The sequence below is a fragment of the Amphiprion ocellaris genome, chromosome 11 (genome assembly GCF_022539595.1).
Source record: "Amphiprion ocellaris isolate individual 3 ecotype Okinawa chromosome 11, ASM2253959v1, whole genome shotgun sequence".
Taxonomy (NCBI): Eukaryota; Metazoa; Chordata; class Actinopteri; family Pomacentridae; genus Amphiprion; species Amphiprion ocellaris.
Genome location: NC_072776.1, coordinates 17,613,925 through 17,902,282, shown reverse-complemented (window position 1 = coordinate 17,902,282; position 288,358 = coordinate 17,613,925). Strand labels below are relative to the sequence as shown.

The 288,358-nt window shown below is 38.6% G+C and overlaps 6 protein-coding genes across 10 annotated transcripts; 4 read left to right on the top strand and 2 right to left on the bottom strand.

The window, feature by feature from the left end:
* Positions 1-21,006: 21,006 nt before the first annotated feature.
* Positions 21,007-79,406, bottom strand: pth2ra (parathyroid hormone 2 receptor a). Its single transcript, XM_023287200.3, has 13 exons — positions 78,776-79,406; positions 68,793-68,898; positions 64,844-64,954; positions 63,495-63,619; positions 61,010-61,107; positions 53,488-53,671; positions 50,820-50,973; positions 46,833-46,893; positions 45,927-45,993; positions 40,689-40,783; positions 33,390-33,528; positions 26,382-26,423; positions 21,007-25,126 (listed from the first exon to the last, which is right to left on the bottom strand). The coding sequence occupies exons 1-13, from the start codon at positions 78,833-78,835 to the stop codon at positions 24,740-24,742; spliced, it is 1,629 nt and encodes a 542-aa protein (XP_023142968.2). The 5' UTR covers positions 78,836-79,406; the 3' UTR covers positions 21,007-24,739.
* Positions 79,407-119,184: 39,778 nt separating this feature from the next.
* On the bottom strand, positions 119,185-140,614 carry mrasa (muscle RAS oncogene homolog a). The gene is made up of 6 exons (XM_023287192.3): positions 140,455-140,614; positions 131,345-131,603; positions 129,849-130,002; positions 127,074-127,173; positions 124,434-124,513; positions 119,185-122,319 (listed from the first exon to the last, which is right to left on the bottom strand). The coding sequence occupies exons 2-6, from the start codon at positions 131,535-131,537 to the stop codon at positions 122,220-122,222; spliced, it is 627 nt and encodes a 208-aa protein (XP_023142960.1). The 5' UTR covers positions 131,538-131,603; positions 140,455-140,614; the 3' UTR covers positions 119,185-122,219.
* Positions 140,615-150,845: 10,231 nt separating this feature from the next.
* On the top strand, positions 150,846-153,080 carry LOC111579774 (nuclear factor 7, brain-like). The gene has a single exon (XM_023287199.3). It carries the CDS (start codon positions 150,914-150,916, stop codon positions 152,300-152,302), a length of 1,389 nt encoding a protein of 462 aa, XP_023142967.1. The 5' UTR covers positions 150,846-150,913; the 3' UTR covers positions 152,303-153,080.
* Positions 153,081-153,363: 283 nt separating this feature from the next.
* On the top strand, positions 153,364-159,720 carry tmem177 (transmembrane protein 177). Of its 2 annotated transcripts, XM_035955823.2 has the most exons (4): positions 153,364-153,458; positions 154,992-155,246; positions 155,657-156,437; positions 157,900-159,720. In XM_035955823.2, the coding sequence occupies exons 2-3, from the start codon at positions 155,046-155,048 to the stop codon at positions 156,386-156,388; spliced, it is 933 nt and encodes a 310-aa protein (XP_035811716.2). In that variant the 5' UTR covers positions 153,364-153,458; positions 154,992-155,045; the 3' UTR covers positions 156,389-156,437; positions 157,900-159,720. The 2 variants fall into 2 exon arrangements, with proteins under 2 accessions (XP_035811716.2, XP_023142969.2); XM_023287201.3 differs by lacking the exon at positions 157,900-159,720 and having other exon boundaries at positions 155,657-156,480.
* A 329-nt stretch (positions 159,721-160,049) lies between these two features.
* ptpn4a (protein tyrosine phosphatase non-receptor type 4a) lies at positions 160,050-236,604 on the top strand. Its single transcript, XM_023287193.3, has 27 exons — positions 160,050-160,595; positions 190,094-190,248; positions 198,183-198,290; positions 198,758-198,800; positions 200,108-200,186; positions 202,153-202,197; positions 202,629-202,681; positions 206,878-206,998; positions 207,370-207,457; positions 208,813-208,901; positions 213,122-213,185; positions 214,760-214,932; positions 216,059-216,127; positions 216,525-216,659; positions 217,210-217,371; positions 222,356-222,515; positions 224,048-224,131; positions 224,267-224,323; positions 224,623-224,779; positions 225,701-225,867; positions 227,453-227,543; positions 227,723-227,784; positions 229,506-229,652; positions 230,308-230,436; positions 231,919-232,067; positions 232,233-232,368; positions 232,475-236,604. The coding sequence occupies exons 2-27, from the start codon at positions 190,111-190,113 to the stop codon at positions 232,871-232,873; spliced, it is 3,105 nt and encodes a 1,034-aa protein (XP_023142961.1). The 5' UTR covers positions 160,050-160,595; positions 190,094-190,110; the 3' UTR covers positions 232,874-236,604.
* A 2,992-nt stretch (positions 236,605-239,596) lies between these two features.
* On the top strand, positions 239,597-278,434 carry epb41l5 (erythrocyte membrane protein band 4.1 like 5). Of its 4 annotated transcripts, none has more exons than XM_023287197.3 (26): positions 239,597-239,790; positions 240,969-241,180; positions 247,900-248,004; positions 248,858-248,900; positions 249,061-249,139; positions 249,485-249,529; positions 250,393-250,445; positions 252,781-252,901; positions 253,182-253,269; positions 253,398-253,486; positions 253,658-253,727; positions 256,072-256,241; positions 257,288-257,394; positions 257,890-257,908; positions 258,766-258,808; positions 259,140-259,258; positions 267,188-267,339; positions 267,837-267,940; positions 268,215-268,349; positions 269,188-269,255; positions 270,151-270,222; positions 271,941-272,022; positions 272,812-272,892; positions 273,333-273,395; positions 273,654-273,793; positions 276,353-278,434. In XM_023287197.3, the coding sequence occupies exons 2-26, from the start codon at positions 241,001-241,003 to the stop codon at positions 276,420-276,422; spliced, it is 2,298 nt and encodes a 765-aa protein (XP_023142965.2). In that variant the 5' UTR covers positions 239,597-239,790; positions 240,969-241,000; the 3' UTR covers positions 276,423-278,434. The 4 variants fall into 4 exon arrangements, with proteins under 4 accessions (XP_023142965.2, XP_054871217.1, XP_023142962.2 ...); XM_055015242.1 differs by having other exon boundaries at positions 270,100-270,222; positions 273,727-273,793; XM_023287194.3 differs by having other exon boundaries at positions 270,100-270,222.
* Positions 278,435-288,358: the final 9,924 nt, after the last annotated feature.

The following is a 288,358-nucleotide window of genomic DNA, read 5'->3' as shown; positions in this document are numbered from 1 at the left end:
CAGCAATATCTTCAATAGAGAAACAAGCCATATTTAAACTACGTTCATGTGGGGACGAGATTTGTGTGAATAATGTCCAGCTACACTGTATATTCAAAGTGACTAACAAATTAGTGATCAATTTCAAATTAAAAATGTTACACTTGATAAAGTATAGCAGTCAAAACATGAGTTATGGCCTGGGTCCAGACTGACTTGTCATTCGGTTGTACAGAAATGTAATACTGACTGCACCATGTAGTTTTGTGTCACATCACTCAAATGCTTTCTCGTGTCCTTTGTGTGATCATGTACAATCTTAGAATGAGGTTTCAATCCATGCGGAACATGGAAATTATACAAACTGGCGAGAGCGGTTTGAAATGACTCTCTGAAAGAAAGGACAATCAGTCCTTCACTGCCTTCTGCTGTCAGTGTCAGAGTTATTAAAAGTGAATAAAATCACGGACACAGATAAATACTGAAAAGACCGAAAGGTGACATTATTGGAGTTTTCACCTGAGATTGTGGCCTTATTTTTCACACAAAGACAAGCTGTAATTTCTTTTAGAAAGCATATGTTCTCATTTTTATACATTTATTTATAGCTTTGAATACATGCTCTGAGTGCTGCTTTGAAATGAGTTATTTCAAAAGGCCTCCAGAGAAATCCTGGTTGAATGAACTGGCAAACATGCATGGTGTGGCTCTACTATTGCACAAATGTAACACTTGAGTAAAACAAGAGCCCACTGAATTTACATCCAGTTAACAGATAGCTTCTTCAGTTGTGTCAGTGAATCACACTACACTATAATTTTTGTTAATGGGCTACACTGACTAGTACATATATAAAATAGCTATAGATATTTATCAGTTTTTTTCATTTTGGATGGAGCGACTGTAGCCTCCTCTCTGCTAAGCTAGACTAAATACATCCAGTATTCAACTCTCTGGGTAACATATAGACATTAGAAAAACATCACTTTTATCACCCCACTCTTAGAAACTAAAAAAATATATATATATCTGTGTTTTTTTCCCCTGCTTTTGGATGACCTGCAAATTACTTGTTGTAAAATGCAGTCCACCCTGATGTGTGAGTGCACAGCTTAAATCCAAAAACTCCTTTTAGATAATTTCATACGGTTCAAATAGTGCTTCACGCATCCCTTTTCCCAGCAATTCTCTCCCATGTGAGTCACCTTAAAAAGCAGATTTTCAAACACGTAGTTGTTAAATGTGCCCAGGTTTAAAAACAGTCACTAAAACAAGTGGTATTTGCTTTTAGAGACAATCAGCAGTAATTCTTGTTCTCTTATCCTGCAGAGAAAATCGCAACAATGAGATCTACTGCAGTGGCACAGCAATAAAAGCATGGAAACCTCTTTAGTGAGCACAATGTTGTAGCTAACTGATGTAGTCAGTCACTTTAAATATAGTAACCATGCAAATTTGAGGGGATATTTGGGCGTCCTGGTAGCTCAACAGGTTGAGCGGGCGACCCATAAACTGGGCTATAGTCCCCATGTGCGGTCATAGGTGCAATTCCCGCTCATGGCCTTTTGCTGCAGGTCATTCCCCCATTCTTGTCCCCTCCTTCCTGTCTTCCTCTCACCATGACAGTTAAATAAAGCTTTAAAAAGGCCAAAAAAATATATATGTATAAAAATTTGAGGGTATATTTAAAAACCCAATTGTGTATCAGTACAGTTTCCCAAAAATAAGAAAGTTTAGGATTGATTTCTTCTTTTCAGCCCAGAATTTGGTCACTTCCTCAACAACGGGGGGTTGCCTATTTTTACTCCGCCAAGGAATGCAGCGGAGTTAGGTGACATTGGCGTACGTTAATCCGTCTGTGCACAACATTACTCAAAAACGGACTAACGGATTTGGATGAAATCTTTAGGGAAGGCCAGAAATGACACAAGGACCACCTCATTAGATTTTGGCAGTGATGTGACTTATAGTCTGGATCCATGGATTTGTTAAGGATTTCTCCTTGCGAGATAGCAGCACGGCGTCACTGTGACCATGAAAACAAGTGAACGCTACATCAGCTGCCTGCTGACAATCACATGATTGCGATCCTACTACAAATCTACCGATGCGGACTTATCGGGACTTATCCGTTGGAAATGATACAAGGAGCAGTTGATTAAATTGTGGGGGTGTTTCTGAGTCCCATCAATTCCCGCCGCCCGCTAAATATTTAGATCACACGATTCGATATCCGTACACAACATACACATGCATAACACATGCCTGTGCTCACCGCAAGGTCATATTTTATTAAAGATTTCATTCATCGGAAATGATACAATGACTGAGCAGTCTTGGCCAAGTACTGCGCTCTCTGAGTGCTTTTCTTCTTTTTATCTTGTAATTTCAAGAAGCTTTGAAGGCACTGGGCTAATTGTTGACTTTCCTAGTTTAGTAAAGGTTGCTCAGTCTGATCAGAAAAAGCACAGCAAAGAGTGAAGCAGTACCGAATGAAAAAGAAAGAAAGGTTTCTATCCAACAGTGAGACAGTAAATGATGCTAGGCTGCACACCTTTTTGATTAGTTTCTGAATAGTTCTAAAAACTGAAATAAAGTTGTGCACGCTTATCGATTCAGGAAACACAAGCAGGCAGGAGGATTTGGACAGTGATTGCCTGTTCTTCAAATAGTCTAAACAAGGCCATCAAAGGCTGAAGGATGTCTGACACTGTGTAGTTAGTAGAACACTTCCTCTTTTTGCATTAAAGGTGTGTAGGTGTAAAGCAGGAAGCCTCCAGAATAAGGGCATGAGTCTGCTTCTCCTCGTGGTCAGACTCGGGTAATCTAGGTATCCACGGTGTTATTAACACTATGAGACTTTTCAAACTTCACAGGGATCTCTATCCATGTGTAGCTTGTACATAACATGGCGTCCATTGGCCATAGCAGTAATGACATCATACTACCTAAAGCTATTTTCAGCACTTGAATCTGATGTTATCCTGATGAACCACACAGCAGTTGGGTAGGTTGGGTAGGTTGCTGATCAGTCCATTGGTGATGCTCCATTGGTTTCACCGCCAATGCTGATGATCAGTGACTTAGTGAGACTGTCTGGCACCATTGTGCTTTGAGTTAAAAGCTACCATGCTTACTATGACAATGCTACCATGCTGAGCAGGTATCCTATTGATCATGTTCACCATCATAGTGTAAAAAAACTTAGTATGTTAACATTTGCTGGTCACCATAAAACCTAAAGTACAGTTGAGGCTGAGGTGGATGTCATTAGTTCTGCAAGTTTTGACCATAAACCAAAGTTCTGGGAAAAAACAGATTTCTGACCTAATGATGGCACTGGATGAAAAGTCTGAAGACTGAAAAGTGATTCAAGTACAGTTCATCCTTAAGGAAACAGTGTCTATACCAAATATCATGGCAACCCGTCAGGCAGTCGAGACATTTCAGTCAATGACATCACTCATATGAACCTCATTGGATGAAAAGCCAAGAAGTCAAATAAGTCATTATTAGGATTCATCCTCTGGGCATCAAGATATCGGCACTAAAGTTCATGTCAGTTGCCTTCATTGGACTGGTGCAACAGAGACAAATATGAATATGACAGAATATGTGGGAAAAGACAGCAGGGGAATGGCATGCATTAAGGGTCCAGCCATCTGAGAGTCAAACCAGAGACTTTGCAGCTGAGGGCTATTTCAAAAGGCCATTTAGCCATAGAGTCACCCAATCCATATAATAGCTGCAGCGAAGGTTATTTCTGTCTGGACTGAAGTGGTTTGCCAACCAGCTGACAGATGGTTATCTGATGGTCAGATCATTTCCCATCCTCATTATTTAAAGGATGAGTAAAGGAAGAAATTACATGGGTAAAACCACATACTGTATTCCTTCCATAATACAGTATAGAGGATCAAGATAAGAGAGAGACAAACGGGCTTTAATTAGCCCAGAGGTATGAGAGCGAGCATTCCAGCTTGCAAAACAACCTTACACCTATTACATATATTCACACAAGTGCCAGACTGGCACAGTATAGCATGAGCTAATTACACCGTATGTCCTGCGGTTTTGTGGATTTTTCGACCACTTTTGCAAGTTTAATTGTAGTCGTGAGAGGCATGAATATCATCCTGCTCTCACATCCATTCAAGAATAACTAATCCTCTTGTGTATTGTACAAAATGTCTGTTTATATTGTTAGGGTGCATTTATTTTGCTTAAATCAGCGGCGTTATCGAGCGTGTGGAAAACACTGCTTGTCATTGATTTCTCCTGTCTTTGCTCCTTAGATAGTTCAGCTTACTCCACTTGTTTGTGTGTTTAGTGCAGCTTTATGCATATATATAAAAGTTAAACCATCAAACTCTCTCTCTGAAGTTTCTAAAGTATCTTAAAAAAATCTGTGCAATCCGACAGCAGTGTAGGACTGCCCCCCAGCAACACGTGTGTTAAAGAAATAAACACAAGGCTGTTGTTTGACCTTATAATGAAGGGAAGTTCCTTTGGGAAAAGGTTAGCACAGTTTTTCACCTGGGGACTTCATTCAAATGAAGGAAGTAGTTACAGACAAAAGCTTCAGAGGTGAAAGGTGAAAATGTAAGACGCAAATGATTGTAAACTGAACCACAGAATTAAAAGAATGCAATTCCCATATCTACTGACTCCATATAAAGACACAGACATTAAAGAGAAGTCACTGACACACCGAAGGGTATTTAGCCTCGCTCTGCAACAGGTTAATTTTATGTGTTTGTGTGTGGCAAAACTATTGCTATTGTACTTGAATGTGTGTGCAGCTGCAGAGGAACATTAAGTGTTGATTGCAGATTATGCTCCTGGTGAACCCTCCATCACATCTGTTGTCATAGATATCAGGGGTTGTCTTGGCTTTCAGTCCATCTGGGATAAAGATGTTTTCCTGCTGTAAGTAATTTTAGATCTGTGTGTAGGTGTGAATTACCAGAAGCCTCTCTGCAGGTAAACAGAAGAGTTTTCATCCCTGCTTCCTAAAAAGATCTCTGGTGATGCAGTCCAAAAGAAATCAATGTGCTGCTCTCTCCTGCTGTTCATGTTCCCTGCACACATGAACTTTCCTCCCACTTCCACATAGTTCCTCCATCTTCAGGGACAGTCAGAGGCAGCTGACCACTGCTTCACTGTCGACTTTTTTCACAGTTTCTTTCCTTCCTTCTTTCTTTCTCATTTATGCAGTTTAAGAATATGGGCAGAGTACAATTTAATACACTTTCTGTAAATATGCCAGTTCAGTCAGTTGGTTAATTACTCCACCAAGGAGACGAAGCCTTGACAGAGTTATGTGATGATCGGCACTGGTTTGTCTGTCTGTCTGTCTGTCTGTCTGTCTGTCTGTCTGTTAGCAGCATTACTCAAAAACAGACTAACGGATTTGGGTGAAATCTTCAGGGAAGGTCAGAAATGATACAAGGATCAGCTGAATAGATTTTGGCAGTGATGCGTGTTACAGTCTGAATCCACGGATGTGTTTAAGATTTCTGTACTGTAAGAAAACAGCACGGCATCACTGTAACTATGAGTACAAATGAACACTACATCAGCTGCCTGCTGACAATCACATGATTGTGACCTCACTAAAAATCGACCATTGCGAACTTATCAGGACTTATTCATCGGAAATCATACAAGGAGCAACTGATTAAATTGTGGGGGTGTTTCCGAGTCCCATCAATTCCCGCCGTCTGCTACATATTTTGGTTACGTGATTCGGTATCCATACATAATGTACACATTTCTGTGCTTAGTCATTTTGTTTGTGGGTACATCTATATTAAATGGCCACATTCTATAGGGCGTGATTTCTGCCACGACTTTTTTCAAGATTTCAGCCGTTGGAAATGATACGACTGAGCAGCTTTGGCAGAGTACTGCGTTCTCTGAGTGCTTTTCTTGTTTTCAACTGCAGTACCGGGACAGATGTGATGACAGACACAAAAGATGTATAAAACGTCCTAAACTGGAATATCTAAACAGTGCACATTACAAAGCAAACTTTGTAAGAATGCAAGGACACTAATGTAACGATATATAAATAAAATATAAAACACAACAAAAAAGTACACTTAATGACCTAAAAGGTCCCATTTGGGGGGATTCAAAAACCCGCTTTTGTTCAGAATGAATGAATGAAGAGTTGTCATTCTTATTCATTTGCAGTCATTTTGATAACTTCACAGCAGTGCAAAAGTTTTTTTATGCAATTAAAATTTGAGTGTCTCCAGCTAGCAGGCAATGTTGAAACACAAGTACAAAACCATTTTAATACAATGGTGCACAAACCAAGTCAGCTTATGTGTGCCATTTGATGAGCATACTAATTAATCAATGTGAGCTAACCTTCCTTTGAGCTATGAACTAGCCGGACCTTAAATCATCCTCCACTGAGAATCGTGTAGTGTTTTATGGAGCCGCATTCGTCTATTCAGGTCACCATCACTGCCCTGAAGTCTGAAATAATGACCAAGACACCTACTGAGATTTTTCATCTTTAAGGTCACGGCGTTGTACAACATGCGCTGTGTGTTACTGAAGCTGGGTCTAAATGGTGGGAGGTATTGTAAATTTGTTCTGTGAAAGAACATGTCTGGGTTAAGGGCACAGAGCCACAGACCAGAGTGTTGCAGAATAAAACAACAATGTGTTGTGCTGTGAAACCACAGAACATTGAACTTTGACAAGCTTGGACAAAACTTTTTTTTTTTCCATTCCCAGCCTAATAAGATGTTGTGCACTGCTTTCTTGTTAATGACTGCACAGAAGTGTAGAGACAGTTACGCTGCACTTCAAGAGTTCAACACTTTATACCCTCTGTTCAAAAAAAAAAAGAGTCACTGCAGGTTCTGTTAACAGCATTTGAGCAATTGATGTAATTGTGTCCCATGGGATCCTCGGTCAAGATATGAAGCAGAAAAACATACTGTTGTTAAAATGTCCTGATGATGCAACTTCCTGTACATCCAGAGGAAACATCTCTGATCTAATATGTTCTCATGGATCACATTCATGAGTTCAGATCTGACTCCTCCCACATTCAGAGATACTCTGATGGCACAGCTATTGTGAAGTATATCAAGAAAGTGCAGGATGGTGAGTGCAGGAACCTGATGCCAGCCTTCACTGATTGGACTGCTAAGAACTGCCTTCTGCTGAACATCTCCAAGCCCCTGCTACAGCCTGTCAGTATTAGTAGGGAGGGCATCGAAGTGGTGCAAACCTGTAAATACTTAGATTTGCACCTTGACAACAATTCCACAAACACTGATGCCCTGCCCTGGAAGGGGCAGAGTTGGCAGTTTGTCTTCATGGGAAAAAAATCCTTTGATGTATGCTGAGAAATGTTGCATATGTTCTAGCAGTCAGTGGTTTCAGTGTCCTTTTCTATGCTGTCGTCCGTTGGGGCAGCAGCATGACTGAGAGGAACACCATGCAGCTGGACAAGTTGGTGAACAACGCTGGTTCTGTGCTCAGCAAGAGTTTGGATTTATTGAGGACTGTGGTTGAGTACCGCAGCACAGTTCACTCCATCCGGAACAATCCCAGCCACATTCTCCACAACATCCTGGATGGACAGAGGAGCAGCGACAGTGAGCGGCTCATGTCACTGTGCTGCAGGACTCAACGGTTCAGGAGATCTTTTATCTGCACAGCCATCAGGCACTTTAACACCTTGGTGAAGGTCAGTGGCTGACACACTCAATTGATTCAATTTGCACAATGAAATCCAATAATCCTGGATCGTCTATATGCTTATTATTACTCCGCCAAGGAACACAGCAGAGTTATGTGGCGACTGGCGTATGTTTGTCCGCCTGTTTGTCCGGATTTGGATGAAATTTTTTGGGAAAGTCGGAAATGACACAAGGACCAAGTGATTAGATTTTGGCAGTGATGCAGCTTACAGTCTGGATCCACGGATTTGTTAAAGATTTCTGTATCATTGTGAGATAGCAGCACGGCGTCACTGTAACTATGACAACAAGTGAACACAGCAGCAGCTGCCTAACAAAAGTCCACCGCTGTGGACTTATTGGGACTTATCCATCGGAAATGATACAAGGAACAATTGTTTAAATTGTGCTGGTGTTTCCGAGTCCCATCACTTCTCACTGCCCGCTACATATTTAGGTCACGTGATTTAGTATCCGTACATAACGTATACATGCATAACACACACCTGTGCTCACCACAAGATAATTTTTTATTAAAGATTTCATCTGTTGGAAATAATACAACGACTGAGCAGCCTTGGCAGAGTACTGCGCTTTGAGTGCTTTTCTTGTTATCTCTCTTTTTATAGTATACATAGACTTTTGAAAGCTTGTTTTTATTGTAAATACTAACAATTTTTGCACCTTATTTCTTATTTCTCTCCAGTATGATTTGCATTTTAATGACATCTATCTATCTATCTATCTATCTATCTATCTATCTATCTGTTTTTCATGTTCAGCTTTCAAGTTTATTTAAGGTAAAATCTTCTATCTTTTAAATAGCCATGATGACTCAGGATGGAAATGACATTTCTGTTGTTTTCTTAGCATTTAAGTTTTTTAGTGTGTGTCTGTCACTTCCTCTATTCTACTATGTATGATGTTTTCATGCTCTCCTGGTGATTTTGCCTCATCTCTGAGCTGAGTCTGTCAATTTATCACCTCCAACAACTGATCTGCATACAGCTTTTTTTTTTTTTGTCTTTCTGGTAACCTGACTGACTACTGCTGATGGCTTTATCTTGTCTGGAGTCATGAGTGCACTTGTTGTAATTACTTTGACACCATTTATTCATAGGAGTAAGGATGATGCTAAAAACCATGCTTTATATTCATAAATCCACATGATGGAGTCTGTCAGTGAAACAAATCCCAGAGGCTTCTACAAAAAGCAAAACTGGATGCATCATATTTATTCACACCTTCTATGTCTTTGTCACGTTCAGTGTCAAGGTGCCAGCAAAAATGTCTCTCTAAAGGTCCAACATAAATTCCATATAGGCTCTGTGTTGGTATTCGTAGTAACTGTTTTTTGTATGACATCACAAAATAGATTGATTCAGTTCCAGCAGTTTTTCCAACATCTGTGCTTCTTCCTCTGTCATATTTACTTGTCGGATTCTGTATCTGTTGTTCTGCTGCATGCTTCATACTTGTACTGGGAAGTTGTACAACAAAAAAGAAAGAAAAAAAGTATTTTTATCTACACTACCAGTCAAAAGTTTAGACACACCTTCTCATTAAAAGGTTTTTCTTTATTTTCATGACTATTTACATTGTAGATTCTCATGAACACATATAGAATTATGTAGTAAACAAAAGTGTGAAATAAGTCAAAACATGTTTAATTTTTTTAGATTCTTCAAGACAACTCCCCTTTGCTTTGATTACAGCTTTGCACACTCTTGGCATTCTCTTCATGAGCTTCATGAGGTAGTCTCCTGAAATGGTTTTCACTTCACAGGTGTGGCTTGTCAAGGTTAATTTACTGTATTTCTTGCCTTCTTAATGGGGTTGGGACCATCAGTTGTGTTGTGCAAAAGTCAGGCTGGTACACAGTTAACAGCCCAATTTGACAACTGTTAGAATCCATATTATGGGAAGAACCAATCAGCTAAGTAAAGAGAAATGACAGTCCATCATTACTTTAAGAACTGAAGGCCAGTCAATCTGGAAAATTGCAGAAACTTTGAATGTATCCCCAAATGCAGCCGCAAAGCAGTAATCAAAGCAAAGGGTGGCTATTTAGAAGAATTATAAATATAAAACATGTTTTGACTTATTTCACACTTTTTTGTTTACCATGTGTTCATTTGTGGTTTTGATGCCTTCAGTGAGAATCTGCAATGTAAATAGTTATGAAAATAAAGAAAAACCATTTAATGAGAAGGTGTGTCCAAACTTTTGACTATTAGTGTATTTCTGAAACATTTAATGCCACCAGATAACAAACTGTTTCTAATATTACCGAATCAATGGAAATTAAGGCCTGCCAAGTATCAAAAGATAAATACATTAAATCATCCAATAGAATGTACTTTTTTTTCAGTAACAACTGATGTACAGCTGTGTTCTGCACTTATGCTATTGTAACATATTTAAATATGTTATAGATAAATATGCCAGCTCTCAGGATTTCAGTTCTGTCCTATTGTAGCTCACAATAATAATTCAAAAATACCAACAGAAGAACACTTGAATCCTCATTCTATTTGCTACTAGTGCAGCTGCTTATACAACAAATCAGGGATGACTTCAGAATCTTGGGATATGACAGGACATTTTTATATGCTTTTAACCTGAAATTGCCTCTTGTGACCATAGTTACATGGAGTCCCTGAGTGCTGAGAAAGAATGAATGTGTATTCAGTATGAAACACTATGGATGGTGAAAAATGTAGTTGATGGAACAGAACAGTAATTTGGAAAGAAAAATGAATCTTTACAGGCCAGTGGTTATATTGCCTGTGTAAGTAGATGAGACATTCAGCAAGGAAAGAGAGTTCAAGTACCACTTTATCACTTTTTGCAGCTCGTAACTATACAGTATGGCCTATTTATTATAGAGGAAGAAAATGCTCTTATTAGCATACAAAACTCAGTGTCAATGAGCACATTTTGCCATATAAAAATGTTTCAGAATGGTCAAAATGTGCAGTGAAGCAAAAGCAATCAAACACTGATAACAACATTCTGTCTAAAAGGGAACTGCAGCTGTGCAGTGTGTTTAAAAGCCTTTAAGATTTCATCATGGTGCGTCCTTGGACAGTCAAGGTTCTGATGAAGCAGATTCATCACTCCATCTACTCCAGGTGTAGGAGCATTGCAGCAAAACAACTTATTCCATGACAGGGTTGCAACAATTGCACATTATGATTGGAGGCCTCGACACAAAGTGGCAATTAAAGATCAACGCAGGGCTCGGTTTTTGCTGGAAAGCAGTCACACTGCCTCTCAGAACGTGCCAATTTTGATTTTGTTTCCTGCCACTTGAGGCTGTTTAATGAAAATAGCTTCCAATTCATGGTGCTTGTCTGTTTAAACACTGCTCCGTATGCTGTTCTGTATTCTTTTATGCATGTGTTGTTTTCATAGAATGTTTCCCAGTGCAGCTGTGGGATCTAATCACAGAGACCCCGTAGGCTGGATGTCATCATAAATTGAAATGTCTGTTTTTTCACCAGAGCCAGTTTTAAAAAGGGTGCCACCCCCTTATCACAGTGCAAAAATGTAATTTTTAAAATAGAAAAAAAACAAAACGGTTATATTTATCTTGGTGCAAACTGCTATCTATTATGAAATTTTGACCACTTGCACCACATCAGCATTCGTCTGTTCCCTAATGTTAACATACATAGCAACTAATAGGCTACAGTGGCACTTGAAAGATGTGGGATTGTTTATATATCTGCATAAATATGACTGAAAACTTCATCACAAGTCCCAAAAGTAGGTAAACTTAACCCAATTAAACAAATGAAACAAAAATAATATACTTGGTAATTTATTTGTTGAGGAAAATAATCAAATACTTCACATCTGTAACTGGCAAACCTCTGGCATTAGTAGTTAATTTGTAGGTATAATTAGACTCGTGTGTTTTCAGTGAATGGGATGACAATTGGGTGTGAGTGGACACCTATAGAAAAAGACAAAGCTTGAGCTCCACGACACATGTATCATGGCAAGCACAAATGCAGATGATGTCTGAGGACTTCAGAAAAACAGTTTTTGATGGTCCTCAAACTGGAAAAGATTATTATCTGTAAAGAATTTGAGCTTCATGAATCAGACAAATTGTGCACAAATGGAGGAAATTTAAAACCATTGTAGCCCTCTGCATGAGTGGTCGACCAACAAAAATCACGCCAAAACCAAGGTGTGTAATCGCCTGCGAGGTCACAAAGCAACTCAGTGTAGTTTCTAAGCAACTAAAGGCCTCTGTCATTATAAGGAGAACACTGAACAGCAGTGGTGTGCATGGCAGGGCTGCAAGGAGAAAGTCACACCTCTCCATTGCTGCCAGTCTACGTTTTACTAAAGATCATGTGGACAAAAATGATTTGTAGACGAGTGAGACAAAAACAAAAACAACTTTAAATGAAAAATATTACATTACAGAAAAGAATAACACATAAATCCAGTAAAAGAGCCTCATTCAATCTGTAAAGCATGGAGGTGGTATCATGGTTTGGAGCCCTTTAGCTGTATCTGGCCCAGGATGACTTGGTATCATTGATGGAACAACGAATCGTTCAGGACATCTGTGAAAGATGTCAAAGAAGAATAAAGTTCATGCTTTGAAGTAGAAAAGTCAAAGTCTTGATCTCAATACAATAGAAATATAGTGGAAGGACCTGAAGCGAGAGGTTCATGTGAGGAAATCTACCAACATCCCAGAGTTGAAGCTGCTCCACATCAAGGATGGAGGGTAAAGTTTCTCCAAGCTAATGTGCAGGACTGAGAACGGTGTCTGATGTATGCTTGTGTTTTTGGGTTCTTTTAGTTTAGTCTTTTTTAATTTATCTTATATTTATTTTACCTTATATTTATTCTTAACCTTTTATAGTACTACCTTTATTTCTGCACTGTGAATGGATGTGAGAAGCGTCATTCACTCTTACATTTAAACTTGTTGTCTAGGGCACATTTCACAAGAATGGATGTTTTCAAGGGAATCCAATCAATTAAAGGATGTAAAAATGCACTCAGTGCCACACACTGCACATGTCATTTTGCTCTTAGTGTAAGATAGATTCAAAGCCTACAATTATGCTTCCAGTGGCAGATACATACATGAAGACTGTAAGCAAAGCATTGACTCTTTTTGATACACTGGTGTAAAATTACCTGGTGGCTGACTAATGATCCATCATATTTGGCACCTGCAGGCACCAGGTGGCAAGAGATGTTGGCTGGATTCGATGCCTCTGAACGTCTGCTCTGCACGCACAGTAGGTTGAAATATGAATTAGAATGTTAAATTACTGTATAATTTGATTTATTTTCAATTAAACTTTTGTAGATGATGAAAAATTGTTTTTCGAACGGAAGATGTGACAGAAGCACCGAGCAGCTCCACTAACTCTGCTGCTATATCCTTCAGCAAGGCACCGGATAAAAAGGAAATTTAGGAGATAAATTAATCAAAACATTATGCTGAACTGTTAATGGAAAACTTTTCATCTTTGTACTCGACCTAATGTATTTAGTCACTCTCAGGAGCACAGTACAGTTTGCATAAAATCACATTTTGAGGAGCGATAATGGGAGTCGGTTATGTAAATCCCTTTAAAAAGCTGTATTTCGGTTAATGATGATGCTGAGCACAACAGCATTTACGCAATATTTTACCTTCTTCTCTCTCCTCTATAACTCACTTATGTAACTACTAATTAGAGGGTCCTTCATTCATTTACACCTCATTCTTAAATCCTTTTAATGAAAGCTGCAGTAGGCAATGTTTTAGGAATGAAAGTGCTCCCTCCGGTGCTCCTGTGTGTGAGCGCACTAAATTAATTCCAAACACCTGGTGTGGTCGCATCTGAGCCTTATCCATGCACCATTGGGTCCACACTGCACACTCTTTTCCCAGAAGACATTGTGGCATGTTATAGCAGGAAAGCACAGGTGTTTTTAGCAACATGAAAGCCAGATTCAGAATCGTCTTTTGTACTTGTTGGTTTATCATGATTTACCAGGACGCATCTGTTGTGTAAAACATCTACTTCTCACAAGGTCTTTTAGCTGTTTAATGTTCTGTAAATATAATCACAGTAAAGTGCTTTCTTGCAGCTTTTCTGTCTATCCACCTCAACAGCACAAGTCAGTCAGAGCTCAGATTAAATTAGAACTGATCACGTGTTACAGGATGCCTAAGGCCTTGTTTCCACATTGTTCTGTATGTGTGGAAAACCAACCAGAACTCAAAAGATTCCCATTAAATCCTCAGTGACTTCCAATGTGTTTGTTAAATGTTTAAATTTATTTTGATTTATTTGTTCCCTGTCTGAAATTTGCCTCAAGCACATTGACAAATTTGAATTTTTCCAGTGGATTCCGGATAGACTTCAGTCGCTGGCAATTCAGCGGCTTTACTATGTTGATTGTCAGGTTGTGTAAAAAGAAACTAGTTTAACTCTGTGCTGTGTGTGAAACATACAAAGTGAATGCATGGTGGTTCATATCTCACAATGAGGTACAATCATTTAAGCACCAGTGAAAGAAGGTGTAAAGAAAAAAAAAATCACAACTCTTTGCAGTTTTACCTTCAGGATATATCTATATTGCAGTCAGTGCAAATGAGTTTGGCTTTGCTAGTTGATAGCAGATTAAATGGAGAATTGGATAAGACATATTTGATAGGTTGTAACTCTAACTGGGACTATGGTAAAAAAAAAAAAATGGCACAATAATTAAAGATCTTTTTTTGGGTAGATCCTGAGCTCTTTCTATGGATCAGGGTCAACAGCAGGACTTACAGGGTCATCAGAGGAGGCCTACTTTAATTGCTGTATTTAAGTGGGTAAGTACACATTTTCACAGTTAGTATAGATGATCAACATGAGTCGTGCACTGTTTTCATCTGCCTGGTTTCAACTTTTATAATGATGCAGGCTGTACCACGTCATTATCTCAGCAGCACATAGCAACAGTGGCAATTAGCCGCAGTGTTTTGCAAGGCATAGTTGATTGGAACACAGCAGTCTACTGGTGTCACCTGTTGGGATAGGATTGCCTTCAGAAATAACCGCCTGAATTACTGATTTGGCAAAAGCATTCAACACTCTCATCTTCTCAATTCTCACTTCTACATTCCTTTTCTCGACCCCTGTCCTCATGTCTTCGTCCTCCCAACCAGGGAAGCAAGACGAGGAGACAAGGAAGGCACACGGGTCGAGGCATCAGGCATTTAACAAGCAGAGCAGTTGTTTTAAAGCAACGTCGATAAATCAGAAGTGTGGCACAGCTGCATCTGTTTTGTTACAGCCTATTTTATGTTTTATCTCTGTCAGATGAGTCGAACATTGACATGAAAATTTAGTGTATACTCATTTGATAATGTGACAGGAATGTACGGATGTCATTTATTCTGATTTTTTTCCACACACACATGCCGTGAATTATCACGTGTCATTTATACATCACACCAAAAATGATACAGCATGATTCACCTTTGCATTGTCACTTTCAGCTCCTCCAGCAATCCTCCTCTGTGCTTGAGATGCATTTTAGGAAATTGAGACATTCAGGCTACGAGGATTGGATTGATTTCCTGTTCACAGCCAGGAGCACAGAGAACAAAAGGGCTTTCATGGAGACGATGGGGCTCAAAATAGGATAATAAGATAAGCCTAATGAGATGGTTATCTTCATTCATGGAAGTCTCTGACATCATCACATCCTGTAGACTCTTTTCAAGTGGCCACATAAAATGCCCATTAATGTCCACTTTCAAAATAGTACAAATGCATAAGATTTTTTCATTTGAAAGGGCCTATTTGGGAAAAATATTTATCTTATGTTTTGTGGTTCTTAAAAACTTGTAAACTTAAAGCTGTTCAGATAAGAAAGATGAGAATATTACTGAACTTGTACATACCAGCTGATGGGAACAATAGTCATCTAGCTTAAACATAATCCAGTTCCCTCACTGGTCACTGTTTCCAGGTGAGTCATTCAGACTGAGCAGCTGCCTCACAGTCCGCCCAGGTTTAATAACTTTCTAGAGCTGTTGTTGCTAAGCCTAAAAAGCACACCCAGTGTTCTGGTGTTAGCTGCAAGAGTGAACACAAGTGTCCCCATGCAAGCCCAGCATCTGAGGAACAGAATTAAGTATATTGATGTCACCGTAACAAGAGGAAAATCCTTAGTGTGAGCACATTGTGCGCTTAATGTGGCCAGTGTTACTATTAGTTTTGATTATTTGCATACAGGTCTGTGGTCTGTAACATCTCCGAATGTAACACTGAGGGACATTCAGAGCTGATGGGAACTTTAAGACAAATTTCAAACCAATCAACAACAGGCCAAGTGGATTATTGTGCTTCAGTGAAAGTTAGGGTCAGTCCTTTACATCTATTTGCTTCTCTCCTGCTCTCTGTGCTCACATATATTGCACTTTAATACAGCCGAATCCCTCTTGAAGCTGTTATTTACATATTTTTCTGTTTCTGTTGTCAGACAATGGAATGAGTATGAAATAATGACTAAAATGCAACCAATTAAGACGACATGTTGTGTCAGTCAGAAAGAGAGAGAGTTACAAGCAATAGAAATCCTAGAACTCTGCACTGCTACTCACAGACGGAGTCTCCTCCATGAAGGGGGGAGGTCTGCAGCAGCTCAGATGTATTTCAAGCTACTGAAACAGTGTAGAACAGAACTAAAGCCAGGAGTGATACAGTCTTGTTGAAATGAGCCAAAATTGAAAGACACATTTTGGGGAAATGTACTTCATTCATTTGCTGAAAATGGGCAAAATATGGGATCTTTTCATTTGTATGAACATATTACACTTCGATGGAGACACTTCAGATACTGTTCAGAAGTAACACTGAGCTCAAGAAAGGTAAACCTCATGTTGTCATAGTAACTGTGGGTGTTAATGTGATCAGGGTTTTCTTAAAAAAAAAAATAAAAATAAAAAAGACAGACTACTCCAGAAAGAGAAACTGGGTTACACTGTTAACTGTTACAGTATTTTTAAAGAGCTTCCAAGATTCATGCAGCATGCAGTCATATGATATAAAGGGATGCCTACACATTTGATCATTTTCCACTGAATTAGAAGCAGAAAAGGAGGTCAGATTTTCCCCTGAAAAGCTGAAACTGTTGTGGCCACACATTTCGACCATTTGGTTCCTAGATGACAGAATGGGATAACAAGCTTCACATATCATGCTGCTGGCTAATCAGTGCACCGAGCAGGTTTTTCTTTTGTGAATGCCCAACAGGGATCTTATTTGTGGGACTCGGTGTGTGTTTTGGAGTGTGAGTGTGGGTGCTGTGCTTTTCATTTTTATGAATTGGCTGTAATTAAGCTAGGCTGTACGACAAACTCCAAGGAAGGAGGAGCGCGTCTTTGAAATGAAATGGAACACAAAGTGGTGGAAAAGCATAAATAGAGCGTGAAGATATGATAGATGACACACAACTCTGCTTTATAGCAAACGTACATCAAGATCGCCCAAACATTTACTCCCTCACTCTTGCCACCAATTATGTTCAGTAGCGTCTCAAAAACTTTGTAACTTTAATTATAGAAGGAAACGAGAGCGAAACACAAATAATTAAAGGTGGAATAATGCTTTTTACCACAAAAGGTCTCGTTTGGAACAGCTCACTCTGAAGTCTTATAGACCATAGATGATCTAATCAGAAAATAACTTGCAACCTATGATACAATGTCTTTTTAAAAAATGATACATCCTAACCAACTGCCAAAGTGTTGCTGGTTTAAGCTCTAGTACATATAGCATCTGGAGGCTTTTTTAAAAATGCTTTTAATAAAGGTCAGCTCACAGCCCCTTTCTTCTCAAACTGGGAGCTCAGTACAAGAGCAATTATACTAATTACAGTCTTGTTTTGCATGTGTTAAAGTAAACCCTTTAAAAGAAAGGCAAGACAGCAACCATGGCAAGGTCACCTGGGTTGCTCTGGCTGCTATGTGGACTTTATTGGTATCATCTGACTTAGCAGAGACCAGAGAAGGGATCATTAAAGGAACATTATAACAATTCTTGTTGCTTATAAAATGAGTCATGGTGGTTTAACAAGTAGCCAGCTTATGTATCAGTATGGACAGGAAAACTCTTGCCTCACTGACTCCACTCCAGAAGTTCCTTCCCCACAGGCAAGGTAGCAGCTTCACACATCCTGCCACAAAATTGCATTCCCTAACAGCTAAAGTGCATTCTCAATTACTTTTTGAAGGAAATGTAATTTTGTTTTGAACTGAACACATTTTCTCACCTGTGAAGTCAGAGGAACGGCTTCCAGTCTGAAACAGCCACAACATCTGTGTAAGTGGGGAGGTGTTGTTAGACTGAAGTTTGGTTGTTTACTTGCTGCCTTGCCTTTGCCTTGCTTCCACTATCTCCATACGACCACTTTTAAGATCTCATTCGCTCTGGGAAGCAGCAACAACAATCACTGGGACAGTGCTACTAAGGGTTTGGATGATGCAGTATGGCACCCTTAGTTTTTATTGTGCATTAACTGTTTTAATTCCTCGCCTCGTTTCATGCAAATATTCCACCGAAACAATTACCCCGTCGCTATTTGGAGGGGACACTGACGCTTCATACTTTAATTAGCTCCACCCAAAATAATTGTGATTGGTTTAAAGAAATACAAACAAGTAAGACATTTTTCCCCAATAACAGAATGATAATGAGGTGTCTATGGGAGATCAGGTTTAGACATAAAAACTATGTGGTTACGTTGAGGAAAAATGTCATGATTTGGGTTAAAACTTGACTCTTTTATAATATATTTGAAGATTTGTTTTATGTGTTACCAGGACAATGAGACCCACTTTATCTATTAATTTGATTGGTTGGCTGAAAAGGAGGGACAGTGAAACAACAAAAAATAGCAAAGATATGTTGATTAGAAACGTGTTTGTGATTGATTCCAAATAAATGAAATTTGGGGGAAACTGCTTTCTCCCAAAACATAGATAAGAATGCAGTTTATAGATGGGGTGCCCATGAATAAGCACTGACTAATAGCTATTTACCCTTCACAGTCAATAACCAGTAACCTTTGACGGAAAGTTCTTGACACTAACAAACGCTGATTAAAAACCTCTTCCTGTGGAATCCTCACTAAATTGGCATACCCAAATGGAAAAGCTTCTTTTGATCTCATTTGACAGGCAGCATATTCTAGTATCTCAAAATGAGTTTAACATGACTAAAACACTGCCTACATCAGTTCAAACATGGTTCAAAAAGCTCTTTTTGATCTTGTCTAGAATAAGTTATATTTGAATAGCAATACCCAGGACATGGTTGTCCCAAGCATACCCACTGCTCCACTGTCAAGAAGACCTATGTGTAACTGCAGACCTTTAGAGCTAATCTTACGGAAGTGAGAGACGTTTTGAGTTAGCGTCATCACTGGTGTCCCTAAAACTCCCCAAAATGTCTGTAAGGTGTCAAATTGTGTCAAGTGCTTTTACTCACTTCTGTGATACTTGAAAACACCCTGAGGCATCATTCAAATATTGCTGAAGTGGGCTTCTTTTCCTGTGTTGTAGGATTTTGATATTGGACAAATGCCAGAACTGTAAAATAGGATGTTTGAATAAGACCAAAGCACAAACATATGATCAAACAGGAAAAATATGTGTACACTGAATTCATGTATACACTGAATAAACCTGTGTAAACCACAGCCCAGTGAAAACCTATAACCAATGCCATGATGGCCTAAGCAAGCATGATGAGGAGGAATAGTTGTGGAAGGAGAAGGGGGAGAAAAGCTGAAAAACCACGGGGTGATATTTTAAAAAAATACTTATCATGATTAGATCACACAGCCCAGCTATGGATAAATTCAAACAGAATGTTAATAGAGATATCCTGATTGGTATTTTAAAAAGAATGGGTTGTGATTTTCCAGGAGAAGGAGGAGAGTTTGGGAGAAGTTTGCATAAAATCTCGAGATTTTGCTCCTGTTTGTTCTTACAGCCTCTGTATTGAATAAACATTATTCTTATCAGACTCTGAAGACTGTTTGAAAGCTCTTTCTTGAAAACTTGTCTGACAACTCCAAAATTTGATCACAAAGTAACTTCTTCACTACAAGCTGCCTGATCATCACTGGCCCATAGCAAGCAGACTGAGTCACAAGCTCCAAGGCAACCAAGCTACCCAGGATACCACCACTGGAAAGGTCAGATGGATGGCTACAATTGTGAATTATTGACCAGTAACAGCTCATTTTACCCCCAGACACAAAAAAAAAGCTGAACTATGAGCGCTCAATCAAACACTGACGCGCTAAATGGGTTGTCCTGGGGTGAAAACTGAACAGAAAAAAATGTGGGGATGTTTTCATTTTGTGGGCAGCAAACTAGCAGAAACAGGAAGATCCAGCAACACTGTGTGGGAAATAGGGAAAAGATCTTCCACGTGGAAAGGCGTTTGTTTTTTATTTTATATGCACATTTTTCCAACAGTAAGACAATATTTACAGCTTTTAATATGCTAATATTAACAAGATGGCTGCACAGTGGCTCAGTGGTTAGCACTTTTGCCTTGCAGCTCGAAGATTCTGGTTTTCGTCCTGGCCTTCCTGGGATCTTTCTGCATGGAGTTTGCGTGTTGCATTGCCCGTAGGTGTGAATGTAAGAGCTTTTTTGCGTCTATATGTATTCCTGTGATAGACTGGTGACCTGTCCAGAGTGTCCCTTGCTTTCACCCTAAGTCAGCTGGGATAGACTCCAGCCCCCTGCGACCCTCATGAGGATTGAGCGGTCTATAGATAACGGATTGATATTAACAAGACCTTAAAATTATTTTCATCAGTGGACGTGTACAGAGTAGAGAATATAAATAATTGATGAATGAATACATATTCTGACTTCATGAACGTTTGAAAAGGTACTGGCTGCCGTTTCATTATTTTTATTTATCATGCCAGTAAATCTGAATGAATTATACTTTGGTACCCATGGTTTATGAATAATAGATTGGTTAAACTGTTCACAATCAAACTGATCAAACAATGTGTAGAATATCCCTGTCGGCAAATTTTAAATCTTTATCTTTATGCACAAAGCTGAGCCGCTTTGAACTAGCTTGAATGTGTCGCTGGTGATGCAGTCGGTGTTTGATTGAGGCCATGAAAAAAATTATTGTAACAGCGTTAGGTAACTGTTATTTAAATTAACTTAAAACAAACATAAAAGTGCTACTTAGCACATCCCATCCGCTGGCAGCAGAAATATCAAAGAGTTGCTCAGCAGGTGGCTAAAAACATGAAACCTTTATTAGCAGTCAACACAGAGGAAGGAGACTTGATGGAGGGAGAAAGAAAACAAAAGAGAGACACACGAGCAAGTATCACAAAGAAAACCAGCCAAATGCGTTCTGCACGAGAACAGACAAGACTTAAAATAATCCTTTCAAGCTGAGCTTTAAAAGCTTCAGCTGGAGCAGAACAGGCACATATACAAAAGCACTTTTTCTGTGACAACCATTGCATTCAATGCACTGACACACATGCATGCACAAAGCAGACACAAAACAGGTAAGCAGCCACCAAATGTAGTGCTTCAGTCAGAACAATAGCGGATTGTAAAAAATAAACTTAATGTCACATGGATTTTCACATTTCATAAAAACCGTATGTGCTACTGAATGTGTCAATCCCTTACAAGCAGGAAACACAGCGAGTGGTGCACAGAAAACTGTGCATTCAATCTGCACTCAGTCGCAACTTCATTTTTACGTGACAAAAATAATTCTGCACACATGTTGTTTTTGTTTCTCTTCAGTTTCTCCTCACAAAATACAAGATTTTGTATTTTTTTTTTTTTTTCAAAGTAGGCTGACTGGACATAAAAGCACATTAGTTCACCATGACATTCAGTTTATCCATGAAGAGCATTCATCATCAGGATAAATAACATATTCTAAATTGCCATCTTCTGTAAATGCAATTAAGCCAACAGATGAATGAGAAACTCTTGTAGATGGCTAAAAGTCACAATGGGCTCTATTCTCCTAGAATACAAGGAAAACACAAGTAAAATCTTTACATTTGACTGTGTGACAATTTGCAGGTTAGGTAACAGTTCGGGTGTTGGCACTAACCAGGTACAGCAAACATAATGTGGGAAGAGAAGCTAAATACACTCCAAGGGTTGCCTGTGGTGTGTGTTACTGGTTGATCTTGTGGTTTAGCACATATTAGCCTTACAGATTATTACAGATTAGCCTTACTTTTTACCCAACTTTACTTTTTGTTGTTCAAGAAAACTCAAAATCAGCCATCACGGACCACTGCAAAAGAAATAACCACATTATGGACTGGGACAAGGGGAGGATCGTAACATCTGAGGCTAACAAATACAAATGGTGGATTAAGGAGGCCATAGAGGTCAGGAAGCAGGTGAACACTTCCATGAACCGTGGCGAGTGGGCCAACACCCTCTCGCACACCTGGGACTCCATCCTCCAGAGGCCATTGGACGGCAGGGGGCCGTCAGATGACACTCTGAGAAAGAGTGCAGACACGGTTGAAACAAGTCAGCAAGGTAAAACCACCTTTTCCTTAGTTGCTGGTTAAAAAGTAACACTATTCTAAAGTAAGAAACGACAAAACAAACATAATTCATCGACTCTTGATCAGATTTAGATGTGGGGAGCTGGGAGGTCAGATCAATACCGTGAGCTCTTGGTCGTGTCTCTCGAGCCATTCCTGAGCAGTTTTTGCGTGGAATACCATTGCCAAAGGGACATGGTTAGTCTGTTATGATGTTAGTTTTGTGTAATATGTGACAAAGTTATATCCACATGAATGGCAGGACCCAAGATTTCCCAGCAGGACATTGTAAAAAAAAAAATTCATGTTGTTTACTTCACCTGTCAGTGGTTTTAATGTTGTGGCTATTAGTAAGAGGACTACAGACTCTGTAGGGAGTCTGTCTGTTTTCACTTGCTACTAAATGTCAGCCTATTATTGAAGGTTTCTTTGCTGCTGTGTGCAAAATAAGCAAGATGTTGGAGAGGTGTAAGTCATCTGCAATCTCCCGAACTGGTTCTGAACAAAACATAATTCAAATGAACTCAATTTACTAAAAACAGTGAGGAGTGTTTCTGCTTTTACAAGGTGTATTTTTCGTCCTCCATCCCTGTTCTTCTACATTCACTTAAAGTAATTTGTTTTACTTGTTCAGGGCACGTAGGTCAGATCATTTCATGGTGTCACTGATTACATGGCGATGCTTTCATGCGTATAAGCTACAACTGAAGATAATTATGAAGAAGATTGGAAGTGACAAAATGTACAGCTCACTGCAGTAACTTTCTTGACACAACACAAACTTTCCACTTTTTTGTTCTTAATAAAAGATGATGCGCAGGTTTGATGGATTTCCAGACTTGTTCATCATTCCTGCTGTGATGACTGCAGCTGTTCAGTCAACATTCTACAGGTTATTGTGGGGAAACAGATTTTTCAAACTGATTGAAAGTGCTTGTGTTTCCATGGAACTCCAGGTTGCAGAGATTACACTCGTCAATAAAATTACTGCTAAAAATTTTGCTCAACCACATTAAACACTGTGTTTTGATATGTATTAATCTGAGGTAGATGACAAAAAAAATGTAGCAAATTTAAAGATGAAAAATACAGGAAAGGATTCTGTGCACACATCTGCCGATTGTAGCTACAGAAATTACACTGCCTGCAATTGGTTGTCTGCGCACAACTACTTTTCCAAAACACATAAAAACTGCATTTTAGTGATGTTGTTTATCCACTGCAGAAAAAAACAGCCCATTGTTTATTGCATGGAGCTTGAAGCTACGTGGAGAAAATGACACAGCACACATTTAGTAAGCACTTGTTTGCCAGAACAAAGGTTTGTCAAGTGTCTGCTGTCTTTCTGATGGTGCTGTCACTGTTTTCTTACCAGGTATTTCTGATGTGTATTTGTCAAGTGCTCTTTGTGCTTTTTACTACTGTGCTTGTTACTACTGTAGCTTATCATTATCCTCAGATGTGCATCAAATGTTTCATACAATCAAAGGACAGCAAGAAGATCACTGTGTACAGAAATGCTGAAATAATTTCTGTACCACCACTGAGATACACTACCAGTCAAAAGTTTGGACACACCTTATCATTCACTCCTTTTTATTTTTTTCTATTATTTTCTACATTGTAGATTACCACTGAAGATTAACACTTTTTTGTTTACAACATAGCTCCATATGTATTCTTTTATAGTTTTGATGCCTTCAGTATTAGGCTACAATGTATAAAATAATTAAATTAAAAAATCATTGAATGAGAAGGTCTGTCTAAACTTTTGACTGGTAGTGTGTGTGCAACAGCATATTTTTACTATTTAAGTGAACCTTAACCAGCGCCCTCCACTGCCTGCTGGACACTTGAGGGCACTATGGTGTTGCCCTCCCTGAGAAACGTAAGGGGTATTTTGTTGAGTCTATAATTTCAGTCCTTTTATAAATTATACAGACATCTGCAAAAGCTTCTCATCTCTGTATCATATATGAAAAACCATTGTCTATGTAAACAGCTGACTTCCCAACAACTGCTGACACATGCAAATTGTCTCCTCCATCAGACTTCAGCAGCCTTCAATGCAAATGCAGACTGTAGTATGAGGTGTGGAGGTTGAGAAACCCAACAAAATTACAGTCTGCTTTCAAGCTCAGGAGCCTTTGTCTAACTATAGCTCAGCTTTGATATTTTTTATTTTTTCACTGGTGACTTCTAGCGGCACTGTCAAGAGTGTGGTCATTATCTGACATTCAACTTCATATTCACAATTCACCGTATTTGTATTTAAGTTCTTTTCCGTACGGAGGTTGAAGATATTTTAACATTTGTTGTTCACACACTTTTGAGTTCCCTTTGCTTCCCTCTTCAGAGTTTGAATTACACAAGGCTGTAATGGGCTTGCACAGCTCAATGTGCATATTTACCCCTCTGTCTCTACAGCCTCCTATGTCTATAGACAACTGCTACAGTGTTTCTTCCTCATCATCGGCTGCTGCACTTGTGTTTAGAACAGGCAGATTTTCCTTCAGCGAGATATCGTCCACCTGCTTGGGGCCACTGTCCTCAGCTTCTTCAGGTATGGACGGATCAGAGTTACTGATGACGTACCCTGGAAGCGTGGCGTGCATGCTGATCACAGGTGCACCTGAGCTTCGAGACACACGGTTGGAAACAAGCGTGGTGGAGCGTGTAGAAAGCCCACCGCCTGCCAGGTGGGACTGGCTGCTTGTGCTGTTGTTGTTAATACCGACAACCACAGAGCCGTAACGGTAGCGGCCGCAGACCACCGGGCCCTCCCACTCAAAGGCCAGATTCCAGCGTGTCCACGTTTTCTTTATCTCTGTCTGAACCTGTGTGGATGGAAAGATCACAGGCTATAAATATCAAAATCTACACTGCAAACTGACCACACGGTGCAAACGTAGCATCCAGAGGTATTACACCGCAAACATATGAGATATCCTTTAATGAGCAGGTTTCTTTCGTGTTAGGTTTTCTTCAAATGCTGTTTCAAGTTGATTTTATAAAATCAGGGTGGATGTTTGTCTTTAGTAGCTCAGTGTATATATTTTTAAATCCTGCCCCTTAATTGTGGTAGTAAGCACTCAGTTCTCACATGCTTATTTGGTGGACAGAGCTGCCTGCAGTTTTCTATTGACAGATTGGCCAAAAAGGTTCAATGATACACACAATGTGTGGGCTGACTGACTAAAACAGTGCATTAGGAGCAGCTTAAAGGTCCGTAGAGCTGCAGAATATAGTGTTACATCTACGTGTTGGCTGACATTACCTGAGTCATCTGTCGAGTGTTAATAACAAAATAGCAAATCGCTATGCAGAACTTTGATTCAACAGAAAAGAAAAAACCTTCTGTTAAATTTTGAGTTGGATTTCAGCCACTCAGAGTTCTGGGAGGATGACAGGGACTACTCCACGGGACAGTCATCGACAAAAGCAAAGTGAGAAAAGGCAGAAAGAACAGAGAAGATTTTGTAAAAATAAAACTGGCAGAAATGGGAATTTCGGGTGTGAACTGAGAGTGCTGAGTACAAAGAGCAGAAGATAACATAGGAGCGCACAGAGAGTAAGAGCGACTGATATGACAGGGTAAGAGGCAGATGAATTGAAAAAAAAGAAAAAAAAACTGCCTTCATTAGCCAGGCCCTGGATTATGTGCACCACTGGATGAATTAAACCGTTTGTAGCAAGTATTTTGAATTGAAAGCAAACTAAAGAACTTCATTAGAGAAAAATTGCATTTGCTTTACTCGTGTCATGTTAGCTTTTTTGCTGTGATGAATCTCAATTGTCTCCGGGTAATCCGGCTTCCTCCCACAGTCCAAAAATATGCTGAGGTTAATTGATTATTCTAAATTGCCCGTAGGTGTGAATGTGTGAGTGCTTGTTTGTCTTTGTATGTGGCCCTGCGACAGACTGGCGACCTGTCCAGGGTGTCCCCTGCCTTCACCTGAGTCAGCTGGGATAGACTCCAGCACCCCCCCCCCCGCGACCCTAGTGAGGATTAAGCGGTGTATAGATAATGGATGGATGGATGAATCTCAATTGTTACATTTTTTTTTTAAAAAATCAATATTGTCCACTCACCTCTCCATTGCAGTAGCAATAGATAATGGACACAAAGAAGCCCTGAAAAGAAGAAATTGACATACAAGTTGTGAGCTCGCATCAAAATAGATTACAGGTAGGATGAGAAAAGTCTTTCATCACATTCCATTCTTATCTGAGTGCAGTACCATACAACTTTTATCACTTTGCTTCTATCAGTGCTTATCTAATAAAAAAAAGAGAAAGAAACACTGATCTCTCGGGCTGCCTCTCCCCTGACCTGCTTCACAAAGTGACATGAAAAATATAAACAGGAGACATAGAAGGTGTTCTAGTGAAAGTGATAGATCATTGTAAGACGCACGTCTTTACTGATAAGAGAAATCTTGGCAGTGAATCTCAAAAAATCCTAAATTCTTCTTTCACCCTGTGAAAGAAGAACAATCTCCCGAGAAGTTCATTTTAGCAGTGATTTAATAAGAATACATATACAGAAAGATTTTAAAAACTGTCACACTAATAACTTTTCTATTGCAGTTCAATTCTTAAGAATATAATTTGAGCAGCTTGGAGTTTTACTATTCTGTAAGAAGATCTGTAGGAACACAAAGCTGTGACTAAAACCACTATAAACATTCAGTTCAGTTTTATTTATATAGAACTTCTGGGTCTCTGAAGTTTCAATTTTACCATTTACTGGTTTGTGCTGATAGAAAATGGACTTTATGCAAGAAATATACCCATTATTCTTGGGCTCAGTAATGTTCAAATTTCAATTCACCACATTTGTTGGAAATTGCCCATTTCAGTCTAATAAACGCTATTTGTTAACCGGCATGCATTTTTAGCACAATCAGAACCAGTAAATTGCCGCATAACTACCTAACTACCTGTTCCACATATTTGCGGCAGGTTTCATTGCCAAAAATGCTGCCAGAAGGTAAAAAGAATAATTTGACACGACTGAGCTTCGGCTCCTGCAGTTAAAATTCAAAACGAAAACACATTCAGCACAGTCACTAAGGTAGTGTTAAACGGCATCACGGCTGCCAACGTCATCAGAGCAGAACAGGCTGTGAGAGGAACTGACATCTTTCTAAAGCGAGGCAATCCATGACTAATATGGGAAGCAGGCAAGAAGCTTTGACATTCACTGAATTAATAACAGAGATTTTATTATATTACATGGTCAGGTGCAACAGAAGACAAGCTTGAACAAAGATCTATGAAGATCACGAGGCAGCAATCAGTATAAGAGAATTTTAGTGTGAACAGTGGAATTTGCTCTGCCCACATACATTTACAAAAAATTCAAAAAAAGCTCTCTGGAAATGTTAAATCTCTGATCATATTTCATTAATTCTGCATTATTCTTTTGCATGAATTGGGTTTTTCGTATTATATTAGTATTTAGTATTTTTTCTGTTCATGGCTCATATGACAGGTCTGGATCAGCTGTACATTTTCTCACCCCTAAGAGAAAATTAAAAATAAAAGACCACTGTGCAACTAATTAACTTAAATTATTTATGGATGCTATAGAAATGTGTAGTGCTGATATTTTAAAGGCTTTAAGGTTGGACGCTAATTGAGACTTCTGTACTATAGATGATCCCAGTGTCATGGTTTAATGGAAGCATTGTGCTCGAATGCATATTCATAATTTAATGTTTTTAATTAATTATCAATTGCAAAAAGATTTACATGCAACCACTAGTCTGGTAGCATTCAGCCTAAAAAAGTGCAAGGAAATAAGGGTTAATAGAAGGCCAGGAGATCATTTGAGTCCCAGGCCCTCCTACATGTTGATCTAACCCTGCGGATGCTTGGCACCCAACTGTCACACCTCATTTCACTACAAATTATACTCAGCATCCTTCTTTTAATGTGTTTTTAGCTTTGCTTTTACCTTCTATATAAGTTGAAAGTACTTTTGTGTAAATACGAAAAATAAAATAAGAAAATAATACTATTGGTTTGAATATTAATGACAAACTGCAGTGAACACAAATTACATTACATTTATCAAAGAAAAAAATGTAATCAATGAATTGACTGAGGGATAAATAAGTTCTATCTTCCACCTTCTGTGTGATTAAATACTATATGAGCAGTAAGAATAATGTTGTCATCATCTGTGGTATATTTTAGGGAATGTGCTGTGCATAATTATGCAAGGGTCACACGTTCTGGGTACATTAATTAAAAAGACAAATCTTCCAACAGGACTCTAATAAAACTGGTACAGAATCCCTTCTGATAGTTACACACTACACTGGTACATTGTTCACAGAAGAGTCTCTGCCCCTAATTACTGTTTCACAGTCATATCATCCAGTCTATAGAAGAGGTTTTGTAAATACAAAATTGAGATAAAGTATAATAATAATGAGTCATGCTTCCTGTTTGAGAACACATCACTCTGGGATTTTCAGGTCCAGTCACGATTTTGTGATTTTGTCAATTTGATGTAGTTATCCTATCTTGAATGATGAGTCCTTTTCACTTCCATACAACTACAAAAAACATGGCTCTTATAGTCTATACTTCAGGTGGTTTTTGTGTGGCTCATTACTGAGACACATTCATGCTCCTTTTTCTTGCCTTAATAGATGCTGCCAACATTGTAAGATGACCAAACATCCTCAAAAGACACTGAAAAATGATGAATTAAAATATTCTACCTTTATATAAACTCATTTTATATCAAGACTAAGGGGCAGTAAGGTACATTCACTATACATGCATATGATGAGATAGTCTGACTACCTGCTATGGCAGGAGAATCAATCAATAAAACAGGCCAGAAAAAAAAAAGAAAAAGGTCAGCCATGCTTATGTTTGTGGCAAAAGAGAGAAAAGCTAATCAGCTGACCTGGTACTGTAGGATCAGTTACCACATGGCTGACATTTGTATTCTATTTCTCTACATGCGACTTCGATTACATTTTCAGTACCAAAGTGAAACACCTTTTTATATATGAATAAAAATTAAATACCATGGCTAGGAATATAATTGTCTGTATATGAGATAGCTGCGCTTGTTCCACAATCGTTGTTGAAAGCGTGACCATTTATGGCAACATGTCTGAGCTTCTGTAGTATAATTGGATTTGCTCCACTCATTTCACTTCTCCCATGAAAGGTCTCACTTCCTGATAGATTCACCTCACCAAAGCAATTTAAGGGTCATATTACATTTCATTCATCCACTGGTTTATAAATTTAAGAGAGAAATATTCTGTCAGCACATTTGTTGACATAAGTCTGCCAAAGTACAAATAAACTAATTGTGTATGACATATTATTTAATTACTATACAGGAAATGTCCCGGCCACGTTTATACGATCTAATTTTGTTAATTTAAACTTAGGCAGAGCTGAATTACTGAATCGATGTCATTATCAAGCTACTTCGGTGAGTAATGAAGTGCAGTCTAAACTATGACACTGACAGCCACAAAGTAATGACTACAAGCTAACTGTGGCTAATCCCTCTGTGAAATACACACAGAAAGGTTACACTGAGGCAGCCTGCAGTGGGAGATAACACACAGCTTGTGTTCCATGAGCTCTAAATGGGTTGTGTGGGTTAACAAAACAGTTCTTATGCCAACCTTGAAATGTCAACTTCTTGTAGTATACATGACTACCACTGCTGTAAAGCTGGACAATTCATATATGTTCTGTTGTGTGTATAACCAATATAAACTCACAAATGCACTACCAGTCAAAAGTTTGGACACATCTTCTCATTCAGTGCTTTTTATTTATTTGTATTATTTTCTACATTGTAGATTAGTACTGAAGATAACATTTTTTTTACTTTACAATATAATTCTATATGTATTCTTTTATAGTTTTGATGCCTTCAGTATTAATCTACAATGTAGAATATAATTAAATAAAAGCCATTGAATGAGAAGGTGTGTCCAAACTTTTGACTGGTAGTGTAAGTTAATGAAAAACTAAACTCATTTTGTAACTGTAATGCTAAAATACAAAAAACATTGTCTTTGTTTTTGTTAACTGATTGATTACCCATTTATGCTTATTAATCCCGAAAAAGGACTTAAAATTAGCGATTGTGTTTGTAGTTTTCTTGAAAAAGCAGTGTTAATATGACAGTTTGCAATGCTACACATTTCAAAGCAAGTACAATCAGACTACAGGTTAGAAAAGCATAATATCTTTAAAAATTGGCAAAATTACACCATTCAAAAGAGAAAGAAAAAATCATCAGATTTCTAATTTTTAGTCTTTGAACCAGTCTTGTGGGGACGCAGTTGCTGGAAATATTTACTAAATCTTGGTTTAAAATTGTGGCGTAAAAAAGAAAAAATGCTGTGCTCCTTGTAGCAACTGAGAAGACATGAGCAATTCTACTTGGACTAACCGTCACGAGGCAAAAATTCAGGGATTTTTCACCTAAACTGCAGGCTGCGTTTACACAGAGCAGAGAGGAGACAAGAATTAAAACAAACTAGAGACAGAAACGATAAACATACTTGAGCAAAAAAACAAATGCAGCGTGGCTCAAAAACAGAATATAGAGGTGCAATTTGTCAGTAGGTTGTTGGAAGACACATTTAGCATGGTGAAACTGCTTTCTAGAGCTGATGTGCAGAGTGATGTGAAAATGCTTACTTTGTAGCAGTTGTAAAGTATCTATACTGTGTACTTCTACCTTTTTTTTTAAACCCGTATTTGTAACACTTCAATTCAAATGAGATGTTTTCTTTCTTTATAATTTATGGCAACTTTTGTAAACTGTTCAGAAGAGTTCTCTCTTTTGCTAGCCATGATTGTACTGTTTTCATAGAGGTGTTGGGCTTCATACCGCAGAGAAAAATTAACCCACACAGCGAAAATGTGACAGGAGTGGGGGAAAAAAAGAGAAACAGAAACGGCTCAGGGTTCAAAGGATTAATAAGCACCAGTGCTTTCTAAGTCTAGTACTTAAACAAAATAATTGTGGCTTGTCAGGGCTATTGCTCCAAACACAGACTGAAATGCTATGTGAATATGTCTTCTTATGGTCGTAAAGAGAGCTACTGCTGTAAAAACCACCGGCTGCAGCATCTCCTGTCCCATTAGGGTGCACAACTCCAGATCGTGGAGGTGCAGATGAGCTCCCTGCTGTGTTTGTACACCACAGAACATGGAGCCTTTACTCTCTGCTGGATGCTGAGCCCTTTAATTGTCCCGTCAGTAGATATTGATGAGGTTGTCGCTATCACACCCATTTCTGCTTCATCCCCTTTAATTACAGGGCTCTCCCCGACATGATGCACTGAGGAAGAGTTTGGGAATCCCGCAGAAAGCTTTCTTCAGAAGAGACTTTGCTGGGTTTGGAAATGTGAATACAGAAACTCAAATATGCCGCCAGTAGCAAATTATGTCTTTTTTCATCTGTAGTTACTCATACTGAGTAAACAGCCATCGTGTTTTCTATGCATAATAGTATACAGCTTCATTAACCGGTGCTACATTTCACAACAATCTGCTTAAAAGGTAAAAAGAATAATTTGACACGTCTGCAATGTGATACTTCATTTTTAAAAAAAATTTTTTTAGTAGCCATTAGAACAAGGCCAAAACATATTTTGGATCCAAAAAAATGTTGGTTTTACATATATCTAACCATAAAATGCTGGCAGTAAAGACACAGTTTCTTTCATGAAGCGAAGAGATTGTTTGGAATCTGGCAATGTCAGAGCTGTGATGATGGGATACTGTATGACTTAGAAATTGGAAAAAAAAAATATGTGCTTAGTGCTTTGCAGAAAGAACTGTCATTGTTTTATTCACTAAAGTGTTGCCTGTAATCAGTGGCTCAGCTGTGTGTAATTGCAGTAGTCAGTTAAGCCCTTTACAGACATCAGAATTGTAACACTGCTGGGTCAATCAATCTGCTGAAGTGAGAGCAATGTGTCGTTTAGACATAGGTCACTTTTCTGGTAATGTTCCTGCCAGCTTCATTCAGACAAACCTTCCACAGTGACGAGAGATCCACGGTACACACGAAATATTTGTCTTTCAGACAATACACAGAGAGATGTATAAAGCAATAACAAACAAAAGACTAACTCTAAATCAATAGCTGCTTGTCAAACTGTCCAAATAACTAAGAGCCTCATTTATTTAGTTACTGCTGTTGCTCTGTTTATGCTACATGCATCAGGATGTTGCAGCTGTCTGATGCTGCAAGTATTTAATAAACTCGGAAGAAAGACCCCTACATGTGGCTGCTCAGCTGTTTGATGTGAAGAAAAATACACAGTGACCCAAACTGAAGTGCTCCTCATGGGGTAATTTCTAAATATTATTAGCATTTAATACAAGTAGCGGCAAAGTGGTGTCTTGCTTCTGTATCATGCAGCGGGCATTTGATTTGATAAACTCAGGGGGAAAGTTAGAAGGAACAGGAAGTGGGGGACAACAACTCAGATTACATTTAATACTGGTAGGAATTGTTTAGTGTCTGTTATTACTGCAGTAAAGTTTTCTTATTATGAACATTTCAATTTGTATCTCAATAGATTTGAAATTGCAGAGCAAAGTGAATGAAACATGTGTGTTGTGAGTATGTGTTTGGCACATCAACTATGTCTGCTGCACTCTTTTTCAAGTTTTTGGATGAATATTTGTCCTGAAATGTACAAATAGTCGGTCCAAATCACTTACTGGAAATTCATGCAGTCCACACTTGTGCTGTGTTGAAAGTGATATGGAAATGTTATTAGGTCCAACCTAGTGAGATTGCCCGTGTGACTTTTGCGGAAAAATGATCACGAAACCGACATGTTCAGTTGCCACTTGACTAATGGAGCAGACAGCATGCCTATAAAGGGCTTTAGAAAGCAGATGGAACAGATGACAACCTATTAACTGTTAGGGATTACAGATTGGTAAGAATAATTCATAAATCTTCATTCTCTCTGCCTGGGATTGATACCACAAACGACTGATTGAAAGGTATACAATGAAAGTGGAAACAATAGAGTTATTTACATTTTACATAAATGAAAGGAAAAGAAAAAGCACCTGAAATGAGTTGAAGAACAGCTCACAGTACATGCGGATCTCCCAGCTTGTTCCCTCAAATGTATGAGGCATTCCAACAAAGACGATGTAGTGGATCCCAAACACTAGCACCAGCACCAGGGTGGATTTTGCCAGTTTTCTGTGGAGACACATACACACAGATAAATTTAAGTTATGCCACTTTCATTTTTGCATCAAGCATAAAAAATATATAATTATATAATTATCCCAATTATATAATATAATTGGGATGATTATACTATTTGTTTTTGGAAGGATTTATGTACTATTGTTATTGCCACATTTTTGATCATTTAATAAATGGAAATGTAATTATTCTGAGTAAAAAATAATAAAAAAAAGTTATTTTGCCTAACTACATTACAGTTCATCAGCATTTACTAAATGTGTACAGATAATAAATTTGAAATAGACAGGAATTTTTAGTTTTACAATAAACTGAATGACAGCAACTGTGATTACTGTAGGGAGATAAACTAGCAGCAAATTAGTTTTCTGTTTCCCAGGTTAATGGTTTCTAACACTTAAGACACTGAGAGTGGTAATGATTTTTTGTTGCCAGGCTCTCATTTTTTGCACAGCTTGAAATGAGGCTTGGACTCAGAGAAGACATTAAACTTGTGTCTGAGGGAATATTAATTTGAAGAAAATTGACTTTCCTTCTTGGGTCCCTGCATCCCAAAGCGTATCACTACTTTCAGTCAGAATCCAGTTAGTAAACTTGCACATGTAACCAAAAAATGACAGATGTTTGAATGTATCTTTTATAATTACTGTCTACAGGGACCATTTCCTGGCGGAGATGAATTTGACATGTATTCAATGCTTTGACTGGTACTTCAGATTTCTCTGGTTCTAGAGCACTGGTTACAGCTTTGTAAGCTGCTGTTGTTCCTTTGTGTGAAATACTTTGGAGCTTTTACAAACAAGAACAAATACATTTTATAGCTAACTGCAATCCAACATCACACACAGCCCACGCATACATGCATACACACACACTCTGCAGGAAGTGTACTACCAGTGGTTTTATTTTTTCCCAACAATTAAAGAGATGAGCACTGAAAACACCATTTTCTGCATAACTTATGGGTCAATATAAAATTGCGAGACTTTTTGTAACATACTTGACAGGTATCATAGTTGACATTTTTGCTGTTTTCAGGCCTAAAATCAATATGGCCGCCTATAACAAACACCACATGGCATTTTTACAGAAAGATGATTCAAAAATGTTACATATAAAATTGAGCAAAACTGAAATTGAAAGTTATTTATAAAGATATTGTAGTAAACCTGTCCAACATGCGATAAATCCACACTTGACTCAGACACTACTTGATATTAAACAACTGAAAAAGCCTTGGAGTCTTGCCAGTCTTTTCTTCAGGAGGAAATGACATCATGTGGAGCAGGTCATGTGATCTGGAATTAACACACTTCCTTTAGAGGCGTTTTTGTAATGGGGAACTTAGTTGAAAGTGATTTCTTGGACACAGATACAATTTGTTACTGTCCATATAAAATTTGACATAATGCTAAAAAAAGAAATATCTGTCATGATTATCTCAACTTAATATAAAGAACACAATCAAAACATTTTTTGATTAAGCTCATTTTATTAGTGTTTACCTAATTAGAAGGTGGTTGTTATTAAATTCGGACAGTTATTTAGTTGACATTTTAGTGGTATCCAGTCATTTTTTTATTAATAAGTGATTGTTTTGAGAATAAATAAATAAGGAATTTGTAAAAACATGATCACAAAGAACAAAAATGAATGATGAATGAACAAAAAAATTATTTGAATACATTTTTTAATAAAAATTTATTCAAAATATATCTCATGGACTTCAAATGTCCCTCAATTATATATTGACCCTTATGCTGATTTACATACAACAGCATACATCTCTAGTTCCATGCAGACATCAATGTGCATGATAAATGTTTGTTAGCTAATTCTAATCAAAACATTCTGTCAAGCAAACTGCAATGCTGAGCACGGCCTGCATTTTAATGATGCAAAAGAAAAACAAATCAAAATACTTAACCAGATCATATTCATGATAACGTTGCTGCACAAGGCTGACAATAAGAGAATAAGCATTGCCGTCTCCTCTGCAAATGTGAACACAGGGATTCACCAAGGTAAAAAAGGTGATTTACTGCAATCACAGATGCAATTTCCAGTCATTTTCCATATTTTTTAAAAAACATTTTTAACTTGATATGTGCGAAATGACTTCATGACCTTGACATAATGTTGAATAAAAGCTTGTTTTGGCTCAAGGGTTTGTTTTTCTGTTTCTTTGTTTTTTCTACTTTGTCTTCCCTTTAGCTCCTACAGTAACCAAGGTAAGGGAAATAGAAAGCTAGTGCTGAAAATTCTTCTGAACATACCTGATTTGACTTTTAGTATCTATCCAAACAGTGATATACAGTATACAACAGAAGTCAGCCTCAGTGCAATATTTCAGGAAACACAGGACCCAGAGTAGAAACTCAACAAAAGTGAATACGACAGCCTGCATGAACACAGTAATAACATGACCTGTAACCACCAGTGCAAAGCTTTGGACCTATAGGCTGCATTTATCTGTATAAATGCATCATGGCTCCTAATGCAAAACCACTGCCAGATGAATTTAAAAATATGTAAGACTTCATATAAGGTGGAAAACGATACATGAAGATTACTACAACTAAAAATGAATTGAAATGTGCAGAGGTTTAGAAGTCATAGTACCACTAATCAGAGCTGAGAAATTTCCACAATCCAGCTTTAAAAAACAGAGAAGCAAGTATCTCAGACTGTGTGGTATCTAAAACAGGACAATCAGCCTCTATGGATGGTGTGCAAGAACAAAAACAACTGCTTTTTCTTTGGCACGAAATTACAGATGAACTTTGATAAAGAACATAAAAAGATGACTGATAACTATTCAAGAGTCCATTCTTTGCTCAGATGAGTCAAAGAGAAATTTGTTTGGCATCGATTGAATCCAGCATATTTGGTATGAACCTGGTCGGGACTATGACAGCTGACAGTGAATGCATAGTCCTGACAGTGAAGCACAGAGGTGGGAGTGTGGTGATAAAGGGCTGCATGAGTGCAAAAGGTATTGGAGAAATGGCTTATAGATGGCACCATAAATACTGTTAGATATACCAACATACTGGCTGACAAGATGACTCCTGGTCTGGAGAAGTTTTGCACAAGAGGAATATTTCACCATGATAATGACCAGAAATAAACCAAAATCACCCAAAAGTTTATAAAAAAAAAGAAAAAAACTGAAAACTATGACCTGGTGAAGTATGTTGGCTGACTTGAATCTAATAGAACACCTTTGGGATATTTGTATTAGACATATCAGCTAAGTATACCAGCTTATCTGTAATGTTGTTAGCACTCCTTTACTGCACAGGAAAACGCAAGTTGGAATGGACATTTAAAACACACAGTGTTTTACAGTGATACTTTTACTATTCAGCTTCATTTTCACCTTCAGATATGTTTGGTTAATCTTGGGTTAATCTTGGGGTTTGTTGGACACTTCTGTGATCCCCTCATTAATTGAATATTTTCCTATTTTGCGATGTTGCCACAGTATTATCCTTTAACAGTTAATTTAGTGAGTGACTGCTGGAACTGACAACCGCCGCTAAGAAAAAAAACAAGTTGAAAAACAGTGTAGATGTTGCTTTAAGTAAAAACGTTTACATATGAGACTAGATTCTGTATCCAGTCTGAGACCATTACTTTTGTATTATACTTCAACTGAAGTTTAATTTTAACTTCCATTTTCATTCACTGTTTACTAGCATTATAAGTTGATTTTTGGTTAAATTAAGGAAACAACATTTACTGGTAAGGTTTAGGATACTCTGAAACACAGGATGTACATTGCATAGCTTGCCATTGGCTGCTCATTTCAAGAGGCTTTGTCCTCCACTATCTGCTACTGTTTTTAAAAGCCACCTTCCTTACAGCAAACTACCACTGAAATTTTTATTTTTGCAGAGAATCTGAAATGTGCAGTAAGGCTGCCCTACTAATTTTATTTCTGTGTATTATCCATTTTAAGCAAAGCGCTTCTCTAACTGCATGTACATGTTCCACACCAACTATTCTACCCATCACTGTCTTGAGGAAACACCAAAGCCACATCTGTCTCTTAGCTTTCTCCAAGAGAACTATGATAGGTTTAAAAAAACAACAACAAAACAAATGTTTCTTCCCCTACAGCAGAATGATAGTGAGATGCAGCCAGACCATTATGTACTGGAGAAAAAGCCGGCTAAGCAAAACTAGACCATGGAAAAGATTAGGGATTTAGGTTAAAATGCATCCCGTCAATTCATTTACCGGCAAATAAAACCTCATTTTGTGTCCTGGTTGACAACTCCACCAGATAATTTACATGCACTTGTTCACACAACTGCAAGAGGTTTCCAACCTTATCAGGGCTATGTTCTGCTTAAAGCTAATCACAATAGATGTGAATGCACCTTCTAGGTTACGTATGTGAATGCAGCACCTACTGGGAATATCCATTAGCATGATGACAATTGATAATGGTCATTTAATGGGCTGATAAGCTAAATTCACTTAGTTTTTCCTTCATGCATTAAAAGTCCTATATTTGGCAGTTCCTCCAGGAATTTGCAATGTTGCGATCGCGCGAATTCAACCAATCTCCATGACTTCAGCACAACCTTGCCATTTTGTCCAATCATCGCAATTTTTCCGCAATTTTGGCCAGCCTCCACCAATCATAGCAGTCCCCAGCGCAAACGTAATGCACGTACGTCACCAAATTCACTTCCTTGTTTTTGGTTTGAAGATGCAGACATGTCCCATTCTAATGTCTCTCATTTACCAACAAAAATTACTCCTGGAGACTATGCAAAACAATTAATTCCCTGATGTTCTTCGCCAAAGTGGAAGTAAGCTGTTTTACACCAGTGCAATATTGTGGTGGAATTAAAAAAACAAACAAAAAAACCCAAAACAGAATTGATTGATAAACACTTCTCTACCACGAAACACATTAGGAGAACGGCTGAAACGAGCGGACGACAGACCATGCAAATCACCGTGATGGAAACTGTTGCATCCAGATCTGTTGGAGCTCTGAAAGAATGAAGGTAAGTTAGATTAATTATTCCGCCAAGGAACACTGCGGCGTAATGTGATGATCGGCATATGTGAATCATTCCTCTGTTAGCAACATTACTCTAAAACTGACTAAGGAATTTGGTTGAAATTTTCAGGGAAGGTCAGAAATGACACAAGGACCAAGTGATTACATTTTGGCAGTGATGCGGCTTAAAGTTTGGATCCACGGATTTGTTAAGGATTTCTCATTGAGATAGCGGCAGGGTAACCATGGCAACAAGTGAACGCTACCTCAGCGGCCTGCTGATGATCACATGATTGTGATCCTACTCCAAATCCACCACTGTGCACGTGTCAGAAATGATACAAGAAACAACTGATTAAATTGTGGGGGTGTTTTTGAGACCCATCAATTCCCGCCGCCCGCTACATGTTTCCGTCACGCGATTCGGTATCTGTGCATAACGTACACGTGCATAACACATGCCTGTGTTCAGTGCAGGGTCAGGAAATGAACAGTCTTGCCAGAGTACTGCGCTATCTGAGTGATTTTCTTGTTTATTGACGCGACAAGCCGTGAGCGTGTCTGTGAATACGTGTGTGCCAGAAAGTGAAATTAACTTTTTAGGCCACTGACAGATATGTCCAAATGTGATTCATTCAGTAGTAAATTATCATTTTGTGCCTTAAATCTACCAACCACTTCATGTTAAATTAGTATCTGGCTGCTGCTAATTTCCCAGCATGGTATGCCAGCTTTTGTATAAATGGGTTGGAGCGTTAAAAAAAATTAATTTTGGAATAAATATTGTCAATTACGATGTTGAAACATGTTCTAAAAGCTGAAAAAATGCAACTTTTTTAGCAATTGTCACTGTCTCCCGCAATTTCACCTCAACAAATAAGCTTAAAACATTGCAACTTCCATCGCAATTTTTTTAGAAAAGCTGCCGCGAATTCAGGCATTTTAGGCTGCAACAATCTCGAAAAACGCCCGCAAAATCCTGGAAGGACTATTTTGGCTTATAACCATGGTTTCCAGCTTACTGCACCTGATCACTATCATCTATTCTGACAAATTGTCTGCACATCTACACAAAACAGGCTCGTCTGCAGCATTCAGAACTGTTCTCCTGTCAGGTACGCTGTAATTATAATGTCTTTATCTGACACCCAGATGTCTGGGTTAATCATGATAATTGCAGATGTGAAAATCGGTGTAATTGCACATATGCATGCATTACTCCTGACACAAATCTGGTTACTTAGTCACATTGTAGACAAAACTCAAGTTACTGCAATATGAATAACTATATTTTAGGGTCTTCATTTAAGGTTAAGGTGAGAGTAAAGGTTGGAGTTAAGCATGGAGTTGTAGCTTGTGTTCATGTCTATTTGCCTCAATGAACTCTGCATGTGTATTGTATGTATAAGTGAGACTTTGTGTAACTTACTTCGGTCATAAGCCTACAAAAACAAACAAAAATATAACAAATCCAAAGGCTTCAATAATAACTCTGGCGATGGTCTGAATTTTTCATTTTGTCAGCGATTCCATGAAAAGATGAAAAACCAATAATCAGTGGATCTGAAGAGGCATCATCTGTGCATCAAGAGATAAAACTTAACACTTTGCACAGAGCTCTACTGTTGTCCCAAAATTAGGAAAAACACATCAAAAGGCCACACCATGAAGGGTTTATTTTGAGTCAATCACAGCATTCACTGTATCAATGAAATAATCTTGTTTAATAATGCTTTATGAAATACTTTTTCAGAAAATTACTGAGTCTGTTTTATTTATTTTTTTGAAATATGGAACAGCATATTTTGATCAATATTTAATAATTCATGTTTTCCAGTGGGTTTGATGCTGAAAGAGCCACAGTCATTAAGTATTCATAGAGGCACTATGACACTGCTGATTTTGGTGTTCGGATTTAACTGCATTTAATAAATGCGTGAACAACAGTAACACAGGAACAGAATGAAAGAATGAATGACAGATCAGGGACGACAGCTGTACTGTGAGATCAACTGTATGTAAAATGAGTGACAAAGAAAGACACTGGATGACACAATTTACAACAAAATTCAACCCTGGACACGATAAGAACTGCTTGTGTTATGGATTTAGTGACTTTAGTACAAACCTGTACTGTTTCCTGGTGTCATATCTCCCTGCGTTTGTCTCTCGAATTTTAGTGGCCAGCACTCGCACGATGTTCACAAACAAAACAAAGTTGAGCTGAAACAGAAGAAAAGAGAAAGAAAACTCAAATTATATAATAAAAACAGTATATAATGAAATGTCTCCAATGTGGTAACACAAAACAGAGCTGTACATTGTGTGTTTCTAAGAAACTCTGGTAATATTTTGTGTATTTCTTACAGCATTTTAATGTCTGTGAATTGTTAGGTTGGATTAAATACTAAACCTCTTTGGTGGCTGCAGCTAAATTTTAAAGACAATAGTAGTAAGAGCTGGAAATTAGAGGCATTTAGATGACCGAGGTTGGAAAATTACTGTCTTTTCTGCCAAGTTTTGGGATTTCTTTTGAGAGACGTTAATGAGACTCAGGCAAAGTAATTCAAAAAGTGCAAATTGAGGCTTGTGTTTTCTACAGCTTAAGACTTGGACCCCTGAATCATCGTACTTTCAATTTCATGCTATATCCCACTTGAATGAGCCTGAATGAGCTTTAGAATACACCCGCAACATGCCAAGACTTACACCATTCTTTCTGCAAATATCATTTGTTTAATTTGAAGCATTTCACCTCAAGACATAGTTCCTCTGGAGCTGCACACATTTGACTGAGAGACTTTCTGTTCATTTCCTCTTCATCTTTCCTTCATTACTGTCATGAATAAATGGACAAAAATAAAAACTGGCTATGCTTGATAGTACCAAGAAAAAGATGCTTCATTTGGAATTAGAATGAATATTAATGAGAAAATTCCATCTGACTGACAATCCAGAAAATGTCTATTTGTGTAATGAAAGGTAAAAATATTAAAAACTGAAACAAACAGCACCATATGACCACCTTTACAGAAATATTGCTCATCACAGAGTGTGATGGCTATCAATGCCATCATTCGTGCAGAATAATCATATCTACCAACTCAAACCATGCACTGACACAGAAAGAAGTCTCCTCAAATGTTCTGCATGTTTCTAAGTTTACTGAACAAGAAATATAAACATCGTTATGCATTCGAAATGTTTCATAAATCATTGCCTTTAGGCATTATATTCTTATGCATCATGCAATACCATCAGAGAGGGGTTGGATCTCGCCCAAATTCATGAAGGCAGCAAGACAACAATCCAAACAATCTGTATGACTTTGGTTCTGTATAGCCAAAGTCATACAGAGCTACCTTGAACTCCAAATCAAGAGTCCTGCAACTGAGGGTTTGACAGAGTCTCAACAGAGTCTTGATGTGAACATCATCAAGACTCTCTTGGATTACATGAAGAGCCAGAAGACACCGATCTCAGCCTAAATCCACAGCAGAACTGTGGCAAGTTCTCCAAGACACTCGGAACCACCTGCCAGCAAAGCACCTTTAAAAACTAGGTACCTTAGTATATGAACAGTGTATACTATTTAAATAAATTTAAACTGAACTGAAATGGAATACAGTACATATTCATGTTCAGCTAATGATAGATGCAGCAATAGACGACAGTAAAATATTGTGACAAAAATATTACTGATACATGAAATTACAGCCTCGCAGTTGTCCTTTTACCAACCAGTCAAGTTGTAGTTTACATCCATATCTCTCTCCAGACTTGACCTTTACCTGTTTGGATATAAAATGCCATAATTTTATAATTTTCTCCTATTAGACATTAGTGTGAAATGTCATAAGTACAGTGTGAATTCTTAAGTTATGGTCAAAAACCTGTTCTGCAAGGTCACAGAGACCTTTGACTCATAAACTCTGATAAAACTACAGCTGGGCCAATGTAGTGCTAAATTTATAGAAAGTCCTGGTGTTCAGGAAGTAAAATGTTCACGAGAATCGCAACTATGTACATACACATTTGGTTTTATTTCATAGAAAGCTCCAATACTGACAGAATACTGCAGTGGAGCTATGCATTGTATAAAGGATGAAAGCCAGAGACAGTTTATTGTTAATCCTGACTGATTTTCATTAAAGCATGAGACGAAGAGCATGTTTTACATATTCATCACTGCTCTCTTGATGACACTTTAATACACTTTTTTGCATACACACACACAACATTAAATATTTATGCCTGATGTTTCTACACAGGACACTTGTTGTCATACATACACTGTGTCACCTGTAGTGAGCAAATGTTGAGTGGAAGAAAATGTCATTTTGAGTACCATGTTTGCATAATTTCTCTCTGTAGCAGACAAGATTATCCGACTCAGCCTTTATATTAAGCCAGTTTCTTTAATGTTTCTCAGCATTTCTTGTCTGTGCTCCTTTTCTCTTATTACAGTAACACTGAGATCATTAAAACACGCATGTTCAACAACTCCACGGCTGCATTCTGTCGCAGGGCTAACTGTGCTCAGATGCTATTGGTTGTGCAATCCCCACGGAGTTCAGCACCACATACATGTTTTTTAAAGTGTCCCTGCTTGAAGATCTGTGTTCACTTGTGTCAGTGGAAGACATGTTGCAGTGATGCTGTTCATAATTATCTCTTCTGTGGCATCTGACATCGGTTCATTCACAGTAGAATCTTTTATTAATTAGAAAATGTGTATGTGTAGTCAGTCAGTATCACTCTTCATTGCTTAGATTTGATTTTCTACAGCATTTTATGGATATATTGGGGCCAGTGGCTACTTACAGCACCTCTACAGAAAGCATTTAATCCAAAATATCCATGTCATATATTTTTGATTAAAAAATATGATATTCTGTACAGCAGTCTATTTGACATATGAGTGCATGCAAGTGTTATGTGTATTACAGGGCATGCACATTATGCTGATACGACTAGATTTCCCTTACAGTAGAGATGGGTGGTGGATGGATAAGTAATTAAGAGTGTTAGTCTATTCTCAGTCAATGAATTACAACAATATTTCCTTGCCTTAATCTAGCATTTTAGTTAGTAGCATATAAATATGCCAAACTACTCAACTTAGAGGTGTTAAGTAAAAAGTTTTTGAGCTATACGATGGCCATATCAGCTTCCTTTAAGCCAGGATAACACTAGTAGTTTTGGTTTCACTGCTCCCAACAATCTGTTTCTGGGATCTTAGTTGGAAATTCCGTCATCCCAGATTATTTGGTTGGAGGTTTAAGATTCTGCCTTAAACCTCCTGAACTGGCCCACAGTCTCTGTTTTGTTTCTATATGAGGTGTTGCACTGCTCATTGATTACTCATTCTGTCACAAAAATCTTATTGATAATCTTAATATTATTCTCCATTGTTTGTGTGATTAAAGAGAACAATATCTGTGAAGTTTCTCCTTACTTGTGTGATGAAACCCTTTTTCAAAATGTGTTGTGTTTCCTCAGCCGAAGGCAACAATCCAACCCATTTTTTTCTTGTTTTTTTCGATGGTAGATGGGACAAATTCTTGTTTGTTTGCTTGTCAATAAATATCCTTGAATCCTTGTTACTTATTTTATAGCCAAAGGAAAGCCACTAGACAATAGTGGAAAGAAAATGATTTACACCTTACATTTTGTTTACACAACTTTCTTTCTATGTTGATGAGATTTTGTATGGAAGTCGTTTGCTGCAAGTCATTCTTTCTCTCTCTCTTTCTCCCTGCTGTCTTGTCTCTCTTCAGTTGTCCCCATGATAAAAGGCAAAAATGCCCAAAGAATAACCTTTCGACAGAACACTAAATGTTAAAAGGGCCTTTGTTAAGGTACATCACTTAAAGACTATAGAGACCACTCACACACTACAATGGCACACAGCTGCTATTCGTGGTCACATACAGTGACTGTCCAAAATTCAGTGTTTTCAGATGTGCACTTTACCTACATACTAGCCAGGTATACATACCCTATGTACCAACACTGTATATACTTTTTTAGCACTTATTGTATTTGTATGGAATTATGTAATTTCTTTCCCCCTATCTCCATGCTTTGTCTTGGCTGAAAAACAAAACTCCACCAACTGGAGTAACTTTCAAAAAAAAAAAGAACCCCCGAGTAGCTACAACTATCCAAAAGCAACATCTCTGCACACCTCAGGTTATCCAAAGAGCATCTTGACACTATACAGAGTAAGTAGGAAAATATTTTGTGGACTGACGTTGATTTGTTGCAAGAGCAGGCAGCACTTTGTATATTGGGAGAAGGCCACTGCATACAAACACTACTGTTATATATAAAATACTAAAGCTGAAGGGAGCATCATAATTTATGCCTGCATTGCTGGACAGCTTGTAATCATCAAAGGGAAATACGATGCATCTTCCAGGATAATGTCAACATTGTCGTGCCTCAGCTAAGCCTCAGTAAAAAATGAATTACCCAGCGGCAGAATGATCCCTGAAAAAAATACACTATAAATTATTTCAAACAAAATCTGGAATTTGGAGTGGCCCAATGAGAGCATGAACCTTAACCATGACAGATACTGTGGAATGGCCCTCAAGAGAGCCATTTGCATCAGACATCCTAAAAATATGGTTGAGCTGAAGCATTTAGGGTGAAATAGTTCAAAATTCACCGTGTGCATGTCTGATCTGCATATAATATAAATGTGTGTGTGCGTGTTATTAGCTCAGGCACACTGTGTATGCCAATACCTAGGATTTAAGTGAAAATGAAACCACATTTTCTTCCCTGTTAATGCAGAAAAACAGGTGATTCTTAGTCACTTTTTCTTGCTACTGTAACTATAATTCTACAAATTCTAATACTATCACAACAAAAATTTAAACTTGTTGTCTTCTTAACTAGTCCTTTGCCTGCTCTAACAAATTCCCGTGTTGAAAATTTATAATGATGTAAGTGTTTCTGCTGTGATAATGACTAACAATGACTGCAACTCAATATCCCAAATGCCAAGCAGACCATTTAATTTGAGCCCTATTGAGAAAAGTGCTTAAAAGTTGATGAATGTTCTGTGGTGAGAATGCTGTTTGGTTGCTTAATACGTTTGTTAGTCCCCAATTAGGCAAGAGTGTGTGCATTTATTTTTTTAAACACAACACACTTGAAGCATTTTTCAGTGAGGAAGGCAAGAAAATGACACTCTACCTCAGACGCACAAACGTCTTCCAAATTGGAATGACTGACCCAGTTCAAAAGGAGTTCATTGTGACTTCTGACATTATTGAAAGATATCAGATATCTTGGAAACTTCTCAAGCTCCATTCATAACTGATAGAAAACTCTCCCTCTCTTGCACTCTTACCCCAATCGCTGTCAAGATGGGAACTTGGTAGATCCACTTAACATTACCGGCACTTAACTCCCAGCACCTGCAGGTGACGCACAAAAAAATAAAGCATACAAGGTGACACAAGAAAATTAGGTTAGAGGCAGGAGAAGCAAGCAGCAGAGCAAAGATGAAGGTGGCTGGTGCTACTGAGAGGCAGATTGAGTACTAAATTGGTACCACAGAAATTCATAACTTCATTGAGAAAATTGTTTGGCAATTTAGTTAGAAACTGTCACAAAAAAAAGTTTCATCATAACAGTCTCTGATTTCAGACAGGGTTGCAGAACAGCAGAAACACAAGTTGTGCACCGAAAAATACATTTCTTGGGGTTCATGCTGGACTCTGAGGTGTTGCATCGCTGCCCTGTGGGAGAAGCCAGACTCTTTCCTTTCCAATTTCTTTTCTATTATTTGCATCCAACATTTGCTGATTCAGTGGAATCCATTTTTTCCTCCTTCCATGTAACATCTCCAGTGCCTCTGGCTGCCACATGACTCCTAAACAGAATATTTTCTCCCCAGTGCAGAACAGTAGACAGGAGGGGATTTTCATCCAGTGCTGTCCCACTTCTCTCCAAACATACATACATTAGATAATTATGGCTGAAGAGTTCAGTTTTAATATTAAGTAACTGCCTTCACACACTGACAACATCTGATATGATAACTTTCCAACATTTATTCAGTACTGCAGTGCATAAAAGCATGCATATTTAATTGAATTTCACTGACGATTCAAATGTCACCACAATTACGCACTAATTGTGTGTATCTCCATGTCCTTTAGACTTGTTAACCTTTCAAAAATCTTGGTGTCACTTAACTTTCATGATGTGACAGAGGATCTTCAGATAGATAAAGTGTGACTTGTTCTCTCACCTTGCATCTGCGAGCATTGCCCTGACAATCGCCCACACTGCCACAAAAACTGCTGGAACACCTGACAATACACAAAACAGACAATAAGCTGTGCCTTATATGTTGTTTGCATTTTTACTGTCACATTTCTTGTCACTTTTCACATTGCATTTCAAACACATTACAACACTTAAGTTGTAATGTATGATGGTGTTTTTGTTAAGCATTTTCAATAAACGTATGTGCATCTTAAGAGGACTGGAAACCACACAGGCTGTGTGAAAACTTCTGAGGAGACAGGCTGAAACTTATGTTTTATCTATTAAAATACTCTTTAGTGTTCTAAAGAGTCAAAGCTCACTTATTGGTCTAATTAGTCACTAGGTAGTTGGGAAAATACAGCCACATCACAAAGATCTGTACTTTAATTTCATCATTGAGGTTCATCATCTCTAATAATTTCTATACAGTTCCTTGGAAGCATCCCACGCAGCATATCCTACAAATTTCTAAATAATCTCTCACGTTGCTGGTATAATGATACTCATACTACACCTTCATCCATCATGACCTACTTCCTATCCACCAGCCTTGATGTGTGACTAAAAAGAAGCAGTAATGTCACTCCCTGGAGCAGCACTTTAAGCCGAGTGCATACAGAGTATTTTTCTGTCTGTAAGGAGGTTTCGGTTCTTTCCACTGCTCTAAAATGACACAGTGCTATATGACAGGACCACTACGTGTTGCACACAGAAACAAACTACACACACACAGACACACACATTAATATTCACTCTTACTGTCATTTCAGGTCATACAACGGAACTGCTTCATTTAAAAATCAGTGAAAAGTTTAGACACATAACTTGTTAAAATACCTCATGACCGCACGATTTCTTAAGTTATGTGGGTTGTTTTTATTTTCACTTTCACTCCACTTTTGTTCGATCAATTCTATATAAATCATTTATAAAACACAAATTGCCAGTACAGATTTGTCCAGTCTGTATGTATCTGTGTATGAACTTATCAAATTGGACATTAAGACTAGCAACGTTATTCTCTGAAACAGCTCTAAATGTGTTTGATTATGTTTAGATTTGTTATTCTCAGGTGCTGCAACAAGCTACAAATCATTGATATCAGCCACAACAGTGAAACCATAGAGTAAAGTGAATAATAGTGGGGACATTCCAAGAAAACTCAATCAGTCTGTCACCTGAATATATTTAATGTCATTTAATGTAAAGTCAGCCAAATTTTACCATCATACCATGAGTATTTTCCATGTTACAGCTCTTAAAGTACATATGGGTGCATCAAAATTTCACTCTTTTTTAAACGCATCACTTTTTCCAACATTTCTGAGCACTTTTAACTTTTTATGTTCACATGAAATTTTCAAAGATGAAAAACACTTTTGAGCACTGTCAAAAATCACCCTAATGTTTACATTCACTCCAGGTAACCAACTATGAACAACTATATACAAGGAATATCAGAGTTCCAACAACAAAACTGCAGCAGTTTAATTTCTTTGACATAGAGTAATAGAATCAAGCATTGAGATCCTGGATGTGTTATCGTTATCTGATAATTCACCATAGAAATCATTAAAAAGTGCAATTTGGATAAACACTCAAAGGTGATATCACCAAATGGGATAGGTCATTGTCAAAACAAGCCTACATGATACAGATGAAAGGTGTAATTTTAACCTACATTTTGATACTAGGCACATCTTCATTGCATGAGCAAATATTTGAACAAACTGGCAGGTACAATGAGGTAAAGACCACTGTGACGACTATTAAAAAAATACTTTATATTTACGTTACAGAAATTAAATGTGACTTTTGTTGGTGTTTTTTTTTTTTTTTTGCCTAATATCATTTTCAAATAACTTTAACAATACATATAGATCACTGCAAAATTAAATAACCCCTGAAATCTAACACAGCTTCTAAATTGCATTTTAGTGCAAATGAAACTACTCATGGTGCTTCTTGAAAACACACTTTCATCAGCAGAAGAGCTAGAATTGTGACAGTGGTTATAGGCCAGATCCCTTAGAGGAAATGTCATCTCTATCATTCTGCTAACATCTTTTAAATACAGCAGCTCCATTACGGTTAGCATAATTAATCACTGAAATTTTAATTAGGTGGTAAGCATTTCCCCATCTTCAATATATATTCTGCTGAGACATTCGAAATGAACTCCATCTTATCTGCAGCACAAAGGAGAAGGAGAGGAGCAGAAGCAGAGAGGGTGTGGGTGTGTGAGAACAGAGGAAAGTGTAGAGATGTAATCATGATCTTGGTGGTCGCTGAGTTATTTCACTGAGAGCGAAGGGCTTATATTGATTGCTCAATGGGCGCTTGATGGTAGCTGTTGATGGAAATAAGTACTTCAGCTTTTTTTATCAGCTAGAAATCTTTAGGCTTCCACGTTAACATGAAGGTACAAATATTGAATAAGCCAGAAATTTACATAACAAATGGCATTGCAAAGCCTAGCTCTTCAACATATGTCAGAATGGATAACTTTATTTAAATTTATTAATGAAAATGAGGCGCAGTTCATCCAAAGTCACTGCTAAAACATTCTTCCCTTCTTATCTGCAGCTGTTTTCATCCTGTCAACAAAATGTGTGCTGAAAAAGTAATTTGTGTCTTAGGTTTTCAGGAAGAAAATTGAGGGGAACAAGCATCATGTGTCAAAAAATGCATTTCATCTTCAAAATACCACATGCACAACAGAAGCAGAAGCAAGTCTAGGGTACTATGTGTTTTTTTTTTTTATTATTTACTATTAGTGCTATAGAGCAATGTTTTTGTAACTGGGCCTCCATTTGTGTGTGTATGTTCTGATGTGCTGACACAAAGATGCACAGACACACAACCACTGTCAAATCAAAGCACTAGAAAACAATCCTAGTTTGTCACATTTCTGCATTCCATTTTAACCATGGTTTTCGATTCTTGGTGCTTGTTTCTATCTGAATGCCATTCAAATCCTGCATTGGAGCCAAAAATGACTCCCCCTAAACAGATTTGCCCTTTAGTACCAAAGGAAATACACCAGTGTCAAAATGATAAGAATGACATGAAAAAAACGTGTTTTTTTTTTTTTAACTGTTTTGTTAAATGAGGTTTAATTTACTCTAACATCATGATCATTTTGTTTATCAAATGGCAAAAATAAAATAAAAATACATATATATCTGTCAAATAAAGTCACACAGATGAATTGCCTTTAATGTACATTGAGCAGTCATGCATAGTCCCTCCATAGACATACATTGTAAGCAGGAAAAAATCCTGTCAGTGCATCAAGGGTTTTCTCTAAATAGAATACACTATGCAGCACGATTAACACAAACAAATCTAATACACAAAGACAAGACAAAAATCTAATATAAAGACCCCTTTTTTCCCTCCCTATGTGTCAATGTGGTTTCACAGAAAGGAACAAAAACCTTTTATCCACTTGTCTTAAAAATGTTACACATTTATGTGCAAGGACATAACAAAGATTTTTATGAGGAATGCCAAAATATTTACTCCAAAAGTCTGTCGCTGTGATGTGATTAAATATTTTATAACTACACAATTACCTTCAGGATGATGACATGTGAGATAATGACTGTACAGAGTGAACAATTTTGAAAGGAAGGTCTTGGATTTCTCCTGCACCAAACATGGCAAAACTATTAATGAAGACAGGGCAATTACCACTACTGAGGGCTAGAAATATTAGGCCAGGAATAAATTTCCTCTGTGGATTGGTGCAGGAAAGTATTATGCACTGTATTACACATATTATTGCACTGTATTGTCTGTACAACCAAAAACTGACATGGCTGTTTTGCAAATGTAACCTCTGCTACCTAAGGCATTGGCATCATATAAGCTAAAGTGATAGGAGAATTACTAAAAATAAATGCTTTAGTCATGCGGTATCCTGTCATAAGTGGGATATGAGAAATGTACTTTTATTGCTTACCCCATCCGATGAGCGTGAAGCCCCAGAGGTATTTGGAATCTGATCGGAAAGCCATGAAGATGAGACTGTGGAGGTAGAGTCCTTCTACCAGGATCCAGTAATAGTTGGTTGCCAGAAAATAGATGAAGAGCAACACCGTCACCTTGCAGCCAATCTGATAATAAAACATCAACATTTTTATCACATTCCATTTGTACTTTGTATAATGCAGCTCATTTGTTCACCTGTATGTTCACACATTCTTGTAATAATCACTGCACCTCACACAAACCATTTGTATTAATGATCTGATTACACGTTGCAGCACCTTGTATAAATTTGCAAAAGAATGAAGACAAGTGCACTGCAGTAAAGTTCATGGTAATAAATAAACATCAATTCTATTTCTAGTTCAGTGCAGATGCTCACTTTTGGCCCACATGTTGCATTAAGTGACCATCAACTAGAACATAAATACACAGTAAAGCAACAACTGAATTCTGAGAAGTATTTTGTTATGCATGCAGCTGATTGTTAAGTGAGTAGAGCAGAGAGCCACCTAAACAATAAAACTGTACAATTCCAAATGAATAATAATGACATGTACAAGTTATGTAAAACCAGTCCCTGTGTCTATTATATTAACACCCTGTAAACCGGCTCACAACAACGCAGTGACAGTGTGGTTGTAAAAACATTTACACTACCACTGAAGAAGAAATAGCTAGAAAATCTCATCTTAAAAGTCATTTGCACATCCTTTCAGTAAGTGTGCATGAAGGCTAATGTCGTGATAACATGAGGGACTTGCACTAGAAAATCACGAATACATGGACACATCATCTGTGTGCACCACATGCACATTCATGTGCACAGCTGTGGTTTAGTCATGTATTTATACTTGAGCTTGTCCTAACTTACATATCATAAGATGTAATCCATAAGGTAAGTATCTGTCAAAGCATATCCTACTCTAACTCCAAGATATATCCACGTTCAGTCTGATATAGAGTACCAACAGGCTCTGTGGCTAAAAAAGCGTTCATGTATTACAGAACCAACCATTGCACAGTCTTCAAGTCAAATGTGACACTCCACATTGTGTTGTCCTTATTGTCAGTGTCCTTGAGTATTTTCCGATCACTGTGCAGGATGATGAATATGCAGAGTTTGACACTAGGAGGCTGTTCTCGCATTCATCTGATGAAGGGGCAAAGTTTCTCTGAGTCACACACTGAATTATTTTTTAAATGAAATAACACAAAAGGACTGAATTTTAGTCACTAAAAATATTCATGTCTGCTATATTCAGTCAGAAAACTTAAAGTGGGAAATTTACCACATAGATGTAATGTCAAAGTATCCACAGTTCTAAGATGACTGTTTTCTTTTCTCTCTTCTTATGCAACACTGCAGATGTTGAGCCACTAGATGCTTTATTATACACCCTGGGAATGTTTACAGCTTTCTGTCAGTGCATGATGGTATAGGCTTATTACTGTCATCATTTGGATGAAACTGGAGAAAATGTTCCGAACAAAGAAGCAATCTTTTGCATAGTCCTGAAGTATTTTGGCTATACTTTGGGAACTATGCTACCTTTGAAAAGGGCAAAAAGTAAAATGAATCAATGAGTAAAAAATTGCAAGGACATTAACACTTGGCAAGGTCCAAGACCATGGTGAATTGCTGAATTGCTAAGTTTTCCTTGTTATAACATGACACATCTTGACATCAAAAAAGTATCGTGTAGCACCTTGGAACCACTACACAAATGTGTTAGTGTCTTCAGATTGAACTAGAGTTGAGTGTATAAATTGTGCTACAACTCCCAGGGTTGAAATCTGCTTGAGTAGCTGTGTCTGTATCTTGCTGATCAGGATGATTATTATTTAAAACTTGTCTACCAAAACTGATTAAAAAAAAAAAAAAAAAAAAAAAAAAAAAAAGTAGTAAATAGGGATTTCATTCCATCTGTTTGTCTGGGTGTCAAACGTGGCTGATAAAATCAACGCTGTGTTAAATTGATTCCTAAAGTTCAGCTGAAGCTAATGCAAAACTTCAGCAGTTTGAGTTACATAAAAATGTGTTTATAGTGAATAATTCCCTAAGTTTTACTACCCTTCCACTGGAGCTCAGTAATGAAATACTGTCCTTGGAAACAACAAGAGGACCTTTTGTACAAAAAAGACTGTAAAATACAAACTTGATTTGTACATATTTGTCGATCTCAGACTGCTGAAACCAAACGTATCTGTACATTATTTTGAAAGAGTCTAGTAGAACACTGAGCAATTCACACCAATCAGTCAAGTATGAAAATATCACTTAGTGTCCTCTGTAATGCCTAAATGATAATGTGCTTTTAATGAGCTCTGGGATATATTTAGACCTATTTTAGCATTTTCACTGACAATTCATGTCAGAGAAAATGTCTCGTTCCACACTGCTCCACATTTGTTCTGTATTCTTCGAAAAAACTAAAGATCAAAAAGAAAATCACAAAATAATATGGTTCTGATATGCAAATGACAGTCTGACAGATTTCATAACTTACTCTGGGGACTTAAAGCCACAGTGAATCACTCTAAACTGTCATTCTACTCATAATTCACGTCTACTTGCCAGATGCAGGGTTGTTGTCATTGGACGAAAGAAAGAAGTGTAAAGAAGAAGGTCTAGTACTTACATACTGAGACTTGTCAAGTGATGCTATGCTAACGGTTTTTAAGTTGTCCAGCAGAGCAGAGTCCAAGTCCTGCAATCCAGCACTGGAGTGGACAACCTTGTCCTTCACAAAAATGCTGACTGCCCGTAGCATGAAGGAAACAAAGAGATGCATGTGGATGTAGTTCCTGGTGCAGTGAAGACGCCTGCCAAGAAACCAAAATATTGTTATAAATTAATAGTTAGAGCTCGATAAAGAAAATCTAATTCAGACCAACAGTATTTGTGCAGAGAGCTGTAAAAAAAAAAAAAAAAAAAAAAAAAGTTCAAATCATAAATCCCATTTATTTAGGTACATGTTGGTCTGAAAGTGAAAGCATGATGCATAAACGCATTTTGAAAAGAGAGGGTTAAGGGCAGAAAGATTAAAAGCCTTTACTTGGTGCTTATTTATTTTACAGTCAGGCCCATAAATATTTGGACATGGACGCAATTTACAGCATTTTGGCTCTGTACACCACCACAATTGATTTGAAATTAAACAGTCAAGATGTACTTTAAGTGCACACTTTCAGCTTTAATTTGAGTGTATTTACAACACATTTTATATGTGCCCCCCACCTTTGTAAGGGACCAAAAGTAATTGGACAATTGGCAGCTCAGTTATTCCGTGGTGCAGTGTGTGTTATTTCCTCATGATTTCATTTACAAGGAGCAGACAAAAGGTCTAGAGTACATTTCAAATGTGGTATTTGCATTTTGAATTTGGTGAGGTCAACTTTCAATATGAAGTCTAAAGTGCTGTCACTATCAGTGTAGCAAGCCATTATTAGGCTGAAAAATCAAAACAAACCCATCAGAGAGATAGCAAAAACATTAGGTGTGGCCAAATCAACAGTTTGGTACATTCTGAAAAAGAAAGAATTCACTGGTGAGCTCAGCAACACCAACAGACCCAGAAGACCACGGAAAGCAAGTGGGGTGGATGACAAAAGAATCTTCTCCCTGGTCAAGAAAACTCCCTTCACAGAACAAGAACAATCTCCAGGAGGAAAAAGTCAACTATTAAGAGAACACTTCACCCGAGTGAAAACGGAGGGTTCACCACAAGGTGTCAACCATTGGTGAGCCTCAAAAACAGGAAGGCTAGATTAGAGTTTGCCAAAAATTGTCTAAAAAAGCCTGTGCAGCTCTGGAACAACATTCTATGGAGAGGTGAGACAAAGATCAGCTTGTACCAGAATTATGGGAAGAGAAGAGTCTGGAGAAGGGAAGGAACTGCTCAAGATCCAAAGCATACCACCTCATCAGTGAGGCATGGTGGTGGTAGTATGATGGTGTTGGCATGTAAGGTTGCCAACCATACATGCCCACAAACTGAACTAGTTCTATTATATTTACTGATGATGAGACTGCTGACAAATGCAGCAGGATGAATTAAATAATAAATTATATTAATAAAATGTGTTGTGATTCCTACACTATTTGGATGTAAATACCCTTGAATTAAGGCTGAAAGTCTGCACTTTAAGCACATCTCGATTGTTTCATTTCAAATTCATTGTGTTGGTGTACAGAGCCAAGAAATGCTGAAAAATGTGTCAATGTCCAAGTATTTATGGACCTGATTGTATGAGCACTGATGGTGACATTACTGGTTGGTTGGAGTCCAAGGCTTTAATCTAATATCATCCTCTTTCACCCTATGTTGTCACTCTACTGTCAGCTATGAGGGCTGATAAAAATGCATACAGGTGACATGTATCCGAAAATACAGCTACCAATTTGTACAACATACTGTGCTTGTGCACCTCTGCTACAACAGAAACTGAGTTGAGGAATATAACGGATAGAGTAGATGAATCTTCTGTGACCCTATTTCTATTTCTGTCAGAGAAGTAAAACCATCAGTGTAGCACAAGCCTGTCCACAACACCATGACACAAAACATGTAGTTCAACTTTTTTCTAATACACAATAAACTAGCAGTGAAGAAATTGTTAGTGACTTTGTAACCTGCTTCACTAGATGTATAAAGTTCTGGCAGTGGCACAGCATAGACCTTGCAGAATCTTCTAACAGAAGCCAGCACAGCACTTCTATATATTCATCTCTGTTCTTGTAAGCACTGAAACTCCTTTTTGCTGTTCTCAGTGACTGCAGAAGTATCAGAAATTGTTGTGGTTTGCATCTGCATAAGTAAACAAACGATATATTTTCACGCGAAGCAGTACTAATGTTGATTCTGCTGCTGCTGTTGTTGCTGCTTCTTATTATTATGGTGAAGCTTTGCAACCTCTCATCCAATGAGTGGCAAATTTATCTTTAGAGGCTGAACGTGACAGTGTTTGTGTAATTGACTCAACAGCTGGGGTCTGTTCGTATGTGTGACTGTAGGTAAAGTTATGTGATTCATTCATCATTAACTGGCTCTTGTGAGTCAGTAAATGACTGTCGAGAGCACTGCGTGAAGGCTATGTGCCTGAATAAATATGTAAGGAGAAATGTGTTTCCAACAACTTACAGTTATTTTTCTTGATAATTTTGCTGTAAGAATTCATGTTCATATTGTGTTTTTTACTGGTCTTACTGTAGTGCATTAGATATTGTTGACAGTGATTTGCATAAGTTAATGTACAGCAGCTTTATTAATGAAGGTTCACTTTGGATATTGTACATTTTTAACTGTATCAGTATCTCTACCAAGCGATAACAGAGAGCAGAAAGAGGTGTGGGAAGTTGATAAAGAACCCAAATCAAAGATTTGTAAGTTAGTTTTTGATGTCAACCACACACCAGGTGTAAAATTTGCATTTGTCAAAGGTACTATGATGGCTCTTTGAAATTTTCGCTGCCAATGAGCCTGAAGATGTGCTCTATTTGAAGTTTTTCTATTTACAAATGCACCTCTGATCATTTCAGGCGCATTCCTGTCTGGAAAATTAGACATTACTGATGTAATTTTCTGCTTCCACTTCTCCAAATCAAATCCTGCAACCCACTCACAAAAATGGTGATAGTGACAGTGTTCATTATGAAGGAGTATCTTTAGGTGGAAAAAAGGAGAGATACATCTAAAAAAAAAAAATAGAAAAGGTTTCTTGTGATTTCACAGTCATTAGTCTCTTGATGCTCTAGCTTGTATGAGACAACTGGGATGCTTATGAGGATTTTTTCAACATAGCTACAACCTTGCTAGACATTAACTGCTCATAATATTGTTAAATAAGTTGTGGTTATACACGGAACACTTCGATTGTTGCTACAAATGATCTTTTATAATGTTTTAGCCTGTTTCTCTCTGTCTCTGTACTGAACTGCCCAAGTTCTAATTGCTAAAGCAGGACCACTCCAGTTAAGTGGGCTTCTGTATTACATAGTTTCAAGTGAGCCGAGATTTCCAAAAGGTTTTTGAAGTGCTGATGGGATTACTACAGCTACTGTATAACACCATAATTAATCTGTAGAGTCTTATTAGTGGATTTACAAAATTCAATTTGACAATGATGGCCTTCTATCTCGTTGCATCTCTTTTAGGTGCATGCCTAATGCCTGATGTAAATGCTTTCATCTACATTAAAGCTTTCATTTTCCTAATTTAAAAAAATGCTAAAAAAAATGAAGTATTTTAATTGTAAAAAATGAAAATCATCTTTACTTGTCTTGAAAAAAACTGATGTGAAGTGATCTATCAGTTTTAATTTTAACTTCCAGCTATGTACAGAAACAAACTGATGAGTTATATAATTTGTGGAGGAAAAAAGCAAGTGCTGAATCTAAGATAACACGCCATACAGAGTTCAGTATGCAGTGGTCAGACCTTTCTCAGACCTATTGTTCTTTCCTTTGTTTCCAGTTTCAAGTTAATTAAAGCAGTGCTCACTTGCTACTTGGATATTATCCAACTAGTATTAACAACAATAATACTTGTACAGGTCCACAATTTCCTTATATATTCCTATAAAGTTTATTGGAAGAAACAGTGGTATTTGGTACTAAATGTAGAAAGCAGAGGAAAAGCTCAGTCTAAACCTACACTAATGTTAAATCTGTATTCACTGTATTTACAGGAAAAAGCTTACTCACCATATACAGTGCCATGCAAAAGTATTGACAGAAATTACAATTACAATCTTCTATTTTTGCTATTTCTCACATTGAAATGTTCCTGATCATCAAACTAATATTTCTGGCATTACTAATGCCGTTTTTAAATTATGGTTTATTGAAGAATTATTGAAAACCCATATCATCCCTGTGTAAAAGCAATTGCCCCCTGAACCTAATTACTGGTTGGGCCAGCCTTGGCAGCAGCAACTGCAGTTAAATGTTTGTTACACATTGTGGTCAGTCTTTTACATCGCCATGGAGGAATTTTGGCCTACTCTTCTCTGCAGAATAGTTGTCATTCAGCCACAGTAAATGGTTTTCGAGCATGAGCTGCCCTTTTCCGGTCTTACCACAGGATCTCAATTAGATCCAAATCTGGACTTTGACACGGCCATGCCAAAACCTTAATCTTGATTCAATTAGATGTGGACTTGCTTGTGTGCTTTGGTCATTGTCATGTTGTATAAACATTATTGTTGAGCTTTAGGTCATGAACTGATATTCTCCAGAAGGATTTTCTGATAGAGAGCAGAATTCATGGCTCCATCAGTTATGACAAGTCGTCCAGGTCCTGTGGAAGCAAAGACGACCCAAACCATCACACTACCACCATGTTTCACTGCTGGTTTCATGTTTTCTGTGGAATGCCGTATTGGCTTTACACCCAATGTAACGAACCCATGTATTCCTAAAAGTTCCACCTTTGATTCATCAGTCCACAGGATGCTATTCCAAAAGTATTGGGGCTTACCCAGATATTTTATTTGCAAATGCTAAACAAACCTTTATATTCTCTTTAGTCAGGCGTGTTCTGTACCCTGCAACTCTCCAATGGATGCCATTTTCGCCCACAATTCCACAGTAAGGACGGCATCCTTATTGTGGAATTATGTAGACCTTAACTGAGGCCAGCTAAGATCTTTTGATGTTCGTCTGGGTTTTTTTGTGACCTCCTCAACGTGCTCTCAGAAGATTTTTGGTCAGCTGGTCACTCCTGGGAAGATTCACCTCTCTTCCATGTTTCTCCATTTGTGGATAATGTCTCTCACTGTGCTTCTCTGGAGTCCCAGAGCATCAGCAATGGGTTCGTAACACTTTTCAGACTGATAAAGGTCAATCACTTTGCTTCATATTGGTTCTTGAATCTCTTTAGAACGTGGCATCACATGCTGCTTTTTGAGAGCCCTCAGCTCCTTCACAATGCCAGAGAGGCTCTATTTAGTGATGTTTAGATTCAACAAGCCCAGCAGGGATCGTATGTGAGTGTGGCTGGTGAGACTGAACCTAACTGCCAAATGAATTTGGTCATTTGGTAGATTGGTAGCTAAGGAGGCAATTACTTTTTCACATAGGGCAGGATGGGCTGAACAGCATTTTTCCTTCAAAAAATAAAACAATTTAAAAACCACATTTTGTGTTTCCTTGGGTAATCTGTGTCTTACGTTAAAATTCGCCGGATGATCTGAAACATTTAAGTGTGACAAATAAGCAAAAACAGAAGATTTATGTAGGCGTGTAAATATTTTTGAATGGCATCGTACAATAAATTGTATTCTTTCCCATTTCACTTTTTTACATGTTCATTTTACCTTACCAGTTCATTGTGATTTATAATTTTGAAGCACAACAGAAGAATTAAAGTTTTACTGGCTATTCATTCAGTTTCATGGCCACCATCCCAAACATGTCATGTGTATTACCAACCTTGGAGACCTATATTTGCCCTAACAAGTTGACAGCTGTGAACATATAAATGTCCCTATTATGTAAACCAGCCAAATATATAACACAACCTAATTACAGTTGATATGCAGAAACATATACTGAGCATTATTTGCATTAGTAGCTTTCCAATAAATTTTAGAAATGTCATCAGCAACTTCTCAGCACCTCCTTAATTCATATTATCCAGTGAGGTACTTATGAAGTCATTTTTATATCCTATTTTATAGCTTATTACATATTAATTTGCAAATACGGAGCATGACTCCTCCCTCCACTTTGCTTCTGGTGCATCTTACCAATCAGACGTTCATTATTAGCTAGATAGATTTAAAAGAATGATGAGTTGCGAATGAATCTGTAGTAATGGGCATGAAATTGAAAGGATATTTTGTTCGTGTGAATGCCAGACCTGTGCCACATCCATCAGCAGCAAGAAGAAATAAACAAATTCCAGGCTTTGGCAAGGTCATTTCACAGCAGCACATGTACATATTATTTATTCATTGATTCCCATTAATTAATTATTGTGCTGTTGGATTCATTTTGGACACGCAATGCAAAACTTGTCAGATTTCTAATATACTTTCAATCACACGAGTACACAAAGTGAACATACAGACTGAGGTGTTTAGCTATTCTGGCTTGCAGTGTTATGACTGCACTGTGTGTTTACTTGTTATTGGCTTGCAATAGCAAATAACTTCAATTTGTTTTTTGATTTTTATGGTTGTACTTACATGACCATATTATGATATGTTGTAGTATTAATTAGATAAACTCAAGATTTCTTTACCTTATGCATATTGTATGGATACATACAAAACAGTAAATACATGTGTGCATATAGCATATACTGCAATCCCATACTCAGACAAGCTTGTTGGTTTTGGACAGTTTTGGAAAACGCTGAAAAGATTTGCAACATGTTGATTCATCACATCTAAATACTTTCTGTGTTGCTATGAGGACACTGTACTCTCTGCAGTGGCACTGAATGCTGGCATTGGAGATAAAATCATGTGGTAAGAAATAATGTGACCATATAGATTAGGCTTCAAAACTCTTCCGTAGTATTTTAGTGAACTGCTCTATTAGACTTAAATGTCTTTGTCAAGTAAAAAAAGGAATCAGAAAAGCAAATAGTCCGATTTTACAAATGTTATACAGGAAGCTACAATATTTTGACTGACACAAAATGATATTTTTTAGGATGTCTAATGTTTAGATTTCTATTCTTTGTGAGCACATCCTTCATTTCCATTATGCATGCAACATAACACAACACAACAGTGTCCACCAACAACATTCTAAATTGAGTGTTCAGCATTCTGGAAGAAGTAAGTATATTTAATTCTCCAGTTTTGGCAGTTTTTACACGGTACAATACATCCCTTCAACAGGATTACAAATAGTGAGTGGCAGCAGGACAACTGGGACACAAATTTAGCTATCACAATGAAAATTACAATGTCTGTCTATCTTGGACTTTTCAAACCGTGCTGGATAACCTGTAAAGTGCAGGGCTGTCAGGAAATTTAACGATGTTGTTCTTTTAACATTCCTGCAGACACAGGAGGGGACCATCTCCTGCTGTTATTCAACTAATGTGTGTTTCTGTCTCCTTAGGGTCGTTAGTCATATGTGTGCTTTATACTACAGTTTGTTACAAAGATATCGCACCATGTAATTCAGAAAATTTCCTCTCTTACCTGAAGTATCCAATAATCATGATAGCCACTAGCAGAGAGCTGAAGGACACAGCGTAGCCAATGGTATACATGATATATAGCCGCTCAAAGAAGTCTTGCTGTGGATATAGAAAGAAATATTTCCTATTCAGTTAGGTGTCTCTCAGAATCACAAAATCTACACAAGCATGACTCACAGTAGCAAGGATTAAAAGGTCACGGCAAGAAAGCCCAAACAAGTAAAGTTTTAGGACTCTGGGTAAAAAGAGAAGAAAGTGTCAGCATTAGATCCTTAATCTCTGACAAATGAAGGGCTTTAAAAATACAAACTACAAACTCCTTCAGGAGTCTGAAGTGTCTGAAATCTAAGAGTATGTCATCTTCTAAGCACTGGTCTGACTCAGAGAAGCCAGATGATTTAGCTGATACTGGGAACCAAGGATGGCTTTAGCCCTCTCTCACGAAGTACCTTGTAATTTCCACAGAGCAGATGACATGGGCAGAATTAAATCTGCACTAATCAATATTTTTAAAGAGGCAGTAGAGCTGTAAGTCATTTGGTCCACATCCAACAAGTTCAAGTCAAAAACCAATGCCCTGCAGCCTCTCCATGCTAATTACAATTGCACAAGGGCAAAAATCAAACCACAAACACACACTTTTCAATATAAAAGGAAACTCAAAACATCTCTGAGTGTGGATAGCATTATGTCTAGCAGCTTCTTCAGAATGAACAATTAATGAATGAACAGAGCCTCTGTGATTTTCGGGTCATTTACAGAATTAAAAAGTTTTCAACTTAAAATACCTCTGTTTTTTGAAAGAAGGCTACATTTGTGTAAACTGAAGAAAACTGTATGTGCAACATGTTCATGCAGAAACTGTCACAAATCGGGGGACAACGTGACACCACCAACAGCAGGACCTGTGCTCCTCATGTTTTTGTGATCACATATACGTCTGTAGTTGTGTTTTCTCCACGGATCACAAACTGGATCCAAGAGCAAAAATCACATTCTGTCAGACAAGAGCCAGGATGATCATGCTAAGGATAATTATCAGTGATGAAAGGTAGGTGTGCAGCTCCCATCAAGAAGAAACACCTATTTCTACAATGGAAGAGTCTTGGAAAAACAGTTTCCAGTTTGTATTTGTTGTCCTCAACATTTACATAGTTGTGCACCAGGAATTTTTCCCCAGGGTCGGACTGTGAAGACAAAATTCACAGTCGTGTCCTGATGTGTTTGCAGAAGAACTTTGGGCACAAATGACCTGAATTGTAGTGCGATGTTTGAGTGTGCTCCAATGTGCTGGCCCCCAGGAACAACCAGTAATTATGCACAAGTTTTTTTGGCCACAACAGCACAATCATTACCCATTTAAACTACTTACTAAATTTGGCTCCCTGTAACTGCTTTCTTTTCCCCAAACTGTAATTCAAGTTGAAGGGTCACGCTTTTTTAGCTGTTATTGTAGATGGTGCTTTACATGTTACAATGCCTTTTACGTGTTGCAAAGGCACTGGGAACACAGTCATGCTGCACAAAGACACTACTATGACTGGGATGAATTTAAATAAAACATGGTTGCTGACATTTCTAGGCACAGTCTCATAACTTTTTTAATCACCTCTTTTATTTTCCTCTTATGTTTACAGCTTGGTCAGCTGCCCCCAAGTGGTTAAAACATAGATTAATCATATTTATATTTCAGATTTTATCCAAAGTCTCAACAGTGCATTGATCATCATGGCTGCTAGCTAAACATTAATGATTATTTACTCTTCAAGACAGGCAGACTCTTTGTGTGATTACTCATGTCTTTTCCACTCATCACTGTGTTTGCTGGAGCAGAGCTCTCACATTTTCAGGTCCTGAAAAGGCTGCTATGATTCGTGTCAAGATTCTGACAAATGTATATGTGGTTTCTTTATCAAATAGTTCCTTCGTAATTCATCACAAGAAAAAAGGAAACTATACAGGCTGATGGTACTCATGGGGATATAAGATAAGTGCTTTTTTAAATGTGGTTTGGGGAGATGATTACAGAGGCTGGAGATTTAAAAAACACAATTATGAAACAAGACTTTGTCCATTTTTCAGACTTTTGTCTGAAAACTGATAATTCTTGTATGACAAAAAAAACACACACAGAGAGAAGCTCTTAGAATGAACTGCTAACAACTTGTCATGCAGCCTGTGATGAAAGGTCAAAAGTTTACACTGCTTCCGACTAAGGCGTAACAAGCAGAATAGAAGTGGGAGCCACTGGTTTGCAGAATGTGGAGATGCTCAGCTGTTATACAATCATGTGGTAAGAAGTGAATTTGAAGCTCTATATTCCAAACCACATGGTGTCCATGTCCAAAGAACATCTAAGACTGTTCTCAGCCTGCAACCATTGCTACATATCAAAAAGTCTGTAAGTATACAGTATGTATGAGTCAGACTGGCATAGGTGGTTCAACAGAGCAGTTACCATAATAACATATTACAGTCATACTTACTCTTGCTTCCTCGTCACTCAAGGGCTGAAGGAAACGTAGACACTCTGAGTAGTTGGTCCAAGTTTTGTTCCACTGGTCTACAAATACCCAGGATCCGTTGACATCACACTTTCTGTAAGCATGTCCTGTAAACACATAGATGATCCTGAACATTCACAGCACATATTTGAAAAAAACATGTATACTGTATATAAATATAAAGAGGTTCACCTAACTAATTATACACTAGTATTCTGTATTTTGCTCTCAGGAACAGGGATTTTGGGCAAATGTCTTCCAGGTATATGGAATCAAATGCATATGTTTAACCTACACAGGTGATTGTAATTTTGACATAAAGAGATGACAAAAGACAGTAAGACATTGTGTTGCAGACGAACTTCAACTATTCCTATGTCGTTTTAACATTAAGATGAAATCAGACTAACACTCATAATATTGATATTGTTTTCCTGTAATTGCTGTTCAACCACCTTTTCTTCATTATACCATTCATTCAAGCATTTTATTCCAACCACAGTGTTTGCCTGTGAGGATGGGATTCTTGAGTTTGAATGCTTCTATTCACTAAATGAAGAGATGTTGCTGTGTCTAAACAACTCAATTTCAGCTCATCCAATCACTAAACCGACCTTCTTTGTCCAGTTGACCTTTTGTAAAGGCTAGGTGAGCTTTTGTTTGTCTGTCCTGGAGACATGGAGTTCTCTTTGGTTTGCATCAATGGAGAGCAGCCTTGTGCAATGTATGCTGGATTGTCTGTCTTGAGATGTTGCAGTCACAATTGCTTAGATTCATCAGGGCGGCTTTGATGGTCATCCTTGCATTCTTCTTGGCCATTCTTACTATCAGTCTTACTTTTAGATTATACTTTACAATGTGGCCTCTGGCACTTGAAAAGACTTGGATAGGGTTTCTTAACCTAATCTTGTAAGAGTCACAATGTGTAACTCTCTCTCAGTGATGGACTCTAACAGCAAGCTCACTAAGCTCTTTCATTTGGTGAAGCAGAAAACACCCTTATCATCCTTAAATCCTTTTTGCACAGAAGTAGTTTTGGTATGAACTGTAGCAAAAGTAATTTCTGTTCAGTTGCTCCAATTTCAGGATCTTGGTCTTGGTATCATTAATGGTATTCAGTGTTTCCTGAACAGGCTCCCGGCTTTAATACTTTTGCAGTATACACTAAACTACTATTGCACAAATCTAACAAAACAGCAAACATGCATCACAACATGTCAGCAGCAAAACATTCTGAATTTATGTCTTAACTTAAAGGTTCTTGCAATCCAATTCTCAGAGCTGGTGATGGTACATTTGCAAAAATAAAAAATAAAAACATATCTGTTCACCTTTGTGATTGAAATCGTAGATGTAAGATGGGCAGGGAACCTTGGTAACCAGTCCAGGGGAGCCATGGGGCCAACAAATAAGACCGTCCCAGTCAGGGGGGCACACCTCATCTGCAGTGAGAAGGACAGAAAATACAGCACCAACTGGTACCTGTTCAGTGGGAATTTTCAGCTGTTTTGGCAAAGAGCATGTATTGTTTGTTTTTTTTTTCATTTGGTCCATTACCTACTTAAATTGTATTGTGCCAACCAGACCAACAAATTATTATTGGTTGCAGTTTATGAGCCTAAACTTAACCTTAACCTTAACTGTGGGGGGATCTTTAACAAATTACATATTACATGTGCTGATGTGAAATGTTTTTTTATCATGAAAATGTGGCTTGCAGCCTCATATTTTGTGATCTTTTTTGAAACAATACCCTTTAATAAGACAGTGTTTAACTTATGGTAATATCCTATATAGTGCATGTGCTACCATCAAAACATACACACTGTTCATTTTACAGAAGAGAGGAAAAGCTGTGCAATAAATAGCACCGAACATGTTCATTTTTACCTACGATTAGGAAAAAACTGGTCAGTACTTGGTGCACGTAGTATTTGTGATCATATTTTGGATAGAAATCTGATTCACGATTACATTTGTTGGGGAGTCAGTATAGAGATTTCAGAGACTGTTTTTCACCTTGTTTAATAAAAAGTTAAACTTTGTGAATGAAGACGTACTACTAAATGTATTGGATAAAACTGACCCTTTAAAGGTCATATATGGTAAAAATCAGATTTTATTGTCTTCTGGCGGTTGTTCAACTTGAAAGTATAATATAGACACTAAACGGAAGACAATCACTTCTGACATTCTAGCTCTCAACTTGTGAGCCTCCCAACTTTACAAGTGAGTAACAATTCAACCCAGGTACCATGCAACACCTGACTAACCAAATTTAATTTGGTTTAAAGACACACTTCTTTCTGAAGAGAGCAGCAACAGCAGCACCTCACTGGATATTCGAGACAAACAGGCCATTTAAGAACAGACTTAAAACCAGGAGTTATGCAGTCATGGTGAAATTAACCATCTTTGCAGTATTTTGAGGTGAGAAACTGGAAGACACACTGTCGGGGCACGTGAGACTTGCTGAAAAGAAGCACATCGTGGGACCTTTAAAAGTAGGAAAGTCGCCCAGGGCTATGTGAGCTGCCAAAAACTCAAGACGCATAACAGAATTAAACACTGAAATTAATTTTGCATAATGACATCCTTATCTTAATATAAATATCCTGGCAGCTCTAATGGAGCTCAGTCTTCACCCAAAGAATTCTAATTTAATTACAAACAATTCTCTCTTATAAAACTGTAATCTGTGAGTAACAGCTGAACTGTTGAATATGTAAAAGAACACAGAGCAGTATTTCCTGCTGGATCCTAACTGGTCCTGTGTTTTTCAAGTTACTGCTGCTGTGCCACATGTGTAAATCTGCACATCACTCTTAATTTCAAGAAGTATTGTTTCTTTATATTGTTTACCATTTCTGCTGCCATGTGATGTTGTAGGTGTTTAATTATGTTGAAGGAAAGAATCTGACACACAGCCAGCTCTGGGCAACAAACTGGACTTAAGTGGGTCTACTAATATTTTTGAAAAATCACAAATTACATACAATGCCACCTCAACGATGTTATTATAAGATTTGGAAATTGATGGAACGCATTGCACATCTGCCTTAATTAAATTAATAGCAGTAATTTAACAAACAGTTAAATATATTATATGACAGATGAGATATGAGAGACGTAAAAGAGTGTAAATGCATGAAAACTAATTTGTGATGTTGGAGGCACGCAGACTGAGGCTGCTGTTTTCATGGACCAAACTCTGCAGAAATGTTGAGAACAACAGGAAGTACTGGAAAACGGTGTGGTATTTTTTTTTTTTTTTTTTAAGTAACTTTACTGCCTATGGCCTGTATGTGTCTTGACTATTCTCACAGTCCCACCAAAGGTTCACATTAAGGTCCGTTACATTACAAGAAAGCAGAATTATACAGGTCTTTGCTCTTAACATTCAGGAGTTGCTCAGAAGTTTGTATACTGTTGTTGTTGACATAAATGATACAACCAGTGTGTTTGGAGGCGGTTTACTTTAGCATATTGAAAGGAACAAATTTTGCTTCCATTAACTTTTTTGGAACGATATCTGACATCCTGTCAATTACAAATCTGGGGTGACAGATTTCCAGGTTTCATACATTGAAATATTCCATTCCTCATGGCTATTACCTGCCTGACAAACATTTAAGGCATTTACTTGTTTGTTTCCACAGAACTAACAGAAATAATAGTAAATCATCAACAATAAATAATTGGGAAAAGGAAGCTAGAAAGAGAAATTCAAACCCTGCTTACTTTTCTCACCATCACACAGCTGGCCAATCATAGCATAAAGTGTGTTTGACTATCTGATTGTCATTTTAATAAAGCTACAAGAATTACTGGATGAATCCTGCTTAGTTCCACTGATGGAAAGTTGTGGGAGATGCGGGTTTCAGATGCACTTCTAGTAGAATATAGGGAAGCTTTGTCGGAGTTGTCTTGATTGCAAAATTTCCACACTGTTATTTGTTTTCGAATTGAAATTGCCGGAAGAGGCACAGAAATATTAGCCTCTATATTCTTCTAAATGTAATAAACATGAAATATTCATAATTGTCATGTTCATAAACCAGAAAGTCTGAAAGTTGAAGAGTTTATATGGTTTAAATCAAAAAATAAGGGCTAAAGCAATTATTAAAGTCTCAGTTAGAAAAATAACAAAACTGCTTCAATTGTCTCCAGCAAGAATTTTCCTGAAATATCCTTCAATGCCCCCAGGACCCAATTTCCTCTCCAATTAGCTCTGTAAACTTAACATGAAAGAATGTTAATTAGGTAATGAAATCTTAAAAGATACATTTTCACATTATTGTGGTTAAGTACTACACATCATTTTATTCAGTGTGCTGTTCTCTGAGTATTCTTCCATATGATATCATGTGCAGTCGCAGCTTAAAATCTTAGGAACATGCTGCATGTACTGATTCCTGGTTCTATGGGAGCAAAAGGAGAGGCTCCAAGAATGAAATCTGATGATTACTATTTTTACTGTTTTGTCTTTTGCCAGAAAAAGCAGTTAACAGAAATTAGTCGTATATGCAGTCAAAGAGCATAAGTCTAGTGAGTAATGTGAAAATTACTTATGGACACGTATGATAAATGGGAGCAAACACAGAATCTCCAAGAATTTAATCTGATGATCCATCTCCTCTCTGCTCTCCCTGCAAAAGGACTTCAAACATTGCACTGAACATTATGTCATGAAGACAAATATTAATCAAGTCAGTTATGGAATTAGATCTGTGTCAACATAATACAAAAGCATCTTAAACATTAAACAAAAATAAGACTGGAGACTTTATCTCACTGCAAGCAAAACAAATTCATCTGAAAGACAAAACATTTTGGATTATATGTTATATTGTTTACAGTTCCCTCTACCATTTTGCTCACTGGCCAGACTTTTGGCTTCAAGTTGGCTTTCAGGTTATGATGTCTATTCTCTATTTTGCATGTCTGACTTTTTCCATCACGATTTTACACCCATTTCATTTTTGGACAATAAAGATCAATAATTTATTTGCAAGTTTGAAGTTATACATTGGCAATGATATTTTTTATATTTTTGACTTGAGTGACTTTATATTGGCGCAAATCTAACTTCACAATAATTTATGTTCTAAGGAAAAGGGTGGTCAAACAAAATCCTGATTTTTTTTTTTAAGCTCACTGCATGCCATTTGACATGGTAGTGCTTCCACATGATCACTCACAAAATTTAGATAGGATTAAATATGCAGAATTGTGTAATTGTTTTATAGAAATGTAACTCCTTGTGTGTATCTTTTGTACCTGTGGTCCCTGGTTCAATGTTGGAGAGGTTCTGGTAGCACTGCATTTTGATTTCATACAGGATGTACATCTGCTCCTGTGCAGAGAGAGGCCCATCAAACCCCATCTGTGGAGTACAATAAATAAGATCAGAACTGCGATCCTGTGTGCATAAATCACCCACTGCCTGAATTTTTTAATGACATTTGGGACATCGTGCCATCTACCATCTGCTGTGGGACAGGCCAGCATTTGTGGCTTTCAAGTTGGGGACAACTATGACCAAAAAAAACAAAACAAAGGAAGAAAGCAGCAGAAACGTTGTGTTGCACAATTCTCACTTCCATACTTGTGCTGAGTGAAATATTGTGAAATTCAGTACAGAATACATCTACAGAATATATCTACATTTATGTGTATTCTGCCACCATAGGGCAGATTATTTATGCATTTATTTAATTTGTGATCATCTAATCTTAAGCGTTCCTTCAGTTCACATTCCACTGCTAAGTCTGGGACAGGACTTAGCAGCCCTTCATATATTCTCACTAACAGTATGTGCAACAATATTGTTTTCTAAAGTTAGTATTGACTGCTGCAGTCTCACAGGGTTGCTTGTTTGGTTCCACAGACATACTGCATTACAAAACAACCACAAGGCCACATGAATTATTTAGGTGGATAAATTGTTTTCCAGCTAAAACCCCATACAATTGATTTGTTGGGCTAAAACAGTCATTTTCATACTACTGTCAAGCCTTTTGGTTTTTATTGTCACTTTAAAACTTTCACATACTTATTAATACTTTTTTGGCTTAAGCTTTGCTTAGGCAGATTTTGCTTTAAGCAAAACGCTAATGAGATCATGGTAACATGCTCACAATGACCATGACAACATCCATCCATTATCTATACACCGCCTAATCCTCATCAGGGTCATGGAGGGACTGGAGTCTATCCCATCTGACTCCAGGTGAAGGCAGAGGACACCCTGGACAGGTCACCAGTCTATCACAGGGCTACACAGAGACAAACAAGCACACTCACATTCACACCTATGGACAATTTAGAATCACTAATTAACCTCAGCATGTTGTTGGATGGTGAGAGGAAGCCGGAGAACCTGGAAAAAAGCTACGCTGCACAGGGAGAACATGCACACAGAAAGATCCCAGGCTGGGACACGATCTTGTAGCTGTGAGGCGACAGTGCCAACAACCGAGGCACTGTGCAGCCCTCATGCCAGTGTGTTAATGTTTTAACATGTTCACCATCTCTTAGTTTAGCGTGTAAGCATGCTAACATTTACTAATTTGCACTGAAGACAAAGTGCAACTGAAACAGATAAAGACAACAAGTGTTAGGTCATAAAGCAAGGTACACAAATTCAATGTTTGACCAGTGGGTGGCAGTACAGGAAAAATCGAGGGTCACCAAACTGCTTTATTGCCTCTTTTCACAGAGAAGAGGGGGATGAACCAAAGCGTAACTTTGATGTTTTAAAATTATCAGTTGAATTCAACTTCTTGTCTTATAAAGTCTGAGTACAACAGCAATACAGTACTGTTGGTAGAGACCCTTGTTGAATCTGTAATATGCTTTTGCATAAAGCCTCTTGCTGCATATTTATATATTTAACATTTATCAGAATGAAAATGGAAAATGTAGAAAAGGCACACTGGTGATATTATTATCATTTTATGGTTATTAGATGGCTATTAAAATCTTTTTTATGCAAGGAAACACAAGGAGGACAAGGGGCTGATTTGATCTGGCGTCTATCTCAGCAATTTTAACTTTATTTTTCCTAATTTATTAAACTGATTTTGTGTATGAGTGATGATGACTAACATAATACATTTATTTACTTTGGCCACAGTGCCTTCGTTAAACAGTGTATCTGTAGAAAAAGTCAGTGACAAAATGGATAAGACAAAATGTAGGAGAGGCCAAAAAACACTCAGGCTCTTCATAATTTCATTGCCTTGTTCAGTGTAGGACCGTCTGTTGCAAATGTGGTTTCCCATGATGACTGCTTGAGTGAGGAGAGGATTTAGAGATGTCGGTAAGAGGAGTGAAGGTACTGTAGAACTTACAATAAGCAGAAGCTAACTGTGGGTTGGCTGCATATGGCAAGTTATTTAAACGCATAATAGCAGAGTTTGACAGTCTGGAATTAAAATTGCAGACATGGACAACGTCATTTTGACAAATCGTAATTCCACTGTGACTGTGTCAGAATAGTTTTTTCAATATATCTACATCATCATTTTGACTTGTCAAAATAACAGAGATATCTGTAATGCTGATTTGATGAGTCACAATAATGGGTTAGGTTTAGGATTATGACTAGTCTAAATAGTTGTGCGTGACACTGCTCCTGCAAAGCCTTCCATTAGATATTGATCCAGCAAAGCATTTGAAAAATGTGTGCAGAAGTGATGACAGCTGCTGCAGAGGACAAAATCCTTAGAAAATGCCATCAAATAGAGTGTATTATCAAGGAGTTTCTTAAAAAACTAAAGTTTCATTTGTTAAAGACTTTTCAGGATTTACTAGCATTTCAGCTTCAGGCTTCTTTGATACTGGCAGTGAAACAGATTGATGTGTGTGGTTACAGTTGTAATGCCACACTACATTTGAAAAGCAAGCCACCTCCTACTTTCTGTAATTTCTGATGTGAAACAGGATACCAAGAACATAATTTCAACTAGTACAGAACTCTGATTCAAGATATCTTGAACCACATTTTTGGCTCCAGTTAGAGAGATCTACAGCATCATTTTCACTGGTTAAAACTTAAATTAAGATACCTAAAAACGCACCATGTAGATATATTGCCCCCATTTCCAACATTACCATTTAGGGAGGTCACAGCAGCTGGTTGACACATTGGACATTGTCTGGTTAAGACAACTTATAAACATTTGTATACAGCTAACAAGCTAGCCTTCTTCGGTTTTCCCTGGTGAGCGAAACATATCTTTTAATGTGGCTCCGATACCTTATCTTTTTGGAAGAATGTCATTATTATTTGATCTATTATTCATCAACATAAGCTGTGAGTCAGCAGGCAGTGTTTGTGGTTTTGTTCATTTATTTATTAGGCTATAGGGTCAACTGCACTCTTTTGGGACCTGGGAGAAAAATGAGTGGGAGTCAGTGTTTGTGTGGTTGCACAGTAGAGTTTACAATTTTGCTACACCACTTTTTTAAAGATATTTATCATGTGTCCTCCTTTTTAATCTTCGTTGCCTCCGTTTTACTCATTACTCAACATCGCTGTTTTTACGGAGTGGCGCCGCTGGGCATATATTGATCGGTGATGTGCAAATCTAGGCAAAAATAACAAATACATTTTTTCTGTTGTCCAAGTCAAGCCATTGCATTGTTCCAGGTTGAAAACAGTATAGAATTCCTAAGTCCAAACAAGTAAGATTTAACATTATACCTACATAAAAGCAACCAGTGCATTTATTCTGACACAAGAGCAACATGGTAAACTGCATCATCGGATTCACACAACAGGGCGCATGTCTGAAAGAGGCTTAATATTCACCCCGTGGGAGTCACGTCACTGTGACTCATTCAATATTTGTTCCAAAGGTCCCTTCTAAAGTGGAGGAATGTCCAACAGCCACACTTCTATGACTAAAAACTGCAAGATTACAGCACATTGCTCTGCTGCACTGCCTGAATGCATCATTTAGGACTGATTGTAAAGGAAATATGTGAGCAGATTAATCCGCACTGGAAGAAGACTTTGGCGACAGATGTATGAATAGTAGTGTTTTATAAAAGATCAATAGTGAGGAGAAGAGATGTACAGTACAAGACATGTTGACAGACTCACCCTAATTCTGAACTGACTCTGGTCACCACATATCGGGTAGATTTAAGCTCTCTGCATGATGTCCAAATAAGGAGATTCAATACAATTGTGGAATGTCTATTGGCTTAACAGTAATCCATGTTCACCCACGTCAAGGCTTTTCTAACGCACAGACAAACAAGAGAAGTTCCTCGTATTTTACAGCCTTGGTGGAAGGAAACAACCAATTGCTGCTAGTTTATCAGTAATCTTAGTGTGACCTTTAGAAACACTAACCAAAGAAGGAAAATTCCTTCAACCATTCTGTGCAAGTTTCGTTTCCCTTATAGGAAACATCCCTTTTCTTTTTCAGTCACAGCAAACATTAATGTCCATTCCTGCCCTTCTCATCTTTCATTTTTGAGACTACTTGGTGGAAGCTGTTATAAAGCCTGTGAAATGTCCTGACACTTCATTTTTAAACATGCATGTTTGCCTATAATCTAAAGATCTAAAACCTTCCATTTGGAGTAACGGTATGTCAATGGGTTTTAGGTTTTGTTCCTTGGGTTCTTTTGTTTCTTTTTGAACTGTTTCAAAACATTTTACTAACAATTAATAGTTTGTTTTTTTCATATTTTGTTCAATATTTTTACCTATTTATTTTTATGTTATTTTTAGATGTACTAATACTATGGTCTGATGAACATTTGCAAAGAAAATGTTATTACTTGGACTCATTGTGCCGTGGGCATTACTTTACTCCTGAACTCATGGACATTTTGTGAGTGTTTGAAGCCAGTTGCCCTTGTGGCCACAAATGAGAGAAGAAAGCCTCTAGATCTGTAGTGTAAGGTCAACAAACTGATTAAGAAGTTTTACCAGTGATAGTTTTGTATTTAGAACCACATTCTAGTAACATCTTGTAGGCATTCACCCTCTACTTGTCTGCAGATCAGGTAACTATTCTGATTATCTTAATCCAGTGCTTAGAGGCTGTCAACTTTTGAACAAAGGCATCATTACAGATACATTTTTCTCAGGCTGTCTGGGAAAATAACAATAGCCATTGTATCAAGTCAAGTTTATAGAACCACTGGAAATTAGCGTAAGTCATTAAGCAGACTAATTACTTTGACAGATCTTTTCAGTGTCTCAACATCGTTAAGATGTATGTGTTGGTGAGTTGGTGTGAAGCATCGCCATTTTCCAGGAGTATAAATAATAATACATTTTCAGTAACAGTTTACAGATTCATGTCAACTCAGACAAAAAAAGACTTGAAATAACACTGAATTTCTGACTGCATATATTAAAACTTTAATGACAAACCCCACTGTTTCTCAAAGCATTTTGCTTAAGTTAGGGAATGACTGCCAGCTTGTTCATCTACTAAACTCTAAGCACTTAGACTAATATATGATATTTATAACCCAAGGTTGATCTAACCATTTGTCCTTAACCACTTTTGTACCCTTAACCCAAAGAATTTGTTAACACTTTTGAATCATGAGGTTTTCTGCAATACTTGGTCATAAAATGTCACCTGATCTCCATCTACGTGTAAACACAGTTCTGGTGGAAAGTTAATCCATCAATTTCATGACTGGTCAAACCTCCTTTGTCAGCAGTAACCCCAAACATTTCCAGTGGCTGCAAAGATGTGTGAAAAATAGGTCGAGAATTAAACTGCATTAGTTCACTCCACACATAGCGGCCTGCTGCGGGTGTTTTCGACAGAACTGTTGCTGGAAGGAAATCTTAAAAGCACATCTGAGAATCCACAAATTTTTCATATCCAAATATGAAGATAACTTCAGGCAAACCCAAAGATGTTTTCAAGAGTCTACTTTGACCATTTTCTGTTTGAATGTACAAAACTGACTTGACAAAAAATGCTTGTTGGACAGTTTTATGCTAACAGTTGTGCATGAACTCCTTTTACTCATACCAACTGAGAAGCAGCAGACAAAAAAAATAAGTTAAAGAGTGATTCCCATCTAGTTTAGAACATTACTTGAAAAAAAACATGGAAAGTGACATAATGTCCAATTTCAAGAGTCAGCATGCACCTACAAGATGCATGAAAAAGACCTACACAAGACTTGCACAGAGCAGATGTTGTAGGTGCAGTTCAAGGATAAACAGCTGGCTTAGCAACAGGCTTCAGTACATCCTCAAGAAAGTTCTGTAAGCCCTGATATCTTGCTTTAGAACAACACTAGTTGTTAAGATGTAGGAAAAAGCTTCTGGCTCTAATTTGTTACCTAAAACTACACCTCTATCATATGACTTTTAAAAATGTTGCCATCCTGTGGACATACTGTACACCACCCTGAACAGCTGCTTCATATGTAAGTGCGTTGAGGTCTGCTGCTCTGACGCAGGTAAATCTCTTATCATGCATAAAATTATTGAAAGCAGCTCCAGGTCTGACTCCTCTCCATGGTCAATTCTCCAATTAAGGCCAGACTGTAATCAATGTCAATAAAAAGCATTAAGGCAATAAGCAATAAGGGGGAGAACCTCCAAGGGCACCTCCTGTATTACTTTTCAAGATTCAATCATGATCAGTTTAATTTGACTTTTTGATAGGAATTTACAAAAAAAGACACTTCCATGTCAAAGTGAAAACAGTTAATTTCAGTCAATTAAAACAGAAAATTTAAATATGTGATTGCATAAGTATTCCCCCACTTCAAGTCACTATATAATAGATGCATCTTTGGCTACAAATACAACACTGAGCCTATGTGGACAAGTCTCAATCAAATATACCTGAGGCTGCACCTGGACAAGCAGAACTGGTCTACACATACAGACAGATGTCCATAGGAGGGCTCAGAGCAGGCCCTATTTCCTAAACAGATTCGTATTCTTTAACATCTGCCACAAACTGTGAAGGATGTTCTATGCTGTGGTGTGCTGGGGCGGCAGCAGCAAGAACACGGACTGTGACAGACAAGACAAACTGGTCAAGCGGGCTGGCTCTGTAGTTGGGCTGTAGTTGAGAATGACAGCAAAACTGCTGATAGTCTGAAACACCTCAGATCATCCTTTGGATGTGGCAGTCATCTCCCAGAGGAGCTCCTTCAGCAACAGGCTGCTCTCGCAAGCCTACTCCACAGAAAGATTCAGGGGGTCTTTTATTCCCAGGGCCATGAGGCTCCATAATGTCTCACTGGGGGGCAGAGTGAGGTTTGCGGACATCAGTCCTAGTCTTAGTCTTAGGCTCAGTACTCATAACAACGTACATTTTCAATGCACTTTTTTATTCTGGGTTTTTAATTATTTATCATGATAATTATTTATGCATCTTTTTAGGATTGCTCTGAACCATTTTTAGTGATTTTAGCTCTTAGTTTTTACTTGTATTGTGTTTTATGTGTATTATGCTATCAGTATGTGCACTGCATTACTTTACTGCTTTGTCTGTCAAATGTGTGCTTGCAACTGGACGCCTATAATTTACCACAGGATTAATATAGTATCTATCATCATTATCATCATCCTTGTACAACTATTATATTTACACATGTATTCTTCTTTGCAAAACTGTAGGCGTACGTAGGGATCGTGACTCAACAGCTCTCACACACAAATTCTCATTTGGATTAAGGTCTGGGCTCTGACTTCGCCACTCCAGAACATTGACCTTGTTGTCTTTAAACCATTTTTGTGTAGCTTTGGCTGTACGCTTTAAGTAATTGTCTTACTGGAAAACAAATGTGTTTCCAAGTCTCAGTTCTCTTGCAGGTGCATTAGATTGTCCTCTAGGATTTCCCTGTACTTTCCTGCATTCATTTGACCTTCTGCCTTTACAAGCCTCCTAGGGTCTGCATGAGATTTTTTCCAACACTGACTTTCTCTTTGTCTCTCTCCCATAAAGCTCTGACTGATGAAGAAGAGGCAACAGTCGCTGTATGCACAGTCTCTCACATCTCAGCTGCTGAACCTTGTAATTCCTTCACATGAGTCATAAATGTCTTTGTGGTCTCCCTCACTAATCTCTTTCTTGCATTATCACTCATTTTTTGAGGGCATCTCCTCTCAGCAGATTTACACATGTGCCATATTCCTTCTATTTTTAATGATGGATTTACCTGTACTCCAAGAGATACTATATGATTTTGAAATTTTCTTGTATTTGGTCCCAACTTATGATTTTCAATAACCTTTTCATGGAGTTGCTTGGAGTGTTATTCATCTTAATGATGTAGTTCTAGGCAGGAGTACTGATTCACCATCTTCCAGATACATTATACTACACTCACCTGAGACACATTCACTGCACTCAGACGGTCTCCATTTAACCAGCTGTGTGCTTTCAAGCACCAATTGCTTGTACCGGTGCTGAATTCGGTGAGTTACATTAGAGGGGTGAATATTTCTGCTCTTTTAATTACCTGACACTACATTGCAAAAATTTGTTTTCACTTTGACATGAAAGAGTTTTTTCTTCCGCAATGTCCAGAAAGTCAAATGATATTGGCCATGATTCAATTCTGAAAAGCAATAATACAGGAAAAATCACCATGGAGGGTGAATACTTTTTATAGGTACTGTAAGATACTTCCCCCCCACACCCTTTTCTTTGTTCATGTTGTCTGCTGCTTCTCTTGTGGCCAGAGCCTTTTATACTGCCTTTGTAGTGACTGACTTTTGTTCTAGTTTTGATCTAACATGGCAATTGATCCTTCCCACCTTTTCAAGTGATCCTGTGTGTTAAAGTCCCATACTAGAAGTAGTGAGTACGATGCCATGTATAAAAAATAGATAATATTTGCATGCAGCATGATGAACCCAGTTAAACCTGTAATCATTTTGTGGGTTGGCCTGTTGCTGCTATTCCACTGTTTTTCCTTGACATTTTGTTGGCTTGTTTGTTGAGTCAATTCTTTTATTCGACATTTGTTTGGGATAATTTTCTGCCATTTCTACATTACTAATGAACTATATAATGATTCAGATATTTAGTGCTTTAAAAAACATAGTACAGAAACAATAATTTTAAATTTACCACATAGTCATCACTTTCTCCAAAACATTCATTCTATTACTGCTATTTGCTGGTCGTGTTATCAGTCAACGAGCCATGTCATGGCAGCAGAACTACTAACCATGGTGCTTGCATGGTGCTTTCATGGAGGCAAGAAAACTCCTGCCCTCAGTTCAAGAGTGGCAGCCATGATAGACTTCACTCTGAACAACTGTGACTCTTCACAGATCAGTGACTAATAATGCAGCCAGTCTGTTTTCTGGTGTCATAATTTCAGTGTCAAGTATCATGTTGCACCCTCCCCAGGTCTCCTCACCCTTTTCCCTGCATCACATCACTGCTGACATTCAACACTAAGCAGCTGAAACACAATGTTTTTAACGGAATCATTCAGAAAACATGTAGGGGAAAAAATTATAAATGCAGAGAAATAGAAGTTAGATTTCTTTAGTTTTTAGCAACTCATTATTAGATCAATTTTAGGTTGGACACCACATATGCGATTTTAATGACAGAGTCACTTAATACGGGGCAGATCTATCAAATATAAAGCGGTCTGTAAAGCATCCTATATGGATTGCCATTGGCTGTAAGCCAATTTGTCAGCTGATGGTTACTGAAACATCTCCTATAATGAGGAACAAACTGCTCCTGACAAGTTACACTCATAATAAATACAAAAGGTATTTCTACAGTGAAAAATACTGGCATTGATTTTGTGATAAATAATTTAAAAATCAGCTGTGAAAGGTGAAGTGTCGGCCAGATCTCATCAGGTTGAGTGTCAGACAGATGTAGACAAACTGTACTGGCAGCTTCTGCTATTAGAAAATACCTATGCTTTCATGTTCCTGGGTGCTGTCATTTATCTGGAGTTGCTCCTTTTGTGTCAAGAAGGAGGGAAGACACACAAGATGGACACATACACACAGAAATGACTGGTGTATTTTCTATAGATTAATGGTTGTGTCAGTATGGAGGTGAAGGGAAACATGTTGCTGCATATCATTACTTGAGTTCAGATCCTTGCTCTTTTTATGTTGTCATTCTAATGTCATATAATGCAATTTAGATAGATAGATAGATAGATATCTTTACATTAAGCTCTTTTAAGACCAGGAGAAGATTATTATTGTGCACAAGATGCTCTGATGTTTAGTTTGTTTAAAGAAGTGGACACATAATGTTTCTTACCTGTGCATCAACCGGAGTCCAACAGAGGAAAAAGTTTAATATCCACAAGTGCACGTTCATAGTTGGTCGGTTTGCGTTTATCCCCGGCAGTGTAAGAATATCACTTGGTTCAACTGAATCCCCAGTGTGGCTGGTGCATCCTCATTTTAATAGAAAGTTTCACCGCAAGTTTCGATCCGAACCTGAGCTATCCAACACAGCGAGTAGGACGCAGCAGAACCCAAATGCCAAGTTTCTCCATTCAGACGCTCCTCACAGACCAGTACCGTGCCACTGCTGCCTCTGCGGACGGAGATCCCCACGGCACGCAGAGAAAGCCAACTGCACCCGAGCTGCGCGTCAGGGAGGAGAAGCGGGCTTCACGTTCAAGTGACATACTGCAAATCAATTAAGTCATAAATCCTCCCTCGGAATATGCGCCCTGCCCTCACAGTGGGACGCTGCGTAAATGCTGCACCTTTGGCTACCTGCCCTGCACCGGTGGCCACCACGTGATCTCTGATTTAAGATTTTTCTCCCTCCTCGCGCATTAATTCACTGCACGTGCTGCTGGTAGGAAACAGACGGCAGCGGTGTGGGTGATGATCACTAACGGGGAAAGTAAAAGAGGTTTTTGGAATTCTTGTTTACTTCTGTCTTTTATTCTTGTTTATCTCTTTTTTTCCACCTCTCCATCCACTGGGCGTGTCCACTCGCTGTCCTTCTGCTGACAGTCTCCGAACACACCTGAGTCTCCGCATCCGGTCAGCCACCTGCAGCACATAAGCACTGGTTGTCAGCACATGCGGTTGTATTTCCTCATTTATATATATGGAAGCATTCACTAAGGCAAACCAGGCTTCATATGCTGTTAAATTATATCATGAAACCAACACGGAAGCAACTTGTAACTTTGCTGACATGACAACATATAGACCCATACGCACACTAATTGTTGTGGTCCTGCCAGTGACTCCTGTCACCAAGGGTACACGTGACAAAAATTTCGTCATCCAACCAAGCGCACCGTCCGAACTGCAAGAGCGGCTACTGCGCATGTGCCAGGTAGAGTTTTCCAGCCTCCAGTCCACCAACAGCCACCTTATCCACACACCAGAAGACCAAGAGCTGCTTCAGACCTTCCAGCTCAGCTCCCTCGGTTTCAGCCACACTTCTATGCCTTGTACCACTTCCAGTCAGTCCCTGTTATTCAAAAAAGTAAAGATCTGCCAATATTCTGCCTAAAACTTGGTGTTAAAGTTTTATTGTACAGTATATATACATCTACAGCTGCTTTTATCTGAATGCAGCAGTCAGAATGTGCAAAAACACATGAATTTACATGTGTAGTGACAGCAAAAGGATGTCTTGATGAAACTTTTACCATTTCTTGTAATTGAATAATTGTAAATAACTGAATAATACAAAATAAATGTTTGCAAATTATAGTGTAATCAGTGACATTCAGCATGATTATAGGGGGTACTATAAGCCTAATGTAGTTTCCAATGTTTAGACAATGCGTGTTTAATAAGTCTAATATCCTTGTTTAAACTGTACTTAACATGATTCATACATTGTACATATAGAATAAAGAAATCATGTGGCTTATACTGTTTGAAATCCAGCCAACATGAATAAAATTAAGTTATTTTGATGCAATCATGACATTCCAGACCCAGTGTACAGGGCTGCAATCACTTTTTGTCAGGTGGAAAACTGCACTACGTGCTGTAAAGTTCAATAAAGCTGCAGAGTTAGTTGAGGATTCTCTGTGGGTTCATGAGCAATACTCTGCACATACAAGAGTCTATCTGATCCATAAAAATATTGGCTATAGCTGCTTTAAAAACAAAGAGCTAGACACAAAGACTACCCAGCACTAGAAGACAATTTTTGTATCCAGGACTTAATCGATCAAAATTGTAAACAAGAGTATGTCTTTGTTGAATGCCAAATTAGAAATGCAAATTCATACGAAAGCTGGTCAATAATTGACATTTTTAAATATTGTTTTTGTTCAAAACACCTGGGTCCTTAGTTTGAACATGGAATAATTCCCAATGATCAGAAATACCACAGTCAGTTCCACCTTCTTGGTTAACATGCAGAACAAGCTGTCTTTGCCTTTATGTGACGATCGGCGTACGTTTGTCTTTCTGTTAATTTGACTGTGCGCAACACTACTCAAAAACAGACAAACGAATTTGGATGAAATTTTCAGGGAAGGTCAGAAATGACATGACCACCTAATTAGATTTTGGCAGTGATGCAGCTTATAGTCTGGATCCATGGATTGGTTTAGGATTTCCGTATCATTGTGAGATAGCGGCACAGCATCATTATAACTATGACAAGTGAAGACTACCTCAGCTGCCTGCTGACAATCACATGGTGACTGCAATCCTATTACAGATCCACTGCTGCAGACTTATTGGGACTTATCCATTGGAAATGATTCAACAACTGAGCAGCCTTGGTGGAGTACTGCACTCTGAGCGCTTTTCTTGTTGTTTATGTGAAGTAAATGGACCCTTCAGAGCATGCTTGTCCTAACTAGTTTATACTGTATTTCAACATATTTGATAATTAATATATTTGTTTATTGTGCTTCTGTGTTTAATTCTGTATCTTGGAAGGAGAGAAGGTTTCACTAGACAGCTGAAATAATCACCAAGGACTGCAGAAGTTTATAGATGCACAACTAAATGTCTGGGCAGTTTCAGTAAACAGACTGCAGTATTATTTAACAGCATCCCAGCTCAAGTTAGCCACTGCAGTGCATTTCAGTGTCTGTCTTTCATTCAGTATTTCTAGTGACCATAGTGCTGAAGGAGCTCTCCGTGGTGCTGACAATGCAGGGAAGCAGCAGCCCAGTTGAAACACAAACCAGCAAGAGACACTAGCCTGCCAGCTCTGTTTTTGTTCGTTTGTTTGGATGTTTATTGCTTTGTTTTGGTTTTTTGTTATTTGTCATGGTGTCCAGTTGTAGTTTAAGAAGAGATGAGAGTGGATGGTACCGCACTTATTAGCACCACTTGTCATGCTTTGCCAGCAGTAATTTTGTGTGAAAAATCATGACTGTTTACATGCTTATCAAGAGGGCTGTAGTTGTTTATAATTTGCTGCAATCTCAAATTAAAACCGAGGACACGGGCAGAGCCTGCCTGCTGACTCATTAATGAGCTAATACATTTAAGGCATATTCCAGGACACCACACTGTGAACAGCATCCTGTTCTCATGGTAACTGTTGATGGCACGCAGCTGTCAAACTGTCATTTGTGGGCCAACATTAAGCCAGAATGAAATGCCTCCAAAATAAATCACTTATATTAGCAGTGTTACAATAGAGAGGAGGGCTGGAGAGAACAATACATGTATTCGTCAAGCATTTTTTTCACAGAAATAGGCAGGAATTTTTGCACTGTGTCTCCTGAACAGTTTGAAAAGACTCATTTGATGTCATTCAGTTGATCTTCTGCTCAATCAGTGGAAAAGGTTCTGTTTTCATGAGTTCTCTTGGCATTCAACAGAGGCCTACGTGCTAAAGTGACATTAAGTCCATCCATTTTGTTGACATCTAAAGTGCCAAGGAATCACTGCAAGTCCTCATAGGTAACCCCCTGCTGCTACTTAAAGTCTCTCTGCAGCTCATCTGGTTTGGACTTTAAGCTATATTCATCAAGCTGCTTTCATTCACCAGGCAATCTTGATGGATGCTGGCTGAGTGTAAAAACTACTCTTTGCATATTTAAAGCACTGGTAAGTTGAATATTAAAATGTTAAATTGCACAGAAAAGCATTCAGGTACAATAAGACTATAAAAGAGGCAGTTTTCACATTTTAATAACTATTGTAATGTAGCGGACTAAGTAGAACATCCCAAAGCAACATACAGAGAATCCAGACACCCTTTCTCACAGCTGTAAATTAGGTAGGAAACCATGTCAGAAGACAGCTAACTTAACACTTCGACTCAAAGAGAACATGGAAGTCACACCTCTGGAGAAGAGGAGATTACATCCTTCACTGTGACCCTTTTGACCTCCTTCTCCCACTAACATTCAGACCTTTTGTCAGGCTGGCTGCTGCCAGGCCTAGGTAGTGCTCTCCCCCTCTCCTCTCCATTCTCTTTCCTTTTAGGGCAGCCCAGCAGTGCAGAAGAAGCAACAACAGGTGTTCCCTATCTGCCACAATCAGCCAGCTCATGAACAGGTGGAGTGCAACCAATCACGCTTCACCCAGTCTGCAATATAACCAGACGCCACCCAGCTCTCAGTGCCGGATTGTGACACAGCTCGTAATAGTTCACAGCCTGAATTGCCAGCCATTCTGTTTGTTGCTCTTCAAACCTGTTAACCACCGTTGTCCTCCTTTGTTCCAGTTCCGGACCCACCTGTTCCTGCCGTTCTGCCGTCAACACTGGACCCTGGTTATCACCTCAGAGAAGAGGAAACACTCACCTGAGCTGACTCCCTCCTCCTGGCGTCCTTCCCCACTCACCTGTTGCTGCTTCACGCCATCCACCACCTGGCCCAAAGCACGCTGCTCCAAGCCCTGGCTGCCACCGCTGTGAACCAGTTCTGAGCATTCCTAGTTTACTTCGTGAGTTTGTAGTCCAGTCATAGTTATAGCTCTCGTTAAGAGCACCGTATTTTGGAGAAGACTTCTTTTGTAGTTACCTCTCGCTATCCTCATAGAAATAGCCTCGTGTCTTGTTTTAGTATTCCTGAGATTGACCTTTCTCGCCTAGGTGTTACCTACCGCGAGTTAGTTATTCTTTAGTCTTGTTACAGTACCTCCCGGCCCCTAGGTGCCGCTGTAAGATCCAGAGCCTTTTGCTCCCTATTTCTGTTTCCTGTTGAAGTCCTAGTTTCCGCTTGTAGTCCTAAAACCTTTGTAAATAAAATCTGTGTTGCATTCAAGACCGTCTGTTCATTTCCTGCACTTGAGCCACCCTGAACCCCGTGACACCTTTCTATGCAAGAATGAACTGTACAATTTAAATCTCGAAATGAAGGAAATCCAACATCACTGGAGTAATGATCCCAACATTTGAACTCAATCTATGATCCCACGTTCAGTATTAAAGAAGAACCATTCACATCTTAAATTTGTGGAAGATGCTCACACGGGGCACAAACACCCCCCTTTCCTCTCCGCCATCAGCCATAAAAGACACAGAGACTTTTTATCCTAAGCTTATATGCTTCTCAATTCTTATTTTTCTTATTATTTAACGTATATTAGACGGTTACTTTCATATATCCTAAAATTCTACAATTTATTTGAATGTTTAGACTTTTATTGTATCTCAGGAACAGTAAGAGATAAACATATCATGCTTGATATCATGTTAATCACGTGTTTAATGGGCTTTCAGATCTTTAATAGTCAAAGACATTTAACAATTGCATTCGTACATTTAAGAAATTAATCCAAATTAGTTTCTAAAGATATCTGGCCTCTGATCTCTCCTGGACAGTGAAGCTCAACACCACCCCTTTGGAGGAACCCAGCCATGATTGGTTAGATGCTGATTTGAATTTGGCTCGAAAACTTTATAAAAGAAAATTACTGGAATTCAACTAAGGCTTAAAAAACCCATGGGCTTCAAATAGTAGTTAATAATAATAGTTTTTTTTTAAGATTCTTTAACTCGGGCTCTTTCTTGATTTCTTTTTACAGGCGTTCTGTTTATTTAATTTGGGTTTATTAAGGATTCTTTTCAACTATTTAAGTTGGGCTTTGTTTCTTAATGATTTAATTAAAGTTGGACTTCTTAAGTTAACTTTACTAATCCAACAGCGCAAACATTTTCTTTATAAATGTGAGCTTTGACTCTTAATATTTTTACTTCAGCACACTTTGTCTCTGTGTTCCTCAACCAACTATTCCAGCAGATGATCACAGCAACACATCCTGCAGTGGCCTCACTCTCCCTCCTACAAAGGCAAGTATAGGCTTTCCCTTCTGATAAATGGTTGAATTTACAAATTACAATTGGCTTCCAATTCTAAAGTGTTTCTAAATTGATCACCTCTCTACCAACTGTATCCAGTGATGATCACAGTTAATCAGCTTGCTTACCTGCATTCATTCATTCATTCACTGCTGTTGTTACAACATCGTTGTTTATTATTTGTCTATAGTATTAGTTAATAAATGTTTGTGTATAATTATCAGCGATTCTACCATGTATTTCTTTGTTTGGGAACTGGAAGTCAATGAAATCAGAGTTCCCAACTTTTGATAATGTCACTGATCATTACAAGTAGATTTGATTCATTATTAACATTTAATCTGAAGTATTAATTAATTTTCAAATTCATTTTCGGTGGTGCCCCTGATTGTAAATGAGTGCAATTTTAATCATAAAGTGTAGTTTCAATATTATGTGAGGTTGTAGTGAGGTTACACATTGTAAATAGTCTTTATTATTATTATTATTTGCTGCTCCCATGTGAGACCACATTTCTGTTACACACTTTCTACAATAATAAGTTTGTAGCTGGCGACTGCTTTCATTTGACCATCGGGAGATAGAACAACCCACCAGGAAACTGTAATTTCGCTGAGGACATTTTCTCTTATTCCTTTTGTATGCAGATTATAGCATGTCTATTCTCCACTGCCATGGCATTATGTAACACGCAGTCTTTGAGCCCCTGTATATTTAAACACTCTTTGTGGCAGTGCTGTTCCAGTGATCTAAGTGTAACCTCAGCAGACAGTTGACCTTCACTGACTAGAAGTGACTTTAATCCTTGAGGGTCCTTTTCTAGTAAGTCATGGCAGTTTGGACAGAGAATCAGCGTGTTCAACAGCAGGACCTCCAACAACAGGAATGAATCTTTTATAAACTTGTGAATTATGCACTGATCATTTGTGTTGACTTTAGTTTAAATAAATGACCTCTGTTTTTGGCATAACTGTTGCCTACACTCTGTCCGGTCTCTCCACCTCCCACTGCAGCTTCAACCTCATGTTTTTACAGCCTTGCTCTTCTTCTCAAGCACCTGGCTGTTTCATGGAATGCTGCCTCTCTTATGCTAATATGGGACGTTGCCTTCATATTGATGATGTGAGTAACACAATGCTGCTGTTTGACTCCACTAAGGACAAACATGACTCAGGATGTGAGTCAGTTACAAACAGGAGGAAATGTAATGCAGAGGATTTTATGCCAAAAATGAAAGAAATCTCACAAAATGATACGGTTATTCTTGCTTGTGTGTGCAGACTAATGTTTGCATAAAGTTGCCTGAGTGTTCGGATCAAAGAAAGGTGCTGGGAACTATGTTGAATTCTAGGTTGGTCGTGCTCTCCCACCAATTATTTCCTTCCGTTTCCTATTTGCATCTCTAACTCTCCTAGGGTACATTATAATTTCACTGTGCTTCACAAATTGCACACTGGATTTGAACAGAAAAGAAACCATCTTAGTTCTTTTAACATTTAATTCAGCCATTTCTAATATACAGAAATTAATGAAATATATATTAGGTAAAAAAAAAAACTTTAAGCCATACATGTTTCACTATTGTTTAAATATAAAAAGATACATATTGCATTGATTTTCTTTAATACGTCACAAAAAAATCATTCATTCATGTTTAGGAAGATTGGATTCTGAGCTAACTGGCACAGCATTGCACATAGAGTGCATACAGAATGTTTTCAGACACTGTCAAGTTTTCAACATTTTATTATGATTCAGGCTCATCTTGAAAAGGATTCAGTGTATTTTTTTAATCAGCACTCTGCACACAATACTTCATAATAACAAAGCAAAAAAAAAAAAAAAAAGACAAAGAAACATCCTGCTTCTATCAGCAGTCCCTGAGATGACTCTACTATATAAACGGAGTCTACTTCTGCCTAACTGAATTCACTAGACATAATTTAAAAATGCACATACCAATCTATAGAGGGTCCTCCAGCAGATAGTGAAGGCTGAGATAATTATATGTAGACATGAACGTGTTGAAGCACAGATCTGGGGAAGGATGCAAGAACATTCCTGCAGCACACAAGTGCACATGAGAGTCTTCTTAGCTCTGACCGCCCAATCAGACTGAATAATCTGTGATGAAGGGTCTTGGCCAGACGTGACCAAGAAACCAATAGTCACGATGCATGAGATTAAGAGTTTCTTTGTGGAGATGAGAGACCATTACAGAAGGCCAAACATCGTGCAGGACTCAGGGAAATTGGTCTTTATGGTAGAGTGACCAGACAGAAGCCTTTCCTCACTAAGGTTCATACGGCCAGCTGGGAGTTCTGGGGATGTTTTCTTTGGCAGGGAATGGGAGATTGACCAGGACAAATTAAAAAAATGTAGCAGTTCCAACTTACAACCTTTTCCAGAGTCCCCGTGATCTCAGGCTGGGATGACAACAACAAGACAACAACCTGAAGCTTGCTGCCCGAAAAACACACGAGTGGCTTTACGCAAACTCTGTGAAAGTTGTAGAGTGCACCAGCCAGAGGACAGACCTTTACCCAACAGAAAATCCATGGGGAAATTTGAAAATGGGCATATGCCAATGTTTATTGTCCTACTTGGTTGATTTTAAACAATTCAAATTCTGGGAGAAACCTGTGGGCCAATCTTGTAGAATCATTCAAAAGAAGACTTGAGGGTACCAGAGGTGCTTTACCCGAGTACTATGTTAAGTGTCTGAATATCTACACTACTGTTCAAAAGTTTGGGGTCACCCAGACAGTTTCATGTGTTTCATGAAAACTCACACTTTTATTCATGTGCTAACATAATTGCACAAGGGTTTTCTAATCATCAATTAGCCTTTCAACACCATTAGCTAACACAATGTAGCATTAGAACACAGGAGTGATGGTTACTGGAAATGTTCCTCTGTACCTCTATGGAGATATTCCATTAAAAATCAGCCACAGAAACTGCTTTTCTTTCAAAAAATAAGGACATTTATAAGTGATCCCAAACTTTGGAACAGTACTGTATGTAAACTTTTATTTTAAATAAATGAACATTGTCATTGCTGAGTATTATGGAAATTGTGGAGAAAAAAATATGAATTTGATCCATTTTAAGAGTTCGAAACATTGCAAAATGCTGAGAATTAAAATTAAAAGGGTCACCCTCAGATTACATGGCTAATGACCCCTTAATGACCCGAGACTCACATGTTCGAAGTGTGAACAGTTGTGAAAGGTCAGGAATGACACAAGATGTTGATGTTTATGAAGCTTTCTGGGAAAAGACGTCAAGACTGTGATGCAAGTACCTGGTAAGTGGTGTCTTAGGCCCTGTGAATTGGAACAGCCATCTGCTAGCAGAAGAGGAAATCTCAGACACCACTTATGTACTCATCGTAAGATCTCTCCCTAGAAAGAGTCACCATCATTAACACCATCAGTCATCCTAGATCTGGCAGTTTCACAACCGTTCACGTAACAAATGCAATTGCATATCACTGTATTTCTTGTGCTATGCGACAACGTTAGCTCAACTTGCTGGGAAAACCTGTGCAAATTTGTGATTAAAAAATGGGTAAAAAACAAGCACAAATACACAAGTAAGTAAGAAAGTTGAACAAAATATTCACTTATTGTGTTAAATAATAATACAGACCAGAAGCGTGGGATTATTGTCCAAAAGCTTTATAGCGGACTCCTGTTTTGCATCTGATGAATGAGAGCGAGTGTGGCTGCTCTGCTGCTTTACTGTTGAGTGCCTGAGATGAGCGAGCAGCTGATTGAGGCAGAGGGCAAAAGGTCCAAGAGGCAGGGAGTTGTGATGATATAAATTAGCCACCGAACGCACTCTGTTACCGTATTTGCTCTCACGGTGAATTATTTATTGTGCAAACCATAGGATGAGACTGGGACTAAATAAATGGCCCTGGACTGTTGAACCCAGACCAGTCCACCACAACCAGCCAACAGACGCCCCACTGACGCACATACTCTTAATACTACCACTTATAAGCATAATGGATGGACACTCCGGGCTACAAAGAAAAATGAGGTTCATGTTCCGAAGACAATTAACACAGCAATTGTAGGAGCAAAATGGATTTTTGTGCAGTTTAGAAAGATCGTTCATTTCACTAAACCTTTCAAACAAGAGTCCAGAGTGTTTCAGGTTCACCGTGTCTCAACTCAGTTCTTTCAGTGGTCGGCTGTTATTACATTATAACAGTGAATGTAGTAATGAATTTTGAGATTTTTGCAACAATCCCATTCTTACCCTGTAGCAAAGACACAAGACATTTTTCATGGATATCTAAGGGACATTGAGAGAATCAAAGCAAGATGGTGTATTGTAGTTTGTTGAAATACTGTTACAAGTGAGAGTGTAAATAAAAAAGAGCATTTTGGAACTTGACAGAAGTTACAAAAAACATCCATTGTACAACTGGAGTTTCAGCTATGTCTATCAGTTCTTTTAAATCACTCAAGGCTACATTAACAGAGCTTTACATTCTACATACCGCTTTCTTTGTTTTGCCTTTAACCCTGCAGCCGGGTCGTCTGAACAGTCCATCCCCCCTACAAATGATGGAACTCTGACACATAAGTCTGCATTAGAATTTCACATCCAATGCCAATGTTCACTGCCAATGTAGGAAGAAGTGTGAGACTCGTAGAGCAGCTCAAGGACAGGCAAATATAAATGCTCCAGCCTTGGACACAAGTTTGTGTGCACCGTATCACACTAGGCATGACTACAGCTAAATTGTGAAAGCAGTTAGAAGTCTTCTCAATTTTTCTTTTAGGTAGCTGGGATGGGTACTGTTAGACACATGGAGGCACAAGTTAGAGTCAACACTGAACCCTGCTGGATGAAAAGTTAGTCTAAAAATTCATCTCTTGTGTTTCTTTACAGTAAATTATGCCTTCACCAGGTCAAACTATTAAAGCCGGGTCTGAAAGGTACTGATAACAATTCAAGAGGTAAACATGTGAAATGTGCGTCATATTTGAGGACTCACTGTTTGATGCAGACCCCTTTTACATGAACAGCATTCCAACTATCCTCAGTAGGCAGACTAAAGTCAACATGCGACTTGACGACCTGTATTAGCATAAATGCATTTTCATTACGCGGTTTTGGAAAACACTGAAAAAACAACAACATTTTACCTGCCAATCAACCCCACATGTATTCCAACAAATAACTCACAAGTGCTGATGGAGTGACGGGAGGTAATCGTTTGCTGATCATTACAAAGGAAGGAGGAGCAGCAAAACACCATTTTGAAGGATCAAAATTCAATTGTTTTGATGGAGGACCACGTACTGTGTCATTCATGAGGTTATCCAACGCAATATAATTTGCAAGCTTCCTGGAAACACTTTCCCCACACACTGTAGTAACTGTCAGAATATAAACTGCACAAAAACAGCCTTTGAAGAGGCTTTTCTTTGTATCGGTCTCATTTTATTCCAATCAGTTGTACTATTCCAAACAGAACAATACGATGAATTTGAGAATTAAAATTTTTATGCCGCATAATCAGAATTCATCAAAGTTATGTCTCTCTTTATTTAGCTGACAGCTGTAGTTTCAAATTATTGCACGGAATTAGAACTGATATCCAAAACACATGATCAGCGTATAAAAGGTTCAGATTAAAATACCCGATTATGTGAAAATTAGCTAAAAGCATCACAGCTTGAAAAGTAGTCTGTCCAGCATTGGATTTAATAAGAGAGCTGAATGAAGTCATATTCCAGTGAGTGCAGCTCACTGAACATTTCACACTACTAAACACAATGACACTGTCACAATTACAGAAATGAATGCAGGCTAGTGCATGTCGTTTCTATGACTACAAAAAGCACCCATGTTGACGCACACTGCAATGTTATTGCGTTAGACATCTCTTCCCAGCAATTAACCAGTATGGTCAGCAGAAAGCTCTATTGCTCTGACAGCATAGGTTAAAAATTAATAACCCGTGTATCATACTGTAAGCCATGCATTATTTTAAAAGCGGACTGTCTTTTACAATCATAGCTACAAGTCTGCAGCTAATGATTATTTTCACATCATTTAATGTCTATTATCTGGATTGTCTATGGTTTGCTGCATTACAAACTAGTGAGAAAAAAATCTGTATTTTAAAAGATTCATTCATTTACAAAGTTTAGCCATAAAATTACACTATTTTTATTGTACTTAAATCAGCAAAAAAGTGTTGTTTTACAGATATTTGCTGTTATCTCAAAAATATATTATCCATTTTAGAAAATAAAATACATTAAATAGCTGTTTTAAAGGGTTATTTTAGAGATTTTCCCTGTTTTGTTAAAGTACAAATAGTAAAGAAATCAAAGATTGTCAACTTTCCACATGAAAAATCTGTATTTTCAGACTGCTTTCAGGTTTTCTGACTTTTGGAATCCAAATAAGTGATCAATAACTGACAAATTAACTGACACAAAAAAAAACAACAAATCATTAGCTGCAGCCCTAGAATTAACTACACTGTATTGCCAAAAGTATTCGCTCACCTGCCTTGACTCACATATGAACGTAAGTGACATCTCATTCCTAATCCACAGGGTTCAATATGACGTCGGTCCACCCTTTGCAGCTATAATAGCTTCAACTCTTCTGGGAAGGCTGTCCACAAGGTTTAGGAGTGTGCAGTCTCTACTGCACAGACAAAATGCTGCTCATGTATAGTAAAAGTCTCATCAGTGCTCTGATAAAGAATGTGCTCTAAAGAGTAAGTATAAATTAGAGATGTCCATGCATGAACTATACTGTCTTCTGCAGAAATGGATGTTTAATCAATGTGGTACAAATGTAAATTGAGGGTATTCTTTCTTTGCCAGCCGTCTCTGAGCACCTCAGTTCCTACCAAGGTAAAAATATACGTGTGCAGCTTATATACCATGTACCCTGTGATGATAAAATGCAGGACACGCTCATGTCCAGAAGAGATGTTGAAAACAGGAGTGTATTTGTGACTGAACCGTGTGCTGGTTCTAAACATGTTTTCAGCTCTGCCAGACTGAGAATAAACAGCACAAATAAGTGCTGCAAATGAGGATATACACAGTGAGGTTGTCAGATTTCTGAATGAACACTCTAGTCGTCAGCTGTACTGAAGCTGACAGAACAGAGACGATAACTACATCTCTGATATCTCATTGCTGTCGATAGAAAAGTGATACAATGCCATATGCCAGTGTAAAAATTTGTAGCCTGCATGACAAACCACCCAGGGATCAGCAGAAGTGCTACCAGCATGCATGGATTCTCAGTTTCGGGAGAGCCCGGCTCAGTTTGCGTCGAATCTAATAAATCTTGGATGTCATGAGTGATTACCAACTAACCTTTAAATCTCATATAGCCTCTGTTGCTCGGTCGTGTCGATTTGCCCTGTACAACATGAGGAAAATCAGACCCTTCCTGTTTGAACATGCAGCACAACTGGTCCAGGCTCTCGTAATATCAAGGATCGACTACTGCAACTCCTTACTGGCAGGCCTCCCCTCATGCACGGTCAAACCTCTGCAGATGATCCAGAATGCAGCAGCACGTCTGGTTTTCAATCAACCAAAAACAGCACATCACACAGATCGCTTCACTTGCTTCCAGTTGCTGCCCACATAAAATTCAAAACTCTAACACTCGCATTCAAAGCTACAATGAAAACAGCTCCCTCCTACAGGTCTACGATCCCTCCTACTCACTACACTTGGCCAACAAAAGACGGTTGATACAATCAACACAACAGGGCTGGTCGATTGCTGGACTTTTGTCCTCTGTGATTCCCCGGTGGTGGAACGAGTTACCAAACTCTGTTCAATTTGCAGAGTCTCGCTCAGTCTTTAAGAAAATACTAAAAACCCAGCTCTTCACTGAATATCTTTGCACTTGACTACTCCCTGTAGACACTGTGGTCCTATTATGCCTTTGAACTTGTTTTATGGCTCTTATCCAGGTTGTTTTCTCCTGACTAGATCCTTGCTTGTGTTGTATCTACTCTCAGATGCACGTCGCTTTAGATAAAAACTTCTGCTAAATGAGATTGTAGAACTGTAAATGTGATTACAGCACAGCACTAAACAACACCAGGGAAAACTATATCTACAGTTTACACTGTTAACATCCTCCTGAGAACCATGGAAAAAAAGTCTTTCAATTTAACTGTTTCTGTGATTTCCTTCCCTTTTAGAGCACAACTCACAATTTAGAATGTCATAAAAATATTTTTATTTTAGATTTTACAGCATGTAAACAGCATGTACTGGGCAACAGAATGATTTTACGGCGACACTGAAATCAAAATAAACTGACGAAAAGGAGATTGTTAGTCCATTTTCTAATGAAACTTTAAGAAACTAAATTAAACTTAAACATAAATTCAACAATCTGTCAACAGTCTCCATTTTGTCTCAGCATGAAAACAAAGTTCCCCTGCTCCCACCCAATCACATGAGATATCAATGGAACCACCAGGATGTCCTCTATGGAGCTCATCGGGATTTAGTCTTGTAGCTCGAATGAGTCGAAAGATATAGATCAAAAACAAACCACAGAGGACATAAATGAATGGACCGGGTCTCAGGAGGATATATGGTGTTTCAGGTGTATGATGTCATCTTTTAAATTGCACCAACAAAGCATATCATCAGCCAACATGTTTAGGAGCCTTAGGCAGCTGCTGCATTATTAGTTCATCCTTCTGAATATTCCAAAAGAAAATCAATTTAACTGTGCCAGAAGGTTTCTGGAGCTTCAGGCAAAGAAGCATTAGGCCACACAGCCTTCAGGTGTCTGCTGTGGATGTCCTACTTTACAGGTATGTAGAGATGACAGGGTGCTCAAACAAAGTCCCACAGTGGGGTCTTCGTGGTCTTGACAGATTAATAAGCTATTTCAGGACCTGTACCGTGTGTGCTGTATCTAATTCTGTGAATGTCAGTCAAGTCAGCTGCATCATTAGGCCTGGGTGCTTTATGAAGGTTCCCACATCTCAGTGTTTTTGTTTGCTTTCATCTGACATTTTGGTCATCCATTAAAGCCCTAGACAATGATATGACATAGTTGATCAAAAATGTTGAGAAATTATTTCACTGTTCATAGGACAGTAAAGTAACTAGCAGAATATAGCTACAGGTGGCCGAGTGTGATACACCCACAATGTATGATCACATTTGTGTTTATGTATGTATATTATTAAGCACTTTATTTTTGTTAATATTTAGGAAACAAACTTTGCAGTAGTGAGATGAAACACTCACAGTAATTAATTTCACATTAGTGGTTAAAATCCTCAGTTCATTAGGAGAAGGGAGAGAGGAACCAATGTGCTCAGGTGTAGTTCTGTCCAGGTTCCTTTAGGTGTGGGTTTCCGCCCATCTCCTCAGAGGAATTTTGGGAAGATAAATGATCGGTTAGTGTCTACATTCCTGTGAACCTTTTACCTGCGTTTTCCAGAGACATCGGGCCAAAAATCTTCTTGTTGCTGTGGTCACAAGCTTTGGGACCCGTAATACGAGCAGCAACGAAGACACTTTTATTCGTAACTTGCTGTAAGTCATCATGCGGGGATGGACTGAATTTTGGCAGCAACAGTCAGCAGCTTACAACTGCAGGAATTTACTAGAAACAAACTCAGCTCAGTTCATGAGTAAAGTAGGACTTGTAGTTTCAACAAAATACAGCAAACTGAAGCTGGTTGATGAACACAGATATGGATGTTGAGTTGGAAAACCTCACTTACACCTCCAGGATGTCTACCCCTGCCTGTTACTATTACATGCTTGATACATTAAATCTACATTTTCCTACCCTTATCTTCTCTTTTCTTCTAACTTTGTACCCCTTTCAAGACATGCTGGCAGCAAGAACCTGTTTCCTCCTTTAATGCTTCATCTCGCTTATTCTTCATCATTTCTTGGTATCTCTTCTGTAAGTTTCTATGAATTATTAACAACCTGACAAAAGCCTTTTCGCACCATTGTATCTTGGAGTTTTCCCTCTGCCACATACAGCAACCTGTCAACTCCGTATGTGAATTTGCAAAAGTTCTGTTAATCGTCAGTAAACCTTCTGCTTGAACCGAGGTGAAGCATGTTTCTTTTCACCTGCATCAGCAAAACTCTTTACAGTTTTGTTTTTTTTTTTTTTTTTTTTTTAAACAATACAGCACACTTTGTCCCCTCACCATCGCTTGAATCTGGTGTGATTATAGGTGTAAATCATATAAATCAGACTCATTTCGAGGCACAGTGTGATAACCAAAGTCTGGCTAATCTGCACTCACTGCAATATTATTGTGGAATATGGGAAAAGCACAAACAGTAATGGAAATTGTTTTTACTTTGCTTCAAGCCCTCTATCTTAAAGTTATTCATTCTAATTGAAAATGGTGCAGCAGTCAGGTTAAAACCTAAAGATTGCTGACTTGGACAAGGTCCTCAATGTGTCAATATACTAACAGCATCTCTGAATCAAGCCTCAAAAAGAATGTTCCTTTTTCATTATTAGGTTTAACTACGGTGTGCTTTAGTATTGTGTTTGAATATTTACACACCTAAAAACATGCACACAACTGTACAATAAATCCTGGCCCTCCATCAGAAAGTACGAAATGTACCAAAGCCAAAGAGTTTTGGATGTTTTTCTACCTCATGTGTGCTGCTTTGTTTTAAGTCACTCTGGGTCAGACGTACACAGTGATCCCACACAATACACAGTTCACTGTGTAAATGTGTTTGTGCATTTAGACATAGACAAGTCAGTAAAACTGTTCCATGTCTAATAGTTGATTTAGTGCAAAAGGTGAAATGTTTATCGCGTTGTTCAGTGAGAATGTGAAAAACAATTAATATTTTACATCTCCTCACACACAGCTGTGAAAACCTCTTCTGTGAATGAACTGAAATGGGAAAAAAATCATCTTGAGATCTTGTAAATGTGGAAGCTATTTTAGTCATGAGTGAGACTTACATCACAGTACTATTGTGTGGATAGAAAATTAAATATTGTCCTTAGTAATGTGAATTGTTGGAGTGAGTCATTTGAATTCTAAAGGAAAGCGACAAGTTTTGCCAGAAGAAGTAGTTTTGCTTTTTGTGAGAGCGATTAGCTTTTGATCCCAATCTCTAGTACTGCAGACAGAAAATGAATCATAATACTCCAACATGGAAGTCTGTTTTTTTTTTTTTTTTTTAATGAAAAGACCTAAAGCTAAACTTTGTGAGTAAAAGAAAAGAACAACGGCTTTGCAGGCTGTGAGACAATTTACAAGTCAGCTATGTGAGAGGAGGGAGTGGATGTAGCTCACTCATACTGCTCTTATCTCATTATAAAGCACTGCTGTTTGTCTGGAGACAGGGAGGACATTTACTTTGCATTTCTCATCGGTCTACAGTATCATAGGGCTACTCTGACATATATGATATGAAATTTATCTCATATTCAGAAACTACCATATTAGGCCTGTTTCCCAAATAAGCAGACGGTAATTTCTCAATTAATTCAACAATCAGTAGAGATGTAAATAGAAGAAAAATTCTATTCTGCAGTTTATTTTTTAACTGACTTAACTATGCTGCATATGGAAACAATACAAATTAGGTGGGACATGTGCAACTTTTTAAATTAGACATATGTGACTAGTTGTGGTTTCTTATGATTTGTGAGGAGAACTGAAAATGTAGAGTTAAATTAAAATATCTATTTAGTGAGAGTATGTTGTATGAGTATGAGTGTGATAATGGCTTTCTAGGCATTGCATCAGCATTAACTTACACACTACGTTAGCCATCAGACCACTAACTTAAGTTACTGAAGAAACTGCAAATGTACCCCCAGACATCTTCAGTTAACACAGATTAGTGCAGAGGAAATCATTTATGATGCTGAGCGATCAAACAGTTAAGGAAAGGAACAGGCTTTGATGAGTTCAGTTCCCAAACAGAGGATTCCAAGTGTCTCTGTGGCTGCTTTATTTAGAGCAGCTGTCAGTCACAGTTCATCAGCCACACACACCCCTTCTATCATGAAACTAATCAAGAGCACAAACATACATGAGAAAAATATACATGACTTGAACAAACATCAACATAATGAGAAGTACTTAAAACTTCTTTTTGTAGAAAAAATTGATTTGCTTTATACATTTTACAACCAGCTTTGATGGTATGATTGAAATATTTGGGCTTCAGTTCTTTGGAGATGCCATGTTGTCCAGCTTTACATATAGGTTGGCGTGTGTGACTGGGCCTTGTTCTTGATGTGGGATTAAACTGAAATCATCTCAAGACTTCATTTAAACTTTTCTATGCTAGCTACTTTTCGGATTGCATGTTTTCATTGTAAATTGTAAGATTTCAGTGTTACATATGAGTGGATCCGCTGAAGCGTGTTACATCTGCATGATGTTCTCATTGTCCTCTTTAGCACTCTATTGCTCTCTCTCTAAAGACAGACTTATAACACAGGAACTTTTCTAAGATAATATCATTTGAATTCTTTGCTCTCAGCTCTTTTTCCCAGGCAACCTTGTACTTCAACTTTTGTGACTATTTGTCAGCCGGTGTTTGTATTCTGTGACTGACATTCACATAGTAAACTGTGCAGTTATATCATAGGTTGTTTTTATGCGATAAGCTCTCACGTGTACATTCGGATTTCATCAACTGAGTTGCTTCTGAAACATTTGTGGCTTGAAAATCTCCATTACAACACCCGACACTTACACAGACACCTCAGCCTGCCTTTAGCTAAAATGTCAAATTTAGGACATCAGACCTCAGCTTCAGTTCTCAGACATCAGAGAAAAGACATCATTCCACCGAAAGACTTCAGGCAAAAAGGAAACCTTTGTATAGATCATGTGTCATAAATCGGATGTAAGACCTCAGGCTGGAGGTGTCAGAATCGGCTCTGTGATTTTCTAAAACATTCGAAAATAAAGCAACACACTGCAGCCTATTTTATTCTAGATTCAAGCTGCCTGTGAAACAACATTTATGTGTCAGTCCTAGGTTTTTGTGGTTGGATTTGCAGGTTCAGCATTGTAAATTTTAATCATGAAAACGGTTGTTTCTGCATTTAAAAAAATCTGATGCAGAAGCTCAAGTCAAATATGTTAAAATCTTGGAAAGACTAAATCGTCGCACATGCTTTGAATCCTTCAAGATGCTGTGAAAGCCTTACTGAACTAATCAAAAACATGGCAGACCTCTGCAGCTACAAGTTCCATTTCCATTTGATTCCTGTCTAAAAACTGAAAGTCACACAATAACCTGTTCAAAAGCTGTCAAGACCTACTCTAAGAGAATCCAAACCAGCCATACTGAGCAGAATGAAATCACTTTCATGTCATTTCAAAACGCGTTTTGCTTGTCTTTGGACCTCAGTCGAAGATCTTGTGCCCTGATGCTGCAATGTTCCTAAAAGTCCACAGGAGCCAGATTTCTCATCATGAGGAAAACTCAACCAAAAAGATTTCCTAGACCTCACCTCCTGTCATCTCACTCTCTTTTTATTTATTCGTTGCCTCTCAGGGGGCAGCACTGTCTCCATACCATGATGCAAAATGAAGCTTGTCCTGAAGCTGGGAAATATGTCTGAGTGTTTCTTTGTATTCCACAACAACAACAACAACAACAGGCTAGAGATGAAGTGAAATGACTACATGTGAATAATATTGCCGGCTGATGAAAAACCTTTTTAAGCTACATTTTCTTCCCTAATTTGTTAACCTTCCACCAAGGTCTGTATGTAAGTTTGATTTAAATTGCACCTTTTGTGCGCAGATGTCAGAGTTTCACAGTCAAAAATGTAAGTATCAGACAGAGCAGGAGACATACAAAGCAGACAGCCAGATTAAAAAGAAAAAAAGAACGAGACAAAAACAAATTAAGCAGAAGTGAGACTAAACAAATGGGTCTGGAGTTGCTATTAAAAAAAGTCTCTACAGGCATTAAATCCAATGGAAGAGACTTCCAAAGTGTCAAATCTACAGTGAAGAGTGAAGAGCAAAAACAGACCCTGAACAGAGGACCTCAGATTCCTGCTTCTATTATATGGCTGCAGTTTCTTTTTGATAAAGGCAGGTGTCTGGTCACGCAAAGCAAATCATGATGTAATAACTGCACAAAAAAAAGCTTCAAACGCCGATGCAGCCACTGTTGGGCCTTTAACCCTTCCTGCTCCAGGGGCGCTGTACCATGGCTGACCCTGTGCTCTGACCCCCTAATTGGGGGATATGCGAAAACTGCAAATTTCCCCTCGTGGGATTAATAAGGGATACTAAAATTTTAAAAAATTAAAATAAAAATGGCAAAAATACGCTTCTATAAGGTTAGGTTTCTTTAGGCAGACTGTCTACGCTGCCTGCAGTGCTTTTATAAAAAGTATTTCTTCATGCATTAATCCGTTAATAAATCTGTGTTACAAGAAAAAAAGATTAAATTCTGGAAAACAATACTCTCTCTCCCATTTCCACAAAGATTAAAGTTGATTCTTGTTTTTCCAGCATTAACTCATGAAAAAAGGAGGGCAGGTAATGACATCCAGGGCTAAATAAAAGGCTGCCTCCACAGAAAATACAAAAAAATACTCAAAAAATTTGTATTTATAAAGCACTTTGAGGTGCAGCTGGAGGTAAACTGCAACTAAAACACAGGATGGTGAAATAGATTTGGAGACTAACTCATACAGAAATAGTGGAATAAGATGAAATACTTGATGGGTACTTAAGACAATCCAAAAAAATTATGGGCTGTACAATCAGTAAAAAATAAATAAAACTACAAAATGATACAAAAAAGTTGTTTTTAAAAAAAGAAAAACTATAAAAAATTAACATTAGCAATAACGGTTCACATATTTCCCTAAAATGCGAAATTATGTCATTTTAAATCTAATCACCTGTTAGTTGAAACAGTAAACATCCAACAGCTAATTTCTTATTTACTCATCTAGCAGAAACGTATCTTTTGTGTTGTGTTTCTGATCACCTGGCAAATGTTACATTCAATAATCAGTTTCTCTGAGCCCTGTTTTTAGTCTGCAACTAGGGAAATGTCTACCTGTATAACAGCAAAATGCTCCAACGTTGTCACGTTGAACAGCCACAGCCTGTGTCAGCCATAACAACTCCAACACACAGTCAAGTCAGCACATCTGTTTACTGAGCCGTGTGCTGGTCGCTAAGCCGCTACATGCATACACTTATCAGATTAGACAGTCTGCCTTTTTTAGAAAATGCCAGATGCAATGTTTTTAGCCCAATAGTGTTTTAAATTTAACATGACTGAAGCTTGAAGATGGTATCCACAGGAGCAGATGGGTTATTGCATATTAAATCTTTCTGATCAACCATCTCTGATTTGCTTGAAACTTTTTTTTTATCATAAACAGTGGATATTTCAAATGGTATCTGTGAAATTTTAGCCTGATAGAGTACTTTCCAAGATCATTTAAAACAAAACAAATTTAAAATGTAAATGTAATTTATAAATTTAATGTAAATTACAATGAATATATATACATTTAAATAATTTTTAGAACTGATTGAGCAGATATGACAAGTTGTCTCACAAAACAAAAATATTGCCATTTAGAATAATCCAAGTCCGACAGTTCTGGAGTTTCACAGTGGTTTTCCAAATACAACTAAGGAAAATAACTTCAAATACGGGCATATAACTTTTAGCCACGTTGGGAACCACATTTTCAGCTGAGTACATTTCCCTGTTACTTACCGAAAAAATCCTTGAGGCTATACTCTTCAGCAGAGTATAAATAAATAAATATGTATTCAGACTTCAACTGTCTGCACAGTCCAGCTTGTGAAATTGGTTTTGAAGGTTTGTTTTCCAGTGGTAAGTGCTGCCACTCCATGTTTTCAAGCTTACCATCTTGTTCTTTTTTCCTAAGGTAGTTCTGGCAGAGCTTGGACTTATGGTTTGGGTCATTATCTTGCTGTAGGATGAACCCCTGACCAACTAGGAACATACCAGAGGATACTGCATGGAACTGCAGAATGCTGTGGTAGCTGTTTAGGTTCAGGGTACCTCTCACTCTGTACAAGTCACTGACCCTGGATCCAGTAAAACAGCCCCAGACCATCACGCTTCCTCCTCCATGTTTGACAGTTCAAGTCACACACTGAGGAACCATCCTGCATGATGAACCAAAGATTTCAAATTTTAATTCATCAGTCCATAATACCCTCTTCCAATCTCCAGTAGTCCATCGGCTGTGTTTCATGGTCCAGGCAAGCCTCTTTTTCTTATTCTGATGTCTTAGCAATGGCTTTGGCTGCAACTCCACCTGTCAAACCTGCAACTCCAAGTCTTCTCTTGAGTTGAAACTGAGACTTGTTTACTGCGACCACTATTAAGCTGTTCTTGAAGCTGTTGTCCTGTGAGCTGCCTATCACGCAAGCTTTGGACTCTCAGAAACTTGTCTTCTGATTCTGTTGTAGCTTTGGGTCTTCCAGACCTCTTCCTGTCAGGAGACTCCATATACATGCTTCACCTCTAAATTTGTCATCCCAAGTACAATATTTTCAATCAATGGTGTAATGAAGAATTCTAAGGATGACTTGATGTCTTCAACATGGCTGATTGCATATCTGGTGGGTCCTGGAACCATTTTGATAATATTAGTAGCGCTAAGTCTACCGTGCTGTTGAAGTGGGGAAAAGGACCATATTATCTTTCCATTTGTGGACGAGATCGTGTCAGCTGGTGGTTGAGAGATAACAGGAGGGTCATCACTCATTCTCATCAGATGAGAATGCCCTAATATCAGGATCTTCCTCAACACAATCCTGTCTCAGACACAATCTCTTCTGTCACTTTCACTGTCAAACAGCTGTTCCAAAACATCACTGATAGTAAACCTTTTCCCACAGGACATTTTCAAGTGCAAGAGCATGCAGGTTGTAGTATACACAGAGCACAATGAGGAATGATTTGAATAGAGGGCTGCAGTGCAAGCTTTAATACGTTTGCTCCTCCCTTATTTTGCATGAACTGCCAATGTCCTTGCGGGAATACCCCAACCTCCACAGCGCTGGAAAGATCAGTTCTATTTTAGCAGGAGTGAGTGCAGTAGGTCACACATACAGACACGCCTTCATGCCCCTGGTGCAGGAAAGTTCTTATGAGAATATGGTTTACCTCTCCCCTATGTCACATTAGCACCAAAAATGGAAGATTTTGGTCCCTCTACTCACTTCAACAATGCAGACGTGCTGCTAAGAGTGTGTCCCACCAGACACCCAGTCAGCCATGTTGAAGACATAAAGTCATTATTTGAGCTCTTCAGATAATCAATTGAAAATATTGTACTTGAGATGATAATTTCAGAGGGTAGGCATGTGTAGTTGGAAAGACTTGGATGTGATCAACTCGCAAGCCTACACTGGCTTCCTCATTTTGGAGAGTTCACAAGTTATTTCCCACCACAAGAAGTATCAAAGTTCTCATGGGAATAGTTGTTTTCTTCACTCTCCTGTTATTTATCAACTATGCACACTCAAAATGAGGTTAAAAATGGGAGTCATTAGTATAGAATAACTTCATTCTCTCATTCAGACATTCAAACTCAGTATTCCCAAAGAAAGCCAGCTGATGGTGCTGAACCTTCTGAACCACCTTCCCCACTTGAAAGAAGCGTCAAAAACCCTCTCTTTATATAGTCTCCCAGCCAGGCTGCTCACCAACATCCCTCACCTGAGCTCTACTTCACAGGTGCAGCTGATCTACCTGATGATCAGGGTGAGCAGAGACCTGGCTTTGTTCAAGAAAAAAACTAACTTTTCCTATCAATCCATATCACTAGATTGCTAATAAGGCTGTTTTTTACGCAAAATGTTTCTTTTAACACCTCATTTTTTGTTTGTATCACATCCCTCGTCTCAAGACATTTAGGTTATAGATTACAGAGGCCCGTGGTGCGGGAAAGTTCTCAGGAGAATATCGTTTACCCTTCCCATATCAGGAGAAGTATCAAAGTTCTCATAGGAATAATGTTTTCCTCGTTATGTATCAACTCAAAGGTATCAACTCTGTGTCTGCAGGTGTGGGGATGTTAGGTCACACACAGATACGTTTTACACAGCTAAAACAGCCTGGGGTCAAACTGACCCCAGAGGAACACCAATGTGGGCAATATGTGTTCAGCACATTGAAAAAATATCATCATGATAAGTTTATGCTTAATCACTCGTCCCCATCGAATTAGGAAAAGTCATGAAATATACCAAAAAACAGTCAACTGTTATTTTTTGAATGATAAACATTGAATCTGGTTAAATTGACCCCAAGGATAATAGGAGGGTTAAATAAAATAAATCTAAAATACTGTAATATTAAGAGCACTAATGAGCTCTGCTACATTTGGTTTAGTTACACAGGAGAGCAGGGCTTTAAAAGGGAAGGACAGAGCTGAGGCTCACTGGAAGAGTCTCAGAGGAATAGTTTAGGTGATTATTAGCTTACCATTAAACAGTGTGGAAGCCAGGAAGCTTACTGTAGTGTAATTCACATTTAAGGGCAGTCAAAAGCCAATAAAAACATGTACGCCTCGAGATTTTACCTAAAAATGTGAGTGGAACAAAGTTGTGAAATGAACTCAGGTGTCGATCCATCATTTTATTTCTTCAGTATATCAGATTTTTGTGATACGTCCTGAATATTCAGACAGTTTTGAATGGGATCTATTATGGTTCTGGGGTTTGCTCAAACATGAAAAAATGACACCCTTAGAAATGTTTCTTCCTCAAACAAAAGAATAAATCCAGCCTGAATGTGAGTTAACTCAGCAGGGATGATACTAAATGAGAAAAAATCTGATCTAGAGGAGACCAAATATCTGAAAGAAATACAGAATAACTGAGAGTCTCACTGTATTATACTGCTTTGTATTTTGAATTATCACTTAGTGCTTGAATTTTGTGTTTCCTTTTCATATATAAAGACATTTCCACTATGAAATGATGTACAAAAGATACAAATTAAAAACTCCCAACTCATCCGTACCAAGGGGTAAGGCTTTCATTTTCTAGCTTATTGTTAATCTACAGAGAAGAGTTGGAATACTTATGCAAAAAAAATGCTATATTTTGCTACACTTGCAAATTGTAGCGGCAAAGTCTCTGTGAAAGGATCATCAAAGGACTCTGGAGGAGAACATGAGAAAGCAGGTTTCTGAGAAAAAAGGAAGTTAAGGAGGAGATTAAGGAACTGGAGATGAAGCACAATTAAGTCACCGAGACGCTGGAGGACGTCCACAAAAAACATGAAGGAGGACATGTATGAGCTGGAGGAGGAAAAGAAAGTAAAGAAGGACAAGAATAAGGTGCTGGAGGAGGGGAAGAAAGTTACTGAGGAGGCCGGAGGGGAGAATGATGAGGAGTCAAAGAAGTCAGAGGTGGAGAAAGAGAGAAGAAGAGGAGAAAAAGAAGAAAGAGAAGAAGATAAACATCTGGAGCTGATTCAAAAAGAAAAGAAAATAAATCAGGCTGCTGGTTATTCAGTAGCTACTCTTCCTTCCCCTTTCCTCCACCTTCCCTCACCCCTTCTCTCCATCTCCTCCACCCTCACCTCTCCACTGTCTCTACTTTTTCCTGCTGCCTTCCCTCTGCCTCCCTCACCCTCATCCCTCCCTCCCTCTCTCCACTCCATCCATCCTTCCTCGGCCTCTCTCACCCTCACCTCTCCATCCTCTGTTTCCTCAACATCGCCCTTCTAATTGTCCTCCCTCCCTCTGCTACCATCACCCCCTTTCTTCACCCTTCCACACACCCCTAAATCAGTTACGAATCCTTATAAATCATTGAAAATTAAATGAAATCGCATTTCTGCTTGTGTCTTCCTGTAGATATAGTATGTTATGTCAGTCTTGCATAAATTTAACATAAATTTTCATAGAATCACGCAAAGGTGGAATTCATGTCGATGCATGTGAGTGGATAGGAACCAAATAGTATCAGTGTGACACTCATTTTGCTTCAGCATTAAAAAGACAATAGTGGTAAAAATAAAAATCTTAATTCTAAATCTTGTGTCTGTCGGGTGATCGCTGTTGTCAACTAAAAAAATCAGTAGAGAAGAAAAAAGAGCAAAAATCCCTCCAAATCAAGGCTCTCCTTAGATTAAAATGTCTTTCTCATGTTTACATATCCTAGCTGGTCTATTAAAACACATCCTATTGATGCCTGCACTTTGCCTTGGTGGAATCTTTTCAATAGTCCAGCTAGGACATGTCAATATAATAAAGACATTTTAATCTAAGAATTGTCTCGGTTTGGAGAGAATTTTTTTAAAATCTCTTTTTCTCTCCTTATTTTGTTTTGTGACTGATCGCTTGTACTTCTTCTTTTATTTCAGTTTCAGCCTTGGTAAGAAAGTAATATTCTGCAGCTGGTTGTCCTCTTTCATCAAGTCTGCATGAAACAGCATGGTAAGAACAAACAGAGTGAAGCATCTAAGATATGCTTTTAGTAGTCCAGGTTACCGAGCCTGGAGGAGAAAAGTGTTTGGGAAAACACTTCGGCTATCTGACTGTAAACCATTCAGATGCTTTAAATCACATCATGTTCTTCATGTTTTTGTCATCTTGATAAAATTTTCTGTACATGATTCATGCCTATCCATTCTGTATGAGACATCATGTTGGGGGAGAGGTTGAGTACATGATGTACAGAGCCTTCAGGCAAATTTATGATGATTTTGCTCATTTATCTATGCAGAATTTGAAGCGGATCCATGAGATTACTGATGAGATATTTAAGTTGGATCAAATTGGTGGAGCCACACCACACCCGTGGCAGCCAAACAGCAATCCATCAATACGTCACGACTCTGACAGCAGTGTTTAAAATCTTGCTGCCTCAACTGCTTCCTCCTTAGTCACAGTAATTAAATCTATTGATCCCAGCCATATAGAGATTTGTTGTCACTAAGAGATCACTAAGGACAACAACATTGATAATGTGACATGTGAGTCAAACAAATGTAACCTCCCTAACTGTAGCCTGCTTTCCTGAAACACACTTTATATATATATATATACACACACAAATATATATATATATATATATATATATATATGTATATATGTATATATGTATATATGTATATATGTATATATGTATATATGTATATATATATACATATATACATATATATATATATATGTATATATGTATATATGTATATATGTATATATGTATATATGTATATATGTATATATATATATATATATATATATATATATATATATATATATATATATATATATATACATACATATATACATATATATATATACATATATACATATATATATATATATATATATATATATGTATATATATATATATATATATATATATATATATACATATATACATATATATATATGTATATATGTATATATGTATATATGTATATATGTATATATATATATATATATATATATATATATATATATATATATATATATATATATATATATATATATATATATATATATATGTACCACCATTCAAAAGTGTGGGGTCACCCAGGGACTATCATGTTTTCCATGAAAACTCACTGTTATTCATGTGCTAACATAATTGCACAAGGGTTTTCTACACTATTAGTTAACACAATGTAGCATTAGAACACAGGAGTGATGGTTGCTGGAAATGTTCCTCTGTACCTCTATGTAGATATTCCATTAAAAATCAGCCGTTTCCAGCTAGAATAGTCATTTACCACATTAACAATGTCTAGACTGGATTTCAGATTAATGTAATGTTATCTTCATTGAAAAAAAACTGCTTTTCTTTCAAACATAAGGACATTTCTCAGTGACCCCAAACCTCTGAATGGTCTTGCAATGTTGAGAGAAAAATCTAAATGAAATTTAAAGGCATGGGTAAAAAAAAAATGATGTACTAGAATGAGGGTCTGCATTATCATGTTTTTCTTTTCAAAGACAGGCTGAACATTATTGTACATGGGATTAATAGTTTTTGCAGCAGTTCTAACACTACAAAGGAAAGCAATTATTGCTTGAATTGCAGGGCCTGGATAGTCATTTCTAACCCTGATGTGTTTGTCTGTTCCACTGAGCACCAACTGCTGACCTTTCTAACACTGAGCACTGCTGATGGAAGTGTTAAATCCTGTTTGTTGCAGCAGAGCATCATAGGTAATCCCCATGTCTTCCTTTTTCGTAAGTGTGCACCATCTGATCTATTACACCGACTCGCCCTTTCACTCTGTTGGAGTACTGGATTGTTTCAGGCTTTGTCTTCACGTGTCATCCAACACTTTGTCATCATGCAAGCTGCTCAGGAGGACGACAGCTTTTGTCTTTCTCGCCACATAACCGACCAGCGCATGCTGTTGAATGCAAACAGAGTGATACACCTAACTGGATGTGGATGGTTTCACTGTGGTCGGTATGTCTGCTTTCTTCTAAAACAAAAAAGTGTCAGATTCTTCTAAAGGAGCATCTCAGCCAGAACAATAACAATTAAGAAATGACACTGGAACTTCCAATTGAAAGCAGAAATGAAGACGTTGATATTCATTTACTTCATGAAATTAATTTTTTTATTTATTTTTATTTTATTTTTATTTTAAAATTGACTTCCAGTCATATTTCCAAACAGCTGGAATGTATTTTGGTGAAATTCTTGCCTTACATGTACTTGTTAGGATACAATAGTTTCACTCTAACACTCCCTCCAGTGGTGGAGGAAGTATTAACATCCTTAAGTTAAGCAGAAGTACTCATACCACACTGTAAAAGTACACTGTTGCAAGTAAAAGTACTAAATGGGACTGAATTTAAATTGTTATGAAAGTAAAGGTATGTAAGCATTATCACAAAAATGTACTTAAAGTATTGTAAGTACTCATTCCAAAAAAAAGGTCATCTGTGACTGTTATATTATGAAAAAAATATCATTAGATTATTATTACTTATACATTTGCGTAAAAGCAAATAATTGCTGCTAAAGTTAGTTCTGAACTATTTTGTATCTAACTGCAAACAACCATAATTCTCTGTAAGATTAATTTGGTGATCAGTTTCTCAATTCAAATTCTGAAAATACTGTGAGATGCTGTAGTATCTGACCTGAGACCTGTGTTACTTAGATTACTGATAGATTGGAATATGTATTTGTAAGCTCTGTAATGTGAATGTCGAAGGGGTCATTATGCTTAAGGAGTTGATTGATTAGGCTCTTTGTCTGATCAATATTAACAGAAACCATATGTTGAGTTTTCACAAACAACCACAAACCTATATAAGTGAGCTCAGAATGTTGTTCGGGGAGGTTCATATTGGCTGAGAATTCTCCATCATGCAGTCCATGGTGTCTGATCAGATGCTGTTTTCTTTGTAATAAAATTACTAGTCTACTAACAAGATGGTGTCAGCGGACATTTCATCTTCACCTGCACACCATAGATGTCTGAGGAACTACAATGCCACCATAACTGCTCTAAATGATTATCAGTATAGTTGTACAGCTATACTTGGATTTCATTTTTAAAGTTCCTCATATGCTTTGTGTACAAAAATCTCAATTTGCAATGTTACTGTCAGATAAACGTATAATATTTCCCTCTGGGATGTAATGGAGTAGTTGTTTAAAGTGCCATTAAAAAAAACTCAAACAAGCAAAAGTACCTAAAATTTGACCTTACGGACTGTACTTGAGTAAATGCACTTAGTTACATTCCACCACTGTGCTCGCCCTCATTTCAGCACCTAAAGCACCGCAGGTTAGCAGCTAGAAAAAATATCTAATAATAATTTTAAAGTTGCACAACAAGTTGTTGCAATGATTCAGTGCAATTCAGTTTCATTTCTACAGCATTAGCTTACATCATTATTCATCTCAGGTCATTTCACATAGTAATGTGAAGCTCTTACACCGCTATATCATAGAGAGATATCAAGTCAGCTCTTTGGCAACAGTGGGAAGAAAAAATTTTCATTGAACAGTAAGAAAGCTCCAGCAGAACCAGGGTCAGGGACAGCAGCCATCTGCCTCAGCAGCTGAGTGAGGAGAGAGAACAACAGACAGACAGCAAATAAGAAACATTCAATTCTGGACTCAATGGTGGGGCCAGCAGGTCAGAAATCTGCAGAACTGTTATCAAAGATAACTGCAGAAAAGTACAGGGAGAGCATGGAATATATGTGCATTTAGAGAGAAAGAGAGGGGTGTTGAGGAGAGGTCCACATCATGCATCATGGGAAACCCTGGACATGTAGCAGCAAAAGGGGTGATTCAGGTTCATGTTAGCCAGTCCTAACTATAGGCTTTATCAAAAGGAAGCTTTTACACCAATATTAAAAGCAGAGAGTTTCTGCCTCCTGAACCCAAACAGGGAGATGGTTCCACAGCATCAGAACTGAAGGCTGTCTCTCTCATTCTAGTGCTGGAAACTCTGTTAACCACAATGAGAATACATTTGGACAGCGAAGCGCTCTGTCGGGATAATGCGGTACTATGAGCTCATTGAGATATGATGGAGCTGAGTCATTTAGGGTACGGGGGGTTTAAATTCTAACCAACAAGATCTCAGGGAAGAGAAGCTAATATGGGAGAAATATGATCCGTCTTCCTGGCTACTGTCAGATCTCTCATTGCAGCATGTTGGATCAGGTTTTTCAGAGTTACTGGGAAATCCTGACAAAGAAACACAGCAGTCCAGTGTAGAAGCTGAAAATGCATGCAGCACCAGGCCTAAATCCACTGAGTCACCAATCTCTACCTCTCTTTAACCCTTGTGTCGTCCTGCGGGTCAAAATGGAAAGTTTGAAAATGTGGAAAAAAATATATTAACTTCTGATGTCCACATTCTCATCATTTTTGGGAAATTTTTGAACATTTTTTTGGTGGAAAAAAAGAAATGTTAAAAATGTTTCTTAAAAACATTCACAAAAAAATCAACCAAAATCCAGTGAATTTCACTGGATTTTGGTTGATTTTTATGTGAATGTTCTTAAAGAAAATATTAGAAGTTTTACTGATATATATTTAATCACTTTAGATATTTTTAGGATTTTTTTTTTTTTTTTTAAAGACTTTTACAAATTTTTTTGAAAACATGCCAAATTTGGGAGATTTTTTTAAAAATAAAACTTTTAAGGGAAACTTTTAAGAAATTATTGGAATTTTCTTCCTGAAGGTTTTGAAAATTTTTTTGCTGAATTTTTGGATTTTTTTCAGACAAGAAAACAATAGTTTTTGGTGCCCGTAAATGAGGACAACAGGAGGGTTAAAATGGTGAGAACACACACTAGCAGAGCTGTTAGCATGGCTATATATTCTTTCAGGGTTGATCTGCAAACACAAAAAGCATAGAACATGTTCACATAATGCTGCATATATTTCAAAACTGCTACTTATTACTTACCTCGGAAACATTCAAGGGAAATGTATATCTGAACCTTGAGTACATGATTTTATCGACAGAGATCCAAGAGCTGTTTCCTCACTGCATGTGGAGGATCTTGAGGACACACAAGCTTATCCAAGGTAATGGACAGTTTGTTTGGATGATCCCCGAGATCCTTGGAGGACAGCACTCAGTGTGCCGAATAGTCAGACTCTCACTCTTCCTCCCTTTATGGGACTTTGGCAGGGACTCTGGTGCATATCCAGGCCAGCTGTGTAAACTGAAAGGCTCTGATAGTTAAATCTCTTTTAATTTGCCGAAGTCAAACTTTGCTGTTCTCAGTGTCTGTTGCTCTGTACGATGTAGGTCAAGGGCCATGTGTCTAATCTGTGTGTGTGTGTACTGAGTGTTTTTTTTTAATCCAGCTACATGCTTGGAAATACAAATACTCTTTGGCCAAACTCTGAATCCCAAAGATCTTCTTACGGACATCTGTTATCAGACTTTCCCTGCCTGGTAAACACATGATAATTGAGGTGACCTTCGCACCTTTTCCTCAAATTTGTTGCACATTTGCCGTCTCTTCTCTTCCTCATTACATTTGTGAGGCACGCTTGTCAGAAAAGTTCCGCCCTACCTCTTGCGTCACTGTTTTTTTTTTCTCTCCTTATCATCACTGCTGCCCTTTAAACTTGAGGGAAAAACGAGATGAAACCCAATGTCTCACAGGGATTTTCAAAGAGCCATACCTTCACTTTGCACTCCTGCCTGGCTGCCTTTTCTGATCTCAGTCCTGATTTCTATGATCAGTCGCTTTCTTATTCTGACCTTTTCCCATCCTTCTACATGTCTACTTCTCTTCTTTTGTCTGTCTGTCTGCACCACTGACTGTCTTTATCACACTTCATACGACCTTCCTTGCGGTTCCACGTTTAATTTTATTCCATCTTTCTCTCATTCACTGTGATTTTCTCACCTCTCTAACTCTATAACGCCGCCTCATTAGGAAATCACTGCAATCAGACCATCACATAAAGTTACATGGTGAAGCTGACATCTGAAATTGCACCGATTTTTTCAACCATTCCAGTGAAGCTGTCATTAAGTGGGATCTTCTAGTTGCAAGGCGAAAATGCTAACCACCAACCCACTGTGCAGCCCTACCCTTCTCATTCAGTGTTTTTTATTTTAATGATTTTCTACATTGTAAATTAAAACTGACGACATCAAAACTATGAAAGACCACATACGGAATTATGTTGTAAACTAAAAGCGTCAAACAAGCCAGACTATGTTTTATATTTTAGATTCTTTAAAGTAGCACCCTTTTGCTTTGATGACAGCTTTGTACACTCTTGGCATTCTATTCTAACTTTGTTTCACTGCCCCCTGCTGAACATGGAGTACAACAACTGCTGGTCGCAGTAGAAAAATACTGATAGAACTGGACTCTGGCAATAAATAGGAAAACTAATATCAGGGTTTTTCCAAAAGTGGCTTAGATGTAAGGAGAACAAATACAATTAATCCATTTTCTTCCACTTAACCAGTTGGGTCTCAGTGGCAGCAGGCTAAGCAGGATGCTCCAGATGTTCCCCATGGTATCTCCAAGTCAGAAGTGATCTATTATCTCTCCACCCCAGGGTTTCCTAATGGTTGGACGTGTCCAGAAAATCTCCAAAGGAAGGCGCCCCAGAGGCATGATAATCAGATGCCAAACAAGGTGGCATGAGCAAGATCCTGAGACTCTTAAGCTCCTTAAACTTACCTGGGGCAGCAACTCCCCCTCCTCAACGTGGAGGGAGCAATCCATCGCTGCAGTAAAGACCCATGCCGTCAGACTGGGAGGTGCCTACTTTCATCCTAGCCACTTCACACTGAGCTGCAAATCACCCCACTGTGTACCAAAGGTCTACGTCTGATGAAGCCAACAGAACAATGTCATCTGCAAAAAGCAGAGATTCAAATCTGAGGTTCCATGAGTATCACAAAACCCAACTGGAAACACATTTAGGTAGGTGCCACAAATGCAAACACAGCTCTCATTTAGGTGTTTGAAAGACCAGTTAATAACCATACAAATGAATAGCTGAATAGTTTCAACTTAGCAGTGAAAGTGCTAAAATGAAAAGCTTAATGAGCTCTACATGCCATTTAAAGAAAATGTTCTAACTTCCTAATTCCTAAGTGAAATCTGGGTTAAAATATTTGTGTCATCCAGCCTACTGAGCTGTCACGAAGTATGGAGTCCACTCAGTCATCACAGCTATCCCTATTAGGAAAAACACTCGAAATGCTCTGTACATACAGGATTCTGCAAACACATTTTACACCTATACAAAAAAAAACACCAACAAATGCAAGTAGAGCAGAAGTAAGCAGATACTTACTGATAATTAACACAGAAAAGAGAGTACTCAGAGTTTTCATCACTTTAAATCCAGCCCTCTAAACACCCTCATTTCCAAAGCCCTCCAAATCGAAGAGCTGAGTCCGGAAAAGAGCCAGTTGCTGAAACAACCCCCACTCAAACACACTCTGGCAGATCTCACAGCAACACAGCTTTCCAAACAGTAATTAGAGTAAAAGACATTATAAGGCAAAGTAATTAAACCTATTTGGAACACTGGGGAGAAGAAACTAAAAGCCAAACTAGATTTAAATGCTATCTGGCCTTAAAAAGATATTATGAACTGGAAGAACATCTCTCCAGATCCAAACCAATTCACGCTCAGTGACCACACACTGGTAATTGAAACAAGAACAGAAACTAAGACAGTTTAAAGAGCTTTAAAAGTGATTGATTAAAGCTATTAAAAGCCATTCAAAATAGATTTAGAGACTAAAACACACCATAAGCAACAAAACTCAGTGAACAATAAGTAGATGGGTAATTAAGATAATAAAATATATAAATAATAATAAAATAATGCAAAAAATAAATAAATAAAATTATAAATATTACACAAAACAAATTAACTGCAGTAAAACAGTAAAAATGTTAATAACATGGTGCAAAAAATGAAATAAATATAAAAACACTCCAGACTGAGAAGATGGTTATATATGCAACCATTCAAAGGTTTGGGGTCACTCAGAAATGTCCTTATTTTAGCAATGTCCTTTATCTTAGCAATTCTTTTCAATGAAAATAACATTAAAGTAATCAGAAATACAGTCTAGAAATTGGTAGTGTGTTAAATGACTATTCTAGCTGGAAATGACTGATTTATGGAATATCTGCACAGGGGTAGAGAGAAACATTTCCAGCAACCATCACTCCTGTGTTCTAATGCTACATTGTGTTAACTAATGGTGTTGAAAGGCTAACTGATGATTAGAAAACCCTTGTGCAATTATGTTAGCACATGAATAAAAGTGTGGTTTCATGGAAAACATGAAATTGTCTGGGTGACCCCCAACTTTTGAATCGTAGTAAACATTATTGTGTATTATCTAAATATCTTGACAAATTGTATTTTGATGCTGGGCAATAATAATAATAATAATAATAATAATAATAATAATAATAATAATAATAATAATAATAATAATAATAATAATAATAATAATAATAATAATAATAATAATAATAATAATAACAACAACAACAACAACAACAACAACAACAACAACAACTATTATTATTTTTTTTATTTTTTTTATTTTTTTTAATTATTTTTATTATTACAATTTTAAAAATCATGCCAGTACTGCTGTTTTGAATTGAATTAATTCAAAGTTAATTTAAATTAAATTGAACTGAAATAAATTACATTTAATTGAAATAAATTAAATTGAATTTAACTAAACTGAACTGAGCCAAGTGGAATTGAGCTAAATTTCTGCCTATATAAATTGAAATTAACTGAAGTTAATTGATTTGAATTGAATTGAACTCAATTGAACTGAACTATATTTCAGCTCATATGAATTGAATTGAACTTGACTTGAATGGCTGGTTGTGAAAAATGTCAGTTTTTTCTTGTGGTAATTTTTTTGCATGTTTGACACATCTGAGCTTTAGCACACACACAAAAATATGTATCTAATGAATCGGCTGATGTTTCAATCTGCCAACACACCACACATTAAATCAGCATGTACAAGTTCACGCGCTTAAAAGATTTGGCTTCACAGTATGTCTTTTCTTAAAATGTCAAATACAAGTTTTGTATTGAAACCAGCTTTTCTCTCTTTCAGTACATTTTAACAGCAGTTAAAAACACCCTTGATCCATTTAATTAGAAAATGAACATATATTTGGAGACTGAGACTGGCAGATCTGCACAACCTTTGCACTATTCGATCCTAAAATTCTCCTAAGCTGAAATGCTACTGAAAGGAACACTCATTGTAGCAATAAATGAACATGTAGTTGCACCTTGAGAGGGGATGCTGTTCTTGGAAATGCCGCCTAAATGAATCCAGGTAGCTTGTGAGAGATTGTGCAGGAATATAATGAAGCCCGGTCAGAGGTATAGACCAACACCTGGCAGGTATATTATGAGAAAGGTGTTAGTGGTGTATATATAGTGCACACAGTACAGGGCTATGTAATTAGAAAAAAGAACAAAGGGTTACTGAGCTGGTGGAGAGAGAAATTGAATAGCACACATGATGAATGGAATCTATAATGTACTCTCAGAACCGTGTAATCAAGAGTGAAACGTCCTCAGAGACTATAAGAGCACTGATTTCATACAACAGAACATTCAAGTGATGCATGATTAGTGGAAGATGTGTAACAAAACCGTGTATATACACTGCATAAACAGTTTGTAGTAAGCAGCTCTTAGAGTATCGGTCTGCCGGTTTTCTTCTCCAGCTGTCTGTCTCATCAAAATGTATTAAGTATGCACTGCGTCTTATTTCTAAATGGACTTTTTCCAAGACTGCTTACTTCCATTTAAATGAACTGTGTGCATTTTTAAACAAACTTTTCCTGAATGCTTTGTAATGTCATTTTTTCCATTTATCATGACAGTTGCTTGTTCACGTGTTCAAATTTTTTCAGAAGATTGGTTTTTGAAGGAATCTTCGAAACAACTCCTGTGTTTGCTGTAAATGGCCACGTAATGACAGGATAAACAGCCAGTGAAGTGCTGACCCCCAGTGGTAAGACTCTCCAGTAGCATGAAGAGATTGTTGTCCAGTCTGGTACATTGTCTGATTAAAAAAAGAAAGCATTCACCTGTTTCATTGCTAATTATGTAAAGGCAACATTCATGATCAAATGAGCTTTCAAGCTAAGCTTCATATTCACGTTCAAAAGGTTGACTGTAGATGACATCAGGTGGTTTCCTTGATTCACCACTGGAGGATAGATCGCCTTCTTGTAGCTGTGCAGCCTCTTGACTCAAACACTGAGCACCTCTCCTTAGCAATTTCACTGTGCAAGTAACATGAACGTGAATCAATTACAGAGATGCAGTACCTGTTCTGTGTGCCGGCCTTCCCCACTCTCCCCAGAGGATTAAATCAATGAGGCAAAATGGAGCTTTCAGCATTCTTACAGTGTTCAACTCAATGGACCCTGACAGCTCTGAAGATTAATGAGGAGAACTTCTGCTGAACAAGCCAGTTGAGTATGGAAACACGTGTGGCCATGTTCACGGTGGCTGTTGAACACGGCTGTGATCACGGACTGTTCAGCAGAGTTTGTGTGTAGCTCTGAATTCTAATATCATGCGTAGCTATACACTGAGCAGCCACAACATTAGAACCACTGACAGGTGGAGTGAATAACACTGATCGTCTTGTTACGATGCAGTCTTATGCTGGAATCCCTTGGGTCCTGGGTGTTCATGTGGATGTTGTTTCGACCCAACCGCTAGGGTCAGCTGGGTGTAACAAAAACAACCAGCTGTCATTGGTTTAGGTCGAGCAATTTATTGCTCCGCTCTTAGAAGACATAGCGCACTTATGTGCACTGTTTTCTCCGCTCATAGAGAACAACACGTGGATAAAATCAATCGCTTTCATCTTGGACTGATCTGAAATGAGGACACTTTATCTCACTCTTTTCAAAGTAAATTTTGCTCTCACATCTGTCTGATCACCGCAGTCACTGAGCAGCATCTACCGCAGTCTGCGCTATGAGGCGTTCAGGGAACATTGGTAAACGTCCCTCGATAAGCAAATGTTCAGCTCGTGAGGTGCTTCACCTGTAACCAGGTGGGACCAAGTGGGTGTGACAGACTGACAATGTCTGTCACACTTTATTATCAAAGACAACAACCGGGGAAAATTAAAAGATCATATTTAACATTACAAAAGTAACTGTGCAAAAAAATTATCTTAAAAACCTACTACTGCAAAAGTTAGTCTGGAGTATCAGTATCAATATCGGCAATACTGGTCCTGTATTTACTTAGTATCGGATCGATACCAAATCTTGCAGTATCGCACACCACTACTGGTCACACTAAATCCAAGCCGCACAGACTGAGAGTTTGGCTGCAGATTCATCCACAGGTGTGGTTTGTGGGAAGAGTTGTGGTGGTGGACCAATCCAATGGGTTGGGAGGCGGGGAGAACCAGGACTGAGAGCAGGTCTGGGGCTCCAGGCCAGTAACTCCTGATGACTGCCAGGTGGGATCTGGAGCTCGGCCTTCAGCCAGCTGTAAACAATACAGTCTCCACAAGCCATCCAGAAATGCAAAGGTTGTACAAAGTCCATTACCAACCACATGACTAGCAGAAGGCGTAACAATGTTGACATGTACCACCCACCTTAACAACCCAAAGGAACCGAAGGATCCAGTACCGATGTCACCACGGGACTCCCTCAGAGGTCCTGTATCCATCCAGTATGTTTTGACATCACAAGGTGGATCTAAACCAGGGGTCACCAACCTTTTTGAACCTGAGAGCAACTTCAAGGGTACTGAGTAGTACAAAGGGCACCTTGTTTGATACAAACTTCCTCAATAGCAAACTTGTGCCATCATCTTTAAACAATAATAATAATAATAATAATGAAAATAATATGTAAAAAGACTTTCTGATGACATTTATGTTAGTTATTCCTTACAATAATTATTAACGATTTCCACGACAAAGACGGTAGGAAACACACACACACACACACACACACACACACACACACACACACACACACACATATATATGGAAATCTGTTCCAATATTTAAAAGTCAGAGGTATCCCATCTCTGAAACTGTTGTAAATATCTTTCTTGACAGTTTTGTATGAATCAGCATATTTGCAGCATTTTGTTCAAAATCACACCAGTTACATTTCTGTGCAAATTGTCACTTCTAACATTTTTAGGAAATCATTAACTGTCATCAAATCATGCTTCATTTGTGCAAACCACTACCTTTGTAACATTTTTGAACAATTCATGAACTCTGTCCCATGTTTGTACATATTATCAGTTATGTAAGAAAAAAATCAACTCTTTCACATTTTGAAATGAATCCTATCACATTAGTATTAATCACCAGCATTTTCCACCAGCATTGCAACATTTTTAAGAGATCATAACAACAAATCATTACATGTTTTCAACAAATTATTTTTCACATTTTTGTGTAATGGCACGGTGTTTTGAATGACAACATATGTTACCTCTTTCTTTGTGTGTAAATGTGTGTTAGTGGGAAGCCTGGCATTGCAGAGCTTATCATGTCTTACCTTTACCTTGCAGCTCACAGTTCAGATGGTTCAGTTTCCCAGTGATGTCTGTTAAAAATGCAAGGGCAAGAATCCACTCAGTGTCCTCAAACAGCAAGGTGTCTTCCCCTTTGGATTGCATCAACTCTCTGATTTCGGCCAACAGTGACAAAAAACGCTGCAAAACTGTTCCCCTGCTGATCCATGGGGTTTCTGTGTGTAGTAACAGGTCACCATGTTCAGCTGACAGCTCCTCCAGCAGCACCTTCAATGTCCTGGTTGTTTGGCTTTGGAGCCATTTATGATCTTCACGACACGAGTCATCACATGATCAAATCCGGCCACTTTTGTACATACATATGGCCTGGTGGTGAATGATGCAGTGGTAATGTAGGAATGTTGGGAAGTCTGGATCACCTCTGCATCGTACAATGAAGCCTGCATGGCGACCCGTCATGGTGGAGCCCCGTCAGTCGTCACTAAAACAAGCTTTTCTAATGGTACATTTTTCTCCATGAAGAATCTTTTCGTTGCGTAGTAGATGTCAAAGCTGCCTTTAAGTCCCAGGCTTTTCCTGTCCGTAGTGCGCATACAGTCTATGTGTGCTACCAGGTGGCTAGTTAGCATGGAAGCTTTGTGACGGCTAAAGTAGCGTCTCTCCACATTGTGCCGCTTTGCCGACACAATAATCGCCCCGCAAATAGGACACATATATTTATCTTTCACTGTCATGAAAAAGAACTCTTCCTCCCAGTCATCGGGAAAATAGTGTTTTCTCTTTCACTTCTCTGTCATGTTTTGGGGGTAAAAAACACATCTAGCTTCCCAAAGTGTCTGCACCTGGACGCTTCAGCAGAGTGATGTGGTGGTTTGACATGGCAGTGAACTTTGAGGGGACAAAGTCAAAGTTCATTTACACCGAAGACATTTTTGTTTTTTTAAAAAAAATTATAATAAATGTTGTAATTTAAAATCTGCATTAATGTAAGTATTTCCGATTTAAAAAGAACAGCAACTATAATTTTTTAAAAAGGAATTTCATGGTGACTAGTGTTATTTTTAGAACATGTGTAGGGCGACTCACATGGTCTCTGCTGGCAACCAGGCGCCCGCGGGCACCGTGTTGGCTACCACTGGTCTAAACACTATTAGAGAGGTGGTCTTAATGTTGCGGCTGATTGGTGTACCTACCATCCAACAAAAGATAAAGCAGTTAAACATGTAAAGTCACAATACGTGGATTTTTTTTTTTTTTATTTATTGAAATATAATCGACCCCTGAGGCTAGATAAAAAGGCCACAGTTTGTTTGTGCCTCGTCTAGCTCCTCAGTCTGACACAGCCAGTTAGAACACAACAGACCTGCCAAAAAACACACATTACACAACTGGTATAAAAATTCCAAATAGTTTTTTTTTCTTTTGTAATCCAAAATTAAACTTAATATGGCCCTTCACATACTGACAAAGTGTAAATCAATTACATAAGTACAATTACAGAAAAAAAAAAAGAAAAATAATTATACCTCTCCAAACAAAAGTGCTCAATTTGGCTCACATATGATCCAGGGTCAAACATACACATAGTCACTTATTCACTTTCAGCATTTATATTTGGTCTGCCAGAGGTCTATTTGTATCAGCTGATGATGATTAAACCAAGGAGGGTAGCAGTCTGTTTTGAAATTGTAATTTGGACCTAAAACCAAAGTCAGATAGTAGCAGATCTTGCTCTTTTTTTTCTTTTTTTTTTTTTTGCAGAGACAGAAGAGAAAACCGATACCACATTCCTGCTTGTACAGTAAATATGAAGCCAGAGCCAGCAGCCAGTTATGGGGAAACACATTTGCTGGCTCGGACCATTTCTACTTCTTCTAACCCTTTAACCCACAATTATGTTTTCACTTGTGCAGCCATCCACGTGAGCTCCAGTAAAGCAGAGGTCCCTTATTAAGCTCAGGACCGGGTTCTGTTTCATCATCTTGGTCCACAACAAACAGGGACTACAAGGCAAAAGACCATTGACCCATTGAGAGCCCCAAAAATAACACTTCAAAAAAGCGGGAAAAAAGAAGGAATGAATGAAAAATAAAAAGGTGGGAATTTAGTTTTTTTTTGTCCAGGTCTGGGACACACTGAGGTAACATAGACAGTAATAAATTATTCAGTTGTTTAAAAAACACTTTGCAAGAATCATATCAGTTCATATCAATAATACAAAATGGTATCAAACATACATGATGCAATATTTTCATCAACACATTCAATTTTTTTTCTTCCTTTTAACCCCCACGATCCAGAGTCTGATGCTTCACTGCTCATTCATCAGTTCTTTAAAGTTCTGAGTCCTTCTCTGAAAACTCCTTGTGAAGTCCCTTTACCAGTCGACGTAAATTAATACTGTAGTCCTTCTTTTGCTGAGGTTGATTTTTCTCTTCCATGCAGAGGTGAATTTGTATGCCATTCGATAAATGAGATTTTTCATATGCAACCTTCTTGATTCAAAATGAGTAATTTCAATACCTTTTGAATGATCAAATCTCTGTTACAATCATCGCCAAGGCAACAGGCATACACAGGCACACAGGGTTGCAACACTAATCATCAGTTTGCTCGCTTTGTTTGTCGATTTTTACATTCATATAATTTTCACCGTGCCTTTCATTTCACTTACAGATTTAAAAAGAAAACAACATGCCAATAGGAAAGTCGGAAATTGTATTAAAAGTGCAAAAATGTATTCCTTCAAGAGTCGGTATTCACCCAGAAAGGAAAGTTGTCCACCGAAACTTTAGTGCGTTAACAGTACAAGCCATTTCGTAAGTTATTAAATTGTACATTCCCATCCACCTCACGACTACAAACATGGAGTCTCTGAATGTGTTGCTGCTTCGAGTGTGTGGTTTTCCTACAACTAAACGTGGTCTGTAGCTAAGTCTAGATGGCTTTAAGCCCCAGGAGCATCACACTGTCCAGCCCAGAGAGGCTGACGTATTCTCAGGGCTACAGTATCTACCGTCTGTCCTTCAACGAGCGTGATTCATCCTATAACATAGTCCTGAATTCAGCAATGCAGTCTGAAAAGCCCCTAGACTGAAATAAAGTGACATCACATTATTTTGGTTAGTGGCCAGTGCAAATCAGCTTCTCCAGCCTTTTTCACCTCCTGAAACTCTCTCTATCCCTTATCTACTCTATTTCCTTCAGCATTTCCTTTGTAAAACAGCATTGAATTTGTTTACATTGCCACCTATAATTAGATTTTTTTTATACCACAAATATATTTGTATTTTTCTATACTTTTAGATACAAAAAACATAGAAAGTAACTTTCTTAAGAAGCTTGTTAATTTGTTAAGAAGGGAACTATTGTTCATACAGTACTGATAAAGGATTGCACTCGTTACACCACTGACGATGACTGAGGAGGCAACCAAACCAACTATTTTAAACACTTGAAAAGATGAAAAAAAGTGGCTCTTGTGTACGGTCTGCGTATGTGAAAATAATCCTCTGTAAGAGTGTCTGTAAACATGGCCCTTAACAGATCAGTGTTGGGGTAAACCCAGTAACATTTACATTAAAATGGAACCACATAAACTGACAAATCTTATTCTGCGTTACAGTCACGATATTTAAACACTTTTTCAACAAGCTGATATGGCCTTAGCATTCACATGTCAACCGATATGACACATTTTCTCTTCACATATTGTTTCTTTCACCCTCCCTTCTTCTCCCAAATGACATTTCGAAACCAGAGCATCACACAACCACAAGCAACACTCACAGAACTCGCAGTCCACCGCATGACGTCGACTGTCACCACTCTTACATTCAACCACTATGCTCTCACGATGTCTTCTCTACAAAGACAGAAGCCTATCTAGGGATCACACAGATGCTCTTCTTCCACAAACTGTAGGAGTGTAAGGATAGAAAGGTGATGAATAGCAGGTTGTTGGAGTCCATAAGCCAGTTACTCTCTTTTTCTTCTGTTTCTCAAGAAGCCAAGCTCCAATGTCAAGGTGATTCTCATCTCATCTTCATGTCTTTTGTCCCCTGCTGAGTTTGTCATCTTGTGCCACATTTGATATTGAATTCAAAAATTACACTTGATTGAGAAACAGTTAGGCGGCTATGTAGCTCGGGGTTCAATACGGACGAGGAGAGGGGGTTCAAAAAACATCAGAAAGAGACCGTGAAGTGAAGAGAGACGGCATAGCACTCATTCCAAGGCATTGTGAATGGCTGAGGGGTCCATTCCGCCCTTCGTCCCTCTGGGTCCATCCACCGACCACCCTCCCATTCCCCCCCATCCCTTTTGTGCTCCAGTAGTTAACCACTGCTGGGGAGTTCCCTGACATCCAAAGGTATACTGGTGTGCGTGTGGGTGTGTGTATGTTGTGAATGATGAGCAGGACGAGAGAGGTCACAAGATGGCGCAGTGGAACCTGTGGGAACCTGTGGAACGCTCCGCTCTCCATTTCATCTTCTTTTTCTTCTTCTGGTTTCGCTCTGGGACCTGTTGTCTGTGGGTGGAGGAAAGAAAACGCAGAAAAAAAGTTTGAGACAATAGCCTTAACTCAAGACCTACTTAACAAGTCTTTACATAATTATCGAATGGAGAAAAAAAAACCCACAGAGGTCATTTTTAAAGTCAAAGCTGCTGTTGAAGGAATTAAAACAGAAGGGTTACACGCTGTCTTGCCAAGACACTTCCTTCATGTCTGTCTAGTAAAGTTACAGCCAGCACAAAGACTGGAAATACAAGGAAACTATTCGCCTCAATCTGTAAGAAAGTCCATCTAACAAGCAAAGAAATGTTCTATTTCTTTGTGTCTGTTGGTCTTCAATGTCCTACGCATCTTCCCTTTTTTTGTGTACACCAGTTTTGTTTTGTACTTTCCCTCTTTGACATCATTTTGCAGCATCTGTGATTTCAGCTCTAATAATTCCAGCAGCACCTTCTGTAAATCTGTGGCAGCTGTACAAGTGGGTCATACTACATAGTCCTTCATACCCCCTGGGGTTTTAAAATTTTTATTATTTCATGTTTTTTATGGCTCTTGTGCTTGTTGTTATGGATGTGTTCTGGTTGTGCTGTGTCGTTGTGTGTTTATCTAGTTTTAGACCTTCTCCACATGTGCAGGCTTATGTTTTAGAACTGATTCTTTTTGCCTTCGCTGTCAAAAAACCCCTCAGTCCACATGAAAATATCTAAACAGCTGAAGTGCTATCAAGAGTAGGCCAAAGTAACAAGCAGCGATATAACCCTAAGGCAAATCTGAATCCTGGAACAAAGCCATCATGTAGTTACTGACAATGGTGAATCGAGAAAGCAGAGAATTATAAGCATGGACTGATTCTAACACCTCTGTTCCACAATATAATGGAAGAGTAACTGTATATTTAGATGTTAACATGCCAAAAGTCTGTGTAGCAAGGTTAGCAGCAGCATTATTTTGGTCCGATTCATCATTGCACCAAATCACCTCACGCAAGCAAAGAAAATAACAGCACGCACTCTGACTCAGCAGGCAAATCTCCATATTCCCTGGCCACATGTCAACAGGGCAAACAGACTTTCTAAATATCTTCACCAAGGAAGGAGTTTTCCATCAGGTCTGTTTTCAGTAACCTAAAACAGTGTTTGTGTGTGGGGAAAAAGGTTAAACTGCACATAAAATACTACATTTGAAAAAGTACCCATGTATTTGTGGACATTTGTTCTTTTTATTTGAATTTGATCTCAATGAGACTGCCTGATAAAATAATGTTTCTCTTCTAAACTTAAAAGCAATCAACACAATGAGTGATCTGTTACAGATTTAACATTTTACAGTTGAGTGCTCAAGGCAGTCGAAAGCAACTTCCAGAAGTACAGAGAGGATAAACAGTCAGACTGACAGCCTGAACTGCTGATGTGTCAGTCAGGAAAAGGCAGAATCATCATTTTTTTTTAATTCCACCCCTTTAACAGCTGAATTTCTACAATGTGAACACAAGAGGGCAATGTTGATCCATCAATCTGCTCTTCTCTGCTTTGGTACATTATGAAAGGGGAGTTTCCTCATGACTCACTACTGACATGGCATGTGCACGATGAGAGCTTTCCACTACTCTTTTCACACATTAATAGAAGAACACACCAGTCCTTTACTGCTGTGTATTTGGCCATATAAGTACAAGCACTAAACATCCTATTGGTCCTTGCAACAAGAACTAAAAACAGGATATGACCACATAGAAAACATATACATAAACCAAATGCTTCTGAAATTACAAGTGTCAAGACAGGAAATAGCACTCGGATTTGTCTTTCCTTTTCCACTCTTCCTGAAAGCACTTTCACTGCCTTCACATTCCAGCATTACACTCTCGCAGTGCCACTAACCTCAGAATAAGTGACATACACTTCGAAAATGGAGGTAAAAGGGAACTTTATTCGCATCGACTTAACACACTTTTATCAGACACAACAACTGTATTGTAGTTTGCAAACAATTATGTTAAACACCAGTTTAACATCTATTACAGGAAGTGATTTTCTCTCACATTATATTATATTTCACGCAAAGATCTTCTGCCCAAAAGTGTTTGCTGTATGTAAATAAGTGAAAAATACAAGGGAATTTGAAGTTACCTTATAACGCGGACCAGCTCGTGAAAGGCTTTGTCCACATTCATTGGGGGATCCTTGGCACTGGTTTCAATATAAGTTATCTGAAGAAGAAAGTTGGAATAGAGAAACATAACATAAATAGCATTAAACCCTTATAAAAAGAAAAAAAAAACAAACAACCAAATGCTACACAATTAAGAAACAACAAGAGTCACAAAATTGTAGTGCCAGATGCTAGTGTGTTGTACTTTTTCACTTGGCAGCATAAGAACACTTCAGAAGTGATTCATTAAAAGAGGCACGCGTGACATAAAGTCACATCCCTGAAGCTAGAGGACACTGTTACGCACAAGCACACATACAGAGTGAACTGTTGTTCTCCCTAAATCCCTCAGGACAAAACTCCACAGAGCGAGCAAACTTGGCGACTCTGAGCCCTCTCTCTCTGAATGAAGGTTACATTACTGACACAATACACTGCATTAAAAAAAAGTAAACAATGTGTGTTTATGTAAGAAAATGTATGATACTAATCAAATCAAAACTAATATTTTAGATCTACACAGTATTTGTTTTTAAATGGAAAGGTAAACGTTGATACTTTTTTAATATTTGTATGATTTCAAAAGTGATACAGAACAGAACAGAGCTCCTGTCAGACATGCAATCCTTTCCAATAACATGATGCCATCTGAAAATGTCAGTTTAATGTCTAAATGAGCACCCTGGTCACTCTTCTATAAAAGTGGTCAGAGCAATCTTTCTAGTTTGGAACTAGTAACATTTCTGTATTTGTTTTTCCATGGCAAGAAATCTAAATGGATATGAGCACAACGAGCAAACATGCACACTGCAAATAAGCTACTGCTGCAAATAACTTTCAGTGTGAATGTCTCCTTAGTAAAAACAACATAATATGGTTTAAAAAACAACAACTTGTTTTTGTAAATGGATCCTATTTTTACAGAAAACTAACAGCTATGATGGCGGTCAGGACTTAGTCTGAGGACTGAAGATTTCTAACAGCAATTCAACTGTATCTAATAAACTGTGATTCTGTGTGAAGTGAAATAAAGTATACAGTTTCATTTGTCATTACAGATAATGCACTCTGTTTTTATAATCTTTCTGTGAGTTTAGGTTTGGTTCATACTGGGGCTGAAACAATTCCTCAAGTTATTCGAGTAATTCCATTACTACAATTCCTCGAGACAAAATTCTCTGAATCGAGGCTTCGTTTAATCCACTATTTATGAGACCCCAGGTCACTAACTGGTGGACCGCAGTCTGGACCCAGACTTCATCCTATATGGACCCGGACTTATGATCAATAAACTACAAGGGGATTTTAAATTCTATTTAAACCAGCACAGTTTTTCTAGTGTTTACGGCATTTAGCAGATCAGAGGGCTGAACTATGAAGACTGTTTAATATAGTCAGATTTTCCTTTTGTGAGTTGGCTTGACAAAAACTAAAACTTCAGCCAGAGTTAACAGGTATGAAGGTGGTTTTCAACTTTCTTTCATAACTCAGACCGTCTGTTTCAAACTCATCCACACAAACAGGAGCGTTTAACGCATCATTTGACTTGTTTTACCACAAAGTGAACCGGTAACGAACAGGTTGTTTTAGTGGAGAACAATGAGCAACATAAAAATTTATGATGGAAAAAAGCTGCGAATGGAAATTATGTAAGACAGGAATGTTGGTAGAAAACTGCTAAATGTGTGTAATGTATTTATTTTAGCGATCAATACAGCTGATTATTTCTAACAGGCAGCTGCACAATAAAACTATTAAACTTCATATACTCAAACATGATATTGTACTGAAGTGCATGTAGGTCTGACACTGTCTCATAATGAAGGAAATCTCTTTGATTTGTGGCCAAATCAAAGTGAAACTAATGTTATTGATTGAATTTTCTCTGGAATAAATACCAGTAGAATAATCAGTTTTCTTATTTGTGTTCTATTAGCTGCAGTGCCAGCAGTGTAAACAGACCAAACACAAAAACATATTTATGCAATTTCTGCATCACCAACTAAATACATGTTGGGTTCCCATGGCTTTGAGTTTTCGTTGAATACCCCTGTACTTTACTATATATGTACAATACACCACTGGTGTTCAACCAGGATGGTTATTTCTGTTGCACATCACGCTCACTTTCTGCTTTTGATGCTGTAATGCACATGCCAAGTGTGGAATCCCATTACTCGATTAACGGGCAGAATAATCGATCACTGCAGCCCCAGTTCATACAGTCTATGGCTTTTCAGTCTTGTGTTTGTTAGTAGCTCCATGACCACTCATTTCACCATCATGTGATGCTTTTTGTACATCAAGACAAACACAGCTGTCTAGCTTTATTCATGGATGTGCTCTCTGAAATCAAATGAAACTTCTAAAATTGCCTTCAGTTTGAGTTTTACTCTAACTTTGGATGGAATTATTTCAGATACAATGATGCAACTCTGTGAGGAAAATCTTTAATGTTGCTGCACTTACAATAGTATGTGTCTCTGTAGTCACTGTAGTGAACATGAAGCAACTCTTAGAAACTTGCTTAAACATATTTACAGTATAAAAAATGAGGATGTTGCACACAGTTGACAATAAGTTAGGGGCAAGTGCTTAAGGAGAAGTTCAAAACTCACATTATGTTTTGCAGCCATTTCTTGGCCCTGATCAGTTGTGACCTTTCGCAGATGGACTAAGTCCACTTTGTTAGCAACCAGCACCATGGGGAAGGCCTCCCTGAGAAGGAAAGGACACACATACAATATATAATGCATTCTTTTACAAGTGAATATTTGACTTCTATACAAATCATCTGCATTGATTTTAAAGAGTGTTCATAATCTTGTGAGGTCTATAGACTGTTTTTGGTCAGGTAGACACTTAAAACAGGTAGCACATGGCATAAAATAACATAATACAGCAGACTGCCGTGCCTCAGTTGTTCATACACACTAAATAACCGGTACAAGTTTTAGTTTGGAAAAAGCATCCTGTGCTACAGAAATTGTTGTGAGGCGTCAGATTTCTGCAACACTTAAATCTTGAGGGAAAATGGGCAACAGCTGAACACCACCAAATATGGACAGACAGCAACTTGCTTAGTTCTAGTTTCTATTTTTGTTTCATCTCAGGCTTAGTCTTATTGTTTGTTGTCAGTCACTGTCACTGAACAGATGCTCCTCTTCTCTCGCATTCACAACACAACAGATTTCAGTTTTGGATGTTCTGCCAACTGTCTGCAGCTTTAGGAAACAAAGAAAGAAGAAAAAGCTGATCCTGAACCGCTCTTCTCCCAGCGGTAGCTCTTAGCGCTCTCTGAACCAGGCCTGCTGAGTCAGCAGGAGGGACAGAGGAGGGCAAAGTTTGGTCTCAAATGAAGATGAGGGCTCCGTGGTGACAAGGCAGCATTGACTGGATACATGCCTTTGCTTAGCTGACAGTTGTCCACAAACTCTTACTAATAAAGCAAATTCAAGAGACGGTAATCCAAACATACAAGCAAACTGTAAACCAGTCCTTGCTTTTACCATCATGTAAATGTCTACTGCAGCTGACAGAGCTACTTCCTCTTTTGTTAACTTTAACTTGCTATATTTACTGTAGCTGTGCACACATAGACTGTCAGGGGAGTGTTTGATTGTATCAGACATTTAGTCTTCACTTCCAAATAATCTACACAACTGTGACGAACCCGTCAGTCTGGCAACCAAACTGCTTATACAACATGTCCAAATGAACTCTGAGATGAGTTCTGCCCTTTTTACAGTTTTTTATGCTCTTTTACTTCTTGCAGATGCTGGTAATTCTGCTGTCTTTGTATTCCTCGATCTCACTGCTGCAACCATAAGATATTGATCTCCCATCTTGAGCAGTGCATTAGTATCTGTGCTACTGCTCCAAACTGGTTTAAATATTATCTGACTGATAGATCCTTTTCCATCAGCACTAGCAATTACCCTTCTCAGTCACCCTTCTGCCCTGTGGTGTACCAAAAGGGTTCTTATTAGGTCTTATTTCATTTTCATTATATATTCTGCCGCTGAGGTCCACATTTATAAAACATATTGTGTATGCTGATGATACTCAGATATACCTACTGCTGAATTTTCTCAGCGACTCTTATGTTAATTCTGTAGTCGCTTATTTGACGGATGTTAAATGTGGGACTCTCAAAATGTTCTCAACCTCAGTGAAAATAAAACTGACATTTTAGTACTTAACTGTGTCTCAGCAGTATCATCACTTGGTCCTAAGGCAGACTACTAGAAACAGAACCTTGGTGTTATTTTGATTCTTCTTCTAAATTAGACTTGCAGATTAAATGAGAAGTCAAAGCCAGCTTTTCTCAGCCAAGCCTTCGAGCTAAGGTCAAAATAAAACCTCTAAAAGACTTGACAAGGTTGTTCTTGCTTTTATGATGTCTATGCTGGACAACTGCAATTCACTGAATGTTGGAATGGCTCAGGCACTAATATGGCTGCAGTTGGTTCAAAATGCTGCGACTAAGCTTCGCACTGCAACTGGAATTTCATCATACAGGCATTCTAACACTGGCTACCTTTTCAATGGAGGATTTATTTGTTTCTAAGTGCTTCTTTGCATTAACTGGCTTTACTGGTTTAGATCCAATTCTAAACTTGCATTTGCAAAGTGTATTCATTCTAATTGCAGAGCCTCAAAAGAGTCCTGCATATTTACTGTCATCATGAGTCAGGAGTGTGTAATTTGGCGGTACTTTATCCTACAGTGACAATGGGTTAATGTTTAATAGGTTGTTTTATGATTTTATTGACTTATTTGTTTTTAATTAGTGTTAATGGGTTTAATTGGCTGATGTTGTGCGGCACTTTGGTCAACATATTGCTTCGTTTAATCGAGCTATAAAAATAAACTGACTTCACTCAACTGTATTCCCAGATAATGGCATCATAACCAACTAATACAAATAAAGGACAGCAGTAAGACAAGTGTAGCAAGGAATTATATGTTCCTTTAACAGAAAGTTGATTCTGTTTAGATCAAATAACACACAGCATTCATCATCTGCACTAATGAAAAAATCTTTTCATTCATTATGTGTTCATAAACAAGTTTCCTCATTGAAATCTCCAATGTTAAATAACCTACTGCTCTTTACCAGACCAAATTAAGTCCATTATGGGTGATTTCTGAACCCTTTCTCACACAAAGAGAAATTATGCATTGTCTAAATTCAAATCACGAGGGATTCCTGACTTTATCTAATATATTATTCAGCTGTAGTGTCATAGCAGCACATGCTTCAGGAGATCCTAAATAATAAATTCATGCAAAAATACCCAATCATACTTATGACTCAGTACTCTTTTGTTGTGTGCATGTTTTCTTGGTCAGTATTGATGCCTGCTGGATATTGAGATGTCGCATCCTACCTGTCTTTGACCCGTAGAATGAGTTGATGGAATCGGTCAACGTGTTCAAAGCTGGCCTTGTCTGTCACTGAGAAGACAATGAGGAAGCCGTCTCCTGTCCTCATATACTGCTCCCTCATTGCACTGAACTCCTCCTGGCCGGCTGTGTCCAGCACTGGGTACATGTAGGGACACAAATGCGTTATCGTGCAAGATATACCTTTGAAAATATGATTTAGATTGTGTATTATAAGTTTGACTTCACAAACGTTTCTTATTAAATACACAGATCATTCCTTATTCGCCATATAGACAGTCAAATAGGCACTTGTAAAGCATGCTACAACCTATCAAAGCTGTGATCCAGTCAGATTTATTCCCAGTAATTACTGGTAAGTTAATTTTTTAGAAGTCAAAATGAGATGGACACAAAGACAAAGAAAACTTCAGCTTATTTAGTGTTTCATACAAAATGCCATAAATATCGAACTATATAAATTGTGTGCTGCCAAAAAGAAGCTCCAGGATATCTTGACAGGAGCAGTTGATTACATTACAATAAGAATTTGCAGTCTAAGAATAAGAAAATGCTGTAACATGTGTGTGCAAGTACTTGGGGGTTACAGCTTCAACTACTCCAAAGGTACTAAGTGTATTCTGCAATTTCAGTGTAAACATTATAAGCCTTTGGTGCTAATAGCATTTTAGCTGAGTAGATTAGGTTGTGGGTTTGCAGTATTAAACTTGTGGGTACAATCCCTGCTCTAACAACAGATTTTTCACAATGCTCACCCTTACTATATCTTTTTTTGTTGTTTTTGATGGGTAAGCTCCAAAAAAATTAAGCATAAATGTGTGAACGCTATAGGTCACTTTTGAACCTGCTCTCAATGTCTTTTTACTGATGACTGTAGTGTTTTTTTCATATAATTTTGACAGAAAAGTGCTCACTGGGCTTGTAGATCTAGTTAGTTCTGTGGCCCAATAACGTTTAAAAGTAGCACTCTCAAGCCTCGGCCATACTTATATAACAGCACAGTCAGAGAAATAGGATTTTCTCTTGGCACCGGTGCTCAGTGGTCACAGTTCAAAAAACAATGACAAAGAAAGACACATTCCCATTAACTATGCTTTTCTGTTGTCATTATCCAATGTGTGATATGCTTCTAACATACATTTAATTCAGCACTTTACAGGGGAAATTAAATTATCCATAAAACTATGAAATGCAAAAACCAAGGCTGAGTCTTTCTCTAAACGTGATTAATTCTGTCAGAGGACTGCTATTTCACAGCTAGCTCAGTGTAGAAAACAGCTACCACAGGAATGCAGTTAAAAACTAAAAAAGATTTTTTGAAAAGAGTTGCGAACGCAATATGTTAACTCAATGGACTGTGATGGACACATTTATTTGAAGCCAACAGCAAAATGAAAACAATAAATAAAAAGAACATTGGCATGGTCATGGAGATCATTCTTTGCTGCTTCATTTTACATGTGCATGCAGTCCTACTCACCATCCAGTATTGCCCACTGTCCATCTATTTCAGTGTGTTTGAGATATGAGTCCTCAATTGTGGGATCATAGTCTGGCACAAAGATCTTCTGGAAAAACTGGATGGTAAGGGCGCTTTTCCCAACACCACCATCCCCCACCACCACCAGCTTGTATGTTGGCAGGTTGTCACTTGGCACAGCGCTGGTTGCCATGGCTACCTCGACAGTGGTTGTAAAGGTGGAAAGTAGGCTAGTAGGTGGCTGATGAGACACACCTGGCTGAAATGGAGAATGGAGAAAGAGAGGAAGATAAAAACAAAAAGGGATTGACAACAAAGAAGGGAGGGAGGGAGAACAAGGGAGAGAGGTGTTAAGGTTTTTTTTTTTTTGTTGCAGCTGCTTTTTCATCACCATGGAGACAACAGACCACAGCTAGGAATTGCAGATCAAAGCAGAAAGATGGAAAAAAATAGAAAGACGGAAAAAACTAGACAAGGAGAGGCCAAAAGACAGAGTTCAGCACTATTGAAGCCAGCATATTTTCATAGCTGAGCAACAGTAATTCAGATCCGAAGCTGCACCCACCAGAGAAAGACAACAAGCTGAATGACAGCTGGCTTGAAAATGTGGCAAAGAGTGACAAAGTCTGTGAAAGTGAAACAACTGACTTTTTATTGCTACAGAGAAGTTGGTGTTTTTCCATTCCCTTTATTGTAGTACCTTGGAGCCAACATTTAACAGTCATTACAGGAACTCCATTTTACAGTGACTACAACTGTATTGACTTGAGAATGTTTGCTAGATGGGCACTATTTTGTAACTGGCCATGAAAGCTCAATATTAAGTGCATCAGCACATAATTTAGCTGCACATTAAATCATTCACTGCACCTTTTGGCACCACAAAAGTAAGTTTAACCTGTGGGCTTCAGTATTGTGGCTGTGAAAAGGATGATGTGACACACTATGATCTCTTGGAGGTGATCTCTGATTTTTCTGACAGGGAGAAATGACAATGAAAATTGACATGTAATAAGGTGCCCACTGCAGCTCTGCTCCCACAGGACAGTACCAAAGGGCTGAGAATGTGAATGGACAACGGGCGTGGAACTAGCAGCAGGGACTGCTGGTGGGTTAATAACCGACAGGTCAACAGTACATAATCACAGGGGGTCAAGAAAAGTGACCTTTCGCCCAACATGATTTTGCTTAGACATGATTTTGGCATCAAAATGTTTTATAATTGGCATATCAAATGAGATCACATAATACTGAGACACCATCCAAAGTGCTGGAGGTTAGTAAATAAAAGTAAACACCAATTGTAATTCACTTTTGTTGCTAATAAAGCCAAAAGAACTTGTAAAAAAAAAAACAGAGTGAATAAATGTCACTAATATAAGCAGTAGTGAGCTTGTAAACAAAATATCTAAAATAGAATGCCCAACTGCAGTGACTCAAACCTATGGGACAGCCACAAACAATGGAAACACCTGTGAGTCAAAGCACTGGGAACTGTGACGCAGGAGCAGCTCATAGGAGCTCCCAGAGCCACAGAGAGGAGCAGAGGAAGCAACATCAGCAACTCGCAAAGCAGAAAATCTGTGATTTGTGATGCAATGCAGAATGATGCTACAGATAGACACACATTGAGAGTCAGACCTGTCAAATGTCAGTGTGACCAATGAAAATTTCAAGCGCATGTGGGAAAAAATGGTCAAACTTTGAAGTCTTGAAACTGCCAGGCAGAGTTTACAATAAACTGCTATGAGTGTAGGCATCTACGGAGGCAGCATCACTTTTAAAGGCTGACTATGTTCAGCTTTCAGCACTTTAAAAGCTTCAGTGTAACATGTAGGGTTTCTCTAGCTTGGAGTTCTGTTTTGCTGGTGTGTTCTATATACTCGATATGGGTTTTATTATTTCTCCTCCACTCCAGTTTTATTGAAGCTCTATTTTCTGTTTTAAGATACTTCTAATGCAAAATGATGTGTTTCCTCTGAAAAGCTCCATCAGACTTCTATTGTGAATCATATATAGGAACTGCAGCAGCATTTATCACCAAGGTTTGCACCTTACTACTATTGTGGGGAAAGTTCTACCAAGATATGATCCCATTTTTTGTAAGAGGACGTGTTTTAAGTCTAAGTAAGAATAGTAAAAGAAGCCACAGCCACAAAATGGTTGGATAAAGTTTCTGTATGTGGCCTAGAAGCAGAAACCAGACTGATGACATGTTCTCTCTCTGGCCCAATACAACCACAGAACCAGCAGAGAAATATGATGGCTCAGACGCAGATGGACAACTGCAGTTTGTAATTATGGTTTTGCAAAACAAAAATAAACATCTTGCTACACTATGAGAGGTTTAACAGAAGAGTGTTTTTGTTTTCTGCACAAATGGCTCAAGTCGAGGCTCAATATGTTAAATCAATCTATATAAACATTTGCGAATAATTCAGATACAATCAGCACATACACCACAGGGGAACAGCTCGTACAGTTCTCAAAGTTATACATATAATCCAGAAAAATCTGTACTGTATGGTTCAAATTACTAAAGGGCCATGACTTAGTCTCACAGCATTAATATCTGTCATGCAATCTGATACTGTTACGGCAAAAAGTTCACACCACAGTTGGCCTCAAAGCTGTGAGAGCTACAAAGAGACCAAGACATGGGAGAGGAGAGAGGAGAGAAGGGTGAGAGAAATCGGAAACAGAAGAGTGAGGCAGAGGAAGCAGGGGCACATGAGGACAAAGTTGACAGAAATGTTACAATACGGTGTTGAGTCACTACAAAATACAGGGCTATTTTATAGTAAGCTTCCCGTTTTTCGACCCACCCTTCTATTATTTCTCCTGACAAATGACATTAACAACTGTTCCCAGACTCAAAATTCAAACAAGTTTTAGCGATATTTTTAAGTGTGGAGCAGCGACTTGATCAGCAGACGAGGGATCTTTTCACACTACCTTCAGGTGATTACATCTGGCCAAGACTAGAACTAACTCAGTGCATGATTTTTTTTAGAGTGGGAACCCTGTCTCTCAAAAGTGGTGTTGCTATACAACTAAACTGCATTCTCAATGATGTTTCAAAAGAATTTTATTTTCTCCTGATAAGGCAAAAGTATGACGTGGTAGGAAACGTTTCCACTTTCAAAGCGCCGCAAAGTCTGCATCAGAATAATGAATGGGTGTTGGTGATATAAATTCAGCACAGGACTTTCACCCCACAAACTGGGGGTTCAGGCACCAAAACTATTTGGTAACATTTAGGAAAATTTAAAGGTTTGGGCTAAAATAATAATTGCTTTCCATTTTCTGGGTTACTAGCTTGACAAGTCCTGCCCCATCTAATATATGACTGAGTGGCTGAAAAGAAGTGACGATTAGAAGGCAACACAATAAATGGCAACGATTTGTTGATTACGAAGATGTTTGCCATGAGTCCCTTACAAAAAAATCCCAGAGAAAATACATGCACGCATGGAAAACGCAATTTTTATAAGGCAGGAGACAGCATCAATGAAAGTCCTCTAAAGCAGAGCTACCAAGGTCAGTGACGTGACACCCTGACGTCTTTTAAGAAAAGGCCCAAGGTTCCATATGAATAATTGCATCATTGTTCATTTATTTTGCATTTTAATAATGTTTCACCACATGGCAAGTAATAAACAAACAGAATAAAAAGCCATATTAAAAACTGTCATATACAGTTATGACACAACTATTGACAGGACATGTTGCCCTTGTATACTTCGGCATAATACAAGCTAACATAAGCTTTTTAACCAGCTAATTTCAATTTAACATAAAAGCCTATTTACTTGACTTCATTAAATGTGAATCTGCAGAGTAACTCTGGGCTTGAGTAATTGGTCGTATATTGTTTAAATTAATATTGATGAATTTACGTTTTTAACCGATAACATCTGTGTATGCATATGTCTGTCTAATGAGGGTGATTCAGCATGGAACAAAAAATCTATATTCTTTGAAGGGTGTCTGTAGTCTAAAATAGTCGTGGAATCACTGCTCTTCTACAATTTTCAGCAGAGTTGCTGTCTATACAAAACTAATTTAAAATGACAACAATGGCTCCCACTGGAGATAGAGGAACAGAATCTGCTTTGGAAACATTTTGGCAGTAATATTAAGTAAATGCAATTTGAAGTGAAGATATGCAAGCCAAGCCATCCCCACTCTTAATACGAATGAGGAATTAAAAAGTATAAACCCATCTACTCTGTCTTCCTTGAAACCTTCAGATTTATAGTTTTCATTAAATTGCAGCAAAAGCAGACAAAAAAGCCACACATTCACTTACTCTCAACACCCCCACCACCCACCCACGCTCCCATTCCTCCTTCATCCACCAGGAAACAGCTGTCAGCTGGCTAAAGTCCATCCTTTCCTGCCCAGCACAATGGAGGGAAGGAAGATGTTTCCTTCCTTTCCAAAGCCAGCCAGTCAGTCAGTGAGTCTGCAGCAGTCAGTTAGCCAGGTTGAGCAAAGAATTTCTGAGCCAAATTCCTGACATTGAAAAGCCTCTTTAGTCATTTAGCTGGCTGACCATCACAAATTCACGAAACGGGCATCTATACCACACCATCTCAAAAGACTTGGCCAAAGACACATTTTCAGGATTGTGCAGGAAAACAAAACCACAACAGCTCAAGAAGCCCCATGAAATCACAGTACCTGCCACCAGCTGCGTTTTTCACACTTGTCATGCATGGGGGGGGGGCCTCGCTGAAGCCAAGTCAGGTCACAACCTTGACGGGTGTGTCAGGATTTCCGTCTCTGGGTGTGTATGGTGGGGCGAACAGATCTCTAAAACACCACTCACCATCATAACACAAAATGCACGTTTGTCTAATGTGTATTGAAACATAGAATGAGTCATAAGAAGAACAAGAAGACGACAAACTGAGACTAGAGAGACACTCTATCCATACAAGTCTGTTAAACTGGTCAAGGCCATTTACCATGACTCCTTAATAAATGATGGCCACAATCCACAGCTATGTTTGTGCCCAAAAAACCAGGAAGAATAGAATCAACCTCTGTTCTTTTGTGTGGGCCTTTACATACCTTGGGAAAATGCTAACATGGACAAAGCAATGTCTGATGCTTAACAGGTGTTTTCAAAAATGATCTACATTCGGACACAACTTTGATTTTTGACTTTCTTTCTTGCTCAAAGCCCAATGTGTGTTAATCAGAGAAAGCTTTATTTTAAAATCCTCAAAACTGCTTTCCAAAACATACAGGTGTCACATCAGAGCAAATATATGGAGTTATACACTACCGTTCAAACGTTTAGGGTCACTCAGACAATTTCATGTTTTCCATGAAAACTCACACTTTAATTCATGTGCTAACATAATTGCACAAGGGTTTTCTAATCATCAATTAGCCTTTCAACACCATTAGCTGACACAATGTAGCATTAGAACACAGGAGTAATGGTTGCTGGAAATGTTCCTCTGTACCCCTATGGAGATATTCCATTAAAAATCCGCCATTTCCAGCTAGAATAGTCATTTACCACATTAACAATGTCTAGACTGTATATCTGATTAATTCAAAGTTATCTTCATTGAAAAAAATGCTTTTCTTTCAAAAATAAGGACATTTGTAAGTGACCCCAAACTTTTGAATGCTAGTGTAGGTTTCCTTGAAGAACACACTAAATGCACAGCACTGCGGCACGTCAAGAAGACCACAAAGCACGCAAATTATTACATAAAGCATCTAAAGTTAACTTAAAGTGCTGTGCTGAACACAGCGTGTGTTTTTTCTGTCATGTTTTCCCTTGAAGAGCCAACCTTCTCTCCCCTCATCCACTGTGACAGCTATAAAACCAAGAAATAGCTTCAACCAGTCACATATTCTGCCAGTTTTCAGCACATCTACTTACACGAACACAACTCTATTGTTGTGTACACTGAAGCCGGTGTGTTCAGGACCTTACATTTTGTCTTCATAATGGCTCCATGAAGCCTCTCTGGACCCTTTAGAAGTGGCTAGTTGATGTCTTGGGAAAGGATAAAGAGATTTCCCTCTTCACGTGGGAACAAAGCGGCAACATAACTCACAGAACAGGAACAAGGAAGAACACAGTGTTGCACACCCCAGTCTGTGCTATAGTGTTCATATCAACACTCGTCGATCATTCAGAGGACCTGTTAAGACATAGTTCGCCGAGTTCAAATTGTATTAAACGTCAAACTGGCGTCACATAGTAAATTCTGGTCAAGCTCCACCTTCAACATTTTTTTTTCTCTTATTCAAGCACTTGATTTCAAAATGAAGAAACAAGAAATGTCTGGCATAATTTTAATTGAATTACTCTCATGTAAACCTCAAAATATTTTTTTCCTAAATGATGGAATCCAAACTTTTTTAGAGGTTTTGATTATTTTTACCTGAAGTAAATCAATAATTCACCATAACACACAAGTGAACTGGGCCAAACGCAGTACATGAACATTTCTTTAATAGCAGCAAGTATCAGCAATATTACCAAATTAGTGTACTAAAAATAAGCTACATATTTTGATAATCATTTCACCATGCCTGCCAAACATGTCAAATATACCTTAGAGATGTCCAGATGTACAAATCTCCAGCATCCCCCTCAAACAAGAATCAGTGTGCAACAAGATGCATTCTGTGAGTTGCTGTCTTAATGTACAGGTTCTTTAGTTGATGATGAGAATTAAGTAACTTAGTATTAGGCTATGTGGACTGCACAGCAGTCCAGTGGTTAGCACTGTTGCCTCACAGCAGGAACAATCTGAGTTCAAACAACCTGGCTTCCTCCCACAGTCCAAACGCATAGTCGTTTAAATGGTGTTTCTAAATCAGCCTTAAGTATGAGCATGCCTGGCTGGCTGTCTCTTTTGCTACCTTGTGATGTACGGACGAACTGTCCAGGCTGTACCCCACCTCTACCCTAATCTCAACCATCTGCAGGATCAAGTGGGTAGAGCTAATGGATGGACGGAAGGTTTTGCTCATTTTACGGTTTATTCAGATGTTTTAAACTTCAGATATGTGTCACTGACTAAAACAAGAATACATCATTTAAAAAGCTGCTGTTTAATGAAATGGATCACTCTACATTTCCTTCAATAATGACTGACTTCACAGCCATCACCTGGAGAGACAGAACACATATTTAAACATACGCTGCCTCTTTGATTTTTGTCTGTGTTCTGTATTAAAATGCCCTCAAACAATGACAAATGATTATTATGGTCAAAAGACTTCACAGTAACAATATTATTGCCATTTCTACAGAAAATGTTGAAAGGAGTACAGTAATGCTATTGTCCTTGTTTATTTCACATTCTGTTTTTTGTCTATTGAACGACACTCAAAAGAGTGTATGAATCTAGAGAGAGCCTGTAACCATCAACTGTGTGTTAATGCGTATATTAAATGAATAAATATACTGCTCAGTATTTAGATAATGATTAATTGGTTTGAGTAATTTTTTTGAACATAAAACGCCTACATTTTCAGATTCCAGCTTCTTAAATTTAAACATTTTTTGATTTCATTGCTCTTATAACACTGAAAATTTGGGGGTGGTGGACAAAACAAGACTTTTGAGCATGTCATCAACTGGAAAGCGCTGCTCGACATTCTTCACCATTTTCTGATATTTTAAACAAACAACTGATCAACAAAGTATCAGCAATGTAAATAATTGTTAGTTGCAGCTCTAACAGTTAGTGGTGCTAGATTATACACAATAATGTCATATTAATGTTATTTGATATCAGTACTTCATTTTTTTTGACAATACTGGTATATCGTGATAGCCCTAGTGACAACACTGTCTGAATGAGTCCTAAAGCAATAAAAGCTGTCACTCAAGAGGCATAAAAGCACTCATAGTTCATCATTTACACATGTTGACTGGATTTTTCTTACTGAGCATGTCAGAGGATATATTCCTTCAGCATATGATCATTTCATCAAATTTATTTTGCCAAGTTTTTTTGCCCAATACCTAATCCTGGAATCTACTGGTCCAAAAGCCTGCTTTGCCACATTCTAGTCCAACCTTTGCTCACACTGTGAAATGTCAAAATTGTCACCAAGGTGAGACTCCACAGATGCAAATTCCAATCTGAAGCACACAGGAATCACCGTTTAATAACCAGTAATATCCAGCTTGTAATACAGATGTGCACAGAGGAGCAGCACAATCTGAAAATCATGCAAATGTGATTTCCCTGGGTGAAAGGTGTTAAACAGCATACAAGAGTCAGCAAACCAAGAATCAGCAGCAGCAGCAGGGTCTGACATTTCTGTGAAGTTACGATGGAAAGATAAAGAAGGTTCTGTCTCCAGACAGCCGAATGATCTGATGATTTCACTCTGCTATTAATAGTGATTAACGTGTGTGTGTGTGTGTGTGTGTGTGTGTGTGTGTGTGTGTGTGTGTGTGTGTGTGTGTGTGTGTGTGTGTGTGTGTGTGTGTGTGTGAGAGAGAGTGAATGTGCAGTAGGTTGTGTGCGGGTCCGTGTTTCTGCAGACTGACTGGTGCTTCTGAATGATCTCATCCTATGATTTGATACATGAAGAATCTCTCTGTTCTCTGTGTCCAGCTTCACCATTTCTGCTTCAGAGCCGGACAGCACCGTGTGTACACAGCTGCCGAAAACACCGTCGTGAAATACGTGTACGGTGCACGGTTTCTGTGAGGACTCCTGACAGACGAGAAAGGACAAACTGTGTGTTTTTGTTTCGTCCCTACGGGGAATTTTTTTTGACACACAGACTGAGCCGAGGCCCGGGTGTGTGTGAGAGAGAACGGCCGTGTGGAAAACCGACAGTAGCCGCCCCTGAATAACGGGCTTCATCTTTTTCTTTAAGTTTGCAGCCAAAATCGAATTCCCCAAACGGGCTATAGAGGATTAATTAGAAGTAGCTAATCTGTTTACGGCGCTGTCATTAGCCGAAGTACCGAGCTGCCTGTTAGCTAGTAAGTTGTTGATACTGAGTAGTTCAGGACTCCACATTAACGGAAGGATTTCACTGCACTGTGCTTGAATACAGACGCCCGCATTCACGACCTCTTCTGTCTCAGCAGGAAAGCTACTCACCGAGACGAGCTTCTCTACCGTGAGCACAAAGAACCGTCCTCACACTGACATATTCCTCCTCATCGCTCCCTTTCTCGACTTCAAGCCACCGCCGCCCTTTCGCCTCAGACGGGAGTGTGCTGCCCACATCTGCGAAACAATACGTTGAGCAGCTAATCTTTGTATTGCAACAGCTGATGCTATAAATAGACAAGCCCCAAAGGGGGGAAACACCGTTTTTGTAGATACATGAAACCACTAAATGTTGGTTTTCAGTGTAGTGTGATATTTATGATTTCGATAAATGTACAAATAATGAGCTTTCTTTGTTAAATAGAGTATTTATTTGGTTAAAATGTTGAAATCTCACGAAGCAGTGAGAGAGTTCCCCTTTTTTAGCGAAATGGACTGTTCCCCTATAGCGGGCTTCTTTAAAGGGATAGTCCTGTCAAATTAGCCGTTCTTAATTTATGGGGAGTCAAATCCATTAATTGGTGGAGAAAAGAAAACGTGAGGGTGTAGCTGTGATGTTGTTGTCTTATTATGTTTGAGGGAGATACATCTTTCATCATTTGATAATTCTAATTGGTTGATTTACTACATTAGGCTATGTTGTCTCTTATTTGTCATAGTTATTCAAATACTCATTAAGCACCAAAGAGTGTAGCTATGTTGTTGTGTGTTTTCTGATTTTTGTTTGGAGGAGATAAATAAATCGTATCTTGCTTCTTCTATTTTATTGACATTATTACATAAGGCTATGTTTCAATCTTATCCTCTATACTTTTCACATGATGGAAAATGTAGTCAGATCTTGGCCGTTTGTGTAAAATTACTTTGGTACAAGTCATGAACTCCAAATTTTACTTGCGTAAAGGTACAAAAAAAGGCAAGTATTCCAATCAAAATTTGGCATTATGCAAAATGTCTCTTTTCTGATTAACACATTTAATAATATTACCATTGAACTCCCCCAGTTAATTACTTTCACTAAGGCTATGATGTTTTTATTACAAGTTTTCTGAAAAGGTGTGTTTATATGTGCAAATGAGGTAGTTTCTATCTTAAAATGTCCTAATTTACATTCATTTCCTTAACAGAAATTTGAATAGTGTATGAGAGCAGCTTCAACATTTTTGTTTTATTTTGTTGACATATTAGAGTTTTTTCTTCTTTTTACAGAGGAGGGTTTGGATATCTATTTTTATTACATCATAAATCCCAAAGATACTGTGCACAGACCCCAAAAAATTTTAGAAAAATAAAATGAAACTCCTAAATGTGTATTGTGGATATTTCTTTCCATTAGTCAGAAGGGATTCATGTTAACAAATGCAGGAAAAAGCTATGTTTTTTGCATGTAGTGTCATACCTTTTACTTCATTTACAGCTGGGTAGTATGCCAACTGCAATAAAGAGTTATCGCAATCTAATTATAAGGTGTCCCTACATAATAATTTATCTGCCCATGATCCATCTATCCATCCATCCATTATCTCTGAATTGTGGTGGAGTAGAAATATAAACTGGCAGAAAATAGAACTTAGCTACTTTACATCACTGTTTAGTAGACCCAATAGGAGTTCTTCTCTAATCATCATTGCAATAGAGGCTTGGGACACACAGAGCCATAAATCTTATATATTCATTTCATTTAATGTACTGGCAAAGTCAATGACAGGTTTTAGCTCATTGATTCGTGTTGTTAGGCCTAATCCTCTTCTGGGTTACTATTCCAGATTGTTAATTTTCTTCGGAACACACAAACTATTAATAAAAGGAAAAGCACAGGTATTGCTAAGAACATTAATGAGGGTTAGTGTGACACTGAGCCACAGCAGTAAAGCCTTGGAACCGAAGCAGCTACTCTCACAGTACTATTTAGACCTATGTTTCAGTACTGTGTAATGTCAGAATGTTTTCTCTGGAAAGGACTGTGAATGATAATGGTGCCGTTTGCTTTCAACCAGTGTTTGCACATAAATATACACTACCATTCAAAAGTTTGGGGTCACCCAGACAATTTCATGTTTTCCTTGAAAACTCACACTTTTATTCTTGTGCTAAAATAATTGCACAAGAGCTTTCTTATCATCAATTAGCATTTCAACACCATTAGCTAATGCAATGTAGCATTAGAACACAGGAGTGATGGTTGATGGAAATGTTCCTCTGTACTCCTATGCAGATATTCAATTAAAAATCAGCTGTTTCCAGCTACAATAGTCATTTACCACATTAACAATTTCTAGACTGTATTACTGATTAATTTAATGCTATCTTCATTGAAAAAAACTGTCTTTCTTTCAAAATTAAGAGCATTTCTAAGTGACCCCAAATTTTTGAACTGTAGTGTAGGACGCTGCATTTATTTTCATTTGTAGGATAAGCACAAGGAGCTAAAAACTGCTTGTGCTTTTTTACTGCATACTGTGAGTTTTCATTTGTACATATTATCAAATGAAAGTATCATAACTATGGCTTCGTGTCTCATGATTACACTTTAAGAATACTGTTTTAGTAGCTGGGCTGCACATATTTGAAGCACACTTATGGGTTAGTTTAAAACCGTGATAACAAACTAGGTTGTTTTTGAGTGTAACTGTGTCTGTTGTTGTCTGTTTTAACTGTACTCCTAACAGCACTGAAAAGGAGTGCATGCCTCCAATGAATTAAATAAAGGCTGAATGAAAATGACTGAATATGCTGATACTTAAGAGACAGAGCAGGGCTGTGTGTGTGTTCAGTGAGTACAATAGAAAGCTATCGAGAATAAAAAGATAGAGAGGGGTTGTGTGACATTGAGAACAGATTATCACAGATGTTGTAGGTTACAGTGTAATTTTGGTCAACTGTAAATATGCATGCACTGAAATGTTAACCAACAGATCTGTGCAGATAGAGTAGAGTACTACAGACTGCTTTTTGTTTTTTAGATAACAACTGGTTAGAAATCATGTCTCAGGGATCACATTCATTCATAGCATTCCATCACATCCAATAACAGGCTGCTATACAATAGTCTCAATGCAACAGAATTATTGCATACAGTACACAGAAAGGCACAGAGAGGCTGCCTTCTGACCATCTTATTAATCGGTCACACTTGCTGCTAGCCACTTAAAAGAAGTGCTTCAGAGAAACCTTAGTAATTATAAGGTTGTTTGGGAGCAGGTGAGTGAATGTCAACTCAAAGCCATGGAGGACGAGAGTACAAACACTCAGGAGTGCTGATGTCTCATTAGATATGTCTGTACTGACATATTATTTAAAGAGCAATGCAACATGTTGGTAAATGAGTGCACACACATATACATACAAATGCATGTACAGGCTATAGTGTGCTCAGAAAAACAAATGGTACACACACATACATTTTACACATTACTGGTATGACTGCTGATGATGAAATAGCCCATTACCACCAAGCATCAGAAATATGTGTATAAGTGAGAAAGATGTAAATAATTCAATTGAAACAAGGAAGAGGAAGCCTGATATGCATTTTACCTCTGTAAATAATCCAACATTAGATGTTTTATAACTCACTTTACTGTGACTAAGTGATGGGAAATGAAGTGGTCTCTCTTTCTCTGTATAGGCAGCGTTTCCAGGAAAGCCTACTCTATCTAAAAGCATGTACTCAGACACACATCTATAGATCTAGCATGCATGGATACAGACTTCTTCCTATACATTTATGTAATGTTAACAATCTTTTTGATCTTGATAGCATCTAATTGACACATTTGCAAAGAAAAAAAATTATTAAATTCAAAGTATTTATCTCCAAATATTAACTGAAATGCAGTAAATATAGCTTCACTGGGTGTTATGGGAAACCCTTTATGCCTTTTAACAGATGAAAGTGCACATTGGTTTCAGTTCAGTTCAATTCAGCTTTCTTCCAGCATGCATGCGAGTGCAGAAATATCTCACTATCCACAATAACTGCTTAACACTGAACAGTTTTGGAAATGTTTGAAATAGAGTTTCTTAAGTGTAAGACTACTGCTTGTGACTGCATATTACCATGCTGAAAAGAAGAATGTAGCATTTACCTTGTTCAATCTGAACTTCACATATTCCAGAAATGTTTATTTTAGGGAAATGTATTACCAAACATTTTTAAAAAAATCTTTCCCCAAAATCATATGGATTTCATTCACAATAGTGTATTTGGGTATTTAATCAGAGTTAGAGGTAAACAGGCTCTAGATGTCAGTATCAGGTCTGTGTGGACACAAGAATTCTGTTTTCCCAGTAATGTTCATCAAAGAGTCAGACACTTGCTCTGTTTGACGTAAAAACCTATTGATTTAGGCTTTGGAAGACTTGTAGGAAGCAATCAAGAGGTGCTGAATTGATTGACTGGGTTATTGATTTATTCATTCATTAAAAGGTCACTCCAGTAGATTGGGCACCAAGTTGATGGGATCTTAATTTGAGAATTGATTCCTTTGTGTCCCCCGCATACTGGCTGTTTTTCTTTAGATTCTGCTGGTATTTGGAGGGCAGGGTCAGACAAAGGCCAGCTGGAGCCTCTTCTTGTGGCCGCCCTGCACTTACAGTCACATGATATCTACAAATTGTGATGTTTATTTCCTCTTAAGGAACATCAAAAGGCTACAGGGTCCATCATGTTCACTTTGCAAAGTGTCACTGACATTCAGTGTCATGGATCATTAAACACCAGTGACGTCTTTTTGTGTGTGTCAGTACTGATGTACCTTCAGGAAATGCAAATATGTGCACATGCATCCACGTGTAAAAAAACAGTAAATCCAGTGCCCAGCGTGGCCTCCTCAACCTCTGTGTATTTCCTCATCAGTGTCAGACTCCTCCACTTCTTGACTTAATGCATGACCTCTCTAACATATCAGATCCAAGGGATCAGAAAGAGGGTAACTTGTATGATTATGTTTTCAGCATAATGTAAATGTTTTGGACTGGGCTTCACAGTGGCTTGATGGTTAGCACTGTCGCCTTGCAGCTAGAAAATCACTGGTTCGCATTCTGGCTTTTCTGGGATCTTTCTGCATGGAGTTTCCATGTTCTCCCTGTGCATGCGTGGGTTTTTTTTCTGGGTACTCCAGCTTCCTCCCACAGTTCAAAAACATGCTGAGGTTAACTGGTAACTCTAAATTGTCCATAGGTGTGAATGTGAGTGTGATTGTTTGTCTCTATATGTAGACGGATGACCTGTCCAGGGTGTCCCCTACCTTCAATCTAAGCCAGCTGGGATAGACTCCAGCCCCACCACAATCCCAATGAGGATTAAGCGGTGTATAGATAATGGATGAATGGAGGTTTTTGGACTGTAGGAGGAAAATCCATGCATGCATAGGGAGAACATGCAAACTCCATGCAGAAAGATACCAGGCCCAGGCTGGGATGTGAACTGGGGATCTTTTAGCTGTAAGATGACAGTGCTAACCACCAAGCTACTGTGCAGCCTAAAACCAATATCACCTGTTCATCTCAAGCAGTAATCTCGATTTACCTCTTAAGGCGGGCTTCAGAAGCAAGTCAATCCATCGACTTCCATGATAAAATGTCTGACTTTATGATAGAAATTAACATGCTATAACCTGCTTTCTATAGCTTGTTTCCCCATTCATGACAGCTCACCCATTTCAATAATGTTAAGGCTTGAAGTTATGCATAGTTAATGGTGTGGTTGCTGTGAGATGTTTGCATTTGCTTCATTTTGGATTGCCTATGACTTAAAGGTCCCATTAGAGACCATTTTTAAATCTCACATGTCCCCAGAAGATATACTTCAAGTTTCAGCTTAAAATGCCACATAGATTGTTCATACTACCATGTCTATAGTACTTCTGGTATTAGTCATGGTCCAAGCAATCTGATTAGTGTCTACACCTTTAAATCCAGGTGTCAGGAAGAAGGCCACAGGTACACCTCTCTATGCATCCACCCAGACACATCTTCTAATCTATGGAGAAAGGAAAGAAACAAGGAGATGGTCTATTCTCATATTTAGTAGGTTTCGAGGTGTAATTCTGTTCAAAAACTATGCACAATATGGCATCTTTAAGAGGAGTCAAGCCCTAATTAGGAGGCCAGAGCCACCACGTTGAGCTTCAACACTGCACTTCAGGAAACCTATGAGTGACATCATGGAGGGCTCATCCAGTCTATGGTTCAATTCTTTCTACAGTTAGAGAGGTGTGACTTATTCAAGCATGCATTGTATTGAAGGCAGAAAAAGGCACTGTAGAAATGCTGCCTGTCAGTCACAAGATAGACATGGTCCTGTATGAAGGTAAATGTGATAGTGGAACACAGAGAGTCCCTTGTACTATTGTGCTTAGTTCCATTATTAATTAGAGATTTAGCGCTAAGAATAGAATAGAATAGAATAGAATAGAATAGAATAGAATAGAATAGAATAGAATAGAATAGAATAGAACAGAATAGAATAGAATAGGGGATTCTCTGTCTCTTTCTCTTCAAACACATATATATCACACACATGTAAAGACTCATACTTCCATTGCCTCTTGCCTGTTTCCATGGAGAGAGTAGTGAGCTGTTTCTACTAGAAACAGATGGTCTGACTTCATCACAGTATGCACACACACACACACACACACACACACACACACACACACACACACACACACACACACACACACACACACACACACACACACACACACGCACACACACACACACATGCACACACACACAAACACACACACACACACACTGTAAGTGGTTCAGATTTACCATATTAGCCTGTACTATAGTGGCTGTTTGATACTGTTCACTGGACTTATCCTATGCACAACCTTGTTTTATCTTGACTCTACAACTGTTGTATAGATAACTGTAGTAACTTATTCCTCTCTGCGTATGTGTATTGCAAATCTCTCCAATGCCTTTTTTTATTTTCCAGATCCTGCAAATTCCAGCTGACATTTTTGATCTTAAATGCTGTGTATCAGTTTTCACGTTTGTATTTTAATGGTGAGACATAGTAAAATGTTGCATGTCAAATGGGAGTAAAATGAGCTAAAAACAACTGAAGGTGATGAAAGTGTGAATGTATATATACGTTTATGGTTAAAAGGAGTAACATAAATGATGCGGTGGCTGTTATTACTTTGATTTACTGCAGTTATTCTAAATTCCAACATATATACTGAAAGAGATAAGTGCATGTGTTATTGTAAATGTGCAAATAAAACAATGCTTGAGTAAGTGTAGTAAGATATTTTTTGGTGCAGTCAAAATGTTTATAATTTATTTAGGATATTAAATGGACTAAACTGTACAAAAACACTGGTTGGGTTCTTTAATAATAAATCTGTGATTACTGCAACAATCAGTGGTCATTAAATAAAAAGAACTGAAAGGTAAAAACATTTTCCGAGTGAACTGAAATAAATACTAAGTGTGCTGGTGGGTTGTATTCTACACCACCATTTAAAAGGGTGTTAGACCGCTCCATCCCAGAATACTACCACCTCAACACTAGCAGCGACCGCATTTGCCATCACCGTCATAGACTGATCACAATGCTATGTTCATCTAAGGATCCGTACTGATGAGAACCCTCTGAATGAGACATTTGGATTTTTTTACAGCAGTTGCCCTTTGTGATTTGAATTCTTGCAATAAGAAGTCATCCCAGCACCACGAGATACTGACAGTTTTCTCACTATTATGTGCACAAGTTTCACTTCCTCCTCTACATGACACCCTTGCATGTGCAGCCATTTAAATGCCAACGATTCACAGCAGGCTGCCATATTGCAGGATTCTTATTTTAAGCATAATTACTGTTCAGATTAATTTGCTTCTTTAAAGTAAGACAAAATATGCATACATAAGGTATCTGCAATTACAAAACACTTGACTTTTATTTTTAGTGACCTGTTCTATTTAAAAGGTACTCATGTATTCTGAACTCTTGGAAATTTATTCTTTAGATTTTTCTCTATAGTACTCAAATATATGCCTGATTATGGCTTATTTAATTGTTCTACAGAGCAGCAATGGAAAGTAATTAGGTACACAAAGTCAAGTACTGTGCTTGAGTACAATTTTGAGGTACTTGTACTCAACAATATTGTGTTTATGGAGACAAAAGCACACATCATTTTACAGTTCATTACATTGGGAAACCCCCTTGGCCAATATCTAGCTTTGGAAAGTTTTCCAGACCACTTGCTGTTGTCTTTTACAAAGTCTACACAGCAGGCCTTAAGCAATGAGAATTTTGCTTAAATTTTTATCATGGTGATTATAATCAATCAATCAGTCAGTTAATCAGACTTTATACTGCACTTTTCATACAAATAAAAAATAACACAAAGTGCTTTACAGAACAAAAGGAATAAAAAGGAAATAAAAACACAAACAAGACATGTACAATTACAGCAAAAGGCTGCCCAAACATGGGTTTTGTTTTGACTTTAGGTTAAAGCTAAAAGGCCACTACCAGAAGACCTGAGGGTCCTATAAGTTGATAGAGTTAAAGCAAATCTGATGAGTAGGTAAGACCAGGGCCATTAAGAGCTTTACAAGTCAATAAAACAATCTTAAAGGCAGTTCTGAAACAGATAGGCAACCACTGCAGATACTTTAAATGTGTAATGTGTGCTCTCTTTCTTGTGTTATTCAACACTGCTCCCTAGTTTTGAGGAAACTGAAGTGAAGATATACAGTAAATGATGGGATGAACACAAGAAAAGTCACTGACTAATCCTTGGAGAACAGTTGAATGTATCATTACGAAATGGAAGACATGCAGCAAATGCATGGCAGTCCTTGAAAATTGTAAGACCATACAAGAGAGAGACAAGTGAGGGAGGTCACCAAGACACTTATGACTGTATGAAGGAGTTGCAAGCTTCTGCAGATGAGATGGGAAAGACTGTGATTGCAGCAACTGTTGCCTGTTATACAACAGTAAAAGCGTTCTGGGAGAGTGACAAAGAGAATACCACTGTTGAAAAGACTTCATATTAAATCTGTGTGGGAGACTCTGAAGTCAGCTGGATGAAGGTTATTTGGTCTGATGACACCCAAATTGAGCTTTTGGCTACTAGATGCTATGTTTGGCGGACACCAAACACTGCACATTATCACAAACACAATGCCCCCACTGTGAAGCATGGTGGTGGCAGCATCATGACCAGGGGATGCTTCTTAGTAGCAAACGCTAGAAGGCTTGTAAAGGTGGAGGGTAAAATGGATGCAGCAAAGTGTAGGTAAATCCTGGAAGACAACCTGATGCAGTCTGCAAGAGAACTGCAACTTGCAAAAAGATTTCCAGTCTTCCAGCAAAACAATGACCTGCAGTATACAGACAAAGCTGCACAGAAATGTTTTAAAGACAACAAGGTGAATTTTCTAGAGTGGCCAAGTCAGAGCCCAGATGAGATGAAGGAGAATAAAAACAATTTGTGCCTTGATTTGAAAAGGAAAGAACAGGGTAAAACTGCAGTGTGCAGATGTGCAAGGTTGATTGAGACCTATCCACTTAGGCTCAATGCTGTAATTGTGGTTAAACTACGAAATACTGACTTGAAGGGGGTAAATACTTGTGCAATCATTTATTTTACATAATTTTTTTTTTAGTTAATAAACATTAATTTGTATAAATCTGTTTTACTTTGAAGGCTGCACAGTGGCTTGGTGGTTGGCACTATTGCCTTGCAGCTGGAAGATCTTGGTTCATGTCCCGGCCTTCCCCAGATCTTTCTGTGTGGAGTTTGCATGTTCTCCCTGTTCGTGCGTGAGTTTTCTCCAGGTACTCCGGCTTCCTCCTACAGTCCAAAAACATGCTCAGGTTAATTGGTAATTCTAAACTTTCCATTGGTGTGAATATGAGTGTGCTTGTTTGTCTCTATGTGTAGCCCAGTGACAAAGAGATAGATAATTATATCAAATCAACCAAGAAGGAGCAGTGGGAATGTGTGTCATGTTGTTCCTGATACCATGACCTAATGCAAAAATACATTTTATTTTATTGTAACATATTTCAAATGTATTTTCAAATTTTGATATTTTGTGATTACTTATTTTAAAGAACTGTCTCTTCAGGAGTGATTGTCTATATATGTAGCCCTGCTATAGACTGGTGACCTGTCCAGGGTATTCCCTGCCTTTGCCCTAAGTCAGCTGGGATAAACTCCAGCCCCCTGTGACCCTAATGATTAAGCGGTGTCTTGATCACGGATGGATGTTTTTCCTTTGATATGAAAGAGTCTTTCCTTTGTAAATTCTTCTTAAAGAGGGAACAAAATATTAACCATGATTCAGTTATGAAGAGCAGTTACAGGGGAAAACTTCCAAAGGGATGAACACATTTGGTAAGCCATGTGTCAACCTGCGGCTACACACCCGGTCCAGTAGGTGGCGGTGTGGTGCTGGACCTGTCAGCTGGTTCGCCAACAGTGACGCATGAAGAGGAAATTGAAATAGAAAGAAAGCAAAGCAAAGAAAGATGTCGTGTATGTGGTCGGTCCCGCAAGAAGACCTCTCCTGTCCGGTCTGCCGGGGCATTTTTAAAGACCCCGTCCTGCTTCCATGTAGTCACAGCATCTGTAAGTGCTGTGTGTTCTCCTGGTGGAGGGCCAAAGGAGCCCGGGAGTGTCCCTGCTGCCGGACCGTGTCTTCATCCAACTCGCCGCCACGGAATTTGGTGCTCAAGAACTTCTGCGACGCTTTCCTACTGGAGGTACAATGTGGACTTGTGTGCCGTCTGCACTACGAGAAGTTCAAGCTGTACTGCCTGGACGACCAGATACCCGTTTGTGTTGTGTGTCGAGACTCCAAACAGCACAGAGGCCACACTTTTATCCCTGCTGACGAAGCTGCAGAAACCTACAGAGCTGACCTGGGGGAATTCCTGAATCCCTTAAAGGAGAAACTGAAAGTCTTCAACAAAGCGAAAGGTAACTGGGAAAAAACAGATGAGGACATTAAGAATCAAACTCTGGAAACAGAAATGAAGATACGAGAGGAGTTTAGGCTGCTGCAGGAGTTTTTGCACACAGAGGAAGAGATGAGGATTGCGGCACTGAAAGATGAAGAGGAGTGTAAAAGAAAGATGATGAAGGACAAGATCGCAGGTTTGACCGGGGAAATAAACGCCCTGGAAAGTACCATCAAAACCATAGAAAGCGGGCTGAGGGAGGAGGGTGCGTCTTTCTTGTTAAAAGCTGATGCTTTAAAGAAGGAAGCTCAGCGGCCTCTGCCTGAGCTGAAGGAGGTGACAGGAGCCCTCATCAATGTGGCCAAACACCTGGGAAACATGAGCTTCAACGTCTGGCACAAAATGAAGCATTTAGTGTCGTACAGTCCTGTAATCCTGAACCCCAACACTGCCCATGAAGAGCTCCACCTGTCTGACAGTTTAACTAGTGTGAGATGTGGACTGACAGTGCCCCGTCCTGCAGCCCCAGAGAGGATGGAGATGCACCGCAGTGTCCTTGGCTCTCAGGGCTTCATCTCTGGGATTCACGAGTGGACCGTGGAGGTGGCGGATAATCCAGTGTGGGCTCTGGGCGTGATAGCACAGGATGCCAAGAAGAGGGAAAACATAACATCTGGGTTATGGATGCTGAGGTTCGGTAATGGTACGTTCACAGCTTTTTCCCCATCACGTCCAGCCTCCGTCATCCCGCTGAAGGGCAGGCCCCGGAGGGTCAGAGTGCAGCTGGACTTTCGCCAAGGGAAGCTGTCCTTCTCCGATCCAGACACTGACACAGTCATACACACCTTCACTCACAAATTCACCAACAAACTGTTTCCGTACATCAACACGTGGAAAGATCGCCCACTGAAGATTTCAACCTTGCAACCCTCTGTAACACTGGAGAAGTGCTGGTGACTTATAATGCAGGGTTTGTCCTGCATAGGGCAAAGAGGTCTGATCTAATATCAAAGGAAAATCATAAATACTAAAATGATAAGAATTTGATTTAAAAAATAGCTATAAATGTTTTTACACAGTTCTGTTGATTGTGTCATTCATTCAAGTATAATAGATGTTTTTGATCGTCAAATGGTCAAAGAACGGGGAAATGCATAGATTAAAGTAACACACAGTCAATGTCTTGACTGTAAGCAGATCATGTTCACTGTCAGGTTCATTTTGAGCCAGAAAAGCCTTGCAAGTAAAACAGGAATTCAGTGATAACCACGGGTGTCTTCAATCGATGTATTGATAAAGTCAGTCTCCGTTTGCTCATTAGAAACGCAAATGGGGATCTTGGGGACCAAAGGGTAGTAGAAGATTTCTCAGTTGTATTTAGTTGCTTCCTTTTGTCATTGTTAATGTATTTTTATGATTCTTTATTTTGCACAAGATACCATCAGTTTGTATAATACTATAGGGATAAGGTTTTAATAGGATTTTGATAAGGTTTTGAAAAGAGGATTTGTTTTTCTTTCTTTCAAATGTCAAATGTTTTTGGTTTGTTAAGAAATTAGTTATATGCTGTCCAAACACTTGAAATGTTCTTCGTTGCTGAGTTATAGTGCCTTATTATAGTTGTTTTCATTTCTATATGCATACCTTTAAATGGATCAGCTTGCAATAAATTTATTGGGTTTATATTGGCATATCTGAAAAAACAATAAAGTGTAGTGAAAAATAATGAAAGATATGAAGCATAATCTCTGTGTGTGAATTCCACGGGTGTTTTCTGCTATTTTGTACCACTGCATCATAGGTTCTGGCAATGTTTCCTAATTGTGCTAATTTATGTGTTACAACTGTGTCCATTCAGCACAAAAATAACACCCACGTCACACAAGAAAGCTGCCTGAAAAACCTGTGTTAAAAGGAGCACACACACACGTGTGTGTATATATATATATATATATATATATATATTCAGTGATAAGCAACAACAGAAACACTGTAGTGTAATGAACTGCAGAAGAAGAGTTGTCGTAAAACGTTGTTACGACAGTTACATCACTTTACGAACATCATGTAACTTTGCTGCTGTCCACTGTCCTTGTAAAGATGTACAGCACATGTGAGTGTTTACTACTGTTTTCTGGTTAAACAGAAGCTTTAGCCACAATTTAGCCATAGCTTCAGCCACACTGTGTTTCATTTAGTGAGGCGAAGCGGTTTCAGCTGCGGGTATTTATTTAATGGTTCGGTTAGTAACAGTCGGGCTATTGTGCAATGTAGCTAAGTCAGATAATGTGTGGTAAAACATTATTCCCAAGTTCAGTCTGTCGATTTGCAGTGATATGAGTTATGCTATACAGTTGCTGAGTCGTTTATACGTGTTTCAGCTATCGTTAAGTACACAGACAATGATTAGCAAGTGCTGCTAGGTTAGCATACATCCTGTATCGATGTATCTTTTCTCCGTCATATGTTTCCCGTTACCTTAACCTGGACCAAACCGTATCCTAACGCTAAACACCGAGCTCCTGGAAGAGTCATAAGAAGAAAGTTTAACAACTGAATTCAGTAGCTAAATTCAAGGGTTCGTTTACTTTTCCTACCAGCACTGAGAATGTTAAATGGGCGTGCCTAGGAGAGATATGGACGTTTATATAAATAATTTTGACCCCTAAACGAAAAAGCAGAAGAGTCCGACTATTACGATAAGTTTCATAATATTCTTTCAAGACTAGGAAGCACAAGTCTGCAGGCCCACCCTGATGCTGTGCACAATCTTGTTTGAAATGATGGTCAATTATTCAGATTTATTTCCCAGTATGCACTTGATATATCTTTAACTGTATGTTTTGCGTATTTATGTGATCTCTCACTTATCTGCTGTCACTGACATTTTTCTTCAAGAACTGTTCGTCTCTCCATATGATCTTTTTACATGCTGGAACGTACATCATGAACAAAATAGTCGACACCATGGTTGAGCAGTTCCACCTTCAAATTGCAGTGTACTGATGACAGTCTCAAAAAGGGAAAGATTTTTAGGGTTTATTACATAACAAACAAAATGGATCCTGTCAGCGTGCGGGGTTTTGATTTCCTGTGTTACTACTCAGACCTCAAAGCATGTGTGGTAGAATTATTCCATTGTTACAACTTGCAATTGTGTGGCGTAGAATAGTTTTTAAAATGTTTGTGTAGAATCAGGTGAGCTGGTGAGCTTGAGCTGCTGTGAGTAGGAGAGGGTGAGTGAAGATAGAAGTGGCAATTTCATATTCCTGCAAATGTTAGGGAAAGCAAAGTGCATGAAGTTAGGTCTGAGCCATTATAAGGCGGGGGGGGGGGTATTTTAATGGGAAAAAATTGTGAATATGATAAACAGAGATGAGCTTTTACTAGTTTAACCAATGACCACAGAGGGTCTTTAACCTTGAGGACGTGTTAACAATGTATTGTGAAGATACAGCCTTTGACTGGTCATTGTAATGAACTGAGTGTACCAGAGACCTGAGGATGTTTCTCACTGAACTTCTTATTCACCCATTCACACATACATTCACATATCAATGGCGACAGGGTTTTCCAACGTGACAACTATCATGTTTCTCTGAAGGTTTGGTATACTCATGAGTGTATGTGTCTTTCTCCTTCACAGATGTCACCTACTGAAGCTAGCTGACACAAAATCAATCAAGAACAGAGACGCAACATGGCGTCTCGTTTCCTGAAGTACACGGTACTTCTTCAGAAGTACCGGACTCCGCTGCTCATTGCGAGCTGTGGTGGGGTCTTTGCAGCCAACATGTTCTACCATGTTTGCCCTGACATGTCCTTCCGTCAGCTCTATCAAGCCTGGTACAAAGGAGAGCCTGTCACACTGTCTGAAAAGCTGGAGGAGGTTTTTCAGCAGGTAGTGTATGTGTGTGTGCAGAGGTTTCCCCTTAAGGTCACATTAAATAGCAATTTTTGTAAAGTTAAAATGATCTCTACAATTGTCAGCATAGGGTATGGATGAGATAAAGTAACATTACACCTAGAAACACACTTAACTGGCAGCTACTCAACTGTTTTTAAGAACTGCATTATGGCAAAAACATCTATGTGGGAAATAGCTACTTGAATTAAATGCATGTGGCCATGCGCAACATTTTTACAGCAATTTTAAGTACGAAGAGTCAAAAGAAAGATCTAGATATTTCATTTGATAGATTACAGCCTACAAAAAGTTCATTGTCCAGTCACAAAACATAAAATTTAAACTTCATGGAGAATAAAGTGACATCAAATCCAAATTTGATTTATTGTTGTTTTCGTTTGTAGGTGTTGAAGGACTATAGCATCAGCTCCGCCAAGAATTTCTCTGCCTTTGCATCTTTTGGCTTCCATCCGGTCGGTGCAGGTGTTCCGTGGCTTCCTGCAGGGGCCCAAATTGGCATCCCAGCTAACTTTAACAGCACTACTGATGACCCAAGTGGAATAACCAACCGCACCATTTTCATCAATGGCAAAACAGTGGACTGGAGCAGTGAAACCGGTTCTGCTCTGAAGGAGTCCCTGGTGTTTTCCACCGACGCACAGAAGTTTGCCATCGCACGAGAGGTGGCCCGCTTGCAGTCTGGAGGACCTGTTATAAGTGCTGCTGTCGCCCCATTCTGTCTGGGTGGGGTCTGGGTCTACAGCGTGGTGTTGAAGCAGGTGTTTGGCCTTCACACTGGGCCTGTGCTGCTTCGTGGAGCTGCAAACGTTCTGGCGCTGGGTATTGGTGCTGTTTCCTACATCCTCACCTCAGATGCCGTCAGCCAGTGGATTGACAACAGCTCAGACCGACGTGCGGCTGGAGTGTCCCGCGATTATGCCAAAGGAGGGGTAGAGTTTTACGATAAAATTCTGTCTAGAAACAAGACACTGCGCTCACTGATGGGGCAGAAAGGAGAGGAGATGTATGCTCCCAGTGGGAACTTGTTTCCCGCTCACATCCTTCAACTGAAACATACACCATACACATCCAGGAGGGAAGGGATCCTCGCTCTGCTGAAAGAAGAGAGAGGGTGAAAGACAGCTTTTTCTGTAGATGTCACCTGGACAGCTGTAATGATCGACTGTAAGTTATGCGTATCTGTGAATAAATTGTTTTAAGAATGGCAGACTAGGTCCCTGAAATTTTTTTGTTGCAAAACCAGGCCCAACGAGTGAACACATTTTTCATAGACATATCCAACCCTCATGTACTAATTGTTGGTTTTGTGTTTCATGAATCCCAAACTGTAGAACAGTAAACTCAGATAGTTTATCTGCAGGATACAGTGAAATAATAAGGAAGGGTCATAATACTTAAAACCTGTTAAGTTCAATGTATATTCTGTTCACCCATTATATAAAATAACAGTACATTTCCTTGCATACATGTATTGGTTTCTGTTGTTAATATAGTTAGTGTAGTTTTGTTTTTATTTGCCCCTGTTTTGAGATTTTAAGTTAATAGAAGAGTGAATACAGTTTTACTCTCAGGGACTGACAACACCTCTATGGACAGGGACTTAAAATGTTAAGCACCAACATATTAAGGCTATAGAGTGTACATGTAGGTGTGTTTCTAAAACCAAAAGAGAAAAATATAACGCCACTGATTAGTATGCTCAATGAACACCTTAACATACCGACTGAAATGCAAGCTGGCTGTTATCTGCGATAAACTGCTGGGAGTATATGGCAAACTGAGCACTGGAATAGTGCAGGTGTTTGGTCGAAGGTGCCCTCTGCTGGGCAAATAGTGTGAACCTGAAATGGGAGCCATCTGAAAGACACATTAGCTTAAACTGATGGTAAGGAGTATAACCTTTAATTCACCTGAGTTACCTTCACACATGATTATACTATGTGAGAAGTTTGACTCAATATATGCCATTAACACAAACAATGAACAACTAATCAAGTGACAACTCCAAAGTGACAGTCAATGAGGATCCTGCAGGAGGAGGATGGAATTTGGTAAATAGAAAATAGTTTCTACACATTTAAGCACAATGAATGCAGCACTAAAAAGGATATTTAAAGGGCAACATTTCTTGTTAGAAACTATTTCCTGGGTGTTCTAGATTATCCAGGAATTTTAATGGGAACAGCAATCACTGGAACTACATTCTTACAAAGATGTTTTTAACATTTATCTTGAATAATGGCCAGACTGTTTCTAAAACAGGCACATAGTGTATAACAAAACTGTCATGGAACTTCATTATTTCTGATTTTACTTTAAAAAAAAAAAAAAAAAAAAAAAAACTAAATCAGTTCCTGGAGATAAAATGAAATTACTACAATTCAGTATCATCCAACACAAGTTTTGAGCTTTTTTTTGTGTGTTCGCATGCTCAGCTGAATTCTTTCTTGTAACTTTCTGCAGAGAAATGGCAACTCATTGTTATTCAGTGCTGTTAAAGAATCTACAAACACCAACATCCTCATTTACCATATCTGCAGCTGTGTCACCAGTCAGTGAAGGACAGGAAAACCCATTATGATAGAAAGGAAATACGCTGTAACTCTACTGTTTGTGTTTTTTGCAGAAGTATGGAAGTCTGGCAAAAGATGGAACCGTCCCTCACAGCAGGACAGACCACAGTGCACGCACTTTAATTAGACATCATGATGTGAAACTGACTAACACAGTATTTTCCAAGTAAATTTATACAACGCTTCCATCTTTCTTCTGTTAGTCATGGAATTGTGCTCACAAACAATGAACGGCAATGTTCTTGTATTCATCACAGATCAGAAAAAAGACCCTTTTAAGAGAGCGACACTCTAAGGACCCATTATTTGAATGACCCCAACTAAACTGTTAAGTGATAATAATCTTAATATGCATCTTATGGCGACTCAGAACTCATCATATAGCTCAGATTCCCCGAGGTCAGCTGTCTGCTTATTAACAAGGTTTAGATAGGGTGTTTTAATTATATTACCAATCTTGTACCCTGTGGACTGAACTAAATATAGAAGCATGTAATTAATAATGTTGCAGACAGACCTACGCAGACACTTTTTCTCTTTACATCAGAGTCCTTCGATAGACCAAACCATGGAAGTAGCTATTAAAACTGTGTGACTGGATGAGATCAAAACTAGAGGGCACTTTTTCTGATAAATTTCAGATTCAGACGCATGAAGCTGAGGGAAGTGGTGTAAAAGAGAAGGCAAGCTTGCAGTGTTGTTCTGCATCAACAACCACCCTTGCTGTGTTATTGCCCTGGAACAAGCAGCTGAATTTGTTCCAGATCCATGATTATGCAGCAGATTATGGACACTGACACTGTTGTTCCAAAAGTAATCCCCTATTAGGTCATACAACTTTGATTTTTTTTTTTTTTAAGTTGGAAAGAATGTAATGTAATCCTGTCAAACAGCTTTGAATTTTTAAGTCTACTTCATCATTTCCCTGACAACAAAGTGTCTTTTGGAATCATGCATATCAGCAACACTGGGGTTATTGTCTTGTTCTCACCACTCTGCTTCATCTGCTTACTTCATTGTAGGGGCCCGACTGAGTTATCTGCACACAGGCCCATTGTTTGTCGCTCTGTAGCATGTTTTTGGATGAACCACTTGAGGTCAGTACAGCCCACATTACCAGTTTCATAGTTTGGGACTATCTTTCTTTTACAATATTCATGAATGACGAGCTACAGATTCATTCGGCCTGAATGGGAGGTAGTGGGTGTTTTTTTCTTATGCTTTTAAGAAGAATATTCATAACTAGATTCATTTTAAAGTCACGCTGATTTTATTCTGAAATTCTGACTTCTGAAGAAACATCCATCCGTTCATCCATCCATCCATCCATCCATCCATTCATTATCTATGCACCGGTTAATCTTCATTCGGGTCGCGGGTAAGCTGGAGTCTATCCCAGCTGGCTTAGGGTGAAGGCAGGGGACACCCTGGACAGGTCGCCAGTCTGTCGCAGGGCTGCATATACAAACAATCACTCCTGAAGAAAGAGCTCTTTAAAAATAACAAATGAAAATATATCACAATTTGGAAATGCATTTGGAATATTATAAAATAAAATAAAATGTATTTTTGCATTAGGTCATGGTATCAGACACACATTCCCACTGCCCCTTCCTCTTCGATTTGATATAATTTTCCATTTTTAGGGCCTTTTAAAATGAGTATAAATTCATTTTCACAATTCATTTATTTTTATGAGTGTAATTTGCACCATAGGTAATGCATTTGCCACATTAGAGCATCCAAATACTTTTAAGGTCTGCAGAAGGAACCATATATTGCGCATGCAGCTCCCCAATTTTCTGTTATGCAGATTATTCTGTGATACAGGAAGCCCAATGTTTTTAGTATGAAATAAATATTTAAAGCTGTGATATCTTATTTTTCCAGTTTATGAAAAATTTAAGTGATTTTTACATTCTGCAATATGTTAGGGTTACATACTCCACCTGCTGTTAAATTATTCAGCACATTTTCATACATTTTACAGCACGTATTATGATAATGGTAACAAACCTTTGTCAGCTCTTGACAGATATTGAGTGAATGGCAGTATTTGGCTGACATACGAAAACTGTCAATGCAGCATGTGGGAATTAGATTTTACAGCAGCTCTACGTACCTGGGTGCGCTCAAAAACAAACAGCGCGCCTCCCGCCCCGTGGCCCCGCCCCTGTGCGCTCGCTTTGCGCCATTACGTCGGTGTACTGATCGCTGCTGTGCTGCAAAGCAGACAGGCAGGCAAAGCAGCTGCAGAGAGAGCAGGGAATGCTGACAACAACGGACAACCTCATGTTGGAGAAGTCAGAAACGCAACATTTGCCTGTATTGTGATTTGATGTACAATATTTTCCACGCCTAGCCGTTTTTGCTCTTCGCGTATTCTTTGTTTCGACGCATACGTGGGATTATATTTCTCGTTCTGTCGACCTGAAATGACTGCTAGTCGCCGCGTCTAGCCAATGGTTGCTGCGGGGGCTCCTGTCTTGTGGATTATCCGTCGTCGCCGAGGAGCCAGTCGCATGGTCGAGCCCGGAGGAGGCCCCGCTCTGCTGGATGGATGTGTGTGAAGCAGCGCCGAACTCCGAGTACTGATGAAGACGGTGATAGTGATGATGCTCGGGTTTCATCGGCAGTGGGTGAACTGATCTTGGATGTTCGGGCTATATCGCCCCTACACAAACCATTTCCTCATACAGCTAAAATTATATTCCTTAAAAACTGGACGCCCCTGGAGCAGTTTATGACGGTAAGAAAGACGCTCATTCACAGGCCACCAGTTTTTACTGCCAACTGACGTTAGCTAGCTAGCTAGCTTAGCGCTGTCACTTTTATCCAAGTTGCTCCCCTCACAGCTAAAACGGCGAATATTGCGAAATAACACCGGTATAACGCTCTCCCAAATGAGCCGCTTTGTATTTACACTTGCACCCAATTGAACGGCACCCCAAAAAACGAAATGAAAAAACTAAATATGTATTTTATTTCATAACCTTAATAGCCAGTGGTTGTGTAGCCTGCTTGTTAGCTAGCTGTTTCTTAGCCCATTCAATATCTCGCAGCTTACTTTGCGTAGCTGCGAAACAAGAGCTAATTCAATGTGCGCAGTAATAATGTGCATTTAAATGTTAACTGAATCAATACAACTTTGTTTCTGCTCAGTGAATTCGACATATTTATATAAATAAGTTAAAAAGGTCGTTATTGGCTCATTCATTGGGCAGTGTACAATAAGCCCTTTAATGACGGAGTCCAGTTAGCGTTCAGTGTGGCGACAGTTACGTTACGAAGGCAGCTTTAAAATGCTTTTATCACGTAATAGCAATTAATTAGCGATTATTGTGTGATTTGCGTTGTTTCGGCGCAAGCGTTGTTTGACTGAGCAAATGTGTTTATCTTAACATATAGCGTGAAGGCTCAGCAGGCACAGTGGGTACAGAGTTGGCTGTGTTTTTTTTTGTCATTCATTGCTAAATAATTGGTGAAGCAGCGCTTGTTACAGCTGCTCTCATGTTCATGTCACATTCTAGAAATGTCACCCGAGAGGGGGGCCTGCGTGGATAAGCCGCTTTGTGAGACCCTGCTTTTGGTCGCATCAATGATTGTTCGTTTTTTTTCTCCTTTTCTTGGCGAACTCAGTGATAGAGACGGTGTGCTGGCCGAAAAGCTGTTAATTATGAGCTGTTAAGTAATGGATGTGAGGGTTTGCTTTGATGAGGCGTCCTCCTTTTTTTCGATGACGTAATCCTCCACCATCCGTGCCACATCTTTTGGGTCGCAGTCGGTTCCTCTGCTGCCTGCTGCTCGCCAGTCTGTTGCCGCTGCTCAGATCATATGGACCCTGCTCTGTCCTGTTTGTCTAGCCTCTGTGCCTCACTCCCCAGGCTCTTTCTAGCCCTTTTCGCGATCAAAGCTGAAAAATGACTTGAGAGTCATGTCACAATTGGCCCTGAATGGGATCTCAGTTCGGAGCAGCAAAGCAAAGAATTATGAATGAATTCTCTTTGGTGGGTTTGATGTTCTCCAAAACAAAGTAGCCCCGTAAGTGTGGTTGGGGATCCCCAGGGATCTCTGAAGGGAACAACAGAAGCCCTCCACACCCCCAACCACATGACATACTCTGTATATCTTGTCATTTTACCTTTTGGGCACCATTAAATATTTTGACAGGCGCATTTCTACAGTAATTCTTTCTGAAGAAATCCATTTAAACAAAAATACCTAACAGATAGAGGATAGAGAAATGCGTTTGAGCTAATGTTTGTGGTTGGTCTTGACCCAGATGCATGTGGGAATCCCTGTCTGAGGCTGATGGTTTGCTGGAGCTGAACTACTTATCTTGGGAATTAGGCCTGTCATGCTGCACATTTTTATTTAGGACACCATTCCAGGCTGTTGATTGCTCCATATCATTTGTTAAGCTGCGGTTGCAAGGATTATTTCGCATTAGACCTGTCTGAAAAGTATGTGGCACAGACTTGTTGGCTTGTCTTGTCCTTAGTTTTGTAAATGGCATGTAACTTTACAGCTAAATAATGCTGGTATTGCTATCAAGTACAGGTAGCAAGATGTCAAAGTTATAATTATCATTGTGCAATTACACATACACATTTGTTATTGCTGTTGAAACCACTCTGAAAGCACCAGTAAAACTCTGCAGAATTGGATTTTGTGCTCAACAATTGTAAAGTTAAGGGGGTAAAATATCTAGATTTCTTCCAATGCACAAACCTTGATAAAGAAAGGAATCCTGTCTCTGATAGCTAGAACATACAGAGGGATTTCAGACTCTGCTTTGGCACTGTTGGTATTTTAATTTGACTAACTAAGGCTGAGCAAAGTTTGTTTTCATGAAATAAAAATGCACTCTTATCCTTTTTATTTTTATGCACATTATATATTCATAAATGGTGTGCTGAGGAGAATCCTGAGTTGAACTTGAAATGTCTTTCCTTTACTCTGCCCAAACCTAAAGCAGTCCTGGATTTTAGAAGTGGATGGACTCAGGTGGTGAAGAATAAATTGCCTGAGGCACTAGCCCTGGTTCGCTTGAGCAGTGCACCTGAACCTGCCATCAATGTGGTGTACAACAGAAATGTGGATATGAGACAGAGAGAGCACGAGTAGATGGTAAGAAGTAAGGAGAGGATATGGACAGAGGGAGGAAGAAAGAAGGGGCACAGGTGTGGCAAGGGCAATTTGGATAAACTGCACCTGCTAGCAGAGGGCAGGGGGTTCCCGAGGGAGAAACAAGGTTGGAGTTAGGTAGTAGCCTATCATCAGTTACCACGGCAACTTGCTCAAATTTAAGAGTAATTGATTTTTGCTTGTATTTGCATCCATACTTACTCATGTTCAGAATATTATGTTGGTTGATAACAGAAAGGAAATGACGAGTTGCTTCAGTCAGTGTCTGAAGGTAGGAGATGCAGCAGATTCTTGTCCACTTTGGCATCCTTGGACCTCCCACTGGTAATTTATAATCATCCCATTTTGGCACATAGATCTCCACAGGTTTCACGACTATCTGGAAGATACATAAAGTTGACAACCTCTTGGTTAAACATCATAAACCGGCCTACATAGCAGACGGGTCAAAGGTCAGCCATTGTTCTTTGAAAGGTGTAAATGTGTATACGTTGTGGGATGGGCTAGAAGCACAAAATGTGAGAGACTGTGTGAAAAACTGTGTGTTTAATGATTCTCTGTTACACAAGATGTAAATGTTTAGTGGGTCATGTGCAGAAACGGATAAAACTGACTAAAATTCATTTCATTATGTATGTGAGGTATTGCGGGTCTTATTGCTGTTTTTCTGTGTTGTTTCACTGCCATGTCAGTTCAGGAGGATGTCATCTTTAGCTGCAGTCTGTCTGACCCTCAGTCTTTCCAACATTTGTTCCATTCTTGTCTGCTTCTCATGTCTTTGCTTTGAGTTTTCTGCTTTTCCTTTTTCTCTCTATCTTTGTCTGGCAGCTTATTTCTTGTTAGTCTCTGCATTGGAAAGGCACACCCTCCCTCTCAGCATGGTGCTCGGTAGTGCTGACAGCTTAGTATTGGTGTTAACTGACAGTGTTGGTAAGAGGAGTGCAGGCTTGGTGCTGCAGGCAAGATACATTATCAGGCTTTAAAGATGCTAGCATTTGCATATCACACATTGGTAGGCTTGGAATCATTGCCAGAAATACTATCAAAAAAAGCCTAGGAACAAAGTTTTGCTTTTAGCTTTGCATAACTCTTTTTGAATCCATATATCCAGTTGTTCATTTATTCTCAGTTTTGTGGTACCAAGTGGACTACTTTAATGCCATACTCAAATTAATGACTGGAATTAAGACTCAAATATTCAAGCTGAATAGCACTTAGCTTTAAGAGTCCTCATAAGGTTCTCGTCTTTATTTGAGTAAAGCCAACTCTCTGTGACCTTTGCTGACTGTTGCTGACAGCCCTTTCAAAGAACAGCCTGTTCATGTTTAACCAAGAGGACCAGCTGCCTGTCCATTGCATTATAACCATTTTGAAAGCTCACAGCCCTGTTTGCTGTTAGGAAACTTGCAGGTTTAGCCACTGATGGACAGACATCGGCCATTTCGGTTTACAGTGGCAGTGCACCGAACCGGCTGTTGCCAAGTTGTTTGTGATATTGTGCCAGCTTATTTCTTAAATGTTGTGGATCTTGCAATTAGTTAGTACAAGACAGGTAATAGCTGCTTATGAGAGGCAAAATAGTTACCATCCCTTTACACCATCACCATCATTGTCCATCATGGTTCTTTTAGTCTGTCTGACTGGCAGTATTTAAGGGAAGCAGCCAAACAGCAATCCATTTACACAAATATCTAGCCAGATAGCTCTCAGAAAGGCAGCTAGTTAGTGGTCTGTTGCTGGGGCGGATATGGCACGACTCCTTGGCAAAAATCATCTCCCAAGCTCCAAACACAGCTGTGTTTATTCGGTGCAAGATACCACAGCAACAGAATGCCAGGATAAAGGTGCCTTGACAGATCGAGACTTCCAAAATGGAAAGAAAGTAGTGCCATAATAATAGTGACACATTAGTTTTGATTTGCTGCAAAGAATGACTATCAAATATGGAGGAATCAGTCTGGATTTTAGCATCTTGCCTCAATATCATTGTGACGCAAGGGAGACGACTCACATGTTTAGATTAGTTTTAAAGTTTCAAGCAGAGACAAAAAATAATTCATTTCTGCCTGTGAACTCTAGGACAAAAATAACAATGCCTTTTTGGATTGGGTCTAGATGAATTCAATTCCAGCAAATTCAAAAACCTTGTTTGATTTACAAATGAACAACATTTAATTGCAGTGATTCTTCATGTGTGCATGAGAAGGTTCTAGCAAGTCGTGAGCATGGGCAATATCTGAGAAAAATGACTCAGATTTCCATGAAACATGAGTTTGTAGTAGCTACAATTCCTTTACTGAGAAATCTTTCTGAATGCTTTTTGTCCATTTTTGGTTTTTATTTTAGATAAAATGTTGTCAGGCCAGGGTCACCTCTTCCACCCCCTCCTTTCTTTATCTTTTCTTCTCTCACTCTCTGTGTGTCCAGCGTTGGTGTATCTGGATCATGCATAACTAATCAGATGAAACTGCACATTATGGTAATGGTGTTCTCAGTTAGTGGGCAGTCATAATGGTTTGATTAGTTGAAAAAGCATGTTATCCAGTCATAAGGGATCTAGATAGAGGCCTCCTACTTCTTCACACACACACACACACACACACACACACACACACACACACACACACACACACACACACACACACACACACACACGCCCTGTAGAGCTGCAACAATTACTCCATTAGCTTGTTGAGAGAAAATTAATTGGAAAATATTCTGATAAATGATTAATCATTTAAAACAATGTATATATCCAATGGATGTTTTGTTCTCAGATCTGTGAATTTGCAGATTTTTCTTGTCTTGACTGAGTAAAGATCTTTGGGTTTTGGGACATTTGTTTGTAAAATAATCAGAAGATTAATTGATGATCACAGTCATCAGTTGTTGCAATAAGCCTTCAAGTCCACTCATATCAATAATGCCAGTATCTCAGCCTCTATCAAAAACAGGTCATTGTCGTTAATGGGAAACACTGACTTGGTTACTGTCTTTTTAAACTGTGGCACAGTGTTGGGCTTTGCACATTTGATTAGCTTGACGGATTCTTGGAAATCTCTTTTGCTGTAAAAGGTTGAGGACAGGCATTGTTTTTTTATTGTAGGGATGTCTGTAGTGTTAGCTATAATATTGCTCTTCCACAGAGATACGCACTGATTTATTTGACGCCTAAATAGTTACTCAGGCCACACCATCATACTGACTTGGCATACCAAAATAATTGCCACAAAACAACACTTTTTTCTCCTTACAAAGTACATGTAACCAAAAAAAAAAATTGTTACAGTGTAATCTTTTTGTGATCACCTCTTGCTTGTCATTGGTCTTTCCCTGCCAGCTCGTTGGTGTGACAGAACTCAGTGATGTGGGTGGAGGGAATGCTGGTAGAAGCGTCACTGTTGACCACACAAACACTTTCCCATGAACCTTTTATCTTCCAAAACAGAGGCAACTGCTGACTGTTTATCTTCAGCACCATTTCCTCTGTGTCTTTATGATCCTCCTCCCATTTTAGGGTCTTTGTTTCAACTATTTCTGTGTCTGCATCTCAAAAAACATATCTCATATCTTTTATCTGTATCTACAATGTCATTAATGTAATTTATTGACATCCTTTTTACTGTTTAACACCTCAAAAAAGAAAACGTTTACTGCCGGAGTGAACAGAGCTGGGTAGCTTGATGATTGTGATGGCAAGGCCAAAAAAAAGTCACTGTTTACTTAGACATCAGGAAAGTTAGTTTCATTTTGTACATAATATGTTTAGACCTATCCAAAGTCTTAATATTATATAAATCTAAGCCAAAGTCTATATGTATGAAACCAGAACAAGGTTTCCTGTGGCAGTCATGTTGTATCATCACAGGTCAACCAGAATGTTAAAAAGAACTGTTCTTTTTATTTCCCATTGGGAGCAGTAAGATAAAGCTTCTTATTAAATGTCTCTCTCAGAAAAGCTAAAAGAAGAGGTCATATGAAGATGTGGCAAAGAAAAGGGCATATAAGATGGCATCAACATGAAACAAGTTAACAAAATGTAACCCCTTTTTGTTGTATGGAATGGACAAGCTCTGTATTTAATTTAATGTGGGGAATGAATGCATTGGAAACATATGATAAACAGTTTCAGGAGACCCTCTACAAAATGACTCAAATTGTTCTGATTCATAAAGAGAAATTGACCTTTTACTCCACTAGCCTACATCCCTGTAGGCCTTGGCAACATAAAGAGTGGCTCTAGATATCTGTTGTAATTCATCATCCTTTATCGGCCCTATTATGAGTCACTTGTGTGTTCTAACCCAGTTTCTGAAAAATGCAGGACAAGATTATGCCAAAGGAGCCAGGGGATAAAGCTAGCTAGATTATAGTTTAGTGGCTGTGAGATAGACCAAGCTAGCGTGCCAATGGTTGGATTAAGAGAGCGCAACATAAAGACATTAAAGGATTAACACAGGCATTGATGATCAGTAGGCATGAGATGGGTAGACGTAACGATGGTCATGGGATAAATAGGGGAATGGAAAGAAAATTACAGGATAGCTGCACAGGTGGGAAAACGAAGGGGAAAAGGGACCTGGCATTGATGGGCAGATGTAATATGTAAAGCTATGCTATATGTTTGACCTCATTGGTTACATTCATGAATAGCAGTATTTTTCCTAAAGGAGCATGTATGCTACTCCTAAAAAACTTGCAAAACAATGTTTTGACAAGAAACTAAACCTTAGATATCCGAAGTGATCTCTGGCATTTGTTTCTGCTCAGTCACTGAACATCATTCATTCATTTAACTGTGGCTGATATTGATTTGCTTACATGTACATAAACTTTATCATCTGTGATTTGCACCTTTTTTGGATTACATTGAACACATTGACATGACATAGCTCAGGTCAGGTTGTGTGGACTGTAGTTTAGACTGTTGTGTAAGTGTTTTGAGGTATAAACAAACTTTAGTACAGCAATTGCAAATATGGGGTACAGCTGCATCTGACAACTTTTTGCCCTTTTCAGCAAATAGAAACCCTGATCTCTGTGCTATCATAAAGGCAGAATAAACATCTGGTTGTATTAATAAGTAAGCAGGTTTTGTTACTTGCTGATCTAGTAGAAGTAATGCCAACTGCAAGGCAGTTTTGTACCATCTCAAGTCCTAGACCTCTCTCTCTTTAGTGAATGTCTGCCCAAGATTCATCTTGAATTCTTTCACTCTCCCCATTCACCTTCTTTGCCTTTCTCTGACAATAGGGCTGTTTTTCTTCTGCCAGGTAGAGTTTTCACAACTACTCCGTTTGCTCCTTTTACCAGAAATCAAGCTGCAATTGTTGCAGGTGACTTCAGAACCAGTGACGGTATGAATAGCATATTTAAAACGATACTTTGAGGGACCAATGTGTCCTAAATCTCTGGTGTTTTGGAACCATCTTAACCATCTAAAATGGCTGCTGCCCAAACATCTGACTTTTTTTTACGATCATCTTTTTAGTTTAGACAAACAGTCTAGGGGTTTAATTTTTAAAACACATACAAGAAATGTAATTAGACCTTGGTTAGCTCTGACAAAATATGATTTTGCTGCACTAAAATGAATTTCTGTTTTGATTTTAAAGCAGTAATTTATTTTTGCTCAAAGGTGTGCACTCAAACTGATACTTCAAAGGCAAAATGAGGATACGATAATATATTCAGTCTTGTCTGACCACCACTGCCACAGGAATCATTCTTTTTAATTATTGTAGAGTTACCACCAGAAGATATGATCCCAACATTTCTTATCTGAAAGAGAGGATTCCTCTCCACTGCAGCCCTGCCCCCATCTTTATGCTCCTCAGGTATGTGAGTACAGCTGGCTCCTGACTTTTTACTCAGTAGTTATGCTCCAGTTCGTGTTTTGGCTTGTCCTTTCCTTTGCTATCATCCTACCTTTTCTCCCCCGAAATGCATATGCACAACAAGACATACCCTACTTTACACATACATGCACTATTTCTTAAAGGTATATTGCGATGTCCTCAGTTCTAGACCTATTGCCACGTGCTCATTTTAACCTGCTGCTTGTGCAAATGAGCCCAGCGTGTGTGTGTATATATGTGTCGACTTCAGATCCTCAGGTCTGCCTTTTGAAACAGCTGCTTAAAGAGCCTTGAATACCTCAGGAGGTCAAAGGACACAGTTGCTTAAGAACAGTGGTTCAGATCCAAAAATGGATGGCACTTCTTTTCTGCTGTGTCCCTGTTGTGAGAATTGCATTGAAGATTTCATTGTTTTTGACATAAGACTGAAACTTTGGAATTGGTTCCATCATGGCATAAAAAACAAGAAATAGAACGTCTTATATTGGTTACCATGTCTTTAATCTTTAGTTTCCTGCTGTAGTTTTCAGACATGCAGTGTGTTTTTGTGTGGCACTTGACAGGGTTATTTCTGGAACATCAACAGTTTACATGGTAAAACCTAGTTTTATCCGCTGCTTGTTTTGCTTGGAGATGTGTGGAGGAAGCGCAAAGCGATTCTGTATCCAACTCAAACAAGGACATAAAGAGCAGACTGAAAACATAGGACATTAGTACTGCTGTTTTTATTTCATACTGCTTCCGATTTCTTTACTGTCAGCCCTGTTTTCCTTCCAACCCTTCTCTCCTTTCATTTTATCCTTATTGGTCTTGAATCATATTCCACACGACCAGCTTGACCAAGACAAAGCTGTTTGTAAATTCTGTCTCTCCATAATTTCCCCTGTTTTAGCCAGCAGACGAGTGCCAAATGTAGATGTGGGCTGTGAAAATGTTGTCACTGCATGCAAGATGATGCAGTGAGGCGAGCAAGAAGGAAAGGGCCAACAACATGCGTAAGCTGTTGTTCTCCTTGGTTGATATCTGGGCTGCCCCAACCATTCACAACTTGAATTCACAGCCTGAGCGTAGGAATCAGCCTTTCCGCAAGCTAAATTTTTCACAGTAAATGAAGGCCTAATTCTAGGATCATTTTGTGATGATAGATATATTGCAACTAAAACGGTTGACATCTTCCAAAGGTTTTCAGATTCATTTTTATGCCTCCAAGCTGGTGACAGCTGAGGCCAGAGGCATTATGTTTTAAGGCTGTCCATCCATCTGTCCGATTCTAGTGAATGCAATATCTCTTGAAAGCCTGGAGGGAATTTCTTTCACATATGCATTCACTTGGCCTTGAGGAAGGGCTGATTAGAATTTTGTTGTTAAAGGTCAAGATCATTGTCACCTCTCAAAACACATTTTTGTCCATAACTCCAGATGTCATATGCTAATTGTGACAAAATTTCAAACAGATATCTAATAGAATAAAATTATCAGGGGCAGAGGCAAACAACTTTGAATTACCAGGCGCAAGGGAGATCTAGAGTGCATGTGTGGGCTAGGTGATCTATATAATTGTATTAATAAGCATAATAAGGTTCTTCTAACATTATTTTTTGGAATATTGCCAGAACCACTACAGAAAATGATCTATATTTGAATGTCTAAAAGGCATTGCTTGAACAGACAGATGGAGCAGGTAATGTTATAGATTTCTTTTCCAGATTCCAGGTTTAAGGGCTTATCATAAAAATATATATATAATTTCAGAAAATCAACAGGCTCAATGGAGAATTAAAATTTAAGAACAGTGACTCAATATATGATCAAAACATATAAATGTCCAAGATTTAAGTGCTTAATTTCAACTATAGGATTTAAAAGTGACCACTGTAACAGTGCAGTGTTAAAACTAGCACTGCTGCCAGGTAATAGTCACTAAACCTCAGCAACGTTAGAGGTCTTTGCTTTATAGCTGGATAACACAACTACGGCAAGGAGGTGAGTTGAGTTAGGCAGCTTCTGATCTTACTGTATGTTGGCTTGGAGGTATAGACAGTCAACTATTTGTAGTAACTGCTAGAGCTCTGTCCGTGTTGGAGGCTGTGAAACAAGGCTACGGGGCAGTTATCACTAAAAAGTTTTTTTAGGAATTGCTGAGTCATGGAGTGATGCATAGAGGCCTTTACTGGACAGAAGTCAATATTATACATGCAACTGTGCAGCTTCAATTTGAGGAAAGAAACTCTTGTTTGTGTGGAGGTTGAACGAACTTATTGTAAGCTGCATCTGTCATACAAATGTACTGATTGTACTGTACGGCTGTTTACTGTAAATTTACCATATAACAATGTTGTTCGTCATTGTTACGACACTATAACTGGCAGTGGTATCTGTAGTAAAAACATTTTTGTTATTTTGTCAAATAGTTTATTTTACCCTCTCAAGTATAAGCTTTAACTCAATTTACTTGTTTTTGAAATTTGAACAGAAGTAAGTAGCAGCACATTCAGGATCCCTGGAAACTCATGCTAATAGAAAGATGCTGAATCTCAGGCCAATATGTTGCACATTCTAACAGTTTGTCCGTCTTTCAATATATTGCTCTGTTTTACTGTGTGTCAACTGGTTAGTTATGTACTGTGCATCAAATTGGTTTTTCTGTGGGCGTTCTGTGTCTGGATTTGTCTATCGTTTGCAGTGATTCTCAGAGGGAAAAACAGATTGCAGGCTGTGCAATTTTGTCAGGTCCTGTGTGTGTGTATGAGCTTATATACAGTATCTGTGTGTGCAGAAAGAAAGCAAGCAAAATGGACAGCCATACCCTGAGAGAAATCAGTGTGTGTTTGTGTGTGTCAGAGATGAGAACGAGAGGACAGGGAGAACATGAGAACAAGACTGTATATGTGTGCGTGTACATGTGTGTGCATGTATGTGTGTGAGTGAGAGAAACAGGCAGCCTCACCGCTATTTTCTGGGGCAGGCCATCAGGCTGCGAGGCAGCAGGGAGGGATAATAACAGAAGCTGTTACATTCTTGTGGTTTCTCTGATTTCAGCATGAGGCAGGGGGCTGGCTCTGGCTGACTCACGGCTGCTCTGCCTGCTTTCTTTCTCGATCAGCCTTTGTGCCAGCATGGAAGCTGCTAGCAAGAGGACAATACATGACATTTCTTGGACACTTTAATCTAAGACACATTAATTACAGGGACCATAAATCTGTGCATATTTTAGCACCTCTTGCCCAAGCTGAATCCTACTAACTGATTAACGCTAGCTAAACTACCGCTGTGAGCAGTTGCTGTAATTTCACTTAGTTCAGTTTCGTTCTTAAGGCCAATTTCAGTTGCTGCACCTGAGGACTGAACCTTATTTACACTGATCAACATAGGCCTGAACAAAGTGATGACAGTATGTATAGATCAATAGACATTTCATTAATAGATATAACAAAATGTTCAATAGTATGTTTGCAAATTTCACTTAAAACAAACAAACACTAGCATAAACAAACACTAGCTGTGCTCCCTCCTTGGCTAACGAACAGCCTATCATGTCCCTAATAATAAAGCATGCTATGAGTAAGAAGCAAACAAAAGGTCATTTAAGAAATTGTTGTTTGGTCGATACAACCACAGAAGCAGAGTGAGAAAATCAGTGCAGGCAGAGAGGCAGTTGTGCATTAAAAAGACAACAAATCAGCTAGTTGATATGGTAGTTTTTGTTTTGTATTAAAGTCCGACCAAGACCAGAACACTGCTGGGTGGAAAACTGTGCAGAAAAAATGTTCAGACCAAGGGTGTGAATGCAACAAACTTATTGTATCACCTTAACCACCTCCAACCTTGGAAGCAGGCAACATGCAGCCAGTCATAACCCACATCTCTAGAAACAGCTCAGGGTCCACAACGGAGAGGTGCTCACCAACAATACTGTATGACAAAACATTCAAACAGTACAAGGACATGACCCACACAGTAGCATACTGCACTGTTAAAGATATGCTCAGTGTGGTTAGAAATGGCTTCAGAAAGCTTCTTGGTGTGGCTGGACCATGCTATGTTGTCCCAGGTCATAAGCACTTCCTACAGATGGCACTTTGCTAACTTTATCTAGAGTGGAGGAAGTTCCGAGAAAACAAGCTACAATTTAGATGTTTTATACTGGTCATTAATAAAATGAGGTCATTATGATATTATCATGATTATTGGCATTGAATGAAATAAAACATTTTATCGTGATGTAATTTTCACCTATATAACCCACCCCTAACCTGTCTATCTTCATAAATAGGCTAAAATATTTAGTGCATATAAACATTTGATCTTTTACAGCTTTAAAAAAGTTTATCGTGACAGACTTTTCAGCTGTCTCACCCAGGCCTCCATCAGCTCTAGCAGCAGGTACTTTAAGCCCTGGAAGTTGTGAGGTGGGGCCTCAGTGGATCTGACTTGTTTTTTCAGTACCTCAAACAGCGACTTGATCAGAGACGTGGGGAATTTAGAGGCCAGGTCAACACCTTGAATGCTTTCTCATGTCCTGAACATTTTTGCAGTGAGGTAGGACACATTATCCTGTAAATGAGGATATGGCCATCAGGAAATACTGGTGTCAGGAACAGATGCATGTTGTATGCAACAATGTTTTGGTAGGTAGTATGTGTCAAACTAACATCCACATGAGTGCCAGGACCCAAGGTTTCCCAGCAGAACATTGCCCAGTGAATCACACTTCTGCTTAAACACTCGCTGCCCACCAGACGGAAAAGAAAGGAGTCAGCATGGGTTGTTTGACCAGTCTGCAGCTACACAGCCCTATACACAGTGAGCTCCAATGTAATATGTGTTCTGACACCTTTGTTTTACAGCAAGCATTAAGGTTTGTTAGCGGTTTGTGCTACAGTAGGTCTTCTGTGTGATCGGACGACATGCATCAACCCATGATCCTGTCAACCTTTACTAGTTGTCCTTTCTTGGACCACTTTTGGAAGATACTAACTAATCATACCTGCCATTTTGGAGATGCTCTGACCCAGTCATCTAGCCATTACAGTTTGGCTTTTGTCAGACTTGCTAAGATCCTTATGCTTGGCCATTTTTCATGCTGAAAGAACTGACTTGCTGTTCATTTGCTAATATATCCCACCCCTTGATAGGTACCATTGTAATGGGATAATCAATGTTATTCACTTTACCTGTCAATGGTTCTAATGTTGTGGCTCATTGGTGTATATTTTGGTCTATCACCACTGATGTTTAAATGCAGTTCCAGTGTATTACTTTGTAGAAGAGAGGAAACAAGTTTAGATCATAACAATAATCTATATTAATCTGAGCAAAGAGCATAAACAGGTAAAATTGTTTCAGTGACTTTTTGAGATTTGAGTCCAGGTACCTAAGGCCTTAAGAATTTGTGTGCTTTGAGTCTTTAGAAGAGCTAGAGAGGAATAAAACAAGGAATTAATTATAGACATGCTGTACATGAATGTCACACTACAGCCAAACTTAGCCATAATCAATTTTTTAAAGCATCTCTCTTCTATACAACACCATCATTCCTCTGAAACTGAATCTGTTTCATGAGTTCATTACTTAGGTCTGGGGTTGCACTATCTTCTTTTTAAAAACAGATTAATGCAGAACAGGCTAAATCAAGTACTGTTTAACCCATGTTTGTAAAACCTGGCTGAGGTTGTAGTATATCAGGCCTGGGCTGCAGATGAAATGCCATCTTCATCAATATGAGACATGTTGCACAACACTGATCACAGTCCAGCAGGCTGAAGCTCTCGAAACTGCTTTATTCTCACACAGTATTCCATATCAAAGCTGTGTGAGTGCTATCTGAAGACTGTCCCTACTGTGTCAGGACATTGATGCTCACTGGGGTGAGTGATGCTAGCAGAAATAAAACTGCTACTTGCAGATTTGTATCAACTTCTTCAGTTTAGCACATAAGCATGCACCGCCGTATTTTGTACAAAGCAAACTGTGGCCTTGGAGGCCGTTAATCCAGGCACAAATTTCTGCCTTTAAACTTCAAGACATGCAAAAAAAAAAAAAAAAAGCAAACAAAAAAATGACAAATTGCTGTCTCAGTACTTTTAACCAGCAAACCTTATTTGCTACAACGTGACAACATTGTACAGGCTCTGAGGTGACTGTCAGGTGAACCCACGCTTTCCTGTTTTGGCCCTATTTACCAACCACAATGTGTTCCACCCACCTCCATCTCTTCATCTTCACCTCTTCATACGAGCAGTGCTAGAGAGATATCCCCTAGCACCTCTCCCACACACACACACACACACACACACACACACACATGCTTCTTGTTATATGAGCTATATAGTACATTGAAACGAGCAGTGTAATCATCAGCTCTACTTTTGAATCACCTATTCTGCTTGAATCACCTGTGCTGCAGCAGGTCTTTTGGTAGTTTAACTTTATAGTTCAACCGTTTTAACTTTTTTTGTAATCCACTTTCATTTAAGGAAAGTATCTGGGTTTATCAATTTTATGTCAAAATAATCTATAGGAATTCTATGTTGAGCACTTACCGTACTGCTAGCCACATCCTGTACCTTATGTCACCATTTTTGTCTGTACCATTTGTGTGGCTGAACAAGTACAGACAGTGCAGCAACTACTGTATATTAATGGTGCTATTAGTTATTTCGCCGGATAATGATGCTGGAGCCAAGAAGGCTTTCAGGTCATAAGTTGACTATTGTTTGTTTCGAAGAGATTACAGTTTGAGTAATTCTGACCAAAAGGACAGTCAAAATAAAGCTGTGGCACACTGTCAAGCTTATGCACAGCCTCAAGTTCAGTAAATTATGCATCAAGCAGAATTCCTATCATCAGCAAAACATCCCAGATTATTAAGTATGTCCCACCTATGGGCACACAAACACACATATACACACACACTGACGACACCAATTACAGCTCTGAAAAACACACTAAAGGAAAGACTCAGAAATGCACATTTGTGCTGACAGCATCTAGACTATTAATTTTCTCACGTTCTAAAGCAGCAGATGCTGTGTGTGGTTATGTGAGCATGTGAGTGTAAATGTGACAAAGTGTGTTTTAGCTTGTTGTACAGTGATTCAACAGGTGCATGTACACTTGCAATTTTGGTCTTGTACTACCAGTGGAGGAAATTTCTCCTTCCTCCCTTCGTTGGTAGACGTTGTGAGTTTCAGTTTACGTTTTTGTTTAGGCAGTTGTGTAATAATGCAAATATGTGTGTGTATGTTGCATTCTCATAATCTACTGTACATTTCTAGCCAGCGATAAGAACCTTCTAGATGCAACCAGACAGAGAATCAAAGTGCTGTCTGTGTTTTGTGCTGCTGGTTGTTGTGTTTGTATATGTTTCTTTTGTGTATCGCATTGCAGGGTTTTTCTTACAATAGAAAAGGCTTAGGAGCAGCGCCTACATGTTTTTGTGTAGCACCTTAGGCCGTATACACAGGCGACACGTCAGAATGAATGTAAAAACAACAGTGAGGGTTTATGCACTCTCAAAGGAAAAGGAAAATGGAGAGGTGGCTAGCTAAACCACTAAACAAGGTACGGTGGTGTTCACATGTAATGTTTTCTGTGATAAAAACCACTAGTGAAAGCATTTTCTAATGTATGCTTAGCACTGCACTACTGTCGTCAAAATTATAATTGAATATTGAGACCTTTGCATAAAATTAAGGCTTTTACAAACCTTTTTTTTTTTAAACTCAAATTCATTGCATCTTAAAGAGACAAAATATAAATTAAATGGTACTCAAAATGTCTCATTTGCTGAACATCCTCTTTTGGATGGACACTACAATGTTCCCTAAACATGTCACGTGCAGGTGGTATGGTAGCGAGATGTCTGTGAATAGAAAAGCCATGAGTCTTTACTTAGTCACTGCAGCACACCCAGTTACTCTTGAAAACAGTGAAATGGGCATTCTCATGTCATATTTACCCAAGTTGAAAACTATTTTTCTTAGCAGTGTTCTAGCAGTATTTTTTCCCAACTCTATTTCTAGAAGTTTAATTATTTATTATTTTGGGAAGCCAACATTGTAGTAGTGATTTAATATTTTAGTATTTGTCTTCCCAGTGCTACTTTCTCCTATTTTGATGCTTCTTTGTTATTTGGTGAAATTAGACTTTTGACGAGTCAATCATTTTCTTTCATTCACAAATATGGTAAGTACAATGACTGAAACGGAATAAAAACACGGAATAAAAAACAAAACAAAGGACAGGGCACTCAGAGAGCACACTTCCACCAAGGCCAGTGCTAAGTTTTGCAGCTATAACCAAAATTGTCCAGATTCACACAAAAATTTTACAGGTTCTTCTGTGCCCGTGCTCTTTGTCTCCACTACATGTCATGAAATTGAACTTTGTAGTTTTTGTGTAATTATGCTGACGAACAGGCAGATTTGGAGATCACGTCATTTCAAACCCCCCCCAACCGCCATTATTCCCAGGAATCCAGACAGCACCTAAGCTCCCTGAAATCCAAAGGAAAAACCCTGCTATTGTGCAACTTTATCTCTCCCAATGGGACCTTGAGAACTCATTGTTAAATGTGAAAAACGAATCAGGCAAATCCGACAATCTCTTTTCGGTGCGTGACCTTTTGGAGACAGTGCAGCATTGATAATATACTTACATTTTAGTTAAACTCCAATCTGCAGCAGGAGGTGTGCAGTTTCCAGGAAAATGACTGTTGTGGTGCCTCTAAAGGATTTGGCTGATCAAAAAACACTTTCCTAGGACTCTTTCCTGAACTACCAGCTGCCTTTCTCTCAATTTAAATGTCAACCCCAGTCTAATTCTGTTTCTCAGCAAAGAGCAAGAATAGAATATCTAAGGCTTCTTAGAAAAAAGGCTTGAGTAGTGTAAAGGGAGATTGGTAATTAAGAGATGGGTTGAAATTTGATGAGTTCTTATTGGTTTAGTCTTTGAGTATTATGACCTCAACAGCTACAGCTTCTAAGAATAGGAATACAGGATCATCCTGAGGGTGCAAGGGATTAAGTGAATCATGTAGTTGTCATGACTTTGTTACATGCTATCCTCTGTCCGTCTTTCTCTAAAAGACTGACAGATTTTGTTACTAATGTTTTACCAAAAAATCTTGCTTGAGTATATGTACTTGAAGCTTGCCTGGGTCTGTATTTTCACCAGTGACATATGGTGTTCATGTATGCACTGAACTAAAGTTACCTGCACTTATTCCTCTTTTTTTTAAATATTGTACTTCTGTTGTGATTTCAAATTATTCTAGTTGTTGGCAATAGTGGTTATTGCAGTAGGCAGTGTTTTCCTTTTTCTAGAGAAAGTCAAGTAATGCGTTAAAGTGATTTCTTACTGTAGGACCTGTATGGATACATTGGTGTTGGCATGCAGTGCCAAAGCTGCTTTCACATGATCAAAGTGCGCACAGCATCAAAGTGCTTAATGTTTCATTATTCCATTCATATTTTAATGTTTGAAGCCTTGATGCCCAACTTAGCAACTACTCAAGAAAATCAGTTGCCTGACATTAAACTGTTTTGACACTGACCTGTCATGTGAAGATCTTTTAAGGTAAAGTACATGATATGGTTGTGGAGATGCATATACATGTAGTCCCGTGCTATTCTATTTTAGTTTGATTCCATATAAACACTTCAAAATATCAGAAGTTAAAACAGAACATTGTTTGAGTTTTTGGATATTTCAACAGATTTTGTTGGGGTGATTCTCTACAGTTGATATTGAGAAACAAGTCAGCACTAAAAGTGTTGATGGATCATCGAGGTTACTGTTTATATTCAACACTCAGATAATCCTACAGTTTCTATAAGCTTAAACTATTAAAATGCAAAACAGTCTCTTTCATACATGATCACACAGGAATAAATAAGTGCTTGCTAGTGCACACGTTTGTGCTGCTTGTTCTTTGTTGTGTGCGTGATGTCCAGAGGGGCTTTACATCCTAATGAAAAGAGGCTGATTAACTTACTGCTTATTGATCCGACATGCTGTTAAACACACACTCACACACTTGCTTAGAGTGGTGGTTGAGGAATTAATACCATTGTGTCTTTTATCAAAATTAGAATAACACCATGTAGTCAGCACAAAGAGAGGAACAGAGCTCCTTCCAGAAGCACCTACTGAATCACAGTGTTACTTTTCACTGGTTAAAATGGCAAATGTCAAAGATTTATATTTATTGATTAACTTCCCATCACTATAGCCAGTCACTACACATGTTCAGAAATAGCCTAAGGTCTAACTAGATGTTGCAGCATAATGGCAATAATCACGTGATAGTATTGGATTACTGACTAATTCCTGCACTTTAAGCTTTTAAAAGGAATGTTAAATTCTTAAATGTTTGGGTTTCAGTTATCTTTATTTATCCATCTAATGTAAACAAATAAAAATGTCTTACATAGGCTGTTTTAGCTATTAAATGTGTGATATACATGGTGCATTTAGGTGTACTATGGACAAAATCTTCTAATGAAGATCTCAAAGAGGACACAACAATGGCTAGAGAATTCCCCTTGAAATTTCATTTTAACCTCTCAGACCTCAATAGGTGCAAATGCATCAGCCACGTATCAGAGCTGCTTTGTTGCTAACCTAACCTAGCAGCCCAACTGCCTAGCAGCAGGAGGGTGTGTGCTTGGTACAGAACACCTGGCCTCCCTGCTGGTGGGGCAGGAATGTGCAGGGTTGGGGTGGATGCGGGTGGAAATTTGCAGCGTGTTCAGAACATGACCCCTGGTAACATTTAAAGGTGCCAGCGTCAGCAGGAAAGGAAAAATCAGGGGAATGTGCTGCTTTAATCAGACCTGCATCTCTGTTTCTCTGTGTTCTGTCTATTCTGCGCATGCATTGGGATGTGTGTTATGTGTGTGCATGTACATTACTGCACAGACGAGGGCCTCTAGTTGTGTAAATGAGGGAACACTGTCCCACCCCTCTTATATTTTCAATGTTCAATTTAGCTTTTTTTTAAAAAATTTTTTCCAACTGAATAGTGTGTTCAGTTGGCATCTCTGACAACCCTACGTAGTATGCTATTATTCTAATCCATTAGTCTAAGGAAAGTTAGACTATTATAAAAGCCATGTGGCAAACAAATCTACGGCTTATCGTATATTTATTATAGCACTAACCTATAAAGAGCAGCACACTTAACAGATCATCCTGAATAAATGGTTACAGGTTTCATACCTTGGTAGAACAAAGGTTTGTGAGATAAGTCAGAGACATGAGCTGCAGTCTGTGTGCTGTGAATTATGCCAGGTATTTAACCAGCTATTCTGTGTTTGAATTTATTTTTTTTTCAAGTTTGACAGTACAGTTTTAACGCCGTGAATAAATAATTGTAAATGTAACAGTTCGATGTTAGTGCACTTACAGAACACCAACAGATCTGTTTGTTGCGGTGTTAGCTGAAAACAGGAAACCTCACAATGTGGGCTTTCTCCCCCATGTCTACAGAGTCACCACAGTGACCTTTGTGATATATGTAAATTTTCAACATCACGTAAAGTCACCGTATTTATTTGCGTGCCCTGATGATAAACCTATGCGTATTGATAGTTTTTTTTTTCAATCACACTATAATCATAATGCTGTCAACATCAGTGTAGGGTATTTATATGATAGTTTCTGTTTAAACTGTTTATTTTACTACCTTTGAGTGGATATGTAGTGTGCCATGTTCTTTACCAATGTTTTAGTCTGAGATAAGTGTTGTTTTGTAGACTAAAAACCAAAAGATGTAAACATTAATTAGAAGTATGTACTTCATACCAGAGGGTGTTTTACCTAAAGCAGTTGTATAGATGGGGAGTGCACTTGTCTTCCCCATCATGTCAACCTGCAACTGTTTGTAAAGTGCGGTGGAAAACTGTGCAAATCATTGGACAGCCCTGATATAATTATTTGGCCATTTATTTACAGGGTGCGGTAGTAAGACAGTGAGAAAAGCAGAATATGCTGAAGAGATGTTTCTATGAGGGGACATGTGGCAAGGAATATAGAAGATCAGACTAAAGTGGAGAATAGAGGAATATAGAGGCTAATAAGGGCAAGTACAAGTAGAGGGAGGAACAGACCATTTGGACTGGATGACTTTATAATAAAGATATCATGATAGCCACATGAGAGAACTTGTGTGGTGCATCTAAAGGAGATGAGTGCAGTACTGATATAATCCAGAATAGCTGAAAGAGCTGCTGCAATTCTCCATTATCTGCATCTTTGATTCAGCAGGAATCTCTGTGACAGGTGTTAGGTTTTATGAATGGCTCTGTGTGTGTTTGTGTGCATGAGTAAATGGCTGCTCCCTGGCACTGATGACTGTAATTTGCATAATGGACTCACAGGCCATACCGACAGTTAAAGGCAGGAGGAGAAGCAAAGAAAAAATCAAGGAAGGAGAGAGAAAAAATGGTAACAAGGGATGCTGCAATCAAGGAAATTCAAGTAGTGTTTTTCTACTGTAGTGGAAATCAGATTGTCTAAGTTGAACTGGTCAGAGATAGAAACAGCTTTCATGTAAATCTTTGGTTGTGTCTTAACTTACACATCAGACATTTTATCTTGTGAAACACATGATTAACTGCTATATGGCATTGCAATGATCGCTGCACCAGAGCTATTGTTAATTCTATTATTTCCACCTGTGCTTTCTCTGCTATGACAAGTTAAATGTGTGCTACAACAAAGAGTACTTGGATGCTAATAAGGTAATTGATATTAAAATAAATGTATATTTCAGTCAATTTTCTGTTACTAGTCGACATGACAAATACAAATCAGTTAAACCAATGATCAGCACGTCGCCACTTAACTGTTTTGTCTGAGATGCAGCCGACCACTACTATCCCAGGCTGCTGTCCTCCTCTCCATGTGCTAATGCTTCAGTGTTGTAAACTAGCAAGGTGGAAGTAGGACAGATAACATCTCATAAAAAAAACTGCACGGTTTGGCAGTATTTTGATCTAGGAAATGAAAATAAGATTGTGTGTTAGAATAACCTAGCATATAACCGCTGGACCAGAGCAACACATGATCACATTCAGCACATGCAGAAGACTGCTGGAGCTAGCACTGCTAATGTTACCTATAATATGGCATTGCAGATGGTTTGATCTCACTCGGCCTAAACATTAAATGCAGCTGTTAACGGTAAAAGTCTCCAAAAGTGAATGGAATATATTGAGTCTTAATGTAGAAAAAAAAAGTCAATGCAGAAAATGATCACATCTAGACTACAGCACGACCAGTGTTTTCTTACTTTTAGACCAGGTGACTCATCTAATGTTCCATTCAAACCACTCAAATTAGTCATTACGAACAGTCCTAATTATTACGGATAGATTTCATGCATATTACCTACCCCTACACCTTCATCCTGTAGCCTAATGATTCACTTACCGCCTGTGGAGTCTTTACTAGAACCATGGATGACTGTGTGCAAGTTCAGTATCGAAATGGATTCCCTACAAACCAGCTTTTTGAAATCGAACATCTTTGTAAACTAGCCCTACCACATGTATTACATAATTGCCTGATCATAGTTATTCATATTTATTTATTTATTTTTATTATTTGAACAAAATATCTTTTGCTGTTGTGCAGCATAAATGTGGTGGTTAAAGGTGCCAATACCACTAATCTGAACCAAACATTATTTTTTAGCAATTTGTGTTTGCCAATTAAAATTTTACCATCGTAAGACCCTAGTGACTAAAGAACTTTCACATTTTGTACCAAGACATTCATAGTTGTCAATAAAGATCTCTTTTCTATTACATAAAAAACATGCAATTAAATGTTACTGTGATGCTGCCATTGCATCTGTAAAATATAAATCCTTACATAATTACAGCTTTTGACGTGATCGTTGTCTTGTTACAGAACCCCAAACTTGTGTTTTCTTGAGTCTCTCAATATTATTACAATACTGAATTTCTAATATTAGGGTAGTATTACTTTTTTACTCCTTTTTTGGTTGCACATGCTTATCACCTGTGTAGAAATAACAAATAAAGATCAGTAGTGAGCTAGAATGGACTTTGTAGTTGTTCTAATCAATGCAGCTGGGCCGGCTGACTCAGGATTTTCATTCATGGATTTGGAGAGGCTTATTCCATAAGGATTCAGTTAAGTTCAAGCGGAGGTTTGCAGACGTTTGCATCTCTGTGTAGCAGAATTATGATGAACTGGAGACCAAAGGGAGGGAAAACCAAGCTGGACAGTTTCCTGAGATCATAATAAATTATAATTAGTACAGTTGATTTGATATGCCAAATTTGTGGACCCACTGTATCTATTATAACCCCCACAGCATTGTAAAAATGCATGTGCACAAGAGAAAGTCAAATTTGAATCAGAAAAATATCTCAAGTGGATTATTACAGTATAACTATTACTGTTGCATCTATATGTTTTTTGCGAATTGATACAGACTTTAGAAGACTTAGACTCATCAATGTGGCCTACTTTCCTAAGGGATGTTTTTGCATGAATGACTACAATGAAACCCATATAAACTCTTGCTTTTTGCCAGTCTGAACTCTCATACAGGACTGAACTCTATCAAACGCAGTACAGTTGTCATTTATTTGAAAGCATATGCACTCACTTTTTAAACTAATGCATCTGTGAGGTTGCCCAGGTGAAATGAGGGTAATTCTGCTGCCAAGCCGTCTATCTTACAATCCTTGTCATGCTTATGCCAGTTTTTGCATTGGAGCAAGACAACAGCGTCAAATAATAATAACAAACTTTCTCAAGAATATTGAGAAAGTGGTTGTGGTTGTGTTTTGGTTATATTTATTTAATTATGCTGTCTCAAGGCAGTTGTAGTAGCAACAGCTATTATAAATATATTAACAAGAGATGAAACAAAAATCACATTTTTGAAGGTGATTAGGATGTGACAGAATTAAGAAGATGAAAGAAAGTCATTTTCTGTAATGATTTTGACCTTCCATGACAAAGCCTTCATTATACTGTTTGGGTTGTGATTTCTCTTCTCTTCTCTTCTCTTCTCTTCTCTTCTCTTCTCTTCTCTTCTCTTCTCTTCTCTTCTCTTCTCTTCTCTTCTCTTCTCTTCTCTTCTCTTCTCTTCTCTTCTCTTCTCTTCTCTTCTCTTCTCTTCTCTTCTCTTCTCTTCTCTTCTCTTCTCTTCTCTTCTCTTCTCTTCTCTTCTCTTCTCTTCTCTTCTCTTCTCTTCTCTTCTCTTCTCTTCAGTCAGTTGACAGGCAGCACTGTATGACTTTACCATCAGCCCAGGCCACATATGGCTGACCCTAAAGGAGGTCAGAGGTCACTTGCTGCCCACATTCCTTAAGTTGCAGCGTCTCCACCTCCCCTTACCACATTTTGAATGTTTTGTTTCAATCTGTCAATTAGACACACACACAGACGGACACAGACATGAAACAATACTGTCTGCTGTTGTTGCTGCCCTACATAAAGTAAGTAGAATCAAAGGGATCACGGAGGTGGTCCGATGGGGGAGGGAGAATAGGATGGTAGGTGGAGTAAAAAAGAGTATAAACACCAAACACTTGGAGGGTGTAGGATTATAAAGAGGGATGGGTAGAAAGAGGATAGGATGACTGTGCTGTGGGGGCACAGCTGATTGAAAAAACTGAAACAGGAAGGCTTTATTTTCCTGTGCAGATCTTGAAGACCTTGCTGGCTTAACCCTCTGATCCCCAAAACCCAGTGGCCAGAAATACCCCATTTAGAATTTTTTTTTTTTAATTTAGAGAATTTCAAATCAGTTGTCTCATTTTTAACTTTCCGATGGTCCTTGAACATTGCAAATCACTTTATACTGTTTGTGTTGTTTCAAGTCGGCCATTTATAATAAACAGAATCTGTTTAAGTAAATAAATAAATAAATTCTGTGCTACACTACTGGGAAGCCCTTAATGAATCAGCTGCAACTAACATTCAAGAGACAAAAATATTTGGCTTTTCAGCTGAACTGCAGGCTGTGTTTACACACAGCACATAAAAATAAGTTACTTTTTAAAAAAACGCAGTCACAAATGAGCCCACAGTGAATTAAAATTTGAAATTTTTATAAAGTGCTTGAGGTTCAGAGGGTTAATACCAAGGATCCTGCTTTCTTTATAGAAAAGCAATAACTAAAATGAAACACTGGGTCAGGTCAGGTGTTATTTTTCTTCCATTCCCATGCATGCTTTCCCTCTGTGTATAGTACATGTTCCTATTTAAATGATCTATGAGGACTTTAATGTAGTTTTTTCTAATCATTTATTATCACAAACTGTCTGTGAATGCGCACACACATACACAGTCATACACACAGTGGCACACATCTGTAATTGACCACCTGTTTGTCTGTGGCCTAGTTTATGCTTTATGAAACACTGTGGAGCGGTTATGTATGACTCCTTTGGGATTCCTAACTGCTAGCTTCTTATTTCAATTGTTCCAATGCAGTACAAAAGGACAGAAAAACCATATGTACCATGTTTTTGAGTTTCTTTGAAGAAAATGGGGGTATAAATAGAAATGTATGGGGCAAATGAAGTTCAATAGTCACACATAGTACTGAACTGGAAATGACGCTGACTTTTTCTTTGAAGACTTTAATTCGGTTAGTGTAAATAACAAGTATGGGGAGAATCATAGTTCAGTAGGTCACGTTTGGATAAGTTCTATTAATGTGCCTTTGTGTTTGTGTGTGTGAGTGTGTGTGTGTCCTCATACAGTGGAGATATACACAACTTCATTTTGAGGTTAAATAACACGCGAATCTCTGTTTGTGTGTGCATGTTAATGTGCTAAAGTAGGTGTGTTTATATTGGCGTTTATTTGAAAGGCGCGTATCCCTGTGTACAGACAGGAAGGCTGCAGGAGCGTCTGTGTTTGCAATAAGCTCAGAGAGTCAGAGGAGCCCACCAGTGAGGGGAGATTTAGGGTCAAGGGCCCTCATGCACACACATACAGACACACATAAACACACACAGATGCACTCCTGCCTGTTTGTAAGCTCTGCTGACTGCAGGAAGCAATAATGGTAGCATGCTTCCGGAGTTCCAGAGGCTTCTCTCTGGGGAGTGTGGCTGTCCTGTCCAGCTCAGCAGAGCAAAGCTGAAAAGAACATAGCAGAGCAGAAAATTACAGAACATGGAGAGTAGAATCGAGTAGACTTGAAAATGGTACAACAGAGCAGCACAGTGAATGATACAGCAGAAAAAGGTAGAACCAAAATTATTAGAATGGAAACAAAACATGAGTATAAACAAGAAAATGAGATTAGTCTCTAGAAGAGAAGAGCAGAAAGCGCATTACACTACTGTAAAATCGCTGACATAAAAATTCATCAGAACAAAGGAAATGAGGGAATACATGCTCACTCAGTTGTAATGTATTAGTTTGCTGTAGCCTTGGCAACAGCCCTGGGCTATTTTGACAAAATCAAGTATCAGTATATTTGGCAAATTTCACAGATAATCGTGATTGTGACAGTATTTTTTGGCAGACTGTTGGTGCTTTCAAAAACTGTTCATACATGGGATTTTTGTTTTTTAAAGAAGTCAAATAATTTAAAGTAACAAAAGTGTTATTGTGGGAAAATATGTGATTAAAGTGTTGCAAATTACATAGAAGATCCTTTAAGTCGTCTTCAGCTGAATGGCAGAAAAATGTTAGGACAGGAACAAAGCAGGGAAGGCAATGCAGGCTTTGGAGAGAGTCTGTGTGTCAGAGCTCATCATCTATGTATCCTACAGCTCTTCGTCCATGTGAGCCAGTGATAGGAGTGCATTGCTCTGTCCTTGCCTCCTTCTGCATGGCTTCATCTCTGCATCCGTTTCTGCTCATCTCCTTGGTCCACTCGCTCTGTTTCCCAAGCTGACAGTGCTGCGGCTGGCATTAGTGCGCATGCTTGCCTATGTCTTTGCGTATTTGCATGCATTTGCGGCTTTGTTTATATACTTCCACATGTCTACCCCACTGTTTGTGTGTAGTTCTGTTGGCATTCAAAAAATATTGATCTCACCTTTAAGACTTACAGTATGACCAGCTTCACGTCTTGCACATTGTATGCCCTGTGTTATGTTGTAACATAGGCCATAGTTTTCCCAAGGAAATTGTTAGGGGCAGTGGTAAGCTCTGTCACCTACTAATCTAAATCAGACCGATTACTCTCACACTGTGATCTTTTTAGTTACTAGATAGCAGCATAAACAATCATTATACTGTATATTTCATGTCCACCATGGGATGCAACACGCCCTTGCTCTTTTCCTCTATAGGCTAATGCTGTATTTCATAACAGTGTAAGAATTTCTTCGGAAATTAGTGTTGGCAGTTTTGTGCCACTGCCATAATGCACTGTCCTTAAGCAACATCATAGTCTCCAAGCAGAAGCTGACATAACCCTGGCGACATCATGGCAGATTACTTTTTTCAGACTACTCAAGAGCCAGAGATGACATTAGAGAACCTGCAACCTCAACAGATTATGAAGTGACCTCCTTTGTTGTAAAACTGGCCATGTAGAACCAGTGGAATGCTCCTTTAAAAATACATGATTAATATGTGGACTGATATTCCTCATATTAACAACAAGCAGACCTAGAGGGCATACCATACAAGTCCAATGCTCAATGCGCAGTCCAATCTTGCAGTCTTTATTATTAAGAAAGAGACCTGGATTGGCACCAATTTTTTTTGTATTACCAGCAGACAGAATATTCAGGAAAAGAGAGTTGTGGAATGGCAAGCAGCAAATGATCACCCCTCTCCACCAGATTTTAGGAAATCGGGCTTGGAGGTTTTTGCGTAGTCTTGCAGACACACAAGCAGACAAACAACATTGAAAATATACCGCAGCCTTGGCATAAAAATTGTTTGTTGGTAAAAATGGTCTGAAATGGTTTTTTTTTTCCACTAGCTGAATTATTGCATATTAGGACTACATCTTAAACACTTATTGTCATTCTTGATTAACCTGTTTAAGTGATTAGTTTTCTGCACTAGAAAATGTGAGAAAATGTTTAAAAGTCAGTGTTTACCTACAACCAAAAGGATGTCCTCAAATGTCTTGTCCACAGCCCAAAGGTATACGGTTTACTGTCACAGTGGAGTAAGCAAACTACAAAATATTTAAATTTAACACAACTTGTTTTGACACTTTGTTAGTTGTACTGCTTGAGCATTGTATTTTTTCATGTTTTATTCTACCTCTTAAGATGTTCTAAGCTCAGCAGGCATTTAGCATAGTTTTTAATGAGACACTTTAATGTAGTAATATTATCTGACCAGAGGTGTAGTTGCAGCATGTACATAACATCCACAAGCAATTATAGACCCTGTGTATTAAATTTATAGGCTTATATACTGTGTGAAGCTTGAATTCCTGGAGGTGGAGTGTGTCTGCAGTTGGTATAGATTTGTGTACGTGTTTGTGCATTTGTGTACATACACAAAGTGCACACCATCTACCAGTGGTCATGGGGGTTTGTGCTGATGTGTTCTGACAAGCAACTCAGACACACAGAGAGCCCTCCATATATACTATATACAAACACAGATGTGCTCACTCAGAGTCATCGGGACAAATACAGCATCTCTTGACGACAGGGCCATGACCCTTGTGGGGTTATTATGTCTCCTATCATGGCAGATCAACAAAGAATAAAAAAGTAGGCGGTAGACAGGGAGGGCACAGAACCCACTGCAGTGGCATATGATATCCAACAAATTATAAAAAGAGAAAACAGTGTTGCAGTGACACAAAATAGAAAAACTGTGCACATCGTCACCTAGTTTGCATTTAAGAATGACTGACAGAAGACCAGAACAGCTTTTCAGTGGTAACTGAACTGGCCATACAAAATTATAGAGGAATAATCAGACATTTTGGAAAATATGCCTATTTGCTTTCTTGATAGCAGAAGACAAGTTTCATACCATACTCATAAAAATATGAAGCTATTTGCTGGTTAGCTTTGCTTAAAGGCTGGCAGTGGTGAAACAGTGTACCCAGCCATGACTAAAGTTAACAAATCCATTTACTACAACCTCTAAATTTCACTAAGTAGCAGGTTAGATCTTATTTGTTTAATCTGTGAACAATGCAAACTTAATACGGCACGGTTATATTTGCCTTTTTCTTCAAAGTCTGTAGTTATCTAAATATTGTCATCATTCTAAAGCTGCTATTTCTCACAATGTCAAACTATTTTAGAGAATATGTAAGACATGCCATTAATTTATTGCGAGGAGCAATAGTAGTTTAGGGTCTAGCTGAACTTCATGTTTCTTGCAAGAAAATAATCATTCTTCTTCATAAGCTTGAATTCAAGCCACATCTGATCAGTTTGCAATCTAGGAAGACAAGAGAAGCAGTCAGATGTGGCTTCACTAATAAGGGGCTTTGATGTGCTCTAAATGGACTTCTTGATTGAATTATTGTTATTTATTCCTACTGATGAGTAATTGAGGCATCATCAGCCACTGTTTGTACTGTCGTTATTTACCAACCAATCATCCTAACCAGGCATGTTGATGATGGAATGATAGGATGAAAATACTGAAAAAGTCACATGTGCCGGGTGATTATTAGAATTTACTGAAGATTAAAATAGTTGCAAAATGCTATTATGTATCTAACCAGGCAGCTGGAAGGACTAGATATCTTGACTGTTGTCTTGTGTGAAATATTCCCTACTATTATATATATGAAATCTAATCACATTTTGAAACAATAAAGCATGGTGGTTTTAAACTCTTTTGTGCAATAATTTTTCTCATTTATAGTAACTTAGCAGTGTATTAGTGCTGGGCTGGACTGCTGTGTACTGTCTACATCCTCTGTTAGAGAATCTGCTACTTGCCTTCTGAGACATTCTTTTGTCATGAAGCACTCACTCTCTACTTCTTCACTGTGCTTGTACAGGCTTGCATTGCTGCGTAGCTGCCTTCACTAAGGTTGTATGGAGAAAAGTACAACATGACATACCATATATCAGCTTATTGTGCTTTTTGTGGACAGACTGAGCCTTTACTAAAGGGGTATGCATACGATGACACATTAAGTGGCACCGTATATATACATCGAAGACGATGTGAAATATTTACGAGACTTCACAAATCAGACCATAACCTAATGACGCCCCATTTTTTTCAGCTCTTGTTTCTCTTGCTCATCGTTTTCTCCTCTCTGCTGTGTTTTTGGCCGTTGCAGACCCTGGTAGGAGCGTGATGAGCGCGCGCTTCCGCTTGCCTGCTGGCAGATCCTACAATGTCCGGGCGACGGAGCTGGAGCGAGACAGGCAGCACACACAGGTTGTGTGCAACGTACTGCTGCTGGACAACACAGTCCAGGCATTCAAAGTCAGCGTAAGTACTGCTCTTTTTATTCAGATAAACTGGGTTCAAATGGAAAACAGCAAATGACAGAATCAAATAATCCATTGCTGTAACATTCCTGGAACACTAACTCTCTAGTCTATGAATTTCTTTATGAATATTTTTCTTTTCTTTTTGAGAGTCAGTAAAGCCATTGATTTACATCTGTTTTGATGATGGAATATTATCAACTGCATTGGGAAAGTACAAATGCCTTTTCTGAAATTGAAACAAAACAGCATTAGTGACTGAGCCCTTAAAAAAAATTGTATATTAACCCAAACAAGACCCCCACAAGGAAAATCAAGAAATTAGAGCACCAGTATTGCTGCCCTTCCTTCTTCCCACAATCCTCCCTCCACTTCTCCCATTACTGTAAATTTCCCCTCAAGCCCACCTCAAATTTACTTGAGAGTTGGTGGGGGAAAAAGCCTTTGTGTGTCTGTACACATTGGCAGACATTTAAAACACAGCCCACACTTTAGTTTTTCCTGTTATCCTCTGACGATACTGAAAGGTTAGCGTTTCTATTGTCACAGTGGCTGCAATTTGCTCCCCTCTTGGCCTCGAGCTTTAATTTCAGTGGTTGATCAGTCACTTTTTTATCTTGCTTTAAAAGTGTTCAGTCACTCGCAGGCACACCTCGAGGGAAGTGAAAAGCAGAATGTGTGAGCGCTGCATGTGCTCCAAACGAGGTGACAAGTTGGCTTGTGACAGATGTTACAGTCGTCTGTCTCGTGTCTCTCTCTCTCTCTCTCTGGCTCTCTGTGGCTCTATGTCTCTCTCTGTCACTATGTGTTTGATCAGAGTTATGACAGTGTGAGCGGGGAAATTCCCTTTGTGAGACAGAAAATACAATTCCTCTAATAACATCTTTTTCTCACAGATCACATCCTGTTGGTTTGGAAGTCAATGCATGTGTGAACATTCATATGTCTGTACAATGCAGAAATCTTTATGTGCACATTATAACTGTGCCAGTCAGAGTGCTAATGTAATAATGAAGTCATTTTACTCCCACTAAAAGAGGGAAGCAGACCATGAGAAAAAAATGCACAGACTTTGAATGTTTTCACGCTAGTTTTGGAAGAATGTTAAGCTGATATACAGTATTTTCAAACTGTCATTTTAAGTGAATGGACAGTAAACTTCAGTTTTCATATGTTTTTCTCTCTTGATGGTATAAAAACTTATATGAGATGAATTACAGTATTGCACGGTCTCTTCTATATAGATTTCTCTGTGCACATTTCTCACTCTTGTTTCTGCTACAGTCTCACCCCATTCCCCTCTTCTTGCATTGTGCTGAATGAATGACTTGCTCTCTGTCAGTCTCTGTCAGTGTCATTGATCAGACCCCTGCAGCAGCAGCAACTTCCTGGAAAGACAAGCCATCCTGAAAGCAACAATACCTCTATTGATCCTCTCTCTGGCCGACTGGCCGTGGTTCTAGTGGAGAGTGAAAGTCCAGAAGCAGCCACTTACTGTCATGGGAACCATGGAGCTCGTGGTTTGTGTGTGTGTGTTTGTGTGTATGTGTGCACATGAGGGCTTATATTGATAATCTTACAGATGGCAAGCCTTCGGGTGTAATGACACCGATGTGAAGCAGAATCTTTTGTAACTTGATGGTTGGCAAAAAATTGAAAACATTTCATGCCCACTACTGACCCACCTTTCCACCAATACAAAAGCAAGGTCAGAAGCACAGTTTATTCAGGTTAAAAGCAGAGGTAACCATAGTAACTACTACTCACCACATAAACGTCTGTCTGCAAGAGCTATTTGGTTATCAGGTAGCTTTTACTAAAGACCAAGTAAAAGGCAAGGGCGAAAGGATAAATAATACTGCAAAACAGCTGTAGTTGAGTGAAACTTGTGAACCAAATGACATGTGCCAGTGCAGAAAGTAACATGATATTGCTTATATCTTACTTTGAGAAATACAAACATGGTTTGTCTAAAGTAATGCTTTTTCATTAAACAAAAGATTTTTTTTTTTCAAATATTTAATGCCTGAAATATAAACCAAACAAAATATGACTGATTTCTGGGCATTTGTATAGCTCTAGTTGATAGTGATAGTGAAGCAAGTCAGGAAACGTGGGGAAAGAGAGAAGGCAAATGACATGCAGCACGTTGTCCAGCCAGCTGTCAGCTGAATCAGGGACTCGCAGGTTGGGGCATTTGCGCATATGTGGTATGCCTAACCACTTGGGTTACTCCAAATTAACAACATATTTCTATTAACTGTTAGTGTCTTACAGTGTTTGATGCTTTATTACTACTGTACTGCACACACTGATCATACAGTACAAAAAGCACTGAGGTTTACTACCCAGCCTCACTCAATACTAAATATGCATGAAAGAAATATTAAACATTTAGGATAAACTATCAACCATAGCTGCTGAAGAATGGCCGGCCACTACAGCTTTCAGGTATAAACAACTTAGTACCTTTGTGCTATGTACTGTTAAACTACACACTTGCACCTGCAACACACACACACACACATACAAGCATGAATCATGGAGCAGAACTCTCTGTAATAGAGAAAGCCTGCTGAGCTTAAACTTCATTAAGGTCAATAAAGTGCCAAGTTCAAAGAAAGCACATGTAAATTATCCAGCCCACTATTGTTTATATTTAAATGGGTTCAAATTAGGTCTAATGTTCTCACAGTTTCTTAGATTCTGACCGTCCCTCAACAGTAAACAGCCAAACATTGCTCCTGCATGTGATGACACAATCAAAGCTAGGCACATTAGTTGTGCAACATGCAAAAGCACAGATGATGAAGTACCTGAGTTGGTTCCAGCAGCCAACAACAGAACAATTTGCATGCTCTGTTTTATACCATTCACATTTTTTATCTTGGAGTCTGCTATTTTCAATAGTGAGGAAACAACAATCGCAGACAGTGAGCAGGAAAAAACAGCCTATACGTTTTTGTGCCATCTCTCTAACTGAAACAACCATAGACTACAGCTGCTATGTTTTGGCCAGTATGTGTAAGTGGAACATACTAAACACGGATTTCTTAGTTTTTTAATTTACATAGGCCTATGTGTGTTTATTTCCATCAATGTATGGTGCTGATTTTGTATACCCTGTTAAAAGACGATTTCCCCCTTTAGACTAAGGTCTTTAGATTTTCCACCAGAAAAGTTGTTAGCTCAAGTGTCTAATTTTAGTAAATTTAGCAAATGTAATGTCAGTATTGTTTTGTGGTTGTTATAAACTTGGAGGTTAAAAAGCTGTTAACATATGAAGATGTCTACTTCTCCCAGTCCTCAAGTCCCCTCACAAGTAGATAACCTCCCAGCTGTGTAATTTAATCCAAGTGTTATATCACACCTAACAAATTATTAGCTGTCCAGTTCAAGTTTTTGGGAATCCTGTGCCCTCACTGCAGAGGCATTCAGAAGGAGCAGCTTCTCCAGTCCACCTGGTTACTTTCTAGAGCCTCTGCTGCTAATTCTGAAATGTCTCAGCCCCAGCACTGGACACCTCGAGTTTGGTGATCTTTCTATGTCAAATCATCACTCTGAGAGAAAGTTAGAAGCAATGGCAAACTCTGGTCTTCTGGTGTCAGTAGCCGTGCAGTCAGTTGCACGAGATTAAAGATTAACCATCTTTGCAGTATTTTGAGCTGGGAAAAATGAAGATATTCTGTGGGGACATGTGAGACTTGCATTCATTTGCTGAAAAGGGGTGCGATGTGTGACCTTTTAGTCTTTAGCTCCGTTGTGAATGAAATTCTGTTTCCATTTTATGTATTTTCTAAATGGTCTAGTTAACAAACTACGTGAATATGACTGATACTAATAACTATGCAATGTTTGTCCCCATTTGGGACATTGTCACCCAGTGGGAGACAGTCCCAGACTTGGCTCCTGACTGACCTTTAACTGAGGTTGACATTTAACCAGATATACATTTGTCAAATCAGTCAGTCAGTCCTTATCCTTAAAATATGTTCTACACCTGAAAAGTATTGTGTTGTGTATGTTTGTGTGGAGAGAGACAGCTGTAGATGTGAATGACTCCTCCTTCATGTAGTTCCTTCCTGTCTGGACAAGCTGCCTTACACATTCCTGAATTTCCCTCATTCTTTAACACAAACACATACTCACACATTCAGTTGTGTTTCCTGTGGAAGGAGGGAAATAAAAATGTCATATTTTTTTGTTAACCTGCCATAAAAAAAAAAACACTGGAATTTCCCTTTGAGTGCCACTTTGGATTTGAGGTCTATCCAGTGTTCTTGATGTTTGAGGGTCTTTCCCCCTCTAACACCGAAGATAAACCCTCAGGGTAAAAAACTTATCAGAGCATCTCTCTCCCTCTCCTTCCCCTTTTTCTCGCAGCCAATCTCTTGTGCTCTGATTGCTCTCTATCACCATGTCTCCTTCCTCTCTCTTCACTCTCACGCACACAGGCACTATTTCAGTCTGTGGTGCTAGTGGACTGCACAAAGAGCGTTTGTCTCACCCAGTTGCATCGTCAATCACTCCTTTTCTCTTCTTCCATGCTCGCTCTCTTTTTCTCTCTCTCTGTCTCTATGACTCTCTGTCTTCTTCTTAAGTTTGCATTCCTTTTTTCTCTTTTTCCCCTTTGCAATGACTGTCTTAGTTTATGTTGTGTTACTATTTCTTTTGGTGACTCTTTCTCTCAGTGAGTACTACCCCATGGGCAATCCACAATATGGAGTTGTCTTTGCTGTAGCTGCAGTAGTTTGTTGTGTGAAAGTACAGAGAAAGAATTTCTGAAAGTGTGTGTGGACATGCTTGCCTGTGTGTGTGTGTTCCTGGCTCAGTTTTAACAATGTATGGCTGTTTGCTCTTGCAGTGGCAGCGATCACACATTTGGCTCACACGCTTTTAGAATACCAGAAGAGACTAGCACCAACACACACACACAGCCAAACACACAGAGATTGGTGATGGGTTTCCTGGGAGCACAGTGTAAAAGTGCACAGAGGGCTCCCACATCCAGCTGAAAAGCTGCTTTATACAAAGGCAAAGCAGTGGACACACACATAGAAAGTTTCTCATAGAGAAAATAGAAGTGTTTATTAATAGTCTTCCATTGGGAAACATTACATTAGAGGCTTGCGTGTTTTTGTCACTGTTCTCTGTTCAAGCGCTGTCAGCACAATCATCACACTTTTCATATACGAGGTATGGTCAAAAAGTTCCAAGCCTGTGCCTATAAAAATCTAAAAACTCTCCTAATTCACCTTTGGCCACCATCCCCTTCAATGTAGTCTCTTTGTGCGGCAATACAGCGGTCCCAACACTTTAACAAGGCATGAAACACTGCCTGGAAATCCCACTATGTAAACATATCAAGCACCATCTGTGATGGGCACTAAAACTCATTTTCTCAACTGTTTCAAAATGGTGACCCTTCAATTTGAATTTTGTTTTGAGGCTGAGGAAGAAGATACAGGGAGCTCAATCGGGTGAGTGGGATGTGTGAGGAGGGACTATTGTGTTGTTGAAGCCAAAAAATTGGTGCATAATCACTGTGCTGTGACCGAGTGCACAGTCCATTGGAGCACCCACATGCCATCATGACACAATTCAGGTCATTTGTACTGAATATTCTCCCTTAGACACCTCAGAACATGACAGTAGAACTCTGCCTTCTCAGTCTGACCATGGGGGATTAACTCAGTGTAAAACCCTGTGAATGTTGAAGAAAACAACTGGCATGCTCCTGGTGCTTGTGTGACCTGAAGCGTTCTTCCATTTTTCAAAATGGAAGAGCCTGCTGTTTCTTCTCACATTGGTAGCTGCGGACTCACCCCATGCCATTCGTGATGATCTATATGAAAGTTGGCTCATCCTTGGCAGCTGACTGATGCATACTGATGTTTTCTTCTTTGCTCCAGTTTGATGTCCGTAGAGAAATGGCAAATGGGCATCTGTCAGTGGTTACAAAAAGTGTGCACCACAAGTCCCACTGTTGATGTTGTGGTGTCACGCAATCTCTTGACTGGGGACAGTCACTGCTTGTACATGTTGCACGCAAGTGACTTTGAGGTGCTCCATGCACGCACATTAGGAACAGTGCCCCAACTTTTTGATCACACCACATACTTTGGCAATCCACCAAAGATGCACCCAATAGAAAAAAAAATATTTCAATCAGTTGATTTTATAGCATTTTAAAAAATTGAGACTCAAAAAGGCCATATAAAATTACATTTTAGTATTCAGCTGAGAATTAATAGAAAGGCAAGAAGTCAGTTTTGCTAACATTACCAATAATATTTAAATTTAAAAAAAAAAGAAACTCCCCTCAAGGAAGGGAGGGAAGAAGTAGAAGGGAGGGATGAGTTGACTCACACTTAACAAGGCTTTGACAGCAGTTGACTGCACACACACGCACACTGCCAGTTATCCTAGAGGGCTGCCATGTCAACATGTCAACTGTCAACTTTCATTCTGTTCCTTCCTCACACACTCGCAAGATGTGCTGTTAAACTGTGTCACCAGGGCAAAGGGGAGAGGTGGACAAGAGCAGTAGCTGTGTGTGTGAGTGTGTGTGAGTGTGTGTGTATGTGTGCACGTGTATGTGTGTGTGTATGTATGTGTGTGTCTTTTCTCCCATGGGAGCACTGATGGAGTCGCACACTCTCTCACACTCAGCCTGTCTGTCTCCAAGTTGCGGCAGGATCAGGTGTGAATTTCTGCTCCACTTGTGGTCCCACAGTTTATCCTCTCGCCCTTCCTACACTCTCAGGAAGCGATGTGATATTAATGATGCGTTTAATAAATTATTCCTCACTTTCTACTGCCTTTCATCTCGTTTTTTTAGGTGACTCTCGACTTTGTTATGAAAAGAAATGCTTATTTTAATCCTTGTTTCATTTTTTCCCCATTTTTGTGACCACTTACTTAGTGAATAACATTCAAATATAAAATAGCATGTTTTGAAAATAAAAAGACAATCATACCGACAAAGTACATTATTGTCATTCATTTCAATCCACATTTGATTTCAATTCCAAATACTTTCATGTCCTGTTCAGTGACAGTAAAAGTTGTGTTTACCGAAACAGTCCTTGCATGAACCAAGCAAAAGCAGAACTTGGTCAGTGATTTACTTGAATTTAAATATTTCCTTGAACTCAGAGTCTCTAAGAGTGCTGTCTTATGCAGACTTAACCCCAGACAAGATGCAGTGTCAGTGTTAAATTTTGTTAGTTCTCTTTTTTATTTCAACCACAGTACTTTTTTTTAACCAGTGTCCTTATTAGTAAACCTCTGGTTCTTCTCTGTCTGCTGCTTTGCAGTCTTCTTACACTCCTCATCAAATAATTGCTTGCGGTGCTTATTTAAAAGTCTGCAATCCTCACCTTGTTACATGTCACATTGTGTTTTAAGTGAACCATGTAAGCCACTATTTGCAAGACAACACAAATCATTGCAGCTCCAGTGTTTCTACATGTGAATGAAATACACTTTATAAAGTAGCTATGTGTGTTTTTAGGGTTATTTAAGTTTGCTCCATTGCTAGAAAAGATATGGACATATACAAACAATAGCTTACAGACACACATTAGCTTAATTCCTGGTACATGTTCCTCACAGTGTGGTTGCGAGGATATTTAATATGGCTCAACATGGATGAAGCGCATAAGAATTTTAAATCAGTGAAATGTTTCTCTAGCAGTGTGTGTGTTTAAATAATTTAGATGTCTGTGGTAGGAAATGTGGATTCATGTGTGCGAGAAGCACCAGCGCCATGCTTCAATCTTCCCTACTTCTCTCACTGGTCCTCCTGTGACCCTTCACTGAGGAGTTCAGGAGCCGTAAAGAGGCAGGAGTGTGATTCACTGACCTTTCCACAAAGTAGCACACTGAACAGCAAGTTGGAACTCAATCTTTGTTTTCTGTTTTTTGTTGTAGAAGTCGGATCATGGCCAGGTGCTGCTGGATGCTGTCTTTAAGCACCTGGAGCTGACCGAGAGAGACTACTTTGGCCTGCACTTGGCTGATGACTCCTCAGATGCACCGGTTAGTATGCCGTTTTCAGCCTACAAGAGTGCGTGTGTGTGAAAAAATGCAGGTTATATAAATTTATAGGAAGTTCTAGTCATAAAACCATCTCTCAAAATTGTCTCATATATATATAGCGTGCATGTATTGACTTTGACATTAAATGTCAAGGTCATCTTTAAGGCTGTTGTGTGTACGCATGAGGATAAATTTGTTTGCCTGCAAGATAATATTAGAGATGCCCTATATTTGCAACAGTTTAATAAGCTTGAGTACATCATAATTAGTACATCTGTCTGTAAATAACAATGAACAATGTATAGTCACTATATGCTAGTGTGCATATAGTGCTGTGTGTTCCTATCTGCATGGTGTTTGAGTGTTTCTGATGGCTATGTATGTGTGTGTGGCCACTGGTGAATAATTTAGGTTGTGTAGTCATGCTTTATGGTGTCTCTAAGTGTCTCTTAATCAATATTTTACAGCGCTGGCTGGATCCCAATAAGCCCGTCAGGAAACAGTTAAAAAGTAGGTAAAATCCACAACACACCACCTTAAGTAATCCAGTGCATATCAAACAAGCATCAGAAAGTCAGTCCACTCAAGTCTAATTCGACCACTTGATTTGAAGTTTCCAGCTGTTTTCGGCAGTGATGTGCAGTCCAGTCTCAGTAACGGTTAAAAATCCACACTTCACCTCAAGCAGAAGTCTTCACACCACATTGAGTGTCATTTATAATTCTAAATCGGCCTTAAGTAATGATTAAACTTTATTTCAACTCTGCTCTTATTTTTGATAATGCGTAATAGAATTTGTAACATGTTGAACAATTAAGGAGTAGCTCGAATGAAATCTGCAGTTCTCCTCCAGCAATGATTGAACTGTGCTTCAACTCTGTTTTCATGCTGACTGATTGACTCATTGACTGAAGTCACTACAGGGTTTTTTGTTTCATGCACTACATAAATTAGAGGCTGATGTGTTGGTGTGAATATAGAATTGCTTGTGTTATAGTTGGAGTATTTTATTCCACCTATTTACGTATATCCTGTAACATTTGAAAACAGGAATACTCCTGTTGTGGAACCAATATAAATGATATCTGTGTACGGTGTATTCTGAAAACACTGTCTTTGATGTTTTCTGTATTTTGTTATGAATTTGAATCTGAAATGGAGCCAATCATTTTTTTTCATCATTAGTCTGCACATAATACTCCCACCAGGCTGTCATTTGAGTGAGAAAATGCTTCTGTCTGCTCATTCTACAATAAAGGCCAAATGATTATTGTCCCTCTGTAAAGTTGTCCCATCTCCACAAAGGAGCTCTAGATCTCAATCATAGTGGCTATTAGGTTCCTTTGTTACCTGTCTGACCAAGGCCCCTCATCTGCAATTATTCAATTTGACTGGGCAGTCATATTTGAGAAGACTGTGTGTGGTTCAAAGCTTCTTCCATCTACTGTCTACAGACAATTCTCTTGACCTCATTCCTGCATTCAGTTGTATAGATTGATGATTATCATTGAATTCATTTTGAGATGAGTCTGAAACAGAAAAGAAGTCGAAAACTTCCTGAATGCACTGTGTATGTCCGTATCTCCTTTACTTTAACAATTGGCTTCACATTTTGAATTAGAAGTTAATGCTTTTAGAAGGGAGCGCTGTATGTAAAGTATTATCATAGGAATGTGTGTTTTGTATATTCCCGGATAAAGGCAAGGTATTTCAGGCATTTGACTAAATACAGCCAGCTTGCAATATACAGTTTATTTGCACTTACAGAACTGAAGTGTTGTGTTTTTGTCTCTAACTGTTCTTTACCATTATTCCAGGAGGGTCTCCCCATAACTTGAGTTTCAGAGTCAAATTCTTTGTGACAGACCCCGGTAAACTTCAGGAAGAATACACACGGTAAGAGTTGATATCATGACCGCGGCACTAGACTTGTGTTTCCTACGTGATTGAAGCTTATTGTTATTTAAGTATGTCCCTCATAGTAACTGCATTTACACTGACTCGTTCCAATTGTCAGTTGCAGTCAGATCCGAGGGACAGCGGGAATATCTGACTTGTCTCTTTTACCAAATATGAGCCTAATGCAGCAGCTGTAATTATGTTGTTTTACTATATAGAGATCAGGGATGAGAAGGTCTGCTGGAAATGGCTTAGCTAGATGTGTGTTACTGAGTGTTGGAGTACAGTTGGAATTTTTGCTGTATTCACCGTCAGCTGTTGCTGTATTTCCATAACGTCTTTTCATGTGCATTTTGAAGCATGGCATCAAAAAATGTTAATGGAAGTGTGGGGCAGAAGGTGAACAGAAGGCAGATATTGGTACAATATGGCACTGTATGGTATTGAAATGTTGTAGTGAAGATCTCCGCTCCAGATGGAATAGGGCTCACGTTACATGTTCCTGGCCAATGAAGCAAACAATTAGTGCAATTTCCAATAGTAGAGGAGTATACTAGTTGGTGAGTTGAACTGAACATGTTTATTGAGATAAAATTAGTGTGTAGGTGCCACGTATAGCTGCAAATGGGGTCACAGACCACCTCAAGCAAGACCACCTCAAGCAAGAAGGAGCCTTTATTATAATGTATGTTTATAAAAAGTAAATGTATTCCCTGTCTGCAGCTCTTAAATAAACTAGATAATATATATATATGTATATATATATATGTATATATATATATATGTAGGGGGCTGCACAGTGGCGTAGTGGTTAGCACTTTCGCCTTGCAGCAAGAAGGTCCCTGGTTCGCGTCCCGGCTTTCCCGGGATCTTTCTGCATGAAGTTTGCATGTTCTCCCTGTGCATGCGTGGGTTTTCTCCGGGTACTCCGGCTTCCTCCCACAGTCCAAAAATATGCTGAGGTTAATTGATTACTCTAAATTGCCCGTAGGTGTGAATGTGAGAGTGCTTGTTTGTCTTTGTATGTGGCCCTGCGACAGACTGGTGACCTATCTAGGGTGTCCCCTGCCTTCGCCCGAGTCAGCTGGGATAGACTCCAGCCCCCCTCGCGACCCTAGTGAGGATTAAGCGGTGTATAGATAATGGATGGATGGATATATATGTATATATATATATATATGTGTATATATATATATATATATATATATATATAAATGAAGAGCTTTTGGTGTCTCATCTTTGCAAATGGATTCCTAGGACCAGAGCTTCATTCTCTGTCTTGATGCAGGCTCATTAAGAAAAATAGGAAACCACTATATGTTCTGCAAACACAAACTCTGCAACACTGGATTCTATTCAAACAACATGCAGAGGAGGCATCACAGTACTGTGCCTCCTTTTCTGCCTGGTGTTTATTTTAGCTGCTCAGCCACAGCCTTGCTCCCCGAGCCTTATCTGTACTCTGTATACAACTTGTAAAAGTGAGTAGTAAGCCTTGAATCTGACATGCTGATATTGCTGTTATATTGTACGTTCCAGTCACGACCAAAACACACTCGTGATAGCTTTGTCGTACCCTGTTTGTGGCATTGGTAGCGTAGTACACAACACAACAGTTAAGCAATGCTGATGACAAGCATAGTAGGGCGGTTTTCATCAAGTGCAATAAAATTAAGCTATAAACATTTTTTCCTGAATTTGTCATGTATGGAACAGTCATTTAATAGAAATCAGTATAATGTATGTTTTGGTCAATGAGCTAATGTTCTCCTAATTGCACAAAAGCCTCTGCCATTGAGAGTTGATTTATTTCACAAAAAACGCTTCCATCATAAGTCACACGGTTATAATCTTATTGCCAGGCCTCTGTAGGATGCTTCTCTTTACACTATACTAATACATTTAAACACAGGTCATGGTTTACTGGTCTCTTATCCTAATGTGGTGTGTTGTCTCCCCTCAGGTACCAATATTTTCTTCAGATCAAACAGGATATATTAACTGGAAGGTGAGTATGTCGTCCTGTGTTCACTTGATGTTGCTGTATAAACATGGTGGAGCATTCTGCTTCATAAAGAGCTGCCAGATGTAATCATGATCATTGCATTAAGTGTTAGTTTCCACTGTGAGCTATCGTGATTTTAAATTCTAAGATGTGTGTGACTGGAGGAAATCTGAGGTTATATACGGTACACTTAAACTCCTTTTGCGGTTGTACAAACATGCACAGCATGCTTATTATTGTTTTTGTCAGTGAAAATAAGTGTAACTGCTTTTACTGGTTCTTAAGATAAAATTGATTTGATGATTGTCATGATTATCTAAGATGAGTAATCTCTGCTCTTAGAAAACAGCCATAATATTTTTTGTATCGATCCAAGGCTGAATCATTAGTGTATGTATACTTACGTGGTGTGTATGTGTTCCTGTGACTTCCAGACTGCCCTGTCCTCACAATACGGCTGCACTGCTGGCATCCTATGCTGTACAATGTAAGTAGCGCTCCCTGGGTACACTCGTCCTACACAGCAATGGAAAAGCAATTCATTAGGACTCACTTTAATTACACACACACTGTTAAATGTAATGACTGTGGTTGCGGGAGTGCATTTATAACTGGCGCTCTGAAGCCATTACATTTCAATTAAACTGTGTGGTGATATTTGATATTAACATCAGGGGTATAAATATTCTATGAGATGTGCAGTAAGGACTGGTCCAAAATCAGCCTTAACGGCCAACTTACATACAGAGGGAAGTAGAACGGTGCTGGGGTTACTAATCAGGTCAGAGGATGTTTAAACTAACAGGCATTTTCTTTATTTGCTCCTCCAAAAGTCTATTATTGTGCTCTCAAAGGGTAATTAAGTGAATGTTTTTGATATACTTTGTGATGTTATCTTCCATTACTAGATAAAATTCACTCATGCAGTGAGCAACCTAACAAATGTAATAATATGCAGTATTCTGCTGTGTTTCTGTTTTCATCGTTGCTTACTTGCAGTGCCGTTCCAGCACCTCATTTTAACCGCTGGGACTGGAAACCCACTTCATTACTGTCTATGTAGACGTGCAGACTAGTCTATTCCAGTGGATGTTCAGCCTGAGAGCTAATCCCATCTACTGTTGTGATTTAGTATTTGGGTTAAAATGCTGACTCGGCCCCTCTGTCACGAGAATAATGACTCCTGACACAGTGGTCTGTCTGTCTCACACGTTCTTTTCCTTTTATTGCTGCTCATTGTTTTCATGCAGCTTGTTTTGCCCTCTGCCTGTTTCTTTGTTTTATCTCTGGTTAGTCTTCCTCATCTCTTTCTGCTTAACCCCCCTCCCTCCCTTTCATGCACTCATAAACCTCTTACCCCATTCCTCTCTGCTCTCCCTCCCTCTTTCTTTCTTTCTGTGCTCTTGCTCTATGGCATATTTGCAGGGAATATGCGCTGCTACAGTATATAGGTCAGAGAAGAGATTTGGCCTAGACCGCCAACATCATGACACTACTGCTTTTACACAGACACACATACACACACACGCACACACGCACACATGCACACACACACACACACACACACACACACACACACACACACACACACACACACACACACACAGTGTAGCTAGGTCCATGTTGTCACTTCGTGCAGTGCCAGCCCAGATTATGAAGATAAATGTTTGCTTTGGGAAAAACGGCTTGAAGCAACTGCTATGCTGCTAATTCAGTAAGCTCAGTCCAAGTGCCAGCGCTGATGACTCTAAATCCCACACTAAAGCTTGCATTCTCAAAGCATCGTAAATCCCTCCCAGAAAACCTAAAATCTTGTTTTATAAATTGACCAAAAACTGTCTGAAAACTATGCACCCCCTTTCTCAGAAATAAACACATCTTAGTAAAGAACAAAATTATGAAATTACACCTTTTATTTCTGTAGTATTTTAAAGCAGTAGATGTGGGCTTGGCTAATGCAGCCTTCATGTCTACAATAAACACTTTGATGTCGTTAAAGCTGCTTTTCATGGAGATGCAGAATGTCGCTTTTGTTAATTTATTCATATTGACTGTGGTGATGGGTGACCCACACACACTAGCAAACGCATATACACTTGGTTTAAATTACCTGCAATTCAAGTGAATGCATCATCACAAATGGAGACTTTGTCTTGTTTGTGCTTCATTGGTCAATAGCACCATTATAAGGAGCCTTGAACCCCAGCTAGTCTCTCCTGCTTTCAGTCAATCTATAGTTGTGTATGGATTTCACATCAAAAAATGGATATAAAAACAGAGATCAGGTTGACTAGTCTTTGAGCTTCATTGGCCTTAGCATTGACCCTTGTTAAAATAATAACTGCAACATAAAATATACTGACATTAACCTACTGCTCTGAAACACACGCTATTGACTGTACACATATATGTCCCTGGTGGTGTGTGCACATCAGTAAACAAGTGAGCTAGAATCGATTGGTTGGTCAATATGCTTAGGCTACCATCTTGTAGGTTAGTCAAGGGACTACTTGAGTGAATTGATGCTTTTGAGGTTCAGCTGCAAACTAGTGAGCAAATGGCTTTGAGCTCTTCATCTCAGAGGCTCTGAAATGTACCAGAGATCTGGGAATCATTTCATTCTTTGTTTCAGCCTGTTATCTGCAGTCTGCACTCCCTTTTTTATCTTTGAATAAAACACTTGTATTTTCAAGCTTACTGTATTTTGTTACTTTGAGCCACAGTTAAATGCCTCTGGCCATCTGTTATATGAAATGCTGTGTTCGTAAGAAAAGGCCCAAGACATGATATTATTTTTTTTTACCATTTCTGTTTTAGCTTGTTTTTAAAAGACATTTATTATATCTGTGCACAATCTTACCAGATTGGGGGGATGTGGCAAGGATAAACTGTATTGCACCACCTTGGTTTATGTTAGACTTGAAGGATTACAGCTGGTGTGATAATATGAGGTAAGAGGGTTATACTTCTTTTAGCTCAGCTGAAATTCTTCCCAGACATGTAGCATACACAGACACAATGAGAACTATGTCCCACTCAACAAAAATGCGGCATTGTTTCACTATCATGCTGAAAACTACTATGTTTGAAGACACTCTGTTTTTCCATGTTGTGATGTATACAGTCTTAATGGAAGAGGTTTGTTAGAGACTGTGAGAAAAAAAAAATCTATAAAGATGTGAAGATTTATGCCACGGGCAAAAATCAAGTTTATTTTTTTTAAATTTGGTAATACCTCTATATGCGGTGGAAAGTTCAGTTCCTGATATATTTGCTGTGTCCACTTACTGCGCTTAGGACACCTCAGAAATAATCACATTGACTCAGTGCTGCAGCCCAATTTGTAACAAGCTGCTAGCTACAGTAAAAAAAAAAAAAAAAAAAAGAAAAACAGCAGTTGCAGCCTTTCAGAAACATCCACAGGAGCCCTGTGTGTTTTTCTGTTTAACATGTGGCGCATATACAGTCATGGAAAAAATATTGGACCACCCTTGTCATTAAAAACAATGGTTATGCAATCAAGTACTAACTCCTGTGTGTATCATGTGACTTAAACAGACAGAAAAGGAAACATGGAATGCCTAGTAGTACTGTTTTTGGCAGTACAATGCCATAGCTATTGATTTTGGTTACTATCAATTACCATGGAAAATGACTAGGTATCAGCTCTTAAATTAAACTCTTATGAGCTATTTTTGCTGTAATCATTATATTTGTCAAAACAAATGTACCTTTAGTTGTACCTGGCATTAAAATTAACAAAATGAACAACAAAACAAGGGCGGTCTAATAATCTTTTCCATGACTGTAGGTACCGATGCCTGCTTATCACAGTATGAAAAGAACTGCATGCATGTCGACTGTACACTGGAACTTCATAGATCTGCACATTAAACAATATTGTGTATTTTACGGGCTGCACAGTGACGTGGTGGTTTGCACTTTCGCCTTGCAGCTAGAAGATCCCTGGTTTGCATGTTCTCTCTGTGCATGCGTGGGTTTTCTCCGAGTACTCCAGTTTCCTCCCACAGTCCAAAAATATGCTGAGGTTAATTGATTATTCTAAATTTGCCCATAGGTGTGAGTGTGATTGTTTGTCCTGCTTTAAGTTACTGTATTGTTTTTAAGTTATTTTCTTATTTTTCACTGCGAAGCACTTTGGTCACCTGTTGGGCTTTTGTAAAGGGCTATACAAATAAATTTTGATTGATTGATTGATTGATTGATTGATTGATTGATTGATTGATTGATTGATTGATTGATTGATTGATTGATTGATTGATTGATTGATTGATTGATTGATTGATTGATTGATTGAACAGTGTAGCATTCCATCAAAAACATTTTAAGGCTGGAAGAATAATATTTTCTTGAAAACAAACTTCTGAATATGTACCATCAATTAAATGTTTGGCATTTACTTAATGTGTTTATTGAATTGTAATTTCATTGTCTTTATTTTAGAACAGTGTGATTGAACAGAAACGGCACATGTACCGATTAAATGTCAGGATGTATGCTATGAATATTTACTTGTGGGGGCTTGTGGGGACCATCTTCAGCTTATTACCCATTACTAGTTCAGTTCCCTTTAACTCACACTTTCTACCTTCCCGCCTGTTGAATTAAGCAAACGATGCATCATCGTAATATTAATCTTTCTTTGTCTCTCTTTTTCTGTAGCTGAGTTGGGGGACTACAGTGAAACGGAGCATAGTCCAGGCTATCTGTCTGAGTACTGCTTCATCCCGAATCCCCCGCAAGATTTTCACAAAGAGGTCGCCAAACATCACCAACAGCACAGGTGCGCTGAAACATACACACACATACACCTGTGATTCCACACACATTCATGTAGCTGTAGGAAGGAACTGAACCATACAATCTAGCATGTGGCAAAAAAAAAAAAAGTAAGCAAAAAAGACTAAACCTGGAAATATTACTATGTACAGATAGACAAATGTTTCTGATTAAGTAGAGTTTAGCTGAACCTTTCCTTGTAATTCAATATATTTCTGATTGCCTATTTTCTATTGCTTTTTTTTTTGTCTTTTTCCACCTCCATATGTCTGTTTAACACACTACCCTGTCATCATCGCTCCCACACATGACCTCTCATCCCTGTCTGTTGCTGTACCGTGTTCTCACTCTCTTCCCTCTCTCTCTTTCTCTCAGCGGTCTATCTCCTGCCCAGTCAGAGTTTAATTATCTGAACACAGCACGTACGCTGGAGCTCTACGGGGTAGAGCTGCACTATGCAAGGGTAAGTAAGGTTTTATTCCATGTCTGTTAACAGTTCTCTGCCTTAGTGTGTATGTTAAAGCCCATTCTACATACAGCTTATATGTCTGTGTGTTTGTATTGCAACTCGTCTAATGTTTTTTTATTTTTTTTTTTAAATTTCCCAAGCAGTTGCTATGGGGCCTGTTAGACGTGTCAGTGTATCTGTGATCTCACTTTAGCAATCTTGCCTCCTTCTTTCCCCCACAAAACCCCTGTGCAGTTTGAAATAATATAGTCCATATTCACCTTCAGCCAATGTGATCAAAATTACTGATAATGAAGTTCCAGTCTGTGAAAGCTTTTCTCTTTCCCCACCATCACACACACACACACACACACTGTTTTCATCCTGCCAGCAACAGCAGAGCCAAGCATCTCTGTGCTGGAAATAAGAACAGGTTGGAGGAGCTGCAGAGTGTACAGCTGATGTTGATGCCCACACCCTGCAGAAATGCCACACATTGGCATTCAGCTCTCATCATAACACCAACAGATAGTAGCAGTGAAGGAAAATCATCAAGATCAACTTTTTTTTTTTTTTGCACATAGTTCTTTTGGATACTTTTGTAGAAAAGATCAGATGAAGCTACGTTTAGAGCCGAACACATTTCTAGCCTGGTGTCATTTCCAGCTCATCCTGTTGAGATTGGATTCTTAGCTGTTAAAGGAAATGAGAGCAGTGCGATATCAACCATGATGTTATTATGGGGTGGAAAGGGCGTGTGAATGCTGTACAGATTGGGACTTGCCTGTGATTTTTTTTTTTTCTTTATAGCCCTAAACGTATTACTAATTTTTGGAGAAATGAATTCATTTTGTTGTTATGTAATAATCTTAGAATTGTTATAATGAAGCTATTTATAAAATAGTACATGCTTTTGATAGATATATTCGTGAACCTCAGCATGAAAAGCCATGGATGGAATTAGTCAGCCTCAGGAATCTGGAAAAATCTGGAGAAATTCAGCCAGAACTCACAGAAAATCAAGCTTGATGTATTGACTGAGCAGCAGAAGAACATTTATTAGCACTCAGTCATCCTCAGAAACACTCTATAAAGAAATATTAAAGATGTCCAACACATAGTATATAAAAGGACATGTCTAAATAAGATAATTAATCAGGGCAGTAGTATCAGCATGTTGGAAGAGTCGATGTTCATTGAAACCTGACATGAACTTGTCCTCATGTACTCTACTCTTTAAGTGTGGGTGTCTCATTGCTCTTAGGTTGAAGCAAGTAGAATCAGAGCAAGGCAGGTCTTTTTCCAGCATCACCTCCTCTCCTCCTCTACACACACACACTTGTTCACACACTCTGTTCTTCTCCCTTTAGGACCAGAGTAACACAGAGATCCTCATCGGAGTGATGTCCGCCGGCATTGTGATTTACAAGAACAGGGTACGGATCAACTATTTCCCATGGTGAGTAACATGAACACCCATGATATAGTAAGAACCAAAATGTGAAATAAACAAAACAAAAGAATAGAAGTTTCGTGATGGGATTTACATGGTGTTCCAGTGAGAAGCTACTCTAGGGTTGCAGTTATGTGGAGAAGGAGACAGAGTGGAGCTATAGATGATGAGAGACCATTTAGGGGCGGTTTTGGTGAGAGGTTTAGGACCAGGGATATACATATCAGATTTGTCATGATTTAGTTTTAGATGGTTGGCTGGTATCCATGATTTAATTTCAGTAAGAGATTTGGTCAGGGTGGAGTGAGTTGCAGTTGAAACAGATTTAATGAATATGTAATCATCGCTGTTGCAGTGTAGACCATGATGAGGGATGATTTTACAGAGGGAGAGAATGTAGAGGATGAACGGAAGAGGGCCAAGTACTAAACCCTGGTGAAATACTTCACAACTACACGCAAAGTTTCTCTAACTGAACCACAGCATATTGCATAGATTTTTTGAACTAATATATGTACCCGTATACGTTTCAGTGACTAAATAAAAGAAGCTTGTGAACAAACTGTCAGTGTCAATTGCACTAGCTGCAAGCCAAAGATCAAGGTTCTTTAAATCAAACTGCTTGAAAGCAACTCTGGCCAACAGAAAAACTGGAAGCTATCAGCTGTGAATGAGAGGATCTGGGTGGATGAGAAAAGGAGCACTACTAAAAAAAAAGAGGCTCATTGCTCATCAATATTTTCATACTCCGTCATTTCCCCCTGGCCATATTTCCCCTGAACTGGGGGAATCAAACTATGGATGTTCTTGTCACAAATCCACCTCTGTGCCCAAAAATCTGATGCCAGCTCCACTTGAACTGCCTCCAGGAACACTTTTTGCTGAGAGATCGGCTGCATAATATTTTGGAAACCTCTCACATAGTGATTATTGACATGGCATATTAATGCTTAAGCCTCAGTTGATCCTTTCCAGAATTATGCAGATGATTCCACCAGATTTTTTTTCTACAGGGGGGAGGACTTTTAGTGTTAAACTAGGTTTCCTGGAAATATTAAAGGCATCAAATCTGTTCTGTCCCTCTTTGTCCTCCTTTTGCCTCTCTCTGTCGAAGTCACTCTCATCAGTCTTTACGTCTGTAGCTCTCATTGTCTCTCCAAAGCATCGATTCTTGGAAATCTCCTATACTCTGCTTCTGCACCGTGGCTAAATGTTAATGGGTGCTGGAGGTGAGAGAGTAACAACTCAAGCCTCTTGTAACTGTGGAAGATAATTCACTCATGTAGGCTTAACACATACACACCCTGATCAAATGCCCAAAGCAGCTGGTGTATCTCTGTGTGCATATATGTTTTTCTGCGTAGATGACTTTGAGGTAAGGGAAGGATTTTTTATTACTCACACTGTGGGGACCAAATTCATAAATCTGGGGACTAAGGTCCTCCTATTTTGGGGGGAAAACAAAGCCATACCATGAAATTTAAGGTTTAAGACTTGGTTTGCGGTTAGGGAAGTTGAAGAGTCACCATGGATTGAATGTAAGTCAATCTGAAGTCCTCCTAAGTGGAGAAAAATAACTAAAGCATGTTTGTGTGTGTATCCAGTCAGCTGAGCTAAATTTAGAGAGGAACAGCGGTGTCCCCAACAGCTGTTGACTACCATGTGTGAGAAAGGGACCGAGAGAAACATAATAGTCGCAGTATCTCTCAACCCCACGCTCACTGATTTTCTTCCCTCTCTTCTTCATTCTGTCTTTCTTTACTCTCTCTTTAACAAAGACTCACTGTTTCTGCATCTACTTCAGTCCTGCCACTTCTCAGGCTGTCTCTCCCTCTTGTCATTCTCCTGTTGCCATAAATCAAACTGTAAGATAAGGAGGGGTCAACAGAGTCTCTGAGGAACGGCAGAGACATTTAGATTTTTGCCTCTTTCCTATTTCTGTTCACAGCAGCCTGACAAATGAGCCACACTTAGATGAGGCATGACTCACGCTCTGCTTAAGCATGTGTGTATGTGTGTGTTTGTCCATGCAAGTGTGTGTGAGTAAGTATGTAAAATATATTTAGCAGGGAGCGATGAGTCACAGCAGCAACAGAACTCTAGGAAGGGATTATGTTACTCTGCTGCTGCTGCTGCTCATTAGCAGACTTCTTACTGTGGCCACGCGTGTGTGGCCCTCTGATTCCAATATTATTTATCCCGCTTCGCCTTCTGTGTGTGACTAGATAATACACAGATTGGAAAATATGGATATTGCTGAAGCTGGGAGACTCCAGTGCTGTCACACTCGTATAGCACGTACCCTGCAGCTATGGGGGGAGGTTGGAGGTTAAATAAACAGTTGGGATGTGCCACATGGGTGAACTGACTTGAAGAAATGGCAATTTATTTAGATGTGTGCTTTCAGTCTGTTTATTGAAAACTGAAAATGAATTTGTACCTGTTTCAATCTACTGTGCTAGTTCTAAACATGTTAGCATGCCCGTATAGTGCACAGGTTAGGCGGACTTGAGCAAGTGTGACCAAGTCTGGCTAAGCCTCAACTGGGGCAAAAGGAAATGATGAGCATTCAAAAACAAAATCTGCTCTCGTACCTTGGTCTGAACTGATGTTTGGTCCATATTATTTTGTAATGACGGTTGACGGGTTTCTGGATTCAGTTTTAAACCTCCCCAGCTGCTCACAGACTCATCCTCCCCCTTATGATATCAAATATTTTTGACAATAGTTCAAATCTGCATGTTTTTTTTTAATATGCTAGTGCTTGGAGCAGCCTACACTGTTCCCAAGCAACATAAAAGTTTCTTACTGAAAAGTATTATTAGCGCTAGATTAAATTGTTGCATCACAATCTCCCCTTTGTTTACCTCTGTATCCCCATAAGATCATGTGAGGTGGCACACTGCACTCTGAATATTCCCTCTGGTATGATAATCCTTACAATAGCCTGTAGTGTTTGATGCAACACTGTTTTCTACTCTTGTAGGGTGTGCAGGTCTGAGATTAGCAGAAAGACATCTGAAGCTTCATCTGGATGATGCAACCTGATTTCAAAATCTGTCTTGTAGCGTGAGTCAGGCATTATCACATATTGACAGCTGAGAGACGGGAAATGTGGGAACACCGTGCAGTAAATTTCCAGGATGCCTGGGAGTCAAATCAGGAAGTCTCTGCTTGTAGACATTCACACTCATATGGTGTGCGTTCTAACTACTTGGCTGTTGGCAGGTTCCTAATTTTCATGCCTCCACACTGACTATAGCTGTGGCAGGAGGCATTTTGTTTTCCAGTTGTATGTCCACTTGTCTGGCTCATTGTTGTGGACCATATATTTCAGGAACACCTTAATAGAATTTTTTGCATTCGACTCAGATCTTCAGTCTGTGTTTTATGACAGTAGCTCAGGAATTCATATGCTAATCATTACATCACACGGAAGTCTAACACGATAAAATGATTAGATAATGACATTTTCAATCCACAAGATCAAAGGTCAACTCGTTGGTTGAAAAAAACTTTTTCTGGGCATTATTCAGCTGCATGACTCAGGAACAGAAATATTTCACATTTGGTCACTTATGTTTTGTAGGTTCTTTACAGGAACATACATATTTGAAGCTTTGTCTGCTGTCATGTGTGTTCTGTCAGAATCAGCTTTCTTAGCCAAATGCGAACACTTTCAAGGAGGTTCTTTTACTCAGTTAAGTTACACAAAGTCTTATAAGTTCAAAGTCCTCACTACATATATTACGAGTCTTGTCAGACATGAGTGCAAACTGTATCTTGATTTTCTGGCAGATGCAATCATAAGATTGTCATTTTAGTTATTTCACATTTTAATCTTTCAGAACACATTGACATGCTAGTCGGTCAGGTATTACAATCATATGCTAGCAGCCTAACAGAGAGCTTTAGTTTACATTTCACTTCTTATCCCAAAGATAATAGGTTCTGTAATCTCGTTGATGGCTGTTTCTGCATGTTGCAACAGCAACTCTTAAATTAAAAATGTGCAAAATCAAAATACAGTATAGAACTCTCAAAATATATTTTAGTATTTCATTCAGTGTACACACCGCATACTGAAGAGCCAAAATATTTTGACCTCCTTACCTTACACATCATTATATATTGGTGCAGTAAATGTATTCATGGGTAAAAATGTAGCGTCGTCTTAATAAAGGTAATAGAAGCAACTAACACAGGCAACCTTTTCCTGCTTCCAGGTTGAAAATAGTGAAAATCTCCTTCAAGTGCAAACAGTTCTTCGTCCAGCTGAGAAGAGAGGTGGTAAGTGTACGCACACACACGCCCACTCACACAAACACTCACACTAGCACTTCTTAGCCACCACCTCCCTCTCACAATTATGTGTAGTTTGTGAACAGATGGAGTTTATCCAGTGTTTATCCAGTTTTTCCGTACATACTGCACTGACTCTGTAAATGTATGTCTGTACAGTACACCACTACTGGAGATGTTAACTGAGCTGTGACTGCATGTGTGTGTGTAATCATTGTCAGATTAACCCCCTGCTGTCTGTGTCCTGGTTGACTCTGCTTTAATCCCCCCACTGTGTCTTGCATCCTTTGTTTGATGCGTGAACGTCGTTCTGTTTTTCAAGATAACAACTCTGACACCACTGTCAACCTGATCTTTATATTCCACCACAAATATTCACAGTTCATTATTTACCCTTCCGAAACTGCTCTTACATGTTAAATCAAGAGGTATAACTCCTATTTAACAGGTAAATGATAGAGCCCTCTTTATTTCTCTCGCATTTTTCCTGCTGGCAACATCCCTAAATGTGTCTGCATTGGCCTCGAGCATGTCAGATATTTAATTTAACTGATAATAAATGAACTGCATCTAATAATTTATTGCTGGGATTTTCATTCTCTCCTCTACTCTTCTTATCCTTCTCCAACTCTAACAATGCAGTTCTTGTCTCGTCCCTCCATCTGTCTTCCTTTCTCTTTTTCTCTGTCTGTTTGAAGTAAATGAAAATACATTTTCATGGTGAAACAGTCAACGCTAACTAATTTTACTTTAATCCAATATGCGTATTGGAAAATTTCCCTTGCCATGACAGTAAATAAAGGAATACAATGCCGGTTATGTCTTTCACTGTGTGAAAATTCGGTGAATAAAAAGTAAACGTAATGTAATAAGCTGATTACAGTTGATGTTGCAATGTTTGTTTTGGCAGTAACATCTGTATCTGTACAAAGTCTGCTTGGAGGCATTTGTTGGAAATAGTCCTGAATATCCTGTAGAGAAAATGTGCAATAAAAACAGTTTTAGGCATGGAGTTTAAAGAAAGGCTGACTGATTAATGTGCAGTATCCAAATTGCAGAAGCTGCAGTTTGTTAAAATATTGATAAAATGTGTGACAAAATATCATTATAAACGTGTTGTTGTGCTACAGAGATACCTACAAATCAGGTTCTCTATACATATGGGAACATGTTCATTTAGTACATACCACAGGAAAAATCACCTTGGAATTTTTTAGATTTTTTTCAGTGAAGAATAAATGAAAAAAGTGACCTTTCCCTCTTCTGTCATAAATCGTCGCAATATGATTTTATTTTGCATATCGTTTAGCGTTCACTGAAAGAGTTAACAAGTAAGCAGAGTAGTCTAAACATTTGACTATGGATAAATAATTAAGATCGCTAATATAGTATACGTATAATATGCAATTTAGATAGTTTTCAAATAATGGAGAAGCAGTTGTAATATATAAATGTTAACAATTTTCATCATTGATGTGGTTCGCCACAAAAAGTAAAGGATAAACAGCTAAATAAACAAATGGAAAAATGTCTCACTATCATCCTCTTCTCCCTGCACACAGACTGAGACTCGGGAGACGCTGCTGGGTTTCAACATGGTCAACTATCGGGCCTGTAAGAACCTGTGGAAAGCCTGCGTGGAGCACCACACCTTCTTCAGGCTGGAGCGGCCCATCCCACCACAGAAGAACTTCTTCGCTCACTACTTCACCCTGGGCTCAAAGTTCAGATACTGGTGAGAGCAGAACACAAATAGGGGCTCCCAGAGGAACAACAGAGCACGCAAAGAACTAAGGAAAGTCTTGATTGGAATTCCAGCCTGGGCCAGGTTGACATGTACACACATACACATACCATACTTGTGCAGGCTTTGTCAGTCTTTCAGTTCGATTCTCACCAATAGTCCATCAGCAGAAGTGCATGTTTATTTAAGTCAATGCAGTTGTTTCTCTTTGCTTAGAAAGGCTAAAATACTGAAAGGCTACTGGGTGCCTGTCGTGCTATGCTGTCCTAGAAAACCACAATTTAATTATTCATGGTTTACCTAAAAAAAAAAAGTGACTTGTTTCTGTTTGGCCTTCCAACTATTCCTCTAAATCTTGCAGGAATTGTTTGTGTGATGGTGTCCTTGTTAAACCATGCCACACAATTAATTTTACTCTGCCTACTCAAACGAAACATTTCTTTTAAACTGGCGATACACAATTTTTCTACTTACGGGTTGGAATGGAGACATAAAATAGAATAATGTTTTCTCCTTACTGGATTATGACATTACCCTCTGTCAACTTTGCTTCACTTCACTGGCAACATTTTTCATTTCCCTTTTCTCTGAAATGTGAGTGAGAGATGAACTGAGAGTTTGAGGTCTTGTGATGCATTATTGAGCAGCAGTGATGCAATGTGAGCAAGCCTCATCTGATGTTTGGCAGTGTGTGTGTGTGTGTGTGTGTGTGTGTGTGTGTGTGTGTGTGGGTGGGGGTGTTTTTGCCCTTGAGATATTGACTGACTTTCCAATACGCATAGTCTTTTGAATTGCGAATTTGTGCTGTTAACATGTTATTAACAGAGTGTCAAAAGATAAAATATGTTGCACTTGTTACTGGCTGACAGACTGATGGCCTTACAGTATTTTGGTTGATTTGTTTATTTAAAGAGAATTTTCAAGGACTCATGCTGCTGAAATTGCCTTTAGTATTGTAGAATAAAGTGACACATACTGCAACAGCAGATGTCTTAGTTTCAGAAAATGCAGCAAGTCAGAGTAAACCTTGCTGAAGCCAAAGCTGTTTCACTCCAGATAAAGTTTATTTCTTTCACGTTATTCCACTGATTGTTGTTCTTGTTATTCCTGTTCCCAGCGGACGGACGGAGGTGCAGTCTGTGCAGTATGGAAAGGAGAAAGGAATCAAGGACAGAGTATTTGCCAGGTAATGGACAGTTCCCTTTTGGTTAGTTGAATGTAGCCATTAGAATCATCTCGTGATACAGAAACTTAAATCGCAAAAAAAAAAAAAAAGCCAGAATTTGAAAATACGGCCCTTCTCCTGCAGTTTTCCCCTCTCTGTCCTCACCCAGCAGACAAGCACAGGTAGATGTACACTCTTTAAACACGCAAAAACTGTCACCACTGACTTTGTTCCCCACGCAGAACTCGAATCCCACTCTACTGAGACAGTTTTTTGTTTTTTTTTTTTGTTTAACCCATTCAGCAACCATGTACAACTCTTTTTTTGCACAATGACAGAAAAAATACTGTCTACCACAGCTTTAACGTATAATTATTGTTTTCATTTTGGGGATTAATCACCACCTCGCTCTGAACAGGTCTCCCAGCAAGCCATTAGCCAGGAAGTTGGTGGGCGGGACAGACTGGGAGTCGGTCAGCAGGAACAGCCTATCAGATGAGAGACTGGAGACCCAAAGCCTGCCTACTCGCTCACCACCCGGCACGCCTAATCAGTGAGTTCTAACTACCGCTCATATTTTATAAATGCACCTAGAAAAAGTAAAAATCTTTTCATGAGCAAGTGACTTTCTGTTATTAGAAAAATACATATTGTGAAAAAAGTTACTTTGCTTCATCTTTGTGCAGTTCGGCTTATCACAGTACATAGCTTCAGAACTTTATGGGCAAACATTTAAGCCGTAAAAGTGGCCACCCCATGATGTCTGAAGTATAAAATATTAAGAAAATATCACACTCATTCCTGTTCCATTCATGAAATAACTGGATATTATTTCAAAATTTTCCTGGTTTACTATTGTAAACCAGGAAAATATTTAGCCATACAATAAGTTAACCTTAACAAACTAAAGTTAACCTTTAGACAATAAAAAGGAAATCTGAAAATGTGCAACATTGTGGTTTAACTCAGAAACTTTCTATTCAAACAAAGTACACATGACACCAGTTCTGAGCATTTATTGGATGTCATCTTTCAGGTACTTCAGTTATACCTCAAACTGAGATTGTGTTCTCGGCTCTTAAACATGTGTGTGTATTTGTCAGGAACTCTCTGTTTGTGCAAGAGGGGACACGGATACGCCCATCGTCAGTTGGCCACCTGGTTGATCATGTGATCCACGCCTCGCCCAGCCTGCCTGTCTTCTCCTCCAATCACAAGTCAGCATCGTCCACGCAGGCCAACAGCATCAGCCTGGACTCTACACCGTAAGTCTCTCCCGCTGCTAGATGCTTGATGAAATGATTCTTTTCAGCAGTAAAATGTGTCACTGTCATTCTCATCTTTACATCTCTCTCTCCTGTTTCTTCTTTCTTCCTTTGTATTCTTCTCATTTGATGTAAATCCCGCCCACGTTCTTTAAAGCTCTTTCTCTCTGGGAAAAACATCAGCTTGTGACTCGGTGGCAGAGCATTGGTTAGATCATAATTTCACTGCTTCATAAATAGAACACCCCCTCCAACAGCCACCCTTTAATTTAGAAGTTACATTTTACTCATCAGCATTCGTCTCAGTCTGTCTGACTATACTGCTGAGTTGACAGTTTTTTTTTAAATGTCTGTCTGTGGCTTCACCCAACAGTTCACACCCTCTCCCAGTGTCACTTAGCTGGCCCCATAGGAAAGATGAATCCTTTGAAAAACAGCCTATAAAATGTGTTTATAGCGGGTAGTAGGGTGGAGAGGTTGTGCAACAGGGCTGAACTAGGAATTAGTGTGTGTTTGTATGTCTATTTGTGCTTCCTGCATGTCCTCAGACAGTGGTCACACACTATAAAGTATCTGGTGAAGTCCTTTAACTAATGAAGCTCCACAGTCCTATTCCAAGACCTGAGATGTTCTGTTGATGCTGAGGGAGTGAGTGAGAAATGAAAGAGCTGGAGAGATGGAACATTTCTCAGTTGGAAATCAGAGTGGTTAAGTAACATTAAAGTGGTAGTTCCTCTGCCTACAAAGCTACACACGCACACACAGACAAACACACACCAAGTTGGTGGCTCATCTCTCTGTTACAGAGCCAAAAGATGACATAATCACCTGCTCTGTCTTCCTTAAACAACACACACACACTATCCATGCATGTGGTGTTATTGGCTTCATGTTTTTTGTCCATTATGTTATGAAAATATTGTGTTTTATGCTGAATTAATTGCTGTAAGGTTTTGTTAAATAATACAATTTTCATAATGAACTCAGAATTCTTAAAATTTATGTGTGGATTATTATGAGCTTTTTTTCAGCTTTTCTCTGACAATTGTTTTGATAGAGTTATTGGAAATATCACCCGTCCTCAACCGGAATATCACAGTATGATTATGAAAATGTTTCTGCTTGATTTGTACCTGAAAGAATAAAGGTCACTTATTCTGCTCATGTATATATGTTATTATTGTGCAGTTGATCTCAGAAAACCATTCAGCTTCCATTCATCAGTTCATTTGCTATAACGGGTCATGAGAGCGGGTTATCCTGAGCCTATCCCAGCTGACATTGCACAAGAGGCAGCTGGACTGGTTGCCAGTTCATCACAGAGATAACGCAGACAGACAGAAAGACGCTCACACCCACTACTGTGGCCAAGTTAGAGTCACCATTTAACCTACTATGCATGTGTTTGGACTGTGGGAGGATGCCAGAGCACCCAGACAAAACCCTCACAGGCACAGGGAGAACAAACTTCACACAGAAAGATTCCAGTTGACCAGTAGGTTCGAACATAGAACCTTCTTGCTGTGAGTTCTAACAACTGTACAACCATGTCTCCCAGCATTTGACTTGTAGCACACATTTGCCATAATGTTAAAAATGATTCAGACTAAACAGAGCTGCTCACCTGATGGCTCGATAGGGTTCATTTGACAATGCACTTTGTTTCAGGCAGAGGAAGCTTGGTGAAGATGAATACATTTTTGTATCAGTATCAAAGTCCCAATTTCACAATATTCATGTCTAAATCATTTTTTAAACTACCAGTAAGATTAGTTTTTCTAGTTGACTGTATTTGCTGCCATGAAAAACCCAAGGACTAGATAAGAAATTCCTCAAATCAGTTCGCTTCTGGACCTACCTAATCTTGGATATTACTTTTGGGCTACAAGCAGAGAAAATAGTCCACTAGTTTCAAATTCCAAAAGTAGGTTATTGTCAAAAGAAACAAATTCATGTTTTTAATCATCTCTCTTAGCTTCCATGGTTTTAGAATTACTTCCTCAACCCAGTTTTGATGTCTACTTAAAAGATTTGGTTCCAATCCAGATTACACTTCGGTTGCTGGAAACTAACAGTTCTAAATAACTACCTCTTTGCACCAAATAGATTAAATTCTGACTTACACATTACTGATCTTAAAGATTAAACACATCGACTGTATATTTGCAATCTCCACTGATATCACTCAACCGAGTTCCATAGTTTCCAGATTGACCACTTTGCTCAGGCCCATAAACTCGATTTCCCCAATGTTCCTAAAAGATTTTCTCTCAGTTCAATGGAATTAAATTCGAATCTGCTTTCACTCTTGCAGGACAGTTGTTGTGCTTTGTGTCAGTTCCACATATTCTCGATGCAACAAACCTATAACTCGTGGAACCACTTCTCTATAATGTTCTGTTTTTAGTTGCATAAAGTGAAAACTATCTGTTTAGCTAGCCACAGTAAATTACAGTGATGGTCTTTAAAATGCAGTGACTTTATTTCCCTGACAGTGTCAGCATACAAAAAGGTGCAATTATACAGTACATTGTAACACAGCATTGCATGCAACTGCATCGTTATGCTATGGTAAATTATCTTGTATGCTGTAATCAGGCCCATTTCTTCACAGATTCAAAGCAAAGACGGGAAAATAATTTGGCTTGAAAACTGGGTGTGCGCTGAAAGAGTTTTTGAATTTGTCTTTTGGTGGTTTTGAATGCAACATGCTACTTTATAGCAACTTGATTTCAACGTCTTGTGTACCCTCTTGTGATTTTTTCATAACTGCACAGATTTAGTTCTATCTTGTGTCATGCTTTTACAAGTTTCTCAAGCAAAAGACAATTAAAGATAAAGATAAAGTTCTTTATTTCTCCCCACTCCAGGGGAAATTTACATTGTTACAGCAGCTTATGTAACAGTAGACATAGTGATAAGAATAAAATAATAATAGAACAATAGTAATAATATTTACAATATATACAAGGGTGACAGATGAGGGTAAAGTGGCTTAACAGAAAAAATAAAGTTTAAAAGTGCAGAGATGTGCAGTGCAAGAATGTCAGTGCAAATTTATGGTTTGAGGTGGTAATGATGTAGTCCAGTTTATGTTAACATCAGCCAGTGATGCTGATGTTGTAAAGTCTTATAGCAGATGGGATGAAGGACCTGTGATAGCGCTCTTTCTTGCAGGGTGGATGTCTCAGTCTGCTGCTGAAGGAGCTGCTTAAAGACACCACAGTGTCATGCAGTGGGTGAGAGGGATTGTCCATGATGGATGTGAGCTTTGACAACATCCTCCTCTCACCCACCTTCTCTATGGAGTCCAGGGAACAGTCCAGGACAGAACCAGCCCTCCTGACCAGTCTGTTTAGTCTCTTTCTGTCCCTTTCAGTGCTCCCTGCTCCCCAGCAGACCACTGCATAGAAAATAGCAGACGCTACCACAGAGTCATAAAATGTCCTGAGCAGAGTCCTGCACACTCCAAAGGACCTCAGTCTCCTCAGCAGGTGGAGACGACTTTGGCCCTTCTTGTACAGAACCTCTGTATTGTGTGTCCAGTGATACAATGAAATTATTTCATTTGCTTCATCGTAATTGGTGCTGACGATGTTCAAACCTCTTCGTCCCAGGATCTTGTCTAAGTTGTGGTCTCATATGTATATGTTTGTGTATCCATTTCACTTGTCTGTGTTGTGTTGAGGACATACAGTGATGTAGGAGGATGTGCAGTCTCGGCTCAGGCCTGCTGTGCTCTGCCCTCCTTCTCAAAGCCTGACCTGGTTTTGACCCATAATAAATGTTAGTTTGCGTGTGTGTATTTAAGACATAAAGTGACACCAGTAGCAGCAGCCAAAACAAAGATAATGCTCTTTGACTGCTGCTCCCGTCCTTAAGGAGTGCCTGAGCACGATCTCACACACGCACACAGACATAAGAGTGAAATGCCTGGCTTTTACCCACCAGAGAGTGAGCCATGAAGCTGCTGAAAGCCTTACCTGACTGACGTTGTTGTTTCACCGTACACACAGTCTGCCTTTTATTGTCTGCATGATGGAGGGGGGTGGGGGGTAGGGGGATGTTTTCCTCTCTCTTGCAGCTCTTTTATTGAGGTTAATGCATTGTGACTAACACAGGGCTATTAAGCCTCTCTGTCTCTTGCAATCTCTTTCTCTCTCATTCCCCGCTATCTGTTTTTCTCCATTTGTCTCTTTTTCTTTCAGTCCACCTCTTAAACAAATAGGAAGACCTTTAGCGAGACCATTAGTTGTGTATTTATGGTACCTGTATGCTTGTGCCTTTGGTTACCAACCCACTATAAAACACACTTCTTAGAGCTAAAGACCAACTAAAAATCTGCAATTTCTGCGATTTTAAAGAATTTGTAATTGTTTAGAATGTATCATGGTTTGGGGGCTGCACAGTGGCGTAGTGGTTAGCACTTTCGCCTTGCAGCGAGAAGGTCCCTGGTTCGCGTCCCGGCTTTTCCGGGATCTTTCTGCATGGAGTTTGCATGTTCTCCCTGTGCATGCGTGGGTTTTCTCCGGGTACTCCGGCTTCCTCCCACAGTCCAAAAATATGCTGAGGTTAATTGATCATTCTAAATTGCCCGTAGGTGTGAATGTGAGAGTGCTTGTTTGTCATTGTATGTAGCCCTGCGACAGACTGGCGACCTGTCTAGGGTGTCCCCTGCCTTCGCCCGAGTCAGCTGGGATAGGCTCCAGCCCCCCCGCGACCCTAGTGAGGATTAAGCGGTGTATAGATAATGGATGGATGGATGGATCATGGTTTGTTCTATAACAACTTATGGGACAAACAATGGTACACATTATCATGCAGAATAACGATCAAACGAAACACATCGGCACATCTAGCGAATGTTCTTTCCTGTCTGATTACTTATCTGAGTGACACACTTTTCTCCGCCACTTTTTTCTTTTTCTTTATTTCTACTTGTCTCTCTGTCTGACTGTCTTTCTCTCTCTGTTTCCCTCCCCAGGTCTCCAGATGGGGTAGATGGCCAGCCTCCAGCTCTGCCCCCCAAGCAGCTGAGCAGGAAGACACTGAGCCAGATCATTCAGGCCCACTCCCAGCAGAGCCTCCTGGACAACCACCTCAACGAGATGTATGATGTTCCCGTAAACGCTGACAAGACCACGGTCAGTATGACAGCACAAATCCTCATTATGTTGGATTCACAAAGTTTGTAGAGTGCCCAGTTGCATGAAGCATTTTTACCTCCTCCATCCTGGAGGTCCTTGCAGACTGTATCTGCTATAAAAACGTCACCAGTGCCACTTCTTGAATGTTGCCAAGCATGACATATTCACTCTGCCTCGTAGAACTATGATTAAAATGGATGTACCATTTATTGTGATTCGTTCCTGTTGCATCAAATTTGAGAGTCACAGTTTAGAATTTTAAAACAGATTCAATAACATCAGTGTCACTGACTTATTGTTATAAGGCTGTTATTTATTCTCTAATTTACAGTTCTGATTACACGAGAATGAAAATGTCAGTTTTTCCCGGAGATTTTCTAGTGTCACTCTAGCCTCATAATACAGTCAAATAGACTTTTTCAAAATTTCAAAATTCTTCCAAATAACTCTTATCCATAGAGCCCAAGGTTGTTGTTGTTACTTTCGAGCTTTTTAGATATTGCTGACTAAATTTTGAGGATGTTTTTACAAAGAAAGCGAAGACAAATGGGTAAATTAAGGTTAAATTTTCATGTTAGTCATGAATAACCTTGAGACTGCAAATTTAAAAACTGCACCAACAGCTTAATTTTAACATTTTAATATGTTTTAAATAGTTTTGCAAAGTCAACTTTTCTTCTTTTTTGTTTTTTTCATAACTGTTTGTCTGCCCTTTGGCCTGCTTTTTTGGAGTTTGGCAACCGATCAAAACTGGCCAATGACAAACTGACTGTGACAGTTGCAGTGAATGCAAAAGAAAACTGAAAGAGCCTTTGTTGTCAGCTTCTTATAAAAAAGAAGTTATTTGTTGACTTTACCCAACAAAGTGGTTTCTGTTTGGTTCTGCCTTATCTTTTAGCTAAACATTTGAATAGCCACAAATGTTCAGTTTCTACAGTTGGTGTTATAATAAAGATTTGACTTGTCTGAGCTTGAGCAGTGTTATCATGGCAACATTACCATATCATTTCTCTCAGGAATTTTCTTTGAGAAGCTTGATGTTAACGTTGAACAAACCACTTGGTTTACTGTCCTCAGCTCTCAAAAGCTGATTAGCCTCTTTTTGTTCATTGTTTTGGTTCTAACGCATATATACTGGTTTATTTATAGAGCTGAAATATAAGTAAAGGCTGGATCTACATTGTCCAAAAACACAAAGTGAATAAAGTTAGTTCATTTCTGGTAGATGTGAAATCAAACAATTGTTTATTTCCATAAACCAGTCTTGTGTGGTGGATTGGCACCTGCTTGTTTTGATGTTTTTTCTGCTCCCTAGTGGCCAGAAATAAATTAGTGACACTCTAAATCTCCATTATATTTTCATTGTAGATGTTTAGTTAACATTTCAATCAAAACCAAATTTACACTGAATATAACACAAGTAAATGTGTATACCTTTTGTTGACCAGCTTGTTAAGTATACAATATACAGGAGAAGGATGGTATAAAAGAGAATAGGATGTAAATTTGACTTCTCTGTGTTCTTCCAGTTAAATGGAGTAGTCCCTCATGATAATCTGGTCCTTATCAAGATGAGACCTGATGAACATGGACGTTTTGGCTTCAATGTCAAGGTGAGACACCTGGTCAAAGCCTTTGTTGCTGTGCATCATCTGTATGCATCATGTAATTCACACTCCCTGCCTAAAATAATAACTTTACCCTTAATCAAATAACAAACATTGGTAACATGTATCTGATGTGTCCAGGGTGGAGCTGACCAGAAGATGCCTATCATTGTGTCAAGAGTGGCTCCGGGAACATCAGTAAGTCAACAGCCACCTCATATACAGAGCTGCAAACTAGTCTAGAACACCTCACCTTCACTCACACTTCTGATTTGTTACTTCAGTAACATCAGTCACCACAAGGGTTGCTGATGGTTGGTAGTCAGTGGTTAAGAGCCACTTTGAATCACCTTAGCTATAGCATTTTCATCTCTGTGGATGTTTTCTTTCCAGCTGTAAATGTTTTATCGATCTAAAACTTATTACATAACACAAAAACTTCTATCATGCGTCCAGTGGTTTCATTCTTCTATTTTCTTTTCTCTCCGTCTCTTTAGGCTGACCTGTGTGTGCCTCGCCTTAATGAGGGCGACCAGGTGGTGTTAATTAATGGGCGGGACATCTCAGACCACACCCATGACCAGGTGGTCATGTTCATCAAAGCCAGCTGTGAGAGCCACTCTGGGGAGCTAATCCTATTGGTCAGACCCAATGGTACGTTGTCCACATTGGCCAAATCTTCAGAATATGAGCCATTAACATATGTTACATTATATATTACCAAGCCAGCTTTTTCAGATGGTTCAGCATGCTACATCAGCGTTACATCTGGCAGTTACTGGGTGTAAATGGTGAATTTTTATGAAAGAACTGGTATGTGTTGTGCAACTGGTTGTAATTTAGTGATTGTAAACATTTGTTGCAAGTGTTATCTGGGCTAAGTGTATCGTATGAACAGCTGGTGCAGCCCACTCCTGAAAATTAACAGCTACACATGTGGTTACAAGCTTTGATTCTGCTTCTGGACTGCTCAGTCTCATTTTTGTAATTGCAAATGAGTTCTATGATGTTGTACATTTAGGTTTCTGTGCATCTCAGCTATATGGATTCGCCATTTAGGAACATGCCAAAGCATTTCCTTTAATCAGCATAAGCGAAGCGGGGAGAGAAGCTTTTAAAGATGATGAAACAGAAATTCTTGGTATTGTAACTGGGTCAAAGAGGGATTTGAACATTCTATCCTCTCATACATCAAAGCAGATATAAGATTGCATCAATGTATTGAATGGCTGTCAATTCTCATCATCGGATTTTGCTGTTGAAATATATGTGAACAAGTATTTGCCCAGAGATGAACTATGTATGAACTTTGAGCAGTGCGCTGTTTTTGATTTTGATTACTTTGAGCATGCCTTTATGTTTAAGGTTTATTTTCTTTACATGCTCGATTAATCAACTCACCCGAGGCTCAGCCTTCATAATTCAGTTCAATTTCAATTCAATTTTATTTATATAGCATAGATTCACAACATATGTCATCTCACAGCGCTTAGCACAGGAAGGTACCGACTTCACAAATTAGAAAAATAAACAGCCCCATACATATGAACTGTATTTCTTTTGTGATCCATTCAGCCATCTATGATGTGGTGGAGGAGAAGGTGGACTCGGAGCCAGATTTTCAGTACATCCCAGAGAAGTCCCCTCAGGACCCTGCCCAGCTAGACCAGCATGCTTTGAGGGACTCTATGGTCACACTGAAGGAAGGCCTGAGCAGTGGAGCCATATTGGCACAGTTTGATGTGAGTATAAAGACACAAAAAAAATCACATAAACAGAGTCTACGCACATATGCTCGCATAGAGATACATGCATCCAAGTGTAATTTCAGGTATGAGTCAGTAGTTTTGGATTAATAGCAGTATTTCTCCACAATTACGCGTCGTGCAAGACCTCCCCAAAAGAATGCAGGGTTTCCTCTACATTCATTCAGCAGCAGCGGCCCGCTGCTGCTGAATCCCAGCCGCAGCTCCTTCAAATTTCTTTTTTCTTTTTTTAATTGTTGCAAATACACCACCGCCACATGTTTCCACCTTCAAAGCAGTCTTGTACTGTGTCAGGTACTCACGAGTACCAAAGTAAACTACAGATAACTATTTTGCTCAGTATCTACTCTTTGATATGTCGGGTTAATTACTCATGAGAGCGCGGCCTTGAAAGTGACGTCAAGTCAAGCACCCAGGCATCAGGTCAGAGAGTCAGAGGAGTGTCGTCTTGGAAAATAGGGCAGCGACTTACCGGAGAAAAGTTATTAGCTTAAGATAACTCATAATATATTTTACAAGTTAAACAGACATTCGCAAAATATTGATGGCCAGCTGACGTTACGTAGCATATCGGTAGCTTCAGTTAATTGGGCCCGGTGCCAACTCAGTGTCGCTAACGTGAGTAAACTATTGATAGCATTAAGCTAATATCTACACACCATGTATGAATAACTGCTAACTGCATTTTCAGATGAGCTTGTTCAAATATATTTTTTTTTTATTTTAACATTCAGCCTTTAAAAAGCCATTTTCAACTGGCCATTCAATAAATAGATTGTGCATGGAAAATCTGCAGTCAAGTGTTATTTGTTTACGTTGCCATGGCTCCCGGGGAGCCTGCCACAGCTGCTGAAAAAAATCCTAGAGGAAACACTGGAATGTTATTCCAAAAATAATAACCAAATATCTGTTCATTTAGAAATATAATGCCTGCACTACATACCTGCTATTGTTTTGTGTTGTTTTCATTTAATTAATGTGCAAGATAATGATAATGTAGCAATAATAATAGGAAATCTATTTACCTAATTTCTCCAGTACTGATAGTAGAACTGATAACATAAGAGCATATTGATCTTCTGGTCTTTAAACTTTGGCCCCATGGCTCATTTCATAGCAGTTTCAATATCCACTTGTCACTGTGAGTGCAATAAAAGCTTGACCAACGTGTTAATCTATCAGAAAACCACAGACAGACAGATGTCCACCCTAAGCATTGAAAAGTCAAGCCAAATCATCTGTTGGCAGCTATGCCCATCTACCAACCCTAAAGCAGTCAGCCACAAGGCAACACTGACTAGGCTTACTTTGTTGAAGAACTGTCTCTAACTTCTTTCCTCCTCCATATTCCTAAAACGTCCAATCGTTTATCATCATCTCTTAACAGCTTTCTGTTTAAATGCTGGGTTGTACTACTGATTGTGAGGAGGAATGTTAAAAACAAACACTCAGATATATGAATGCACGCAGAACTTGTACATATTTACATACACCAAGTTTGAAAAAAGCCTGGTTTTACTGATCTTCCACAGCTTTGATCTTTGTGTTCTTTCTTCTACAGCAACTGTACAGGAAGAGGCCGGGGATGACCATGCTGTGTGCCAAATTACCTCAGAACGTTTCCAAAAATCGCTACAGAGACATCTCTCCATGTACGTGACTGCACATGGCTGACTATTTCTGTTAGCGTGTGCTGACATTAACCTTTTGTTCCTCTCTCTTTCTCTCTTCTCCACCCGTTTTCCTCTTAAACTCTTTACTCTCTAACTTTTTTTTCCCTTTTGCTGTTTTTTTCCATGTGTAATCTTACCCTCCTTCTCTCCCCTGACAGATGATGCCACACGGGTCATTCTGAAAAGCACAGATGACTACATCAATGCAAATTACATCAATGTGAGTTTGTTCATCCACATTTTTCTCTTTCATCTTTTCATCAGCGTCTCTGCATTTTTCCTGTTCGAAGCATGGTAGGTGGTCTGCTCTGCTAACCATCAAAACACATGTTGAAACGCTATGCTGGCTATACTGCTGAATAAATTAACCGCATCAGCTTTATGTTGTGGGTGACATTGTGAGTTAATGTTGTGCATGTTTTTGAGTTAGCCAGACAATTGTCTTTTCAAGCTAGCAGCAGCTTGTGTGTATGATAAGAAGGCTCCAAACTGAGAAGATGCGCTTTTGGAGAGATGTTTTCTATCTTTATTTAGTTTTTTTATGTAATCCTATTTCAAACATCTGCAACATGACAGTTTTTTCCGTCTGTTTAAGTCATGCTTTTTTGGTTGTCAGACATAGGTGTTTGCCCTGTAATTGCTATATTGAACATGTAAAAACCTTCACAAATAGAGTAGCACAGTGAAAAATAGCAGTTATGGAAGTGTGCTCAGTTTACTGGAAAACTGCATCAAAGATAGATTTTTCAAACATATTTCATCATTGTTTACTCTGTGGTTTAATTAATAGTCATTGTGAGCACCAAGGATGCTGGCCCTGACTTCTCAGTCAAATCAACCCTTTATGTGCACTAATAAATTTTCTCATCACTGTCATTATTTATTAGACAGAATATGATCTGCTGTCTATTGTCAATCTGACAGTGACCAGGGACAGTTAAAAATGATAAGATGTTCAGTTGCGACTCTCATTTACTTTTGTTTACTTTGGAACACCATGGCCACATTAAACATGTAACATTTGTGGACCGTTGGCAGAGTGGCTGCTGCAACACCACACTTTTTCTATAATCATATGAAACTAGCTACAGCAGGCATTAGATAGGACATAAGTGGTGCTTATGTGCTGTGCAGATCCACTCTGCACAAATAAGAATAGACCAGTCTTCTATTTCTACTTTTTAATTGAGGTGTGCACAGCCCCTTTTGACAGAAATTGGTCATTAAGTGGATATATTTCTGTTAACTTTAACTACCATCATATATAAAAAGACTACCTTTTATCAAGCAGCGTTTTTTGCTTCTTGATTACTACCAACAGAAGACGGTTGCTTGGTAACTTTATCCCTTACATAGTCTACTGCATTCTGTAAATGTTAACTTATCCAAATTACACAAACTCGGTAAAACAACTTTCACAGCAGTGTGCTGAGTCTAGAGGCTGAAGACACAACAATCCCAAAATTAAAACACATCATCTTGTTTTGCTATAATCCTATGCTATATACATGTGCTGTAGGGGTAGTACCACAAACGGTCTGCATACCTTACATGTTTAATGTAGCCAAAGCATAAATGTTAAGATATTTATTCTGTAAGTAGCATTATACACCCACCACGAGGCGAGAAGCCAAAAAGCGTCCATGAAAATGTATTTATCTGACTAATCTTCTGGTTGTTAAAAAGAATTGTTATAAAATATGTTTTAATGGAGAAACCCCTTATCCTAAAAAATTGGGCCAAGAGGCAAAATTATTCTACTCTCTGTATATTTAATCACGTGTGATTGTATCATTTGTGTTATGTGATCTGCACTTCTGAAAACACACAAAGCTCATCTCTTAAAATGAAAAGAATTTTGAAAAGAATTTTAAAAAGCTGCGGAGTCTAATCAGTAAATCTAATCCCTCTGCATCTCATTCTCTGCCCCTCTCTGTGTAGATGGAGATTCCAGCATCCAGTCTGATAAACCGCTACATAGCGTGCCAGGGCCCACTGCCCAACACCTGCCCTGACTTCTGGCAAATGACCTGGGAACAGGGTTCATCTATGGTGGTCATGCTGACTACACAGGTCGAGAGGGGCCGGGTGCGTACAAGTACTCTTCAAGGACACGGACTGGAAAGCACATATGCATTGCAGCATGTTCCAAGAAATAGTTCTGTTCCAAATGTTTTCCAAAACCTCAACACAAATAGACTATAAAATGTGACAAACATAAGGAGGGTGCTTTGAATTTCGCTTGCCATTTGTAAAAGCCCCAAGTTCTGATACTGTGTGAGTCATGCATGTCTAGTTGAGACACTTAATCCCTTAATTTTTTATGTCAAAATATTTCATTATTTATGAAAACCTGCAAAGCCACACACACTGCCAACTTTTCTGCAACTCGTGTCTTTTGTTAATTTTAGAAAGAAGTAAGTCTTAAACAGGCTAAAACCATCGTTATATAACGAAGTAGCCTCCAGAAGCTGTGCTGGGTTGCAGACAAAAATATCTACATAACTGCATTTTGAGTCCCATGACAGGAATTTTGAGAAACATTACCTTTTTATTGGAGGTTTTACATGTTGTATGAATTATATGTTTTATATTTTTGTAGTGAATGTGATCTCAAGGAGCAGATGGTTAACTGAAAAGCAGAAGAGTCTGACTCCTGAGCTGAGAATAAAGCTAACAGTTGTGACCTGTGAAGTAAGTTAAATGTTTAGTTATTAACAGAATATCTTGTCTGTGTTTATAGGTGAAATGTCACCAGTACTGGCCCAACCCAGACAGCAACGCTACCTACGGAGACTTTACAGTTACTTGCCACAATGAAGAGGGCAACTCAGCCTTCCTGGTCCGGGAGATGACTCTCATGCACACACAGGTAATCGATTGCACACCAAAACAGACAAAGAAAGGAGTGAGGTAAAGCCATAAAGGGGACAAAGTCAGGACGTGTGCGCTGATAACCACAGCAGGTTAGGGAGGACAACAAAGGCGCCACAGAGAAAGACTCTGGGTCCAATCAAAGAGAGGGACCAGTGTCTCAGGAAGGATGAGCTACTCAGGACCCCGAGGAGGTGTGTTGCCATAGTGACCAGTGTGGGCTGTTCTTTTTCTGGCTCCCGCTGCTGCATGCGGGCCACATATTGGGATCTGGTTACCATGACAACCCAACCACCCCAGTCAGTCACATTGCAGAAATAGAGAGCGAGAGAATGAGAAACCAAACAGTGGAACTGAGAGTAGGATGATGATAGTTTGAAAAGCAGGAATAGAGAATGCAAGTTTGTTTTTTTTTTCATTTTGATGTTAAAGTCTTCGATGCTTCCACCCTGACTTCAACTTGTCATGGTAAACTTCAGTTTTCCCTCTTTTTATCCCCTTAAGTTTCTGCTGTAGATACATAACATGTGCCACTATTCACGACAAAATCCAGAAAGGGCTTTTAAGGATGATGAAGGAGGATGACATGTTCCTGCTGTGTGTTTGTGATTTCATGCTGTCTGTGTTTTCCTGATTGCTTCCCCATGCATCGCCCATGTTGCATGACCTTTAAAGTATATGGCTATAAGAGAAGGCAATTAGCATTCTCCTCTGCCTGTGATTGTTGCTATGGAGATAGATGTGTTACCATGGTGATGCAGCAAGGCAGTATTAAAGAGGAACACGGGGGCTCTGAGTCGCACAAGAATCAGTGGTCAGTGCTTGCTGTCTTCTGTAGGCTGTGTGTGTACAAGTCCTCCTGGTGTTCCTGTGGGGTTTAAATCTTACTGATTCTTAGTATGTAATCACTGAACGCACATTACCGTGCTATAGTATCGTGTATGTTTTTTGTTGTCCATGTCTCCCTCGTGAATTAACAAAAGAGAAAGAATGGCTTGTGTTTATTTATGGTATATTTACAGCAAAATAAAAAAGCCGTTTTGTAGTGAATCTATTGGAAATATTTTCAACAGTATCTCGTTTAATGAAATAGGAAACCGCAGTATGAATTACAAAGTGGTGCAGCAGAGTGAAAAGAATAAAACCAGTGTTGATTATTCACACTACCTGTTTCATAACATGTTTAAAGGCCATAATTACACAAACAAGGCTCTGTGCAGTTTTCCCTTGAGGACACGGCGCTCAATGAAACATGCTTCGAGGTCTCCCACATAAAATACTAATAATAACCTGTTTTAGGTTGAACATGAGCGATATCTGAGAAGAATTCATCACCTTGTAAGCTTGGGTCATGATTGTGGTGAATGCCCTCAGTTTTTTCCTATGCCTTATACAATAAAGAAGGCTTTCTGAAAGGCAGTACATGCAGATATACAAAGCTATTTGCTTCTTTCATTTCCTTTTCTCTGTGTTTGTTCAGAGTGAGCAGCAGAGGGAGCTTACTCAGATTCAGTACCTGGCTTGGCCTGACCACGGCGTTCCTGATGACTCCACTGATTTTCTGGATTTTGTGGCTCTGGTACGGACCAAACGGGCTGGACAGGACCATCCAATGGTGGTACACTGCAGGTACAGTAACCTGTGAATGCAAACAGTATCAACAGTGTTGTGTTTTGTTTTTTTACCTTGATTGACTGACAATCTATAGCATCTGTAATTCTTACTCACCATGTCTATGTTGCGTTCAGTTTCTAACTTGAACATCCATTGCTGTCCTTTGCTGCTTTTTTCTAGTGCGGGAATTGGTCGGACAGGGGTTCTGATCACCATGGAGACGGCATTGTGTCTAATGGAGTGCGGTCAGCCAGTATATCCTCTAGATATTGTCAGGACCATGAGAGATCAGAGGGCCATGATGATACAAACACCTGTATGTAGATGCATCAATTTGTCTGTCCAGCTGCTCTCAGCCACTTCAAACCAACACTAAAATCTCTCTCCTTTTTTTTTTTTTTTTTTTTTAAAAATTCAATCAGAGCCAGTACCGCTTTGTGTGTGAGGCTATCCTGAAAGTCTACGAGGAAGGTCTGGTCAAACCACTGAAGACAGTCGTCTACCAGCAGAGAGAAAAGGCGAACGACGAGATGGAGGAGGAGAAGAAAGAGCAGCAGAAAGCGGGAGAAGAGAGAGAGGAGTCAGCAGCGACAGAGGAAGGGGAGGCGGCTGTGGTGGAGCTGCTGGAAGGAGAACTGGATGAAGAGGACGATGATGATGAGGAAGTGGAGGTGCTGGATGTGGGAGAAGTGACGGAGGAGGGGGAGGAAGAGGAAGAAGAGGAGGAGGAAGTGGAGGAGCCGAGTGTCGCGAGCGCCACCAGCGTTACAAGCGAGACCAGCGTGAACCCTGACCCTGACCCTGGCCCTGCTAACCCGTGACCTTTGACCTCTGGGCAGGTCTTCGTGGATTACCAGGAGGAGGCCAGGTGGCCAGAGGAGAGAACAAAAGCACTGTTGCACTTTATGCTGACAAAAATGGAAAAAAAGACAAATACAAACAAACGTGAAAATCATGGACAAGATCAAATAAAAACAGAAATCCAGCTGTGTTGAATAGGTACCAGTAGGGGATATTGTATGATCAGGGTATAGAAAAAAAGTATACAAAGAGTAAAAAGTTACAAGTACGAGAGAATAAAATGAGGATGGGGAATCGCTGTAGTGCCATAAGTACGAAGGGGAAGGGCTGCCCCCGTGGATGGAAAGCTCTCTGCCCCTCTTTTTTTACCCAAAGGGTCGCCCTGTCCCCTTCTGAGTGAGTCTGCCAGACAGACCTGCCTTTTTTTTAGTGTCCTTTTAGCTGATAAAGAGATATACCTTATCTTTTGTTCCTCAGAAAGAGTATTTATTGTGTTTTAGTTTGTGTCAAACCCTGTCCACTGAACAAAAAAAGTTGTATGTTTTGTTTGTATGAGTCTAGAGCTTCATGCTTTCCTGATTAAATCCTAGGTAGTAAAGTAGTGTGATTCCTCTTCTTCTAACTACTTCTTTATTTCTTTTGCTTTTTGTGGGGGAAAAAAACAGTGATTTAATTTATTGTACTTGGTTTTTTTTATCTTTCTCAGCTTTCTTGTCTAAGTTTCTGACAGCACAGACTGACAGATGGACAGCTGAAAGCACTTTGTGTCTCACCTCTTGTTCAATGCTGTGGCAAGTCAGATACTTTATCCTGCTTTGTGCTGTGTATTTGAGCTTACAGACACACAACACAAGTGGCCGTCGTTTGGTGTGGTGATCAACATAACTGGTTTACAATCCTCAGGGCCAGTGTTTACCGGGGACCTCTCCCACTTTTGTTCCTAGTCACAGCGATTAGTTCAGATAAGTCGTCCTCACAGTGTGTACTGCTCAACAACATGTATATTTCAATACAAGAGAATGAAACGGTGTCATAACGAGAGGCCCCAGTAGACACACAGCCTCACTGAGTTACAATCTAAACAAGGCTGAGGTCAGTTCATTTCTTTTTTTCAAATTCATCGCAGTGACTTTAAACCTGCCGATGTGTCCTTGAGCCAGACACTGACAGCAAAGTTTCCATTTTATCTAAAGACCTACAGCTTCCCTCTGAACACAACGAGCAAATGTTGATCCACTTTATGCAACCCAAATATTTCTTGCTTTCTTTGCACGGGTCATTATGATGGAAAAAAACAAGTAGAGGTCAGACACCTACATCATTATTTCTGAAGTGGTTGAAAGGCTGCTAGGAGTTTTATGCAATCAGTATTTCGTTTTTGCCCCAAACTTTGACAGAATAGTTGCTTACTGCATTGACAGTGAACTGATCTCAACCTTAGTGTGAATGAACTTTACTAGCTCCCTCCATTGATCTCACCACTTTTTTTTGTTTAACATGCAGTGGGTCCAAACTTTTGCAACCTGGAAACAGAAGCAAACCTACTTACATTAAGTTGAGACTGACGGATCATGTGACAAAACTGGACTTTTTGTTTTACTCAATGGCCTACAGTGGGATTGAGAGGTCACTGGAGCGGAGCTTAAAATCTACCATTGCTGTGTAATTTGATCTAAATCTGTCTGCCGGAGAACAGTTCAAAGAAGCAGCACAAACAGAACCTTCAATCGATAGTTTTATTTTCTTCATTGATCTTTCCCAATGATTCTTCATCATTTTTAAGGCATGTGCTGTTTTTAAGTCATGATGATGTGTTAATGAGTGAAAAGAGACTAAATGATGATGCATTTTTAGCTCACAAGACCCAATATCAAGTTGGTTGTTGAATCTTTTATTTTTGGTTTTGCTCAAGTACAGGTTAAGCTGTCATTGTGTTTCTCATATGGAAGTGTGGTATATGGAGCAGGCCTCTTCTTAATTTGAGGTATTTTTCTTCTCGGCTGCTGCAGTACCTGCTGTCATTGGCTCCTACAATGGATTCTGCTGGACAAACCCTACTGCTGTGTGTGTGTGTGTGTGTGTGTGACAGAGTGCGTGTGCGTACTCCCTCTCTCTTCCTCTGCCATTTCTAACATGTAGTTTGTTAGCTGTCTGGTCTAAGCCTGCTTATCTGTTAACTGGAATGAAAGGTTGTGCCATAAAGCCACAAACCTAATCTAACATGATCTCAAGTTTTTGAAGAAAAAAAACACAGAGCCTTCTTGAAAAGTTTTAAATCCAGGTTGAATCTTTGCCTGTGAAACAATTCACACCGTGCTCATACCTCCCTTTCAAGCAGCTGAATCATACTTTTGCCACATGTAGAGGTGGGATCAAGAAGAGCCTAGAATCTGCTTTCCTCCTTTTCTTTTCTTAATCTCTCCTGTACTGCATCCCTCTCCCAAAATCGGCCTAACATCCTTCAGTTGTTTCTGCAGAGCCCACGCAACATCCACAGTCCATTCTTCTCATTGTTTTTCCCCCGATGCCTCTCTTTTGGATCATTATACATAGATCCCACTCTCTCTGCATGGCCTCGAGGCAAATGACACATCTGAGCGGAATACCGTGGGTACAGTAGCACAGTATCGAACAGCTTGTTTCCTACAGAAAGACAAACCGAGGCTCGTCAGTGAATGGCTGACTGAATATCCGGTTTTAACTTTTTCTGTTATTGACAAATACATTGCAGGCCCAACATGTATGAGCTCAAAAATCAAACAAAAAGAAGGGATAAAAAAAAAAAAAAAAAACACTGGCTTTTGTATTTGGCAGCCGGGCCAGGCAAATCGAAATAAATTAACGGACAACATTTTCGGACGAAGTTGCATCAATCACAAGTTCAAAAAACCTTGAGAATTTCTAACAAGAAATGTAACCCTTCGCCCCCTTTGCGGTGAAAAGTTAAGAATTGATCATTCAGGGCTGCCAGAGTTTCCATCTGCACAAAACATCCAGCAACGAGCTGTCTGTGTTCAAAGTGTTTTGTTGTTGACACATAATTGGTACTGTCTGTGCGTTTAGGGTACTGATCTGAAGTAGTTTGGAGGGGATGAGACGTGGGAAGGGCTCGGGTTAGCTGTATTTTTGTAAAGATGATGACAGTTCTAGTTGGATAGGGGAGGAGCAGCACTTTGTAGAAGGCTGAGTGGCAGGTAGTGCTACTGGAAAAAAAAAGTTAGAGACATAAAGCATTGTTAAAATGAGTTGTTCTTTTTTTTTTAATTTATCATTTTTATTTTGTTTGAAAATAAGACACCTGTAGGGAACAAGAAAAAGAACTCCTAACTACACAGTGCCACTTGTTAATTTTGTGTAAATAATACTAGACCGTGTAAATACAATGTTGTATATGAAAAAAAATCTTTAAAATAAAAGGGAAAATCCTTTGTGAGCAGAAAGATTTTGTTTTTATTTTCTGTTTTTCCCTTTGGATGATTCAAATGTGACACAAATGGTGTGTATTTTAAGACTGCTATTTCGGAAAAAAATTTTGTTTTATTTGAATCTATAACAGCGAGTGTATATATAATGAACCGCAAAATAATGACAAATGTTTTACCGTATTATACCCTTGGTTAACTCCTACCTGTGTCATAAAAACCTTTGTCCTCAGTTGCTTGTTTCTTTCTGGTATCATGGTTTTACGGTGCTTTGGACATGTCTATAAGCTTGATTATGAACAATTAAAGCTTGTCTGTCAAAGCATGGAGACGTGGCTTCAGATCACCTTGCTTTTCCACACTGTAAAAGTGAGGTTGGGCAACGTTAGAGAGAGAGAGAGCAGTGAGCAGATGAAAAAGATGGCACCAGTGCTGAAGACTTCAATGAGAATTTTTTAGATTTTACCACAGAGTGAAGCCTATAGCAGGCTAGAAAGAAAATAGCGCTAGCAAGAAGGCCATCAAAAAAAAAGAAGAACTAATAAACTGTAAGGAAAATGTATAAGTAGGTTTTTTAGTGAAACACTGCGGTACAAACAGATCCCTCACTGTTGTCCTAAACCAGGGTTTCTGCAGGGCATTAAAAAACATTAGTAGTCATTACGTTGATTTTGCGAATATTAAAGCCTTAAATGGCATTAAAAAGCATTAAATTTGATTCTCAGTAGCATTATAAATTCTTTCTGCAGTTTTCAAGAAACTTTTGACAATAATAATATATAATTATATACTGCGATTCGTCAGATGTGCATCTGCATAAACATGCCGAAGCATTGCGCTAATTGTTCTAGCCGGTTGGGTACGATTGCTAAAAACTGCATGTTTTTAACCCTTGTGTCATCCTGCGGGTCAAAATTGACCCGTTTTAAAGTTTGAAAATGTGGAAAAAAATATATTTTCACCCTGAAACTTCTGATGTCCACATTTTCAACATTTTTGGGAAGTTTTTGAACATTTTTTGGTGGTGATATTCTAAAAAAAAATCAGCGAAATTCACTGGATTTTGGTTGATTTTTTGTGAATGTTCTTAAAGAAAATATTAAAAGTTTTACTGATGTATATGTAATCACTTTACATATTTTAAGCTTTTTTTGGAAGATTTTTACTCATTTTTAAAAAATACAAGAATTTTCTTGCCAAATTTGGGGGATTTTTTTTAAATAAAACTTTTATGGGAAACTTTTATGGAATTATTGGAATTTTCTTCCTGAAGGTTTTGCTAATTTTCAAAAATTTGGGGAATTTTTTTTTTGCTGAATTTTTGGATTTTTTTCAGACATGAAAACAATATTTTTTAGTGCCCATAAATGAGGACAACAGGAGGATTAAAGTGGCCGGCAGGCTGGACGAGGTGGATGAGAGCTGGGAAACGGGGAAACACAAATTCCTGCAAAAATGGCCAGAAAAAGTGGATTTCAGAGAATGACTACAGCCCATGAGCGGTCAGGGGTGGTTTCCGAATTCAGAAATAGTGAAATGTAGGGACAGTTTTCATCTAAAAATCATCTTTTACAAAAAAACAAACCCGTGTAATTTGTTGTGTTCACTGTCGTGGCATTAAAATTTTTACAGTATAGCATTAAAATGGCATTAAAAAGCATTAAATTTGACTGGCTGATCTCTGCAGAAACCCTGTAAACATTAAAGATTAATAAAGTCAGAGGATTTGATGAAAAAAGGAGACTTTAGATCTCACCTCATTTTTTATTCCATAGTACTGAGCAAAATGCCACAATGGGAGCTGATACTGTGCATTAACCCCAAAATATACTACTATATGTGCTATCATAGCAAAGACTAAATACACAGTTTAACACGAGTATAAACACAATAGACACAAAAACTGCGCTAGTGTTACATCTCAGATCTTCTGTATTGATAGTTGCCATACATTCTGAAATATGCCAGTGCTCACTTTAAGCCCTGCAACAATTCAAAGAGGGATACTTTAATCTATCAGTGTACAGATACAACCAGAATATATATCAGCAAATGGTAGGCGTGCTGCATTAGGATGAGCTTACCAGTACCTTGTGGCAGAGCACAGGCTGTTTGTATGCAGCATATCTAGAAACTGCTGAGGGCAAAAGGACAAACATACTGTATCTGCCATTATATTGTCCACATACAGCAAAATGTCCTTCGGCAGGAGATTTATTTTCCTGCACTCTGGCGAATTTCTATGCACCAATTTGTGCACCTTCTACATGGTTGAATTGACTATTTATGTAAAGGAAGATGCAAAAACAGCCAGCAGGTGACAAATCAGCACACAAAAGACCAAATTGCTCAGGCATTCTGTCGTGCTTTTAAATATTTATTCTCTCTTTTAGATCAGATGCTCTCATATGTTCTTATCCCTGCACATATGGGCATTGTTTGCTTTTCCGTCCCCTTTTGTTTGGGTTAAGTAACCAGTTTAACTTGATTTTAATGGATATATAATTATATATACTGAGGGGGACATATACTGTGTCCTCCAAAGAAATCTCCACCAATGTCCACATCTATACATATAAAAATACTGCTTGCTGAACATATAGGAAATTTGGCATCGATGCATGGCAAGGCTTTCAACTAGCACAGATTGGAAGAGTGAAAAAATCAAAAGATGTGTAAATTTTCATGAGATAAAATCGACTTAATTGCAGTAAGAATAATGTTACATATTTAATAATTAGCATGAATTATTAGGGTGAGAAGTCAGGAGATTTAGTGCCTTTCCTAAAATATTTCAAATGGTAGTTTACAAGATTAGGAACTCTTTAAAAAAAAAAAAAACACTGCTTCTGTACCACAGACAGTCTATGTTCTGAACACACAAAATGCTGCCCTTCAAAATAAGTCACATTTAGAAACCAGCGTTTCTTAGACCAACCAGACGGGGCCGCTGTTGTCAAATGGAGATGTGCTGCAGAATACGGTTAAAATCAGAAAATGAATGAGAAATTCAGTGCTTCAACCCTGTAGCTTTTAAATAGCAAGAGAACTATTTCATGAAGTGTTTATGCATTTAATTTGAATCGTGTATACCAGCTTAGAAGCGATTTTCTCTGGTTTCGTTTTAATAAATGACAATACAACCGAAATTATTACAAATAAACTACCAAAGCATATATAATTAAGTGTTGGTTGTTCGGTTAGGAAAAGAAAATAACCTAAATGTAGCTGTACTGGTATCTGCTGAAAACAGGCTTGTCTCTTTAAAAATGCTAATCAAGTTTTTGTCGGGATTTGTTGTGACGCCACATCCTGAGCAGAGCCTGCCTCCTACTTTTTGTTGGGACCAGGGAGAGAAAAATACCCTACAGAGGCAGCGAGCTGGAATAAAAACAAGAAAAAAAACTAAATAAAAGAAACAAGTTACAAACTGTGGAAATGTACGAGGCTCCTGTTTAGTCGTCTACAATGCAAGCGGACGTGCTTTCACCGTGAATTCCTACGAGGAGGTTTTTGTAAGTAGCCCATCATCCAGACGGAGCCACAAGTGGCTGCGGAGCAAGTGTATGTTGGAGCTGAACGAGGTGTTTGTTTTGCTGCACGGGACACACTCGCACGGCCGGAGTCATGATTATGTGAGGCGTTCGTTTCTAGCGGTTAGCTCGCAGAGTTGAAACAAGCGCACACTTGTTGCCGTTCCCACACCAGGTACTTCAGGCCCTAACAGAGTTATCAGTAAAGCTAAGCTTAAATTGTCTATTTTTTTTAAAAAAAGACTATTGCACATGGAGTTGAGTCACATATTATCGAGTATGTTTCAGAATTTGTGAGAGGTTTTAGTCGCCTGGAGAGAACAGGCCATCTTTATTTGCTGACCTGAAACCGCAAATAGTAGGTTTACACATCTTCGAGGTCGAGCATCGCTAGCTTACTTTATCAGGTGAATTTAGCTAGCTGGCAAACAACTATCTTACGTGTTACTTAACGGTATTTCGCTTTATGTATTTGTCGAGTAACGTTGCACAGAAAAGTATTGTTTTAAACTACAAGCCAGCTCTGATATAGAAGCTACCTCTGTGTAACACTGACAATTCAATATATTGGTCTATTACCATTAACTATTACTGTTAATCAAGATAACCGTGAGATGACAGCAAACGGTTTCTGGGACTCATAATTAAATTCACTTCATAATAGTTACTATTTCTTCCTCTCTCAGCTTAGTTAACATCACATTATACAAAGTGATATCAGATGTAAACAGATACTTGCCGGCCTATTAGGTAGCCCATTGTGATACCTCTTTAGGCCGCAAAACATTAGATAGTGACTATCTATCTATCTGTCTATCTGTCTATCTATCTATCTATCTATCTATCTATCTATCTGTCTATCTGTCTATCTATCTATCTATCTATCTATCTATCTATCTATCTATCTATCTATGATAACATAAGTCAGAATGGCACACCTGTCAGTTTTCAGGTTCACCTTTTCCCACTTAATTTCAGGTATTCATGTTGGATAATTAACTACCTGCTAATTGACGTTGCAAAGTTGTGCACAAAACAATGTAATACAGCATGTTCTCACACATAAACACTTAGTATTTGTTTCTGTGATACTAGTATTTGACAGTTCGACCATAACTTCTTCTCTTCTCTCTTTTAATCTCTACTCTGTTTCTCTCCAGGTACAATCCTGTTTCCCTCCCTCTCCCCCATCATGCTGAGTTTCCTGCGCAGGACGTTGGGGCGACGCTCCATCCGGAAACATGCAGAGAAAGCCCGGTTACGAGAGGCCCAACGAGCCACGACGCACATCCCTGCTGCTGGGGAGGCGAAATCTATCATCACCTGCCGTGTGTCCTTACTGGACGGGACAGATGTCAGCGTTGACCTGCCGGTAAAGACGTTTGCAAATATTTGAAGCTTATTTTCCTCATTAATTCTTAAGACTACTAGGTAGTGATGCTTGTGTGTGTGCTTAGAGGACATGTACAGAAAAATAGATCACTCTTAAAGCAAAACTGGCATGGTTTTTGGATGGGTATGCAAGCTTGTATAGTATGTTCTGTGATGCATTCTCTTTGTCTTTGCTTGTCGTTGCATACTGTTCTGCTGTTGTAATACAATGTGAGAAATTGCTGTCAAATAGGCGTTCTACATTACTGAAAGTAGTGGTGTGGCAATATGACAGTTGGAAAGCAAAATTAGTGTTCTAGTGACCACTGTGTGCCTATGTCAGTGGAGCAGTCCTGTTAAGCCTATGAAGTGTGTGTATGTGGTGCTTGTGCTGATCACCTGTAATTCCATGATCCTCTCTGCAGAACACACTTAATCACATGACAGCAACACATGACATGTTTGGCTCATCACCAAGTGAACACAGAGCAGAACTTCACTCCTCCCACTGCTACCTTCTTCTGTTTTTCCCTCACTATTTTTCTCCTTTTTCATGCATCTTATCTGTAGAAATTTCTCATTTTACATTATTTGTTTCTCTTGATCAACTTCTAGCCTTGACTGGGGAACAATATGATGTAGTGTTGTAGTTGTACAACAATACAGTGACTGAATTTTTTTAATCGAAAGCATTAATGTGAATCTTTCTCCCTCATTTAATCTTTATTTTCCCATGGCTCACAGATTTTGCTACTTCACGCTTCTGTAGGCATTCCATGCATTTAAACTGTCGGACTTCAGTGAGGCCAGTCTGGTATTAACCTTATCCTGAAATCAATCTGTCTAACATAAATTACAAAGAAGGTGTGATAAGGAGAAAATCTTGTCTCATTATTGCCATATCTTTTTCCCCTACATAAAGTCTTCCCTTTCATTCACTCTTTATATAATCAGTCTCAACTAAAAGTGAAAGATCATTGCCTATGACCACCCAGCATTACAGAATTCCTTCCCAGCCTGCTTGGCAGGAATGCATTTTATTCAGCATGTCTCACAAGTGATGTCACACAACTTTGAGCCTGTCTACTCGAAGTGTAAGACCTGCCAAATCCGTAACATGTAATCCTTCCTATCAGCTCAGTATTGTGTGCATAGAGAGGGTGCACTGTATTCTTATTCTGACTTTCTTCTAGTGGAATGTTATCTGCTTGGACTGTTTCTCTTTCATACTCTCTCCGTCTGACTCGTACTCTCTTCTTCACAGTCTTGCAAACTGGATAGTTCCCGAGGCTTTTTCACCAGTGTTTGTTGTGATTTTTCTTATTACCCATTTTGTTGATGGAGTTAATTGATTTTGCTCTAGGCTAAGTTTACTTCATACCTTATAACTCTCAGGCATTTGATGTTTGCCTGAAGAAATCTTTGAAATTCAAATGGATTTCTACTTATTTCAACAGGGCCATGGCTTGTTGCTGGGTTTTAAAAAGAACTTCTTTTTGATTTTCCCCTCCCCCAGTTGGACGTGTAGATAGCTTTTGCAAACTCTTCTGTCTTATCATGCAACCCTCTCTAAGTGGTAGCGCAGCAACAAAAACACACCATTTTCAAGCTTTGCTCAGTCCTGTAGTCATGTTTTCAGTGCTGATGCCATCAGTAGTATTTCCACAAAACCAGGGAAGAACTGTGAACATTTTTAGTTACAGATGATGGATGATTATAAAAAACAAACAAAAAAAAGCGTTTAAAAAGATATTGTCCATGCGTTTCTAAAACAATTTTTTAAAAAAATTTTGGTGTCATCCTGTACTTACTGACCTTTTTTTCTAAATACTTTGAAAGTAGGCAGTCTTGGGAGTTTTTTTTCTGGCTGAAAAGAGTTTCTCCTTGAAACTTAAATAAATGGAAGTAGAAATTTCTCCTCTCTGTTTTGCCAGTGTTCATGCCCTTCATTATATTAAAGCTTGCATAATAAAGAGCAGTGTCTGTTGACAGATACTGTGGTGCCTACTGAAACTGGAGGGCCTCCCTTTGATAAACTCATAACAAGCAATGTCCCACCGGTGGGTCGGTCATTACAAACCTAAGCTCTGCATCCAAGCTGTGTTCATTTCCTCACTGTATTCATATCTGTTTATACAGGAGGTGTTAAAATAAGATGTTAACAGCCTTGTGCTCAGTGTTTTTGCTTCCCTCGGGGAGGTCCTCCCATATTGCCAGAAGCAGTACAATAAAATACCAGTACATGCAATACAAGTGCAATAACAGAGGCATATTTTTAAAATGTAGGTATGTGCATTTTCTGTCTGTCATTCTTGTAGAATATGTACATGTGTTAGGTTAAAAAAATTTGGTGTATTTGAGGAAATCCAGATAAAAGTGTGTTTTACCCTTTGTAGCAGTATCCTACTGGGAAATGTTAGCTAGAGCGATGGCATTGTGTCTAGCTAAGAGAGCTGAGTAAAGAAAACTTTTGTTTCTTCACTCTTGGGAGCCTTGATAGTGTCAGTGGTTGTTGGTTTTCTTTGTTTTGTTATTCTGTTTGAACTGTTCCTACTATTATGCTAACGCAGGGAACTGAACTTCTATTAGAGGAACACTATGAATATGCACAAACATTCTGATGGTACAGAACAAAATTCAGCCTGTTTACAGAGAAACATTTCACCTTGCAGCTTCAAGCTTTCTATGTTTCATACAAAACTATCATCTGGTTAAATAGTCTTTGAGAAAAAGTTAAAGTTAACTTATTGGATTATGACTTATGTTACACAGTTAATGATTTGGTTCCATAATACCAGGAGCCAGATGCATAAAACCGTGTGTGGGTTCAAGTCTAAAACTGTGTGTACACAAAAAGACTGTAAAATGAATACATGCTCTTTTCGCCTGATTTATAAAACTGCACATATACCTGGATCTGCTCTATAGATCTCAATAATTGTGCAGCCGTGGTTTTGAGACTCATTTTAATTCCTACAGTTAGCCATAAATACAGAAGGATATAAAAACACCCACAAACATAATTTTGCCATTGAGATTTGTACCCTCTCCACCACTCATTTGAATTTTTTTCATCTTTGCAAAAATACGTTGAAAAGTGCCTGATATGCCATAGTTCTTGTTGTATGTACAATGAATGCACCTAAATGGAGCATGCTATAAATAAGAGAGGACTCTGAGCTGGCTATGTTCAAGTATGAAATCAATAAAATAAAAGATTCATTAAGAAAAGTGCATATTTATAATTAACTCTAATTAACCTTTAAAGCCAGCAGTGCAATTTCATCTTTAAAAATTGCACAAGCTAACACTGCCTTTCTCTCTTTTTGCAAGTCTCCAGGAACAGCGATGGGCTGTGCAGCGATTTTCTTTGTAGTGACCAAACTGCATAAATACACCTTCTGCAATTTTCACTTGATACACACTGACCCAAAAAGCATTTCCCCTTCATATAATCATTGGATAAAGAGCAGTTGCAAAATAATCAGTACATTTTTCTGAGCTTACAGACCATGCAAAATGACTATTTTTTTCAATGGTATTTATTTTTGTTATCTAAATTTGATCTGTTTTATCTGGTAACTCTTGAGATGTCTAGAAGAACTGTATAACGATTTAATTTAATCCCATTAGTATGTGTAGGGAGGCAAATCAGCTGGCTCAGGCAGGGGGAATGTCAGTTGCAGATGCTCTGGATGCACTCAAAAGAAAGCGACGCTAATGGGCCTATACATTAGTAAAACGTGTGAAACATCCCTTAACCTCATAACATAGCTGTTACGTCCTTCTACAGTGCCTGCATATATGTAGACCTTCGTACCAGTGGTATTCAAAACATTGTATACATGATCAGTAAATCATTTGTATTTCTTATTAAAAAAAAAAATACTTTAAAATTAGGCTACATCACAGTTGAGAATAACTATAAAAGAAACTGGCAAAAATAGGCAACACTTTACCAAATGAATGTCTTTCATATTGTAGCATTTCTTTTCATTATTTCACTCACAGCTGGCTCTAAAAAAGCAGTTTGTATGCTTTAAGTGTGCACACATCCTCAATGCACATTATTCTTTGATAAATAGCAGTTTATGTGTGGAAAATGGTGCATCTGGCCCCAAGTGCCAGCTAAATAGTTGTCAGCGGAGCTCAGGCTGGCAGAAATTTAGGGGAACCCCCTTCTCAACGGTACGGTTTGTTTATTCTTTTTAAATGTTCAAGTGGTTGTAAATACACAGTCACAATCTGAAAGTGAATAGAACTCAGGACTTTTAGTGCTTTTTCCAGCTCTGTGTGCATACGGGTGTGTGTTTGTGTGTGTCCCTACTAGTATGTAAGGCCACCCAAAGTTGTTGCCAAGGGATACCTCTGTTTGGCAGAATCCATGTCCACACAGCCTTATGATTCACATTCCTTACTTTAAATGTATTTACTTCCCTGTCTTTTTTAACCCCCTAGAGACACACACACACTCACTCACAACATACAGCCACTCACCCTGTCACCTCCATTGACCTGCTTCCTAGATTTGTAGCCCAAAGAAAACTTAGCACATGGATGCTTTACTGATTTTACATTAAATGAGTCAAGAGTAGAGTCAAGTAAACAATAGCATCCACCAAACTGCACCATTTTGTTGTGTTCTTTCTGCCTGTCCAAGTCATTGTGTTGGTGTCCTTTTTGAACGGATGCATTCCTGGTTGATTTAATGGACTTGATAAGTTGCAGCTCATGAGATCATTGGTTACATACTTAGGTTGTGACTTGAATAATGTGACAGAATGTCTCAGAGGCAGGACTGTGTGCTCAGAGGCAGACAGAAAGTCTGCAAACAGCTGAACAATACTGCAAGGACCATGACAAGGCCTTGGGTGCAGCACACACGCACACACACACACACACACACACACACACACACACACACACACACAGATAGAGACAATGCGTCCTTTGTACTCGCTCTCCCTGGGTACTGTAGGGGAGTGGTATGCCTTGTCAGCTATGCCAGTTAGCATGGGGCCAGCCTCCCTCAGCTGCCCAGGAACTCTCTTGGGGTGTGTGTGAGAAAGAGAGAGAGAGTGTGTGTGTCTATAAGGGCACCCACTCATTCATAGTTTTCCTTTCTTAACCACCTCCCTTATTTCTGTGTCTGATATTCTGTATGTAGTCGTTGCTCAAACAGAGTAATTTCAGTTGCAATATTTACATTTACAATAAATATGTTTTAAGTATTATTTTAAGGTTACGTTGTTCATTCCAAAAAAGAGCCGTAAAAGGAACTTGTAAGCTCTTGCGAGTGATTATAATGTTAGTTGTTGCAGTGGTTGGGCCCAACCACAGGCCTACAAAAATTACCTTCCTCTGTTGCATTAATGTTGCTCTTATCATTATCAGACTCGACCTCTAGCCAGACAGTCACTTGACTGGCATGACTAGATAGGCTTGCAAAATTTACTGTTTGCAACTATAGTTGCTGTGAGAAAAAGGATGGAAAAAGTAAAAAGTCAGCCATATCAATGTTTGTGCAAAAGTAAATAGCGATAAAGAAATTATTAATCAAAAGCAAAAGCCAAGATGAAAAGAGAAGATACAGCTGCAGACTGATCTTAGATGGCATCTTTCCTGCATAGTGAAGGGTCTTCAGAGCCAGATGATCACATGATGTATTCAGCCACCCCACTTCTTCAGCCCCTGGGTGTGTGGGGCACTTACACCCACGTTACCATAGCAATGCTGTCACTGTGCCTCTTGGTAGAGTTTGGAAGTTGAGTGTGTGTGTATGTGAAAGTATGAGTGCACGTATGAGAGAGATTTCCCAGTTCCAGGCAGAACACAGGCACTAACTGGTACAGCCTTGTCTGACAGGGCAACACCTATGCAGATTCTGAGAACGTGATGTTCATATTTTCGCATCCCCTCTCTATTTAAGTTCCTTAAAAACACAGTATGGATACTATGTAATACTTAAAGAAATCATCAGTCAAAATGATATTTTGGAGAGATGTAAAAATACATAAAAAGAGGCTGAAACATTTATTAAGACCAAAGATGAAAGTGATCTTTTCATTTAATGAACTTCTTAAATTAATCAGATGTATGGAGTTTTCATTCGTTTCCTCTAATGTTCTTAATTTTAGACATGCAGTGACTGGGACATCAATTGATAAGTCGAATAACAGAAAATTAATTTGCAACTTTTTTGATAATGGAATAATTATTTTAGCCATTTTATTGACAAACTCTGAAGCAAATATCAGTATTTGAAGGTTCTAGCTTGTGATATGTGTGAGCTTGTGATCCTGTTTCTTTGTCACCCATGACATTAAATTAAATATGTTTTGGATTTTTGTTGTTTGGACAACTCAAGACATTTGAAGTTGTTATGAAAAATGCTAATAGTTTTTTTTCACAATTTTTAAGCGTTTTGTGGACACAACCACTCCATGCATTAACCATCCAGAATTATCAGAAGCAGTTGCAGTTTCCTATATTATTATGCGATAGCAGTTTGCTGAGGACTCTACTGATATACTCACCATTCTGAGATTGTTTTGAGGGTGAATGCCTATCACCATCGGTATCATATTCATACTCATTCATAATTTTATTCTTTTCAATACAATTAATTTACAGCAGATGCTTGCTTCACGACTGTATGTGAGGCAATTTGCCACTTAGATACCCAAGTCATTTGTTTCTTATGTGTGTTTCTCTGATCAGAAAAAAGCCAAAGGTGAGGAACTGTTTGAGCAGATCATGTACCATCTGGACATTGTAGAGAAAGACTACTTCGGACTGCGCTTCATGGATTCGGCACAAGTGCCGGTAAGAATGTAGATGAACTTTACACTATTGTTAATCTAAACTCTTGATCTTTTGTTTCATGCCATACTATAGGTTGAACAGTTTTGAAAAATAATATATTATGACTGGTGGTTTCTCCAATTACAAAACATCAGTCCAATATTATTTAAAATATCTACTCTGTAATGTGATTATTTTAGGGTTTGGCAAGTGTTTTTGTCATTTTTTTTAGCCAGTCTTTCAATTTCACTCCATATCACTTCACCTGTTTGTAGGAAGGCTTGGCATATGGACTTTCCCTTTCAGTGAATGAACTAAAAGGATTGGTTATGGGACCTTTGTCAGCACTGGGAGTCAGGCTGTCCTTTTACACAAGCTGTTTTCAGTCATTGGTCTGACACTGACCCTGTTCCTTCACAGTGACACTGTGAAGGCCGTGGGAGGAGGTAGGACTGGTGGGAGGAAAGATGAAGCAGAAGGGAGGGAAACAGAAGAAGTGTATTGAAGCTGAGAAAGACTGAGAGAGGGAGGGCTGTAATGAGGAATGTGGGGGAGAGGAGACAGGAGAGTGCCGTGAGTTCCTGTGTTATCTCTCTCTCTCTCTCTTACTCTCTCTGACTTACGCATGGACACACAAAACCACCTCCTCTTCTTGACATTGTTCATGCCTCATAGAGCCTGAACTTCCAAGAACAATTACCGCACAGAGCAGAACACTGACTCTACAAGATTTGAGCTTTTCATTAACTTAGATTTAGTTTTTGTGGATCCATTCTGCATGTATGTTTCATGTTTGTGTGTTCGCTAAAGGCAGGTATAGAAAAAACACACGGCCAAATGTATTGTTTTAATTGTCATTACCTTCTTGTTTCAGCATTGGCTTGATGTTACAAAAAGTATCAAAAAGCAAGTAAAAAGTAAGTATTACAGAGGCCCTACCTCTACCCATTTCTTTATCCGTCACCGGGGTTGCATAAATATTTTCTGTATATTAAACTATCCTTCATAACGACCCTGATTTAAGTACTGGCTAGCATTATTACATTTATTCAGCTGTTGTTTCAATCTGTCTTTTAGTTGGCCCACCATACTGCCTTCACATGAGAGTCAAGTTCTACTCCTCAGAACCGAACAACCTGCACGAGGAGCTCACAAGGTGAGTCAAGACACACACAGGTGAACTCTACAGGTCGCTTTCTAAAGCTCACATTTTAAACGCCATGTGAAAATAATGCATAGATTGCTGTCATACGATGACAAACACTCATTGCCGTTACTGTACGAGAACCAGTCGTGCTTACTGTTGCACACAGTCACCTCCTATTCAGAATCAGGAGAAACTCTGTTGAAGCATTTCAGTTTTAGGCATTATTTCAAAAACAGACAATGCTTTTTGCTTCTCTATTTCTTGCTATCAGATTGGCATAAATGGCTGGATCTTTATCACATTCCATAAAAGTTTTACTAACAATTGTCTAGTAATTGTGTTTTTTTTTTCCAGATACCTGTTTGTGCTACAGTTAAAGCATGACATCCTCAGTGGCAAGTATGTAATTTCCTTGCATTGTAACTCCGTTGTCTCCTTCCTTCATTAAGTGCTGTATACAGAAAAAAGCCAGACAGACAGATATAGTTAACTTAACCGTCACATATAAAGAACTGGTGTTGGCTTCTCAGTTACATAATTTGTCATTTACCAGTTGAGGTGCTGTTAGTAAGCAATTGTAAGTGCCATTAAGACAAGCAAACTTAATTAACACTACTAGAAAGCCCCTGGAATTGTTCTCCCTTAATATTATACAGAAACTGTATTTTTTCCACTCTGAAACAACCTAAGGGCCCTAAATGTGTCATTGTGTAGTTCAGACTTTCTGCTACCATGTGTGTTCAACATCTTGTAAGTGGGTATGTTGTCCGATTATTTCGAGGTGAAAGTAAGATGAGTTGAAAAAAACCCACAATTAAATATTTCAAATCTGTATTCTTCTGACACTTCAACAACCATTGTTGTCAGTTACTGCTTTTGATCCAATTAAGTAGCCCTATGTGTAACGTTTTAATCGAGCAAGAAGACACATTACTTTTATTACTTGTTAATCCCTTTAAACATGAATTCATCAGCTGTGTTTGGTGTTATGGCCATGTTAGTTTAAGAGCCTTACAGGATTTCATGTTGGTCAGTGGAACAGAATTGCATTACTCATTAAATGGAATGTGATTGTGCTTTATGTATTGGTTTTCTACTGCGCAGGATATTACTATTATTTTAATTGTTGGACTGAATACATGCAGGAAGTGGCAGACACGATTAGGCCTCAGTGAAAGTCACAGGGAACTTTGTTAGCCTGTGGCAGTGTTTTGGGTTTATTAATTTTGCTGTCACTGACTCTTGCATTTCTGTATCTGTAGGCTAGAATGTCCATTTGACACAGCGGTGGAGTTGGCTGCCTTCTCGCTACAGGGTAAGCACAGCAGGTATCCGGGATTCTCTTGAGCTTTGTTTTTATGCATCCATGCGAGCACCAGCTGTGGCCGGAGGCATCATGCTTTTGGGTTGTCCTTGTGTCCCATTCTTGTGAATACGATATTTCAGGGACGCCTTGAGGCAGTTTTTAAAAATGTGGCACAAACGTTCACCTGGACTCAAGGATGAACTGATTCAGAATTTGCTCACGAAACACGTTTTTGGCCAGACCTCAACAATTCTCTTAATTATTACAAAATTTCACCCACATGTATAACATGATAAAAAGATAAAGTGATGACATTTTATATCTAAAGGGTTAAAGGTCAGCTTTAATGTGACATTAAAATGTTCTGCAAAAGCATTTTTCTGGGCATCATTTAACACGATGACTCAAGAACAGAAGGGGAGATCATGACCCTATTTCACACTTGGTCGGATACTGAATCGGTGACACTAATTTTGAGTGCCCTCCTTGAAACTGTGGCGATTGTATAAATCTTCTGCACTGCTGAGTTGAAGATGTCACAATAACGCATCAGTATTTTAGAAGTTGTAGCTTCTTTACACTGACATCCATGTTTGAACTATTGTCTATTGAAAAGGATTATTACTAAAACTTTGTGTTCTGTCAAAATTAGCTTTATAGGAAAAGCATGTGAACATTTACATGGAGTTTAACTCTGTTTTTGGCCTCTCTAAATGAATTTACACACTTTAGAGTATCAGCTACATATGTGAGTCTGGACAGAGAAAGTGTCAAAGAAAACTTTACTGACAAAGGTACACAGTCGCTCAAATTCTAATTAGTAATCGGAATCAACTCTGTAATCAATGTTAGTCCAATGTAGGCATAACGTTGTACATGTCTTTGCTGCATAAACCCCAGATTTACATCTGTTCCCTTGTGCCCAACTAGCAGTGCTGCTAAGCCCAACACTTCCTTTTAGCTGATGATCTCAGTTGAGTTGTGTCTCAACAAGGTGCTCTCCTGACAGAGCCATGTACTGACAATTATGGTTGCATTTGTTGATCCTTGTGTCAATGTTTCTCAAGGGTATTCTTTGAACTTTTCCAACCAGCCATGGCTGTCTTTGTAAATCACCGTCTTCTTTGAGTAGCACTCCCAGCAACATTGCTGCCATGGTTGCTGAGGCACGTAGACTCTTCTAGTACAATACAATTGCAAATCAAGGATTGTTGTAGCTTTGGACCATGACAGAAACAGTGTGGTTGCTGATGCATGTGACAGAGATGTGAGTTTGCCTCGTTTGCTAAAAAGCAAGCAAGAAATTATTTTAAATTCTTTCATGACATTTCTGCAATTACTATGCTTCTGATCTTCAAGTGTTTTCTTCCTTGTCTAGTTGTAGTGTGTGTCACATGTCTATGTAACAGCACTGCCTGGCGTCTATTTCAGCTGATGCTCACATACCTACATACCACAGGTTTATTAAAGAGTATTCGTGGAGCAGAAATGGATTTGCCTTTCTGTTCCAGAAGCAGTAACCCCATATCTTCACATGCTCATACATTCACAACCATTTTAACTGTCTTTAATTGTCAAAAATGCTGCATTTACCTGCAAGAGCAATTTGAGCAATTTCAAAGGTTCTTCAGAGGAACAAACATTGAGTAACTAGAGACATTAATGAAATAGGATTGCGTGCGCAAACCCTTGGATGCACACACACACACAGTCACTGTGGGGTAAATGCCAGCTCATTAGTGCTCTATCCTCTTCGGAGGCCCCCTAATCCAGCACCCTTTCTGTTTTCTCTTTTTCCCTCAGTTGAGCTTTCTCCCTTTATCTTCCCCTTTTTTTCTGAATTATATTGTTGGTCCACTGACATCTATCGTACAGTGAGCGGATGAAATGATATTTTCTCTCCTCTGTGTCCTGAGGCTTTGCTCACAGCTGGACTAAATAAACAGTGAAGAGCTTCCAGCAAACCTTAGTTTCTCCTGTCTACCCAACCGCTGTAAAATGTAATCAGAGTCAAGACTTCTCAGTTTCTATCCAGTTTCTCTATACCACAGTGCCTAGCATTTCTTTTTCTTGCTTTACCCACACTGTTCATGTTCTTATCTTGTGTACATTTGGGTTTTTATCTGTCTGAACCAATTTTCATGTCACTATTTTACACCTGGTGAAATCCGTGACCTCTTGTTCAGCCAGAGATTAGATGCTCGTCTGTCTCTCATTTGATGCTACAGAAGGTTTTGTGTGATGTGAGAGAGACTTTATTCATTATTTTGCCAATTATTTATTATCTACTACTACAGTACTGGCAATTGTGAATCCAGAAGCATGTTTGTCTGTGTGTTTTCAGCTGAACTAGGAGACTGTGACCCATTAGAACACAATCTGGACCTGGTGTCAGAATTTCGCTTCATACCCAACCAGACAGAGGATGTGGAACTGGCCATATATAACACATGGAAGGAGTGCAGGTAAGCCTTTCACTGTGACTAAACTAATGTACAAACAAGTAGTTAGTTAAACTTTTAATGAGAAGGATTTCATTCATAAAGTGACTACGCTACCACAAATAACAAGTATCTTAGGACTGAATGTGCTTCTTTCTGTAGTCTCATGTTGTACTTGTTTGTGATTGGAGTGTTACAGTTGGCAAAAACACTGTATTAATATACGTTCCAGGCTTTTCCCATGCTTTTTGATGTATGCTTTCCTCATTTGTGTTCCCTCTCAATTTTCCCTCACCATTTTCAGAGGTCAGACGCCAGCCCAAGCTGAGATTAACTACCTGAATAAAGCCAAGTGGTTGGAAATGTATGGGGTTGACATGCATATGGTCAAGGTAACTAACACAGTCTTTCTCACCAGCTTGTACTGTATAGTTTGAGTCTACTTGTTTCACCTATGTGGAGCTGCACATCAATAGTATATGTCAGTGTAGATTCTCAGTCATCCATTTCTGCCCTGCAGGCAAGAGATGGTAATGAGTACAGTCTGGGTTTGACACCTACTGGAGTCCTGGTGTTTGAAGGAGAAACCAAGATTGGGCTATTTTTCTGGTATGTTTGATTATGACTTAATAAAACTAAATATTTCATTCATTGCTTCATTAAAATGCTTTTTTTTTTTTTTTTTTTTTTTTTTTTTTTTACTATAATCATTTCTTTGTGCGTGTGTTTGTTTGTATGTCTTGGCTGTGCTCTGTGTCTGTGTTGTTGTTTTCGTTGTAGGCCCAAGATTACTCGTCTGGATTTTAGGAAGAGCAAACTGACGCTCGTGGTGGTGGAGGATGACGAACAGGTAAACATGAGCACACACACATACACACACGGTAGACTCTTGGCAGCCAGTGGAATGTTGAAAATGCAGTATTCGGTCTCCCTTAGTAGTCCCTCTTGATAACAACATCTTGTCTTTCCCTACATACAGTACTAGATAATTATAATGAATGTACTTGCAACACTTTGTTCCATTTGCAGTCAGGGTCATAAAATTACTGCTGCACAATCTGTTACCAGTTCATTGAACTTAAATATGGTTTGTATGATAAACATTACTGTTTGTCTCTTGGTGTAAGATACACATCCATGGCAAAAAAGCGTGCATGGAAAGTTGTCAAGCCACTCTCAAAATGCTGTTAACTTCTCAGCTCTGTATGAGGTGTAAAATAGGTAAATAGCTATATAGCTAACTGTATCTTGTTTGTAAATTGCTGGCTTATTACAGCTTATAAAATGAACAGACTTCATCTAATCTGTCCTTTTCTGTAAACAAACACAAAACAAATTCACACTATTAGATAAATCTTAACATTTTTGCATTGTTTCATGAAAAAAAAAACTTTAATGCAGACATTTGCTGACAGAACAAAATCAAAATTATATACAGACTACAGTTGACCATGCAAGTTATTTTTTAATCGCTTTAAAGAAAATATGCAAACCTATGGAGCTTGCTTTGTTTGTTTCTTAAAATAACTATTCCTTCAAAATCCTTTGTTTTAAGAAGTGCCTGAACCCTAGAAAGGGTTAGTTCCAAATCCAAATGAAATAAGTTTTGCTATTGTAATACTAAGAGGCTTGTATGTATGAGAGAGAAGGAGAGTCTGTTTATGTCCATCCCAGGGGTCTTTGAGGGAGGTTAATAAAGAAGCCTGCCCCCTCTGGTATTTCTGGTATGCAACATTCTCGTACACACAGACAAACACACACACACACACACACACACACACACACACACACACACACACACACACACACACACACACACACACACACACACACACACATAGAGTTCTCGATTCCTCTGTCTGAACAGATGGATGCTGTATACTGTATGGTAGTCTTTTATTTACAAAGCAATTTAATGTAAGCACTTAAATTCTATAGCAAGATGATTGTCTGTCACATGAGGATCAGGAGCCTCAGAGGTTAAACCCGATAAGCAGAACTTGGCTGTGAAACTTGTCCAACTGTCCAACTGCCATTAGCAGTTGTTCCACATATTTTGAGAGTAAATTCAGTGTGCTCTCTGTGACAGTGGGAAGAGGAAGAGAATACTTTGATTCGTTAATTAAGGCCAAAGCACTAACAGTGCATAGGACCCTATTGGAATGCAAGAATTATTTTTCACCCAAAAGAATCACTTTTTTGAGAGCCTAAACATGCTCAAAAACTCACGAAACTTTGCACACAGTTCAGAACTGGTGAAGAATTAGATATTTTATGGGACTTGCACGTGTGTGTGGAAAAATACCTCCCTAGCGCCCCCTGCAATATTTGTAACATCTACTATGGGGCAGGATGTTACACGAATGAATTTGGTTGGCATATGTAGCACATCAGGGCGCACAGAAAAATCAGTGGCACCCATACCCTAAACCCAAAAGGAGGTCCACCATTTTGCATTAACTGTGAGATTTTTTTGTTATTTTTGCTCATTTTCAGGAGCTAGATCCTCATAGGGGGTAACTCCAAGAGATCTCAAATTTAGCCACTATATGCAACAGACCTTAAATTCTCTTGAATAAATTGGAAGTTGTACGTGAGAAATCCAGTGCTTTGTGCAAATGGTACTCTGTGCAGATCCTGGTTTGTGGGTTTTATTTGTGTAAAGGCCTGTGGGATTTTGTGGAGGTGTTTTTTGTTATTTTGTCCATGTGAGTCTGATTTATGTGTCTTGGTACGTGTGTGGAGTACAGGAAGCACTCCTGAAAACAAACGACAAGGTAGAAACAAAGCAAAGTATGACTGTGACACTGGCTCCAGTACAAGTTTTGGAACTGGTTGCGGTGCCAAGCAGGCTATTATCTAGACCTCCAGGAAATATCAGATGTCTGAGCCATTCATTCTTCACATATCAGTCACCTGCTATGAGGTTTTTCTTTTCACACAGTACTAACAGTGATGTTTCACTATTCAACTGATCAACTTGCACACAGTAGTGTTTAACACTGCTCATAAACATAACTAGTTTGTTTACAAGAAACCTTTAAGTGTCCCTTTAACCTTCCAGAAGTCACTGCTAGGTTTCCAAGTTCTATTCCATCCAGAGAAACTCACATAGGATGTTCCTAAGTTACTGCACTGAGAACCTGTTCTCTTCTCTGTATTACCCAAATCTAACCCATAATAATCCTCCTCAGGGTAAAGAGCAGGAGCACACCTTTGTCTTCAGGATGGACCACCCCAAGGCCTGTAAGCATCTGTGGAAGTGTGCCGTGGAACATCACGCTTTCTTCAGGCTGAGGGGGCCAGTACAGAAGAACTCTGCTCGCTCTGGATTTATACGCATGGGATCACGCTTCAGATATAGGTAACAGATGTTCAGACAGGTCAGAATTTAAAGGATGATTTTAACGTGTTGTGTTTTTGTCTGCTCTGGGCTCAGGGATAGTACACAAGTACTGCAATATCCAGTTCTATCAAATATGTTGGGCTTAAAAGTTCTCTGGCAACAAAACCGACAGAAACCGTAACAACACAGGTTTTTGTTAGGATTGACAATTAAATAATAATGCTTAGCCTAAAAAAATATATTGACCTCCACGTAGTTCTTTATGTTTTATTGTGAAATAAAATAATCAACGTAAAAAATGTGCCCTTTGTAAAAACAAGTTCCACCATTGTGCAGATACGTTGTGACAAGCAATTCTAGTAGTTGTTTATCTGGAACTTCCAGCTGCTGGTTGATTTATCTGTGCAGTAAAACGTCACTTTCTGTTGAGCTGTATCAGAAAAGGCATTGTTAACAGGAGCACTCTGTCTCAACTGTGTTCTAGCCTGAACATCCTGAGCTGTAGTGACTTGTAGCTGCAGGAGATGTTGGTGTGAGAGATCCATGGTGTTGGGCTTGTTAAAGTAGCCTTTGGGGGATGGGAGACTGCTGATGAGCACAGTGCTACAAATTTAGGGAGCCATGTGTTCGTTTCTGTGCTGTTGGGTTTTTGTATACCAACAAGATAATCCTAGTTTGATGTACAATACTGCATCATTGTGGACATACAAAAAGCCCCGTATGTGTACACACAGATACTTGCCGTGGTTGTAGACAGGCACTCTTGATGTCAACATACTGCAGTAGGCAGCTAGTGCCCCTCTGTGTGTTTAAACATTACCCAGTTGGATAAGCACTGGTGGTAATGTTGATTTAACACAGGGGTTGCAGGGGTTTGTTGTTAATAGAAGGTTATCGCCTGGATGGATCTAGAGTTGAACAGGGGTCATTGCTGTGCCTGTTGCTTTTGTGACAAGAAGATTCACCCAAAAATAATGAAGGAAAATTCTTCTATATTCAATAGTTTTGTTGGGATCAAATAATCTTGGCAAGTGTTAAAGAAATTTTTGTGTTTCTACAACTAGTGGAAAGACGGAGTACCAGACAACCAAGGCCAACAAAGCAAGACGGTCAGCGTCCTTTGAGAGGAGACCCAGCCGACGGTACTCCAGAAGAACCATGCAGAACAGAGGTAAGGACCACAATCACACAGCCACACATCTGCACAGTACAGAGGAATGTACAGCCTCTACACACTCAGTGGACACTTTATTAGCTGCACTTTGTTAGTACTGGATTCAACCCACTTTTACGTTAAGACTTGCAAGCTAATGGTGACATTTTTTCCAGATTTTGATCCGTATTGACATTTAAGCATCACAGAGTTACTGCTTATTTGTGAGCAGCACCTTGATGATGCAAATCTCCTCTTTCACCTTATTCCAAAGGTGCTCTACTAGATTGAGATCTGTTGACTGTGTCTATAGAGATGACAGTTGAGAGTAAAAATGTCAATTCTGTCCATTTAAAATGCAACACAACATAATAAAGTGTGCAAAAGGGGAAGAGATTTGAATCCACTGTACATAATACCAACATATATACATCTATGCATGCTTTGAAAAATGTTCAAGTTCATATTTAAATATATATCTGTATATAATGCTTAGTCTTTGTGTTTTTACAGGACCATTCAACCCCCAGGAGTGAGTACATTGATGCTGAAATAATGTGATTGTGCCATTGCCTGTTTAAGTGACTTCATTTATCCTCCTCTTGTTATTCAGCTTTAATTGTAGGGTAGCTATGTCCACATTGGTTAATTTGTTTAGAAATTGCATCTCAATTATGGATTGTCATACAACAGTTTCCAGGACACACTGCTATGACACTTCTGTATAATATTAGTTTGTTAACATTTAATATGTTGTTTTGCTGAAGTGCTATAACTCTCACATTATATTCAGTTTGATCATAAGGCTTGGCTACAATCTTGACACAGAGCCTTTTGTTACAGGAATGTGTGTGTGGGCTAAGACATGATGTCAGTATAAGCTTTAAGCCGTCATGATAACTGCTGAGTCAAAGAATGATAAATGGGACTTTTCGTCAGACCTGATTGAACAGACCGAGACCGTGAGAGTAGTTTCTAAGCAGCAAAACATTTGTATATTTAAAGCTGTATAAAACTGACGTGGTATTGCTGTTGTAATTAGGTTTGCGATTTGCAAATTGGCTTATGGGCAGATTTCAATTTTAAACAGCGCATTGGAAAAAAGTGTTGTTATAAATTTTAGCCAGATTTTGCCCCAGAATGTGGTTCATGTGTTATGGCCTAAAGGCTAAATACATACCACATAAATCTGAGCTAAATGCCCTGTGGAAGACTAAGACAGTCTCTTATTTAATTCTTAAGTCTCCTTGGGTGTTTTTAAATGTACAGATAATGCTGAAAATCAATCAATTAATTAGCAGCGTAAATCCATATACTTTATTAAAAGTGCTTGAGAAGTATTGTACTGTTTGTTCTTTGAATAAAATCCCAGTTTCTTTCTTTTCTCAGGGTTCTTTCTTCAGGCAATGGAGTCAGCTCCAGCAAAGACAAGGTGAGGAGCAAACTGCTGTGTGTGTTTTTTTTTTTTAAATCCCTCCTATCCAGGGAAACAAAATAAAGCAGTACAACATGCTCAGAACTAGCAAGTTTATATTATTTCACATGCAAAGCAATTTTGTCCAAGTGATTAGATACAGTTTGCTAATGTAAGACAGCTTAGAATATCATTGACTTTGACAAAACTTCAATGAAATTGTACCTTAATGATGTGAAAACTTTCCTTGTATTTACATGAGATCCTTTATTTTTCTCAATCATTTCGGTACCTCTCAGTCTCATCCACCTTTTAGCACAGTTCACATAATTCCTCTTTTTCTCTTCAGGTTTCTCTCAGTAGAGGTGCCTGGTCAGGAATGCCTATGGTCAGCCCAGTGACAGCTGCTGCCTGTGGACCAATAGAAATTGAGGCTCTACCCAGGAGTCCTGGAGGAGAAAAAAGAAGGTTGGTACCTGTATGCCTTTGGTTTTATGCTTGGTTAAAAGTCAGTTCTTCCGAACATCTGCATTTCTTAACAGTATGTATATACATATATGTTTTTTAGTTCACTTTTCACCTATTTTCTGTTGGAATACATTCATTTAACCTTGCCAAGCGTTTTAGAAAGTGGATGAATTTGTATGAATTATTTTTATGTGTCAATGGTTGCCCACTGCTTACTAATGATGAGGAAAACAAAACCAGATTAGGAACAGTTGGGGCAGGCTGACTGATCCCAGTTGGATGCTGGAGGAAGTAGGTGGAAAGCTAGGTGTGTTTTTCATGGTCTAATTCCATGTGAGTGGCTTAACATGGCTTATCCACTGACCCTGTCTTGTTGTGACCAGGGAAAGGAGGAAAGAATAGGACACAGGCAGAGAGAAAGACTGTATTTATGTGCAGTTTTATATTTGTGGCTCGGTTTTTAAATTTCTATGTGTCATGAGTGGGCATGATGTCCTGTACAGGTTATGCACTCGTAATGTTTCTATAAATGTGCCCTCTGAAACGAGGTGGTGGTACGTTTGTGTCTCTGTGTGTGTATACTGCACCATTCAGCCAGGTCAGCTTCAGGAAAGTTAAACAGCAGGTACGCAGATATCAATGAGAGTGAGGGACAAGCAATGGACCTTGGATAAATGAGATTGATGCAGACAGGATTTTTAAAAATGTGATACAAAAACTGTCCTAGTCAGCTCACATCTTTTCACTTAGACACATTGCCTTTTTATTGGTGTTATTTCCATCGCGTATAGTTTAGCCTGCACTGCTGTCTTTTTTTTGCCTCTCATTCCTCATTACCCTCAATCAGAGTTGGTTCCACTAAAAAATGTGCATAAATATGTTATTTGTGATTGTTTTGTTGTGTGTGCAGCTTGTTTGTATGTTCATGAAAATGTGCAAATACATGCAAGTATGTATGCACCGTCCTCTTGTTATAAACCTACACTGTTCCCTTGTTTGTTCCAGTATTAACATGTACTGAGGACAAACTGGTCTTGTGTGGAGTCATTCGCGGTAGGTACAATCAAACACTGAACCTTGATGTGGCTTTGGCTTTAACCAATCAATCGCTGTGCAGTGGCGGGCTTTATGATTTTGGCTTTGGAACTGGGGTTTCTTGCAGCGGACAGACGGCAGTTCACTGTGATTTGCTGTTTGTCCCATTTTGATCAGCATGAGATGTCAGCCTAATTTGTGCAGGAACTGGTGATGTGATTTTGGGCGCTGTGCAGGGGTCTTGCTTTTGGTATCATGAATCAGTGATGTAATGTGATTTCAGCTTTTAATCTATTCTGTTCAAGACTTTGGTGCCTTCTAGGTGTCTTTGCTTTCAGTAATCTAATGTCATTCTGTGCATCCTGTGAAACACGTGCTCCTCTTTAAAACCTTATATTTCTTCCAAATACAAAATAGTCTACAAGGTATTGGTACAGTATCTGAGGATTAATGGAAGGCTCTTTGCCAATGAGTTTTTTTGACAACATATTGGAGATGCTACATCCTTATCAAAGAAGAACTCAGAATTGAGTCGAGAGACATTAAGAAAGCCTCATTGGCCTACGTGCTTTTTTCAGCATGAATAAAGTGTCGACTAGTGTCGTCATGCCTCGGGGACAATAAAGCTCATTCAGGTTAACAGCTCAGGCTGATCCCATTTCTAGTAAAGTAAATTTCTGGTCAGTTGTAATAAGAGGATTGCCCGTCATTTCTGTAGAGCAGTGGTTGTTTTTTTCAGTTATTACCGTTTAAGGATAATTCTGTGTTTTTTGTTCGGCTTGGTGTATTTCCCATGAATGCGGCTGTAGTGGTTCAGTGGGTCATGCTGACTTTTCACTCTCTGCCTTCATTGTAGAGATTCAAAGCACATATTGGTGCAGAAAGCATGAAGTTCCTGTGGCTTTCCAAAAAAAACAACAGATTTTTGAGGCATTTTAGAGGTTTGTTTTCAGTCCAAGTCAAAGTGAAATTGGCTGGCTGGAATTGCCTTTTTGTTTTTGGAAGCTCCTGCTGTTCATCCTGATACACACTGGTCTGTGCAATTTTTTGTTTCCTTAGATTTGTACAGTAAAGGTAGAAAATACAAAGTTAGTATGACCCATTCAGCCATCATAGTCACATTAATGGAAGTTTGCCAGATTAAAATAAACAGAAATTCTCATTCAAATTAGGATGCACAGACATGACCTTGGATAAAGTCAGTGCATAGACACTATTATGACCTATACACTAATTATGTGGTATCCTCCTCTTTTAAACTTTGTTGCCCAAAGAGTAAACTACACATAACTGCAGATATGAATTATTTTATGAATAAAATTGTTATATCGTCATTATCATTTATCTGTGACACCCTTTTAAATGGATAAAAACAACATCTGAATATTTTTGCTTCCCTGTTACTAATAGTCATAAGTGTTAATGTTAAAAAATACCATTTCAGCAAGCATGATTGGAAATGTTTGGGAATTTTTAAAAATTTCAAGGGTAAATGTTAGGTTTTCTACTATGACAGTGTATTTAAGTATTTGATGTGGCTTTAAAGAAGATAAAGTTAACTGGTAATGCTGTTTTGATAAAACTTAGCACGTAGAGGCCCACGTTGCTCTGTGAACATGATGCCGTGTTCTCAAAGCAATGTTATCAAATCTTCAAAAGTCTCTCCAGTCATTGAAAGAATACTTTAACAACAGTGATGATGCTGCAAGATCTACAAGTTCATTTGTATTTTATCAGCACAAGATGTTACACGGATGGCCACTGAGGTTTTGTTAATGTCATCAACCAATGGTAACAGTCACTACTGACTCAGTGGACATGAGGAGGATGCTTTGAAAGTGACATTTTTATATCACTAATACTTTAGACTAATCTCTGGCGCTCTTTCCTTTCTCCTTCCATGACTTCCTTCCTTGCTTTGAATACAGTGAGACTGTTGATTATGCATGGAGCACTACAACCCTAAGATAGTCTGACTAGATTAGCATGAACAGTCTCAATGGGGAATTAACATTTGCTAAAGCCTATTGCACATACACTAATTCTTGTGATATGATACTTTGTTGCTGACAGTATAGTATAAATCGTACATACTTTAAACATATATATCACTGACATTACCCTCCGAGCCCAAGGCAGTTTCTGGATGTTTTTTTTTTTTTTTTTTTTTTTAAATTCACTGTTTTCTCATTTTTCACTGCAAAATAAAGTCCTACACCTCTATGGAAACAGCACAACCATTGCAAGAAGCAGAATTAAAAATGCCTTTTGTATATGTTTGTACAATTGAGTTGCAATTAATCATTGTATATATGTGTGTGTGTGCGTGTGTGTGTGTGTGTGTGTGTATAATGCTTTGTTTATTTTACAAATATTGCAAAACCTGGAATCAACATATACAACATTTTTCCTCTGTGTTATAACAGTCAGCAGTTTAGCCACATGGTCCCTAAATTGGCCGTCTCAGTCAAGAACCACCAAATGTTTTTCCCCTCTGAATCTGGTTACTGCAATCTTTTTAAAAAAATTTTTGTATTTGTTTTGTTTAAATGATACATGGAGAAAATAAGGTGATTCTGGTTAAATGTCTGAATTTTAGCTCAAATTTGTTTAATTTTCCCAACAGAACCTCAAATCACACATTAGTTCAAGGATCATTGGAAATTTGAAAATCCAACTATTCTTTCTGTTTTTACAATTTCAGCCCGTGATTAAAGGTGAAAATTTGTCAATTTTAAATTATAATTACATGATTTTCAAACCTGGCAGCAGGTTTTGGGGCTCAGAGGGTTAATGATGGATAATTCACAAAAGCGGTCCATATCAGCAATAAAAATTTTGTGACAGTGGTCTATAATTTTTGGTAAATTGAAACAATTACCAAGAAGGTTTTTAATTGTCTTTCTCATGTGTGTGCAATGGCATTATACTTTCTTAACTAAATTAAAATATTAACAAAGTCATCAAACATAATGAAAATTTTTAAAAAAGAAAGAAAAAAAGCATTTTGAGGAACTTGGCCTTGTATGTTTTATTTTTCCTTTTTATGCAACAATCTGCCTTCCAGCTGTCTTCTGTCTGCCTGTAGCTGTCATGTAGTGCTTTTAACTGTTGCCTTCTTTCTGACCCTTTTTCATTCTTGTAAGCTACTTCACTTCCCTGAAACATTATCATAAATGTGAGTGGATAAATTTTAGATTGTTGCCTTTGAATTCATTTCATAAACGCCTCCTCTGTTGCCAACACGACTATATGGAAAATGTAAAGGTCACTGGAAGTTCATCTGTTGACTGACTGGTCATCAGCCATCAAGTTCGTGACTGTTTCACAGTGGCAAAGGGAAACTGCCTTCTAAACTCCCAGCAGAGCTGTCATGAATAAAAGCTTCTTGCTTAGAGCCTCTAGCACTGAATATATATATAAACACTATAAACACAGATTTGACATAAGCCATCAAACATCAGCCACTAGAGGTGCAAAGCCAGGTCACTGACACTCTAGAGACATTCAGTCTACTTCACTTAACTCAAGTGTTCATGTGACAACACGTGTCACGCCACACTTGAATGCACGCTACTATACAGTGTAGCAGAAGCAATGTACTATAAGCTTCATGGCTTATTCAGTACCTGACACTGCTGGCCTTATCACGACCATGCATGCCTTATTTACTTATTCATGTTGTTTTATGTCCATTAAAATGACTATTTCTATAGCTTTAAACGAATAGATGATGTGAAGTAAAATGGATCCCTTAACATTGATGCAACTGTAGGAAAGCTTTAAGAAACCCTGTTTCTCATATATGCAAGGATAAACTTGGTCTGCACGTCAAGCCATGCACAGTCAATTGTACTTTGTCTTTCACACTCAAGTTATCAGCCTCCTGCTGTCTCCAATTCTCATCTGCTGCCTCCTGCTCCTCCGTTGTTTCCTTATATTTCTATATTCTGTGTTATCTTCATCTCCTCATTCATTTGATTACAGTCTTGTCCTCTTTGTTGTTTTCATTCAATTCTCGCCTTCCTCTCCTCCCCTCCATTCTCACTTTTGGTTTGCATCACCTCTCACTCACTCACTCCACATTTCTTTACTTCTGCCTCCTGTTTGTCCCCTTCCCCTTGTCCTTCTATTTCCCCCATACCCTGTTGTCCCCAGGTCTCCTCCTCCCTCCATCCCCCCTGCTCATGTCCCGTCAAAGCTCCACACAAGGAGTTGGACAGATCCGACCAACTGACAACGGTGTCACCTTCTGTACTGACATGAAGTGGTCAGCACACTAATAAATGGGAATGGCTCAGCAGTGAAGTGACCTGCCCTTGAAAGCTTCTGGTATTTATGGTAGCGACCATACCACTTTGTGTGAATGTACATATGCATTATTAAGTGAAACATTGCTCAGCAAAAAACTGCTCACAGTGTCACTTATTCATTCTAACACCTCGCACTGACTGATATTCCTCCAAGCTAACTTTTTCTTTCTAATGAGTCCATCTCTGCATCTCATTCCTCACTGACCCTTTGTCCAATGACAGTTTTGAAAAGTTACCCATCCTATTGCTCCTTTCCCTGTCTTTCCGCTCCTATTTTCTTTTTTCTGCTCTTTCTTTCCCCTCTTGTTTTTTCTCTTGTCCCCCCTTTTTCTCCTGACCTTCACTCTGAACTTCATGGTGAAACTGGCAGACTAGGGTGAGATAGTATCAGTGTGGGGCTTAGGAATTCAATTCCACTCTCCAACTCTGCAAGGAAACCGTACTTCACATAGTTCCTGGAATGTTTAGGCATGTCCTCCTCTGCTCTGTATTTTCCCTCTCTCAAAATAATTTCCTGTTTTTATACTCTTCAAACACTATTGCTATATTACCTAAGTTTGAAGTTCATCAAATGATTTAAATTAAAATGATATGATTTTAATTGTTTTGTATTTAACCAGTTATTACATGTCATAGATCAACTGCTCTGATTGAAGGAGTTGAATAAGTAGGGTTTTTTTTATCTTACCCATCTATAGACAGAATTGTCTAAGGGGTTTTTAGCTCAAGCTAAGCACAAACATTCTAAATCAGTTACTGATTTGCAATTTTCCACTTTTTTTTTCTAAAAGGCATTTCAGAAATGCTGAAAGAGTCATTTTATTGTACGCTGACAGCTGACTGCTTGTCCCTGCTTCTACTGATAAGCTTGGCAAAACTTAAACTAGACTCTTTGCTCAGACATGAAATGGATGCTGCCTTCTATTTTAACTTCCAGCAAGAGGTCAGACAAGAGTAACTGAACAAAATAGTCAAACCTAAATCAGATTTTAATTGTTTTAAATTGTTTGTTTGTAGTACACTGTAACTTAATTGTGGACACTACTGCAGTGGTGCAGTTAACAGGATATTATGGAATTACCCAACAATCAAGGTAACGATGAATATAAAGAAGAATATGTAGAAGTTGATGTCACTTACACCTGAACTCCACCACTGTATACTTGTATTTATTGCACAGCTCAACCAATGAAGATGATCAAATAATGTTGTTGATTAGTTAAATGTTTACAACTGACTGTGACCAAAGGATGTGCATCTTTTTAAACTGTTTAAAATCATTTGAGAGAATAAAAAGAGGTATGACACAGATGTGTATCTAGCTATGTAGTGTCCTTTATGTGTGTTTCACTGCATTGATGCCTTTAAGGTTACCAGGATGTTTTGTTCAGTGCATGAAATTGAGTAGTGTTTTGTGTCATCTTTTGTTGTTCAAGCTGAACCTTGGCTATTGAACACCTACTGAATACAACCAAAACATGCCAGACACATGCACAAGGACTGCATAAGATTACAGAGTACCAAGTTGTTATTAAGCGTATGCCATTGGTATGTGTATCTGTTCCTCTTCCCTTTCAGCCTTATGTTCATGGTTATTTCCCACATGTTTCTGGACATATCCTCACTGTCCTTTCCAAGTTTCCTTCTTGGATTACTTAACATGTGGGAGCGTTTACATACATTTGATTTGTGAGTCCTTGGGCAAAGCATGGCGCTTTTCTTCACATTTTTGTGTGTGTTGTCCTTTAGCCCCTGTTCTCTCCAGGGAGTATATAGCAAATATTTACTTCTCAGGTTTGGCTGTGTCTTCAGGCTACAGAAATATGAGGTAATTACCAAGCTGCTGGAAGAGCTTTTACAAAAATCCATGTATCAAATGTTATGCTTCAGGCTCCTCTAATTCTGAGAATATTACACCACATTATTTCCCATGAAAGTTATTAATTGTTTTGAATGCTTATTTCCATCAAGGTTATTGTGGTTTTTAAAGTAATATTGCTACCTCTTGAGAGGACATTTGATTTGGGGCATTTTGAGCCTTTTTTTTTATTTGACACAAGACCCATATCATTCAGGAGTAAAGTACAAAACTTATCAGATTTCATTCAGAAGTGGTTCTGTTTGTATAACCTTATGCCATACTTGACCAAGCCACGGGAGCACCTAAAAATCTACCATCAAAATTAACTTTGGTATTTATGATTTGCTATTGCCTGAGATTTTTCAAATGCTTATTTCAAATATTGCTTTTCATAATCAAAAAAATGTATACAGTGGTTTAAATTTACATTGTTTTCTTTTGTGAGTACTAATCTTTAATTTTTTTTTTGTATATTGCTATCATTATTGGTATGTTATTCTAAAATGTTTTCTAATAAATCACCATGGGTCAGTTTTACCATCATTGCAGAGTCCATTCATATCTTTTGGGTGATACAGGTAAGCTGTATAATCCTGAATCCATTCGTTACAGTTTTGGTTAAATATTTGCAATATCACCTCCATTGTTTATGTTGTCTGTTGTTAAACCCCTCATCTTGACCCTCTTTTTTTTCTGTGATTCTCTCCATTCTGTCTCCAGTTTGCCCATGGTTGCTGACCTGATGGAGACATGCATTGACGATGTCCTGAGGGCTCCCGTTGTTCCTACGGTGACAACTACAGAGGAAGCCGGACCAAGCAATGCCTATGCCGCTGCCAGTGTCACTGTGGAAGATCCACTCAGTCTTAGCGGTGAGTTCAACCACACTACAAAATCCATTTGAAAAATAGAAATTAGATTGCAAATTCAATTTTCAGATTCAAGAACAGCAAATCTTTCAAAGATTTTTTAGAAGCTGCTGTAATTCTAAAATTTCCTCTGTAAGTATTTTGAAATGTTTTTGCAGGATAATGCAGTGACAGTGTGTCAGACTATAAGACATAGTCACCACCAGCTGCTTCCCTCTCATTCTATTCACAGCTTGTACATTTGTGCTGCCTCTGTTCACATTTCTCTATTAATTCCAGCAGTTGTTTTACTTACAGGAAATCAATTATTAACACACACCAGAGCTTATTATGTAGTGTGTTGTTAAGATTCCTGTTTTGTTTACTCATCATTAAGTACAATTAGAGCTGAATTCAGTGAATATTACTTGCAATTACACTGTATTGACAATTAGAAAATCTGATGTTTTGCAATGCAGTTGGCATATATGTATAGTTTGATTTCTTTTGTGTCTTTTCAGAAGCAGCAGCTCGGCTGAAGCAGCTGGAGTTGGAGAGCAGTCCACTTCTTTCTGCTCCAAGAAATAATGCCAACATTAATGTCAATATGGCCATGAACAATCAGGTGAGAGTTTGTTTATGGAACATTTTAACTAAAACCGACATTTTTGTTCATTCTGGATATAATTGAACACAGCTTGTGTATAGTTCTGCGCCAAACCAGGATTAACAAACTTGAAGAAATGACAGCAGGTGTGGCATGGCATGAGGAGATTTTACCTATAATGCAGCATCTATTGGGGATATATACACAAATGTATTTGTAGCAGTGCACCTGATGTTTTCCTTTTTTGGGGACCTGTGTGTACCCCATCTAACATTTGATCGTGCTCCAACAGGAGGATGTGGTGAAGCTTACAGAGAAGTGTGGTCTGAACAGTACGGGCAGCAGTCCAGCTATCACTCCACTACGCGCCCCAGAGGATCTGAAGAGCAACATCTTGAAAGCTCAAGCTGAGGCTGCGGCCCTAAAGGTTCGGAACAGACACTCCACAAAACTGGACAAATAGGGAGAGAAGTGGAAGAAAGACATGTAAACTAAGGCGGTTGCAATACTTGAGGCTTCATGTGATAACCGTACAAGCTTAATTTTCAGTGCTTTAATCACCTGTATTAGGTGCTGCATGTATCGCTTAGTGATTCTGTTTCTGAAAGATGTATAAGGATGAAAGCCCTACCAGCTGCCTCGAATCACTGGTAACAATTGTTTTCTTTCTGGTATGTTGAAATAAACAAATGTATCAAGTTGAAATAGATATATCAACTGAATTTGAAAAGGCGTTTGAAATGTAGTGAGTGAAGATTGAAACTTTACTGGAACTAATTTAAGCAAGTATCTACTCCAAGGTTTTTGACAAGGTTGTTTTTGACAGAGCTTTTGTCGAGCTGTCAACACTTTTTGAATAGAAGCCTTCACAATATTAGCATCATCCAAATATTTCTAACACAGTTGATGCCTCTTATTGGTTTATGTATAAGAAAATATATCAATTCCTACCATAGCTTTCTCCTACATTGTAAACTAGCAAATGTAGAATGGAATTTCTGGCCAGAGCTTTATACTACTATAACTACTCTACTTCCCTTCAGTTTGGCATTTATTTGAACTTGCCCTGTAATTGTAGGCTTCAGTGTGTGTATCACAGCTGAATTTGGTCATCACAGCTACAGTATATCAGAAACGCATAATGTCTCATAGATGTAAGCTTGTTTATATTCTCCTATCAAGTGGACTTGAAATGCATATCTGTAAAAGCCCCCCACTACCAGTCCATACATTGCACTTACCTGTCTCTGTTTTTCTCTCTGTAGGGGCCTTTGGAGGAGCATGTCGTAATGGTTGGAGATAAAAACTGTAATTTGCAGGAGACTTCTGCCAGGTAAGAACTCAGAATTTTTCAATGTTCACTGATTGTCTGTTAGTACAGAAATGTAATAAATGCAGGAAAATAGCATCCTGAAAATGTTCCTCTTAAGATTCTAAAATTTTAACATGCAAATTATGTATATTTATGCAGCATCAAACTGCATTTTTTACAGCCAGTACAGAGCAAGCATGCAAAGGAGAAAAGCCATTGTCTCTTGTGGTTCATTGTCTTGAAATTGGGCCCTCCTTCATCTTCCTGAGTCATGCCAACTGTCAGTGCATTGTCTAAGCCAATCACAGCGCTCCCTGCTGCTAGAGCTGATTAACCTTTTGAATATTCATGAGGATTATTAGCATAGCTCACAACATTACATCACCCACAGCTTGTTTGTATGAGCAAGGCTCCACGGGCTGACAAGTGAGTCCATGACTCTGGCTTGTACCAGAGGCGGTAAATGGCTCAAACTGGAGAATAGATGGTATTAGATACCTAAGATTCTGTTGTTCACAATATTAATTCTTTTTGCCCTTTTTCATGTCCTAAAGACAATGTTTGAAAACCAAACAAACCAATTTACTGAAGCCATTGTGTTTAAAAATGTATAAGCTGATAATTATGCCAGGATAACTTCTTTAAAACACTGTAATATAGCTTCAATCAAGAAAGTATAGTAAAAGCCAATGTTGTGCTGAATTTTCCATGATGTAGTAAAATCGATTCATGCCCATCCTGTGAGTCATTTTTATTTATTTTTTCCTGTCTGTAAATCAGACTGAATATTTCATGCACAAATGTGATTTGTGTTGACACAACATCGCAACAGCAATCTGTGTTGTCTGTCTTGTCTGTTTGCCAGGTTGAAGGTGCGTACTGGCCGACTGGGCAGTAACTCGTCTCTTTCTGTTAGCAGCCGACCTGACATCCAAGACTCCTGGGACCTGCTGAAGCCAGCCTCACTGGTCTCCTCTGCAGGGGCCAGGTTAGTGTGTCTCTGTGTGTGTTTGTATGCTCTAAATGCTTGTGTGTGCAGTTTTTACTTGCCAGTGCACATTGCACCAGACAAATCCTGCATGTATCCATTATTCACATTGTATATATGAATTAAGAACATCCATCCATCCATTATCTATACACAGCTTAATCCTCATTATGGTCATGGGGGGCTGCAGTCCATCCCAGCTGACTTAGGATGAAGGCAGGGGACATCCTGGACAGGTCACCAGTCTATCACAGGGCTACACATGGAGACAAACTAGTACACTCACATTCACACCTACAGAATACAGACAACTTAGAATCACCAATTAACCTTAGCATGGTTTTGGACTGTGGGAGGAAGCCGGAGACCCCGGGGAAAACCCACTCATGCACAGGGGGAACATGCAAACTATATGCAGAAAGATGTGCATTCCCAGGCTGGGGTCTTCTAGCTGCAGGGCAACAGTGCTAACCACCGAGCCACTACGCAGCCTCATTAAGAACAGACTGAGAGAGGAGGGAGTCGTTGACAGTAGCTGCAGATTCCTAATTCTTCTGACAGGACTGATAAACACATTGGATCAGTTTAATGTCTTCCTTTTCATCAAATTTTATGTCAAATGACACGCTTAATGAAAATCAATACCAAATTAATAGACAGGCTCTATCATTAAATCTTAGTCTTCATATTATTATTAAGACACACACATTTCTATCATGGAATAATTACTATCCTGAAAATTTGTTGTTGATGTAACTTTAAGCCTATCTTATGCAATGATCACATCATTTAACCTACATCAACTGGAGGAAGGAATGGGCTTTGATCATTAGGGTCGTTAGAGGAAATGAATGAAGGAGGTTAGAAAAAGGTTGATATTGAGGGTGTAAAGATGTGGTTTAGAAACTGAAAACCAGTGTGCACCTAGATTGCTGTGCTAATTTGCTTTTCCTTCAGTAGCACCAACTTTAGTGGACAGTTTTACAGACACCTATATTGGCTTGCATCAACCAAGCAGAACGTAAAGCATAAATAATACAGATTTCTTGTGGTCTGTTGGAGACAAAAGTGTTGCTTGTCTTTCTGCAGTCTTTGCCGACATCTCTTGGTGTGTTTGAGTAATGCGTGTGTGTGCGCTCTTGTGTCTCTGTGTGTGTGGAGTCACATGACTTGAATTCTGCCTGGATACTGCTCTGCTCAAGATGTGTTTACAGGAGATTGTGACTCACAAAATCAGACATATGCAGATGCTTGACCGGACAGTTCACAATGGTTGTGTGGCTCCAGGCTCATTGATGCAGTAAATGTTTCCCCCATCCAAACTGCTGTTTTTGTTCAGTTTGGACAATGCAGTCATGTTTCACTGAAGCAAAAAGTGTTTTGATGTCAGGCACAGAATGTAATCAACAGAAATTTTGAGTACTGTTCAATAATTTAAGGCATTACTCAAGCAACAATGCCAAATAATTTGTTTTTTTTTTTCCTTTCTTTTATGTGTTTATTACTGTTAAAAGAAAAACAGTGAGGACTTCTGAATTGCTGGCTGAGTCATGTGTTGGGCTCAGAATTAAGGAATTTCTTAAATTATATGAACAAAAAAAAAAACCCACACAGTAAATACCAAGTAAATATGTAAATTCTTCCCTTTATCCTACTTCATGAGAAACCTGAAATACATCTCTGTATCATTTGCTTACTTGTACTTCTCCATTCTGCAGTGCTGAGAGGTTAGCTGAAGATTTAAACCCCTCTATTCCCAAGATGCCCTCTGAGTCTGCCAGTGAAGGCTTGGCACCAAAGGTAATAATTACCTACTATTAGCTGAATGACTTCATACTTACTTACTGTTGTGTATTTTTTTTTATTTTTGGGTTACTTTGGAACTAATAGCCACGAAACACATGCACAATGTCTACTTGGGGGGCACTAAAATACCTTTTGTTTATAATTTTTCATTTTATTACTTTATTCATTGGATTGCAGGTACAAACATCCTATAAAGCACATCTGATGTGATATACTTAGTAAGAACACACTTTGGTATTAGAGATAGACTGCTGCAGTCTCCAGATCGACTGGTGGATTGTAGTCGAGTGTAAACTTTGCAGAAGTTTGCATATCACACCTCAAAAACCACCACGGCATGTCATCTAAAAACAATAGGCTAGCTTGTCTGCGTTATGTCATTGACATTAGGGTTTGGCATATTTCATTATGTGTGGCTCAATAATCATTTCATACTGGCAGATCCATCATGCAAAAACTTGGATGGCTCCAGCATCTATTAGTAACACCCTAACCCAAACTAAGCTGGATGTAAAGCTTTATCTTTCTTCACAACCAAAAATAACATTACAGTTTGAATTGTCAACATGAATAACTTGAAGTGTTTCAGATTTATCTAAATTTTTTCACCCATGACTAAACAATTAGCTGAAGAGCAGGTACAGTTTAATTTAATTTCAAACCCTATTCATTCCGAATCAGTTCAAATGAAGCTTTACAACATTTATCTGAAAAAGAAGGTCTGTGAATTTATTTTGTTTTTGTATGTTGCGGTACTTTAAGTGTGCTTGCATTATACTACAGGTTAAAGCAGAGGAGGTTGACCTGCAAATCACTGTCCCCCTGTCTGACAACCTTATTGATTTCACTGATCCCTCTCCCATGGTAAGTGTAATTGCAATACACTGTATACTGAAATTGTGAGAATTTCCATAGTAATATGTAATACAATTTCTTGACAAACATGTATGTGTGAATATTCCTGAAGGACAGGCTTTAGTACATTGTGAAATACCCTGACTCATGTTGTGAGCCCTGACTTACACTTACCATGGTTCCAGCACTAGCAGACCTTGGAGAAAAGATGTTTCTCTTTGTATCAGAATCAGATTTAATGGATCTGCATTTATGGATATTCAGTTTTCCACTGACAAAAGGCTAAAGACAGATATGTGTGCAAGAGAGAGTAGATGAGCTCAAAAGAAGCGTCTGTTTGGCACTGTAGTGTAATGTTGATGTTCTGTAACGCCGCTGTGTCTGAGGTTATATGAAGCCTTGAAAATTAGTATGACTGATATAACGGCAGGCTTCTTTTTGTATTGTAGCTGCCACCAGTGCAGCAACCCAAACCTCTCATCACGCCTCGCTGGATCATTCCCACAACTGCTGTGAGTTTACTCATGTACCTTTCCTTTACTCAGCAGCTTCTCTTTTTTTATCTGTCTCTTTCTTCAGAGGTTCTTTTTGAAACAGTATAAAATATTGCAATGTGCAGTTAAATATTTTAATTTACTATTTTTTTTCCTGAAATTTATCACTCAAGGTTCACTTTTTCCCCCTGTGCACTTGCATAGACGCTGTTCACTTTGGCTGAAGTAGAGGCTATGTAGAAACTGACCTCTTTCCCTCATCCCCTTCTAATGCAGCCTCCTGGCGTCTTTACTAACGGCCTGCTCGACCTTGACCCCCCTCCTAAGGCCACCTCTCCTCTCCCTGCAGATGGGGGAGCAGCTCTCACCCCAGCCCTTCCCCACCTCGCTCACACACGTAATACCATCACTGCCAGGTAAAATTCTTTGCAGGTATACCTTTACTGGAATAGATTTGAACCCAACGCACTCAAAGTTTGTTTTTAAAACAAGCTTTGTAGTATTCTAACATGTACTGAACAGCAACAAAGTATCTCCATCTTTCTTGGTCTCACTTCTCTTATAAATCATGAGCTTCCACATTGTGCTACTTGGAAGCAAAAGTTTCACACATGAGCTCAAAATCAGGAAGCAGTGTCTGCATCTGTGAATCACAGAAAGGAGCAGCTTGTTCAACAGCACAGCACGCCAGTTGACATAGATGTAAATGAGTGTGTGACAGCAGGGCATTCTGTTGTATCTCTGAGTGATCCATCATTTTATTTGAAAATACTGCCAATTTCAGTTGTCTTAAACTTATATGTATGCTGGTTTTGACAGACAATGTTGCAGTTATAAAATCAGCAGTTAAGCGGTGCAGAGCAGCAGCATGAAAATGTCTCTGAAGGGACTACTGGTTAATGTGTGGTCTTAATGGGATATTTTACACTTCCACGTATAGTAATATATCAGTAATAATATATAAATGAAGAAAATCCAGCTATAGCGCTGGAGCACAGAGATAAACAAAGAAGTGAACCAGATAACAGTGGCTCAGCTTAGGTGCACTCAAGCACAATGGGCAACAAAAAGCACAGTAACCCATTTAATCCTTGTTTATTGGTTTCAAATATGTCTTAAAGTTTCCACCATCTTTGAAATGTATTTATTTATTTACCTTTATTTAAGCAGGAAGTCCCACTGAGATTAAAGATCTCTTTTACAAGGGAGGCCTGGCCAAGGTAGCAGCCATGAAAAATTGAAAAAAATTATATAAAACAGATGCATGATACACAAATAAACAATAAATAGTAAAATAATAAAACAGATTGACAGCTATTGAAGGACAGTGACCTTTCAAGAAAAACACTGACATCCCTCCTTCACTGTATTCTTTATGGTATTTTAAAACTCATTAATGGATATGAATGTTTTTAGTTAAGAGATTTTTGAAGATTATTCCATGACCATGGTGCATGATGGGAGAACGCTGTTTTGCCAAAGTCTGTTAGAGTCCAGGGAACATTCAAAAGCAACCACTTAGAGGCACGCAGATGATAACTACTAGAGCTGAAAGTGCGAAGAGCGCTGATGTATTCTAGGAGTTTTCCCAGCAGAGCTATATAGATGAACATATACCAGTTTTGCTGTCCACGAATGCTTAGTGACGTCCAGCCAGCCAAATCATGGAGAACAGTGGTGAGTGATATTTTGCATTTGAAATGAAACACAGTGAAGCATGATACACTGAATCAAGTCTTTTTAAGGTGGAGGATCACCATAATCAATCACAGATAGAAGTTTTCAAGTTACAAGTTTTTTCTTTGCAGAGAATGTGAAGCATGTTTTATTTTTAAAATAAACGCCAATCTTTAATTTGAGTTTCTTAACTAACTTAGAGATATGTGCATTAAATGAAAGCTCTTCATCAATCCATATTCCCAAGTACTTATAGGAGGACACCCTATCAATCAGTGTATCATCAGATGTAAAAATTCTTAGATTGTCAAAGTTTTGTAAGCGATCCTGTGATAAAATCATGAACTTTGTTTTCTGGGCGTTTAAAACCAATTTTAAATCCTTCAAAGCTCTCTGGAACTCAAGAAAGTCTGATTTGTAGCCCTCTGATTGGACACACAGAGTTCTATCTGTTAAGTAATGTTTAAACCATTTAAGAGCCTCGGAAGCAAAGAAGCATCTCTGAGTTTGTCTAGAAGTAGTTCATGATCCACTAAATCAAAGGCTTATAAAAGATCAACAAATGAACGTCCCTCAGCTCTGGCCTGTGGGTACATTAGTCACACAACTTGATAACACAGGATTTTTCTGTTGTGATGCCATCAAAAATACAAGTAATCCACTGGATCTTCAATTCTTTGGATGCTGGGAGGTCATGGAGACACGTGTGCTTGCTCGTGCTCTGAAAACAAAATATCCTGGGTGCTTTGCATGTGGCTGAGACAGTTTGGAGTTTGTAGAAGCAGCACAAGTGTATAAAACATAGGAACATATTAAAAAGAGATTTTCACGATATGGGACCTCCAACATTGTTTACTTTTGTGAAACACTGCTTGTTAATTTAGTCTTTCTTATCTTGTAGGAGTTCTTGATGGGCACAGCAAAAGTTAAATTTTTTTTTTTTGAAAGTCATGAAATTTATTGTAACACAAACGCAACTTTCTCTAAATACATTTGCAAAGAAGCAGACTTTTGTGTAGTGTCATGCACACACTATAATAGTGTTAAAGCCATAATCAGTATTGCACACAGCACCGAAAACATGTATAAATAGAGCTGAAAATGTAGTAATGAACCATGTGATGGATATTCTATGATGTGATATTTCTGTTCTTCATTGTTTCTGTGTTTTTTGAGTACAAATATTTCTTTTTTAAGCATTGCTCAACACAAAACTGTTCATTTAAAGTTGTTCCTGGTGGAGTCGAGTTGTTCTCTGCTGCAGTAATTTACCATCCTTCCACTCCTGTGTCTCGCAGCACTGTGGGTCAGCCGCCAGCCTCAGAGGATGGAGCCAAACCCAGAGGTCTCTTGACCACTGAGCTCTGATGAAGAAATGAGTAGCTGACATCACAGCATTCATCTTCCTGACTGCTTTCCCACTTCACCCTCTCAGCCACCCACACACATGAACAGGCTGGGTCAGGTGTGCTGAACACTGTGAGAAGGCTAAGGAAAGTGGAAAGGAAGAGGCAGCTTACAAGCACCACAATTGTAGTTGCACCTATATCGTCTGACAGCTCGAACACAATGAGCTACGTACACAGATCAACACTAGTACACATGAGCAGTGTTTCATCATCACATGGTATCAAGCTTAGTTTTGTAAAATGGATAAAACAAACATTTAGCTCCAGTTTAACATCTTAAGAGCACCTAACTTGTGAATTTCCTGTTTGTGTTTCAGCGTTAGTGACCTGCCATTTACTGAATCCATCCAGTCAGTCAAACCTCTGTCCAACAACCAGAACCATCTCCTTTGTAGATGAGAAATAATGGAAGTCTTGCTTGGTACAGAGGTCAAATTAGGGCTCATACCCATACACTGAAAAAAACGTCAACCACTGGCTAATCACTTAAAGGGGAACTCAACAGTAGGTTGTCCCTTTTAGTGCCCCTGTCTCCCTTTTTTGAGTCATGCTGTTTTCGTGCTGGCAGTACAAACCACTGGATCCCTGATACGCTGAGCTTCTCTACACTCACATGTAGAGCTGCTGTAGTGCACTGGAAGAAGGACTGCAAAGACAAGTCTATAACAGAAAGAGACTTTGATTCTTCAAAACACAATGGGACTCTTAGGATGAAACTTGTGGATATGATACGCTACTGTTCTTACAGCACGCTAAGCTTTTTTCAAACCACTCAATGCTACATGTGAGAAGTCAGCCACTGGATGTAAAAAAAAAACTTCACTGGATTATCTTTTCAACACTGGACCTTGAAAGAGTGTTTTTGCAATGAACAATGAGAGAACATTTTGGTACCAGCGTCATGCGGGATTAAACATCACACTCTTTGTGCCCTCTTTGTCCCCTTTTTAAAACTCAATCACAGCTTATTATTTAAAGTTTTAACATTTTGTCTGAATATGATTTTTTTTCCTTTGTTTCACTTTAAACCTCTGTTTCCACATGTCTGGTCATTTTTCATACACATTGAATTTACCTTTTTAAATTGAGCATGTAAATGCCACAAGCGTAAGCTGTTCAGTTACCGTTAGACAAACTGTGATCGCTGGAGTTCAGGGGGTTGTGAAACAGGACAGCTCCTCTTCAGACAGCAATTTGATTTTGGTCTTAATGTTGTAGCAACTACCCTGCCTTATGTAAATGAATGTATTCAAAATGTCTCATCTAAGAATGCTGGACATGCTAGAGTACGGATTTATCACTTTTACAACTGTGCTTGTTAAACCCACAATTGCTGGTATAGTTTATAACTGGAGGAAAACCTGTGAAATATCTTAAAAGCGCATTTTGTACATGTGGAAAGTGAGGCCTACTTCTACACTTTCTGACTTATTAAGCATTTGACTCTTAAATGGTAGAGTGTTAGTTCTCATGCTTTTTTAAAAAATCTCATTGTAATCACTAAGTTTGGACCCTAATTGAAATTATATCTGTAGCTGTTTTCAGTATGATTTCATTATGTCTTGAACAAGGGAAGCTGACTGTTTTACAATGTCTTCTTAGCAGTGACATGTATTTATGCTACTACTCAGTGTAATTGTTCAAATATTACATGTTGTCCAAAAGTGTTGTTAGCGTTCAGTTTATAATGTCCTGTCAGTGTAATGGCATCAGCTGGCTGTAGATACGAAATAGACTCATATATTTTTTTGAAGATTATGTCGGCAGTATAGTTGCTACATTCTGAGAAGGAATTTCAACCTTGAAGTGTTTTCTAATTACAAAAGAGGTAGGAAACGTATTACTGATCAACTTGGAAAAATGCAGAGATTATGATGTCTCACATGCAATTTTATATAAACTTATTTTTTTCTGGAATACCTGATGATGATGATGATGATGATGATTCAGTAAAGCTTTGCTACAGTAGGAGTCAGTTCTTTATTCATTTTTGTTGTTTGGCTGCTGTTGAAATGATTTGTCTGCAAAGGAGGTTATTGGCTATTACTGTTAGATTCATGCAGAGAGAATTATTATTACTGTGTTTCTATAAACCACCAATGATAGGAGTGGTGGTTTAGATGCGCTCAGAGGCAGAAACATTGATTTTGAATTCATATCCTCAAAATCTGTCAAGCAAAGTAAATGGTTTATCTGTGCTAAATGTGGTAGCAGGTAACACCATAAGCCATCTAAAGTAGTACTGAAGTGGCAATTAACTAGAAGTTATCCAGGCTGATTCAGTGTATTGCATGTTTGGCGTTTCATCACTAGATGGCAGCACAGCACCATTTTTACCCTTTTGGTCTTGCGAGTTGAGCAGATCTGGTTCCACTGATCATTCTGGTGACTGATGCTATGCCAGGTGGGTTAGATCTCTTTTTGCAGCATTAAGGGGATCTCTACAATATTAGACAGGTGATTTTAATGCTGTTTGATGCAATACTGCAGATATCAAAGTTGTAAATCAATAAAAATGACCCATTTTTAACTTAGGCTTCTTTTGGGCTGAAGTCCAAGTCCCATTCTGGTTATAGATTTAAATCCTAAAAGGTCAATCTCTAGGAATCAGAGTTACATATTTAGGAGTTTCTTGCATGGAAGTAAGTCTTCCATGCTTTAAAATCGTTCAGGCATATCTCCACACTGTTAATTTCTTAAGAATACGCAGATCTAAGAGGTTCCTGCGTTTTTCTTGCCAAACTCCTTCCCAGCTCAAGCACACCAGCTCACCTACAACTCTGCTCAAACACTGGAAAACTACTCGCTGCTACACAGTGGCAAGTTGTAATACTGAGGTATTTCAGCCTTACATGTTTGAATCAGGGCTGCACAGTGGCTTGGTGTTTAGCATTGTCGCCTTACAGCTAGGAGATCCCCGATTCGCATCCCTGCCTTCTTGGGATCTTTCTGCAAGAAGTTTGCATGTTCACCCTATGCATGCGTGGGTTCTCTCCAGGTTCCTCCCACAGTCCAAAAACATCCTCAGGTTAATTGGGAACACTAAATTGTCAGTAGGTGTGAATGTGAGTGTGATTGTTTGTCTCTATATGTACCCTTGTGATAGACTTAGTGATGGTCCTCTGATACCCGAGGCTTCGACACATGCGCTGTAGCTCATGAAGCAAACGTATCGAGCCACTGTGCCGAGGCGTGGTTTGGTCACGTGACTCGTGACGTTTGAATCACTTCAGTGACGTTTGAAGCACTCAACTGCTTCGAATCACCTGATTGGTTCGGTTTGTTATGTGAATCACTCAGCGGGATCGAGTGTTCCGGGATAGGAGATCCCTATTTAGTGTTGTTCATTTGAATTGTTTTTCACAGAATAGATTGTTTTTTTTGCTGTTGTTTTTGCTTTGAGAGTTAGTAGTATGTCAGATTTCGTATTTCGTAGAGAATAGATAGATAGATTTTATATATATATATATACACTTGTGGCTCTGCAGTTCAAAACATTTGTATTCACCAATCAGAGTGGCAGCCAGTGTGAAAGAACGTTTAATAACAGAATGCACAACAATTAACATAAAGAATGCCAAGCAGCAGTCATCTACATCACAAGCACCACCACAGCCTCGTCCTCCACCACCAGCAGCACCTTCCACAGGTATTCTTTTTCTCTTCTGAATAGGGAATGACTGACATTTCTGGTGATGATGATCTTCAATATTTTCAGTTCAACTGTGGAGCCTATTAGACGAAGACGCAAGTAGAGCCTGGCAAATGCAAAGCGCCACAGCGAATGCAATTGTAGAAAGAACGGCAGACCCACTGGCTTACTGGGCAACCCACAAAACTGTTTACCCAAACTTGTACAATGGAGCCAAACATTTCCTGTGTACCTCAGCCTCATCTGTGCCGTGTGAACAGGTTTTTTTTTTTTCTAAGGCTGGGGAGATAGTGAGTAAAAGAAGGAACTGCTTGAGTCCCAAACAATGTTCCCTGTAATTGTTCATGAGTGTGAGCAAACACACAAACTCCCTGAGCGTCCCTTGGACCACTGTGAGCAACATCAGACGTGTGCACTGTGGTCACACCAGCATCACATCCATTCAAGTTACATGGTTCATTAAAAGAATCAAATTACAGCATTTACATTTCTGTTAAAACACTTTGTCAACAGGAGCCAGTTGAAGGCTGCAGTGATTTTAGTGACACTACAATGTATAAGAGTGAAGTTATTGAATATTTGTCTCTCTTTACTGTTGCAGCAGTTTTGCAAATTGCAGACGGACCCTGTTCACTCCATAGACACCAATGTTATTCCTGTAGCTTGAAAGACAGCTACTTTTGATAAAACTGGGCTTGTAGCACATTGTCTGCCTTGCAACAATGGGAAAGAGGCACCGTTTATGTTTTGACAACCTATATCTAATGAGTTATTGATGCTGGAAGTCTGAATCTGTGAATATCTTTCCAACTTTACTGAACTTGGGGCCACTACCACCTAAGGAGTGATATATTTAATTTTGAAAAAAGCATTTAGCCATACTTAAAGCTTTAAGTGCTTTATTAACACGGAACTAAAAATTTTGTATTGTTTTAGTATCACAGGTTCTGTCTGAAAAGAGGTGGCATCATTTTAAACAGTGAAATCAAACTAATAAAATGTAATGACCAACCAGTGAGTAATACTGGATTCTGCAAAAACATAAACAACTTTTTAAAAAAAAAATCTAAATCTTATCTTAACACAGTTAATGTATTAACTTATTTTTGTGTGTATGCATGTATTTATTGATTTATTTAGTACTGTTAACATATCAAAGTTCTGAGTGAATTTTTCTTAAGATAGGCAAAGGCCACTTATTGATTACATATAGGCTCTTAAATGTTTATTAAAAACTGAAAAGCATTTAAAAAAAACAACTTAGGCATTTATTGAGTCACTAAAATACTGTAGAGTACAGACCACATCAGCATGATTATAAGCATCCTCTGGTAAATGAACAACCAGATACTGATGTCTCTCACCATATGGACTTCAGGAGATGACTGGGGGATGATAAACTGTGACCTACTGGTTGGGTTCTCTCTGTTCTCATGTTTCTTACATGTTTGTCCCCTGACAGCCGGGTCCTAATGTTTTTTGAGCAACACACCATACTATGACGTTTTTACAATGATGGTTCTACTATGAAACCAGTTTGACATGTTCAGGTGTTCTTTGTGTGAAAACTCAGAGATTTCAGGTATCAGAAGGTGGCTTTCAACTTTCTTTGTTAACTTTTTGCTTCAACTTTAAATTAAATTTCCTTCACTAACCCAGCCCTCTGGACTTCCAGTAAGCTGTGTTCCTATTGGCTGTCCAGGTGGCTGCTAGGTGTTATTAGGAACACCTGAGCAGCTCAGTGTCTTCCTGCTTTATTTAGCTGCAGACAAACATTTCCTCTGGTTCTCTTCACCACAGAACTGGGTTTGGCTCAGTTGCTTCAGTTTGTTCTTTAGGCGTTGGCTTGCAGCTTCCAGCAGTAAAATCATCTTTAATGTGTTTCTTGGTGTGTTTTAGGGCTTTGTACTGGATAGTTGTCTTGGTAAAGGTGTTTCTTTAGCCACAGTTAGCACATGGGGCTAATGTGTGCAGTGATTAGTGGATTTGTTGCAGCTGCGTTGTGTCTTTATCTTGGCTGTAGTGAGTCTTTAGAGGTTTTTGGTCAGACACATTCTGTGTTCTTGTTTGTGAACCAAGGTTGGTTGTCCAGAAGGTAAGAGTCCTGTCCTGATTCTCTGTTCTCAGAGGTTCTCTGGTAGGCTGCAGGAGACTTTAGCGTTTGGGTTGTGCTAGTTTGGTTTTTGTATGGTTTCATTTGGACGACTATCTTGAGGCCCCTCCATGTGGTTTAGTGAGGTTTTCTGGAACAGTTCTACAAAGCAACCTGCAGCAGAAGAGACTTTGAGAGTTTTTAGGAAGTTCTGGAGAGCAGACTTTAGAGCAGCAGAAACATTTGTCAGCAGTTTGAGCAGGAGAAGGTGAGCTTGAGAGTAGAAATGAGATGGAAACCTTCTTGACCCGTGTGGTGAGGTCCTGTACCAAGAGTTTGAGCAGGTTGTGAAGAGTCTGTAGTTCTTTGGTCTGAAAGCACAAGAGTCGACTCATTAAAGGAGAAAACAGGAGATATTGTTGCTTCTTCTGTCGCTCTGCAGTTTCCTTAGACTGAATATCAAGTTTCTATTTTAAATGATTTCCCATGTGAGCCCAAGAAGACTTCAATAAACTCCCTCCATCCCCTGGACACAACATATTTTATTACCATGTTAAATGTTTTTTTTTTTTTTTTTTTTTTTTTAATGTTTTTGAGTTTTAATCATAGGTTTTTCTCTTTGCTTGTTTAGTTTTGTCATCTGTGTGAAAGGTGCTAAACAAATAAAGTTGAATTGATAAACTAAATAACTGACTAACTCATAATTGTGACAACAAAAGTATTTTCATTGTGATTTAAGGGTTTATTTCATTTTTAAGGTTGGGGTTAAAATCTTGACAGAAAAAGCAGATTAAAGAAATAAACTACATAACAAAAAGCAATTAAATCAAACAAAAAAATTAATACAATAAAACTTTTAAAAAGTTTTATTGTTAAAAAGATTTAAGAAATTTAAGATGTAATTTTCTAATTAAACATTTAATTTTTTAATTAAATGTTTTATCTTTTTAAAGGTTTAATAATCTAATTAAATGTTTTGCATTTTTTAAAAAATGTTTAATATTCTTGTTTAATTTTATTTTTTAAATGTTTAATTATGGAAAATATTTTATCTGTAATTTTTAATATTTGTATTTTAAAAATTTTGTTTAATTTCATAATGACATGTATTGTATGTTGTTGAATTATCTAATTCAATATTTTGTCTGTTTAATAGAGTTAAACATTAAATACAATTAAATTATATGTACATATACCACCTTTTAATGTTTAGTTTTCTTTTTAAATGCTTCATTGTATTTTCTGTTTAATTCCTATTTGAAGTTTTATTGTCTTTATGATGTAATTTTCTAATTAAACATTTAATTTTTTAATTAAATGTTTTGTCTTTTTAAGGGTTTAATAATCTGATTAAATGTTTTGCATTTTTAAAAATGTTTAACATTCTTCTTGTTTAATTGTATTTTTTAAATGTTTGATGATGGAAAATACTTTATCTGTAATTTCTAATATTTGTATTTTAAAAATTTTGTTTAATTTCATAATGACATGTATTGTATCGGGTTGAATGATCTCATTCCATATTTTGTCTGTTTAATAGAATGTAATGTAATTTAATGTTTAACTCTATTAAACAGACAAAATATGGAATGAGATCATTCAACCCGATACAATACATGTCATTATGAAATTAAACAAAATTTTTAAAATACAAATATTAGAAATTACAGATAAAGTATTTTCCATCATCAAACATTTAAAAAATACAATTAAACAAGAAGAATGTTAAACATTTTTAAAAATGCAAAACATTTAATCAGATTATTAAACCCTTAAAAAGCCAAAACATGGGTGCCCATATAGCTCAACAGGTTAAGCGGGTGATCCATGTACAGGGGCTGGTCCCAGACGCAGCGTCCCGGGTTCGAGTCCCGCTAGTGGCCCTTTGTTGCAAGTCTTCTCCCCTGTTTCCTCTCTGTCTCTCACTACGCCTATCCAATAAAAGACAAAATATTTAATTAAAAAATTAAATGTTTAATTATATCTTAAAGACAATAAAAGTTCAAATAGGAATTACACTGAAAATACAATGAAGGATTTAAAAAGAAAATTAAACATTAAAAGGTGGTAAAACATTTAAAAAGAAAAACCTTAAAGATTTAATCGAAACATTAACAGACTGCCTGAAGGTTCAAACTAACAGAGAACTACTCAAGAACTTTTCAGATTTCAGTCCTCAGACTGTGTGAAGGTTCAAACTAACAGAGAACTACTCAGGAACTTAGAAGATATCAGTCCTTGGACTGTCTGGAAGTTCAATCTAACAGAGAACTACTGTGGGACTTAGAAAATTTCAGCCCTCAGACTGTGTGAAAGCTCAGGTCCTGAGGACTCGGGAGGTGTGGAGGCTTTGGAAGTCTTGGAACTGAGGGTTCAACCCTCCAGCACAAAGGCTGAAGTCCAACCTCCTGAGAAAAACGGTCGAGTCAAGACTCAAGTTAAAAAAAACTCGAAAATGGCAAAAAAATAGATGATAAATGCGCAAAAAAAAAAAAAAGTATCGCGCGCAGCTTAGAGGGAACAGTGGTCCCAGAACTGTTGATAAATTATTTCTCAATAAAACCTCATAACCAGTTACATAAGCACACCCTCTTTACTGACCTCTTTACCAATAAACCCCAAGACATACTTTGCCAAAATCCATAATAATCCATAAAATCTTCATTTGCACCAGCCCCATGTGAAAATGACATCAGTCTGTATTTGTAGAGCATCTCATGAATGTAGCAGCACCGTTTAAATGTTTCATAACACAGAATATAAGCAAAGAGTATATAGGGATACAGACAAACATGGGAAATAAGAAACGTGCTCTTCAATAGTTATTGTCATTATTATTACTAGTAATATTATTTTTGTGTCCACTACAACCCATACAATCATCTAGTGTAGTCAAACAGGAATGTGTGCATGGCGAATCAAATCCAAAACAATCCATGAACCAACGACCACGTCTTGATTGCACTTCATATTATTGACCACTAGATGTCCTTCTCGAGCACTGTGTGTCATTGAGGCCTCGAGTAATGAACCATGTTTTGAATGAAGTGTCGAAGCTTCAACAAAGCCTCGATCAGCCATCACTAGATAGACTGGTGACCTGTCCAGGGTGTCCCCTGCCTTCACCCTAAATCAGCTGGGATAGACTCCAGCCCCCCATGACCCTAATGAGGATTAAACTGTGTATAAATAATGGATGGATGTTTGAATCAGAAACCAATTCCAAACAAGAATGATACAAAAAAAAAACACCTTCCAGTTGACTAGATTAGTTCTTCATATTCTTTATGTCTAAAACCATGGACGTCTAAATCCAGGGTTTTGACACTGATTGTTGATTTTCCCCTTTAGGCGCCAGTTTTTTCAATAAAATATTCAGGTTTGACATCGCTTTTTCAAAAGGTTGTAACTTGAAAATGATGAGAGATAAAGGCATACTGTAAATGAGTAAAATCATCAGTATGACCCAAAGTTTGTGATGGGATTAAATTCACTCATCTAATTTGCATATTATGACGTCACCAGGCGGCGGACATATGGATTACATAATTTTTACAGATGTTTATCGATCAAGATGGCATTGCTTGGCTCAGAATTTGTCAGATCCCGATCCCTGTCTTCACGATACCCAACAGGCTCATCAAAGTGTCTGATCCACTTGTGATACTGTTCCTCATCTCTCAAGCAAACCCAGCCATCATCATGGTCATTTACGGCGGGGCCGTGAACGCCACTGCGGCCTCCGCCGCTATTATCAGTGCATTTTCTCCCGCGTCTGCCGCTATTTCTGCAGTTTTTTGCATCCCCGCTACCCACCTCACCATTAGCGGTGTTTTGACCACCCCTGCTACACCCACCACGTCCCCTCCTGCCACCCTGGACACGGTGGAAGCAAAGCATCGGCTCCAGTATGTGCTGCTTGTGGACTGTCATCATGGCGCACGGACTCGCTGTCGTTACGCACAGCCGCAGTGTCACTTTCTGTTTCACTGGACGACTGAACATCTTCATCAGAGGGTGAATATCCCTCTTCAGAATCCGAGTCAGCCACTACTTGACGAAGTACTTTGTCAACGGTGAACAGACTTCTCGGAATGGTGAGTTTTCTCTCGCTGTCTTGCGCCCTGTTGCGCGCCGACTGCGACCCTCGTCTCCTCGACCAGGGAGCGGTTTTCAAACTCTATAAACTCCAAAACATTGAATGAAAACATGCCCACAAATGATGCTCAGATTGAAGTACCAGATGTCCGACATCTCCTGGTGCAAAGTAGTAACTACATGAGGCATCATATTTGCATCTAAGACTTATGTTCAGCAGTGTTGCTTGTCGCAATATTGAGACTTTGGCGCTTAAAAATATGGAGGACTAAAAGTGCCAAAATTAGATAAATAAATGAATAAATACATCATTAAATAATTAATTAAATACCATTAAGTGACAAGTGACACAGTGATGTGAAGATTGAACAAGTAGTTTTGAGAATTTCAATTCTGATCTGAGAAATGTACCAAAGCGACTGAGAAAAACTGTAATAAAATGATGTTTTCAGCTTGTTTCATTTCTCCATTAATTAATACAACTATTTAGATTTTTGGTACAACTTGTCCAACTTGCTTCATAAGTTCCAAAAGTCAATAAACATAAATACATTTTAAAATCTCTTTTGTGTTCAAGTATTTTGTGTTAAAATGTATTCTGTTTTCTTTTGCTTATTGTGTCGTGCAGCTATATATGGTTCACACAATCAATCAGCATTTTTTCAATATTACAGATTCTGAATCAATGACATGATGAGAAATAACTGAAAATTTCAGGTTTTTATTTGCTCCTGAGATGTTGTCGTCCAACTGCGGCCACAAAACTGATCAGAATTAAACCATGATGCCAAAAATAAAACAACATTAGCGCTCTGTTTCTGTGTACTGTCCCTCCATAGAGAAATATTCCTACATTCAGTGGAGGCTCTTCAAAATAAATCTTTTATGAGAGCTTTAGAGCATGGAGTGGAGGAAAATACTATTTTTGCACTTTCTTGAACAACACAGAAGGGGGCAGCCAAGAGACAGTTATCAGCACATAAAGCAAGAACATCACAGAGCCAAAGCTGCTCCAGTAGAGCATTTTGGAAATGAAAACTGCTTCTTCATGTCGGGCAAAAATTATTGCTTGGAAACCTGTTCAAAGAGAAGATGTTAAACCACGACAGACGTTCTGTGTTTTTCTTTGAAGATGCTCAGTTTGTGTACTTGGAGGAACTGGAGTTACCATCCAACCTGAGGAGCACTGTTTGACAACTTCCTTCCAAACTAAAGGGAAAAGAATGGAGAAGTTAACTGTCAAGTCAATAGAAGACTGTGCAGACATCCGCTTTTCCTGGAAGTGCAGGCGTATTTTCATACAAAAACTCTGGCAAAAACAATAAAAATGAATCCGAGGGACAAAAGGAGACGTGTTCTGCTAAAAACAGTGGGTCAAAGAAAGGTTGTAAATGCTCAAATCCTATCTGATCTGGAATAAGAGAGGCTGTCCTGCTGCAACAACCAACCCAAGTATCCTGCAAGCTAGGAAACATGCATCAGTGGCTCTTTGATTAAAGCAAGTTTCATTTGGACAAACAGTAACCACATTTTACTACTTGCATTTCTAATTTATTTACACGTTTGTTGCCTCTGTTCTTTGTATTGAAAAACTCTGAATTTTTGTCACTTGACAGTTTTTCACAGCTAAGTCAGTCACTAGAATGCTTAGATTTTTGTAGAATTTTGATACGTTTTATTTAGGATTTTTTTTAAAAATGGGACGTGTAGAAAAAGCATAAAACAGAATAGAATAGAATAGAACAAAATGTGAGTAAACTGTAAGAATTACGTTAAGTTGAATTTATTAATTTTTTGAAATTGGTTTTGTAAATTATTTTTTAAAAATGTAAATTTAAAAAAAATTATTTAAGTAAACTTTTTCAGTTTACTTAAAAGGGGGTTCAGGTAAAGGAATCATTAAGGCCTGCTCATTTTATTAGGTACAGACACAGGTGCCAAATGAGTCTGGCTCTTTTCAAATTCTTGAAACAGGACAGGAGTTAAAACTGGCTGTAGTTCCCGTTTAGATACAGTAGTAGTGGGAGGAGAAGCTGCTGACTGCACTGTACTA

Excerpts from the sequence above, each read along its gene's own strand:
- pth2ra (XM_023287200.3), bottom strand. The coding sequence starts at position 78,835 with ATGAACGTGCACTTGTGGATATTAAACTTTTTCCTCTGTTGGACTCCG. Across the intron at positions 61,108-63,494 it reads TGAGTGACGAGGAAGCAAGA|CAAGACTTCTTTGAGCGGCT; the intron begins GTAAGTATGACT and ends CTATATCCACAG. Across the intron at positions 45,994-46,832 it reads GCAATGCTCGCAGATGCAAG|GTGCTGGGAGTTAAGTGCCG; the intron begins GTGAGAGAACAA and ends CGTCACCTGCAG.
- mrasa (XM_023287192.3), bottom strand. The coding sequence starts at position 131,537 with ATGGCAACCAGCGCTGTGCCAAGTGACAACCTGCCAACATACAAGCTG. Across the intron at positions 130,003-131,344 it reads ACAGTGGGCAATACTGGATG|TGCTGGACACAGCCGGCCAG; the intron begins GTGAGTAGGACT and ends ACATGTACCCAG. Across the intron at positions 124,514-127,073 it reads AAATGGCTGCAAAACATAAT|ATAACTTATATTGAAACCAG; the intron begins GTGAGTTTTGAA and ends TTTCTTCTTCAG.
- LOC111579774 (XM_023287199.3), top strand. The coding sequence starts at position 150,914 with ATGTCGTGTATGTGGTCGGTCCCGCAAGAAGACCTCTCCTGTCCGGTC.
- tmem177 (XM_035955823.2), top strand. The coding sequence starts at position 155,046 with ATGGCGTCTCGTTTCCTGAAGTACACGGTACTTCTTCAGAAGTACCGG. Across the intron at positions 155,247-155,656 it reads TGGAGGAGGTTTTTCAGCAG|GTGTTGAAGGACTATAGCAT; the intron begins GTAGTGTATGTG and ends TTTCGTTTGTAG.
- ptpn4a (XM_023287193.3), top strand. The coding sequence starts at position 190,111 with ATGAGCGCGCGCTTCCGCTTGCCTGCTGGCAGATCCTACAATGTCCGG. Across the intron at positions 230,437-231,918 it reads TGACTCTCATGCACACACAG|AGTGAGCAGCAGAGGGAGCT; the intron begins GTAATCGATTGC and ends GTGTTTGTTCAG. Across the intron at positions 232,068-232,232 it reads CCAATGGTGGTACACTGCAG|TGCGGGAATTGGTCGGACAG; the intron begins GTACAGTAACCT and ends GCTTTTTTCTAG.
- epb41l5 (XM_023287194.3), top strand. The coding sequence starts at position 241,001 with ATGCTGAGTTTCCTGCGCAGGACGTTGGGGCGACGCTCCATCCGGAAA. Across the intron at positions 259,259-267,187 it reads CCTGGAGGAGAAAAAAGAAG|TTTGCCCATGGTTGCTGACC; the intron begins GTTGGTACCTGT and ends TTCTGTCTCCAG. Across the intron at positions 267,941-268,214 it reads ATATGGCCATGAACAATCAG|GAGGATGTGGTGAAGCTTAC; the intron begins GTGAGAGTTTGT and ends GTGCTCCAACAG.